General features: G+C 35.3%; 4 protein-coding genes across 10 annotated transcripts in view; 3 read left to right on the top strand and 1 right to left on the bottom strand.

The window, feature by feature from the left end:
- Positions 1 to 20,269: 20,269 nt before the first annotated feature.
- On the top strand, positions 20,270 to 192,944 carry LOC112044142 (fasciclin-2). Of its 4 annotated transcripts, none has more exons than XM_052886195.1 (16): positions 20,270 to 20,721; positions 179,453 to 179,615; positions 182,663 to 182,823; positions 183,022 to 183,146; positions 183,237 to 183,377; positions 183,471 to 183,605; positions 183,743 to 184,050; positions 184,128 to 184,249; positions 184,387 to 184,537; positions 184,731 to 184,923; positions 185,099 to 185,373; positions 185,532 to 185,679; positions 185,873 to 186,065; positions 189,232 to 189,427; positions 189,657 to 189,761; positions 190,710 to 192,944. In XM_052886195.1, the coding sequence occupies exons 1-16, from the start codon at positions 20,655 to 20,657 to the stop codon at positions 190,837 to 190,839; spliced, it is 2,613 nt and encodes an 870-aa protein (XP_052742155.1). In that variant the 5' UTR covers positions 20,270 to 20,654; the 3' UTR covers positions 190,840 to 192,944. The 4 variants fall into 4 exon arrangements, with proteins under 4 accessions (XP_052742155.1, XP_052742156.1, XP_052742157.1 ...); XM_052886196.1 differs by having other exon boundaries at positions 189,693 to 189,761; XM_052886197.1 differs by lacking the exon at positions 189,657 to 189,761.
- Positions 180,720 to 182,275, top strand: LOC112052261 (uncharacterized). The gene is made up of 2 exons (XM_052886199.1): positions 180,720 to 182,018; positions 182,142 to 182,275. Exons 1-2 carry the CDS (start codon positions 180,760 to 180,762, stop codon positions 182,146 to 182,148), a joined length of 1,266 nt encoding a protein of 421 aa, XP_052742159.1. The 5' UTR covers positions 180,720 to 180,759; the 3' UTR covers positions 182,149 to 182,275.
- A 57,392-nt stretch (positions 192,945 to 250,336) lies between the features above and the next one.
- LOC128198849 (uncharacterized) lies at positions 250,337 to 251,941 on the bottom strand. Its single transcript, XM_052886200.1, has 2 exons — positions 251,740 to 251,941; positions 250,337 to 251,659 (listed from the first exon to the last, which is right to left on the bottom strand). Exon 2 carries the CDS (start codon positions 251,587 to 251,589, stop codon positions 250,498 to 250,500), a length of 1,092 nt encoding a protein of 363 aa, XP_052742160.1. The 5' UTR covers positions 251,590 to 251,659; positions 251,740 to 251,941; the 3' UTR covers positions 250,337 to 250,497.
- Positions 251,942 to 284,782: 32,841 nt separating this feature from the next.
- The window catches only part of LOC112043699 (fasciclin-2), a 33,344-nt gene continuing 29,768 nt past the window's right edge, over positions 284,783 to 288,358 (top strand). For all 4 annotated transcript variants that reach the window (XM_024079336.2, XM_024079257.2, XM_024079503.2 and 1 more), the window contains exon 1: positions 284,783 to 285,003. In XM_024079336.2, coding sequence (XP_023935104.2) covers positions 284,958 to 285,003 — 46 coding nt within the window. In that variant the 5' untranslated portion in view covers positions 284,783 to 284,957. The remainder of the gene's footprint in view (positions 285,004 to 288,358) is intronic.

A 288,358-nucleotide genomic window follows, 5' to 3' on the forward strand; every position in this document is an offset into this window, starting at 1 on the left:
TATGGAGCCCAGGCGCCAGTCATTGTACCCTGGCGGAAATAAAAGAAAATATATTTTTTTAAATTTTTTTGATTGTACAAATCTACGAATTTACTTTAATCCTTTCGAAATAATATTCATTCTCTCCCAAGAAATTCAACAAGGGTATTATTGGCAAATTGATGATGTTTTCAATGCAGTAGTCGATTTGACGTTTACTGTCAATTGTCATGTCATAGTTGCTATAAGGGCGCCATTTTGATATAACTCAAAAACTTGGGTTTTAATTTTATTTATTTCTTTTTATTTAGTTTGATTTATTCACTTATTTAGATTTTAATAAAATCCTTGTGTTTTTTAAATTTTAATGATACGGGGTACAAGAGAGTGGACCTGAAATGAACCATCTCCTTTGACGCTAAAAATATGTAATTTAAAGTACAGGTTTATTATATTTTATTCAAATAAAATGTATGCTATAGTTTGTTTGTAATAGTAACTATTTTATTATTATTATTCATATAAACAAAGGAGTAACTATATTAATTGTGAATTAAGTTGCTTCTATTCTCAGAAAGGATCTTGTCGAGGTTACTACACAATTTATACAAAGATCTATTTCCTAAGAAAAAAAGTGGTCGTAAAAGAAATAAAATTGAGATACCTCTACAGAAACTATCTCTTTTTAAAAAAAATGTGTACTGCATGGCCGTAAAAACGTATAATCACCTGTCAGAAAATACAAAAGAAATGCCAATACAGAGATTCAAAAATCATATTTTTAATGCCCTCAGCCAAAATAGTATTTACGAATTAAATGACTTTTTTAAACTAAAATCAATTTGACTAATTTATTATATTTTTACAATTTGACATACACATAAATTAAATATTTTATTATTTTCATTACTTAAGAATTTCAGTATTGGTATAGTTATGGTAAATTTTATTTTATCTTAAAACAAATTAACATGCAGCATGTAATAATAATTGGAACATTTAAATTAAATTACTTATTTTTAAAATATTTGCACGCCTAATTCGTGGCAAAACATGTTTGGACCATTGTATTTATTGTATCTGTTGTTACCCATGTTTTAGCAAATAAATTATTATTATTATTATTATTATTATCAGCCTTGGATCAGCTTCTATTTTCACACAGGTAAAACTAATAGAAATTTGAATGATCATAACAATTGTAAATGATTGAGTTGATTTCTTGCGGGCTCTTAAGCAGATTCTATCTTTAAAAATAGTCAAAGTTGACATTTCAAAAGTGCCTGTAAAGTAAACCAAGTAGGTAATAAATAAATTTTGAAAATAATAGTTTTTTTTTTCCAAATTCCAAATTTTAAAATTTTGACGTAGAAATCAAAGTAGTACCTATCTACATTAGTGATATTAAATTAGGCTTAGGTTTATTACTTTTAACCTAAAGCTCAACACTAAAAACAGTAGTTTTGACGTATGTACATTGTCATCACATCATAATTATTGTTTAAAGATTTATAAAGCCTCAACAAAATTATTAACGCGTTCGCAATTATGTGCGTTACAAAATTAGTCGCGCGTTCAATAAATTTTCAAACAATAAAAATGTCATAAATCCTAAACCTTCACCACACCAAAAGTGTCCATTGAACGGTACATCGTCTATTATCCCCCAATCGATTCGCAACAATAGCATTTTAAAGCGTACGCTAAACACGTGTCACATCGTGACATTACTTAACATATAAACGAGAGTTGTAATAAAATAACCGTTTGATACGAGATAGGAACCGAAGGGTGACACAATGGGCATATGAAGGTGCAGCGCGCGTGACGAATCCTAGTACCCTGCATGCCGTAGATAGAGAATAAAATAGACCGATAGAATGTATTCATCACATACCTACCTTCAAAGGCTCAAAAAAGTACAAATATAATTTTTTATTTCATAAAGACTCAACAATAAATAATAATAAATTCTTTAATTTCTAGCCCATATGTTATCAACTAAAACTCAAAATTGTACAAGGATATCATTTTTAAAACCAAACCATAAAAAAAAAATTGTACAAAATAAAAAGAGTTGTTCTCGCTGTGGTGCAGGCAATAGGATTAATCAGATAATTATTATTTTGTTGGTAAGTACTGTGTCTAAATCTTTCACAAAACCCATTTCCTGTCGGAAGGAAGACATATAGCTTATAATACTCAAAAATAACTGGTAAAAGGATTTTCAAAATTAGATCCAGAGATCTAATTTTGAAGATCTTACAAATTTTTACACCTTTAAAATACGATTAAGTATAGAATGGTGACTAAAAGGATAAGTGTAGTATTTTGCCAAAATCATACATGTATTGATTTACTTAGAAATCAGTTGTCTATTAGCTTTTGTGTCTACGTTGCATGCCATTTCAAAGGCGGAGTGTCCAATGACGTAAAAAATAGAATTAAGCGCATCCAGAGTTATTGTAGCGTGAATCATTCGAATATTGTCGAGCTCTTGTTAGTGTCACTCCCGTTGATCCGATTTCTCGTTTCAGCGGATCATTCTGATCGCACTCGTCACGGGCGTCTATTTCCATTATGATTTAATCGGAAAATGGTTTCCGTATTGTCCGTTTTTGTTATGCTGTTTTACTTCATTACATTTAGGGTCCCTATGTATCTTGTGCATTATAAGTTTGCTAGAAAACTTCTTCTGGTTTCTTTCTTTTTTACTGTCCTCTTGATTTAGGTAAACTAAGTAAAGAGTATTTATTAACTATTATATCATAAACATTTTTTACTGGATTTGTGAATATATTCAGAATGATGCGATTTGACGGTTACGAATAAAATCCAATTGGTTTATGAGATACCACATACGTTTGTGCCATATACCATCTAGTCCACAAAGTCCACCTGCTTTTCTTTTAAGCCTGTTTTAGCACATCCTTCTACGAGTATACTCGTAGGAATAATCGCATTTCGTAACCGCATCTATAATATATTTGGCTCAAGAACTTAAGCCAACGGTTCAGTATGAGTACCATGACTATTTCAGGCAGCAGTGAATATAGTGAAATTAACCTTAAAGACTGCTAATCTCCGATAGGAGATTGCACTAGCAAAAGAAGATGTATATTGTAAGCAGAGTATTGCATGCCTACCACGAACCGAATACGTAATAGTGCTTGAAAGACGAATGAGCCAAGGTATAGACCCGAATATCTTTACTATCGAAGCACTAAATCTACGATAAAAAGCCTCTAAAAGCGTAGTTCGATATTCAGAACACATCTTTACACGTGCCCTCATTATATTGCCGATCTACTTTTACGTCAAAGTACGCTTTTGCGTTGGCAACTTTATACGATTTCCGTGTAAACGAGTCATTGAAAGTTTGATGCAAACCCATCGGCTATTACGTAACCCGTTTTACAAGCACGATCGTGTCCCCGTCGACGCATTTAATATAAGTTCCCGTGCAAGTGGAATGAGACCTCATCGGCCAGACATACCTTATTTTATAAAAGCTGAATGTTTCTAAGCTCATGCTTCTTAAGTAAGTACTTAAGTACGGTGACCATTAAGCTAGTTGACACTGTTTTTTTCTGGGTCTTAAATTGTTCATTAGGGTTCAACATCTACAAGATTGAAAAAAGCCTGGTCTACATTTTAACTGTTTCATGACGTCACGAAAACAATAAACCTTGACCAAACGGAGTGTTTGACAAAATTATAAGTTAATAACTTAGTTTGACGCTTATTTCTTTAGTAACATCAAGTAACGTCATGACGTCACAAGGCGCACTGACGACCTTAAGCGAGTCGCAGGGATTCGCTGGATGCAGGCGGCTCAGAATCGTGATGTTTAGAAGTCCCTAAAAAAGGTATATGTCCTGCAGTGGACGCCCATCGGCTGATATTATGATGATGATGATGAGCATGGGTGTTTTCTAGTGTCTGGGTGTATTTATATGTAGGTATATATGATAAAATCTGCTATCTTATTACCCATAACACAGGCTATACGCTAACTGTGCTTATAACTAGTGATGTGTGTATTGTTTAAGTATTTTTATTTATTCATACAGGCTAACAATCTAATGAAGTATATCTGGCTATCGCATGCGCTTTGTCCAAAGACCACTACAGCTTGAGCTGCATATTCATGAGCCGTGGAACGAGTTGGGAGTCACGACAGTCTCATTGCTTGACTAATTACTTTATAACAGTCTGCGATTTGGAATATTATGAAATTGTTGTAAGCGTTATTTACTTAGCAATATTGTTCAAAGGATGTTGAATGGAATACAATAAGGAATTGTTAAAGATGATTTTCGAGTTGTTCAATAGTTGAAAAAGATATTATAATCAAATATTACAAGTAGGGGTATTGAGGGAGACTAGTACAAGTCAGTCTCCCCAACTGCCAACCTCATCTGCTCGGGTTGCATCCGGCAGATGGTCTGACGAGGCTAGATTATTGGTTGATTAGATGACGATAATGATGATGATGATGATGATGATGATGATGATGATGATGATGATGATGATGATGATAACGAAGTTTTAACGAAGAATTAACGGCCGCCAACTTTCCAACTCCTGAGTAAGGGGTCTTAAGACTAAGGCCTAAGGTACATAATTTAACCTACTTGACTATACTGAGTTATCAATCTATCAACAGCCTGTATTAGTCCTGTGATGGACATTGGCCTTTCCAAGAGCGCGCTACCACACACGATCCTCCGCCTTCCTCATCCAGCCACTTCCCACTACCTTCTTGATGTCATCGGACCATCTAGCTGGAGGGCCTACACTGCGCTTGCTGGTACGTGGTCTCCACTCCAGGACACGTTTGCCCCAGCGGTCATCTGTTCCACGACAAATATGGCCCACCCACTGCTATTTCAGAGAGCCTAGTGTCAGTTTGTTACTGTTACCATCGCGTTAACGTAAACGCGAATTTCTCAGGAATTGAAACAGCGCCATCTGGTGGCACTACTGCACAACTGTTTCAATTATCAATATAAATTCGCGTTTACGTTAACGCGATAGTAATAGTATAATATTAAAAACTCCCACTAGGCACTCTGTTTGCTAATCATTAAAGTTAAATAAAAATGTTATGATTAAAAATAGTCTAGATATTATGAATACTTTTTGCAATACTATTAGGTCTTTAGCTGTTTAAAAGAAAAAGAACTGACAGTCTGTCCTGTACAAAGCCGTTCAAGATATTATTCCGTTAAGTATTTAGAAAGGAAACTAATTAACTAAGTGTACAATAGCTTTGCTTTGTAGTCAAACACCGTTCCCTTTGAGGTAGCTATAGAGAGAATACTCGAGCACTTTTGCAAGGTAGAAGGATATTCCAATATTATAATTAATTATTATTATTAATAGTACTACCGTTTTATTGATTAAGCTATAATTATTCTAATAGCTATCTCACCATCATCATCATCATTATCAGCCGATGGAGTCCACTGCTGGAAATAGGCTTCTTGCATGGACTTCCAAACAAAACGGTCTCGAGCCGCCAGCATCCAGCGGCTCCCTGCAACCCGCTTGATGTCTTCGGTCCACCAACAGTGGGGGGTCGACCAACACTGCGCTTTCCGGTGAGGGTTGCCATTCCATTCCAATAGCAATCTAATCTATATATACAGGCTGTTCCGGAGTATATTTCATAACTTCAAAGTGTTTACAAGTCCACTTATAGCAGCTAAACTACATAGCTAATTTGTTTTTACTAAAAGAAATTTTTTTATGTTTTCATACGAAGTAATTCAAATAATTCCGACTATCCATGTAACACACGCCTTTATCTATCCTTGCATTTTAAAATACGTAAGCATAGTGGTAAGACTGTCGATATCGACAAGATATTGCAGCTGGCACTCCGCACTTCACTAGTAAGCTACTTCATGATATTTATCAATGAGTAAGTTTGGGTAGGTCATAATATAAGGATGCGATATAAAAGACACATTTTAAAAATTATCTATTTACTGAAGAAATATTTTTTACTCCGAAAATATTCATTTTAGAACACATCCTTTATAAATGTTTAATTAATTTTCCTTAAAGAATATAATCATGGGAAATACCGACCATCCTGTAAATATATATTTACCTAAGCATGCAGAGGCTTATTGCAAAAAGTACCTAACAGGCACCGTATGACAGAATCTATGAAAAGATATTTTATGATAATGAAAATAAGTCTAAAGTTTTGATGAGCAGTTAAAATTGTAATAGCAACACAGAGTCGAGTTGCTTTTTCAGCATTGTCAGTTTGTTTACCTGAGGAACGCTTTTCCTTAACATTTTCCGTTACAGAAAACTCGTTAATTTAATTCCTTCGCTATATTTCAGTTGCTTTGAAGGCTCTACCTTGTATTTATTGTTTAACTGTTTATTTTACTGTTGCTTTTGTACAATTTAAAAATTTAATTTGCTTTAGTAGGTAATTCGGTTATTTATTTAACAACTAGCGGACGCCCGCGACTTTGATCGCGTAAAAGTCGGTCGTTCGAAAATCCCTTGGGAACTATGGATTTTTCCGTGATAAATATGTGTACCCCGCCGCAACTACTGAACCGATTTGGCTGATATTTAGAATACAGATAGATTACCTAAAAGAGTTATACCAGGATATATAAATAATTATACCGGTGGGATTTTTTTAAAACAGAATTTTATGAGAACGGAGTCGCGGGCATCCGCTAGTATAAATTAAGAAAAACAAATTTGAGTTTCTTCTTATAATTTTCATCACTACGCCACGGATTATATTTTTTTAGGTTACAGTCTATAACAAGTGTACCTTCAAAAGACAGATACCATTGTCATTGTCAATAATTCTGTCTTGTCTTTGACATTTTAATGGCGTTTAAATAGGTATTTATTAATATCTATAGATATGTCAACATACCATATGATTAAAAAAAGTGAGAAATATAAATTTAAAACAAATAAAACTTCAATAAGCTCATAAATCGCAAAGTGGATGCGGAAAGGCATACATTGTAATAAATGTATAAGCCCCTTACAACCGCTTTCCCCTTGCTAAGAAAATTTGCAATTCCAAACTTTCTCTCATATTAAGCTCACCCTGTATACGCCGTGTATTATGAACTTCGTTGTGCTTAATTTCGGCAGTCGTTTGTTTTAAAACATGCCACTCTTATAATGCAACGCTACAACGTTTTGTACAAGAAAAAAACATTATCTGAAATTCGAAGTTACTTTAGTACTTTGGGTTTGTTAGGTCATAGTCAGAAGCAGAGGCTTCTGGTTAATATGTAATGGTCAAAGTTTGGAATATAATTAAAAATGTTTTTGATGTCAAATATCTACTCAGTGAAGTCGAAGCGATAATGCTGCCTTTTGCGCCTTTTGTTTTAAAAAATCGTTTTTAATTTTACTATAAAAATCTGTATGAAAACTTAGTTCATAACCGTTACTCATCTGAATAAATTTATTAAATACGTTGTATAAACTAACTAAAATTCGTTTGGTTATGATAAGCTAAAATTGAAGGCAAATATCGAAAATTTTCTTTATATTTGTGGGAAAATATCAGCTGACATTTTTCCATCATGCCTAATATTTCGCTTCGTGCTTATTTTTCCGTTTTCATAATATTTTGTGTTTATGTACTACCTGAATTTCATAAGGCGTTGTCGTATTGTTTAATATCTAAAAACATAAAAAACAGAGAAAATATGTATAAGTCTTCAAAGCTAAATTACCTATTCAAGACAATAACTAAAGAAAAACGATAAAGACAATCTCTACAAGTTTTATCATCCAAAACTACACTTTAGCAATAACTTTTATGATAAACTAGCTGACGCCGCGCGGTTTTACACGCGTGGTTTCCATTCCCGTAGGAATACGGGAATAATATAGCTTATAGCCTTCCTCGGTAAATGGACTATCTAACACTAAAAGATATTTTCAAATTGGACCAGTAGTTTCTGAGATTAGCGCATTCAATCAAACCAAAAAACTCTTCAGCTTTATTATATTAGTATAGATTAGATGGAAATGCCATATATAGTGAAACTTCTAGATTCTTCTATAAATGTAGGCTGAAGCTTAATACAAGCACCTTGATCAACTTCAAAGTTCTTTGTAACGTCCATGACCTAATAGCCTATTATTTCCACCCTATGCTGAATGCGACATTTCAAACATCGCGTGACAAAAACTAATAATATACATTGTGTCTGCATACAAATAGGAATTTGGTTTTGATCCAAGGACACATTATAAAATAGCTCTTGGGAATAGAAAAGTACGTACTTACTATAGAAAATTTTACTATCATAAACTTAATGAAAACTTCAGTATTAAGTTCCGATGTACAATGATTAAGTGTATATTAATAAAAATTATACAAATTCGTAGCATTATGTGATACATTTATATTTTTATGTTTAATCACAAAATACAACACCAATCTAAAAACATATTTGTTAACGCCTGTTATTATATTATTAGCAAAGGTTGTTGAGTAGGTATTTAGAAAGATCATACAATTTATATCTACCTGTGCCCCTTTATATCTAGCCCCTGGGTGGTCGCCCAACCGTACCCTAAAGCCGCTCGTGGGTCAAGGCTCAGATGTCAGGTCTATTGCATCTGACAGGTTATTTTTATTTGCGTCCGTGTATCCAACGTCTTCGGAAGATGTTGACTCGATAATTGGTAAATCTTGTCTCCAAATTCCCAGTGTCGCTATGTTATGCTAAGAGCGAAGTTCAATCTGTAGATAATGTGATAATGCCATCAAAAGATTAGTTTCTTCTGGTGAAACTAAATAATAGATTCAGTAGGTAGGAGGTCTACTTATTCTAGTTTAGAAGTCATAAGTGAGTCGTTTTTCGCCGCCAAAAAATCGTAGTTTACAGCTTTTGAAATTACCTCAAATTACTTAGTTGTCAGTACCATGGGACAGCATAAGAAGTCGTATCCATATGAACTTGCCTGGAAAACTTTGACAGTGTGATTTAAGTTTGGGTTCCAACTTTCCAAGCGACGTGCAGATTTTTGCAGTTAGTTAAATGGAAGTTATTGAGTTCCTTTTTCGTGTAAAATTACGTTGAAGTAATTTAAGTATAAGTATACGATATAATATAATATAATAAATACGATATAATATATAAGGTAGTATAAGTATACGATATGTTTTACAATAATCATAATTTGGCTAAATTGATAGTAATTGGTACTTATTGGTACCAAGTAATACATACTTGGTACCAATAAGTACCAAGTTTGTATTACTACATATCTGTAATTAAGTATTTTGAGTAGAAATTAAAATAAAATGTAAGCCCACAATAATACCTGGTGTTTAGCGATAATGCATCTAATGGTACGACACATTTTAACTTCTTAACATCCTCTCTTACTTTATATTCAAGAAGAACATATTAATTAAAATAAATTAAAACTAAGTACTTAACAGTTACATTTAAATTTATAATAAATAAAATAATTATAAGAAATACACATCATTTGTTTAGATGATGCCTATTCACTCTTGACTTGAATATACCCATGTTGTAGTATGGTAGAGACAACGGAAGCTGGAAGGGCATTCCATGACTTCGCAATGCGAATCAGGAACGAATCCAAGAGACATAGGTACTACGACTACGTAGGATGTAGATTACTACAATGCCTAACAATTATATGATAAAAAGCTAATGAGGGCCTAGATCGAAAAGTTCCTGAGCTCTCTTTTCTAAACAATTTTTTAAGAAAAGGGCGCCCAGGAACGAGAGACAGGCAACCTTTCAACGACGCTCCAACGTTTCTAATAATAATTATTGTTGATTTTGTCTGTCAAAGATGTTATTTATAACTTCAGTTAATCAGAAATTTTCAAGTTTCCAGAAGTTTCTAGAACAGAGTAGAAGTTATTTATTTCACAAAACGAAACTACTCTAGGAACAAACCATACCGCTAAAACTTTGCCTGCTGCCTAACTATAAATATTAATCTTCTGCGCGAAACTTTGGCGAAAATACGGTGCAAGTGTTTTTATTTTTTTTATTCCCCAGAAGTTCTTTAGTTATGGACTCTTGGATATTAAAATAAAATATTAAACGGCTTGTTCTCACGTCGCATTTTGAAATGTACACTACTACTATCATTTTTAACCTATTTAAAAGAATGTATACCTAAATTATCTATTTTAAAACAGTTCAAAATATGCGTAATTGTTCCTGTAAGTAAAGCCAAGCAAAGCAATAGGTGTTCAAATATTAGGTATATACAATCCAGATTCACATTAAATAAGCAAAAATTAAGATTTGATAAAAAACCTTTACGCTCTTTCTTCGCAAGTCCTCTCGTCAGGGGTTGCCTGGTAGAGTTTGTTTAAAGCAATAAGCCGATTTTGAATGCTAATTATTAGTTTAAATTATTCATTTTAAATGTTTTATTTTATATATTTTTGTATTTTTGTGTGTAATAAAGCATTTATTCTTCTTCTTCTTTAATAAATTTAAAGACTAATAGGTTCAGAATATGCGTATTGGTATTAATTGCAAAAATGTTCCGGTGGGTAAAGCCAAGCAAAGCGATAGGTGTCTAAAAGTTAGACGCTAACAATCCAGATCCACAGCAAATAAGAAATAAATAAGAATTGATACAAAACCTTTGATAATAATTTAAAGACGAACTGTGTAGGATTTGCGTGGTGGTATTAATTGCAAAAATGTACCTGTGGCTAAAGCCAAGCAAAGCGATAGGTGTCAGCAAGTAATGTGAATGATTTACGCTGCTTCCCGTCGTGTTTCACCAGTGTTACGAGGACCGCTGTGATTAACGGACTGTGGACGCACTGAGAATTTTGAACACGGCACACAAACGTTAGTTATCTTTTTAGCGTGGAACTATCATATTTCAGCTGCGTACACAAGTTGGAAGCTGGAAGGACGATATCTAACGAGTCGCTGGTTACTGGCGGGTCAGAATCATGGTGTTTAAGAGTCTTGGGGATAAATCTCGGTTCTAGTAAATAGGCACGGTGTGCGTCTACTAATCTAGAGTCTAATAAACACGACGTATCCTAAAAGAACGTATCCTAAAGTAACAAGGTAAAAAACTACCTACGAATATTAAACTAAAAAACTAGTGATCCGTATATTTTGGACAATAAAACTGTACGACTGTACTATAACTGCACAAAAATAGGTTTCGGATTAGGTAGCTACTCTATACTACTACCAACTAATATTTTAGGATCTTTCGTATAACAGCCCTTTATACAATCGATCATCTGTTGGTAAGTTCCTCAAGAATTACAGACACATATGTTACAGATATAGATTAGAACTTAGAATTTAATATATTTTCGGGCAAAAATCAGTGGTAACATGCCAAAATAGTAAAGCGTATATCTGAAAGAGCAACTGATAGATCAGTGTATATGACCTCTGCCTTCGATTCGGAGGTCGTAGGTTGAAATCCAGTTCGGGGCATGCACCTCCAACTTTTCAGTTATGTGCATTTGAAGAAAACATAGTGAAGAAACCTGACAAATTTCTCAATTCTCTACGTGAGTGAAGTCTGCCAGGTGGACTATTGGCCTAACCCCTCTTATTCTGAGAAGAGATTCTTGCTCAGCAGTGAGCCGAATATGGGTTGCTAGTAATGATGACGATGAATGATATCTGAAAGGTACATGTTGCAATAAGCAACAATAAAAACAAAAAAGTCAGAGAGCAAGAACCAAAATTATATCACGGTCCCAGATTTACAAATTGCGATAATGGATTGTACAAAAAACGCTCACGCCTCGATAGATTCAGCGTAATTCGGAGATTTATCCGACAAAAAGTCTTGTCGTAATGTCACAGCGTTGATGATTCACAAGTTCGATGCCCCTCAAAAGAAAATAACAAAGCATATCTCAACGGGGGTGGTTTTGCAATAAATCAAGGCCACGTCATAAATACCGTCTCCCTTCCAGGGGTAAGAAGTGTCGCATTTTCCAAGTAATAGCGTACGTCTCTAATACACTCCCCGGTATTCCCCGAGAATTGGGGATGTTGCGGTGAGGCTGGATCATCCGGAGTCTTTGGTACTCAATTACGTTCAGCAGTCGTATATTCTAATAAAGCGTGTATTGAACTTATTGGTCAGAATATTTATGGATTATAGGGAATTTTATTATGAGTTTTAGAACTTAGACTTATAGTAATGTGTAGTTTGACTGAACGTTTTTGGATTATCTAATACCATATGAGTTTAATTAGATTAGTGACGGAGCGAGGATAATATGTCCAAAGGATTTGTGTTTTGTCGAAATATCTTGGGTGAAGTAATGCAGTAAGTATGTAGGTAAAATGAATTATTGTATAACTTTAAGTAAGTTAATAGCTCATTAGTATATTGTACAAAATCTAACTAATATTAATCAACTAGCGGATGCCCGCGATTTCGTCTGCGTGGAATTTAGTTTTTCACAAATCCCTCGAGAATCATGAATTTTTCCGGCCTATGTGTTAATCCAGGCTATAATATATCTCAATACCAAATTTCAGCTAATTCGGTTCAGTAGTTAAGGCGTGAAAGAGTAATGAATGATGAATGTTTTCATGTAATCAAAATCATCAGTTTTCGCAAATCTCGGGAAATTATGCATTTTTTCGGAATAAAAAGTAGCCTATGTGTTAATTCAGAGTAAAATCTATTACAATTCCAAATTTCAGCCAAATCGCTTCAGTAGTAGTGGCGTTAAATAGAAACAAACATCAAAACATCCATACAAACTTTCACGTTTATAATATTAGTAGAATAACAGCCTAAATGTATGAAGAAATGTTTTCTGTTTTGTCTACTTTCAAGCAGCGGTGCAATTAATGTGACTTTCTTTTAAAATGCTTAAATTACATTCCCAAATGGTAGGGTATATTACTTACTCCTGTTTAGTATTTTGTAATGCTTCGCCCACCTTAACGATATTGGTGATTTGAGAAGCCACTGGGCCGTGATTAATTTATAGGGACATCGGATGGGGTGCAAAAGTTCATCCCCTTGAAGCAAAGCTGCCATGGAGATCGAGGTCTCGGATCAGTGGAACGAAAGATAAAAGCCTAATTTTCATATCGAGTTGTTAATAAAGTTATATAATTGGCCAACGTTATCTACTTGTATATTAATCTAAAATGTTAGTTATTGGAGTGAAAGATAAAACATCTATACTATATAATATTATAAAGCAGAAGTGTTTGTTTCTTTGTTTGTTTGTTCGATTGTTTGTTTGATTGAACGCGCTAATCTCAGGAACTACTGGTCCGATTTGAAATTTTCTTTCAGTGTTAGATAGCCCATTTATTGAGGAAGGCTATAGGCTATATATTATCCCCGTATTCTTACGGGAACGTGAACCACGCGGGTGAAACCGCGCGGCGTCAGCTAGTATTTAATATACAAAAATAAAATAGTTAAATTATAAACAATATACTATGTGTATTGCAATAATATTTTATTTAATGCTACTTAAAATGAATCCTTGGGCCTAATTTTGAGATAGTTATCATTAGCTAAAATGTCTTAGTAACAAGGATAGGTACTATAAAAAATTAAGGTCAGAAAGTCGGATCAACCATAAAAACACTGTTGTAAAATTTCAGAATAGAGAATTAATAAATCTTAAAATAAATAAAAACTCAATTTATCATAAAACATTTATGTCTTTTATTATAAAAATTCTATACCAGATTTTAGCTTTTTCCTACAAAAACACCGTAAAAAACAATTCACTCGGTAACAACAAGTTAACAGAAGCGACATATTTTTCATTTAAAAATGTTGTTTCGTTGACTATAATATTAATTGAAGCAATCGAAGCTTACTAGAATCCCATTCATATTTTGGTTGAACGTGTAATAAACTTTACAACTACCGTTAACTAAAGGCACTTGCATATTTGCGCTTGCGGTACCACATTCTGAGATTTATACGAATTTAGCACACTTTGTAATTTGCGGATTTCCATGAATGGAATTTTTCATTAAAAAACTTGGATGCATTTTTCTCTTAGTTTCAATTCATCCGTTCAAGTTTCTAAAATGTTTCTCCAACGAACAATGTGTGGGTTTTTTATCATTTGCCAACTAGAGATTTCGGATCGGATTTGGGATGTCTACTGCCTACTCCTTATTCTTGCTTTTCATCATTAAGGTTTTCGAGGAAAGAAGACAATGGTTGGACGCTATCAAAGAGTGCACTTCGCTAGGTTATCCGCAAAGAAGTGTCTATAAATAGGAAGGCTTTTACATGTTAATCACCGATTCGATTCGAGGATGGATCACGGTGTTTATGACTCGCAGCATACAAGGTGCCATGCAAATTAAGACATCAATGGTGTTACCTTTTCCTACTCGTTGCCTGGACAACCAGCCGAATAACTGTACTTACGTAAATACTGCAACTCAACCTGACAGACACACAGACACCCGCTTCTATAGCTTGGAAAATTCGTTCGTAACGGTGTTCCGATGGTCCGCGCGGGCCGGGAGGGTTCGTAGCGATGGCCCGCCTTCATACCCGCGCAGTCCTTCCCTCTGAACCGCGCGCTCGACTTCACACCCGCGAAGCCCTTCTCCTCCCGTCGCCCGCATATCATGGGAATGTCGTCAACGAACTTAAAAAGCTATAGACCTTAGCTCTCTACGTTCAAATTTGGGCAGCGTCCAGAATGTACCTTTAATTTCGAGGGACGACGCATACTACTCCTTTCAATAATATTAATGTTATTTTGCTATTCCTACTCTTTTCTCGAACTTGACAAGAGGACAACCATAAAATATTTCTTTTTAAAAATAGCTTTTTTCAAGCAATTGGGAGAAAACGTTCAATGCAACCATAGCTTAGCAGAGCGCATTTTATATTCATTGAGCAATTATTGTAAAACGATACAGCACTATGGAATCGGATATAAGTCGGGCAATCGGGTATGGATGGACTCTCGAATTGCTAAATAGAGCGATTATAGGAATATGGGGTGTAGGTTTTTAATTCTATTTGTTCAGTCAAAACAAGGGCCGATCCCCTTTTTCAATTAATTTAGTCGAATATCCCTGGGGTTCACTTTTTACTCGATTTCGATTTCTGTTAAATGGAAATAGGAAATGTTTATTTGCAATATGACGTGCTTGGCAGATCGGTTGTCCGATCCCAAATGGAATATTAACTAACTCGTTTGAATACGCTCTGATTGTTTTTGACTTTGTTAAGTGAAATTTCATTAGATTTTCAGATGCATTAAAACGTAATATCCTATTATAAAATTTAACTGAACATTGTTTGACTTATTAAACACGAGTACATTACCAGTTAATATTGCTTTAAAAAGGTTTACTAATTTTGGCGCAAAAGCCTGGCAATGATCTGGTAGACCATGCTAAACATTCTTAGCGCAATACTCAACTAAGTAGTAGTTGAGGTTTGATTCCCGACTTATTACTGCCAATGTTTAATTTGCAATCCTCTGCTCAGCTTAGAGACTTGCAGACTCTAGTGTAAATAGAGAGCATAAGATTTATGTTTTATATATCAGTTATAACCAGCAAGCATCTATTCTATACTGACTCGGCGCGGTTTCAACCGCGTGGTTCCCGCTCCCGTAAGAATATGGGGATAATATATTATAACCTATAGTCTTTCTCGATAAATGGGCTATCTAACACTGAAAGAATTTAAAACAAAAATCAAAAAGACTCTTCAGCTTTATAATATTAGTATAGATTACTGTCCTGCATCTAGCAAGACGCTACGTGTAAGGTATCTATGGATAGGTCTTCAAAAATGATATTGAAGTTTCCAATATAATTTTTTTCTAAACTGAATAGTTAGCGCGAGAGATGCTTATAAAGTGGTAAAATGTGCCCCCCTGTAACTTCTGTTAAGAAAGATATACACTACCATGCAAACTTCCACCGAAAATTGGTTTGAACGAGTAAGTAGTTTTTTTTAATACTTCATAAATCGTAATCGTAATATGTGTAATATAATCTGTAGGTATATTTAATTAATGAGCAATGCTACTAGCTGCTACGGAACCCTTCATGGGCGAGTCCGACTCGCACTTGGCCGTTTTTTCCTTACTAAGCCAAATAACAGTTGCTCGGTAGTAAATTGTTTCAAACACATTGTCCATAGATGTTAATTTAGTGCCATCAATAAATAATTGTCATCCAGTGTACAATGAATAGTAATTAGTTTATTAGCTAGTGATTTATAAAACGCCGGCACTCGGCTTATTGTTAGATTTATTGCAAGTATTCATTACGTACAATTAAAGCGTGGGTATATCATTATAATTGTAATTAATCTAATCGATGATATTAAATTATAAATTGACTTGAAAAATCATCATCATTATCAACCCATAATCGGCTCACTGCTAAGCTCGAGTCTCCACTCAGAATGAGGGGTTAGGCCAATAGTCCACCACGCTGGTCCAATGCGGATTGGCAGACTTCACACACGCAGAGAATTAAGAAAATTCTCTGGTATGCTGGTTTTCTCATGATGTTTTCTTTCACCGTTTGAGACTCGTGATATTTAATTTCTTAAAATGTTTTTTTTTATTAATTAAATAAAATAATCTTCAACATCACTAAAGGCCGTTTGTTTTAATACACACAGAAGTGTAGAGGCTATTATTACAGAAGCTGTTACAAAGGTCCTGAAGCGAATAAGTAGCGCTTAGATATTCATGAAACTTCACTTCACTTCGCCGGCCAAGTAAGTAGACTCAAACGTGACGAAGCTTGCACCAGGCTTCATTTTAGATACTAATAGACTACTTGATCGATTCATAATATTAACATCCTAGTAGACTTAATTCGCTGGATGCAGGCGGTTCAGTATCGTGATGTTAGGAAGTCCCTACAAAAGTCCTATGTCCTGCAGTGGATGTCCACCGATATGATGATGATAATGAGGCTTATTGGTAACATGTCCGACTGCGAATTAAGAGACCGTGGCTTCCAAACCCAAGGCCCAAACTGAAAAATGTTGTAGACCGAAACCAAAATGCGTAAGGATCACTATACAAGTTATTTAAGTAATACCTACCTGATTTTTAAAAGAGTAATTCGTCAGAGTTCTAGATGCTACTAGAGTAGCATCAGAGTACTAGATTCTGCATCATCTAGTACAGAGTACTAGATGATGCAGAAGCTAGATACTTTAGCAGCGAGCAATTTTATAAAAGCTTTGAAATATCCCACCTTGTTTTGTTATATATCAAAGGGATTTAGGCAATTAGGCAGTGTTTTTGATAACATCCCAGGTGACTCAACTTATCTCCAACTTTGACCCTCCCAACAATTATAATAAAAAATTAAAAAAATTTACACATATCGTAAAAATATATAGATGTACCAGCTTGAAAACCTTGAGAATAACTCAATCTTGTAGTGAAAACAGCTTGAAAATCCCTTTTCAAGTTTATCGCGAAACGACAGACAGAGTGTAGGACTAGCTGGTGGGAGGCTTCGGCCATGGCTAGTTACCACCCTACCGACAAAGACGTACCGCCAAGTGATTTAGCGTTCCGGTACGATGTCGTGTAGAAACCGAAAGGATTGTGGATTTTCATCCTCCTCCTAACAATTTAGTCCGCTTCCATTTTAGATTACATCATTACTTACCATCAGGTGAGATTGTAGTCAAGGGCTAACTTGTAAAGAATAGAAAAGGACTAAATATAAAAGAACAGGATTAAATTTTTCCGTTCTATTGCCTAACTCAGACCACACTACGCATTCGACAATTTGTAACTTATATAATTTGTAGCTAAAACACTTTTCAGCACTAGGTATCTGCTTAGTGCCATAACTAGTAGAAGAAATCAGTTTCTTTGTTTTCCCAACATTGCGAGATACTTATTTTACTGCTGTATTTGGCTGGCAACACATACAATTAAGTCTGAAATAGGTGCATGGACTATATTTTATCATGTAATTTTCTCGTGAACTGAAACTACGCGAATGAAACTATAGGGCACAACTAGTTACAACATAAGCAGCTATCAACTAAAATAGGTATGATTTATTTAGTTAGATCGGTCCATTTCCGTATACGGAAACGGAATGGGAGACAAATTCCACTGCCAGCAGTAAATAGCGATCCACAATGTCGCATCTCACTGTGGACTTGGCCGGTGACGTCCAAACTCATGAATATCTTAACATGGCTGCTTCGCTTTTGGCCCTTGGCAAAGCTCTGTTGTTACAGCACGCATATTGCCATCAATGCTATTATTTAATGCTAGAATATGTATGGTGGCAGTTTTTAAATTAAGAGTATGCTTATACAGATTAATTAATAATAATATAGAGATGGAGCATACGGAACACGACGGTGTCATAGCCGCTCCAAATATGAAATTCAAAAAGTAATACATTCTCGAGTCACTGCAACACGAACCGTCGCATCAGTAATTTTCAATATTATTCAAGAAAAATGGCTTATGTTTTTAAACATTTTAAAACTGTTCACAAAAACTAAAGAAATTACTATTTTTTATTGGTAATGATCTATATTAATTTACGTAATTGTTGTTAGTGTTAAACTTTGAAATACAAATTATGAAAAAAGTTTGTATATGCGGTTGTCAAGGAGACGCGTGAGATTTGGTTTTTTTAATGCGTTTCACAGGCTTCAATACGTTGCTTGTAAAGACTTTGCTTTTGTAGAAGTAATAGGGTATCTGCGATCATTACTTTAAGAGCTACAGCGATTTAAAGGGTCATATTATTTGCGGCGCTGCCACGGATCGCTGAAAACGCTCCGTAATGTTATGCACGATAAGAATAAAGACATCGCTTCATGAGATCGTTGTATGCGCGTTCAAACAGAATTACAAATATGTTTTTATTTGTGCGTTTATGTTTATACATATACTATTTTTTTGTAATAATTTATCAAAATAAAAAAACACAATTTTCAAAACCAGTCCACGGTAAAATGTGTGTAGACATACATAAACAGCAACGAATTGAAGATTCTTGTCCCATTATTGAAGGTTTAATTAAATTTACAACCGCTAATTCAATGGCATTTTTTTCTCAAAGTTATAAAACAAGTTGTAGAAACTTATTTTTTAAAAAATAATAATGTTTTAATTAAGAGCATTACAAACAATGTAATATAATTAAACCAATTAACATAATTGCATCTGAAATTCATACATACATAATCTACACATAGATGACGTCATAATATAATTAATTGTAAAAATAGACGGTGTCCCGCCTTCAGTTATTTACGACAAGTTGTATGGGATGGCACAATTAGGAAATGAACCAGTGACTCAATGGCCCCTCTTTATGACGAGAATTAGTCATGATCATTTTACATGCATTTCTTTCTCTATATGGTACGAGTATGTAACTGTATATTCATTTTATTTTGTATTCCTCCGTGACTTCCTCCTCGTTGAATTTAGTATTCCATAAATTCCGCAGGAACCATGAATTTTCCGGGGTTACCCTAAGTGTTAATCCAGAGTAAAATCTATATCCATTCCAAATTTCAGCCACACACACACACAGACAAGTTTCACTCACGTATTTACATGAAATGTAGAAGCAAAGCTGTATTCAGCTAATGTAAACCTCTTTCTATTTTCTCGACAATAACAATTATTAACTCAAAATTATTTTGTATGTAATCATGCTAAGTTTGAAAGCTTCTATATTCAAATATCAAGTATTATTCTGTTGATGATATAAATGTTGAAATTATTTTTCATGCTATGAAAGTTAAATAAATCTCGAGATGTGTACAAAGACTTACAGAGGGTAAGAACTAATTTTGTATTTCTTACACAATCATTAACACACAATATTTTATTTAACGAAGTTTACAATGTTTAATTTGAAGTCTACCTGCATTGTAAAAAAATATGTGAAAACTAATAACCACTTTTATACCTAGATATATTTTTAAATAATAGAAGCATACCATACCATGAATCAGTACGTAAGTACCTAAATCAAATAAAAAAGCAAATCCTTTACGTTGCCTTGAAATTCCTTACGTTCTTCAATCTTTGGTCCATAAATAATAAACAACGAAGGGACTAGTTTTGATCCTCGCGTCACGCATAGTTATCAAGCCAACGAACGACCGATGTTCTCTACAAGTTGAACTGTAGTTCCATGAACGCTCGTCACGGCCTCACGGCTCTTATATCGCGTTTCGCAAACGGGCGAAGTTCGAAGTGCGAAGCGAAGCGAGTGTCGAGCGCCGATCGTCGAAGCCGAACAGTAATTCTTCCGTGCTTGTTGAGGGCGGACGTATGCCCGCGTTGCGTTACTCCCGAATTTACTTAACGAAACAAGTTTTACGCATCGGATTCCTTCTCATGTCGCATATCAGTTAAATATCATAATGAACTCAAGTGGAACACTTAAAGGATTACTTTTGAACGAGTTTCAAAAAGTTGAAAAACATTTTTGAGTGAAGTTTGTGTATTTCTTTATAATTAATTCCGCGGCGCGTAGGTGATACAAAAACTCGAGTGAAATTGTTTATTGTTTTAAAACAAAAGACAAAATACCGTTGAAGACGCAGAGTTTGAATTTGATGTTCTTTTGCTCTTGTTTATAAGAACACATTTGAGTCGCGTGTTGAAAAGAGACACAATGAGGTCCCACCGGGCAAGAGCGATAGGTGTGGCGGCTTTGGCGGTTTTGTTAGCCACTATAACAGGTAACTTAGTTTATAAAAGTATTGAATAACGTTGTCCTTTCACGAGTTTCTTATTAGATTGGAGGCTTTCCTTCCTGTTGTGTTAAATAAAACCGAAAATACATGTTTTATTCTTTATTTTCTTTATCAGTTCATATGAGGCCAATACACGTGAGATAACAATATGATTCATTTCATTGATTACTCAACCTGTTTAGAGGTTATGTTTATAATTCTAAAGTTACTTTAATAGCAACTAGCGTTAATATTTTTCCATTCTTTGTATTTTATTATTTTTTATTCATATTCATAGTAAAATAAATCAAATTATGTTATTTTAGAATTGATAGTTTTAAGAATAATTTAGGTTAAGGTTATCAGGACATTAACTTTGCATAGGCTGTCGTTATTCGAGGCAAGCAAGTCAACGCTCGTTAGTTTGGTAAATCATTTAGAAGTCTTATAATAGGTATCTGATGTACCTGTCTACATTAGTATTAATCTACGGTATGATATTATTGCAATAAAAAATAAAGTCAAGATAGAACCTATTCTGAATTCAAACTAAATATATTACAGATAAAACTTACACTAAAATCACTTATTGACTATTACAAAACAGACACTTCATGCGGAAATATGAAAATATTATAACATGAAAATGCTGCAATGCTATCTGCAAAATGTCAAGGTAAAATTTCGCTGGAAGTCATCATTCCTAGAACAACTGAGTATTCTGCCACATTAATTCTGGGTGCATCCATGCGTTGCTTTCTCACCGCATCGGCGGCGAATCGATCAGATGGAAATTTTGTGACAAAGCACTCTGCCTATCCGTTGGAGATTCGAGTTACTTCTTCAACTCTACCTATAAAATCGGATAAATAACTATCTGTCAAATTCATGTAGACCTTCCTCTCCTCCTCCGTCCTCTTCTCCTAATTTTAATTGACGATGCAGATATGCCCAACCATAGTTGCGTGATTTATTCAAGATTAACAGCTAAGATTGACAACTGCACCCGAAAGTCGAATAGCTTTCAGAAATATTAGTTAGTACGAGTGAGACATTGTCTAACAACGTTCTTAGAATAACTCTTTCTTGTCCATTACACTATATAAGTGGTAAGTATTTAAATCAATCACTGAATCGTAAATTGGTTCGAGCTGATAAATTTCCGATAACGATTACAACTGTATTTATATAGATAAATGCATGTAGCTAATTTGTGTTAGGAAAGGAAATTAATAATTTTATCCAGATATTGTAAGGGCTAAGATAAATAGAACTCAGGATTTGCACGTCTTACTTTGAAGTTCACAAAGTTTCTAACCAGCTCTTTTACTTCTACAAATTAGCCCTCAACTACAATCTCATCTGATGGTTAGTGATGCAGGAGATGGAAGTGGGCTAATTTTTTAGGAGTAGGATGAAAATCCACACGCTTTTCGGTTAGTTACCCCTTAGACTCCAGAGTGTACCAGTTCAAAAGACGTACAAGTATGTATAGTATGTCTACCGGATGTAGTAGAGTTGCTACCAAAAGACTGCTGATTACTCAGACTATGCTGATTTGACGAATCTTAATTGAATTTGGAAACAAATTATTAGTTGACTCATCGGCAGTTTGCGTGAGAAGTTGTCTTAAAATTTTACGTAGGGTTTTTTTAAATAACTTTCATTCTAAATGACGAAAAATATAAAATTAATTATTTATTTTAAAAATAGTAATATTTTGTTTCGTCGTGTGTATACTAAGCTTTGCTTTAACGTAGCGTAAATTACCGTAAAATGTTCGATCGTATTGCTCGTGATCTACAGAAGTATAATTGCTATTTCGCCGAAATTGAAGTGACTTGACATTATTTTTTATATTATAACTGTAAAAAAACACGTCTTCAATTTAGGTCAATAACTTTTTCGTGCAGTGAAAAATTTCGCTACTTACTTTGATTGAACGGAAATTGATCAAAATTGTCCTAACAGCTTTCCGATTGCTCTATTAATCTATTACTTTTAAATCGCTCCTCTGGCTTTTTAACACTTTTCAATTCCATAATTATAAAACAAAATAAAAGAAACTGTTTAGTTCACTGCTTACTTCATCCAAAGTACGCAACGGTTTTGATATAATTTTTATCAATGGAGACAGTGACAAGTTGTTCTTTATGCACTTCAAGATCTCTTGAAGTATAGTCACAATATTTTGGTACAATAGTCTGTTCTCACTGTATTCAACTGTATAGTCTGTTCTCACTGTAATCCGTGTAGCTAGATTCTAAAGTGGCACGGACTTTTCTGTAATCCTTCTTTAAGACTTTGAGTATTTGATGTATGATTGGAAAGATTGGCGAAAACATATGAATGTTTGGTAGTTCAGCTATTTTTCCAGCGATCTACTAAATTTCTTTTTTATTTGGATAAGCTCATCGGGGTTTTTAATAATATAGACAAACAAATAGTACAAAGTTGTAATCTTAAAATATTTTTAGGCTGTTCAATTCTTGCCTATACAGTACTCTATATGACATGCACGTACATGTATCTACAGACTGCCTCTATTAACTTCTCAATCTACATACGCATTCCAAACAATTTACACAAATCTACCACATCTGCCGTGTCATTATCCTCGTCGTTTAAGCGTGTTAAATGTGAAATTGTCATAATGGCATGTAGACGCCTCTTTAAGGTCATCGCCACTACAGATTATAGTCCAGAACTTTGTTATTACCAATATTATCTAGAACTTCCGTGGTTATGGTTTTGAACTTTACATGTTGATGATCATTATCTTAACTATATATCTGTGCTAGTTAACACGCTTCTATCTTAACTGCAGTTTTAATTATTATTACGGTAATAGCAATAAGCTTATGTTATGAGCAAGTATTTTAAAAGGATAATATTTGAATATTATTTTTTTTAATTCAAGAAACTTCTACATATGAGAGTCATATAAGAGTTTTGTAGCTAACAAAGGGTCGCAGGTTATCAACTAAGCTACTATTTTTTTCTTTTAAATAAATAAATCAACCGATTTAAATAATAAAACCCAAAAATGTACTTAATACTATGTGCCGTACATCAATCAGTACAGGCAGCCTGTGAAATCTGATGTTTACTCAAACAGTGCTAATGCGTTACAAATTTAAACTAATATCCGCTATTCTGTTTAGTTTATTCAAAGCAGCTATTTTCAATATTACTTGGAAGCCAATAAATCATTATTCGGAGCTCAAACAAACACGCAAGTATTGCTAAATAGTTTAAGATCATATGTTGCCTGATTGAAAATAACCAAAAAAATACTAAGTATATTTCATATCAAATTACACATAACGCCAAAACAATTTTGCATGCCAAAGAAAAGGTAATTAAAAAAAACAGATTTAGGTACCTGATTCAAAAAGTAAAAAGGTTTAATTAAAACATGGAATGAATACTGCGCAAGAATAAAAAGTTTCCTAAGGAACATACAACCACACAATAAATCATGCTTAGTACGCGGCGGTAATATAAAGTTTTATCAAAAATTTCAAACAGTTAAAACAATTAAAGAGACAATTTAAGCATAGCTAACGTTTTTTTTTTACGTGAGGCGGTAAGCGTAAAGGAAATGCCTTTCTTCACACGTCTGTAAGTGCAGGTCATAGCAATCGCGGCGTTTCATCTAAATACTACCCGTAAAGAAAGGCGTGATGTGGGTCACACCGATGAATCACACGTGAACTACGAGGTAACTCGTTAACACGTAGACATTATGAGACATACATACGTGAGATCATATTTAATAGTACCTCCCAAAAACTTTTGACTTTTGAAAATTTTATATCGGTCTGTGAAATCCAATAAGATATTTTTTCATTTACTGACATACTTAATTTTTTAAAGTTGTCAAAAATGCATAATTTGCTTAGTTCTTCACCTTTATAGTTCCGTATCTTGAATGGAACATCAAAGTGTTGACTTGAAAATAAGAAGGGCCTCAATGAGTTTATTCGTAAGGTATCATTTTGAATTCATTTTGAATTGTCAATTCACCCGCGTAGTTTCCGTTCTCGTAGAATCAAATATAGCCTACACTAGTCGGGGTTAATATAGCTTCCAAACAGTGAAAGAATTTTTCAAATCGGTTCAGTAGTTTCGGAACTTATTCATTACAAACAAACAATCAGATCTTTTTTCTTTATAATATAAACAACGAAATCTAGTTAGATAGTTTAATTTAAATAAAATTGTTGCATAAAAAAATTAAAAATCTAATAGCAAGCATTTTTATTTTTTATATCTACCGTCTATTGTTTGGCCTTGACATTTTAGTCAGTGAGGTAATAGATATTATCGATGAACTTTTAAACAATTAGCGGAACTACGGATATTTCTGAATGAATGTCAATAGCTCCACGGTCACGAGTCTAGACTAAAATCTGAGAGAACCCATGTCTGTCTTGTAAACATAACATTCCTTACACCGACTAAGCTAAAGTTCAAACACAATGCTAAGTAATATTGTTTTTTAATAAATAAAAAAAAATTAAGACCAGAACATTTTATAAATTCACTCAAATTACATTTTTTTGTAAATATAAGATAAAGTTTTCTTGATTCTGATGCAACCATATCTAATATGATTTCAAACCAATTTGATGAGAAATAATTGTGCTTAGAGCTGTTTAATTAGACTACGTTTTCTTCGAAACAATCTAAAATGTAACACTTTTAACCATTCAAAATTACGTCTTAAAAGTTACTAAGATTGAGCACGCATAAAAACTGGTGTTGCAGTGCGTTCGTAATATGAATTGTAGAGCATTGCTAAACCGTAGCGTAGCAATCTATATCGTCATAGATTAGATAAGTGCTATCATTTAGATCAGGTAGTCCCCAACCAAATAGCTTGTGAATAAATCAAAGATAAAATAATGTATTTATTTCGCGAAGAATTTGTTATACTTGTGTTGTATGATATAATAATTAGTATTCAAATGTTACATTACTTGATCAACTTATTGATAACATATTTATAATATTTAGTTGTAATGGATGCAAATGTAGATCACTAATTAAATAAAGAAAAAGCTCTCAAAGCTGACATGAATAAAAAAAATGATAACCCTCGAACAAAGACGGGATTTGTTAGACCTAATATTCTTATATAAACTGCTAAGAAATAAGTTAGACTGCCCTGAGTTATTAGGTAAAATAAATTTTAGAGTGCCATATAGATATCCGCGATCTGCTATTACTCCACTTTTTCCACCTCACACCAGGACAGTTTTCGGCGCCAACTCCATCTTCCCTCGGCTATGTAAATTGTATAATAAGCTTAGTGGTTCACTGGATGTCAATTCAAATTCGCCAAACACATTTCGCAGGTTAATCATTAGTAACCTGGTTAGCTAAGTATGACTGGCTTGTTTTATTAGTTTCCTTGCATTTTTTTTACTATTTATTGTTTAGTTTTTTTTATTAATTTTTGATTATATAGTTTTAGATACAGAAGTACATATTTATTTTTTTCTTTTTTGCTTTTAATTAGGATACTTTAGATTTATATTTAAGTTGTAAAATATAAGTATTTTGTTTTGTAAAATATTAGATGAAAGTGGTTTTGCAAGCAATGTTTGCTTTAATACGATTTTGCATACGCTAAGCATGTTAGTTCATAAGTTGATTTTTTTGTATGTGTAAAAATATGTAAAAGTCGCTAGCAAACTTAATAAATAAATAAATAAATAAATTAAAATCTAAAACATATTGTAATATAATTTTAAGTTAATTTGTTAATTTTTTTTTCAATAAGCTTTAGCGTACAATAAAAAATACCTGTCAACTTCTATATTATATTGGCATAATATATTGCCACCATAAGCTACATTCCTATGCAACATGACCAGCTCCATTAGGCTGTGCTAAGCATATATATAGTCATTTCTATTAAATATTTTGGTTGGTGGGAGGCTTCGGCCATTGCTAGTTACCACCCTACCGACAATCCGACAAAGACGTACCGCTAAGCGATTTAGCCTTCCGGTACGATGTCGTGTAGAAACCGAACGGCGTGTGGATTTTCATCCTCCTCCTAACAAGTTAGCCCGCTAAGATTGAATCTTAGACTGCATCAAGAGATCGCTCTTTAGCGATAAGACCGCCATTTGTACATTAGTTTCTAAGTGTTATTATAAGTTATTGATTATTTTTGTTTTTAATTTACAATAAAGTATATTTCTTCTTCTTCTTCTTCATCATCACTTACCATAAGATGAGATTGTAGTCAAGAGCTAAGTTGTAAAGAATAAAGAAGACAGATATTAGAGTTAAATAAAAGAACAAATTCGCATTAAAAGTGTCAGTTATTATCTGTTAACTGTTACAATCTATTTCATAAACCGATCACAATACATGTCGCTTTCTAACGGGTGGTCTGCCAAGCGACAAGTTAGTCGTTCCTATTATACAAGTGGTCTACTTTGAGCTTTTTCTTCTCATTAATATTTCTATCCTCAACATCGACATCCGATGGGATGTTAATGTTTTTTCTATACATTTCTATCCACGTTTCCGTTTCCTCATTATAAATGGAAGTTGCTTCTATATCTGCATTGCTTAGGTCTGGTCTACATAAAACAGCATTGCTTTTTAACATATATAAATAGGAGCTGGATTGCTTTTTAACATATATAAATAGGAATAGCTGAGGAGTTTGTTTGTTTGTTTGATTGAACGCGCTAATCTCAGGTACTACTGGTTCGATTTGAAAAATTCTTTCAGTGTTAGATAACCCATTTATCAAGGAACGCTATATATATATATATATATATATATATATATATATATATATATATATATTGGAAATTAAATAAAGTACTGTGTCAATTAAACTAAAGACTCTCACGACATGTTAAGATGAATCGAACTATATCGCTAGTCACGACTGTATAAAGATTTTTGAGAGTGGATCCATATAGACTGACGATGCCTCAGTATGCACTCGAATAATACCTGAGTTCACGTACTCAAAGCCTTAAAAACCGGTGGCGCCACTGTCTCTACTTCAAACCGGTCTGGATATGTGCGTCGCGAATTTCCTCCCTTTTCACTGTCAGCCATTCCTTTTGTAGAACCTTGAAGAACTACAATTATCTGGCATTACTGATTGAGAATTCATGCGATGGCAAAGAATGGCAGTCGAAATTTTTCGGGCAGTCCAGAAATTGTTGTTGGATGTTAATTCGTTTCCAGAAATGGAAGTGAAAAAGAAACACATAAATCTTGCCTTTTATCTTATAAAGGTAACAGATTTATAAGTATGTACCCTACTTATATGGTCCTAGCGGACCCGGTCTAGCTTCGCTTTGACTTATGTGCATTTCTTCCCTATTCCCACCTTACAAAACTGTAGTCCTACCCCTATCCTACCCTACCGTAACCTACCCCTTATCGAGTACAGTTGCTTGTTATAAGAAAATGCTAGGTTTTAATGAGTCTAAATACTAAGTCATCTGTTTAAGAAAAAGAAGCACAAGATACTTATTAAGGCAATGATGCTGTTTGGCATTGGACAATGGTCAGCTGTTTATGATTACGTCATGATAAAGTATTTACAGGATATTCAATTTCAAATACCTATATCAATAGTTCAAAAAGAATCAAGTGAGTTCAATTGGCAAGAATATTTATATATTTACAATACACTAGGATTGTCTGCAGTTAGCTAGGCACGTAGCCAATTAGGTTAGGAGAGTCAGTTCATTAACTGCTACATCTAATGTGAATCTAATTGAATACTAGGGCAGTGCTAATAATAATGGTTTCTTCTGCTGAAGCTCTTTTTTTACCAAGTAGTTATCATACTTCTACATACTAAAATTGTACACATGTGTGTCACATTGTTAAATACTAAATTGATACTTGATACTAAATAGATATGACTGTTAATGTTAATGAGCAAATAAGAAAACAACATAAAATTTAAAACTTTTAAAAACCCCCGTAGGCCATGAAATTATCTAGAATAAAGACTTGTATGCCAGAAGTTCTTTTTGACATCATATGTGAGCTGGATAATTTGAATAAAAAGAAAATTGTTTATTTTTATTCCAATATAAACAATCGGATTTCTATGTACCAATTTTACCACCACCAATAATTTTGTCTTTCAGTGCGCTTTCATTTGAGACCCCACTAGAGTATATTTGCAAACATTCGGTTATTCAAACCCCAGAACTTTTAAACGGCTTAATTTATTTCCATCAAACATGTCTAAGAATACTCGCACATAAGTCACCTTTAATATAAAAAAAAACAAATTGAAATCACTTCAATTTCACACACATACAGAAAGACAGACACATCAAACTTATAACACCCTTTTTTTGCGTCGGAGGTTAATAATAGTCAGTTATAGTTTATTTATTTATTTGTTGACAAGACAAGACAAGCATAACAAAATTTCCCTCATTTACTACCACATTTGTTACCTCATTACTCGAAGACGCCTAGACTGATTTGAAAAATTCTTTTTTTGTTTGAAAGGGTACACTCCTGAGGTACTCCTCCCATTGTTACCATTTCAGGATCTGATGATAGGATCCTGGAGAAATCGAGGGGAACTTTTTAAAATCGTAAGGGCAACTATAGCGTTTTATATTTTTTTTCAGCAAAGAGTATCTACTTAATACAAAGTTCTGTCCGATGGAATAGCATATTCTCGTGCTTTGTCGGATCGATTTGCAATCTGACCCAAATGCGAATGAGATTCAAGTTGCAATTAGACCCTAGTTTGAAATTTGAAGTGTCTAGCATCGTTTGTATGTAGAACTGAGCACTGTAATCTGCTACCATTTCAGCGACTTTAAAAAAGGAGAAAATTTTGCAATTTGGTATGTAACCTTTTAATGATTCGCGTCAAAATCATTTTTTTTTATTTTGATGTTAGAAAGTATAAGCACTTGGAACGGATATTGTCTGTAAACCTTTGTGGCATTTAAAAGGAGATTTTAATCAAATTTCATTTATTTTCGGGTAATCAAAACTACTGTTTGTTGTTCTTGCAAAATTCATCGAATCCAATGATGAAAGTAGAACACTATTGTGGAATATTTGAGCAAATCATCACAGAGACCTTGGTACAAAAACATTGGTCGTGAATTTCGTATTTTGTTATGCTTACTGTTTCAATCAAAAACCAATTGCAATAGCAAAATACTAAACGTACATTCTGATATCGATTATTTTAACGATACTACACAGACGTCTATTGAAATCTGATATCATAGATTTGATTTTGTTTCTTATAATAATTTGAGTACGAAGAAACGAAAGTAAAAGAGAAAATTTACATCATGAGGGAAAACTAGTAACTAGACTCTAACTAAGTATACGCCTTAATATCCGACGATAAATTGCAAAAACTATTGCTTCTACTACTGATTACTATTTATTGAGTTGTCAGACCATGCGCTTACCATGAGTAAGTCCGATAGTTAATTATGGTGTTTAGACCATGGTATCTTTAAGAAATTGCTAGTTCAAAATGTTTGGGAATGTCATGTGCTATAGACAATCACGTTCAACGACGAACAAACGACGGTCAGGTTATCAAGTTATCGATCGGATCTGTCATTCCCATATTTTTTTTTTAGTTTTCGAAACGTTAGCGGTTGTAGAAAGAGAATTGGCGTGCCACATGGCTACAGGTTCTGATTCTCAATCGTCCAAATAAAGCGTAAGTAATTATATAAATAAAAAGCGACAAGTCACTTATTATGAAATATTGAAAACCGTTTGACTCACAAAGACGAAATTTAGCAGGGAGGTAGTTAATCGTAAGTAAATCTCCGCCGAGAAAGGATTTTGCATAGAGCCGGAATAAAGAGGTCTAAGGGCGGACGAAATCGTGGGCGTTAACTTGGTTTTTTATATGTTATTCGGCATAATATGATAATCATAACACCAGTCGCCACACTTAGCTTCGACGCAACTCTACTAATAACACCGTTAAAAATTATACTTTTATGAATAAATATTAATATTTAGCTCTTATAATGTAACAAAATTTCATTAAATAAGAGCGTCTTACTACAATTACACAAAGGTCTAATTGCACGTGTAAGTAGTAATTGTACAAGTGATCATTTACCTCACACGTCCGAGTTTTACAAAACGGCAAGCAACGGTCTTCTTTTGAATCGCGGTAAATAATAGTGTTAAGATCATGGTGGCTTTAGGAAATAGCTAATTAAAAAAATCCAGAACCCCAATCGTCCAAGAATAAAGTGTAATTTCTTTATATTTTCTAAGGCATAATTCAAGATAACATATATCCAATCGCTAGACAACAAAAATCGAGGATTCTGAATACAGATTTTTACTCTAACTTTACGGTCTTCAGCACAATTGTAAAATGATTTTATTTAATAATTAATTTCATTCCATTTAATTTGACTTTACGCCAAATTTACCCTTATTTAATTTAATTTAATCTTACGTTACAAAAAAAAAATAAGGGCGCAATTGAAGAGCGTCTTACTAAAATTACACAAAGGTCTAATTACACGTGCAAGTAGTAAGTGTACAAGTGATCATTTACCTCACACGTCCGAGTTTCACAAAACGGCAAGCAACGGGCTTCGTATGCATCGCAGCAAACAGAGTGTGTCGACTGCGACCGGATTGTCGACCGCCGTACGTGGACCTTGACGTGCTGTTCTGTTTTAAATTACAATAATGTGTTTGTTGTATAAGTTTTGTAATAATAATTTGTTAAACAACGGTTTTTTAGCCTTGCTGAAACTCGAAAACTATCAATAGATTTAAATTTATAATAATTTAACCGAAAAACCGTGATAGCCTCTGTACGCTATCGCGTAGGTTCGAATCCAGTCCAGGGCATGCACCTCCAACTTTTCAGTTGTGTGCATTTTAAGAAATTAAATATCGGAAAACATCGTGAGGAAACCTGCACACCAGAGAATTTTCTTAATTCTCTGCGTGTGTGAAGTCTGCCAATCCGCATTGGGCCAACGTGGTGGACTATTGGCCTAATCCCTCGCATTCTAAGAGGAGACTCGAGCTCAGCAGTGAGCCGACTATGGGTTAATGATGATGATGATGATGAATAATCTAACCGACGCCTTGCGTTTTTACCCGCGTAGTTACCGTTCCGTGAGAATACGGAGATAATATAGTCTATCAAACTCAGAAATAACATGGTTTTCTAGTGGTAAAATAATTTTCGAAATCGGTTTATTAGATCCAGAGATTATCCCTAGCATTCCACAAACTTTACCTCTTTATTATTAGAAGGTATAGATTTTCGTTTTGATGATTAGTTTTTGGCTACTTTAGGATTATCTCTACTTTTTGGATTTAAATTAGTCAGGGTAACTGTTTAGTATAAAACAAAAAAGGTAGAGAATTTTTCAAAGCCGAATAATTCGATTAAGAAATTTTCTATGGGAACGTTTATTTTTTATTTAGCGATTAAAAGTAAGATAAAATAAGATTGTCCATGCTGGGATCCTGTTAATGATAATGATGATTGTAAAATTATGTCATCAAAATTGTCATGACCAATTAAAAAGATTAATTTCTATTAAAGAAAAATGGGATATAGAGCTTAGAGCCATCAATTTCAACGATAGAACTGTGGCATACGCTAAAGAAATCAGACATATGTTATACTTACTTGCCTAATATATACCTACCTAATTACCTATAAGAATGTGCGATAATTCATTATTATTAATTATGTCGTTGATTTTAGTATCCCTGATATGAAAATCTTATCTTAACAACAAAGAAACATTGTAAAATCCAATTGAATATGCCCTGCGTAAACATTTCCATCCTCTTTTTAGTACTGTAACCAAATGTGAATATCAATAAGCAAGTCTCTTTTATCATTATAATGCGTAAAGATAGCTCCTTTATGGTATACAACATCCTCGTGGCTCGTAAGGCCAATGTATGTAGTCTATTAATATCTCATTATATGGCAAAGGTCATCCTTTTGTGCGTACGGGTCTCTTGACGCTTTTCAACGCGTGAACGCACGTCTCGTGACGTTGTCTCAAATGTACATAATGTTTTGCTTCTTTGAATCTTTGATAACGTATCTTGTGCAAGTATTATGTGGACTAGTGAGAATCTGGTGTTTTTTTTTTATTCTTCACAAGTTAGCCCTTGACTACAATCTCACCTGATGGTAAGTGATGATGCAATCTAAGATGGAAGCGAGCTAACTTGGTATGAGGAGGATGAAAATCCACACCCCTTTCGGTTTCTACACGACATCGTACTGACACGCTTAATCGCTTGGCGGTACGTCTTTGTCGGTAAGGTGGTAACTAGCCACGGCCGAAAGCCTCCCACCAGCTAGACCGAGCTCAATCGACCTAGCCGGGGATCGAACCCAGGACCTCCGTCTTGTAAATCCACCGCGCATACCACTGCGCCACGGAGGCCGTCGTGTTATATTTGTGGAATGTTATCTTAATATTTTTTAAAAATATGATATTCATATAAAATACTATTTTGAATTATGTACCAGAAACAGTCTTTATCCCAAACGTGTTTATTATGTATAATTGTTATTAAATTAAAATAATATACAAGAGTTGTAAAAAGAAAGTGAAAGTATGAAAAATCGTATTGTACCTACACTAACTTAAGATTACATGAAAGGTGGACTGGGCCCTTCTCCTATATGGTAAGGCATAGAATTCCCTTCTATAGAAGAGAGGATATGGTGCTAAACCCACCACACTATTGCAATGCAGGTAGTTGAGCTTAGGATGATAATGTTTGATTTTGTAACTTTAGACTTCGCGAAGCTGAAGTGGCAATGAGCAGGGCATATAGTTCGAAGAGTCGATGGACGTTGGGGTCCTAAGGTCGTTGGTACCCACTAGGTGGACTAAAGACGCTGGCGGCTCGAGACCGTGGTGTATGGAACTCTATTCAAGAGGCCTATGTCCATCAGTGGACGTCCATCAACTGTTAATGATAATGATGACATTCATCATTACGATTTCCATTGTGTCAGCCTAACCATTCTCAATGAGAGGAGACTCGTGCTCAACAGTGGGTTAAAAATGGGTAACTTAATGATGAGACGAAGAGGTGATATAGTAACTTCTAATAATAATGACTCTTTTTACTATAGATTAAAAAGCAAAACCTACTTAAGTTAATTACAAGCTCCTAGAAATGGCGGAACCAAATATCTTTTGAATGCGACGACCGAATGAATTAAAACTGTAAACCAAGCGTGGTAAAGTTTAAATTAAGTTGCAAAGTTTATAATAGAAGTACTTGAAAGATATTACACTTATCGAAAGCACTGAAAGATTCAGAAATCTTGAAAGGTCATTAAACTCGCATTCGGGTTAAGCCTGGCTGGAGTGGTTATCACTTGGCGAATGGCCAATGCCGGTTTATACGATGACGTCATAGGAATCATACTAGGGAATTATTGCTTGGAGAGGTCGGAAGTAGGAAGTAGATACTTGAACGCTGCAATGATGATTCTGCTTTGAGTTGTTTTTACCACTAAAAAATTTAAGTTTGACGTGTCTGTCTGTCTGTCTCTGGCACCATAACTTCCGAATGGATGCAGCGATTTCAATTTAGTTTGTAGGTACAGAAGGTGACTTACGGGCGAGTGTTCTTAGATATGTTTGATGAAAATCGTTTGAGCCGTTGAAAAGTTCTGGGGGATGAAAGTGGGGAAGAATAACCAATGTGTGCAAATATACTGGAGTGGGGTCTCAAATGAAAGTGCACTGAAAGAGAATATTGATGACTTTATCGAGAGTGTAATTAATCATTTCATGGCATTCGGGGTTATTTCAAAATTATCAATTTTATGTAATAAATTAAAAAAAGTTGTTTTTATTTGCTAACTGTTTTATTTGCTAAATGTCGCCTTTCATAATGAATTACCTACTTTCTTACTTAAAATCTGATTGTGCTTGCTGTGTTTATTTATAAGTAATTAATTAATTAAATGATTAAACAACTCGCAAGCTAAGTCCTGGCACTTAAAATCTCAAATTTTGAACAGAGAAACCCTTTACAAGACCAACTGTTATTTTGTGGCGATTTTAAATAAGTACTTACGGGATACAGAATAAAGTGAATTTCTATTTTAGCTGAGTTTCTTTATTTTGTATAAAATAGATTTTCGTAAGAATTACACATTTCACTTTTAGTAAAATAATAGCGGTCCGGGTCAAGGTTCGCTTTGACTTATATAACCACAAAAATAAAATTCTTGATTTAATATTAACGAATGAAGATATAAAGGTAAGCAAATGTAAATATCCCATTAGAAAGGTGGATAAGTACCACCCCCCTTTAGAAATCACAATATCCCAAAATATTACGGAGTCTAAAAATGTGAATGAATCTAGGAGTACTCTGAACTTTTATAAAGCAGACTATTTAAAGATTATTAGCAAATTAAACACAATATCGTGGATAGATGAATTTGCTATGTGCAATGATATAAATGCAATGGTTGCAGAATTCTATCAAATTCTACGTAATATTGTATGTACACATGTTCCCATAAGCAAACACAAACGTAGTACTTATCCTGTCTGGTTTTCCTCTCACTTAATAAAACTTATTAAATTAAAACATAAATATCATGAAAAGGTAAAAAAATATAAGAACCCGTTAGAATTGTTAGAATTCCAATACCTACGTAAAGACTGTGATAGATTGATAACAATCTGTTATAATGAATATATAAATAAAATAGAAATGGCAATAGGAAAAAATCCGAGGTATTTCTGGACTCATCTGAAAAATATTCGGAATAAAAATAGCGCTTACCCTTCAGTTATGACCTTGAATGATAAAAAAGCAAGTAACGCTAAGTCTATATGTGAATTATTTGCGACTCACTTTTCCTCAGTATATGAATATGATAATACAGAAGATAAAAACGAATCAAGTTTGGTAAATCTCAATGACTGTGATGAAATAGATAATCTTAATATATCCCGCTCAACTATTTTTAAAAAATTAAAGAGACTTGACCAGTATAAAGGAGCTGGCCCTGACAACATACCCCCAATATTTTTAATTAAATGCGCGTGGCCACTATCTTTACCACTTTGTATGATATTTAGCAGGTCCCTGAGAGATGGTCAGTTTCCTGATGTTTGGAAAGAAACTAGAGTAGTTCCTATTCACAAGTCTGGTAAACAAAACGATGTTAAGAATTATCGCATCGCCCTATTTCCATTATATCGACCATGGCAAAAGCCTTTGAAGCATTAGTTTACCAGCACATGTATTATCACTTGAAAAAATACATCAGTGACAAGCAGCATGGTTTTATGTGCCAACGCTCCACAAACACTAATTTACTACTGCATGTAACAAATATTGCTGAATGCTTAGATAATGGTTACCAAATGGATGCTATTTATACTGATTTCTCAAAGGCTTTTGACAAGGTAAATCACAGTCTGTTACTGTCCAAGCTCCATGCTCATGGTATCTCAGGCACTTTGTTAATGTGGAGTAAATCATATCTAGCTAACAGAAAGTCGGTTGTGGTAATCAATGGATTTAAATCAGGAATGTTTATAGCTCTATCAGGGGTACCACAAGGATCCAATTTAGGGCCTCTCTTTTTCAATGTTTTTATTAATGATATATCCAAAATATTTAAAAACAGTAATGTAAGCCTATTTGCAGATGACCTAAAATTAACGAGAGTTGTTCGGAGTGAAACAGACATAAAATTGCTACAAGAGGATTTGGGTAGATTGAGTTGTTGGTGTAAGATGAATAAAATGTTTTTAAACGTCGAGAAATGTCATCACATAAAATTTACACGAAACAAAAATAAAATATTATCATTGTATGATATTAATGGCAAGCAATTAGCTGAAGTTGGTACAGTTCGTGATTTAGGTGTTATTTTCGATAGCAAGTTGAGTTTTGTACCCCATATAGATAAAACTTTAGAATTAGCTAATAAATCCTTGGGATTTGTACTGAGAAGTTCAAAAAACTTCAAGCACAAGTCAACTATAGTAAGATTGTTTGACTGCTATGTTCGGAGTAAACTCGAGTATTGTTGCACCGTCTGGTCACCGTATACTAAAACTCATATACAAAGAATTGAAAGAGTACAACAACGTTTTTTAAAACAGCTATCTTATAAATTTAAAGTCAATCTGCATAATTATACAGACAGACTGACTTACTTTAAGAAAGAGAGTCTTGTAGTTAGAAGAGGGTTAATGGCTATGACATTCTTATTTAAATTATTTAACCATCAAGTTGACTGTTCTGATTTGATTCAAAGATTTCCGATTAGAGCACCGCGCATTAATAGGCCTCGATACCCGTGTAATCTGTTATATCATAAGACCTACAGAACAAAATTAGGCAAATTTTCTCCCATTCCTCGGATGTCGGACCTATATAATGAGTGTGTGAAACATCAAAAGGATATAGATTTATTCCACAATAATCTCAATAATTTTAAGCACTTAGTAATTGATGTACTGAATGCTAATACTTAATAATAATAATATTGTGACATCCTATAATGACTTCTTAAAATTAATAATTTCTTCATATTGACATTTAATATTAATAATAATTTCAGTATGTAAATATAATTGTATTGTATTCTTAATGTATTGTAATTTTTAGATTTAATTTTCTTGTTTATTTTTTTTTAATTTTATGTGACTTATTTTTTATTTTAATGGCTTTTAATTTATCCGACATTTTTTTTAGATATTAATTTGCATTGTATATTTTTTGACATTTCATTGCTGACAACTGTAGTTTTGACATAAGCTATTATAATTAGTGAATGCTGTGATAACCTGTAATTAGCTGGGCAATAACTTAGTATATTAATGTAAATTATTGACATGTGACATTGTATCAGCTGTTGGTTGTCCTAATTAAATAAATAAATAAATAAATAAGTATAGATAATTTTCTTAATAGCACAGTGAATATTTTTTTTAGGTAACCATTGAAAATTCTGTTAGAGAATACTGTTCCTTCCGTTCACTTATGACAATATGGATACACCTGATTTATGAAGTCCTGGTGAAACACACGCAGGATGCTTTACCTTAGATGCATTAAAAGTTATTTATACACAAAGCACATTGCTCACTCGCTTTGGTTAATGTTTAAACTCAATTAAACGATCCTTCAGTAAAATTTGTGGTCGGTCCCGTTTATCGGACCACTTATGGACTAAAATAACTGCGGCTGAGATGCTAATGAATCATTACGTTTATTAATAATTATGTAAGTACTTAATGGAATTTATTCCCGATACTTGACACAATTTATTTATTGCTAGAAAGCAATCAAATTGCAGAATAATATTATGTTGGCCAAATACACCTTCGTGGCGCAGTGGTATGCGCGGTGGAATTACGAGACGGAGGTCCTTGGTTCGATCCCCAGCTGGGCTGATTGAGGTCCAGGTCTGGCTGTTGGGAGGCTTCGGCTAGTTACCGCCGTAGCAGCAAAGATGAACCGGAACGATGCCGTGTAGAAACCGAAAGAGGTGTGGATTTTCATCTTCCTCCTATCAAGTTAGCCCGCTTCCATCTTAGATTGCATCATCACTTACCATCAGGTGAGATTGTAGTCAAGGGCTAACTTGTAAAGCATAAAAAAAACAATGGGCGTACTACTAGTAGACCCAGTAGTTTCAGAGTCTAAACTAAAATCCAAACTTACCTCTTTATAATGTTAGCTTAGACTATAAACATACTAAAGTTATCATAGTATGTAACGCACATAGACTACCGGATACATGTTTCAAAACGTTGACCTTCAAGGAAGAGTGACAATAATGAAATGCACTCCTCATTCAGAAGTATAATTAGCCTAACTCTTGCAAATAGGGCCATGCTAACACAGGCTGTCAGAAAACATGGATGCCGGAAAGACATTCCTGTCCGTACCAGTAGGAATCAAAAGGAATGAACTTTGTATGAATAATAAAATAGAATACTGAAGCATCGATGTCATATAACCCTTTGAACGCTCGCCTTCCGCTTTTATAACGAAATTGAGAATAGAAACATCAATAACCAGATTCTCGTATACTTCAAAAGATTGATGTGTCTCTTTACTTTTTGTTTTAGTTTTACCTACCACTGAATCTTATTTTATCAGCTATACTAAAGTTGAATTTTAAATCCAAAGTATTATTTTTGAGATCAACTTTTATCATAAAAATTAATATATAGAAACTCTTCATGGTCAAAAATGATATTTTTATTCTTTACAAGTTAACCTATAACTACAATCTCACCTGCTGGTAAGTGATGATGCAATATAAGATGGAATCGGGTTAACTTGTTAGGAGTAGAATGAAAATCCACACCCCTTTCGGTTTTTACACGTAGTACCGGAACTCAAAATTGCTTGTCGTCGTCGTCTGTGCCGGTAGGGTGGTAACTGGCTACAGCGGAAGCCTCCCACCAGCCAGACTTCGACCAATTAAGAAACCTCAATCGGCCCAGTCGGGGATCGAACCCGGGACCTACGTCTTGTACATCCACCGCGCACACCACTACGCCGCGGAGGCCGTCACATCATTTACGCCTTAATATCTTTAAAGGTACCTAGCATTCCGATCTTGGCGACCGCGACCGGGTCGTGCGACCCACTGCTATGTATGAATTTACATGGAGCACTAAACAAATCCCGAGACCGTGTCGCGCGACCGCTTTTGTTTCAGAGCTCCATAGAAATTCATACTAAGCAGTGGATCGCACGACCCCATCGCAGTCGCTAGTCGCGGTCGTGGGTTACGGTCGCCAAGATTGGAATGCTACCTTAACAGATATTATCGCGTAAAACCAGCGATCAATTTATCCGTTGTCTGAATAGTTCTTTTTGATGAATATTTCTATTATTTTACCATTTCCTTCGTACCAATTTAAAAGTCCATTCCGACCATAGGGGTACCGTGATCGATCAATCACGGTCTATCTTTCCCATCGCAAACCACCAATAGATTGCCATGTAGATAACGATACGTGGTATTCTGTAGTACGCAACATGTAGCTGAAATACTGCACTACTTTATTGCCATAATAAATCCTGGACCATTTCCATTTTATATGCTCACCACGTGACTATCTACCGTTATGTTTCAACCTATTTTTGTGATTTTATGTTCTTTTTACTGTTTTGAAGCCAGTGCTTTTAATTTTATATGGTGATGCGGTCCGCCGAGGCTTCGCGGTTAGTATTGAAACATGAAGACGTCTTAATGCCCTGTCTTTGCTATGCTAGTCTGCGAGTATAACAAGAATTTGAACTGGGTACATTTTATATCATGAATATACCCAGGTTACACTACAGTTGCCCAATTTACAAGATCATTACAATAATTTTAAAACACATAAAATTACAGAATTAACTAAAAAATAAAAGCCAAACCACAAAATCTTAAACAGAAATATACAAATAAAAACATACAAAACAAAAGCAATAATATAACAAAAGTATCAAAAATAAAGCATTTTTGTCCTCCTATCCCAAAAAAATTTATATGGTAGAACAAGGTTTGCTAGGACAGCTAGTAATTATAATATAGATGATCTTATGCGATGACTATTAAAAATATTGCTACACATAAATATAATCTTTATAACTTCAAAGACGTTTTTCAATTATTAGAATTTTAACACAAAAAACTACTAAGCCCATTTTCATGAAAATTAAATGGGACCAATCTGGTTATATACTCTTTCAAAAAAAAAACAAAATTGGTTACTAAATGACGAAATTCCGAGGTAACAAACATTAAAAAAAACTATACGCATCAAATTGAGAACCTCTTTTTTATTTGAAGTCGGTTAAAAAATCTAGCAGAACATCGTTTTCCCAGGTCAGATAGTAATTATAATTTCGGTGACCTCAGGCGATGATTGTTAAAAATTTTTCTACACAGAAATAAAATTAACTGAATTAATCCTAAATCAATACCTTCGTATGTTACCAAGGGCAGCTTAAAGTGAGTAAATGTGTCACCGTCGGTGGATTACATCTGATAAATGATGGTTGAAAAATTGCCCGACCCGAGATGCGACTGCATGCTGAACGATATTGATGGCGAGATTACGAAACTTACTCATATATTATCAAATCTGAAATTTCACATATAAGCACTTGAAAAGTAATGTGCAACAAGTAAGGCACATATTGATTATAAACCATTCCAAAAAGTTTTAAATCAAATTCATACGACATTGACGTTAAACTTATACTATCTACATTTAATAATGCGGTGTATACTAAAAACAATTCCAAAAATATTTTTTTTACTTTAATTACCCTGATCAAATCAAATTCATAATTATTCGGTGCATACTAAAAACAAATACAAAAATTAAATCTTTTTTACCATGACCAAATCAAATCAATATTACAGACGTTGAGGATTTATTATAAAAGCAAAAAATATTTTTTTTTTTTTCAATGAAAAGTTTGCCCTCGACTACGTTCGCACCTGATGCATGATGATGATGATGTCTACGATAGACGTGGGTTTGCTTGGAAGAGGAACTACTAAAGGTAAGTTTCTACTCATACCTCTAACGGTTTTTAAGCATTATCATACCAGGACGCTAGTCAAGGCCGATGGTTACCACAAATCAGAACTGAGGCAATTAAAAAAATAAAAAATCCTAAATCGAACCGAGGACCTTATTATTAAAAACCACAGCATTATCATTTGCGCCAGAGAGGATTTAAAATTGTAACTGATAGTCGTTTATCATATCAGTACTTTATAACTATGAAACTGAAAAGTAATATTTATCTTGTGTTAAAGAAAGAACAATTCAAAATTAAAAAAAAAACAAAAAAATATGTTTTTTTTCTGATCAAATAAAATCAATATTCATATTCAATCAAAACGTCGACGATACACTCACTTTAATAATAAGAAGAAAGAACGATGAGTATAAAGAAAAAATAGGAGGCATTGTGTTTTTATGGCGTTTCATCTATACGTTGTGTGTAAGACATTACGTGCAAACGTGCTATTATAGTACTGTTTTAATTCATATCGTTTAATCGGGAAAGCAATAAAAGTAAATATCCAGACAATCCACAAAAAGTCAAAGAGAAAATGGGATTTGCATTATTTTTCCCACGGAGTCGTGAATTTCGTTCTCGTAGCACTTTCTCACCATTGTCCGCAGTAATTGTACTCGGTTAATGATTTCATGCTATACAATCTAGATTTTTGCTGTCCACATTTATTGCCAGTGTTAAACTTTACTATTTCTGAGTTATATTGTAGATTTAGAGAGCCGTGATAGCCCAGTGGATATGACATCTGCCTCCGATTCCGGAGGGTGTAGGTTGAATCCGGTCCGGGGCATGCACCTCCAACTTTTCAGTTATGTGCATTTTAAGAATTAAATATCACGTGCCTCAAACGGTGAAGGACAAACATGAAGAAACCTGCATACCTGCGAATTTTCTTAATTATCTGCGTATGTGAAGTCTGCCAATCCGCATTGGGCCAGCGTGGTGGACTATTGGTCTAACTCAGAGTTTCCCAAACAATTTTGTGACGTAGACCCCTTGCCATGTTTTTCCGTGTTGGGTAGACCCCCTACTTATTTGATATTGATTTTCTGTATCCTACAACTTACACAATTTTATATATTTTTTTTTACTTCATAGTTACTTTTAAAATAATGTATATGTTTTGATATTATAAGATAATATGATGTAAAAAATAGGTACTATCAGTGTATGTGTTATGATCCACTATCGTGGAAACCATTTTCATTTAATGGACCCCAAATTTTTTTTTCGCTGACATAGACCCCTTGCAGTTTGTCATAGACACCTAGAGGTCGATATAGACCACTTTGGGAATCACTGGTCTAATTCCTATAATTCTGAGATGATGATGATGATTGTAGATTTGATTCTCTGTTTCTCTACGTTTTGTGCTTGACCACGTTCTCTATTCATCAACATTACAGTCATCTCAGAATATCAATACCACAGATTTTTTTTTTTTTTTTTTATTCTTTGCAAGTTAGCCCTTGACTACAATCTCACCTGATGGTAAGTGATGATGCAGTCTAAGATGGAAGCGGGCTAACTTGTTAGGAGGAGTTTCTACACGGCATCGTACCGGAACGCTAGATCGCTTGGCGGTACGTCTTTGTCGGTAGGGTGGTAACTAGCCACAGCCGAAGCCTCCCACCAGCCAGACCTGGACAAATTAAGAAAATCTCAATCTACCCAGCCGGGGATCGATCCCAGGACCTCCGTCTTCTAAATCCACCGCGCATACCACTGCGCCACGGAGGCCGTCCGAGGAAAATTAAATAGCTTTAGCGTTTACAATGTTTTGTGATCAATATTGAAAATTCTTTAATACATATCTGTAAGGTTAATGACGTGTATTGTGTTCTAGAAAGGGTAGATACGTATGTAAATTGTTTGTAAAACTTCCATAAATATTAATGAAACCCACTTGCGTGTGACTGTTATTAAAATTAATGTGTTCAACTTTTGTACACACAGTTGGACCATTAGCCACCCCTTTAGCGAGTGTTAGAGATGGATATCTTAGTAACTTCAGACAAATTGAATGAATCAATTATTATTTTTCCAATTCTGCTTACGGTAACTGTAATCGGAAGTCAACAAATAGATTTATTTTAAGTAGTAAATTTTTTAAGGAGTTGGTTTAAGTGGCTTCAGCTTTCGAGGGCCTGTGTTTGACTCATATGTCGGACTAGCTGCCGCCGCGCGGTTTCACCCGCGTGGTTCCCGTTCCCGTAGGAATACAGGGATAATATATAACCTATAGCCTTCCTCGATAAATGGGCTATCTAACACTGAAAGAATTTTTCAAATCGGACCAGTAGTTCCAGAGATTAGCGCGTTCAATCAAACAAACAAACAAACAAACAAACAAACTCTTCAGCTTTATTATATTAGTATAGATTACAAGTAAAATACTGAGCTATTCATTGTTCTAAAAAAAAATTCAGTAAAAAAAACTCAACTCAATGCCCACATGGAATGGTGGCAAGAATACTGGCTTCATTTGCACACTTGACAGTCAGGCATTTGCACAAATATTTGACAGTCGAGCCTTAAATTTTACAAGAGGGGCGGATTAAGGAGATCTATGGGCGGACGAAATCACGAGCGTTTAATAGTATTACTATAAGGAGGTATGCCTGATTCTGCTGTAAGCTGTTAAAATATTAATGATGATCAACTGTTAAAAAAAACACCTTTTACTAAGTCGCAAACCTTGTACTAGCTAGGGTAACAAAAATATTATATTCGGTGGGGCACAGATTTACAAAAAATTACCATCTGATATAAAAGAAGCTAAATCTATGTTTATTTACAAAAATAAATTAAAATTTTATTTATTGAATAACATGTCATTGTGACACATGTCGCATCCATTAAGCTCTAATCTTTGTTTTATTAAAAATAGTCGTGTATTCTACGTAACAAACATGTAATTTTAAAACTACCTACCTGCATTTTTAGAAATTGATTTTTTGTATGTAACATACACATACTACTACTAATAATACACGTGAATAATATCACAATCACAAGAAAGTGTTAGTGTTACCTTAGTGTTACCTTAGTGAGTTAATTGTATTTCTCATATAAGCGAATTTAATGTAATTCTTTTGAAAAAAATAAAGATCTTAAACCAGAAAAATTACTATTGCACCACTGTGCCTAGTCACGAAATAATGTAACAAAGGCTGTGATTGCATCTGAAGGCAGAGGCTAAGGTTCTCTTTGAGTCACTAAGTAACTAGAACCAGAAATTGAGAATACTAGTTTCAGTACGGTACCTTCGCACTGGTGTTAATTGAATTGTAAATTGGAAGCTGTCTGTACCTACACAAGACAATGTTGACTAGAACTGTACAATAGGCTAGTTGACACTTTTTGACACTTTTTTTAAATGGACCTAAATCGTTCTAGATTTTTTTATTGAATAAAATATTTTTTATTGTTAATATTTTATTAAGACGTGATTACATGAAAATTTTAGTTTTTATATATGTTTTTGACAATACGAGCCAAAACGCCTGTCGGCCATGACAGTCTATATTTCAACTGTTTCATGACGTCACTATAATAAATCCCATACAAATGGAGCGTTTGACTAAAATATTGGTTAACAATTAGTTTGACGTTTAGAACATCAAGTGTGTTAGTGACGTCACAAAATGGACGACAGCGTTTTTGACGTTTGGAAAATTTGAAAAAATACGTGAAATATAAATTAAATTTTATAAGAAATCCTTAACTTTTATTAATTTATATTGATATATTTCGGACCCTTATTCCATGTACCTACTACACGAAATTAATATTGTTTATATTAAATTTTATATGAGTTAACCACTCTATCGTAAATTATAAATTGTAATTCAATGTATTTGAACTAAAGAAAATGCTGACTTTCTTAATGTCTCTTATCAGCGAAATTTAACTTTCAAACCGGTGGTTAAGGCAAAGTCAAAAGTTACAAGCACTTCCGTAATGACAGGTAATTATATAATGGTCATAAGACCACTGACGGACATGATGAGCGAGCTATGCTTTGAGTTTCTCTGCGTGATCGAATCAGAAATGAAGAGATCCGCAGACGAACCAAAGTCACTGACATAGCTCAGCGAGTCGCGAAGCATGAAGTGACAATGTGCAGGCCACTTATTTCGAAATTGACGTTGCTTTTTATAGGGCTTACAAATAGCACTCCTTGAAATACACAAATTAGAATCTGCATATGACGAATTAGGAACTTTTGTGTTAGGAAAAAACTTATAATTTTATTGTAAAAAGGTCCTTATTTCGTTGTATTCGCCCTGAAGCACCCAAATAAAACTCACTTAAGGGACGGAGTGATAAAATTTTATATGTTTTTAAGTAAAACAGTTAGGTGTTAATGTGTCATCAAGTAGCGTGTTTACGAGAATTGAACGAGATTCCGCTCGAAACGTACCCATGAAGCGGTTCCGGAGTGCAGCGAGTGATTTATGTTATTGTCGAATTTGTTAACACTCAGTTCGAGTATGTAGTACGTTAGCACTAGATTACATAATCGTACCAGTGGGCGTGCACAAGGTATTTAAGTAGGTATGCTTCCATGTCATCATCATCATTAATAGCCGATGGACGTTCACTGCTGGTCCTAGGCCTCATGCAACAGTATCCAGCGGCTCCCAATTACTAATTGTACAAAATGAAAAACTCCTTCTATAGTCTTCTAAAGGTAGGTAGTGCATGAAGTGCACTCAATAGTACAAGATTTCAGTAAATAACAAATGAACAGTCACAACCTAAGTTTGTATGTAAAAATCTCAACCTCTTTTAAGAACCTACGAGTACCTACGTACTAAGTGTTAAACTATATATTCTGCACACCATGGTGTTACAATATCAAAATTGGCTTAGTATAACACTCTCCAAGGTACGTAGGTTTAACATCATCACCTCTATACAGGTTGTTACCTAAAGTATAATGTTATTAATGCGTAAAAAAGCCTTTACTGTCAGGGGAAGGCTAATGACGAAATTTGGATAAATTTTATTTTTGGTAAAAATTGACGGCCCAAGTGTGTCCCACCTTAAAGTGGAACAGAGCGACACATCATTATCAATAACAACCCATATTCGGCTCACTATTGAGCACGAGTCTCCTCTCAGAATGAGAGGGGTTAGGCTAATATTTCGTCACGCTAGCCCAATATGCATCATTCTTTCGATGTACGCATTCTTCACGATGTTTTTCCTTCACCGTTTGAGACACGTTATATTTAATTTCGTATAATGCGTACATAGCTAAACAGTTGGAAGTGCATGCGCTGGATTCGAACCTACGCCCTCAGAATCGAAGGCAGAGGTCATATCCATTTTCCTATTACGCCTAGAACATTTCTACTAGTACGTTAATAAAAATTGTTACTATTCTCTGACTCTAAAAAGTTCATCAACTTCCTAAAGTAAACACGGCTACGTTCTCAAACTGTGACTCAGCTGTTAATAAGTGCTTTGGGCAACATTATTGACACTAACGAATATGACATCCGGGAAACATTGGTGTGTATGACGTATCGCGTTACTTTGGGACTAAATAAAGGGGACAACAATTAGGGGCTCCCGACTCCACAGCTAACTAAGGAAGTTAGTGATGAGTTCAAATTGTAATAGCAGTGCCGCTGTGTGAATTATTTGATCGTTGATCGACCTATATATTATTGACGTATATATTTATTAATTAATCGAAAAATATTATCAAAAATGTAAAATATTATGTCTGCAACTGTGTTGCGGTAATTTTTTTTAATATTTGTGAAAAAAATGAAGAGAGTCATATTTAGTTTTCGGAGTAAATACTAAAGGCTACTTCAAGATACCTTCATTTCAGCCAAATCGTTTCAGTAGGTGCGATGTGGAAGTGGAAAAAACATAATACCTCAAAAAGCTTTTCTTTTTTGGAGAATTACTTATAGATTGGAAATGTTTTTCAAATTCGTCGTTATCGTCGTTATCAACCCATATTCGGCTCACTGCTGAGCTCGAGTCTCCTCGCAGAATGAGAGGGGTTAGGCCAAAAGTCCACCACGCAGGCTCAATGCGGTATGCAGGTTTCCTCACGATGTTTTCCTTCAGCGTTTGAGACACGTGGTATTTAATTTCTTAAAATGCACTTTTTTTAAAATTATTATTAATTAACAACCTTTAATTACCTATCCTATTTAATCCTTTGATGGCTGAACTGAATTTTATGAACTCCAAAGCAAATATTTTTTACAACAAGTAGTTTAAAAGATTGAATTAAACCAAAAAAATAAATAAATATAATTTGCTATATTCTTAACAAGCTTTAGATTGCACAACGCAAAAGTTTCTAAAGAACTTATTTATTTAACGTAAAAGGACTTTTTTGCGAATGTTACTCGATGTTACTTCTGGTATAAAAATATTCCGTATCTTGCCGACATTTTCATTACATGTTTTTGACATCACTTTCCTCACATCGTTTTACTGGGATTTTACCTTACATAGATAGTTTAATATGGGTTCAGATGAAAAAATCTACATAATCCTTTAATTTTTTTAAAAAAGAGATTTTGGCGGGTGGGCTTCGGCCGTGGCTAGTTACCACCCTACCGGCAAAGACGTACCGCCAAGCGATTTGGCGTTCCGGTACAACCTCGTGTAGAAACCGAAAGGAGTGTGGATTTTCATTCTCCTCCTAACAAGTTAGCCCGCTTCTATCTTAGACTGGATCATCACTTTCCATCAGGTGAGATTGTAGTCAAGGGCTAACTTATAAAGAATAAAAAAAAAATCCAAAGTATGTGTTACAGATACCTAGACAAATACGAGTATCATTATTACCAGCATATTTAAGCTGCTTTATAGTAAATGCTCCTGCACACGGACCACCGGCCACAACCACAAAACGCCGCTACCGGCATATTTCCAATACTTTGCATACATTTTATATCGTTGACGCCGCTCGCCGCACACGGTTGACGCCGGTGGCCGCCACACGCTACAATCGTCGCTGCTCCCTTCTTGTGGCCCGCACCGGCCACAAAACGCCGCCACACGCCACTCGTGTGGTACGATACTGCATGTATGAGTTAAAAAAGTAGCAGCCAACGACCACAACTGTCGACCACAAGTGGCTGTCGCGCGCTTTAGCTACTTTTGTGGCCCCTTCTTGTTTCTTGTAGTGGCGTTTGTGGCTGTCGCGTGTGGCCCGTGTGCGCCGACACTTAAGAACCCGCTACAGGGCTAGGCTTCTTTCTTTATAGGAGAGGATATGGATGACATAGGATGATAAGGGATATGCTTACACCCACTACATTGCTCCAATGCTGGTTGGCTGGCGAAGAGTGAGTGAGTTAATGAGTGATTTCATCAAGCAGGATATGCTTGATGTCGTAATAATTGTCATCACAAGTTAATGATAATTCCCCCTAACAAAAGTTTAACGTGCTCTCCAAGGACCGGTTATACCTAAAACCGCCAACTTTCCTTATAATTCTACTATATTCTTAGAAAAAAAACCTCAACAGTTTAGAAATTTACTCCTTAAGAATCGATTTTTATATATAGCCCCCGGTATGAAAAAAATATGGGCAGTAAAATTCGATGATAGAAAGACCGCGTAACGTTTTTGTGCGCAACCTATTCTGAGCGCCTGCTGCTCCTCGGTTGCGCACCTTTCACTTTTCAGGCGTAGGAAACATACACCAATTCAGACAGTCGATCTGAAAGAGTAAACTCCATTCGTGCATCGGAGCTGACACATTTTTTTAGATCGATCTAGACTCGAACACATAATAAGCTAACTTTACTAACACTCATTATTAATTACGAGTAAAATCTCATTGTAAACATTCTCAGTCAGCAAAAGATAAGGTAAATAGGAAAGTTTGAAAGACGTTTCACGCTGTAAAGTTCCTTTTGAAAAATATAAACTTTCCGAATATTTTCCACGTGAAAATGCCAGCGAGAATTTTGGACGAGGATCATAAGCAGAGCCCGGTTAAACATCGGTATGTCACCACGAGCTACTGAGAGTTAACGAGGTAAATGGCTTAATGTGGAGACATACTTTGAACACGTCACGCTGATATACTACGCTGTTTATGTATACCTATACTAATATTATAAAGAGGAAAGATTTGTATTTTTGTATGTACCTACACAAAAACTACTTCACCGATTAAAAAATTCCTTCACTAATAAAAAGCTACATTATCGGGGAGTAACAGAGACATTCCCACGGGAATGGAAACTACGTGGGTAAAACCGCGAGGTTCTGCTAGTGCTGATAGTGGAAGAAAGTGAGTTCCATGTCACAGGGAATCCTAGTGTGGAAGTAAAACTGTATAAAATTACTCGTATTACTTAAATTTTCTGTATAGATACAATTTTCACTATTGCAGAAAGTTTTTATACGCTGACTACTTGCACCAACTTTTTTCCAAGTAATATTGCATGCCTACTGTTTTTGAAAATCAAAACACTGTAGTTTTAAAGTAAATGAATCATATACTTGTAAAACTAGAGATTATAGTTTAATTAGTTAGGTCCTAGCTAGGAAACTATTAGTACAGAATGCAATACTTTAAATCAATAATTACAAAATATGTAAATTAGACTTATATATTAAATTATTAAATTATACTTTAGTGTGAAATATTCATTAGCAAAACTCAAAAAGCCAAAGAGTTTACGAGAGATCTGACGTTTTATATATTTTTTGATGATTTTGTGTTTTCATTTCAATTTCAATAAGAATGAATACTGCTACTGCTACGTGTTGCGGCTCGTAAGATCAGAGTTAAAAGTATGTTTCCACCTTAACGTTATTAGGCCAATTTGCGGTGCTGCGGTGTCTCAGCGTACTTCGTATATATTATTTTATTTTTGCATATTTCGTATTTTATTTAAGGGCACCTTTTAGAGGAACTCTTGGGTTGAACAGAGTTGTGTTTGTTAAAATAACGTATAATAGCGAGTTAAATGAAATATCCTCTACAGAGTTTTAGTAGTAGTTGCGTTTTTGTGATAGAGCTAGTCTAGGGATGTACTACCACCATTTTGGTGCAATAGCATTGCTGAGCTGCATGGTTGCCGGTCTACGCCGGTGCATTTTAGGTACCTATTCTATTCCTAAACTATAGTTTAGCTTGCGTTACTTATTGTAAAGTGTTTATAGTTCAGAAATACTAGCCTATAGCTTTACCTATTCACTTATTTAAAAGCTGCTTATGTAATATTATATTTATAACTATTAGTAAATGCCTGGATAAGCGCCTTTGGTTTGTGGGCTAAGAAGTCATCGAGGTTTAGTAATTTGTAAGGTTTCCTCTTTAGAAAGCTTTGTAATCTGAGCTGGGTGGTTGATTTTTATAAAGTTCCATGCAACAAAACTATATTATGTAACATTACAGACATTGTTGTGTAAGTAACATAGTAATATGTAACTTCATCATCAGAAAACTTAAGTCTCTAAATAATTCAAAAATGGATGTTCACCGTTTGATAAAACTTAGTAAGTTGGTTGCACTATGTTTTATTAGTTCATGAATTCATGAACTAATAAAACATAGTGGGCTATCACGACTCTCCATTCTCTTTGTGCCATTATAAGCAGTCAAATTTTATACAGCCCTAAAGAGTATTTCAATCTCCTTATTGATTTGCATGAAGATGATCGTCAGTAGTAAGCCTATATTAGCGTATACATATAACACAAATTATAATTATTTCCATTACGAAATAACAATCAGTTCCAAGAACCTTGAAGACCTATAATAATTTTCTAATTTTGTTTCGTTTGCTTGCACTTTTTTCTTATTCTTCCTTCATAACTTAGTCAAAAAACCGTTACACAATAATGGGTGGATAAATAAAATTGTAAAGCATACATAAAACATTTGAAAAATACCATAAAATCTAGATAAGTAGGTAATATTGAAACTGTCAAGAGTCATCTAATATATAAAATTCTCGTGTCGCGGTGTTCGAACTTGAACTCCTCCGAAACGGCTCGACCGATTTTGATGAAATTTTTTGTGCATATTCAGTAGGTCTGAGAATCGGCCAACATCTATTTTTCAAACCCCTAAATCCTAGGATAGGGTAGTGGTAGGGTAGGGGTATGGTATAGGGATAGGATAGGGGTAGGGTAGCGGTAGGGTAGGGGTAGGGTAGGGGTAGGGTAGGGGTAGGGTACGGGTAGGGTAGGGGTAGGGTAGGGGTAGGGTAGGGGTAGGGTAGGGGTAGGGTAGGGGTAGGGTAGGGGTAGGGTAGGGGTAGGGTAGGGGTAGGGTAGGGGTAGGGTAGGGGTAGGGTAGGGGTAGGGGTAGGGTAGGGGTAGGGTAGGGGTAGGGTAGGGGTAGGGGAGGGTAGGGGTAGGGTAGGGGTAGCGTAGGGGTAGGGTAGGGGTAGGGTAGGGGTAGGGTAGGGGTAGGGTAGGGGTAGGGTAGGGGTAGGGTAGGGGTAGGGTAGGGATAGGGTAGGGGTAGGGTAGGGGTAGGGTAGGGGTAGGGTAGGGGTAGGGTAGGGGTAGGGTAGGGGTAGGGTAGGGTAGGGGTAGGGTAGGGGTAGGGTAGGGGTAGGGGTAGGGTAGGGTAGGGGTAGAGTAGAGGTAGGGTAGGGGTAGGGTAGGGGTAGGGGTAGGAGTATGGTAGTAAGGTAGGGATAGGGAAGAAGTGCAAATAAATAAATTAATAAGTCAAAGCGAAGCTTGAGCGAGTCCGCTAGTAATAATATATTATCACTTTAAAAATAAAATTAGCGTAAATAGCGGAATTTTATGCAAATTAGGAATTTGCAACTGTTATGTTATGCTTATTTGTCATAGTGCATGAATGGATGCTGTTATTAATAGTCACAATTACCTCGCGCCGCTTGACTGCATTCTTTGGCTTTTGAATCTCGCTTTGCTGTTATACTAGCGGACGAACGCGTCGTCGTCTGCGAGGAAATCAATGTAAACTTTCAACCCCTATTTCACCCCTTTAGGAGTTAAATTAAAAAAAATCAAGAGTTTTAGAATTACAGTTTTATAACTTTAAAAGTTTATAAAACTGTAACTAAAAATTAGGGACGTGCCCGTAGGAATGCGTTGATATTATATAGCTTTTAGCCTTTCTCGATAAATGTGCTATCGAACACTGAAAGAATTTTTCAAATCAGACCAGTAGTTCCTGAGATTAGCGCGTTCAAACAAACAAACTCTTCAGCTTTATAATATTAGTATAGATTGTACTTTTGTTACACTTTTTCGAAACAAACGATAATAATTAACACGTTCGCTGCGTTACGAAGTCAATTAACCTTGTACGTCTAGCATTTTCAAGAGTTACGAGGTCGATGGACCTCGTACCGAACTACATAATATTTTAGTATGAGTCCAAAAAACCTCGTACCGCACCAGACGAAAGTATAGAAAAATCAGTGTCGCAGCGAAAGTGTTAAATGGAACTTTTACACATAATTCCATATAAAGTTATTGAGTTCTCATACTAACAGAAAGAACACGTCCTAATTTCTAAAACAAATTCAGCAGCAGTAATAATATACGCCTTATCAAAAAAGCTCTGCCAAAAATAATATAATCGCGAAAAATAAAAGGTACACATCAAAAGCGTGACGTGGGAGTCTTAAGACGGGCATTGTCTGATCCCCATGAGAGTTAGTTAGGGGAATTTTGATGGAGGCTCCTCAAACGCGTTTTATTTCTCGTCTTTCGACCATTGTTTTAACGGCCACCATGAATTATGCGCATTTTGGGGCCTTTGTTAAGAGCTCCAAGGACGTGAGCCCACTAAAAGATTTTCGGTTGCTACTCGAATTAAAGTGGTTAACCGAAAACAATAGATTAACTATACGACCGATATCATATTAGTAAACTAGAATATAAACCTGAGTTTATACTCGTATCTATATCGCTTCACTGAAAACTTTTTCAATTACTCGTTTCTGTACGTGCCTTGCATTAATTAGTGATCAAAAAATATTGAGAAATCTAAAATGATTCTCTCGCAATGGGTCAGTTGTAACGTCATTGGTTTTTAACCAATGACGTTACAACTGACCCATTGCGAGAAGAAATAAGAGGTAGAGTAGACGCGGACCGTAAGTGGCACGTAAAAACTACGCTAATTAGCAAACCTGAGCACAGTCGCCGCACTGTCATCGCGGCTGAAATACGTTATGTGTGCCAGTTATTTATAAACATCGAATGTGGTTTATGTAACTTATCTACCTCTTTTTTCTTGTAACATCATTGTTAAGAACAGAGAGGTTTTCGGTTAAATTCTCGAGTTGGAGCAATTTAGAAATTTATATTAATGCAAGCCTATGGTTTAGGCGTGATAGCCCAGTGGATATGACCTCTGCCTCCGATTCCGGAGGGTGTGGGTTCGAATCCGGTCTGGGCATGCACCTCCAACTTTTCAGTTGTGTGCATTTTAAGAAATTAAATATCACGTGTCTCAATTGGTGAAGGAAAAACCTGCATACCAGAGAATTACCGTAATTCTCTGCGTGTGTGAAGTCTGCCAATCCGCATTGGGCCAGCGTGGTGGACTATTGGCCTAACCCCTCTCATTCTGAGAGGAGACTCGAGCTCAGCAGTGAGCCGTTAGGTTAGGATTCAAGCGAGTTTATCGACAAATTATTTAGAAATGATACTGTAACTGTAACTATCATATTTTGACGACTGTTAGCTATCTAATTATGTTAGTTGATCATCATCATCATCATTAACAACCGATGGACGTCCACTGATAGATATACAATTCTATGCCTTCAAAACACCACGGTTTCTAAACACCAGCATCCAGCGCCTCCGTGCAACCCGCTTGATGTTTTCGGTCCACCTAGTGGGGATCGACCAACAATGCGCTTTCGGGGAGGGGTTACTTAATACTAAGTGAATTAATAAGTCACATGAACAAACCACGTACCACCACTACAATCAAAAATATTATTCGCTCCGAAACTGTAGTGGGTGCTTATCATTACGTCGATTTTGTTTTGACAGAACCATATTCAATATTCAATGGAACCGTCTCGGAGAACATGGGAATTCATAATTCATCGGGGACTCGTGTCTAGTGCATTCATTGTTTTAATGCGGACAAACAAAGCTTGTACTTACGTTCCGTTGTACCTATGCGGAATACAATATAGACTAATTACTTGACTATTCTTGCTTAAACCTATACTAATATTATAAAGCTGAAGAGTTTGTTTGTTTGTTTATTTGTTTGATTGAACGCGCTAATCTCACTACTGGTCCGATTTGAAAAATTCTTTCAGTGTTAGATAGCCCATTTATCGAGGAAGGCTATAGGCTATATTTTATTTCCATATTCTTACGGGAACGGGAACCGGCGTCAGCTAGTACGTCTATATAGAACGAAGCAGATGAACAATTTAAAGAAATAGATCATTCAATTGAACAACCGAACAGGATTATAGAAATTACTTGACTTGTTATTATAGAGCTAATATGATTGTCTAGTGGATATGACTGCTTTCGATTCAGAGGGCGTAGGTCCTCTGGAGCATGCACCACCAATTTTTCAGTTATGTGCATTTAAAAAAAAATGTATCACGTGTCTCAAACGGTGAAGGAAAAACATTTTGAGGAAACCTGCATACCAGAGAATTTTCTTAACTCTCTGCGTGTGTGAAGTCTACCAATTCGCATTGGGCCAGCGTGGTGGTGGGCCTAACCCCTTCCAATCTGAGAGGACAATCGAGCTCAGCAGTGAGCCGAATATTGGTTGATGATGATGTTAAGGTAGCTAGTTACTTCGTAATAAAAATATCCATAGTTAAGTGTATTTCTAGTACAGTAAGAATGGGGATGATGACTAGGTTTGAATATATTGATTTTTATTATACATTCGGTTAAATAAGGTCAATGTTAACTAATTTATACAAAAAAAGCAAAGATTCTATGGATATTTGCAAAATAAATAAGATTAAAAGATTTCAAAATCTGTTATTTTTTTTTTATCGTAATTAGATGAACATTCATACAGTTTTAGCTTCCTTACATTAAATGTGACATTTTTCAATAAATGAATTAAAATTGAAATTACTTACACTACAAGAAAAGAACTAAAAGTTAAGTAAAGGATAGATTACCGTACGATTGTGAAAATAACAAAAGAACATTACTAAGACACTACAAGAAAAGAGCACAATCAACAAACCATATCAAGAGTACTGGCAAGTAGATAAGTTATTTATAAGTATAAAGTACGTCCGCTCTGTTACATGTAATAAAACGGCAAGTTGTGTCGAGTATCGCGTTACATGAGGACTTGACCGCCCGTAACACTACACCTCGATGCAACGGCTCGGCTCGGCACAGCACTGTTAATGAAAGGCTTGATTGTTACACACTTGCTCGCAGTTACATGCCTAATTAACTTAATAACTGTTGGAAATTCGTACTCGGCACTGGACGTGGGAAAAACGAGTTACGCGCACTTATAAAGGTAAAATGAAATCTCATTTTGCATGGGACACAATAAAGCTGCCATGTAGTTATATATGCGGACGCTCCGCGGTCTTACTTACATATCTCTCGTTTCCGCAGGAACACGTGAATGAAGTATACTCTATATTACTTGCTGATAATGTAGCTTTCCATTGGTGAAAAAAAAATTGAAAATCGGTTCCTTGGTTTAGGCATGACAGCGTAAAGAATAAACTCACTAACGCATTTATGTACCTATCTCACGTTTCAGTAAGTACACCTGAATGAAATATATTCTATATTATTCGCTGATAATGTAGCTTTCCGTTGGTGAAAAAAATTTAATAAACGGTTCGTTGGTTTAGGCATTAAAACGTAAAGAATAAACTCACTTACGCGTTTATGAGTAAGAATAACTCTGTGACGCAAATTTTATTGCATTTTAACCGAAAAATTAGGGAATCGATTTCAAGTTACGGCAAAATAGGCGCATGTCTAGTAAGAGTGATAGGCTTAGGCAGTGTCTAAGTATGGGTAGGTACGGTAGCTTTGTAACCGTATCCAAGTTAGTTACGTAACACCAAGTGATATCACAGTAATTAGGCTGACTTCTCGTATACCAAGTATATAGCATACCAAGTATTAAGTAACCAAGTATATAATATATTATATAACATAATAATACCAAGAAAGAGAGATACAGAAGATATTTCACGGAGGAAAATAGTGGGTAATTAATTAGCTGCTTGCTCTTCGGAGTGGTTAGGATAATTTCTTCAAAGAAGTTACCCAATCAACTTTTTCAGTTGATACAAAATTCTAAATCCTAATCCGTAGTCACACAATTTAGTTACCTGATCAACGTAGTAATGAATAAATCACATGTGGTAGTCACAAGGTTTTAAAGTAGAGTATGAATTAAGCACGAAGATGTAATAATAGCAGTACGGACCAGTTCAACTTTTAAGAAAATATTTGTTAACCTGCATCTACTGGGTGGACTTTTAAGTAGGTACTTACAATAGAACCCGTTTAATACGATTTCACAGGGACCCAACTAAAAACGCGTCTTAGACGGGAAAGCGTATTATACGGGATATGGATGAGGGATAGTGAAAAATATAACGACTAATGTACAAAGACATAGTTATAAAACTTAGTGTATTTGGTGTAAAGACTACCTAATAATGCAACTTAAAGTAATCACTTATTCTGGTATGACAAAAAGATTTTGATGCATTAGCAAATACGAAATTTTCAATTAAATTTTAATTGTGCAGTGCGTCTTCAAAATTTTCAGTTTAGGTTTGCATCATGTCAAGGGTCGTTTGCTGTCAGGGTCTGTCAGTTCTTTAAGATATCATGTATTAATCTGGTCCTGCAACCTTGTTTAAGGACATATATGTCCTGATTGATCTGTTGTAATTTATTTGTCGCATTTGGAATTACACGCGTGTAACATGTAGGCGTATTAACCGGGATGACGAATCGTATTAAGCGTTAGGAAATGTATGAAAACATGTCTGAAGTTGTAGGGACTGGCGTAAAATGACGTATTATGCGATAAATCATTTTAAGAGTGATCGTCTTAAACGAGTTCTACTGTATTTACAATGATTGTTATTCATAGCTCAAAGTTTAAAAAATAATCTGACTTTTAACCTTTTTGAGGCTCAGTCAGGTCTTACATTCACACTTACTTGTAGATATGCCTAATTATCTTAATAACTGTTGGAAACTCGCACTACTTCGCTGGACGTGTGAAAAACGAGCAATGCAGTCTCACAAAGGTAGAACAATAAAAAGACATTGTTGAAGTGCGGTATGAAATATAGAGCTCTTTACTTCGCAGGCATTATTCTATTTTTATCGCGGTGAATCCGGTCGTGGTTATCTGTGGAGTTTGAAATTAAAAATCCTCTATGAATTCTCTCTTTTAAATCTCTCTCGCTGTTTAGTCTCTATCACTCTTTTGTGAAAAAAAAAGTAAATGTAAATTATATAGAACCAACCCTATGTTCATTTATGTACCTACCAAATTGTATTTAATATTATTGCCTGGTATACATCCCTGCTTAGCGATAAGTCCGCCTGGTGTGCATAGTAGTAGTAATTGCTTACTATTACGTTAAGCTAATTTTTGGTGTAGAATCCTATCCTACTAATACTTATTATAAATGCAAAAGTTTGAATGAATGTATGTTTGTTTAAATGTATGAATGTATGTTTGTTTAGATGTTTGTTACTCTTTAACGCTCTACTACTGAAGCGATTTGGCTGAAATTTGGAATAGAAATAGATTTTACTGTGGATTAACACATAGGCTACTTTTCATCCCGGAAAAATCCATGGATTTCGCGGGATTTGTGAAAAACTGAATTCCACGCGGACGAAGTAGCGGGCGTCCGCTAGGAAACAGTAATAAAATTTTCATTTAAATTTAATATTCGTTTGACAAATAATTAATGTAGACTGCATCTAGAAATCAACTTTTTTACGTCTATTGCTTAATTATAACTGTTTTTTTAAAACACGTTAGTCGTTAATAGAAGATGGATTACATATTTAAATATGACAAGATATTTTATTCCTAGATATAAAATTCCCGTAAGGCATTCGAGGTCGTAAGAAAGATTTATAATGCTTTGAAGATTTCGTAGAGCGTCGTTCATCGACCCCGTTAACCTGAAAAACTACCCACAAACCAATAATCCGGACGCATTGCGGAACGCGATGAGGAATGTAAAGGACATAGACGTAATAAAAATCCAGACACCGTCTCCTGAACTAAAAAGTGACGTACCCCAATTCTGCCAAGTCGCATGTATACCTAAGTACACGCCGAAACGCACACAGATACACATTGAAAGACATACCTTCATTAATCTATACTATATTAGTATAAAAGCTGCAGAGCTGAGAGAGAGAGAGCTGTAAAGCTGAAGTTTGTTTGTTTGTTTGATTGAACGCGATAATCTCAGGAACTACAAGTCTGATTTGAAAAATTCTTTCAGTGTTAGATAGCCCATTTATTGAGGAAGGCTATAGGCTATATATTATCCCCATATTCCAACGGGAACGGGAACCACGCGGGTGAAACCGCGCGACGTCAGCTAGTTTCCTATATCTGTCAATACACTTCACATTCACACATAGATACATGGCGCCATTATTGTGCTTCAGTTATTTGACAGCGAGGTTGTCTGCTTATTTGATAAGTCTATGGTAAAAGAATGCTTTATTGCACGGCTACATCCTACATCGTTCGGCCTGGGTACTTTGCAATGTACGGTGATCCAAGCAACACGACCACTATAAAACCTTTTTGGACATAGTTCGCTAAATTACCGAAGTTAGTGGTTGCGGCTTTTTAATAAAATATAGCTTTCCAAGCGTTTTATAGACTAGCGATTATTTTTATCGGGTGACAAGGTAGCCATTCTGGTTTTAGACACTATTGTTTGGATAGTGAATACCATCTTAACCGTAAATATTCCTCATGTCTAAAATATTAAGCTACATAAATAAATATTCCTTAACATTTTGATTTTAATAACTTATCCATTTCTTATATACCTATCTGTATTTTATTACCTTTTGTTTGTTGTATTTATCGCTTAGAATGTTTCTTAAATTAAAGGAAAATAATGTACATAATAAGTTTAATATAATTACTTACCTAAATAAATTCAATTTGCTTGAATAACTTATGAAAGTAATAGTAAACGAAGCATTGAGCTTTTCATTTAAAAGCGTTTTCCTTCATAATTAGCTTCCCTTCAAAGCTCATTGCCATAGGGCCAATACAGAATTTTAAAAAGGCGGAATGAATTCAAGTGTTCTGGTTTTAGTTAAAAATGTATCTTTTCAATGAGGTTGAATAAGTGGAAGCGGGTTGGCTTCACTCCAAAGTGCTTCGTTTTTTATGGCCCCAAGACGCCCCTGGCTACATGGATCCTTGCAACCGGTCAAGTGCTTTAGAATTTTTTGTTATGTCTGCAGTTCCCAGATACGAGGGCAATTCATCTTGTATTTTTTTTTTAATTTGCTATCTATTCTAGTTGCTTGGCTACGTTGCCGGTGCAGTTTAAGTTGCAATTTCAATATTTGCATCGGAGAGATGTGTCTTGCCTTTATTTCTCAGTCGTTTCAGATTACTGTCTCATCGGACTGTCGTGAGAGTGAGAGAAAGTTTACCTGTGTGCACACACATTTCATAACCTACCGTTTGTTGATTAAATGGTGAACCGTTAACAAATAAAATAAAATAATTTATCCTGTCGTCAATGAGATTTGCTGCCATCGTGTTGGAAATTTTAAATAAATGTTGCTCGCACTTAAATGATATCGTTGTCTACATATTCGGACTTCAATGACGTATTTCGTTATTTGATTCTTAAACAAAACTACTATGCCTATTTTCATGACAACGAAATGGGATCAATCTGGAAGTACTCTTTCAAGCAAAAACACAATTTTCAAAGTTATGAGGTAACCAACATAAAAAAAATCATACGCACCTCCAATTGAGAACCTCCTCCTTTTTTTAAGTCTGTTAAAAATATACATTTCCCATGGTCTTCAGATGTTGAATTTTTCAAGCAGTTCCTGTGAGAGCCGCACGATGCATTTACTCGTGGTGTTTGGATTTTTTTATTATTCTTTACATGTTAGCCCTTGACAATCTCACCTGATGGTAAGTGATGATGCAGTCTAAGATGGAAGCGGGCTAACTTGTTAGGAGGAGGATGAAAATCCACACCCCTTTCTTTCGTTTCTACACGGCATCGTACCGGAGCGCTAAATCGCTTGGCGGTACGTCTTTGCCGGTAGGGTGGTAACTAGCCACGGCCGAAGCCTCCCACCAGCCAGACCTGGACAAATTAAGAAAATCTCAAACTGCCCAGCCGGGGATCGAACCCAGGACCTCCGTTTTGTAAATCCACCGCGCATACCACTGCGCCACGGAGGCCGTCAAAAAAAATATTAGGTACAAGAGGCCTATGTCTGGCCTAGCTGTGGACGTCCATTAGTAGAAAATGAAGATGATTATCGAAGAAAATAGACTGTCACAGGCTATTAGATCAATCTGAATTAAATTCGCAATGATAAGAACGCATGTAGAGACTCGTTATTGAAGTATTTGTGCCCCACAATTGGGCCCAATGATTTCAATGCCAATTGATTCCTAGTAAAAAATTGATGGCAATTGTCTCTTGCTGTAATGATCTGCGGAACTTGCGTTCAAGGTTGTCTGCAAACAAACGTTTTTGTCAGATCATTTTATATCGAATTTGTGTGTTTTATAACATAAATCGTCATCAACTCATATTCGGCTCACTGCTGAGCTCGAGTCTCCTCTCAGAATGAGAGGGGTTAGGCCAATAGTCCACCACGCTGGCCCAATGCGGATGCAGACTTCACACACGCAGAGAATGAAGATAATTCTCTGGTATGCAGGTTTCCTCACGATGTTTTCCTTCACCGATTGAGACACGTGATATTTAATTTCTTAAAATGCACACAACTGAAAAGTTGGAGGGCATGCCTCGGACCGGATTCGAACACACACACCCTCCGGAATCGGAGGCAGAGGTCATATCCATTGGGCTATTACTGCTATAATAACATAAATACTCGTTTGTAATACTCGTACAAAATGTATGGCAATGACATGTCCGATCGACATCTAAATCACGTGACCTGTCGATGACAAATGTCATTCCCATATTTTTTTTAATTTTCGAAGCGTTAGCGTTTGTAGAAACAGAATCGTCGTGCTACATGGCTACAGACACTAGTTTGTAAGAATAGGGAAGGGGCAAGGCATTGCAGACCGATGAGTATGAGGACATTTTGACGGCCTCCGTGGCGCAGTAGTGTGCCCGGTGGATTTATAAGATGGAGGATAGAATAAAAAAAAAAAAAAAGGTCCTGGGTTCGACCCTGGCTGGGTCGATTGAGGTTTTTTAAATTGGTCCAAGTTTGGCTGGTGGGAGACTTCGGCCGTAGCTAGTTACTACCCTACTACTACCGACAAAGACGTACCGCCAAGCGATTTAGCGTTCCGGTACGATGTCGTGTAGAAACCGAAAGGAGGGTGGATTTCATCCTACTCCTAACAAGTTAGCCCGCTTCCATCTTAGATTGCATCATCACTTACCATCAGGTGAGGTTATAGTAAAGGGCTAACTTGTAAACAAAAAAAAAAGAAATCTAAGGAAAACGCAAAAATTTTGACTGAATTCATAGGCAAGTATTAAAATTCAAAACATCAGATTAATTGATATGATATAGGTACATACTTAGTAAATATACAAAACAAAAAAAGAATTTGCATAAGATCGATAACCGCATAACATAAATATTTACTGTAAATGACAAAAACCACTTTTAAAAATTGCTTGCGTGAATAATATATATTTAGTTTTGTATTTTTAATGAAACAGATGGAACATGGTTTATAGTTCCTAACTGTTCGATGCTCTAGAGAATATTGCAATCGTTTTTCAATAAAAATGCTCAACCAATTAGTGAAAGATAAAATTTTACGTCGCATCGTATTTTTTTATGTTTCATAGCAAAAATTATTGAATAACATATCTTTTTGTGAAAGTATTTATGTAGAGAATAAATACAGTCGAAAAACCCATATAGGTGCAACTAGCTGACGCCGCGCGGTTTTACCCGTGTGGTTCCCGTTCCTATAGGAATATGGGGATATTATATATACTTCCTCGATAAATGGGCTATCTAACACTGAAAGAATTTTTCAAATCGGACCAGTAGTTCTTGAGATTAGCGTGTTCAATCATGCAAACAAACAAACTCTTCAGCTTTATAATATTAGTATAGAAGATGATATCATGTAAGTTTATTATTTAAACATCGAGATTTTATTAAAAAAAAAAGCGGACGTCCGCGTGAAATTCAAATCTTTTTCACAAATCCCTCAACCATGGATTTTTCCGGGATGAAAAGTAGCCCGTAAGTGTAAAGTGAAAAAAGCCTATTTATAAATCCAGGGTATTATATATCATTGTTGCAAATTTCAGCCAAATCGGTTCAGTAGTTGCGGCGTTAAGGAGTAACAAACTTTCGCGTTTATAATATTAGTATGATGGAGATACAATGCTTTGACCTAATAAAGTTCTCACTAAATGTGAGAACTTTATTAGGTCGCTGATTGTCAAACATTTTTTAAGAGATCATTATTTTACAAATTTATAGTTTCATACAATATTACGTTTGTTAAACTATAGATGTGTTTCAAACCTACCAGTTAGTTACAAAGGATTTACCACAGTTTTGGACAATTACAACAGCGTAGTCGAGTAAATCTTAGTTTAGGTTGTAAAATATGGCTATAACTTTTAGCTCTGTGCTGTGTCTTAGTGCAAAATTTCACTTATTAATGGCGTTTCTACTACTACTACTTCTAACACTACTAAGTACTACTACTACTACAACTTCTACGTCGACTACTAATGCGTTTATATTTTTTAAATGTTGTAATGGCGAGCTAGCCCTTGATTGCGATCTCGCCAGTCACTGCATTCTGTAAAGTTACAGCGATGTGACATCGCTCATTTCCATGGCACCTACGTTGTTAGTGACATTTTATTTTTGGCATCCCATCAAAGTTCAAATTTTAATAAAACTTGTTATAGGCGAATATATGTTTATATTACATCAACGAGTATAAAATAGCGGAATTACACCTCTGATATTAAGTGACAGCGAGCTAACTTCGAAGAGGTACAAATTCTACCCATATGTCTGACAGTTTCTCTGCGTTTTCTTTGATCCGCGGCATAATGTAACTTGAGTTTTAAGTTTTTGATTAATTATCACCATTGTTTAATAACATTAACTGATGTTTCAAAAGTTCAATTCTTCAAAATAAGATAACACTTCCCCTTTTGGAAGTTTACGAGTATATGATCATGAAATGCATCTTTTAAATGGTCTATTTTAGAGCGCAGTAACTATCAATTGTCTAAACCACCCACTGTGCTCATAAATTAATCCTATTAATGTCAGTTTTTAAGATGAGGGACATGTCCTCAGTACACTCGTATTTATTGTAAGGCAGAGTTCGCACGTATTTAAAAATACACTGTTTCTAAAGATCGTTCTAAAATAAAGTTAAAGATTCAATTAAATTAATCAATTTCAAACAATAAAATATAGACAGTAATGTCATTGTAAACACTAATTAACACGTTTTAAAATTGGTATTATGACTCTACAGAAACATAACATATACGAAATAATAAGTGAATATTTTTGACGTCGTCGTCAACGTCTTGAAATTCGATGGACACTCGAAAAAGATGACGTCATGCGTCGTTCCCTCGCTCTAGGGTTGCCAACTTTTTTTACAAGAAATAATGTATATTCTGTTCCATGAAAATTATTATTAAACAGTATGTTAGAAAAACGAACATTTTCTTTGCAAATGCAACCATTTATCAATCCATCAGTATTTACTTATGACGTTGTCACGTTCAAATATCGTCAGTAAACCGACTTTACAGACAACCGATTTTTTAGTTAGTTATAGTATTGTAGGGGTTCGTTAATGTTGACGTACATTAATATTGTAACTATAGAGTAGTGGAAAGCGCGTATACATAAGAGTCAGACACTTCCCGCGGCTCGCGCTATTCAGTCGTTTGTAATACCTGTCAATAAATATCGTTCTGCACAAAAGTGTCACAATAATAGCAACCTCAGATAATCAGCGCATAGCACTAAACTTGCTAAAGCAGCTACAAAGTTGCTAAAGTATTATCTACTAGCGGACGCCCGCGACTTCATCCGCGTGAAATTTAGTTTTTTACAAATCCCTCGGGAACCATGGATTTTTTTGGGCTAAAAAGTAACCTATGTGTTAATCCAGAGTAAAATCCATTTCTATTCCAAATTTTAGCCAAATCGCTTCAGTAGTAGCGGCGTTAAAGAGTAACACACATCCAAACATCCAAACATACATCCAAACATACATACAAACATCCATACAAACTTTTCGCGCTTATAATATTAGTAGGATTCTAACACAAAAGTAGGTATCCTTTTCAGTATAACAAACGATTATCAAAGAAATTGATAAAATGCATAAAAACATACAGTCAAAATAAAAAACCTCCTTTTTCGGTTTTTTTAAATACATAAAAATGTATTGGAGTGTGAACTAAGCTTAAAAAGTCATATTAATTCGAGTGCTATTGTCAGACGGAGCATCCTATATTTTCTTAATTGACGTTCCTCTTTACGACTTCATAAAATTTACAACTTTGTACTCTACCTACTAAATTGTTACTAAGTTTGTAATTGCATTCCTACACATGATGTATATATACGTCGACCATCTGCTGATATGATGATGATCCTAAAGTCCACCAACTCGCATTTTAGTAGCGTAGTCTCTCTCCTATAAGGAGGAACGTCTGGTCCTATAGTGAGCCGTTTAAAATAAGACTATTTAATAAAAATTAAATCAACACTAATTTATTTTAAGCAGGCTAAGCTTACAAGCACTTTTGAAACGTCAAATTTGACTATTTGTAAATACTCTACCGTCGGTTTGGAAGGTAGGTTTTTTTTTTATTCTTTACAAGTTAGCCCTTGACTACAATCTCACCTGATGGTAAGTGATGATGCAGTCTAAGATGGAAGCGGACTAACTTGTTAGGAGGAGGATGAAAATCCACATCCCTTTCGGTTTCTACACGGCATCGTACCGGAATGCTAAATCGCTTGGCTGTACGTCTTTGTCGGTAGGGTTGTAACTAGCCACGGCCAAAGCCTCCCACTAGCCAAAACACTATTTGTAAATACATTAACGCCAGTTTGGAAGACAGGTTCTGTTGAGAAGTTTTATTTAAATATAAGTTTTTAAACTGAATTTTATTATTGTTTCAGGTATGCACTTGATTCTGCTTTGAAGACGTAGTGAGAGACTACTTATTACGTGATTCAATACGTGCTTATAGTATGAAATCACCTGCTTCGCCTGTAAATTTACCGTAAGTACAAAGGATATTCCAGTGCTGGGTAAATTGCACTTGAAAACGGATATCAGAAAATCTTAATTACCGTGCAACTTAATGATTCGTAACCAGGATTTGTGAAGTTAGTTGGATAGTTAAAGGTCGAAAGCACCCTACATAATTTGCGGGTATGTGGAACGTTGTGTTTTGAGAAATTTAGTGGGTCTTTATAACGATTTATGGCTAGAGTTTTACCACTTTACAAGATTTAGTATCTATGTTATAGGCAATATTTTTCTATAGTAAAGAATGTTGGCTAGTTGCCTCGATTGGTGACAAGGGATGGCTCATTTTTTGCGCAAAGCCTGCCTGCCCAACTTGGAAATGCAGTTAATATTCTTATTACCACTCCACGTGAGCATGGTTTGTATAGTTATTAGGATAAGGTAGGCTATAGTCTGGCAAGTTCGTTGATGACACTCCCATGATATGCGGGCGACGGGGGGAAAGACTGCGCGGGTGTGAAATCATGCGTGCGGGGAAGTGAGTTGTCGTGGGTTTTTCATTCATCGCTACACGCCTCCCGGCTGGCGTGGCCCATCAGGAGTGTTACGAACGAAGTTGCCAAGCTATAAGTTCTTTATTGTATTCTCTCTATAGTTATAGTTCATGCATTGGTACAAGCAGATGTCTTACATGATTTTACGTGCAAAACCATCGCCTATGAGCAATATTTTGCACAGCATGCAAGATTTGTCTAATAATATACTGCAGCACAGTATTCATACAAAATTTATATATTGTAGCTATGAGAAAAAATAAAAATAAATATCGGAACTGTAATTCTGAAAATTACCCCACACGTAACGTAATACATAATCGTTGTAACTCGAATAGGCCTTGAGGTAGGTATTTGATTTTTGTTTTATTTGGTTAAAAAAACTTAAAATACTTAAAATTACAGCTTACAAATCGTTTATTTTATTAGATGCTACAATATTAGGTATTGCGTATTCTGTATTCCCTAACCATAAAACCTGATGTTTCATAAATGCTTGTCAACTTAGCCCGCTATATATAAATATATACATTGTCTTTGACGTCTAAAGTAGTAAACTAATAACATTGTTATTATACGCGTAGTATTAGATCTGTCAAAGCACTGTCAAAATAATGTAATACCACGAGCTACGTGTCACATACGTACCTCCTACCTATGTTTATTTTATTTAAACGCGTTCCATCTTGTGTCACATATGCGAAGATGGCGGTAAATTGTAATGTACCCGCAATATTACATTACATCGTATATAGAAAAAGTATTTTAGCATTGGAGGCAACGATATTCCCAATAAAATGTTCGTGACACATTTTTAAGTACCTATCATAATATCGATATGATACGTAGCCTTGACATTTTGTATGAATGTTTCGCTTTTAGAAAAAATATGAATACTCGTATATTGAGTTGAGAGTTCCTTAATAGCTTGAGAAAAAAAAACATTGATATTTTCGTGTATTCCATAATAGATGTAGCCTGCGACTTTATTCGAAAATTAATCTATCAAAAATAAATGGAGCAAATAGGTAAACAATTGATGGCATGCACAGGCACTGTATATAGTGGCAAAAAGCAAGATTCATGTTTATAAAAAAACCTTAGTCTGTTCCCCGGAATTAAAGTTGATAGTGCAGGTTTCAACCCCGTACCTTAAAGAGCACGTATCTGCAAATATATTCTCACTAACATGTAATTATGACGTTACAAAATCAAATATCATCACCCGAAAGTCTAAACTTCAAAGCACAAAAGTCAGCCTTCTACAGTAAGTAGTATATCAGGGTGTGATTCCACTATTTTATACTAGTCGTTATAGGCGAATATATGTAATATTCGTCTATAACGACGAGTATAAAAATAGTACATATATTTGCCTGTAACAAGACTTATTAAATATTGTAATTATTATTAAATATTAGAATTTGAACTTTATTTCTATGGGATGCCAAAAATACAAATGTCACTAAAAACGTAGTTGCCATGGAAATGAGCGATGTGCCATCGGTGTAACTTTACAGAATGCAGGGGTTGATATTAATTTCATCATTGCTGTATGAGTCACATACAATAATATCAATGTATTTCTTAAAACGTTTTAACACAAATTAATAACTAAACCTCAGACCACCATTTTTTCTACCACTCAGTAAAAATTGTCCAATTGTAATTAAGAATAATATTCAAAAAACAATGAAATACTCTCAGCTATACGTAATTGTGTATTTTTATGAACAGCCTTAAAAACCAGTATTATTGGCATATTATTGAAAAAGCAGATTTTTATACCATCCATTTAATATCAGAGCACGTAGTATGTATTAAAGTTACAAAAAGCAGCTTTAAAGGTGGGTTATCTTCAAAGCACTCGTTCATGTGGGATTTGGAATTCATGAGGCGAAGACAATGGAAATTGTTGCCTCATTCACGATGATCTAAAGCGACCATTACTGCCACTCGGTCCATGGAATATTTCGAAACCATTCGCAACAGTTTCATAAAATAATATGCTCGATTTAACTATGAATTTTGTAAATGAGCCGGTTATGAAAGCGTTTATCGCTTCAGCGATGTTACGAATTTGATAATTTTATTATTTAAGTCGCTGTGAATTTTTCGTAATGAATCCGTTATAAGACAATTGATTTACGGTTTTTATTGTTTTGAGAAATCATTACGTGATCATTTCAAATGTTATCAAAAGTAGCATACAAAATCTTATCAATCCGATTATTTTTTTGAGAAAATCTCTGGAACCACTAAACTAATATTCACTGAGGCCCTAGAGTCACATAGAGACATTGTTTCGTTAATATCGGAAATTCTCGCGACAAAACGTGGGTCCACTGTCTACTGTTATAAATAATTTTATTAGTATATGGTATCATAATAGTACACAATTACGCAAGTACAACGCAATTAATACACTAGAAGCATACTCTGTTGTTGGACGAAACTTTATCGCACACTTAATAAATAGTACCCCATGTTTTCTGGGTCCATACGGCTTAACGGCCGATATGTGAGGAATTTTTATTACAAGCGCCGACTGATGGAAGGCGACCCATCATGAATTATGTACTTACATGAAACATTAAAAGGCATTATTGTCTTCTACCGGATTGAGGTCAACGACCCGTCGTTATCCATATCAGAGAGCCGTTTCATATCCTCGAAATTCAATTCGTACTTTCGTATAAAGACTTTTTTCTTCAGCGAGAATACGTTTAAACGTCGCCTTTGTCGAAACGGTCGTAAAGGTTGCTAATAAAGATTAAGTAGGATCGTGTTTCGTCTTATTTCGGTATTTAAAAATGAACGTGCCGAGATGAAATACGAGTTACTGTTTACAGCATTTCCAATCGAAGTAATTCGGAATGACCCGTGATGGAAAATGCTCGTAAAACAATCTCTTTGCTTCGCTTTGTAATATATATTTTGCACTTCATAGTTATTTATAGATTTATTGTATTGATAAATAACGATCAACGATACAATGCCCACGATACTGTCTTCTTAAAATAAAATAAAATAAATAAATAAATTCAACCGACTTCATAGACAACAAAACATAGAACATACTGACTAAACCAAAAAGCGAAAAATAATATCATTGTAAATTCTATATATCATATTATGTACTAACTGATGATCAGTTTGAAGGCGGCGGTGGCGATGGTGACAATAGGACCACTTCAGGAGTATAAACATTCCGAAAAAAAAATTTAAAATTGGTTAACAAATGACGAAGTTCTGAGGTACAAACATTAAAAAAAAAACAAAAACACGCGTCGAATTGAGAACCTCCTCCTTTTTTTTGAAGTCGGTTAATAACAATCAATGAGTAAACTCGCAAGTTATTTGAATTAAAAAAAAAATAAAGGATTTGTTACATGATGATCATAATAATAGCGAACGTGTTGTAATGGGGGTGTGACACCACCAACTTCCAATTTCAGAGTTGAATTGAGAATTGGAATCATTAAAGGAAAAGCACAATATTTCATTCCTGATGAGTGGAACCGACCCCGACTCGACCCAGGACACGAATCTAGGATCATAATCCTTATATAAACTAAATAAAAAAAATTCTGGCTGAGTTTGTTGTGGGCCCTTCTTGGACCAAGGCGCATTTGGAATCCTCGTAACTATAATTTTAAGTTTTCGACTTATTATTATCACCATTATCATATAATATTATTTTAACTGACGATTGGAAAAAGCTTGTAAACTAAGTTTAACTGAAATTAATTAATATTGTCTTGACTTGACTAAACATTAATCATCACTCAATTAACAAGGTCGTTGTAAATCTCTTAAATTATATATGTTCCAAATTAATCGTGTTGATTTACCAGATACCTAATATTATTCAGACACTTGTTTTATCTAATTTAATAATAATAATACAATAGAATAAGATTTCTACAATCTCTTGTAAATACTTCTAAAATTGAGATCCCGGTATCTGACAGTAATAGTTTATCGATAAAACAGAACTAGTAAACAAGTTGTTCCATGAAATTCCAATACAAGCAATCAGAGAAATTGTCAAACATTTTGTTATTTTCTTCGTCTTATTTTATTTTCCTGGATAGCCTTTGTGTTCTATACTGATTTAGTATTTAAAGTAATACCGAATAGAGCCAAGAACGAACCAACAACAGGGTTTTAAAGCGAAATGTGTTTTATTACAGAGACTAGCGTATCCAGGTTTATATTACTCGACGTATCATATTTGGGTAATATTTACGATTGTTGAGTTGTAGCTTTTGGGATAGTAAAAGTTTTATTGCCGTACATTTAAAATTGTTTACGATTCCATATTATTCAAACGAGCGTTTACATTGTGTGTGTGTTTATTTTTTAATAAATGTTTTTAATAAATGTAAGTGCATGTCTCAAAATATTTATTTTGATTTATTAATTTTATACACTTCAATTACTAACTTACTGAGTATTCATAACTTCAACTATTAACTTATTATCTATACTAATATTATAAAGAGGAAAACTTTGTTTGTATGTTTGTTTGTTTGTTTGTAATGAATAGGCTCAAAAACTACTGGACCGATTTTAAAAATTCTTTCACCATTCGAAAGCTACATTATCCACAAGTAACATAGGCTAAATTTTATTTTGGAAAAAATAGGGTTCCGTAAGATATTTAGGTTTTTCGGACACAAGGTGTAAAAAACCAACCAGAAAAGTTGGGTAGGGGAAGGTAGGAGTAGGGTAGGGGTAGGGGTAGGCTAGGGGTAGGGGTTGGATAGGGGTAGTTGAAAGTTTACATCGAGTTTCACGCGGACGAAGTCGCGGGCGTCGGCTTGTTCATAATAAAACATCAAAAATAATACTTTAGATTCAATTTCGTTTTAATTAATTAATATATTATAGTTAATAAGTTCTGTATTTAAATATAGAAAAGCTGGTAGTACGTTTATCTACATTCTAATATGCTCAATGGCGTGCACTTCACAAATGCAAAAATGCATTGCCTACCCCGAAAACCTAAATTGGAGAAGAAATTTTTCATTTTGTATAATCTGTGCGTATAGTATACTGTACCATTGTGTATTTTATATTTTTGTTAGGACGGAGCCTAACCAGTGGACTGTGAGTCAGTTTTAAAGGAACACAGTTTGTATTTTGATATTCTTTATTACTAATTATTTAAATTTAAATTTTATTTATTTTTTTAAAAATAATATTTGCCATATCTTTTTATTTTTAAATATGACCAATATTTTCATTCCCCTCCAGTAAGTCGGGAAAGACTGTGTTAGGAGTGGGTTCAACGGGGCGGGGATCGAACCACCACCTCTCGGTGATGAGTCCGACCGCTCTTACCGTTGAGCTACTGAGGCTATGTTAAAGTGAGTAATGCTATAAATTTTAGAATACTACATGACTACTACATTACTATATCATTCTACTATATTTATTACTAGCCCATGTTGTTTACCATCATCGATTTCTAACCTAAACGGCTGCAATGAAAAGTACAAACTTCACCACAAGTAAATTACCATACGCAAACGTAAAAGCACTTACGTCCCCTCGCAAATCTGCAGTCTTGATCCCAATTTGCGTTAGTGTTTTACTAAGCCGTACAACCCAACACGAGCCTTTTAGCATCTCGCCCATCCATTCAGCACACCCTAATCCAATTCGTGTATTGACCACATCATTAATTTCAAGCAATATCTCACCCTCAAAAACCATTCGATATTTCAGCGCGAACTATTTATATTTCTCCGGCGAACTAACAAAGGCGCGCCGTAAATAAAGGTCTTGCCACATGGGGATGCCTTGCTGCCTTTGATACGGCCCCCTTTCTTATTTTTATGTGGTCTAATGCTGCTTTTGTATCAGCTTTGCGCTTCATAAATATTACCTGTCACTACGCTGTTACACGGTTACAGAGAAACGCCTTTCTGTAATTTAATAGAACGTATCGTTTTACTTCATTTATATCAACTTTGTATGTATTATGCTTTTTGCTGCTTGTTCAATAATAGGGGAGATGACAGTTTTTAAATTGTTTATAAATTAGGAGTTAATAGTAACAGGGTATCTGCGATCATTACTTTCAGAGCTAGAGAGATTTGAAGGATCAGATGGGCGTTCAAATACAATTACAAATATCTTTGTTAATTGTAGGTTTATGTGTAGAGTTCAGGTATTGGGAAATGTCACGTTTAATGCCAGGAAGCTAAAAATATATGATTTTTTTATCTAATTACGATAAAATAATTTTAGTAGATTTTGAAATTTTATAATTTGGAATGGAAATAGATTTTACTCTGGATTAACACATAGGCTACTTTTTATCCCGAAAAATCCATGGTTTCCCAAAATTTGTGAAAGCTGATGATTTTGATGATACGAATGTTTGTTACTCTTTCACGCCTCGACCACTGAACCGAATCACCTGAAATTTGAAGTAGAGAAGTAGTTTATAGTCTGGATGAACACATAGGCTACTTTTTATCCCGGAACAATTCATAGTTCCCGAGGGATTTGTGAAAAACTAAATTCCACGCGGACGAAGTCGCGGGCGTCCGCTAGTAAAATAATAAAATGGTCCAAAACACATAAGTACGTCATTCATTCAACTGCTATACAACCGCATCCGTAACTTTTGAATCCACGCGACTGAGTAGCGGATGATGAAACTCACGGTGCATTTACTTACTCAAAACCCGTTATATTAGAATTCGCGCAGCGTCTACTGGCAAAGTTAAATTCTTGAGCATAACTAAGATTGAATGGTGGATGTATCCTCATGCCTCGCAACTCGACAACTAATTTAACAGCAATTTGCCGAGACTCGAGAGCTGCGCTGAATTATAAGATGAGTCATGCCTGTTATGAGTCTTGTTTGAATATTGGTCTAGATTTTACCATAATTTCTCAATTTCACATTGTTTTAGTAGGTACTTACTTTTTTTAAGCCACAAATATGATAATAAGTGATAAGTGTATAACAAAACTAATGAAAAATCCAGTTCGACTTAGTCCATAAAGTGAAACTCACACTGTCGAGTTCCAAAACATCATTACAGAACAACACTGTAGATCGATCGTTGTTCGACCATCATCAAAAAAAAATCGTCATAATACCTAAAAAGCAAGTAAACCAATTTTATACAAGTACTAACTCAAAAACAGTACACACGCCATATTGGATTTAAATCACGTGACTATTTTTTTCGCATTCCTGACAGCAAACCATATCATGGGGGTGGATTTCAAACAGCCAGTCCGCCGTTATGGCGAGGCCGCCATATTGGATTTGTAATGACGTTTCTTAGCTAGTCATGTATTGTCATCAGAACTCAGAGCGTGTGCAAAATTTCGTCCTAATCAAAGACTGGGAAGTGGGTCAATTTAAGATTCCAAAATTTTCTTACATACATAGTTATAACTGAAGCTAATAAAAGCGTATTAGAAATAGGGGTAGGAGAGTGTTATCAAACACACAAAAATAAAATTTAAATAATAACCGGTTAAAAGAGTGCGACACGAGATTTTCATGTAATAGATTTTATATATCTATCACTAAGAGCTTTGTGTACATAAATCCATACGTCTCCAGTCTATCTGATATAATCAAACGGGCCCCATTATCTAAAAGTACGTGCCTCTTAACATTATCTGGCAGACGCCTCCTAATCCCTTCCAGAGCACTTGTACAAGTAGTAGTTAGATAAACCAGATCCAAAATAAAACACGCTCCGTTGTCCTTAAGTGTTCCAGCAATAAAAGACCATAGATACTAAACTTGAAGCTCCTGTGAGATAAGGATCTGAAGATTCCGTTGCGATTATCCCGTCTGCCTTAGAGCCGTGCTTAACAAGCTAAAATTCCACTGCATATGGAGCTATGTAAGCTTTCTTGGATATTTATTGGATTGCCTTTAATATTGTAGAATCGCGTCATATTCAAAATTCAATTTCGTTTCAACTGGAAATGTAGTATGATGTAAAAGCTTTTAGTTTTAAAGACACTTGAAAAGACCCATATAAGTTTTTCCTCCCTATTCAATTAATCAATACATTATAATACAGCTAATCCTATTCAAACCGGGCTTTACTTGTATTTATATCTCTGAAAAGTTTTGAATAGCCCAGACCAGAACCCATTATAGTCTAGATCAGTATTAGATCTGAATTAGAAACAACCTTCACCCATCTCCTTAATGGATGCAAATTATTTTACATAAAAATTAGTAAGGTTGAAAAGTATGTTTCGAGTAGGTTGCCTCAAAAAATCTTAGCCAAACTATCATTAATTAATTAAACTATCATTTAATAATAGTTTGGCCAGGAGATTTACAGGCAAATCACTCGCAATATATTTTAAACGTATTAAATTTGATATAAACACTTTTTACCCATTAAACAGATGGGTGAAGGTCGTTTCTAATTCAGATCTTCTAATATTAGGCTTACTAAAATATATTAACAAGATATAAATAAAACGTAGTAAAGTAAGTAATCTATACTAATATTATAAAGCTGAAGAGTTTGTTTGTTTGATTGAACGCGCTAATCTCAGGAACTACTGGTCCGATTTGAAAAATTCTTTCAGTGTTAGATAGCCCATTTATCGAGGAAGGCTATAGACTATATATTATCCCCATATTCCTACGGGAACGTGAACCACGTGGGTGAAACCGCGCGACGTCAGCTAGTTATAAATAAAACTACAGCCATAACTAACTCAATAACTAAGAATAGTACACAATAGAAATAGTAACAGTGAGTTGACTTCCATTACTAACTAGCTCTAATTATATAGTTCTTTGTCCTTTCATGTTCCCACTTTCAGTGTGCCATGTTAACGAGTGAAGTAATTAGTGAAGGCTTCGATAAATTACCCCTTGCCAGCTTGTTGTTACTTCCTTTTGAAATTCATAGTTGCGTGTTTCCAATATAACATTGATTCTGAACTAAACTTATACGTTGTTGCAAACTTGTTAACTGTTCCCATTGTATGTAATACTCCCGTATTATAACGTTCCATACTCGTGTGGTGAACTACTCGACCTTTAGCTGTATTGCGATTGTAACGGAATACTAATATTCGTCATGGGAAATATTATATAAAGTTATAATTTTTTTTTGTACATTATGAGTTATTGTTGAATGAGCCTTTCTGTTAATGGTACGAACGATATTTCAACAGTTAAATCGTTTAAATTAAACGAGATCGACCATTTTTCATACATTGCTGGACCCAGATTTGATGAATGTTATAATCTAAAAGCGTTTAGCGTTGTCTGTTCTGGGGTTATAATGTCCAAATTTGTGTAATTTTTTTAACCATAACATAAGTTTTGGACTGGTTTAATGTCGGTTTGATTGACAGATTATAGGTGATTATCACCTATAATCTAAATATGGGCAAGTTTTCACATTATAAAATGCTCAGTTTTAATAAAAACACATCGATCTAATAGCAAAAACACACATTTAAAAAAAATATTAACGACAGTGAATTTTAATTATTTATGGTGATTTATTTGGTTTGGGATTTTGGTGATGTACAAATTTTCGTATTTTTTTATGTAACAAAACTGTCGATCTCCTTTTTAAAAATCAAAATCGGTTCAGAAATGCTACGCGACTCATAATTTGTTTGGTTGAACGCGCTAAATTAGACACGCTAGATTAAACATACAAATCGGATTGTAAAACTATATACGCGAGTGAAACCGCAGGGAACAACTAGTTAAGAGATAAAATAATATATTATGTAGTTATATCCTATGGAAACAATCTTGCTCAGTATGTTATATACTCGCGTTATTACGTTATGCTTCCAAAGCGACGTTCGGTTTAACTTTGTGCTGCGTTGTTCGGTGCGATTATTTATTAAAGTGGAATTTGGCTCATTAACCCGTTTTAATGAACCAGTTACGATGTATTGTTGTGAAAATAATTTGCTGTGTGTTCATGACGAAATTTGCTTGCATTTGAATGTTTTCGCAGTTATGTTGGGTTATAAAAAAGTGGTTTTCATTATACTACTACGAGTACACGGGAACTCCTTTTCCTGTTGTACTTTGATCTGATATTTTTTTAAACTACTTTAAGGGTAGTTTGGTCTTTTAAGGGAAGTTTGAAAAGCTTTGCTTCCGAAAGCACGGAAGCAGTCGGTCCCCGTAATGGTCATTATTATATTTTAACATGAGCACCCTAAGCCCATTTACCCGTATTGAAACAGCTTGGTTAGTCAATTCTTCATATTTCTTTTCATATAAGGAGGAAGGCCTACGCCTGTAGCCATGTGACACGTCGATTCACTTTCTACAAACGCTAACGCTTAGAAAATTAAAAAATGTATGGATATTACATTCGAAATCGACAGGCCACGTGATCAATTTGTCGATCGGATCTATCAATCTCTGTCTGTCGTCAGTGGTGTGAATAAGGTTTTTAACTAGGGTATGCAGTATAGTTAAAAAATGCAAAAATTGGATAATTTGGACAAAATAGATAATTCCTCCTCAAAACAGGTATGTGATGAATCCTCAGGGTATAGGTTGCGTTTATGCATCTATGAAGTGCACGCCACTATCTGTCGTGTAATGAGCCAATAAAATAGTAATAATGGTGGCCATGTGCGCTAAAAATTACTGGAAATTGGAGTTAAATCAAAATATTTTCGTATTTTCTTTTAATTAATAATTAAAAGAAGCTAATTTGTAAAACAACAATACCTACTTACTTTAGTATGTTTAAAAGTTAACATATTGTTAATTAAATTTCAGAAATCTCTAATGATGCAATAAAACCCATTTCTTGAAAACTACTTGAATGTTAAGAAATTTTACTGCAGTTCAAAGTTCCCGTAATTAAACTCAGACTCAAGTAAAAAATAGAAGGAAAAGATAAACGGGTATAAAAATGATGCTTACCCGGAGAAGCTTATTAACCTTATATACTCGTATGTCGAGGTTATGCTGAAGTTATAAAATAGTTTGGAACAATGTTTTCTTTTTGCATTTTAAAAATTTTCAGCGAGGAAAAATTGAAATAATTTTAGCGAGTTTTAAGACACGTATTTTAAACTCACAAATAAGGTCTTAGCTAAGATGATAAAATAATGCCACCTTTATAAAATTTAATGCGTTGGCGCATTGAGATTTATATACCTGTTTACTGTCAAAAAATAATTCCTTTTATCCTCCAAGTTAATTAATTCTAAAGCTCATTAAACGTCGAGTTATGATTTACAACGCTTTTTGGTTTGCTTTCTACCAAAAACATCAGTAAATACGTATTTTTGCAACTGCCCATGTTTCTATCTATCTTTTCCTTAATCTATGTATGTAATTAAAGTGCAGTACTTGTAGGTTCATTGTTCGAAACAGGTTTCTTCGTGGAAAATAATGATTAGGGCACGCTAGTACTTAAATTATAAGCTTGTATTTTTGTAATGAAGAACTAACTAGTGTTGTTAAAGTGCTGTCATAAATGAAACTTATGCACGGAAAACTATTTTATTCCTGTAGAACCAGTAAGATAGATAAAGAAATTACGTTTATAGGTAACTAGCGGACGCCTGCGACTTCGTCCGCGTGTAATCCCATACAAACTTTCAACCTCTATTTCAACCTCTTCATCCCTTTTTTTTCGCAATAAAAGGTATCCTATGTCCTTTCTCAGGATTTCAGATTGTTTGTGCCAAATCTCATCAAAATCGGTTGAGAGGTTTAAGCGGGAAAGCGTTATTTTATTTTACTAGTGATGTCACTCTGATGAAAATTGGAAAATCCTTCAAAATATCAAAACCAAAACACTGTCTCACGTATTTCCAGTTAACACTGTCTTGTTTCGAAATGAAATGCAATGACTGCTTCAATTCATGAAACCAAATGTAGTCGAGATTTGAAATTTGAAAAATGTTTGTGTAAACCGTTAGGAATAAACAAGCAATTTGAAAACAATGGCTTTGTTCACAATTTGTTACCAAACTTTTAATATTTTTGTTGAATAACGTACAAAAGGAATTTTTAGTGAACGTCAGTTAGGTATGCGTTTGTAGTCAGTAAAGAACAATTATCATACACATTGGAGGTTTATTTACTTAATAGTAAGCCTAACATACGTCCAACGACTTATCTCGTATTATCGAGAAATAGACAAATATCAACCAGTAGCAGCGCAACCGGAAATATCACTATGTCGTTCATTGCGTTGCGTTGGGACGAAAGTGATGAGACAGGGATAACTCCACTGCTATAGTCGACATTTACATCGTCTATTTCTCTGCAAGAGATGATGATATTGTTGTTTGAAAGCTAGGCCCATAGAAGGTACATCGCCATAATATATAAAGTCTACAATCTGTAAGTACTCTACTAAAAAGTTCAATAAGGGCAAACAAGTGCTTTTTTAACTTCTTTCATAAAAATCTTCTAAACAGGCAATTTTCTTTGAGTGCATTTGTTAACAAAGATGATAAAATCTTTCTACATGTTTTATTAATAATTATTATAATTTGTCTATTTAAACGACCTCAAAAAGGAGGAGGTTCTCAATTTGATTGGTATTAAAATACAAAACAATACATAAAGATATTACATATTATGTTATATTATCCAACAAAATTACTTAATTATAGATTAGGGCCTTTTATTAATGAACTCGAAACGTACAACTGTTATGAAAATTGGTAGCTTTCATTTATAGATTGGTTTGTTTACGGTGGGTATCGATTTGTTTCAGTAAAGTTTTCCGGGAAATTTAAGTTTAGAGCTCAGGTTCGATGCCCGTTCACTGACCATAAAAAGATAGATCGAGCGTGAAGATGTAATTTGCTTTTATAATTTACCTCATTAAGGATTTTTTTAGTCTAGGCCTTTGTTTTTTATTAGTAGCTAAATTTATAATTTTGCTATCGTCTTAAAAGCGTTTATGTAGTTTGTTAGTATTTGTTAACATAATGAAACAATTTTTACAAGCACTTAATAATTTAAACTTTATAATTTAAACTACATTAATCTTTTCAATTTACCATATACCTAGGTACATACAGAAACAGTACATTTCACTGAAGGAGCCAGAAGGTAGCAATTGGCATTTCTTGATAAACAAAAATACATAAAAAAATATATATGCATACAGCCGAACTTACAACCTCCTCCTTTTTGGAAGTCGGTTAATTAGCAATTATGATTCTGTTTTTGAGCTTAAATAACTTGATGCAGACTTCTTATTTGTCTTTTTCAATTTTAAAAAGATTTGTTTTTTATAAAAGGTGATATGGAGCCACCTTTTACAAAAAAAAAACCAACAATTACATTTTATTCAAAGTCATAACTAATTTCCCGGAACAATAAATACAACAGGTGCAAATAAATTCACCAAGAAATTATTATTTCCTTTATATTCATTAATAAACGGGTTCAGCAGTCACAATACATCACAGTTACGAAACTTGTTAAGCAAACACACAGCTTCGCAAATCCGCGCCGGCTTACGAATCTCGGTTATCTAATTAGTGCAAACGAATTGGTGAAATTTTGATCGCAATTATTTCTAAACCACGCTTCTGCCGGATTAAATGTGCTAATTGGTAAACAGTACGAGTGCGTTCGTATTTAACATCGCTGTTGTTTACGAGTATGCCGATTAGTGAGTATGTTTGTACGAATGTTTTCAACAATGCGGTTTAGCTGCATTGTTTAGAATTAGGAATTTGCGTAAACAAATACATCAGCTGTTAAAACCTTGGAAACATTGATGTGTTCGCGGTTGCGGTCAAGCTTACATTTTTTGACTACCAATCACTGGGCTGATTTTAGATGCAGAGCTGTGATTGGTGGGCTGGTTATAAATGCAGTGCTGTGATTGGTGGGTTTGTATTAAATGCAGTGCTGTGATTGATGGGACGCTTAGACTTAAGCATAAATCTATCAGTTTGTTACAAGACTTTGTGGAAATAAGATTTGATGGCAATAGGGATGATGACAGTTTTTTAAATTGTATATAAATTAAGAGTATACTAATAGGAAAGCAATTTTGTAAAAGGAACAGGGTATCTGCGATCATTACTTTCGGAGCTACAGGGATTTAAAGAGTCAGATTTGCGGCGCTGCCGCGGATCCCTGAAAAACGCCCCATACAAAATGGCACGAACTGATGACGTCGTAGGCAATGTAATGATCGTTAGATTTGTATGTGCGTTCAAACAAAATTACTAATATCTTTGTTATTTGTGCGTTTATGTTTATAGTTCACATATTAAAAAATGTCACATTTAATGTAAGGAAGCTAAAACTGTATGAATTTTCATCTAATTACGATAAAATATTTTAAATAGATTTTGAAATTTTATAATCTCATTTATTTTGCAAATATCCAGACAATCTTTGCTTTTTATGTATAAATTAGTTAACATTGACCCTATTTACCCGAATGTATCATAAAAATCAATATATTCAAACCTAGTCATCATCCCCATTGTAAAGCTCTCTTCGGTGACACGTCTCAAAAAAATATGAATAGGTGAATAGGTCTTTTATGACCTTACCGCAAGAAATCAACTTGATTTAATATAAAAGCGTTTTAAAGATAATGCCGTTATCAACAAAGAAAAAAGGTCATAGAGCAGAGGTTTTTCTGAATAAAACTTTTAGCGATAAAACATATTGTGGTCTAAGCTTCTTTGTTTATTCCAAGTTTTGTCTTTCTTAATCGTATACCGGTATCGTGCGTTGTCGAATACGCTCGTAATAATACCCCATACCCAAACATTTATCTGTCATTTTTAGATTATCTACTATTAGCCCTCATTCGTACGAGAACTTCTTTAACGGATGTAAAAAATGCGTTCAAATACAAGAAATACATTCCCAAGTATAGATACGTTTACACGAAAGCGTATTTAAAACACGAGGCTTTTTTCCAACTGCCTTGCATTTTCAATTTTGGGTATTGGAAATAGACCTTCATTTAACTTTATGCTATTTTTGAACGCTTTTTTAAAACTCTCGTGCGAATGAGGGCATTTTATTATTACTTACATAGTAGCCTAAACTGATGAAATTTATAGGTAAGCATGTATCCATATATCCAAGCGGCCGTGATAGCCCAGTGGATACGACCTCTGCCTCCGATTCCGGAGGGTGTGGGTTCGAACCCGTTTTCAGTTGTGTGCATTTTAAGAAATTAAATATCACGTGTCTCTAACGGTGAAAAAAATCATCGTGAGGAAACCTGCATACCAAAGAATTTTCGTAATTCTCTGCGTATGTGAAGTCTGCCAATCCGCATTGGGCCAGCGTGGTGGACTATTCGCCTAACTCCTCTAATTCTGAGAGGAGACTCGAGCTCAGCAGTGAGCCAATTATGGGTTGATCAAATCAATGTATCCATATACATATAACTAAGAAGGTTTATCAATCATCATCATCATCATCATATCAGCCGATGGACGTCCACTGCAGGACATAGGCCTTATGTAAGGACTTTTAAACATCACGATACTGAGCCACCTGCATCCAGCGAAGCCCTGCGACTCGCTTGATGTCGTCAGTCCACCTGGTTGGGGGTCGGCCAACACTGCGCTTACTAGTGCGGGGTCGCCATTCCAGCACTTTGGGACCCCAACGTCCATCGGCTCTTCGAACTATGTGCCCCGCCCATTGCCATTTCAGCTTCGCAACTCGTTGAGCTATGTCGGTGACTTTGGTTCTTCTGCGGATCTCCTCATTTCTGATTCGATCTCGCAAAGATACTCCTAACATAGCTCGTTCCATGGCCCGCTGTGTGCAAAGATGCACGATAAGTATTTATAATATTATTACAATCACGTTACAATACAATTGATAGGTAAGTTGATATTAAAATTGATAGACACGAGTAATGTCGACTCCAAGTCTTGGATATTTTAATATGAAACGGAAACACGACAGGCTTTGTGTTTTTTGATTGATTGGCGTATCCCGGGCGCGGCTGTAATTGTACTTAAAAAGATTGATTGGGAAATGAGAAACTTGTGTTTGTTTTCAATATCTATTTACTTGTCAGAAGTGAAGGGAGACTTTTTTTTTTATTCTTTACAAGTTAGCCCTTGACTACAATCTGACCTGATGGTAAGTGATGATGCAGTCTAAGATGGAAGCGGACTAACTTGTTAGGAGGAGGATGAAAATCCACACCCCTTTCGGTTTCTACGCGGCATCGTACCGGAACGCTAAATCGCTTGGCTGTACGTCTTTGTCGGTAGGGTGGTAACTAGCCACGGCCGAAGCCTCCCACCAGCCAGACCTGGACAAATTAAGAAAATCTCAATCTGCCCAGCCGGGGATCGAACCCAGGACCTCCGTCTTGTAAATCCACCGCGCATACCACTGCGCCACGGAGGCCGTCAAAAAAAAAACGGAGGTCATGGAGGACTAAATCAGTATATTTTTTTGAATAATGTATTGTATATACAGGGTGCTGGGGAGTATTTCCCTTAACTCTGGAATTATATTCTTTACCGAAAGTTAATAAAAAATGTTCAATATTATACAACAACATCTTAAAAATAACTTACTCGTATCTTAAAAACAACATTAACCATGTATTCAAACATAACGAAAATTACCCTTTCCCCACCAACTAATCTAAAAAAAAAATCTTTTTCACAATTCTACGGTCCAATCAACATTTTGATTGGACCGTAGACCTAAGTATGAGGTGTAAATTTTAACTTAATTCCTAAAATAAAGGGGTTTTTTTGACAGACAGATCTTCAAGTAAAAAGATCGCTTTTTTTTATTGTGCATTTCTTTTTGTTTTTTTTCATTATTTTTCTATATTGTATGTTTCATTAAGGAGTACAATAAAGAGTATTTTCATTTCATTTCATTTACCAGGCCAGTAGGTACCTCCAAAGGAAAAAACTGAACTCTAATAAAAACAAACTTCGTGCACCGCAAAGCAATTTCACTAAGTGAAACTTGAGTTCGCGCAAATAATAAATCACATCAGAAAATGTCAATTTCGTTGAAAAGTAGTTCCGTAAACTGGCCAAGTGGCGTACAGTATCGAAATAAGTAAACTTTGGGCGAGCGCCGGCCGTGTTGATAGTGGGTGCAATTTATTGCACTCGGCCAGGGTGACCATGCGTCAAGATTAGGCTTGACACGTCAGACATTAAAACGCGCGGCATTAAAATGTCTGGCATGTTATTCATACGATAAGAAAATGCGAATATTTAGTAAGCATTTTTTGTTGTGTATTTTTTGCTCAGTTTATTTTGCTAATCAGTAACAATAGCATCAGTAGATGACATATTATCTTAGTTTTGAGTATAACACTATTAGCTATTGAAAATGAGCGCAATTTATTGCAGTAGGACACGGTGACCATGCGTCAAGATTAGGCTTGACACGTCAGACATTAATACGTGTAACATTAAAATAATCTGTAAGTTATTCATTCAATAAGTTATACTTTATGTTTTTCTTTTTAGCAGTTTTAGTAGTAGTAGGCTTGAATTATTAAACACTTGAAACTAAGCCTTTAAGAAGTATGTTTAAAGTTACTCTTATACCAATTCAGAAGGTAGTACTTGCTTTACAATAGAAGAGGCGGTAAAAATCTCTTAAAATCTAAGTATTTAATTTGTTATATTACACAATTTAGAATTTTGATTTGTCAATAATTTTATATTTGTTGTGTAAGGTTTGACTAAGGTGTCTGAACTTAGTTTGTTTCTACGACATATAATGTTGTGAAAACTAACGTGACATAAATAATGGTAACCCTATTGAACCCCTTCACAGCTTTTGTTCAAGGAATGTTTTGGCTTCAATTTATAGTGACCTTTCTTTGTTAGAGTAGTGCTGGATTAAGCTTTAGCAGTTGTTCAATGGATTTCGAGATTTCCTTGAAACTCTATTTTCCTAGTTCAAGTACTATTTTCTTAGTTTTCAAAGCTTTTCTATATATTCTATTACATTTTTCATTTATAAAAGTAACTATGGTAGAAAAAAAAATATTTTTAATAGAAATTAAATTTTAGGATATGTTGATATAGAATATCGGGGGACCCTGTCAGAAGTTCTTATTCAAAACCAAATATAAAATAGCGAATTAAAAAGATAACAATAACAAAAATTCAACAATTCCTTATGAACTCAGCCTTACTTACTCTTTCATTGAAATTATAACATACTAATCATTAAAGTTCATTTTAAGAAAATATTTGAAACCTCGAACAGAAGGTGTTCTGTTATCCTGGTACTTTGAGACTGAGTGCTTAACGTTTTTTTCGTAAAATACTCTCTCGTACTCTCTGTATTACTAATTTGGTCTTTATTAACCTATTATAAAATAGACATGAAATCAACTGAGAAATATCATCTAGGTACCTACTGTATGATATCCACGGAGGACTGTCTGTAGGCATCGGATGACATTTGTTAGAATCTCAATTTCGTACATGTCAATTTACATACGTCAAAGTTAGTGAATGAGTCTGCGGGTACTTTCTTTGACGCTTTTGCGTTACGTCAGTTACGTGACGATTTATGCCAATTCACTTTACCTTTACTTTTTCGCAAAAAGAACTTCATCCCAAAAGGAAGAAAGTTACGTAACGCTTACAGTAGGTATATCCTGCAGAAAACCGATAATTACGCAACACCAGCGTTATTAATATAAAACACTGGTGCACAAACTCATTACGAGAATGTTTCGCTCTTAATAATTTATGGAGACAGTTTAATTCGAGCGACAAATATTTGTCCTGCTGTCTTTTAATTACAGTTCATTAAAATATGGTATATACATGTACACTAAAGGCGAGTGTATATCACTTGATAGGATGGACAGTTCCGTATTTATACCTTATCATCATATTTTAACGGCCCACATATTTATTTTAAGGCATAAATGTAGTCATGTGACACGTCTCTTTCTACAAACGCTAACGCTTAGAAAATTAAAAAAAAATGTATAACGACATTTACTATCGACAGGTGACGAGGCCAAGTTTTAGATCGTATCTGTCATTCCCATACATTTTGTTAGTTTTCGAAGCGTTTGTAGAAAGAGTATCGACGTGCCACATGAAAAAGGCCCCAGGCTTCCTTCCTTATAGAAGAGGGGATATGGAGCTTAGACCCACCACGTTATTTCCAATGTCGTACCCAATATATAACAATAATGTGTTGTAATATTTTATACGACGAAAAAAAGCAGTATGTCTTGTAGCTATTAACTACGTATCGACTCAATGACATGAGTATTCCCTAATGAAACGAACATTCCCATAAGAAATTACCAATATTGAATTTAAATTCCATGACAACTCGAGACGAGTTGAGACCTTTGAAAGTTGACGGCCTCCGTGGCGCAGTGGTATGTGCGGTGGATTTACAAAAAGGAGGTCCTGGGTTCAATCCCCGGCTGGGCAGATTGTGATTTTCTTAATTTGTCCAGGTCTGGCTGGTGGGAGGCTTCGGCCGTGGCTAGTTACCACCCTACCGGCAAATACGTACCGCCAAGCTATTTTCGTTAAGTCGTACCAGGTTTCTTCATCATTAGGTTTCTTGAAAGTTGATTTGGGTGTTTCCGAACTCTTAAATAAAAATAAAATCTTTTCTTTCCGACATATTCTTATTACCTGAAGGACTGCTCGAGGAATCCAAAATCGTTAACATTTTATCATAGTAAAAAAAATATAATATAAGAGCTCGTTTAATAATAAAGTAGGTAACAACAAAATTATGAAGACCGGCCCAAAAACAGGATAAGCTACATTTTTAATAAGGCACTTTAAAAAATTGGCTCCTTTGCCTGAAAAGACCACTTGAGTGGTACAATTACAGTGCTACATCAAGTGACATGAATAAAAAATGTCGTCATTTACGAACTCAGACCAATTATAGAAGGACCTGTATCGCACTCATAGTCACGAACAAAATTGTCTATCATTTTCTGAAGAAAACGAGCTTAGATTTGGTATATATCTTATACTAAACTAGAAGTTTTTGACCGTTTTTTACACAATTCAATTACACAAAAAGTTATTTTTACGGAGCTCTTTAACCGACGAACACGATTACAACTATTTAACATCGATACTATAGAGACAGTTTCTATAATCGCATTAGATCGTTGATCATATACTTTGACAGAAAAGTAACGTCTAGCGAGGCAGGTCCTATACAATAATTGGTCTGAGTTTACGAATCACCTACTTACAATACAACGTGTTCTTTGTGAAGAATTAATACTACTGTTATTACTTGCAGTACATTAACACCTAATTATAGGTTATGTTCTGTCAAGTGTTTCTTCGTACTAATGATTTGAGTTTGAAACTGTCATTATTTTACTTTCCACTTGTAAAGTACCTATGCAATTACGTTGAAAACTAACAATATTTTTTCGGGTGTAAAACAAGCTTTAACAACTTTTTTGGACATTGGCTTTTGAAATATTGAAATGATACCTTAATCTGTTTGTTATCAACCCATATTCGGCTCACTGCTGAGCTCGAGTTTCCTCTGAGAATGAGAGGGGTTTTTTTTTTATTCTTTACAAGTTCGCCCTTGACTGCAATCTCACCTGATAGTGACGATGCAATCTAAGATGGAAGCGAGCTAACTTGTTAAGAGGAGGATGAAAATCCACACCCCTTTCGGTTCCTATACGACATCATACCGGAACGCTAAATCGCTTGGCGGTACGTCTTTGTCGGTAGGGTGGTAACTAGCCACGGCCGAAGCCTCCCACCAGCCAGACCTACCGGGGATCGAACCCAGGACCTCCGTCTTGTTAATCTACCGCGCATACCACTGCGCCACGGAGGTCGTCGTCGGAGGGTTAGGCCAATAGTACTTGATGCTGGCCCAATGCGGATTGGATTCGGACCTTAAATTAATATCTTGTCATAATACAGTTACAGCAGGCCAATTCACTAACAAAGTAACTTTGACATATAGTAACCGATATAAACGAAAGTTACCAACAACGAGTATTCTTAGTAATTCTTAAGTCACCGGATTTCGTATTGACTATTTATTTAATGCTCGTAGTAGGTGAAAAATGTCATTCAGTGCCTAGCCCACTGACAGTCCTTCGTGGATATCTTAGAGTTGGTAGATGACATTTCACAGTGGGCATTGTGTTTTTTGTTAACAGACTTTACGGAATACGAGAAATGTGGTTGTCATTGATTTGATGCTAATTCTAATAGGTAGCTAACGTAAGTCAAAGTTAGTGAATTGACCGGCTGGACGATCTACGTCTAACGTTTAAGATATCCCTTCAACCTCGTGGTTTTTCTCATAAATAGGACAAAGCGTATGGATATGATATACGCAGATAGATATTGTAGAGCTAAAAAATACGAAGATAAGTTCTTGCTCAAAGAAAACATACGCGAGTTCTTTTCAAAGGAGGTATCCACACACTTATTTACACACAGACACTGTGCCACGCGGTTATTAGTAGAGGAGAAATTTTCTTTTTGCGAAAACGAAATGGGAACTTTTTTTTTAATTAAAATCATTTTACTTTTGTAAAACTTGGTTTTGTTTTTATTTAATGTAGATTTATCTTCTGTAGTTAAAGGAATGATACTCGTATATTAAATCCTCTATTAATATTAAAATAATTAAATAGGATAAAGTAAAACTAAACTGCCTAGAATTTTTAACAATTAATACTGATCAATAGGTGTGCAAACTTGAAAAACTTGTGCTGAATAATTGAGAATTACCTACATTTGCTTGCTTACTGACAAAGTAGTCCTTAAAAAACTATAAACCATTGATAAAGATTTTTCCTGAAGTTCGCCCATTAGGGAATAGTAGCATGTTTAATTTTTTTGCAGCCAAAATGTCGTCGAAATATAAAGTATCGATTGTCATGGCTGACGTAACATCACCGACTTCCCAATCACTGAGCTAACCAATCAGTTTTTTTTTATTCTTTACAAGTTAGCTCTTGACTACAATCTCACGTGATGGTGATCCTTAAGAAGAGGATGAAAATCCACACTCCCTTCGGTTTCTACACGACATCGTACCCGAACGCTAAATCGCTTGGCGGTACGTCTTTGCTGGTAGGGTGGTAACGAAGCCTCCCACCAGCCACTTTGCAATGCAAGTTTTGTTTAAAATATTGAGATACACTCACATAATATACTCACATAATAATCTATATCTATACTAATATATAAAGCTGAAGAGTTTGTTTGATTGAACGCGTTAATCTCGGGAAATACTGGTCCGATTTGAAAAATTCTTTCAGTGTTAGATAGCGCATTTATCGAGGAAGGCCATAGGCTATATATGTCCCCGTTTTCCTACGGTAACGGGAACCACGCCGGTAAAACCGCGCGGCGTCAGCTAGTATATTATAATCTGTTTAAAATGTCGTTACATTGTAATAAACGACCACCCACCGATTGTCGTCTGTCACCGTCTCCCGCCATTTTATGCCTCGTTACTTCCCTCTAGACATTTTACTCATTTTCAATTTCCGACCACGCTCACCGTGAAGACCAGGCTAATTTCTAGTTTTAGAATATTCACTAGAATGCTTCTGCACAAATAAAATGCTTAGAGTTTACCAATCTACGTAATTTCGTAAAACCGTTGGACTTATTCTGAGCTCGAAACCGTTTTAAATGTAGAGGAGAAAAAATTCGGTGCGTAGTTTTATTCATATTTTTATAATATCTTTTTACGTGTTCTAATAAAAATAGACTGTACTATAATGACTAGGCACTTTTTAGTTAATGCATTTTTTTATGTAATTATAATAAACAAACAATTAAACTGTTATTCTACTTTTGATCGATCGATATCAACCCATATTCGGCTCACTGCTGAGCTCGAGTTTCCTCTCAGAATGAGAGGGGTAAGGTCAATAGTCCACCACGCTGGCTCAATGCGGATTAGCAGACTACACATACCAGAGAATTAAGAAAATTATCTGGTGTGTGAAGTCTGCCAAGGTGATAAAAAGTTTTTTTTTTTCGAATATTGCGATATGGGATCAAATTCATGGGCTCATCAAGATGATTTCATAATTGTATATCATGGCCATATTAAAAACGTTATTTATTATTCGCTATACCACGCGAGACAGGTAACTAGGTGCGAGCAGGTTCTGTAGTGGGGTTTCATTTTTTAATTATTGCCTTGTTGTTATATTTATTTAACTCTACTGTTTTTTTGAAAGTTGGTGGTCTATATTATATTAAAAAAGACATCGATACAACATTTTTTTGTGTTTGTTTTAGTCCCCACACCCGCATATGGGACTTGTTTCAGGTAACGGTTTTTTGCGACATTTTACGGTATGGTCACGCCATATGGCACCAACATCGATGTCCAATTCCACTTGTTCCTTTTTTGCCAACACGTGTTTGCATTTTTTTGAATGCGGTATCAAAGTTAAACAAACATTTTTGGTTTGCGATTTTGCGAAATTTTGTTGTGTAAAAATAGCTTACAGTTTTAATTAATTGGGGTACTGTATTTAGGGTTCCATAAATTCGTTCAATAGGAAATAACGCAACCTTTATAAGATAACTTTGGTGTTCTTCTGTATGTTTGTTCTTTTGGTGGTGTGTGTGTTTTTATTTATATGTTATTTTAAGGGCTTTTATTTATTCCATTCTTTAGGTAATATAGGCAAATTTTAACAATAATTTAATTGTTCTATGATTCAGCCGAACGTAGAACCTTCCTTTTTAGAAGTCGGTTAAAAATAGCACAAAGTTATGATTGGTTTTATACACTTTGTGATAAAATAAATCTTCAGAAAATCATACGTAGTCGGAAGAAATTGAAAGACTTTTGTGCGCGGCAAATAGCTGAGAATAATCTATCTCTAATGTTCTTTTGATGTGCTTTTGCTTGATAAAAGTTCTTAGGAAGATCTCGGGAGATCGGTATCGGGAGTTTGAGCTTACGACTTTGACTTAGGGTTCACAGATTCTAGCTAAACGATGTCGGATATAATTTAATGCAAAGAGTAACTTAAAAGAGCTTTGCGACTTATGTTACTACTAGCGGATGTCCGCGAATTCGTTCGCATAAAAATCGGTGTAATTTAGCACAAAAATGTACAAAACTTGCGACAGTACCGCTAGTCGTTGCAATGCGGCGATAACAGTTTGCATAAAATGAAGGACTTTAATACAAACTTGCGAGAGCTTCTAGAGTCCGGCCCTATCTACCCTGCCAAATTTCATCTACGTATGTCTAGCGGTTTTTGAGATTTCGTGATGAATGACCTTTCGCATTTATAATATAAAGATGCTTAGCCATGTTAATTTACAATACACTGATTGTCTTATTGTAACGAAACCTGTTAAAGGGAAATATTATGTTCTTGGAAGAATAAAGAGATATTTTATAGTTAGTGAACCAAAAATAATTCACCCATTGCTAGACAAAGGCATCTTGCATGGAATTCCAAAGACCATGAGCCGACAGCATCCAGCTGTTGCACCGCCGCAATTATTCAGTTAATTATACCTACATTTACTATCAGAATTTACGTCCTCTCATCATTTTTTGATGTTTCGAACTCTGGACTTCATTCTGTAATTGAACCAGCTAACCACGGAATCAATGAGGCACTAAATGGTTATTACACATATGACATAGCATAGATAACAAAACAATAACCATAATACTCGTAACACATGGTGCGGTGCGACGCGGCGTTAATCAAACGCAATTTATGCCAGTTGATTTAGTTGTGCTGTACATTTGAGTGTGAACTCGCAATGATATATGAAACTCACTGGTTTTGGGAAATTATCCCCGGGAATTCGGAGCAGTATTCAAAGTTTCGGGTCGAGTGATTTGGGTTGCAAAGCTCGTGTTTCTTTGATGACAATTTGGGTAAATGCGCACCTAACACAGCAACGTTCTTCTGTGACTACAAATTAAAAAAATACATTCGCCTTGACGTAATTTTGTACGTTTTTAGGGTTCCTAACGTACGTAGTACAGAAACGGTCTTATAATCTCACTTGCGCACATTTTAATGCCAGTCTGTTTTCTCCGAATGTACTGGACCAATCCAGTTGAAATTTGGTACACATATAAATTTTAGTGACCCTAATTCAGGGATGTATCGTGAATAGGTAAAATTTTAAAATGGAGGGTAAGTTGGAAAGTTGAAAAAAAAAACTTTTACAAACTTCATTGTGTGATACATCAAATGCAAGGTTAAGAGTATTTTAAAAATATTTTTTTTTGGAATTTAAAAAGAAATACAATTAGACGACAATTGACTGCTTGCCCCTATTCTCCGAAACTACTGTATCTAAAATTTTGAGAAAAATACAGAAATGAGCTTTTTACTTGAACATTTCTGGAAAATTTGGAAAGTATGAAAGATGATATGCAAGGAACCTAATAATGAAGAAACCTGGTAGGTACAACTTTCAAAAGGCTCAAGAGACTGAGCACCACAAGATATCATGAAATAGACATTACATTATTATATTTGGGCAAATCACTGGATTTCGCACCAACCACGCCTTAATTCAAATACTTAAAATCCCGCTGCATGTGTCACGACAGATTGCAGGAATAATGAGAGACTAAAAAAAAATATTAGTGGTACAAAACAACACTCAACTGATTTGAGTTTGAGTATTAATTTCCACAGACACAAAGTTTCTGTTAGCGGGTCGTTTGTCAATTACGCGTAGTCTGCATTGTTTGTATTTTAGGTGAACTCAAACAATATTACAAGCGATGCGAACCGATTCAGAAGTGGAAACATTTCATAATAGTTCCCCAGCTGTGTTATGTAGTTTCATCAACTGTTTGCTCCTGATCTATTAAATTCCTTTCAATGCTTCATTTACATGTTCAAAGTTATATTATTTGTTATTAATATCACCATTATCATTATCATTATCATTATCATCATAATCATCATCATCATCATCATCATCATCATCATCATCATCATCATCATCATCATCATCATCATCATCATCATCATCATCATCATCATCAGTCAATGGATGTTGAATACTGTTGAATATAAGCCGCTTTTAAGGACTTTCACTGTTTTGATCCTCCTTTGTCCAGTGGTTCCCTGTAACCCGCTTGATATCGTTGGTCCACCTAGTGATAGGGTTATTTTTGTTATAATAGTTCCCCAGCTGTGTTATGTAGTTTCATTAACTGTTTGCTCCTGATCTATTAAGTTTCTTTTAATGCTTCATTTACATGTTCAAAGTTATATTATTTGTTATTAATATCACCACCATCAACATCATTATCATCATCATTATCATCATCATCATCATCATCATCATCATCATCATCATCATCATCATCATCACCATTATCAATGGATGTCTACTGCTGAATATAAGCCTCTTTTTAAGGACTTCCAAACACCACTGTTTTGTCCAGCGGCTCCCTGTAGCCCGTTGGTCCACCTAGTGATAGGGTTATTTTTGTTATACTTGTGGTAAATGTTTGGTATACAAATCATTAAAAATATAGTACCAATGATAAAGCAGGTACATAACAGGGTACTGCTGGATGTATGCGGTTCAAGACAAGCTTGGAACCAATAAGTGGTCATATATAAATATAAATAAATAAACTCATTTCTGATTGTGTAAGTGTCGTGGCCCCCCACGACACTTACACAATCAGAAATGTGGGGGGTGTTTTTTTTTAATTGATGAGCGTCCAAGAGAAGACAGAAAAAAACAGCTGTAATAAATATTGGATACTATTATGGATACTGGAATTTAGATGATACGAAAAGTTTTTACACAATAAATATTTATTTAATTTTGACCGAAACAACTCGTGTCAATAAACGATTTGCGCATGAAAAGTTCTGCTTCGCCAAATAGTTTATTTTCCAACGGGTTGAACCTAACACAAGCGAGCAAAGTTAAATACTACAAACTTGCAAATAGTAGAATTTAGGGGCGCTGTACACATATGCGGGTTGACATTGTGGTACATTTGAATCGGCATTTGTTAAACTACAAAGACTTGAAGCTATGTTCTGCTTTCATCCGGTGCAGCAAAACTTCTAGGGCGCCTTTTAATTGAGTAGGTAAACACTTGGTTAATTCAGCACATTCAGTTTTGGGTAATTATGATTTGCGGCGGATATGATTGGCTCAGAGTCACACAGCGGGCGATGGAACGAGTATCTCTGCGTGATTGAATCAGAAATTAGGAGATCCGCAGACGAACCAAATTCACCGACATAGCTCATAGAGTCACGAAGCGAATACCTATAATATTATTAAAATAACTGAATGTCTTTTTAAAACAAAATGCACCTATTTACGATATGATATGATATTATATCAAATCTGCACCTTCTAGCATCAGTTTATTAAGTTACAGTTTTTAATGTTTTTTAGGGTGCCAAAAGTACGTACCTACGTACGTACAAAAACGGAACTCTTATTAAATTATAATATACTTCTATATATAGTACTTTAATATACTTAATCGTACTTACATCTTTTATAAGGTACCAAAAGTAGGTACGTACTCGTACGTATAAAACGGAACTCTTATTAAATTTTAACTTATAAATAGAGTTCAATAATATACTTAATCGTAATTACATCATACGTAAATAGATTCCAATACCTAATATACTTGAGCTTACAGTTGATTACATTTCTAAGTGTCCTGTCGGGCTTAGCAAATGGTCCGCAAATCAAACATTTCCATTCCGCCTTGTTTGTTTGGTTTCCAGGGGACAAGGGTGATTGAGACGGGAATTGGGTTCACGGGTATCGCCTCGCTCCTAATTGATGCCTATCACGTGATTCTCGTGTCCTGTCCTGAGATTAATTGGCGTTAATAATACAATGTTTTGTATAAAAGCTCAGTTTTTGTCTAAAGCTTTGTATCTTGGAATGTGAATGGGAAGTGTTGTTTTTGGGCTTCCGTAGTTACGTTCGAAAGAAAAAAAACTATATGTAATTCTTTAGTATTGTATTATCTTTGTCGAGAGCCGTGGATATGACCTGTGCCTCCGTTTCCGGAGGGTGTAGGTTCGAATCTGGTCCGAGGCACCTCCAACTTTTCAGTTATGTGCATTTTAACAGATTAAATGTCACATGTCTCAAACGGTGAAGGAAAACATAGTGAAGAAATCTGCATACTTAAGAATTTTCTTAATCCTTTGCGTGTGTGACACCGCTAATACAATGCCAATCATTGAGCCAGCGTGGTGGACTATTTGACCTAAACCCTCTCATTCTAAGAGGAGACTCGAGCTCAGCAGTGAGCCGAATTTGGGTTGATAATGATGATGATGATATCTATATATAAAATTCCCGTGTTTGTGTTTGATTCCAAACTCCTCCAAAAACGGTTTTTATGAAATTTTGTGTGCATATCCGTAGGTCTGAGAATCGACCAACATCTAGTTTTTTACCTTTTCAAGTGATAATTGAAGAGTGGTCCAACCCTTTATTTCTTTTATGAGACAAAACAACGTTTGCCGAGTCACTGGTTAATATTATAAAGGCGAAAGTGAGCTTGTTCGTTTGTTATGCTTTCATAGAATTAGCCGATAAAAAATCACCAATGGATTTTTTTTTTTTCTACATCAGCGAGTAACATAAAAAATATCTTATTTCCGAAATCCCACTGGATAGTGATCTACACGAGTGAATATACTGCAAAAAAAATCTTTGATTTGAGAAAAAAAATTCTGGTGCGCCATACTTAAAATACGTAGCAAACCAGACACTGTTACGCATAAGCCGGCACTATGTTGTACACAAACTTCGTATGTAACATGGTGTTGCTTCTAAACGGTACAATAAGCTGCGTCATAACTAAGTATACGGCATCTATTGTACGTATCCCGTACCTGTAGTAAATAGCGATGTGCTAGCTACTTACGTAAGTAGCTCATTTAAGTAGATTATTTTTTTTAGGGTACCTATCTAATTCTGCGTAGGATTTTTCAGTAACTTGACAAAGTCACAAAAAAACTTTTAACAAGGCGTGCCAAAAATAAGTTACATTCGTAAATATTAAATCTACAAAAGTTTACCATCACGATGCTGGTATAATAATAAATTCAACATTTTTATTATGACTTCTGCTAAGAACGGCGTTATATTACCGCGTATACTCCCGCCGTACAATAGTCGGCGTCATATTTCATACTGGGCTTTAGCGTGGCACGGAAAGGGAAAAAGCTAAGAAATATCGTAAAACAAATGAGTCGTATAAATCAGCAGGTAGGTTGTAGGTTCCGTGAAATTTTGCACAATGCTCCCTTAATCCTGGCACTTGGTAATTTAGCACGTCGATCAAGAGACCCATGGAAGTCTCAATGTACTGCAGTGCGATTAGGCACGTTTTGGCCCGGTTCAGTATCGAGGCAAAATTCTTTTGTTTGTTATTGTACTCGTAACTAGGGTTGCCAGGTCGCCAAACCTAATAGCCGGACAAACTAGCCAGGTTGGCCGGTCATTTGGGTTAAAAGGCTGGAACGTATTAATACTGATACACAAAATCCTCAATAATGTAGGGATTATTGAGGATTTTGTGTATTAGTATTAATACGTTACAATTATTAGCATATTTTTTTTTAATTCTAATGAAATATCTCGTCTTTGCCGATTCGGCAACAGCGACTGGAGACTCTGTCAGATTACACGCGGGCTTCGATCATGCGCCCTCATGTGACTTATGTACCCTATTTTTGCGCGGAATGTCCTGGAGCAAACAGGACAAGTTAGGGTACCGTCCACACAATTATATGCGATATTGGAGGGTGGCTTGGCCTTAAGTTGTTCACGACGATTATACAGATCCCGCCTCCGCCTATCTTCAAACCCAAAGGTACTCCGCTGAACATAGGACCTCCACTCTGACCGATCTTTTGCTAACATCTCCCAACGAGTAGAATCTATGTTACAGTTAGCCAAATGCCTCTTCTGTCCTTATATCTCAAGAACTGTCCACCTTGTTTCCGCTTACCGTTCATGAGCTCCGAGTAGAATAAGCTAATGAAATACAGATAAAATCGAATGCTAAATCCATCTACGTATTATTCATCAGTTGAATAAAGTCATCAGTCAAAATTAAATTCTAGATTTAAAAATTAATAGCTTAATAAAAGCCGGATAAGCCGGACAATTTTATTTTGGTCGGACACGTAATCGCAAAGCTGAACTGTCCGACTTTATCCGGTCGCCTGGCAACCCTAATTGTAACAAACGCCCAAACAAAATTGTTTTGGCTGGAGTAGAATAAAGATGTTTGTCTTTTTCTTGGCACGGGTTAGTTCGGCCTGGAGTTTTTACAACGCAAGCACTTGCAAGTTTCAAGTCATTATTACGAAGGAGCGTTTTGCATTTACGAGAAAAGCTCTTATATTAAGCTGCGGTTTCGAGAGTTACTCGTACATTGTATGTTGTATTAATTCGAAAATACTTTTAAAGTCTTTCAATTCAGATTTTAGTCTGAACTAGCGGACTCCCGCGACTTCGTCCGCACTTAGACCTATTTAATCCCGCCCTTACAATATAGTATCGCTGTAAAAATTAAGTAACTTCTCCCGTTTTTCCAACATTTCCCACTCAACACTGCTCTGCTCCTATTGATTGTAGCGTGATAAAAAGCATACTATAATCTGCCCAGGAGTATGAAGAATAATTGTAGCAAGTATCGTTAAAATCCGTGTAGTAGTTTTTGTTTCTATAACGAATATACAGACAGACAGACAAAAATTTTACTGATTGCATTTTTGGCATCAGTATCGATCATTAATCACCCCCTGATAGTTATTATGGAAACATATTTCATGTACAGAATTGACCTCTCTACAGATTTATTATAGTATAGATAGCTTAGTGGTAAAGGGACCAGACTCATCGCCGAGAGGTGGTGGATTCCCGACTGCTTGTCTATTGTCGTACCCACCCCTAACACAGTCTTTTCCGATTGTTTGGAAAGGAACGGGAATGTTGGATTTAAAAGATATGGAGACTGTTCTTAACAAAATAAATTTTGATTTTTTGCAATTATTTCTCAAAATAATAAATAACTAAAGTGACAAATAACCTAAGACACTTACAAATAACGTGGCTTTCTAGTGGTGTAAATTACCCCCATACACTTTATCTCTTTTTATTATTTTTTTTTTTTTATTCTTTACAACAATCTCATTCCATACATACATACAATCTCACATGATGGTTGGTGATGATGTAATCTAAGATGGAAGCGGGCTAACATGTTAGGAGGAGAATGAAAATCCACACCCCTTTTGGTTTTTTACAAGGCGTCGTACCAAAACGCTAAATCGCTTGGCGGTACGTCTTTGTGGGTATTATTTGTATAGATAAACTATTTTTTTATATGGTTTACGTGAATTCTGAATTAACCAATACATAAGGAAATTACTGAAGAGACATAAGTAGATTAAAAGTTCACCCCAATAAGAGATTTACGTACGAGAAAACCATATTGACTGATCAAAATGCGCATAATTCTAAACTTTCTTTCGTTCTCCGTAAAAAGTTTGTGAAGAAAACTGTAAAATCAATTTCTGAAAGCTGTAAATTTTTTTGGTTATTTTTGGTTAACTTAGTCATTCAAACGTGAATTTGGAAATTTCGTTATGTACGTTTTTGTTTAAATCTCCACTTGGAAATACATCTAGGTATATTAATAAGTGGCCTAACCCCTCTCATTCTGAGAGGAGACTCGAGCTCAGCAGTGAGCCGAATATGGGTTGATGACGAACGAACGAAAGCTGAAGAGTTTGTTTGATTGAACGCGCTAATCTCAGGAACTACTGATCCGATTCGAAAAATTCTTTCTGTGTCAGTAGATAGCCCATTTACCGAGGAAGGCTATAGGTTATATATTATCCCTCTATTCTTACGGAAACGGGAACCATGCGGGTAAAACCGCGTGGCGTTAGCTAGTAAAAATATAGCTTTGAAAGACTTCCCAGAATGGAATAATTTCTTTTTTGTTTTAGTAGGTTTGTGTGTTGATACAGCAAGGATACATATAAAGTATAATATTTGGATGTAATAATTTTTCATATAAAATATTACGATATTTCGGTGTGTCGGTAGAAGTTACCGGTAAGATCGATCACTTTTATAGCCGGCGTAACACAAATTGGTTTCAACGCAATTTATTGCTTCTACCATAATTTATGCGTTTGGCAAAATGTTTAACTTATTAACATTGTTCGCTTTATTTCTAGTCATTGAGATCTTCATAATAAATAGGGCCAGCATGGTGGACTATTTGGCCCAATCCCTTTCATTCTGAGAGGAGACTCGACCTCAGCAGTGAGCTGAATATGGGTTGATAATGATGATGATTTATTTACTATAATTACGATTTCACTCACAAGTATCAATACATTTTATTGAAATTTTGATTGTAGACACAACTTTTTATTTCGGAAAAATGCGTGATTCCCGCAGGATTTGTGAAAAACTTAATTTCAGGCGCTCGCAGTCGCGGTTGTTCTCTAGTATTTTATTAATGTAAAAAGTATAATTAAGAAATGTATTAACTATACTCAACAAATGATTCTTACTTAATAAAATAAATCTGTTCACTAGAAAATTGTTAGATATTAGTGTGAGTAGTCTTAGATATATATTTACAGTAGAAGCCTACAAGGTGTAGATTTAATAAAAATAAGTCCAATTATAGTATGCACAGTGTTGAAATTGTGTCTGGGAAGCCTTATTTGTAAGCTCTTTGTGATATCAAGCTTTATATGGATTCCCTGGGGACTGATTTGCTAATGTAGAAAATAGTTTCTTTTTTCAACAGTATTATTACATACTTTGTGAAATGTTCTTTTATATAATAACAATATATGTATTTACTCTTCAAAAAGTGAATTTGATTTACGAGTAAAAGTTGGTAGCTTCTAACTTTCTATTATTTGTTTTAGTTTCGGTTTTACGTAATATTTTCAGAGTTATTAAAGTAATTATCGGGCTTAAGTAATCATATAGATACTCTCATATAGCTTACCTTCATTTCACTTTAAAAATCAACCTGAACATGACATACAATATATAAGAACTGCAGAATTTGGTCACAAACAGTACGTGGACTATTGGTTACTTAATATAGCCATTTGACTCATAATTAATCATCTCTTAGCAAAAGATGTACTTCAAGACGATAGGTAAGTGAGAGACATTTACGTAACTATAAAAAGGTTTTTAAAATTAAAGTTAAAGACATTAAGACTTTATCATAATTTATTATCAAGATTGTGATAACAGAACCTTTCTCTTCAGCACGAACACTCTTTCTCTTAAAAATATTACCACAATTTTGCTCGACAAAGTTTGAGGGATTATTTCATTAAAACATTTTAAGGCTATAGTCACTGTAAAGTCAAACTTAAAGAATCTATTTAAATTTAGTGCTTCTCCGTTAAGTGTTTCTTCGTTTTATTCTTCTTATTCAAATTAGATGTGTATTTTCACTCAAAGTAACGTTTGCAATGTAACAAAGTGTTTAAAATATTCATTGTCGAGTTATTTATTTCTTCCATCAAATTATTGTAGTCAATGAAGTTAGAAGATTGTAGTCTATATTCTCCGTTGTTAAGTACGATGTTTTGTGCTTAACATTGTACTTAATCTTATAAAGCTTTAACATTTTAATTAGCTTGCTGTTCATTTCAGTTGTAAGATTTAATTATAAGGCCATGTAACAGAATTAACATCTTGAAAGTTTTTATATAAAATTTTATCTTTTAAAATTTTTTGGAATCGCAAATTTTTGTCGTTTTTAGAAGGTTCATTTGATATTTTTATGTTCTTATTTGAATGTCAATGCCTGGCTGGATTTTAAAATAGGGAGGTAACCTTATTCAAAGGGTGTTTAATAAATAATTCTATATGCTGGAGTGTGAGCTTACCTTTAAATCCCTGCCCTGCTCCCGTATTTCGATACTTTTGAATGTTATCTCAAAAGTGGAGTGGCTGTAGATTAAGGTCTTTGTTCTATGTTGAAAAGCAGTCAACCTTTTGTTTTAAAGTAAGTATTAAAAACCTTAAAGTGATCGATTACAGCAACTAGATTAAGCTTTTTATACTAAAGCCTCTTAACTTTTAAAATTAACGAATAAGAGCAAAGCCATGTCTTTGCAGCTCTATGTATAATAACTAAACTTGTATATTTTCTTTCATATTGTTTTTTTATTTACGAAAATTCTTGATTTTGGTAGCTAACTGAGTTACCAGGAAATGGAAACTTCTGAGCGTCGGAACGAGACAATGTACCACGCAATTTGTAGGACATTGTGGCTGTTAAGTTGTGCCTATAACTATTAATTAATCAACAGTAAAAAAACACCTGATTCGTAACAACTTTGGTTACACTACCATTCTCCCAACTTGTATCAACAGCGAGATTAATAAAAGTTATTCTAGTAACTCAGTTAGCTACCAGAATCAAGAATTTTTGTAAATAAAAAGTTGATCGTCTCATCGAGACGAAGCTACTCACGAAAACTTAACTTGTTAGTAATCAGGTGTAAAAATGTTCTACGGATCCCTGGCTATGACGGTATCCTCGCAACATCGAACCGGAACGCATAGCTTGGCAGTTCGTCTTTGCCGTTAGGTGGTAACTAGCCACGGCGGAAACCTACCATCAGACCAGACCTGAGCCAATTTCTAAAATAAAAATTCTGAACTAACTCGTGCTGGAAATCGAACCTAGGACTGCTTTGTTGAGCACCGTACTGCCGATTGCGCTAAGGTTTTCTTTTAGTTTTCAATCAATTAATCAATCAATCAAAATTCATTTATTTCAAATAGGCTTAGTTTACAAGCTCTTTCGAAACGTCAGGTAATAATATTAAGCTTAATTTAGTTAAACTTTCTACTTTCAAAAAATACAAGACAAAGTTACTAAGTAGTCTGGGTTTATATGGATTTCTTTCATAATGAGCTATCATGTTGGATATGTTTAAGGCTTTGTTTATTTTTAAATATACCTTCAAAATGTTTTATAACCCGAACAGCGAAGCCCAATGAAATACTTTAATTACTTTAATGAGCGGTGCGAGAATGACCAATTTGTTTGGTATTCATTTGTATCCAATTTCGAAAGATAATTATATTATTATAGGTGTGTTTATTGAAAACACAATACGAAAATTCGGTTCATTATTTATTTTACGGAGGATTACCTACCTACGGAGGGTTATAAGATTTTGAACGGTATGTGTTTGGGTGTGTTTCTTCATCTGTCTCATATTCGAATCCGGTCCGGGGCATGCATATACCATAGAACACTAAAGCTAAGCTAAGCTTTAGCAACAGAAAGACTAAGGCAGCAGTGCCCGCGTATCCTCATACTTATAATAAAAGCGTACGCTAATATGTGCTTGTATTTTAAAAACTGTAATAACATAGAATAACTTTAGTTAGTACGAGTACTATCACTGTTGCCTTGTTCTAAACAAGTTAAGTACTAACTAAAGTTTACTATAAGAGGTCTATTAAAGTCTATTTTCTTTTAATGTAAATTCGATTTTCGACTATTAGCCTACTCCTCTCATTTTGAGAGGAGACCCGTGCTCAGTGAACCAAATATGGGTTGATAATGATGATGATTGAATAATTTGCACGTAACAATTATTTCAGATGAGATTTTTTTCTTGATTCATACTTTTTAGGGCGATGATTTTTAGTAGACTGATTTTCATTTTTTTTTGGCATGGAAGTAGTAATATATTATTAGGAATATTGTAAGTTTACTCGCTTACAAAACTTTTTGAAAAATTAAGGTTGTCAAGTCAAAATTGTTAGTAGTTACTCCAGTATCTGTTTGAAGGGCTCTGAACAAAATCTTCGAGTCTAACCTTCCTATCAATATTTAGAGAAGTTAGTATAACAATCTTAGGACTGTATATTTACTGAGGCTCGACTCAACCTGTGAAGGCGTCGAGATCGACCCCACAGAACCAATTTGGCAGCCAATCCCTCGCCCAATTAGCTTTTATTGTGAATTATTGACGAACAGACTGTTGTTACACTGATTAATCCCGTATATATATTAATGTACTCGCATCTATATTGCACTGTATTTTCTATCAGTTTCTCACGTTTCCACGATTCGTTTTCTTTATCCGAAGTGCGTGGGAAAGATTCTAAACAGCATTTCTCAAATATACCTATTACATGTTACTCGTTTATTGATTCTCTTTGTTCTTATTCGTATTTTAGAGAAAGCTTCTTCATTACTTAAAAAAAAATTAAGTGTCTGTCTGATGATGACGACTACTGCTGATCATCATCATCATCATCATCATCATCATCATCATCATCATCATTATCAGCCGATGGACGTCCACTGCTGGACATACTCGTAGGCCTCTTGTATAGACTTCTAAACATCTCAGTCTCGGGCCGCCAGTCTCCAGCGGCTCTATGCATCTTGCTTGATGTTCTCTGTCCATCTTGTGGGTGGTCGACCAACACTGCGCTTTCCAGTGTGAGGTTGCCTGCTTATGAAAGACTTTACACTGCAGAAATTTACAATGTTTTGAGCCACCTTTATCTAGCGGCTGCCTACGAATCGCGTGATATCTTCGGTCCACTTAGTGGGGGGGGCAACTGGCAACACTATACATATAGAATTAATGATGCTACGTGTAGGTAATTTTATTCTATAGATAGATAGATCTATATGCAAAAAAACATCTAATTTACATTATGTACGTGCACAAAGCTTCGGTATAGAATAACAAAAAGGCGGTTAATTATTCAGACGGGCCGATGAAGGCAAATCCGTACAATACGTTCAGCATTTGTTCACGTTGGCGGATTTGTTAGCAACTCAATTAAACGGTACCTACAAAATTCATTGTTCCATCGGACTTTGGCTGGAAAATCCTTTCAGTGTACGTTTATTCCGTCAAAATAACGCAGTTGATTCGTGTACACATCACAAAGACCGGCCTTTGTGCGAATTTTGAGGAAAATGCATCCCTCTAATCTGGTTTTAACTGGGAACCGGTTTACGCGACACTGCCTTCTGTTTCTTGTTCTAGCGTAAGCCAATTCTATTGTAACTGAACAATACTGCGAGTTCTGAAGATGTGATGAGTAAACCGGCGAAGTGGACGTAAATTTTGATATGACTTTTGCAAGGTGATAGATAGATTGATAGATGTAATATTTATTGCGAACACAAGATTTTATATGAAGCACTAAAATGCTCTAACAAATAACAAAAGTGAGATGCATAAAGGTGGCCTTAACGCAATGAGCGATCTTCTCTAGACAACCTACAGATAAATCTAATATATAAAATTCTCGTGTCGCGGTGTTCGAACTTGAACTCCTCCGAAACGGCTCGACCGATTTTGATGAAATTTTTTGTGCATATTCAGTAGGTCTGAGAATCGGCCAACATCTATTTTTCAAACCCCTAAATCCTAGGATAGGGTAGTGGTAGGGTAGGGGTATGGTATAGGGATAGGGTAGGGGTAGGGTAGCGGTAGGGTAGCGGTAGGGTAGGGGTAGGGTAGGGGTAGGGTAGGGGTAGGGTAGGGGTAGGGTAGGGTAGGTGTAGGGTAGGTTTATGGTATAGGGATAGGGTAGGGGTAGGGTAGTGGTAGGGTAGTTGTAGGGTAGGGTAGGGTAGGGTAGGGTAGGGGTAGAGTAGAGGTAGGGTAGGGGTAGGGTAGGGGTAGGGGTAGGAGTATGGTAGTGTAAGGTAGGGATAGGGAAGAAGTGCAAATAAATAAATTAATAAGTCAAAGCGAAGCTTGAGCGAGTCCGCTAGTAATTAAGTAAAAGATAATACGTGTAAAGTGATAATGCTCGGATAGGTAAAAAGGTTTATTAGTGATTTTTTTGACGAATTTCAGACATTTTTAAAGTAAATGATTTGTGTTTATCATCAGTTACTTTATTAATTATTACAACCTTAACGGACATATCAATAAAAACTTAATTATTAAATATTAGCGGTAAGTTACATATTAGTTTTATATATTTATAATTCAACGAACAGAATGTACAAAATGTACAGAATTCGTATTATAAGTATAGATTCTAGATGGCGCTAGTAGTACTTTATGCTACGGTAATAGATGTATAGAATTCGACCAGTCTTATTATAAGTATAGATATAGAAAACATTATATAAATGTTTTTTTTGGTAATATTTGTCAGACTTTTTCAATAGTATTTCATGTTCAAATAGAATACTCGAAAAATGAAATAAACGCGATCGTGCATAAAAATATTTGTCAAAACCTTTTGCCTATGTTCATTACATTTACGGCGAAATTTGGTGAGGATTTTCCTCGACGCGAAACATATTCATATTTTTTATTACAATACACCCCACATGTACTTCATGGGTGGCATGGCTCTGCCGATGAATGCGGAGCGGGTCTCCATAACAAGTCTTCCGGTCCCCTGTCGCTACCCCCTAGTGACACTGACGGAATTTTGATGACTTCCAACAAATGGATACTGTGCCAATAGGAAAATGAATGCGCAAAATTTTATTTTCAAAACGGAAACATCTGTGAATCTGATTTTATTGTAATCTCAAAAAACAGTTCATTGACCGCATAAAAAAATGATTTCATTTTTTTAAGCGGTCCATTTGATGCGTAAGTATGTTTTTTTAATGTTTGTTGCCTCAGAACTTCGTAATTTCTTAACCAATTTTGAAATTTCTTTTTTATTAGAAAGTGTATACTCCTGAGTTAGTACATGAGATGATATATAGAACTTAGTATGATAATATTTTTCGCTTTTTAGTTTAGTCAGTATGTTTTATGTTTTTGAAGTTGGTTGAATTTTTTTTATTTTTATTATAGAACAATTTTCAGAGTTTTCCCGATAGGCTAGTGACAGTACAGTAGGTTTATCTATACGCTTTTCACAACGTTGACAGAAGATTTATTATTTGAATTTGAGCGAAGTTGAATTTTTTCTGATAAATTCCGTTCGAATAGATTTATTCAAATCTCATATACTTCGTGCGTATGAAAGAGCGTCAGTCACCAATAGGAATTTTATTTTTATACCTACTAATATTGTTAAAAGATGGATTGGTGGATATTAGTTTCTCAATCACGCAAAAACAACTAGACATAATAGAATGAAATAATACAGACTGTAGTCTCAAATAGGACATAGGCATAGGACATAACTTTTACCCTGAATGACTATTTTCGGCACGATTACTAAAATCATACTACGTGCATAAAGTTGCACGTCTTGTGGGTTTACATCGGAAGCGGATTTAAAGATCAAAACACGATTATTGAATGGAACTTATCACGTCTAACAATTCCTACTACGAACGTTACCAATAAAACCTCGAGTGGCAGAGATTAACCTTCAGCGAATTCCCGGACTTGTGACCGAAGGATGTAGGGTTAAGTCGTCTTTTAAAACTAGTTAACACTCCCATTCATCACTCAAATCATTCTCCTCATCTACCCCAAAATACGTCACGATAAAAATGACTATCTAAAGATAGACTATGATACTAGTATCGCCAGCACTCGGTCTCCCACTACTTCCTACCTAACTCATGGAGCACTTCGTACTATCTCGGATCGTGACAATGACTCACTCGAGCGACTTTGTTTGATTATTTGTATTACGATTTTTCGCACCTAAATATGTGTGTAAAATAATAATTAACATAAATTAACACAGAAATGGTTCAACGTTGTTCGAATGCACAATGTTTTTAATGATAACGAAACATTCAACTGTCGCACTTGTTTTTCGTATTTCTGTTAATTAATTTTTGCAATGTGCTCCTCATCTCTTAATTATAAACATTACATACAAAAGTGTACTGCAAATTGCCTTGATAATTTACGAAATTTCATTTTCAATTTATTTTTGTCGTCATTCTACGTAATATTTATCAGTAACGTGTATCAACGTGTAGCTTTATTAACGCTATTAATTATTCCCTCTTCATGCAAATCGGGATGAAATTAATTTTGGTTAAAACAATTTTCGAAGGCTTTAATATCAGAACCAGAAGCATTTATTATCTCAAAGCTCTTTTTGAGACAAAACGTATTGTTTATTATATTGACGGAGTCCACTAGGATATTTTTATTAAAGGCATTGTAATATATACCTACTCGTAAAAAAAGGTTTATTAACGATAACACCATTTATTCAAGAACAGCTGACGAAACGCAATTAAAACAGATAGATTATATTTATAATAATACGTAGAAAGGAAAAAGATTTATTTTCAAAATATGCCACATTTAACACCTTAACACTGCCTGCCTTAATAGTGCCTGATACCTAGACCATTAAGGCAAGTCAAAAACCAAAAGTAGTCTAAGCATCATAACACCACTATGTCATATTTGGCACAACCTTAAAAAAGGATCCAACTCAGCATTGTGCTGCATGCACAAAGCAAATATTGGTCATAATATAGCGCTGATTTTCAGCAGATCACCTTGGCTATTTTTATCTTAATATTCTAACAGAAATGAGATCTACGCGGGTGAAATCGCGTGGTACAGCTACACACTAATATTATAAAGGCGAAAGTTTTTGTGTATGTGTGTGTAAGTATGTATGTTTGTTCCTCCATTGCGCTGCGACTACTAAAGTGATTTGGCTGAAATTTGGAATGGAAATATATTTTACTCTAGGTTAACACATAGGCTACTTTTTATCCCGGAAATATCCGTAGTTCCCGCAGTATTTGCGGACGAAGTCGCGAACGTCCGCTAGTATAACATATATACGACGTTAACAGGTCGTTATTTTAAGAATTGCAGTGAATTTTTGTGACGCGAGGGTTGGCATACGACGGGACAGGATGATCTATATGCAAATGTTATAACCCGCTTATTATATTTTCCCCGGAGCGAGGAAACAGTAAGCCAGGGAAATGTAGTGGAACTACATCAAAATTTATTTGACGGAGCCGTGTGAGTGCAGCTTTATGATGTGCATGCTTTATGCCTTATGGAGGCTTTATGAGAAATATTTGACACGCTGTGAGGGATACTAGACGTAAAATATGACAAGTAATATAAATCTGCTTGTACATACATCTGTAGGTAAAAAGGTAAAAAAGATAAGATATTATTTGTTACCCTATTTTTCTCAACCTTGTTAGAATTTTTGTCTGTATTGAAGACGAAAGTCTTCGAACTGTGCGTGTTGCCAGTGATGACCTACGGATCAAAGACTTGGTTGCTATGGGCTTTATTAGAAGGCTCAAAGTCACTCAGCGGGCGATGGAGCGAGCTATGCTTGGGGTTTCTCTGCGTAATCGAATCAGAAATGAGGAGATCCGCATACGAACCAAAGTCACTCACACAGCTCAGCGAGTCGCGAAGCTGAAGAAGCAATGGGCCACTGGGCATGCCACATAGTTCGAAAATCCGATGGAGGTTGGGCTCCCAAGGTGCTGGAATGACGACCTCGCACCGGAAAGTGCAGTGCTGGTCGACTCCCCATAACAAGCGGGTTGTAGGCGGCTCGATACCGTTGTGCTTGGAGGTCCATGCAAGAGGCCTATTTCCAGCAGTGGACATACATTATCCATTGGCAGATAATTATGATGATGCATTTGTCTGGAGTAAAGAAAACAAGTAAGAAATAAATAGAACAATAAAGTTTATAATAAAAAGGCATGCCTTTACCACAATAATATTAAAGTAAATTCTGCATTTTGTTTGAATCAAATAAAATACGACCGGAACAAAAGACTTCAATTATATTGTTTGTTAATTTTCCACCTAATTTGAACTCCATTATTTCTAATTAGAACGCGATAAACTAATTTGAGCACAATCGACTTTGGCAACGACAACAGGTGAAAGCAAAATTACTTAGCCATTGACTTTTTTTCTAACGAAATTGGCCGTGATAAATTAATCCGGACGATTGGATTTGACTACATAAGCTCTTTCTGATTAGAAATGTACAAAGAAAAACAAATGTAGATTGCTTATTTAATCAGTTTTCGTTTTTATTCTTGGTAAATTCTAAGCGTTCAGAGTATGCATTGTATTGTTTCGTGTCTTTTCCGAATACACCCCTCGTGGAATTCCGTATCCATTCGTCTGTGGTATTAATGGAATTATATTGGAGCTATTGTCCTGATGTGTTGAAAGAAAATTGGTATGGCGTCTGTATTATGTGAAGGGCAGTGAGGGCCTTAAGACGTTCGCAAGGGTAACTGGAAGTTAGCGAAGTAAACCAATTTTAGACTTTGTATGAAGAAGCTAATAAGTATTGTAATTAAAATTGAAAGAAGAGGGTGAGTAATTAGATTGACAGTAGAAGAAAATAGCACTGCTTTTGTGTCATTGTACAAAAATAAATACGCTCTATATAACAAGACAGTATAAGTACATTGAAAAGAAATGAAAACTAAAAATGATTGTTATAAAGCTGAAGAGTTTGTTCGTTTGTTTGTTTGATTGAACGCGCTAATCTCAGAAACTACTGGTCCGATTTTAAAAATTCTTTCAGTGTTAGATAGCCCATTTATCGATGAAAGCTATAGGCTATATATTATCTCCGTATTACTACGGGAACGGGAACTACGAGGGTGAAACCGCGCGGCGTCAGCTAGTTAATATTATAAAGCTGAAGAGTTTGTTTGTTTGTTTGATTGAAAGCGATAATCTCAGAAACTACTGGTCCGATTTGAAAAATTTTTTCTGTGTTAGATAGCCCATTTATTGACAAAAGCTATAGGCTATATTTTATCCCCGTATTCCTACGGGAACGAGAATCACGATAGTGAAACTGCGCGGCGTCAGCTAGTAAGGAATATTTGCTTTACATTGTCGATTGCTTATTGATTTAATGGTATTCTGGTGGACTCTAACTTGAAACTTTTTTATCAGTCTGTCTGTTCACGCCAATCTCTGTAACTATTATGAATTTGAATTAATATTATAAATTTGAATTAATTCAAATTCATAATATTATAACAAATTCGTCAGTAAGTACAGTGAGTACCTAGTGATAATTAGTTCGGAATGGAAATTCTGACGAGGGTTTTCGCTAGAATTTTTAGTGTGTAAACGTGTTTCTAAATTCATTTTATGTTGTCAATCTCCAACTCTCCTTTTCCTAGAGGGCGGGAATGTGAAAAACTCGTTTCACAATTTCCATCAAAGCCCGTTTTCCAAACATTGATTTTCAATACCCACTCTTGTCACCTCCTAAAATATTTATTTTTAATACTACAAAAGGGAGATTGGAAAATAAAATTTGAGCTTTTAATTAAACCTGCGGGAATATTGTACAGAATGAAGATTAAAATATGTAATATACTTTTAATTGAACCTTGACAGGGTTATTTACTCTGTGTTTATATGAAAATCTCATTATTTCAATTAGAATACGTTTAATTGTGGACTTATTAAATATATTCTAAAGGAAAACGAGTTATATTTGAACACCGCTAATGTATTATAAAGTTAATTATTATTTTTCATTTCGATAAATTAATTGTTTTACAAATGTACTTTTGCTTACCTACCTGACTTTTTGTTTAATTTGTTACCTAGACGAACTTAAAAAGTCAAAAGCGTTCTGATGTTTGTATTATTAGCCTCAATAGCTCAGTGGTTCAGCCGGCCGGATACCCCAGAGAGGTGGTGGTTCGATCCCGGCTTTTCCGACTAGTTAGAATTGGAATATTGGTCATATTTAAAAGATACTAACGGACGCCCGCGACTTCATCCGCCCTTAGACCTTCTTAATCCGGCCCTCTCGCAAAATCCGTTCTTAGTGGACCTCTTCTACCTATGAACTAACTTCCAGCCAAATTTCCACTTAGTACGTCAAGCGGTTTTTTTTATTCTTTACAAGTTAGCCCTTGATTACAATCTCACCTGATGGTAAGTGATGATGCAATCTAAGATGGAAGCAGGCTAACATGTTAGGAGGAGGATGAAAATCCATACCCCTATCGGTTTCTACACGACATCGTCGGAACGCTAAATCGCTTGTCGGTACGTCTTTGTCGGTAGGGTGGTAACTAGCCACGGCAGAAACCTCCCACCAGCCAGACCTGGACCAATTAAGAAAACCTCAATGGGCCCAGCCAGTGATAGAACCCAGGGCCTCCGTGTTGTAAATCCACCGCGCATACCACTGCGCCACGTAGGCCGTCAAAATCGGGTCGGCCGGGTTTTCGAGATATCTTGATGAATGACCTTTCGCATACAAATATTAAGATGGCAAATGTACACTAAAATAAACAGTCTATCAAATTACCGATACCGATAAGATAGACTTGATCGAAACCCAATTTTATTTATTGTTTCTGATACCCCCGATATTGATTTGGGAATCCCCATTTTGGGAATCCGTGTTATAGTTGGATTTTCACATAATTTGGCAGTTTTCTGCTTGTTACGTCATGTAAAAATATGAATTTTTATTCACAAAACAACGTTTCATTTATATTGTTTGTAACTGAATTGGTTTTTGTTGGTAGATCGTGAAGCAACGAATCGTGATTTTAATCGAACAAATTCGTTCGAATAGTTAGTTTTGACGTAACAGGTATGGCGTCGGAGCGGATTTCAATTTTCCGCTTGATTTACTTTGGAATGAGGATAAGGATGCAGGAAGGAGGAGCAGGGAGGGTGGCAGCGGCAATGTTGACCATGATAAATGAATTGCGCGATGTTTATCTTCCCCTCTGTTTCCACTGTATAAGAAGTTGAATTCGAGATGTGAAAATTCCGATAGCTTTCTTTTAGCCATTTGAATTTATTCTTTGGAATAAAGTTATAAGTCAAAGTCATAGTCAAAATTCATTTATTTCAAATAGGCTTAGTTTACAAGCTCTTTCGAAACGTCAGGTAATAATATTAAACTTAAAATAATGGTGATAATAATCATTCGAAAACTTAAAATTAAAGTTACGAGAGTTCCATACGCGCCTTGGTCCGAGAAGGAGATTTTTTTATTAATCACCATATCACAAACCTATTTAAAACTAAGCACACAGTCGTATAATACAGTTTTAACTCCAAGCTTTTCGCGACATCGTACCGGAACGCTAAATAGCTTGGCAGTACGTCTTTGCCGGTAGGGTGGTAACTAGCGACTATATAGTAAATACGTTCAAGCGTTCTGGATATTTTTTTTTATTCTTTAGGCAAAAATTTCACAATACAAAAGTTGTTTTACGAAACTCGCAAGTACATTTTTTCCTGACAACTGACATGGAAAAATTGGGCACGGAAATTCGGGTAACATGAGAAACATGACACTTTTGTATGTAAGGCTTCAGTAAAGTGGACAGTAGGTCGAAATAATAAGAGGACACGACGTTAGTGTTACGTCCGGTATATCTTTTTACCCTTTTCATATTATAACATCAGGTAGGTATTCTTTGTAATGATCAAAACGTGTGATATGCATAAATACATAGATCTGTTAAAAATAAATTAATATTAAATTGTCTCCGGGAAGGTTTTGAGGACCTTATTATTTATTATTAATTATTAATTCGTAACACTTCTTCTTGTTGTTTCCGCCCGCGTCACCACATGGCTTCACGGAAGACCAGCGCTGCGCTGGTGCATCCAACACTAGCGTAGCACATGCTGAGTGGTGACCATTATGGTACCATACACACCATTTTTTTTTGGATTTAATTTAATTATTAGTTAGTGTATTTGTTGTCTTATGTGTGTGTGTGTCCAAATAAAATAATTTTCTTTCTTTCTTTAGATGATGCGTGGAAATACTAGAGATGTCTCGCAGTTTTACCTTCGTAGTTCCCGTTATCATAGGAATATGGGAATAACATTAGCTTAAGCAACTCGATAAATATTATGTGTTTATGTGTAAGAAACAGTTTCGTGACAGCCCAGTGGATGACCTCTGCCTCCGATTCCGGAGGGTGTGGGTTCGAATCTGGTTCGGGGCATGCACCTCCAACCTTTCATTTGTGTGCATTTTATGAAATTAAATATCACGTGTCTCAAACGGTTAAGGAAAAACATCGTGAGGAAACCTGCATACCGAGAATTGTTTAATTCTCTGCGTATGTGAAGTCTGCCAATCCGCATTGGATCAGCGTGGTGGACTATTGGCCTAACCCCTCTCATTCTGAGAGGAGACTCGAGCTCAGCAGTGAGCCGAATATGGGTTGATAATAATGTGTAAGAAACATTGAGAACAAGTTATTTTTAACTTTCTTAATAAAAATACATTAAATATTTGAAGATAATCGCTTAAGGAAAAACAAAACATTTTACAAATGGAATGTAAACAGAACATTTTTTCAGAAAGCGACGGATTTTTTTTATCTTTTTCATTTATGGTGTATCTACAGTACACTATACTATGAGACGTTTTTACTAAATTTTGTTTTGTGTCTCAAAGGCTCATAGCTTATTTACAATTTAAGCCGATTTGGAAAAATCTTTTACCACTAGAAAGCCACATTATTTCTGAGCGTCATAGGTTATATTTTATCTCCGTTTCTCACGGGAACTGAATCTACGCCGGCGTATACAATTAATAAGACATAAAGTAAGAAAAGTGTCAAAACTTATGTTTTAACTATCCGATACTTTTGAAAATGTGGTCAAACCAGTCGTAAAAGTAGTTAGTTTAGTTAAAGAAAGATCTTTTAACTCGTAGTTGCGAAGTTGGCAAAATACAGACGTCGTCGTTAGCTTTGTTTAAGAAAAGCAAGTTCCGTTAGCGGTTACATAATAAACTCCAGTGGCAACACTGCAGCGCTGAGAGAATACTCCGTGTAAAGCTCACTTATACAATTTGAAATATAAACTAGATTAAACTTGGGAAATTAAAATTGTAGAAAATTAACTTTGTTATAGAAATATACGGGCGAGATTACGTGCTGTATGAACTTAACGTCTGTACTTAATGACGTATCCGCCTTAGTTCTAGCTTTGTTAAGGCGGATTTACATTTGTCGTGTTGTGACGCATCAGAACAGAATCGGTATCATACATTTTGTATACGACACATAGAAGCCATCACGACATGACACAACACATCAGTGTAAACGCTGCCATGCTTTAAGCCGGATTTACATTTGTCTGACGTATCGTGTCGTGACGCATCTGAACAGAATCGGTCTCATACATTTTATATGGCAACGTTTACACTTATGATAGAAAGAAAGGAAATTATTTTATTTGGACACACACACACACACATAATAAACAAAAGACAAACAATACTTAAAAAAAAGAAATTTTAAAAATATAGTATACTAATAATTTAAAGATATTAAAGTAATAATTAAATAAATCCAAAAAATCGATGTGTGTGGTACCAAAATGGTCATAACTCAGCATGGTCATCACGCACATCATAATTAATATTAAGAACATAATTAATAATTATATATATATATAATTTACCTTTATAATGTGTTATGAAATGTCGTGATAGCTTCTGATGTGTGATACAAAATGTATGATACCGATCCTGTTCTTAAGCGTCACAACACGGCACGTCAGACAAATATCAATCCGGCTTTACGAGTATTCATGTGAAATGTAGATAAGTTCTATTTCTCATAAACACAGTATTGGAAACTGCAGAACCGTTTATGTCACGAGCTTAGAATACGAGTACATATAGTACCTACTCGTATTCTCATTTATAACACACTTCATTCGCGAACCAGTGAATACGGTAATAGAAACTTTCAATCTTACAAGGCGTCATTGTCATTCCGGACGCAATATCGATAGATGCAATCGACTCTCATATCGACCTTGTGTCGATATAAAATAGAATTGCATTGTTACGGAGGCCTTGTATTATAGATGCTATCTATCTACTGGTTTCGAGTTCTTTAGATGAAATTTAGATAAGGCAGCGTCCTCACGTCTCTCGCTCTAAGTAATTGGACGAAGCGAGCGGGGCGGTTTTATCGTTACTAGTCAATCGCAATAAAACTCTGCAAATCGCTATCGGGATGAGTTTTAAGGGAGCCTGCGATATGACGCTCGGGAATATATTTTTGATCGAGTAAAAGTTGTTTCGTCCCCTGTTTTTTTTATTATGCAATACACACGGAAGTGTAATTATTTTGTTGATCTAACTAATGAAACTAAATCTGTGTAAAATTATTTTTTCTTTTTTTTCATTATTGACAAGTTAGCCATTGACTACAATCTCATCTGATGGTATGTGATGATGCAGTCTAAGATGGAAGCGGGCTAACTTGTTAGGAGGAGAATGAAAATCCACACCCCTTTTCGGTTTCTACACGACATCGGCTAGTTACCACCTTACCGGCAAAGACGACCGCTAAGCGATTTAGCGTTCCGGTACGATGTCGTGTAAACCGAAAGGGTAGTTGATTTTTATCCTACTCCTAACAAGTTAGACCGCTTTCGTCATAGATTGCATCATCATTTACCATCAGATGAGATTGTAAAAAAAAGAATTATTCGTTATTATAAGTATGAAATTTCCTCATAATATTTCACGACGTATCTAATACTAATCTATCTTTCATTGTTACAGGTATATTCCTCAAAGACACAGAATCGCAGCAGGCAGGTCATCTTCTCCCTGATGAAAATCTGGGTGGGGGTACGGTTAGCTTCCTCCCGGGTAAAGCGTGGGGATCTTGCTCCCCCGGTCATGTTTTTGCAGCTCTTTCTGGCTGAGGCCTTGTCTATGGTCGCATGGTATGGTCGCATCAAGTCAGCGTGCAACGAGAATGACTATAAATCATGCACCATTCGGTTAAGCTATCTCCAACGTATAGAAACTCTTGTGCTGTTTTGAACTTAACATTTTGGAAGTCGGTTAAAGCAATATACAAAGGCAATAAACGAAATGAATGCAGTGAATCGATTATTAGTAATTGGAACCAGTGAACGTAAAATGTCAGCTGTCAATATTATACAGCCGCAAAAACGTTAAACAAAGAACTATTTCCGCCTGTCAATATTACCCCAAAATTACTGCCCATAGACCGTCGTAAAACGAATCAATACATTCATTGTAGTCTATGGGTTGTTCAAATTAAAAAGTGGCCTATTATTTTTGGTAAAGGAACAAAGACGTTCCATTTTCGTTTGGTCCATTTGGTTACGTCATTGCACTTACAAAGGGTTTTGTTCTCTATTCCTAGTTTAGAAATGTTTGCTACACATATGCAACGAATTATGTTAATGAGAGAAATGTTGTAGAGATTTTTCAGCTGCTCTTTTTTTTAGATGTATGTTAGATAGAGTACTTTTGACAGTCTTCTGAGCATTTTCGCTCTAACGTTTTAGGAAAGAATCACCCGATCCGGGTCTAATTTCTGACATGTAGTTGTTTAAAATAATTTAATAATAGGGTTTATGCAATGTGGATTTCTATACTTAAGTCGATAAAGTGTACTAGGGGAGGTTAAATGTACAAATAGCTACTTTTTGTCACCAAGCACCGTTTAGATATAAGTATTAACTATACTTAATCGGTTCGGTTCGGTTAATTAACAAGTTAAGAGTGTGCAATATGTAATTTGGTGGTTACAAATGGTTCTGGATCTCAGATTCTGGAAAAGTTAGGAGCCTGATATTTGGGTAAATGATATTTTTTTTTTTTTATTATTCTTTACAAGTTAGCCCTTGACTACAATCTCACCTGATGGTAAGTGATGATGCAGTCTAAGATGGAAGCGGGCTAACTTGTTAGGAGGAGGATGAAAATCCATACCCCTTTCGGTTTCTACACGGCATCGTACCGGAACGCTAAATCGCTTGGCGATACGTCTTTGCCGGTAGGGTGGTACGAGGTCGTCAAAATGAAAAGTCGCCGTGAAAAATGATTTCTATACTTAAGTCGATAAAGTGTACTAGGGGAGGTTAAATGTACAATGTTTACGGTTAGATAAGTATAATTGTGTCTAAGAAGTTAAAGACGTTGTTTGCTTACCTTAACTTGTACTTACTCGTAGTTCTGGATAACTTTGTAAAATGGTGGCAAACAAAAAATAAATAAACCTTGGCTGAGTTTGTTGTGAGCTCTTCTTGGACCAAGATGCATTTGGAACCAGTAACTTTAATTTTAAGTTTTCGACTTTACTTGCTACCAAATGATGATATAACTGACGTTTCAAAAGTTTGTAAACTAAGCCTAGGTACTTGAAATAAATGAATTTTGCATTTTCGTAGGTACTAGTAGCTGGTACGTAGCCACGGCTTTATACTCTTACCAAATCACACCTGAGACCTAGTCTCGCTAAATTTACTAAATTTAAAATCGTTAATTGACCCGTGCTAGGAAATGACCTGGGTGTGTAGACACAGCTGTATATTACTCGTAACAGACCAGGCTAGTTAAATTTAATAAAATTAAAAATTGTATAGAACCGATCGCGTTATTAAAATTCTCTGTTTTTCATCAAATATATCATTCTCATCATTAGGTACATATAAAATTAAGTCGTTGTAAGTCTTTCAAAGTATTTAACGGATTTTAATGCAGGTTATTGCAAGTGATTCAAGAGAATGGTTTATATCTAAAAATTACATACATTATTTTAGTACAGAAAATACAATATCAGAGTGTAGCTTACGGGCTAGACGTCTCGCCCCGGTTGGCAGCGGTGTAGTATTAGACAAATTTTAATATTGGTAACTACATAGCACCCGCTACTAACCAATACTGATACGGATGAGGTTATCCATCTACTTGTCCCGTCAATTAGATTTAATTAAAGTGTAACACACAGTTAGATGTTCTTGTTGGTAATATGTATTAATTAACTATAACCGTAAAGTGATCGCACGGCACTACATTGTATACAATACAGTAGGTATCCGTTAACTGTAAGGCTGCAGAGCTTTTGTAGTGGCGGTTAATTAACATAATCGGATCGCGCGGGGACTGGCGTCGCGTGATTAATAACAGTTTATGTATAAATTCGTTGGAATAATATTTTGTAACTGGATAAATAACTTTAGAATAAGATGTTCCACGTAAGTTACTCTGACGTTGTCTCTTGTGCTCTCCTTTTTTACGGTTCCGTATCTCAAAAGGAAAAAAGGGAAGCCACAGATGATCACTTTGTTATTCGTCTGATTGTCTGATGAGACCCTTTATTATAAACGTATATAGTTGAAAAATAAACTGTATACTCAGGTCTTTTTTTTAATTCTTTACAAGTTAGCCCTTGATTACATTGTCACCATGGTAAGTGATGGTGCAGTCTAAGATGGAAGCGGGCTAACTTGTTAGGAGGAGGAGAAAATCCACACCCCTTTCGGTTTCTACACGACATCGTACCGGAACGCTAAATTGCTTGGCGGTACGTCTTTGTCGGTAGGGTGATAACTAGCCACTGCCGAAGCCTCCCACCAGCTAGACCTGGACCAATTAAGAAAATCTCAATATGCCAGATTATGGGTTTATAACATCATCATAATAAAACAAATATTCAAGTTCCTATGATATTAATATCCATCCATCATTTTCATATTTTTATTACCATGTAATAAAGTCAACATAAAATTATTATCTGAGTATTGTTTAGACGATAAAAATTTTAATTCCTCTTATGGAGCTATTTTTGTTTGTGTTGAAATATAAACTTTGCTTGAGTCTTTTTTCCCAGCACATGGTGACCCAATTCAAAACTATAATACATGTGGCGACTTGCACAATTCAAAACAAAAGCCTGGACTTAGCGGCTAGACCTTAGTGTCTTGCTTTTAATTTATTTTTGTCCGACTACGGCGAAACATAATATGTAGGAATATGGTTCAAAGTAATAAAAAAATTAGTGTACAACTTTCGTATTTGTAGGAATAAGTCAAAGACAAAATTCATTTCTTCCAAATAGACCTAATTTACAAGCATAAATATATTCAAACGACAACAGAAAAGGTTTAATCGTAAAATGGACGTTATTATAAAACGTCCATGAAATTACTCTTTGATCGATTTCCTTAAATAAATTAAGTGGGTTATTTATCATACGAGGATATTAACAAAGAGTTGACGTCATAATTCACACAATGTACTTTCACATTGGCTTTTGACAGAATGATGGCCTTTGTTGAATGTGGACCACATGAGAATAATTCGAGCTGTCGACGCTTCGAGTGTATTCCATTCCGCTTGATAAGATTTATATGGGACACCGCCGGCTTGTCTATTGTTGTGTTAAGAAAATAAAAGAATTGCTAATGTACTTTAAAATATTCTGAAATAATATCCGTTTGACACTGTTTAACATATCTTTTTCATCATAATCATAATGTTTGTTTTCATTATAAAATAAATTTACATTGAGGAAAACTTTGCTGTTGCGGCTGGTGTATCCTAATCACATCACACTAATATTAAAAAGGCGAAAGCTTGTGCGTAAGTGTGTGTGTAAGTGTGTGTTAGTGTGTGTGTAAGTGTGTATGTTTGTTTCGCCTTTGCGCTGCGGCTACTAAAACAATCTGGCTAAAATTTAGAATGGAAATAGATTTTACTCTGAATTAACACAATAGGCTTTTCATCTCGGAAAAATAAATGGTTCCCGCAGGTTGTGTGAAAAATTGAAAACTTGAAAAATATTGTTACACGCGGACGAAGTCGCGGGCGTTAGTACTAGCTAACGCCCGCGACTTCGTCCGCGTATATAATTTAATTATTTTGGTATAAATACCATCGCCATTCTATAATAGACCTTATTACTTAAATGATAGTACATTTTCATGACAAATATAACAGCATAATAATTATCACAAAAACAGTCTTCTTTTTTATTACGACCTAAGATCATTCAAGCTCGTCATAGTGATTAAAAAAAAACATTGTATATATCTGGGTATTATTTTTCTTATAACCATCGCTCAATATTAATAAAACTAAGTAAACGCCTTCATAATAACGGCAGTGTAAACGGACGCCGGAAGGGCATTTCACACATGAAAATGTAAACAAAAAAAAAATATTACATGCAAGAAAATAGAAATAAATAACAATTTATGTCTCAACACAAACTTTGGCAGGGGGCCCGAACGCCGCGGGGCGTAATGCCACATTTATTAGGGCCCGGGCACTCTTAGTGTTAATGCACTTTGCGAGTCGCATATACGCCTACGGGGATAATGACCTACACGTACTTGTTAAATGTACAATGTACAATGTTTGTTAGGGTCGTTAAGTTTTATAAGGTACTAGATATTGTTGAGGGTCTTAGGGTCATTTGCTGCGATGAAATGTCATCATCATCATCATCATCATATCAGCCGATGGACGTCCACTGCAGGACATAGGCCTTTTGTAGGGACTTCCAAACATCACGATACTGAGCCACCTGTATCCAGCGAATCCCTGCGACTCGCTTGATGTCGTCAGTCCACCTGGTGGGGACGAAATGTAAAATGAATTATTCGCAAATCACTGCCAATTTATCAGTGTTTTATAGGATATATTTTAGAGAGTGTGCTCAGGAGCTATTCGACGTCATACCAGCTTCGCCTTTTTACCATCGCACCGCAAGACATCGGGTTTTCATCCCTATGTTGTAGATGTCCCTAGGACCCGCACAAAACGCTTTGCGTCTTCTTTTCTCATACGCACGGCTAGGGTTTGGAATACTGAAGCAGTATCAAAAGTGTCAGCACTTTTCATTGAACAGAACTTTTGTCAAAAACTTTAAAGCTTCACTAAAATTAACCCTTACGGCAGATGTTTCGCGATTACTCGATATAAAAACATAACTTAATTTTAATAAATCAATAGCGAAAAAATTTATTTACCTAAGGTTCTGTTTCAGATCTTTCACTACCATCTCATTAGGTTCAACGTAAACAGACTAAATTAAAGTGGATTTCTTTTTATTGTAATTAGCCCTTTACTTTTGTGAGGGTCTGTTTTGCCTTGTAACACAAAAGAAAAATTGTAACAAAATCATACCTTTGTTTTAACCATTTAATTAATTAATTTTATAAGACGTGAATTTATATATCAAACCCTCAATAACTTAACGGTGAAGGAGTCGGCCATATCTAATAGGTATTAGGGTCATTCCCGTCCGGTAGACTCTTGTCGTATCCATTTCCAAAGGCTCTTCACTTAGTTGTAGGCAAAAGGGTAATATTTACTCCGTAAATAATTTATTTATAGACAGACAAACAACATTTATGCACACAAAATAATTATAATATGACATAATTATAATTATAAATAACAATTCCCCCGCTTCCATCTTAGACTGGATCATCACTTACCATCAGGTGAGATTGTAGTCAAGGGCTAACTTGTAAAGAATAAAAAAAAAAAACATAAGATAGATAAACTAGAATTACAGATTTAAAATATAAATATCAATAATTGGCTTGTACAGTACACGCAGAAATACTTAGAATAAAAACAGGACATAACATACTATAAAACAATCTTCTTCTTCCCAGCGTGATCCCACTATGTGGGGTCTGCTTTCCGACGTAATCCGCCCACTTTGCCCGATCTTGGGCATCCGACTTCTTCGTCCGTTGGCTAACACTATAAAACAATATCAACTATAAATACAAAAAAAAACAATGAAAGCAAAAATTAACAAAGAACAAAGATATGCCAGTATTTTGATTACAACAATTAATTAGTTTTATAAAAAAAATCTTTTCCTAATCTCTGTAACTCAATATTTATGTAACGTGAAATAGAAAAAAAACAACCGTGTATTTTACCGAACATGAGACTGTGCCAATATTAAAACTAGGATTAAACATTTTCCAAAGCGAAAAATTTCAATATACGAGTATACGTTTTCGGGAAACCTTTCGGGAAATTTCCAGGGGATGTAGGAAAAATCTCTTTAAAGCCTTTCTCTTCGGCGTTTTAATATGCTGTACCCAAAAATACGCTGTGTGCTAAAAGTGATTGACCTTTCCCTATCTGTAAGGCTTTATCTACGGGATGAGAACTAGTAAGCCAAACTGGAATCGGGATGAATAAGTCATTTGTTCGTGCTGAATTGTACCTTTCTAGGCGGTACTTTTTAATACCTGGCTTTTACATTAGGTTTTTATCTTCGCCGCGGTAATTCTAGCAGTTGTGACAGGACCAATTTAGCTGCATTGTTGCATCTTGCAATCTATTTTTGATTAATTTAAATTAAATTTAAACTAAGCTAAATAGTTTAATTAATACTGAAGTAGTTTAATTAATACTCGTATGAATGAACCATGGCGTGGTGTTACGTTTTGCCTGTGCCTACTTTCTAGCCTCAAAATCTAGTGCTAGACAAGTTAGCGTGTTAGATCTAAACTTACATCAAAGAAGGACAGAAGGAGAACTATTTGGTGGTCTAATGAAGAACATAAACTTCTTGTTTTGGTTCAGTAATTTTCCATGCCAGAAATACACCCAGACATTCGCTTATATGGATTAGTTCTCCATACAGCAGAAATCGCAAGCTACATACCAAGCGTATCAATTCGGGAATCAGTTCCTTTTTCAGAACGCACTTATTTCCATACGTTGGCATCATATTGAAGTGGTTCTTTGAATTGCAAATGGGTAGGCCTTGGGCGGGTACTATTGAAATGTCAATTTGTTTTCTATTGGGATCTTTTTGTTTACCTCTTGCTTACAACACCGCTATGCTTTTAAGAGGACGGAGCATTCTGTGGAGCAATTGATTGTGGTGTGTTGTTTTTAGTCCCTTGGTAAAGCTTGACAGTAATATACTTTGTAGCGTATATAAATGAGCTTTCCCTTTACTGTTAACTGTAATAATGGAACTTTTATATTGTACTGTAGGAAATAGTAGTCGGGGATGGATATGACGTCACTCGATCTCGTGTTGGTTTGTGCCGACGGTAGGTGGCATGACTTATTTCGTAAAGAGTAGGGGTTTTGAGAGGGGTAGCGATCAGTTGGCGGGAACGACTCGCGATATAAGGTTGGCTTCAGTGTGCTCGTAGCATTCGAGCCGTCCACATTTGGGCCGATTGAGGTTTTCTTAATTGGTTCAGGTCTGGCTGGTGGGAGGCTTCGGTCGTGGCTATCGACAAAGACGTACCGCCAAGCGCTTTAGCGTTCCGGTACGATGTCGTGTAGAAACCGAAAGTGGTGTGGATTTTCATCCTCCCCCTCACAAGCTAGCCCGCTTCCATCTTAGATTGCATCATCACTTATCATCAGGTGAGATTGTAGTCAAGGGCTTACTTGTAAAGTATTAAAAATCTTTATAGATATAAAATAAAATATTAAAAAAAACTGAAAAAAAAGTAATTTGGTTATTATGCAAGTCACATTGTAGTCAAGGACTAACTTATAATGTGGAGTTTGCTACTATACTATAAGCCAGCGGTTCACTGGATCTCAGTCCAATATTGCTGGCATTATGTAGCTCGATTGTCAAAATGTCAAATAAAACCTCTATTGTGTTCAAAGCGAGTGTGTTAGGTTACCTCGCATCATCGTATATCGATATTTTACAACCGATATTTTGTCAAGAGCTGTGCTTGCGGCGATCTCATCCGGTACACGGCGTTCGTATCCGGTTTTTATTAGACCCGGGTATTGAGTGGTTTCCGAGGGGCTATTGTGATTTCGGATTTCGTCTCCTTTTGTGTGCGAGCTGCCGTCCGCTTCTGAACATTTTTGGAGAGTCTATTTAAAAATGGGATTTGAACTTTTTGTTCGCACAATTTTTTTACAATAGACGCAATGTTCATAGTGGGATTAACGTATTAGGTTTCTACACAAATAAAAAAAATACGATAAGTCTTAGAATATTAGACACACTTTGGTTTTATTCACTTTATTTCTTAATACTTCTTTTGACGTTCTCGGGATGCAGTTGATACGCCGTGTATTTTTTAAGAGAGTGGCCGGGGTTAGATTCCCGGTTGGGTCATTTGAGGTTTTCTCAATTGGTCCAGGTCTGGCTGGTTGGAGGTTTCGCCCGTGGCTAGTTACCACTCTACCGGCAAAGACGTCGTTTTAACAGATGGAGGTCATGTGTTAGATCTCCGACTGGGCTGATTGAGGTTTTCTGAACTGGTCCAGGTCTGGCTGGCCGTCATCACTTACCATCAGGTGAGATCAAGGGCTAACTTGTAAAGAATAAAAATGAAAAAGGATTATCATTTAGGCGCTCTCTATGATTTGGCGCCTGGAACGACTACTCCGTTCGCCATATGGACGGGCCGCCCCTGGCTACAGGCTATATATTATCCCCGTATTCTTACGGGAACGGGAACCACGCGGGTTAAACCGCGCGGCGTCAGCTAGTATAGGAATAAAATGAATATAAAAAAAGTTATTCGGTTATTAATCAAGTGTTATTAGTAGTAAAACAATAAACTCTCGATAATATTTATGTTCATGTCTTAGGAAAACGGCTCTTAAGCACATTTTGTACTTGAGTAATAGTAGCAGGAATTTCAGAAGTAGTAAACCTTTCATTCGTTACAATAAGTAGTTCTTTACAAAGAAACAAAATAAACAGACAAAGTAGATAATGCCATTGTCTTGGCGTACTGGTTTTAACTCCTTGCTGCGTCCGCGAGAAATGTGTTGTTACGGATACGTTGGGATCAAACTTACTTTATTAGGTTTTAAGAACTGCTGAAGTTGTTTTAATGATTAGATACGAGTATAAGCTATTTCAGGAGGTGCAAACAAAGAGAAACAAAGTAAATATTTTAGGCTAAGAGGGAATGAGTTTATTACTTAAATATGAAGTATAATCGGATGCAGATCGGAGCCGTGATAGCCCAGAGGATGACCTCTGCCTTCGATTTGGATTGTGTAAGTTTGAATCCGGTGTGGGGCATGCACCTTAAATTTTTCAGATAAGTGCATTTTAAGAAATTGAATAACACGTGTTTCAAACTTTGAAGGAAAAACATCGTGAGAAAACCTGCTTAGGTACCTCAGAATTTTCTCAGTTCACTACGTGTGTGAAGTCTGTCAGTCTGTATTGGGTCAGCGTGGTGCACTATGGGCCTAACCCCCTCATTCTGTAAGGAGACTCGTGCTCAACAATGAGCAGAATAGAAACAAAGAACAGAATAGGTTGTTAAAGATAAACAAACATTGCATGTTAAATAAAATTTGTAAAAGCTTTAAAGTTTGTAAAACCTGCTAAAATTATGTAAACACATTCTGGTTCAGCAAAGCAGTATTTAAACAAGGTCACGAATTCACCCTGTAGCATAGTATTTTATGGCGAAATCCAAACTACGGGTACATTCTAGAGTAGAAAGTACGGGAAAATTTAAAAAATATATACTCTAGAGTATTGCTTAAAATAACCAGCCAAGTGCGAGTCGGATTTTTGCACGAAGGGTTCCGTAGCAATATCTAGAAAAACGGCAAAATTATCACTTTTGTAGTATAGGGTATAAATACTTCTTTCTTTCTGTTTTTTAGTATTTGCTGCTATAGCGACAACATAAATGCATCGTCTGTGAAATTTTCTAACTGTCACGGTTCATGAGATAGAGCCTGATGACACACGACGAACAACAGTCTTAGTAATACGGTCCCGTTTTATCCTCTGGATACAGAACCCTAAAAGCGTGCTCATTAAAACGTTGCGAATAAACGTCTGTTTAGAGAAACCAGCGCTGTTTACGTTCGCACAGTGTAAGCTCTGTTTGTTTTACAAAACTCTCCTATTTCCCCTTTTTACACAAATACAGAGTACATTTGGGTAAACCGAGGTAAAAGCGCGCTGAGTTTGTAGTATTTTATGTTTGACAAACCGTTTAAATAATTAAATATGTTGTCTTGGTTCGCTGTTTGGGGTTTAACTAGTTATGATATGTATCTTTGTTTTTGTGGCGAAAGGTTAACCAGGACAGTTTACCTACTCCTGTAAATATTCTTGTGTGTATCCCAGGATCAGACGTATTGTACATCTAATTAGTATTCTACTAGCTAGCCGTATAAAAGACAATCAGGGGCTATAGTTTACCATACTTAGATAGTGGCGTAGCTAAGTAATCAAGGGGTCTGGTGCAAATGATAAAATGGGGCCCCATTACTATCTAAACTGGTTAAGTTTTATAAAATAAAAATATTAGATTATATACAAATACATAAAAATTGTTCAGTAGTTGCGGCTTTAAAGCGTAACAAACATCCATACAAACTTTCGCGTTTATTATATTAGTAGGATTCGTTTACCTAAAAAAAATAGGGCTGTTACTAATCTGAGGTCAAATAACAATATCTTTGACGTAATGCGTTGATCTGGAAGAGCTATGGTTTTTGGACTCACTATTTGAATGTATTAATAATACAATACCTAAAATCACTCTACCGAGTATATCACACTGACTCTAACTGGCAAATAACCTATGTCTATTACAAGTTTTAGAGTATGTATTCAAAATTCATTTATTCCAAGTAGGCTCAGTTTACAAGCACTTTTGACACGTTAGTTGGCTATTTGTAAAGATTCTACCACCGGTTCGGAAGGCAGGTTCTGCTGAGAAGATACCGGCAAGAAACTCACTCAACAGGACAAAAAAGATAACAAAAACAAACAAACATTACAAGACAACAAAGTTTCCCAAACCCTAAAAATTATATACAGCTTTTTTAATGTTTCCATTCTCGATCATTGACCGAAACTTGCAGCGTCATTTAGGCATCATCATCAAATCAATAGAAAGCTTAAAACTACGTTTACGTTTGCATCAAAAACAGAAAATAATCCATCAAATTCGCTACAATCATGAAGAGTTGACCGCAATGACCGACGCATGACCAGTGCATGACGGATTCGATATTCTCACCGCATCATGGAACAAAGCGCAAATATCTTGCGTTAACATCGACGTTTGGTGCGGATGACTTTTACCATACGATACGAGAACAATACGATACGATAAAATACAAACAGATTCGAAAGAAAAGTTTCCTTCTGCTTTAAAAAGGTCGTGTAGTGAGCTGTTAAAATAGACTGATAATGATTAAAAATTATTTGGTTTCTACATTCATATTTGAATTTCAATGAATAACAAAGCATAGTAATATCCTTACATTTCAATTTCTTGTGGTAAATCAGACTAATCTGTGAGTCAGCGACAAGTTCCGAGAAAATACTGTAAACATTTCTTTCACTTTGATTTGATTTCAATTTAATACTATGGAGTCAACATCGTCTTTGTAAGCCTTATGTTAAGCTTTGAAAAGAAATTTCAACGCCTTATTTTTCTTATCTCAAAATTACTGAGTTAGACCACCATTTTTTGCAGTAATTTCATGTTACATATCTCAAATATCCTGAAAGCAATAAATTCTTATGAAAATTTTTAAACGCAACTAGCTGGAAATCGCTAACTCGTCGGTGTGTATCGTATCGTACAGTTTATCGTTACAATCGTGTCGTGACAATTAAAGCGGCTTGGACATAGACACATTAATCGGCAGCATTATTCACGGCGTCAGGTGACCGCAGCATCAGTCTTGTCAGTCACCTGTCGTGTGTCGATTAATCTAACTAATACCAGATTTGCGGCTAATGGACCGGCGGATTTCATCTGACGGATGTTTAGAGTGAGGCTTTCACAGATTTTTATTGACAGGAAGTTGAACATTACAATTACAGTACAAAACAGTAGGTAGGAGCTATTATTGATTAAAACGGTACTAAACGGTAAAGCCGCATTTTGGATCCCACGGTATTTTATATTTCATTTCATTCTCGGTGGGTAGGTTGTATTGTTTTGTCCTAATACTAGCTGACGCCACGCGGTTTTATCCGCGTGGTTCCCGTTCCCGTAGGAATATAGGGATAGCCTATAGCCTTCCTCGATAAATGGGCTATCTAACACAAAAAGATTTTTTCAAATCGGACCAGTAGTTTCTGAGATTAGCGCGTTCAATCAAACAAACAAACTTTTCAGCCTTATAATATTAGTATAGATGTACTACCTAACCTGCCTACTACTTATAGGTTGCTACAAGTTTGTATAAATAATAGTAGGAGAGCCGAAGAGGGGATTTTTGCAATTACTCAAGCGCGGCAGATAAACATAAGGGACTATACCCTGCACGTTTTTGAGTACCTCCAGCAAGTATGAGCCCTTAATATTGGTGGGTACGTTTTAAAAACTAACTTCAGAAATACTCAATCAGCACATCAGTTTAAGATAGGATAGGTGAGTTGATAGCTAAAAACTGCACATTTCGAAAATCTGACGATTTAAGCGTAACGTAATGGAATGGGAGGGTTTTAAAGTTACAAAATAAAACCCTTATATTTTAGTTCTCGAGTTACGAGTGCGATTAATTTTTTGCTTATTTTGACGGAAATAACCTCCTAATTAATCGCTAAAATTTTATGACAATATCAGTAAGCCAAAGTAATAAAAATTGCTTTTGAAGTCTGTAGTTTATTTTTCCACCGCTAAAAGCGAAAAAAGTAAATAACCATTTAATTCTTCCTATAATTTAATCTACCAAATGCAATCGGTCCGCATGACGCTCGAGTAACTGCAAATTTAGCATCCCGGGCTCTCCTACTATAAACCATTCAATATACTTACGAGTGTAATGTATAATCCAACGCGCATACTGTGAACTGCACACGAAACTCAACATGAATCCTGTATTTCAATTAATTAGAGCCTTTGTGTTCTGAAAATCGAGAGACGAAGGAACAGTGAAAACGCCTGCACGAGTGTTATGTGGAATACTCGTATTCCTTTCCTGTTCCCTTACATAATACATAACGTGACACGTTAATAGTAGTAGAGTACGATACATAGCTTGACTGGGAATTAGTACATTCCGTGATTCCGTGATTCTTAGAAGATCTAAATGGTAAAGTTGACAGTGGAAGTAGGCAAGGCAACCTATACATTACCATATTAACGCCTATACCACAGAATAGAATACATCGGTATGTACAAGTCAAGTCAGCAGGCAAAGATGCATTGTAAGACGTGTTCCGTACATGTATGGTGAACTCCTGTATGTATTTATTACTATTATAAACGCGAAAGGTTGTATGGATGTTTTTATGTATGTTTGTTACTCTTTAACGCCGCTACTACTGAAGCGATTTGGCTGAAATTTAGAATGAAAACAGATTTTACTCTGGATTAACACATAGGCCACCGACTTTTTATCCCGAGAAAATCCATGGTTTCCCGAGATTTGCGAAAACTGATGACTGATGATATGAATGTTTGTTACTCTTTCACGCCTCGACTACTGAATTGAATTAGCTGAAATTTGGTATTAAGATATATTATAGCCTGGATTAACACATAGGCTTGTGAAAAACTAAATTCCACGCGGATGAAGTCGCGAGCGTCCGCTAGTATTGCTTTAAGATGAGTAATTTTACTCATCTTTTCAATAGTCAAGTCATCAGATGGGTAAACCGCTTGTTTAACTATTACCATATGAAATACGCTGGAAAAACATTACCCCTCTTTATTAAGTGTAAGTGTTTTTTGGTATTATTGGTAACCTACTTACAAAATTACTATTTTAGTAAAAGTAAGGTACCTATCCACAAAACCTTGGCGAAATGCCAAAATTAATCATAATACTTGAAACACATTTTCTCTAATTATGCTCACGGAAAGTATAGCTAACTAACACAGATGGTAATAATATCCCATTTGGCTTGCCGGTCTATAGAATTTATGTTAATTTATTATGGCACTACATATGTAACTGTACCTACCTACTGCAAAATCTTAATGTAATATATTTTTTACACTTTAACATCTCTATGAAACGTGATAGTCCAGTGGATATGATCTCTGCCTTCGATTCAGAGGGCGTAGATTCGAATTTAGTCCGGGGCATGCACCTTTAACAAACCTGCATGCCTGAGAATTTTCTTGTTTATCTACGTCTGTGAAGTCTGCCAATCGGCATTGGACCAGCGTGGTGGACTATTAGCCTAACCCCTCTCATTCTGTGAGAAGACTGGTTTAACAGTGAGACGAATATGGGATGTTAATGTTAAATGATGATGAATAGCTCTAATAATATAATATAACTATACCCCCACTAAGCCCCTTCAACCTTCGAGCTATTGAAGATTCAAGACAAAACACTTCGTAGAAAAACATGTGAAAAGCAATACGTAAAGTTTCAACTAAACCAATATTCTTCCGTACCGTACCCTTGTAAAAGTAAATTGGATCTAACAAAACCCAGAGATGAGGGAAATTGAATTAAAATAAAACAGAGCCTTCCCCTTCTAATGCATTGTTGTTCTTACGTAGAATTACATTAAAACCGGGCTAATGTTAAACCAAGTGTGCACTTCCGAGTTACGTAGATACTTGCTGACTCATAAATGCAGTATGTTAACGGTTTTATGTACTTAGTAGCAACATCTTTTACGTACTTAAATGTAATCTCTTGTTTTATACTTGTCTCCTTCTTAAGATCTTAATACAATGTTGTTGGCTTTATTAAATTAGTATAAACAATTTGATTTATATACTTCTTTACCCCGATGACTCTTCGAACTACGTGCCCCGCCCATTGCCATTTTAGCTTCGCAACTTGTTGAGCTATGTCGGTGACTTTGGTTCTTCTGCGGATCTCCTCATTTCTAATTCGATCACGCAGAGATACACATAGTTCGTTCCTTTGCCCGCTGTGTGACTCTGAGTGGGGTCTCAAAGTGCTGAACTAGCGACCCAGCACTAGAAAGCGCAGTGTTGGTCGACCCCCCACCAGGTAGACTGACATCGAGCGAGTCGCAGGGATTCGCTGGATGTAGGCGGCTCAATATCGTGATGTTTGGAAGTCCCTACAAAAGGCCTATGTCCTGCAGTGGACGTCCATCGGCTGATATGATGATGACTTCTATGCATAGATTACAGCCTCGCAACAGCTCGACGATAAAGGGGCCGGCCTCATCACCATCATCACCGTCACCTCATCAGGGATCGTGATTCGATTCCCGCACGGCTGGTCTAATGTCGTACCCACCTTAGGTTATATAATTATAGAGTTTTAGGAAGGATCCCTAATTTTTTTGAAAATATAATATAGCCTATAGCACTCAGGGATAGTGTAGCTTTCCAACAGAGAAAGAACTTTTCACATTGGTTCAGTAGTTTTGGAGCCTTGATTTGATTGTTTGTTTGTATATTCATTATATACAAACAAACAATCAAATCTTTCCTCTTTATAATATTAAAGTATAGATAAGTTGCTAATTTACCTACCGTATACCGAATCTTTTTTCTTTGAATCTTGGAGTTCAATACCAAGACAATTAAATTCCATGCGTGTTATTCGGATATTGAATCTTTTTATGCTTTGATATAACGATACCTTTTAATATTGAGACCAATATTTAGTCATTTCCGAGCCAATATTTTGTTTGTAAGTTTCTTATATTTTTCTCATTCAATCTATTAGAAATATAATATACCTGGTACTTTCAATATCCGTAACTTCAAACGATGGAATATACAAAAAATGTTCCAATAATATTTTGATAAGCAGGCTATCCTAGACATACATATAGATTTTTAACTTCACTTCTAAAAGTCTCAACTCATAAATGTACTCAACTGACAAATATCAACATTATATTAAGGTTTACTTTTAAGTTTTAGTTTATTACATTTCGGTTTTAGTTCGGATCAGACTTTTACCCAGCTGAGATTACTCATACCTTTTACTAAGCGACATTACATTTTACACAGTCGGTTTTTTTATTTAGGAACATTGACCTCTTATAATAAAAGGACGAACAATCACGTAGAAAATGTCACTTAAAAATGGAGACTATACCGTTTCAAACAAAAAAATAATTTTTGAAATCAGTCCACGCGTCTTTGAGTAATCGGTGTACATACATAAAAAAAAAATACCGACCGAATTGAGAACCTCCTCCTTTTTGAAGTCGGTTAAAACTGGCCAATTTTATTTTGGCAGTTTTAGAATTGTTGGTAAAGAAAATTATACCTAAACCCCATGGTGACGCCGCTGAGATCCCATTAAGTCCTACGGCAGTTACACAATCAGGAAAAAAAATATTGAATAATGTACCAATATATATTTAACGTTACTGTTAACGTTATTATTTTCATATCCAGATATAGTAACCTAAAATCTATAGTCGGACTTTCTTTTCTTGTCACTAAACAGTAGATCTTGGTTCTAATTAAGTTTCCCCAACTTTATACTAGTCATTAGTACTCGTAGTAGTAAGTTTACTGTGACAGAGCACGTTCGTAGAACTTAGGTTCGCCATGCTTTAGTTTAACTTTCGAAGGACAGCGCATAGTAGGTTGTGCTCTTTAGAGTAAGTCTTACTCTAAGGATGTGCTCCTAGCTTTTCCTTGCAATGTGATGTTATTTATTATCGATAGCTCCATGTTGTTAAAGTGTCCAGGAGGGCTACTATCAACTTCAACCTAGCGATCCAAATCCGACGCTATTCAACTTCGGTGCCTATATTGAATCACTTTTAATTCGTACCATCTCTTAGACATCTCCTAAACTGAATAGCATTTGAATCGTATATTGTGAATGAATAATCGTCATTGGTCTGTGAACTGAGGCTGAATAGCAATAAGTTTAAGAGAGACAACGCTACAAAAAGTCAAAAGAAAAGCGCGAACTTTGAATTTATTTTTTACACTCTCCGAATCTAGGACAGAGGTCCACTAACACAATCACGGCTCTGTGGATGGGAAATTGGTCACATTTTTTTTTTGTGTTCAGTTACATATGTTTCTAGTTAAAGGTCACTTCATTAAGCGACTCTTCGTGTTGTGGTCCTTTTTTCGGGTATTACTGTCCACCACATAATTCATCCAAAGTGGATCGCTTTAGCCTTTTGGTCTTACCAGGCGTGATAAGCAATTTGGCAAGACTATTTGTGTGTTCTTGTAGTGCTTTTGTGTTTTATAGCGAGGGTACTACAACATTGATGAGTTCCTTAATGATAAAGATGCTTGGAGGCCGTTGGATCAGCTTCCACCTTCACACAGGAACTAAAACTATAAGAAATGTAAACAGTAATTGTTATCAATTGTAAATTATAATACTGTATGACTTTTTCAAAAGAGCAACTGTTGAGTTTCTTGCCGGTATCTTCTCAGCAGAACCTGCCTTTCGAACCGGTGGTAGAATCTTTACAAATAGTCAACTGACGTGTCAAAAGTGCTTGTAAACTGAGCCTACTTGAAATAAATGATTTTTTGATTTTTTGGCGTTCTTTTTTATTGGTCACATTTAATAATGTGAAGTTTACGAAGCCAAGCAGTTCGTATGAAATGCATCTAGTAATTTCAGCAGTAAGCAATAACCCCACGATAAGGCACTTGTGAACCACAATAAACCTCTTGAGCTGCTTGAGCCACGTGCGGGCACTACACGTCACATGTAAAACATGATGCATACAGGAAGTTTCAATTGCTTTATAATCCCTTTTATGTTCATATTAATTTAAACTCTGTCTGCGCTTTTGTTTGTTGACGTGCGTTGACTTCTGAATGGAATATTTGATGTGTCAATATTCGTTCAATTATAAAACGTCAAAATGTTTGCGTTTGCATTGTTAACTCTTGATTATATTGTCGTGCCATTGTGCATTTGTTGTGATGGAATTTTTAAAATATACTAACGAATATCATGGAAATATTTCAATTAGTTTCATTAAAACGTTTCAATTTTGTTGGGTTAAAAAAATGGTATTTGTAAACAAGTTTGATTTGATTTAAAAAGTTGTTCCATTTTTAACCGACTTCTATTGTGAAGTGAAGTGAGCTATCAGAATAAGGGGTAATACTCTAAAAATATATTTAACTAGCGGACGCCCGCGACTTCGTCTGCGTGGAATTCAGTTTTTCACAAATCACAATCACAGATAAGGATGATGATAACCATTTAGTAGTTAAATAGTGTAATGGGATTGAATGCAGGACTTTCCATTTTTGACTCTGATACCAAGTAATTTTGGAGTAAGTAATACGTAGAGCTATTAAAGGCATATTATGTAAAATATACCTTAACGACATTTGTGAAACGAAAATTTTCCTAATATAACTAATGGACGTATAAAAACAAACCCAATATTTGACGTTCCACAGCTCTAATAAGATACGGGAAATAAAGTCTCGCGAGAGATATCGTAACATTTATTATCACGTGATCTATCTGAGAAAATGGAGAATATTTTTGAACGCTTCCATTCCATTACACTTGCTCGAAGGGTAGATGTAATTTGGATTATGGCTTCTTTTTATTCTTTTTTCAAAAGTTTAATTACATTTTTCCGTAATATCTGAAGCTGCCTTGGTACAATGGTTAGTCTATGTGGTTTCAGTTCAGTTCTGGGTTGGGCTATATTATCAGATACGATTCATTTCTGGGTTGAAATTAGTTGGTGGTGTTATACCCCTGCGCTTTGGAGAGACCGTTAAGCTTCACTATCCTTAACATGTGATAGTGATGCTAATGAATTTAATATTACCACCCTAAGGCCGCCAACCTGTATTTGGACAGCATGGTGGGTCGAAGCTCTATATTCCCTCTGCTATAAGGATGGAGGCCTGGCTCTGTAGTAGGCCATTAAATTTGGCTGATAATGATAATGAAACTTCCGCAATGTTTCAAAATTATTGAAATTTCACTCAACACGTCCTTAATCTTAGTAATAAAATGAAATTTGTTATGTTCGTATTTTCTTGACAAGGTACCTCTTAAAGCTTTGTCATTTAAATTTTGTAGATGTAAATTAATAAAGAAACCTAAGATGCCTCCATATTTTATGCTAAAACCTCCGTTAGCAAGATTGTACGTGTTATGCTAATTTTATAACTTCAGGTTTCAGAATATATTGCTCCTGCGAATTTCGGTACAAGATACATTTTGTAGAACACGTTAATTTTACTCGTAATTTTATTTGAGAAGATTTTCTTTCTTGCTAAAAGAGTTTGTCACGATACAATATTAAGCTGAAACCAAAAAAATGCTTAAATTGAGCAATGAATGTATCTACTAAATAGTTTACTTATTTCTTTTAGTATTTCCTTTAGTTTTATTCTTTCCTGTATTCCCTACAGTGATTTCCTTGATATCTTATAAAGAGGGTGAAAAATGTAGGTACGATAGAATAAACCATATTGCTTCGCTCTTTTGTCCTTTGCAGCCTTATAAAATTATCCCTTTTCCCTTACGAAAATAACATTATTTCTGTTATTAAATTATTCTCTTTACGCAAAAAAATGTCACTCATCAAATTACATAGCATGAGGAATATGTTCTTCAGAGCGTAAAGTAGGTTAACAATTTAAAATCCATACTTCCTTACTCATATTAAAATGCAAAAGGGGAAAAAATGAGTTTGTTGGCTAGGTAAGCCTGAACGCCTAAATCACTGAACTGATTTTAACAGTTATTTAGTCAATAGTAAGCTATATTATTAGTGAGTAACATAGACTATATTTTATAATCGCCCTACTACGGGAATGGGAATAATGTGGACGCAACCACGAGACGTCCGGTAGTTAATAATATTTTTTTTTTAATAAATGAAACAATTTCCATACTTTCACTGATAGTTTATGTTTAATTTAGAGCTATATAGTTCAGTTAATTTTTTTTGTATATATTCTTACAAGTTAGTCCTTATCTACAATCGCATTTGATGGTAATTGATGATGCAATCTAAGATGGAAACGGGCTATCTTGTTAGGATTAGAATGAAAATCCACACTTTCGGTTTCCACATGACATCGTACCGGAACGCTAAATCACTTGACGGTACGTCTTTGCCGGCAGGGTAGTAAATAGCCACGGTCGAAGCCTCCACCAGCCGATAGTAATGATAGTCTTTTTTCGTTAACGGTAGGTGCTAACTGTCATGAATCCATTACAATGGTAATCAATTAGTCTATTTTATAAATTGTACAAATGTTTATAAATTATTTCATTTATTTCATACAATTAAGGACTTAAATTGACCCTCTAATCCTCTAAGCGATTTTACAATCCCTATCGGTACGATAATTGCCGTGGATCCACGATTGTCATTAAAAGATTGAAAGATTACTTGTTCGCCATGCTCTGCTTGGGGTAGGAGGTCCGTGGAAGAAGATTTATCTCATTAGTTTAATGGTGCGTCCAAGGAGGGTTACAGGCAATTGTGAAACTCTGGAGAACGAGTGGGGACGGGAAAAATCTTAATTTGAAAAAAATCTTTTATTACTTTAAGAGATTCGAAACAGCAGATAATATTTAAGTGACACAAACTTGTATTGTAAAAACTTGGTGATGGTTTATTAAACACCCATGACTTTTATGTAAAAAAAAAACTCTCGAAAAATTTCGTCAAAGATATCTAGACAAAAGATTTATTTATAAAGCCTAAATTAAGTATGTAAAAATACTACTAAGGCTATTGAAATACATTTATGATGATGATGATGATGATGATGATGATGATAATGATGATGATGATGATGATGAGAATGTGTGATTAGCGAACGATATACGTAGTAAATTTACAAGATGTGTGTATGAGTATAAACCAACCTGAACAGGATTGAATTTCAGGAGGTAGAAGGTAAATAGGAGTAGAGTTTGTTAGAACAGTTAAACACTTCTCCTGTTCCGAATCCGTGAAAATACGGATATATCTACAAATTCGGAAATGTCACATGTCGAGCGCTGAAATGTCCGATTTGAGTCCGTGGCACATCCGAGGATATTCTCACGGATGACAGAGAAAAATCAGATGACTTTTTTTTTTTTTTTTTCTTTAAGTTAGCCCTTGACTACAATCTGATGATAAGTGATGATGCAGTCTAAGATGGAGGCGGGCTAACTTGTTAGGAGGAGGATGGAAATCCACACCCCTTTCGGTTTCTACACGGCATCGTACCGGAACGCTAAATCGCTTGGCGGTATGTCTTTGGCGGTAGCGTGGTAACTAGCTGGTGGACTAATGCAGATCTAGTGCGTAAGTTACCACATAAATAGTTCTATGACTACGTCGTAACCCATTTTCAAGGATTCGGATTGAATAGTGTGTAACAACCCTTACATAGATAAATACACATATAGATATCTCAAACCCGGATCAATAAACAAAACTGCGCTTATGACATCCAGCTTTCGTTTTACGGTTTGCCAACATTCGCGGAATGTGAGGGGCGGTTCGGGCTTATTGGAAAAGTTTTAACTAGATTACGTTTGATTAGATGGGACGCATAATGAAACTCAGGCGGACTGATGTGTTGTAAATAACTTGTGTTATTTGTTATTTCGAATTAGATTCTGTTTAGAATTGCGGCGACTATCGAACTTCGCTTTTAGACATTGTCTATCCGAATTGTAACAACTTTAAATGAATAAGTTTTGTTGTTTGTTTTCCATTAGCAACAGTGATACAATTAAATATTAAACAAAACAAAAAGGTAAAACGTGACAGTATAAAGTTCAGATGACCTAAATGTACGAGTGCCAGAAAAAGCTGTTTGACGAGTAGTTCTTAACAATTAATAAAATTAAGTAAAATACAGTTTGTAGGTTAAGCTTAATAATTAATTATTATTATACATGCTTCAATGTTAGTACTAATTAACGAATCACTAATATGTATTTAGATTTCCAAATGTTTTACGTTATCATATTTAATTTTGCTGCACCTATATTTTATACCTTATCGAGCATTTTCCTTGGACTAGATTTTCTGCGAATTTCAATGTACTTATGATACAGGTTATGATTTCATCATTTGGAAGATTGCGCTTACAGACTCTTCTTTCAGATTAGCCAAAAGCATTACAGTGTAAACATTTACCTTCGAAGTGTACCTTCGTTTTGATCTAAAATTCTATCTTGAACTCTTAAAATTAAGATAAAGCTTTGTATTTTACCACTCTTTCTTTTTAATTATACCACTAAATATAAAATCCTTTTTAATTAACCAGCGCACACTTTTGGTTGTTACTTGTTACAATATTTACCTATCCTCTGTTGATTATCTTGAACGTAAGAGAAAAGGTAAACGGTCCGAATGAAAAAGGGTGTTTCAAAAAGTTGCACGGTTCTTTATTCAGATTGTTAAGTCTTATATCTAAAGGAATGTTTAATATAAGTCTTACCAGTACCACTGTTAAGGGGGCCGATTCTAGGTTTACATTTTATTGTCGTGCCCACTCCTAGCACAGCATTTAGCATTTATCTATCACTAATATCGTCGTCGTCGTTATCAACCCATATACGGCTCACTGCTGAGCTCGAGTCTCCTCTCAGAATGAGAGGGGTTAGGCCAATAGTCCACCACGCTGGCCCAATGCGGATTGGTAGACTTCACACACGCAGAGAATTAAGAAATTCTCTGGTATGCAGGTTTCCTCACGATGTTTTCCTTCACCGTTTGAGACACATGATAATTAATTTCTTAAAATGCACACAACTGAAAAGTTGGAGGTGCATGCCCCGGACCGGATTCGAACCTACACCCTCCGGAATCGGAGGCAGAGGTCATATCCACTGGGCTATCACGGCTCACTAATATAATAAAGAAGAAATAGTTGATTGTTTGTTTATTTACATTGAAAAGGCTCTGAAACTTCTGGACCGATAGGACCGAAGTAGTAAAGGCTATATACTTTTATCCTCTTATTAACTAGAATGGGAACTACGCGGATGAAATTGCGCGGTTCTGGTAGTCATCTAAATGAAAAAAAATGCATGCACCGTTGAAGGAGTTTATTTTTATTATAATAGTTGACCGATCAAGAAGATGGTCCACATAATGGTAAGTCATCGCCTATAAGCAGAGCTACACTTCGCAGGACCTACAAGTGTCACCTTATCCATCAACCAAATGCTGTAATTACAACCATGCTCTCCAAACCTAAACACAGCAATTTATTTATTTATTTACACGTTAGTTGTACACCACAACATAAAAAAAAAACAATAAGACAGCAATGCATGTAATTGCATGGTAGAAAAGCAAAGCAGTACCTTACCTATTAAACATCATACTTATTAAAAATCAGGAAGTAGTAAATTAGAAGTAAAATTTTGTATTTGTGTTGTGACTTTTAAACATACAGAAAATAACACGAGTCAGGAGACTCCGTTACACTGAGGCACCTCTCACACTAAACGGCCACGACCAGCTGGTTTATTCTCTTACTTTGAGTAACTGTAGTGGATAAACACGAAAATTACCATCTAACTATTAATAATGATTCTTAAGCCACGTGATTTTGTATTCAATATTAATCTATTGCTAACCAACGTGTTTGACATTGTTGTTTTCGTTAACAATGGACTTTATGCGTTTATTATTGATTTGATGTCAATTACATTAAGTTACTAACAGACCAAGTCAATTGAAGAAACTGTAGGAAAATCGCGCACTTGTCCGCAATTAGCCAAAGAGCCAAAAAAAAAAAAAGAGCCGACACGACTGGTCGATGCGATCAGGCAACGTATAGTTCGCTATGAGCGCTAGAACTAGCTCTGTGACGGCAAATGGCCCTCGGCCAGCCCGTATTCCGCGGCCTCAAACCTTGCCGCATCCAAATTTTCAGCGACCACGGCCATCGATTTACGTGGTCGCCTAGTGTGCAAAGTCCCTATAAAAACATATTATTTCTCAGTTATACGTTAATGCAACGCAGGCAGAGGTTTTCATTGTTTTTATTGTACACGCTAGACTGCTCCCGGTAACTTCCCCACTTGTGTGAACAACTGTTTGTTTTACTGCGCGCTTCAGTTTTTACACTAAATTAAAAATGTGATTTTTAACCAGCTTTCTCTTAGTTTGTAACCACTGAGCTAGTTACTGCTGCTAACTTTTAGTAGTAGTAGAGCTTTATGTCGAAGTCTACCCGGGAAAGTACTACTGCCGCCAAGAAGTATGTTTGCGCATCTGCGATATGGTCGTTAGTGTAATTTACAGGCAAATGAGGACACCTATCAATACATGGAACAAAAATTGAAATTTCCGTCTGCGATTTCAAAATAACCGTGATTTCTTCTTTCTTTTCTTTCTTTCTTTCTTTCGCTTTATTATTTACTTACACGATCATCATCATCATCATCATCATCACCATTATCAGCGAATGGACGTCCAATGCTGGAAAAAGGCCTCTTGTGTACACTTCCAAACATCACGGTCCCGAGCCGCCAAATTCCAGTGCGACCCCCTGCAACCCGCTTGATGTCATCGGTTTATCCAGTGGGGGGTCGACCAACACAGCGCTTTCCGGTCGCCTTTCCAGCACCTAGGGTCCATTGGCTTTTCGAACTATGTACCCTGCCCATTGCCACTTCAACTTCGCGACTCTCTGATCTATATCGGTGACTTTGGTTCTTCTGCGGATATCCTCATTTCTGAATCTATCACACGATTCTACAACACAATCAAGCTTTTTAAAATTGTTGTCTGTCTGTTTTAATCTATGAAACGGCTGGAGCGATCATAATAGGACTTTGCCTGGAAGATAAAAAGTTATAGAGCAACAGCTATTGTTTAAATATACTATTTATGCAGGAAAAAATCGGAAATAAAGTAGAATAGGTATAGTGTAATGAAAAGCACAAAGATATTGTAAGGAGGACTTGTGTAAGGACTACAGAGTATCATCTGCACAAACAGGCGGTATTGGATATTGCAAACCGCAGGGACGTCTCGGTTTACTGGTGGATATAAATAGTGAGTGACCTTACTTGATAGAGTCAGTTGAAGATGATTTTACAAACCATTACTTTGTTTTCATGGTTTTCTTAAGATGTTTTCTTACATCCAATTTTATTCGACGTCCTCCGTGGCGCAGTGGTATGCGCGGTGGATTTACAAGACGGAGGTCCTGGCCGATTCTTAATTGGTCCAGGTCTGGCTGGTGGGCTACGGCCGTGGCTAGTTACCACCCTACCGACAAAGACGTACCGTCAAGCGATTTAGCGTTCCGGTACGATGTCGTGTAGAATCCGAAAGGAGTGTGGATTTCATCCTACTCCTAACAAGTTAGCCCGCTTCCATCTTAGATTGCATCATCACTTATCATCAAGTAAGATTGTAGTCAAGGGCTAACTTATAAAAAAAAAATGAATAAAAAATTATAAAACAAAGCCTAGGTCTATTTCAAACTTAGCCACAAAAACCGCATAAAAACGATTTATTTATTGTTGCTATTTAAGCTTCATGGTACGTAGTACTTTATAGTATAGTACGCCCGCGACTTCGTCCGCGTGGAAATCTTTATAAACTTTCAACCCCTATTTCACCACTTTCGAAGTGAAATTAAGTGAAGAAATTAAAAAATTCTTAAATCACATTATTACATTATTTTGTATTTTTTTTTATGATTCATGAACAAATTTTTAAAACTGTAACTCCAAAAATGAGGGACTTTTCATACAAACCTTCAACCCCTATTTCACCCCTTTCTATTTATATTTTAGGCTCAAAAAGTACCGAATGTTCTGCTCCAAGGTGAAAAAGTAACAGACAGACTTACTTTCGTATTTATAATATTAGCATAAATACGTAATTCAAATACCTTGTGTACGAAAATAAATTATCTTACACCGAGATTCACGGTCGTAAAAATATTCTACGTTCACAAATATCTAATATTAAGCCACCCTTAGTAATTTCGCCACCTTGTTTCATCTTTACGGCTCATATTTTGCACGGAGTATTACACGCAGGTGCAAAGGTTATCATTAATGGAGGATTAACTTACCCCCTGTTGGCGTCTCTTTCACTCGTGTGGGGTAAGAAATTAGTGTGCCTCTTTCTTTGTAACGGATGTGTCTAAACTGTTGTGAATTTTTTTTTTTTAATTTTAAAGTTTAGATTTTTACAATTATATCCCGCATATTTTAATTAACAATCGCCTCATTATAATACAAGAGCTTCAATAGCTCAACGGTAAAGCGGTCGGACTCCTCACCTAGGGGTGGTGGTTCGATCCCCGTCCCGTTCGGTTATCTATTGCAGTACCCTTCCTGACAAGTTGGACGGGAATGGAAATATATATGCAAAATCTTATTAATATAGCAAATACCTATTTGAAAAACCTTCATCATAATGCGTATTCAACACTCAAGGGACTCGAAACTCATATGGTACTTTCCTTAGACATAGAACTATGAAATATGGCGAGTAACATCGTTTTAGACCACAAGCATCAGAAATCATATCAAAACTATATATTTATAATCAAAATTTAAAAAACAGGGTCGTAAAATGCTCGGCAAAAACTGCGTTATTCGATTTCTGAATTATTTATTATGATTTCACGCACGGAACCCTCGGTAGACGAGTTCGACTGGCTCTTGTCCGATTTTTTAAATAAATAAAATGGTATGATTGAGTAGAATATATATTAAAACAGAAGCACATTCCACTGGGTGGCGAATTAAATATATTTTTACATAATAAATTAATAATTACGCTAAAGAGTAAATAAAACGAGTCGCGTACAAAAGAATCTTCTACCCTTTTGTCAATCCAAACACAGGGACCGACTTTATTTAGAGAGGTAAAAATTTTAAAGGAGATAAAGTCACCCGTACGGTTTAATTAACTTTATTAGAATTTATTTCGTTAAACGTGCCGACTCGGTTAAAATAGCTCTTTTTTATCCTTTTGCTGATAGGGGCAAGTCCGGTTTTAGCGGCATTAGCGTGAATAATGTCATCTCTAGTGGGATTTATATTCACTGACGACATTTTTGTACATTTTTCGCGCTAACATGACAGTCTTTTGTACGAAAAATGGAGTCAAAAGGACTTTCATTTGTAAACATACGCGGAATTCTGTGTTGTGTGCGGTGTGAATAATAAATGGTTTTTGTAAATGGATTTACATTCGACATTGAGAGGTGCCCCATTAATTCTGCAAAGATATTTGTACACGGTTGTTGAATGGAAAACTCAACGTATTTGTGGAGATATGGTGATATTAATGCGATACAATAAGGGGGAAATTAGAGTGAACATTTCGCTATATGATCGCATAAGATAGCTCAATGTCACTTAGCTTTGAATGCAGCGACCTACTATATATACTATAGCCTTTCTTGATGAGTACTGTTTACCAACAAAGAAATTTGAAATGAAGGTATAAAACGCATGTCTTTCTATAACTTATTTTTTTTTAAATAATGTATGATTTGTTTATATAAAATATATTATGAAATGTGATATAAAATATATTATTCATATCCAATTATACTAATTCTTTGTTGGTAAACAGTACTGATTAAAAAAGGCTGTAGTATGATATATCAAATCAGTTATGAGGAGGTCCGCAGAACAACTACTGACATAGCTCAACGAGTCGCAAAGCTATGAATTGGCACTAGCTGGAGTACATAGCTCGAAGGATCGATGGATATTGGGGTCTCAACGTGTTGATGCTAATGAACCGATTTTGAAAATCGTTTTACCAATAGAATAACATTAATTGAGTGTTATTTTATTCCCGTTTACCCACTAGAACGGAATCTATGCGGGTGAAACCGAGGAGCATCTTCTAGTGCATCAATAAATTGCTGTTCCTAAATTTTAGATCTTTTAGACGGTCTTTCAACATTAAAATAATTTTATTATGAAACCATAGACAAAAGCTTTTGATGTATAAACATTAATATTTAATCAGGAAAGTTGATAAATAGCCCCGACGTTTATTTACAAAGTTAGGTATTAACCGTACTTGTAGTTCATTAACTGCCCAATTGGTTTGAATATCGCATAAATGTTATTTCACGCTAATAACAGTAAATAATTGTTTGTTTAATTGATTATCGATCTCATCACATGATAAACCGAGCAAAATACCGTGTTTGGCAAAGGCATTGAGTGATATGAGTGCGTATTAAGTACAGACAGTCAACAATAAAACGTTTAATATTTTATTAATATAGAGGTCGTTCGAGACTTTGTCCACGAGCAAATTGATTTAGAAGATTTTTTTTATTTTTTTTATTTACAAGTAAGCCCTTGACTACAATCTCACCTGATGGTAAGTGATGATGCAGTCTAAGATGGAAGCGGGCTAACTTGTTAGGAGGAGGATGAAAATCCACACCCCTTTCGGTTTCTACACGGCATCGTACCGGAACGCTAAATCGCTTGGGTACGTCTTTGCCGGTAGGGTGGTAACTAGCCACGGCCGAAACCTCCCACCAGCCAGACCTGGACAAATTAAGAAAATCTCAATGTGCCCAGCCGGGGATCGAACCCAGGACCTCCGTCTTGTAAATCCATCGCGCATACCACTGCGCCACGGAGGCCGTCAAAATTGGTACAGGCTAGTAGACTATCCTTAAATATATAAAATTGTAGGCTGTTTTTGTAGATCAAAGAGAAATATCCTACCATGTATTATATTGTTGTATCTCGCATGAAGCGGGCAGTGTCTTCCATAAAACTCTTCTACTTATTCTGTAGAATTCTACAATTATCGTTATATTTCAACCGATATATACAAAATCTTGACAAATTATGTACCTACATACTTACACCTTTCATGAACCACTGTAGCTACTGTTGTAAATCGCTTGTAAATCCATTCTTGAGTTATCACAAACAGTTGTACTGGAATCTGTATATTATCACTGACTGCTGAATTAATTTCGAGATATGTTGATTCCCATTAAATGTCAAATAGGATCATCGTATCGCTAGAACGTCTGCTCAAGTATCCTTTATACAATTAAATTCAGACGGACAAGTAGGTATGAAGTAAAAAGCTAACCTAAGCTATATCAAACAAATGCAAAAGACTCATTCCTTCTGAGATGCTGAAATACAATGGTTTTAAAGTAAAAATCAAATAGCTCCTCGTTCAGTTAACTAATAATTAATATTGTAAAGCAAAAAAATATTTACTTGATTGTTTAAATATACCAAGATTAAAAACACTTTGTACACAACGACTTATCTCATCGCTTGTACTTAATACAAATGAACAAAAGGGTTGTTGAAATGCTCATCATTGCGGGTATACGTAATAAATAGGGTATATTGCTTTCCTGATTGCTTAAGCGGCTCCCCTTCAGGTTATGTTTGCCCGGTGAGGTTAATAGAAAATTTGCTTTTACCTCAGTTATTTTATCGTTTAATAATGTCACATTTTCAGGCCAACGTCTGTATTTTGTTGTAATTTGAAACCAAGAAAGAAGTGAATTCTATAAAATGAAATTTGGTTTTTGTAATTGTAATCTTAAAAGAGTATGTTACAAAGTTTTTAAAAAAGGAACGGACTTGGTAGTAGGTAAGTACGAGTAACTTAGGAATCGCTTTTGTGGAATAGTATGCATTTACTAAAAATAATATTTGAAAAAAAATCAAACAATGTATTTTAATTTAAGAAAATAAACAAAATTTTTTAAACTTTAAGCTTTCAATACATAATTTAGTTAATTTTAGAACAGTAGTGCAATTGCACGTTGTAGAGTCAACATCTCCTGAGGATGCTTCGGTTTCGGGGTGAAACGTACGTAGAGAGTGTTTTGTCGGACCTGGGTGACGTTGTCGCATAGGTTCATCGGCTTTCGCGGATGATAGCATTATGAATAAATAAATTAATATTTATTCATAATGAACTTCCGCATAGGAACGCCTGCTTCTATCCAACATAGTAGTGCAGTAAATATTATAAGCGTAAACATTAACATTAGCCTCTCCAAATCACTCCCTACCAATTCCTGGCAATTAAATACAGTGTACACTGTACTGTGATAGTCTGCCGTATAATATATATGTTTATACGTACACAGTTGTTTGTACAAGTAAACAAACATCACAGTTTGCAGTCGTCGCAGGTAATTTGATATCGCCATGTTTGTTGTGTCGAGACACTTTGCATCCCTCAAGTCTCTTAGACTAGCCTCCATAGTTTGTCTTCGTTGCATGAAGTTGGGTCGTCATCTTGCAAGTTTAAACGTAAACACAACGATAATTCATGTAGCTCGGTACTGTACTCGTAACTTTGTTAGCAGGTATTAAGGAAGTTGTTGCAATTTTGATTTACCTACAGAGTTAGTGGGGTATGTAATTTTGTCGAGCTCTACATTCATTAATTAGGTTCGCATTTTTTATTTTATTTTGTGAGAAGTACATCTATCCATTATAATTATTATAATATGAGTATAATGCTAACTCTTATTTCATTTCAAACATGTAGATAACCGAAATTATACTTTTCGCACGACGAGCGCCATAAATCGCAAGTTGTTCCCGCCAACCGATCGGTACCCCTCCCCAACTCCCCACTCTTAACGGAAACAAGTCGCGCCACCTGACATCATATCCGTCTCAGACTGCTATTTCCTACAATACATTAATAAAAATGTAAAACAGTTGCAAAATAACAGTTTTTAAATCTGGAGTGTAAATATATACAAAACAAAATTAGGTTTATTATAATAGAATGGGCGATAAAAAAGAGAAAGTATACAAAAAATCTAAGAGAATATAATCGGAAAATATTCAAATGCTTCGCGAACAAAGTCTTAATCGAAGTTACCTACTTTAAAAATATTACAGAAAAGTTAATGGTAAAGGCTTGCTGCCTTGAATATTTGTAGTACATAATTGCAGAGCTACTTTAAGCAAAAAAGCTATGGGCACAATTTTAGTGTTTACACCCTTGATGTGAAAGTACTAAATTACAAAATTAGGGATAATATTAATTTTATTGTTTTCCTTTTCAGGTAAATCCAATACAACAACGTGGATGGAGGTGCATTAAACGGTTTAAGAAATCCCTTTTTAAAATCACACAAAAAATTGTCGAATTAGTTTCGTGTACTAGGAAAATGGCATAGGTACATCATGAATCAAACAATATTATCGCTAATAAGTTGTACTTATTTTTATGCAAAAGGATTCTTATCTTTGCTTTTATTCAATATTTTTTTTATACTTTACAAGTTACCCCTTGACAATCTCACATGATGGTAAGTGATTATGCAATCTAAGATGGAAGTGGGTTAACTTGTTAGGAGGAGGATGAAAATCCACACCCATTTCGGTTTCTATACGACATCGTACCGGACGCTAAATCAATTGGCAGTACGTGTTTGTCAGTAGTGTGGTAACTAGCCACGGCCGAAGTCTCCCACCAGCCAGACCTGGACCGATTAAGAAAACTTCAATCGGCCCAGCCGGGGATTGAAACCAGGACCTCCGCCCTGTAATCCACCTCGCATAGCACTGCGCCACGAAGGCCGTCAAATTCTTCAATCTGAATTTGATAACAAGACAAGCAAGATATACATATTAATTGATAATGAAACACGGCTAAAACTCACGTGATATTAGGTCGCAGTATGCCCGTCTAGTTTTGAACCCATACGGGGCCCTTAGTCATGAGCTGGTTCTTGCATCGCGGCACGATCCAAACTAATATCACGTGAGTTTTAGCCGTGTTTCATAATCAATTAATATGAATAACATTCACGATAGTTTATATTCTAAAGATATACATGTCTAGGAATAAACCCAAAGTTATTCTGAAACGTAATAAAGTCAAGGATGCCTTGAAGATGCTATTAGATATCGGGATTTCTCGACTATTTAAATTCGGATCAAATGAAAACCTAAGTAAACCTTATGGCACTTTGCGTTGAGAGGGTGGGCGTGTTAAATTGAACTAGACGACAATTTTCGTTTAGGGTGAATTTACCCTCCTGTTATTCTGGTTTTAAATTACCGTCAATTTCGAATGACTTTAATAAAGTCCAAGCAAACATTAGAATTAATATTTACATATATTATTTAACTAGCTGACGTCGAGCGATTTCACCCGCGTGGTTCCCGTTCCCCTAGGAATACGGGGACAAATTATAGCTTATAGCCTTCCTCGGTAAATGGGCTATCCAACACTGTAAGAATTTTTCAAATCGGACCAGGAGTTCCTGAGATTAGCGCGTTCAATCAAACAAACAAACAAACTCTTCGAAGCTTTAGCTTTTTATATAAGCTTTATAATATTAGTATAGATTAGGTAGGTACTATAGAGTTAATATAGGTATTAGATACGTTTATAAGATAACTGACTTATTAACTGATTGAGATATCAGACTTTGCCTACTGCTGCTTGTTACACAGTAAGCTAGCTGTAACCAAAGAAAATATATACACGTAACGAAGAACGTACAAGCGAAACAAATGTAACTATTAATAGGAATATATTTAATTTTCACTGAAAAATGTGTTTGATGGGAAATCTTGAAAGTTACTAAATGTATAGGTACTGTGTTTACTTGAGCCCTCGTAAATTTTTTTATGTTTTCGACTTTAATTACCACCATTAAATCATGACATAACTTGACATTTCAAAAGTGTAAACTAAGCCGTTAAGTGTAACTAAGTTGAAATAAATAAAATTCAAATTTGAATATATATGGAATACTAGTATATTATGCAACTGAAAAGTCCTTTTCAATAAGATATATTTGAATGAAAAAAAAGGGAAATATAATGGGTAATTGAAAATTCAATTTCCCGATCCGTCTACTAAATTGTTCATTCCAATTTATCAAGCTTCCACATTGCTGGGCTTCAACAAACAGTACTCTACATTTCCGAGTTAACTGTCCTTTCAGAGAAACTTAGTAGAGAAGGTAATACCAATTTTATTTGGGTAGCACTTTGTGAAGAGCTAAAAACAGAATACTTCATTTTCTGATATTTAAACTATAATATTCAATTTCTTAAAATGCACATAACTGAAAAGGTGCATGGCCCAGATCGGATTCGGTCCTACACCCTCCGGAATCGGAGGCACAGGTCACATCCACTGGGCTATCACGGCTCATTACGCATGCTGTAAGTGTAGGTAAACATTATTCTAATGGCAGGCGTCCATTGATCCGCATCGTACATATCGGACGCATCGCATTAATCGAATTTTATTTAGTATTCTTTGTATAGAAAGCCATACAAGTGCGTCCACTGATCGGCATCGTACGGATCGCATCGAACGTAATTTATCTACAGTAAAATTAAAAATCCGTTTGATATGATGTGTTCAAAATGTACGATGCGGTTCTGTGGATGCCTACCATGATAGTGGAAGTAAACATAAACTAAACAAAGTACTTAGTGAAAATGAACAGAATTTTTTATTATGCAAAGTCATTGTAAAGCGCTCTACTTTGTTTACTTCGGATATGTCTCATTTATTTTGCTTAAACAATAAATACTCTTTAAAACTACACTAAAGGGACTGTACGTTTTAGAGTTTTAGAGAGAGGTCCATATATGGAAAGAAGGAAAATGTTAATTAATTATCATTCAAATTGTTAATTACAGATCTTGGTACATTAAATCCGTTATAGATCATGGTCAACAATATTTTTTTATGATTTCGACCGACAGTCGAGTTTATTACGGGATATCAAAGTATTAAATAATTTTGGCAACTTAAAAAGTACTTTTTATTATTTACTTGTCGTTATAGAGAGTGGATATAACGATTTAAAGACTGTCTCATTGTATGGAAAGCAAGCTAAACCAACCAAAGCCATGTGATGTCAACGTTATAACGAGTTTGAGTACATGGAGTTTATACCGTAATTCATCTACGGAAACTTTTATCTGCATAAATATACATACTTAAGAATAAAATTAAATAATTTATAATGGATAAAACCAGAAACAAATAATTTTAAAACTAATCACATATACTCTATCAACATAATTATTTCCCAAATTGAGAACGACATTCTTCTAATTTATCGAGCTACCGCGTTTCCGGGCTGCAACACTGTTTACATACTGTTGGTTTAATTTACCGCTACGCTAAAACGTGTGCAGGGAAAAGGTAAAAAGGGACTTACTCCTTTGAGCAAGCATTTTGTACGAACAAAAGTTTCAAATTAAAACCTACCCGCGAGCAACTGGTTTGATTTATTTACAAGAAACTAGAATGTTTCACTTTATCAACAGGGGATAGTAAAATGTTCTTGTATTGAGATAAAGTCGGTTTTTAGTATTGTCTGGATTGTGAGCACTACTTTTTATCACTTTTCTTCGACTCTTATCACTGTGCTGTGTTGGGTTCTTAACTGCAAACTCCAACCAGATTTAGAAATGTTTTCGTTTTTTAACTTACCGACTCTTCTCGGTTTTAGTGCAAAAAATGTGTTTTGTTTATAATACAATTTATTTATTTGTCAAATATAATAGCTGTCACAGCAAACCTTGGTACCCGTCGCAACTTACCTCGGTGTTAGTACTTGTACCGACTCGTAAATCTATGGTGTTAGGAGAGTTGTGACAATAGGAGTAGTTTCAGTTTTTGTGGAATTTCTCCGTCACCTTATAATTTTAATTGACTTTGATGACTATTTTCAAAAGAGTAATAATTGGGCTACATTATGGCATAACGTTTATAATTGTGGTATTTTTCGTTATTGAGATATGTTGCTCTAAGTAAAAATTGTCACAACCCTCCTCGGTCGCCCCTAATTGAGAGCCTGTAATTGCCAGATTGGTGGATTTACAAAAGCTGTAAGTTTGACAGACCATGATTCTACAAAATGTAAGTGTGTTATGCTACTGTGGAGTTTTGACCATGGTGGGTTTGGTGGGATTTCAAGAGTCTTCAGCCGTCCAAAAATAAGCTTATATTTTAAATTTTCTCTAGCATAAAATAGGTACGAGAAATCATTTTCCCAGTCGCCAATCACATAGCTACGTGAAAAACGAACATGGTTATTAAAGTCAAAGTTTCTCTAACCATAGTTTCCAGTGTGGGAAAATATTGTTATCTGCGAGTATACAAATATTATAAAGCGGTAAAGTTTGTAGTATTGTATTAGAGTAATCTCTAGATCTACTGAACCAATTATTTCACCACTACAAAGCCATGTTGTTTGTGAGTGTCATAGGCTATGTTCTCCCCGTATTCACACGCGCGAGTGAAACCGCGAGGCGTCGGCTAGTACAATATTGAATCAACACCTAAGATACTTGAAAACTATAAATAAATTGTGAAAGCTAAAACGTAACAGTTTATAAATTAGAAAACAAACCCTTTACAGTGAAAGCATTATCTTAAAATTACCGTGACTATTTTGATTACATCAAACCAATAATAATTTGAGAAGCTTTTGTTATACAAAGATGAGAAACGATTATAAATTGAGAGATCGTAAGCTTTACAATCGATCCGGATGCTCAATCACCTCTGATCTATTTATAATAAAAAATATAACAGAAATTAATGAAGTCTATCAATCTCGAAACGTGATAAGGTCCATCGTGAAACTGCCTTTTACTTACTCTTACTTTATCAGAGTAATCTAAAATATTGGCGAATTAGAAAGTAACAGGGAAGTTACTTAACATGGAGCTTTTACGGTCCATTTTAAAGGAAAAGGGTTATTTATGATTGTGGACTAGATTTGAAACAAAGATAAATGATACCTCAGCCTCACTTGCAGATATAGCCGTTATGCGTACATAACTATTACGAACTCACGACGAAATATACAAGTTCCTTGCAAAGTTAAGATGCAGATTAAGATGCTATTAGTTTCGCCGTAGCGAGAATTTCAGTAATTAGTTGCTAATACTCGTAAATTACAAATTGTCTTTGCAGTAGGCTCTTTCAAAGAACTTAATCTACAAAACTGACAGTCCTTGATGACAAGGTGTGAGCAGGTTAGGCAGTCTGGTTTTTTTATTTTTTTAATTATCGACTTGTCTACACTAATATTTTATAGAGCCAAGTTTATGAGATTGTAGTCTGTGGACGTACTGGACCGATTTAGATTTTTTTTACCATACCATATTATTTGTGAGTTCCATATTCTATTTTATTCCCATATTTTGTCAGGAACGCGAACTACGTTGGTTAAACTGCGAGGCATAATTAGCTTTTAATAAAAATTTCAATTTCATGGGATTGTGTGGGCGCAACGATAAAACGCAAAAGATAATCAGACAACCATCAGAATCATTCTAAAAAATCTGAACTCATTGAATCTGCATTGTGTCTGTCATTTTTCTCAAAGATTATGCATTAAAACTGTCAACATTCGTCGACATTTTGAATTAGAAATGACGTGCTATCCGATTGAGTGCACACGGCGTCGAACGGAAGCTGTTGGGACAAAAAATGATGAGAACCAGACATCGCCCGTGAGACCTGCCCACCTAGGATTTCCGATAGCGCAAAAAATATACGCAACAAGAACTTCTACTACAAGTTTAGTTATTTTTACTTCACCTATATAACTTGTTTCTCTTAGACGATAAGCTTGTTTGGGAATTGTATTAGGATGTACTGACTGTTAGTGTCATGATGTACTCAGTATTTAACATCATTGATCGTTTTATCATTCATCTTTATTATCAACCCTCTCAGAATGAGAAGGGTTAGGCCAATAGTCCACCACGCTGGCCCAATTCGAATGGCAGACTTCACATACGCAGAGAATTAAAAAAAATCTCTGGTATGCAGGTTTCCTCACGACGTTTTCCTTCACCGTTTGAGACACGTGATATTAAAAATTTTAAAATCCACACAACTGAAAAGTTGAAGGTGATACCGGACCAGATTCGAACCCACACAATCCGGAATATTCAGAGGCAGAGGTCATCCACTGGGCTATCACTGCTCGTTTTATATTAACAGGTATTTTTTGAGCTTCTATATTGTCAAGTTTAATTGAATTAATTGTAATAACTATTATTGTAGAAACTTTATAATCTGTTAGAAAATAATTTCTGACTAATAATTTTAAAAAAATTTCATCAAAATACGAATATGTTATTTATTGTGACTATTTGATATTTCAGTATCAAGTAGTTAAAGTAAAAGTTAATTGTTAAAAGAGCTTACAGACGAAAATTTTTCATCTCAAATTCTGACGATACCTATAATTTATTTTCCTTTTTTTTTCTCTTAATAATAAGAATTCCTTTTCCTTTGTCAATCCTCGCGCGGTTTTTAACCGGCTGCGTTCGGTAGATTTTTTTTTCTGCGTATGTAACCTGATGAATGATATTTCTTGTGTTTCGCGCTATATTCACTTGAATTTGCCTTACCTTCTTCAATCTTCCCTGGTTTTAATGTCTTTACGTAGCTTCATTAAGATTGACAATATGTCTAGAGATCTAACAACCCTCATCTATTCACATCATGTGTTTAATATGTTAGTATACAAACTAACTTAAACTAAGGGGTTGGCTTCATGTGACAAATTAGGGTGCGACCACCTGAGCCGAGGCTCTCTCGAACATGCTTCTTCACTGACAGTTTCTACTGCACCCAAGGATTAGGTTGTCCCGGAACGAAATTTGCTTTTACATCAGAGTATGCTGCTGGCATTAACACATTTGGTGCCTTAAATAAAATTATGTCAAGTTAAAATGTTTTCTTCTTATATTCAGGGATCCGTAGAACATTGTTTACAACTGATTACTATCACATCTCGATGAGACGATCAACTTTTTTATTTACGAAAATTCTCGATTCTCTTTCTATCTTTTCCGATGATCAGAAATTTTCATTTCCTGGTAACTGAGTTAGCTACCAGAAACAAGAATTTTCGTAAATTTAAAAGTTGATCGTCTCATTGAGATGAAACTACTCACGAAAAATTTACTTGATAATAATCAGTTGTAAGAAATGTTGTACATCGTTTAAAACACTCTAAAAACATTATTCATGAATTAAATGCGATAAGTATGTTGCGTTTGATTTAAGTAAAATAACATAAAGTAATAAAAACAATGAAAAGGAGATTAACAAAATATTTATAAGGCGAGGGTGAAAAGAAATGTTGGAAGGAGAGGACCAAGCTGAAAGTTCCTGGACCAAGTTCTTAATAAACTGGTCAAGTCCACAAAGCTGACGAGCTTATATAAAAAGATTGATGAACATGAAAGAGGCAAGTGAGATATGCAGGGATTGCATCAAATGAGCCGTGCTAATTAAAAACATGTCCAAATTCCGCCCCATAGCACCAGTCACAGTATAAACCTTAAAATTGAACAAAATACAAGTAAATTATTGTTTATTACATGTTTGTAGTAGGCCAGTGTCCGACCATTTCAAGTGACTTATTAGGGGCTCAACTCAGGTGGAATTAAGCGCTCGTACAACTGTTTCGGTGTCTCATGTCTGTCACTGTGCCGGGACACGGCAATAATTAAGGTTTTAAGTGTCACGGAATCTTTGTACTAAAATTTCCTAATTTAATTACAAATTACGATGAAAACCGTGTCGAATCTATACTTATAATAAATTAGTAGAAACCAAACGGTTCGTGATAAACAAATAAAATTCTGGCTGTGGGCTCTTCTCGGACCAATATGTGTGTATGTGTATACGTTTATGTGTAAGCACATGTGTGTGGGTGTGTATTGCGTCATCATCGTCATCATTATTTTGACATCTCACTACAGGGTCCGCTTCCTTGTAGGAGAGGGGATCATTATCATTTCCTGTACCTTATTCCACTTAGGTGGATTCGGCAAAATATGTCAAGTACTCGTCAACTCATCATACACTACCTTTACATATCCTCTTTCACACACTCCAACCATCTCTTCTTTGGTCTTCCTCTCCTCATGTGTCCTTCCACTTGCAATTTCAACATTCTTCTGGTAATATGACTTTCATCCCTCCGCATTACATGTCCATACCAACCGTTTACTCCTCAATTATTCTGTCACTGGCGCCACCTTCAGACTTTCTCTTATATACTCATTCCTTTTTTTCCATTCTTGTCACACCACACATCCACCTCAACAAACATTTCGTTCGCATGCATCTCCTACTGTTCGTCTCTTTTACCGCTCAACATTCCGATCCATATACTCGTAGCGTGACAGGTCTTACGACCGTTTTGTATTATAAGAGAAGGGATATGGAGTATATACTCTTTAACGACACCTTTAGATAATAATGTCCAGCCCCCCTAGCCAGGTGGCACGTCGATTCTCTTTCTACAATCACTAACGCTTTGAAAACTAGAAAAATGTATGAGAATGACAGATCTTGGTCACATGACCTGTCGATAGCAAATGTCATTCCCATACATATTTCTAATTTTCGAAGCGTTAGCGATCGAAGACAGAGAATCAACGTTCCACTTGGCTAGGGGTTCAAGACCGTTAGTCTTAGGTGCTCTCCGAGGCACGGGAGCATAACGCAAAAAGGTTCCCAACTCCAGGCTGAAATTTTTTACTGAAAGTATCTTGGAAGAAAGAAAGTTCATTGCTACAAAATCCGACCCAGGACTCGAACCTAAGACCTCGTGGTTCGATACTACACAGGCTAACCACTGCACCAAAAAGGCGTTACGTATGTAAATTTTTGAAATATGACGCGGACAATACAAGCTTTCTGAGTATAACTCAATTTGAAGGGATGTCCTACGGTTTAAAGTGATAAATTATATAATAGTCAGCCCACCTGAGCCAGACCACGACACGAATGACGTTACTAAAGTCCCGTAATCTGTACTGCCTGCCCTCCTAGCCAAGTACCACGTCGATTCTCTTTCTACGATCGCTAACGCTTCAAAAAAAAGAAAAATTTATGAGAATGACTTTGGAGTAGATATATTTGGTTTCTTTGGATTAGATATATTTCTGTTTATGGTATTTAAGTAATTTATTCCAAAAAGTATTAGTATACAAAAACTTGGAGTTATTTCAGACAGTACCATTTTTCAAATACAACAATGATTTTCGTTTTATTAACAAACAAGGTTGATAAAAGCAATTTATAAAAGATAGTAAATATTTTCTGAACTGTTTAAATAATATTATGAAGAAAAGTTCTTAGAAAATTATACCTACTTGTGAACATACTGCCTCTGGCAATGAGATGTAGTTATTTTTAGACTGATGTCAAGGACAGTTGATATATATTTTTTTAATCTTCAGCATCTTATATTGATAAATCTTTAGAAAAGGTAGACAAAGTCAAAAGTCAAAGTCAAAGTCAAAATTCATACAAATGAATTAGGCTTACTTTACAAGCTCTTTTGAAACGTCAAGCTATAGAGATAATAATTAAAGTCGGAAGCTTAAAATTAAAGTCACGATGGTTGCAAATACGCCTTAATCAGTAAAAGCCATTTTACAGTGTTCTCTTACTCATATAGTAAATTTTATTTTCAAGCTTGTTATTGTTTCAATTAATAACATATTACTTTTCTATAATTAACTTTTACATTTCTATGTTCAATAAAATATACCTACTTAATACTGTAAGCATTATACTGATGGTCCACTCTAAAAGAAATAACATCTCAATGTCCTTCGTAGAATAGAATCATATCTGAAACACTTCAATGCGGCTCGGACACGGCTACCTGTAGCATCGTTTCCTGATATATTCATACCAGAATGAAATAGGGTTTCTTTGTGAATCAAGTAGAATTTCATATCTCTGTATTCAATTTTGCATATCGCACAATAGCTTGAGAGGTATTCTTTTGAAGAACAAACGGATACATAAAAGCAAGCTTAGAAATTCTTTTCTATGAAAGTAGTCACTATTTATGTAAACCTTTTCAGTTATTTAGGTTTAGGATAAGTTATGTTACCATCAAATATATTTGATTATAATTTGGATGATTGAATTAGATAAAACCACAGATCAATAATAGGCAGATGGAGCGGACTGCATTCTCGAGTCAGTACGACACGAAGTGTCGCGTCAGTAATATTCAATATTACTGAAATTTGAAATATTTATTCAAAAAAATGGCGTCTTATGTTTTTAAATGTTTTAAAAACTGTTCTCAAAAACAATTACTATAATATACTAGAGTATTTTTTATTGGTTATTATTGATTATTATATTAATTTACGTAATTGTTGTTAGAATTAAATTTTTAAATACAATGAAAAAAGTTTGTATATGCGGATGTCAAGGAGACTCGTGACTTTCGTTTTTTTTATTTTATTTAAGAAACATTCGTCGAAGTTAGTGAATTGACCGGCTGATCTTGCAGTTGACCATTAAATAGGTTGTTAATGATGATACGTGATACTGCATAGTGTACAATGACGTAATTGTGGCAAATTGTACAAAATTCGATTCCTGTCCCCAATTCGTGGGCATTAGACACAATTGTCGGAGGCTCGTCACGTGCAGGCTGCGTCAGTTCATTAGCGCGCACGTGACACCCCCTCTCCCCCCTTTTCACTGCAGACAACACAATTGATATTATTGTATAGGTGAATCTCGGACTGCATGGACAATGTGTATGTAGAAGAACGCTTTCACTCTATAATATGAGATGGTAAGAACTATATTTTTTTATCTATTCCTACTAATATTATAAAGCTGAAGAGTTTTGTTTGTTTGTTTGATTGAACACGCTAATCTCAGGAACTACTGGTCCGATTTGAAAAATTCTTTCAGTGTTAGATAGCCCATTTATCGAGGAAGGCTATAGGCTATATATTATCTCCGTATTCCCACGGAAACGGGAAGCACGCGGGTGAAACCGCGCGGCGTCTACTAGTGTATGTATAAACTTGATTCACATTTTGAGATAAAATCAAGCCACATATATTTTTTAAAACATGACCTTAATAATAATATGAATGAATGAATATTACTTAATAATAATACATGTTTTCTTCGCATGAAGTGAAAAGCTCGACAAATTTATAATACTTAGTAAGTTGAAAACTAGTTTTTTTGTTACCGAAGCATGGTTAAGCTTTTCGTGTGAACATATATAAGTAGGATTTGTATGTGTGTTTGGCACGATCTTCAGCCTAAGCCACGTGACAGTTTTCAGCATTCTGTGGTGGCACTATATTGGTCTAAGGTGCTAGATTGATATGCAATGCAGGTTATGAACAGGCGTTTCGTGATATCTTAATTAATAGGTAGGTATATTATTTTCTTGTTATCCAATATAGTCTATGAACTACATATTTCTTCTTCTCTCTTCTCTTACGTTACATCATATATCAGCCGATGGACGTCCACTGCAGGACATAGGCCTTTTGTAGGGACTTCCAAACATCGGCATCTGAACCTGCATCCAGCGAATCCCTGCGACTCGCTTGATGTCGTCCTTCGAACTATGTGCTCCGCCCATTGCCACTTCAGTTTCAACTTACGTTTATATTTATTTTATTTGTTGTTAAATTATGAATTTTAATAAATAAGTATTTTGATAAACTACTTATTACCTATTGTTCACACGTACGGGAAGGATTCCAAATTAGAAATATTACATTTCAAAGTAGGTGGTGAATGGAAGTATTCAAATTAGAACCGGTAAATTTTATATTTTAGTTAGCAACCCGAGTAAAACCATCAAGTGAACGAGACATTCAATAGAATTTAGTCCATCTAATTCCCGACTATTCCTAAGTGTGATAAATTAAAGTAGAAGTAATTAGTGTTGCTCGACAGCAAAAGAAAGGTTTCAAATGAGAATTCGAATAATTAAATTAAAAAAACAAAAACCGGTGACCCACTTTAAAAAGCAATATAGCCTATCATCGAGTATCTTAAGGGGCCCTCGGGGATAAATTAAAAAGGGGGTTAGGTACCTCCATTCCCGATTAACTTTATTAGAATTCATTTGCAGGAACGTTCGGAGTTTACTAATGAGGTCCTCTATTGTCGGGCATCGGAATGAATTTGCGGAATCTCTGTTGCCTACTCTATGTCAAGAAGATATAAAACCTATTTATGTACTTACCTACAAAATTAGGTCATTGACCTGTTATAAAAAGAGATTAATGACCTACAGTTTTTAGAAATGTAGGTATGAATTACTTAGATTAAAATACGTTGAGAAATATGGCTCTTAAAAATAAAAATATATACAAAATATATAAAAATTCCCTCAGACATAAATTGTGTTGTTGGTTTACAGGATATAATCAATGTTTTGATTTGTGATCCCAATGTTGTTCTATTCGCAGAAGCATTTTCTACACTAAAATGATAAAGAGGGTTTTATAGGGGATAATCTCTGGATCTACTGAACCGAATTTGAAAATTATTTTAACACTAGAAAGCCACGTTATTTATGAATGTCAAAGGCTATATTTTATCACCATTGTCATTGTCATTGTCTGAACGGGAACTACAAGTGAAACTACGTGACGTCTGATAGTATTTCATAAACCATTTTTTATCACCATAGTCTAGGGAACGGGAACTACAAGTGAAACCACGTGACGTCTGATAGTATTTCATAAACCATTAAAACGGGAAGTGTATTGCTAACCTAATAATATGGTCCGAAAAAGTAAATTTTCTTTTGGCAATAAATGACAGTTATTATGTCTCATTACCGACCTATTGTGTTTGGTATCGATATTGCTTGGCGCTTTCCCGTTAGTAAAATGTGATGGCACGTTTTAGATAATTATAGCAATTTTGGAGCTTTATTTGAATAATTCCATTAAGTTAAATGTACTATTTATTATTATGGATATTGGTTAAACTTCATGATGAAGTTAAAATTAATTGTAAATAGATATAGGTAGGTACTTAGATTAAAAAAAAAATTAGTGCGTACCTACATTACAATAGAGTATATTGTAATGTAGCTATGCACTAAAAGCCAGAATTAAATCATAAGAAAAACACATAAAAATTACTATCACAAAGCTAAAATGTTAAATAATGAAAACCTGAATGTGATTCTGATTATTAATGTCGCAATATTAATATAGTAATGAAAATGATAAAATAAAAGAAAAAGGTTTAAAAAGTTTTGAGATATTAAAAATTAATATACCTATCTTATTATATATATAGGGCTTGTGAAAATTATAATTTAAAATATGATTCAATTGACCATTTATTTCTCAAGTGTGATAATTTTGCGTCTGCACTAAGAAAATGTACGTAGGTATGATTTAAATTTTTGTACAGTGGTACTTTGTGGATGGTGGCCGGTATAGAACTACTATTTTGGCTTCTATCTATAGATTGCCACCGTTTTACTTTATTTTTTGTTCTATTATGTTATTTGTTTTCTACTCTTGTTTACTATTAATAAGTCTTGTTGCCAACTCCCTAATTGTGTATGTACGATCTTTCTATGGAAACTTAATTGGCTTAAGTGTTTCTTAAATGTGTAAATTATTGTTTTTATGTTAACCCATTAGAGGTCAAATGAAAAGTACAAATGATATTTTTAAATAATCTTTACTTGCTTATTAAAAAACAAAGAAATAAGCATGAAATTAAAGAAAATACTGAAAAATTTTAGTTTTCATGAAATTACAGGGGTGTGCACAACTGAGTACAATGACCGCTTATGTATAAAAATTTTCAAAACACGCTTTTTCAACACAAAGTGTTTTGATACACTTTTTACATTACCAGCGCACTCTTGCATGACAAAGGACACACTGCAGCGGTGTTTCAGTTTTGACGGGAAAGTGACCTATTCATAGTATAGTATCATTAGTCGTTACTAGTATCATAACTCATTACATATAAACGCCAAGAATTAGCAACAGACTAATCCAAGATGTAAGTAAATAACACCCACCACCACTTTTTACCATGAACAGCAATTCTGTATAACGAGATAGACTGGTCAAATTCATCAACACCACCCATATTTTTGTTGTAAGTTTGAAATTAGGACTCCGTCGCTTGACAGTCCCTAATGGTTCTGTGGGGTCATAGTTAGTTGCCATTGTACATACACTATTATCTTTGCATTATCTTTCAGCATTAGATGTTGCAGCTAAGTTGTTGTCAATTAGATGAAGGTTTCTTTTTATATCCCGGAACTTATGTCTTGATATAGATTTGGCGACGAATTCCTAGCCTATATCTTCATCTAGAGACATTGCCTCTCGAGGTAACTTGTGATATCCAAATAGTATAAAAACTCCAAAAAAACTTTCTAAAATCAGAAGACTCCAGTTGAAACGCGTGTCGATTGTTTTGATTTGCGTAAAGTTTGCTATATGATATAATCATATCAACAATCTTTTCAAATATTTGTATAGGTTTAGGCCCCCTAGCTCGCATTTTTCCTATCACTGACTTCGGAAGTACGTTGTGATATTGAAGTGTATGAAGGGGCACATTTCCACCAGATTGGGATCGGATCGGATTGGCGGGTAACATCTTGTCGTCTTCTTTTTGGTTCATCATCACTATCGCCGTTACTGCCATCTTCGGATTTCGTAAATACCTCTATAGTATCAGGTACATCATGCGGCATGAAACACCCTGCTATATTCTCCTCGGCACCTTCCTCTTCATCAGTCAATGTGCTTGGATCGGGTCGTATGATAGCAAAATCACTTTCATCGTCATCACTATCTCGTAAAACACCATCAACAGCTTCCTCAAGCCCTATGTAGCATTCTCGAGGTGTAAATTGTTGTTTATTCATTGCAAGGAATATGTAAACTAAACCAGTTATTTTACTTACGTATGTTGTCATTGTACGCAAACGCGTACAGTACAATTTGTATGACCCTAGTTTCCTTGATATTGTAAATAACTTATTGTATTCTAATTCAAATCTTACTTTGACATCTATTTTCTACTTATGTTATGAAAAAACAAACTTTTAATCGATGGTTATGAAAAAAAATATAATATCATTCACTTATGTGCACAATGTTTCCGTGATGCAACTTCAACTGACACTATTTATCAAAAAATGTCAGACTATCCGCATAATGTTTAACAAAATATCTAAAGAGTTTTATAATAAAGTAAAATTATATGATTAGCCTACTTAACTTTCCGAGTTCTACAATCTACACCTATGGATATGTCTGTACTCAGTTGCGTACAGTGACCTCAAATGGGTTAATGCTGTTTGTTCCCTAAAAAAATGAAAAAAAAAAAATAAGATATTATAATACGTAGGTATTTCTATTTACGTAATAGATAATTTCTGTCAATTAATTAATTAAATAGCTCAGAGCAGAGAATATGATAACATTTTTGAGATTTGTAATTTTTCCATAGTCGGTTTTGAAATAAATCTTTACAAGTAAGAGTTACTTAGAATACTAAGTATTTATTTAAAAACACAAATTATGAGTTCACTGGTTGGAAAAAATTAATAAGTCATTTATCACCTCAATGGTTTTTCGGTACTCTTATACAACCTTTAAAAACCTACCTGACTTGCATCCCTTGGGGGTCAGGTATTTAAAGCAATATCACCTTTACACCCTAAGAGATAAGGTCCTAGTTTTTGATGTCGTTAAGTAATAAGTTCAGGGCTGCATTTGACGAGTGCCGCGGGCGACACCTTGGAAAATTGGTAGGGAAATATAATTGGAAAATTATTCAGGTTCGCCACTTTCCTCTTACGAAATGCATTAGAGCATTAGCTGAAGTACCGCCAGCGGCTCTATTTCAAGAACTTTTAAATTGAAATATGACATTCAAATACGTAACTGATCTGTTTTGTTGTCCTAGTGGCTCAGTTTGACTGAAGCTCGATGGGCTGAAGAGCTTCGAGTCTGAGCGTAATTCGAGTTATATATATTTTTATTAATTATTTTTCAAGATTCTCATTGACAGCCGGTAATTAATAAGTTAGTAGGTAGGTATACCACCTTGGAAAACACGTAGCGCTTTTTTTTAAATAAATACTCGTATATTTAAAATAAATTCCATATAAATGATACTGGCAACTCGCACCGGCTTTGCTCGGACGTACAGCATAAACGAACATTTTATTGCAGAAAATAATCGTTTTAATAACAACATACAACAGAAACAAACAAACAAAATGTCTGTGGAAAAAATAACGGAACACAAAAGAAAAACTACGGTATTTGAAAGAAAGAAATTATCTATTATATGGTATGGATATATTATTTTACATCGTCGATCTTATCTTAATATATAAATACATCACGAAATCTCGAAAACTGCTCGACGTAGAAAGCTGAAATTTGGTGTGGAGGTAGTCTATATTAAGAAGGTATCCGCTACGAACGCATTTGCGATAGAGCCGGATTAAAGAGGTCTTAGAGTGGACGAAGTCGCGGGCGTCCGCTATTATAAAAGGTCTTACATAGAAAATATACAAATAAGCAATACAATTGGAGTTTGTTACACTCAGAGTATTTTTACTTGTCACATACCAACACGCGGCACGCCGCGGGGTGTCTCGTAATGATGTTGTTCGAAATAAATGTTTCAACACTTCTAGGGTGACATTGTAAGAAATAACATCGAGTAATAGTCTAGGCGACAAGTGAAAATTAAACCGAAACTTGGAAGCTTACGACGCGTATGTTTGACGAACTCTCTGGCGCAGTTATTGTGGTCCTCAACAGAGAGGTCCTAGGTTCAATTGAGATGTGAGAGTGTGATGAGAGTGCGGGTCATATTGAGATTTTATAATTTCTAAATTGAATCAGGTCTGGTCTGGTGGTGGGCAAAGCTATTTAGTAGAACAAAAGCGGCTAGTTGTCTTAATTTCATTGAGTTGTTTATTAGACAACGAAAGTTATTATTCTTATAAATATTACCTGAATATTGTATACAATGTCGAGTTGTATGTTCAGGTGTAAAAACTGTATAGTCATACATAAATATATGATGGAATTAAACACAATTGTACACGTGTGTTCAGTGGAATAGCTAAATTCGGGCACGTAACATGTCTATTGTATAAAATGTCGTGGAGTTCTACAAATATATTGTAAATTGAAACACAAATCCAAGTACTCTTTGTAGAGTTAGGCTTAATATTTTAACTGCGTCACGTGTCACGTTCGCAGTCGGAGGATCCCCGTAGTCGAATGTTTGGGCAAACAACGCGTGATCCAAGTCGAAGCGAGCGGCTTTCCACGCATCTTCGTTTGTTCACATGACAAACTTTGTTTGTATTTTGTCTATGTGTTGCCATTCTGTGTAATATAACAACATGTAACATGGCATACAGTTGCTAATGCTGTGGTCTCGATAAGATAAGTTCTGGAATCATTTCTTATGATGATGATGATGATGATGATGATGATGATGATGATGATGTAGGCATTATTTAAAAAACAAATAACTGAAAGCGATGACTGTCTTTTAGTTTACAAAACATATGTAGTCTTCAAAACATATCGTGCGTAAATTAATACATTACCTATAATACCTAAGGTTTTCTATATTAGGTACCTATAACTAAACTAGCTGATGCCACGCGGTTTTACCCGCGTGGTTCCCGTTCCCGTAAGAATACGGGGATAATATATAGCCTATAGCTTTCCTCGATAAATGGGCTATCTAACACTGAAAGAATTTTTCAAATCGGACCAGTAGTCCCTGAGATTAGCGAGTTCAATCAAACAAATAACTTTCAGCTTTATAATATTAGTATAGATTAAAAAATGCAAGTATTACAATATACACTACAAGAATAAAGTTCACAATTTGCTAACTCGTGTCGATAAAGACGTCATAATTAAGTTGAAGATAATTTGTAACTTTTACCGAAACAAATCTAATATCTCATGAATTCTAGTCATAACTTGTGTTTTACAACGAAGCTTCCGCAAACAAAGTCCACCGCAAACTAAGATTTACACTGAAAAGTCAGAGGGCCTAATTTGCAAACATGAGGGGCGCCATAGATAATTAATCTGGCCAGACGGATCGGTCGAGGTGCGGAATACAAATCATGGTTGACGCCGGCGTGATTATTGCGCATTCCTGTCTATACCATACCTAACACTGCCCCCCTTGTATTGGTTGTACGTACTGGATTAAATCGAAATGAGATTTCGGGATCTTCTTTCCCAGAAATTTACAATATGAGTTTATATTTCTTGTCTATCATACATCATCAGAGATGTGATAGCCCAGTGGATATGACCTCTGCCTCCGTTTACGGAAGGTGTGGATTCGAATCTGGTCCGAAGCACCTCCTACTTTTGTCTCAAACGGTGACGGAAAAATATCGTGAGGAAACCATACCAGAGAATTATCTTAACTCTCTGCGTGTGTGAAGTCTGCTTTTCCGCATCGGGCAAGTGTGGTGGACTATTAGCCCAACCCCTCTCATTCTGAGAGGAAGCTCGAGCTCAGGAGTGAGCCGAATATGGGTATAATGATGATACATCATGCTTCATTTTCGTAAGGGTAGACCGGCAAGAGACTACTTCCTTTCAATTGCTATGACCTTACATGCTTCTATTCTCAGCAATCTTTTTATATCAGTTCGTCTGTTTAGAGAGTTCTTGACCATGCTTTTATTGAGAATGTCCTGGTTTGGTACAGGAATATTCGCTTTTGTCTTACTTACAAAATTTCCTTTCATCCACCCTTTAGTTTTCTAATGTTATTCATCCTCTACGTGCCCAAACCATCTAAGCATATTTTTCTCGATTTTAATCTTTTATACTAGGTACAACGTTTTTCGTTAAGCTAATCCATTAATTAAATTACTAATTAATTAAACAGTTTGTTAAATTAGTAATTTCCTTACTCTCTTTTACCGTTTACTACGGTCATAAATATACATTCTGAGCTAACTTCTGCACAAAACTATGGTAATAAATTCGCAATTTAAATGTTGATACAAGGAATTAACATAGGATAAACTTAAATTGTATTAAGATTTTCGTGTCAGTTCTCGTTTAAGATGAAAATTTCCATACAATTTCCCCGTCAGTTAAGCAGCGTATCCTCGGACGTCCACAACAGGGCGCTATCAAAATTTGAATAAAGGATCATCTTCCTTAAATTGCTGGCACGGTGCGCTCAGACGGGTTAAATATTACACGGAATTGAAAATTTTACGCTTTAACCTAACACCAGCAGTTTCAGATAGTGTTAATAGCTTTCATGCGGTTTGTAATGAACTAGCCAATGCCCAGCGGTTTCACCTTTAAATATCATTCCTGTGAGAATAAAATATAGCCTATTACTCTCACAAATAGCGTCGTTTTCTAGTGTAAAAGAATGTTCAAAATCGGTACCGTAGATCCAGAGATTACACCTACAACACCACAAACCTCCTTTTGACGGCCTCCGTGACGCAGTGGATTTACAAAACGGAGGGCCTGGGTTCGATCCCCGGCTGGGCCGATTGAGATTTTCTTAATTGGTTCAGGTCTGGCTGGTAGGAGGCTTCGGCCGTGGCTAGTTATCACCCTACCTGCAAAGACGTACCGCCAACTTTAGTAGGTACCTATAGATATCTCGGTGACCAGTGTTTGTTGTTTTTTTTATAATTTTTCCGTTATATGCAATTATTTGAAAATACTGTTATAAATGTGTACGTCGAACTTTTACCGCATAGCTCTACTTCATTATCAAACTATATTCGGCTCATTGCTAAGCGCGAGTCTCCTCTCAGAACGAGAGGAGTTAGGCCAAACAGTCCACCACGCTGGCCCAATGCGGAATGACAGTCTTCACACACGCAGAGAATTAAGAAAATTCTCTGCTATGCAGGTTTTCTTACGATGTTTTTCCTTTAGCGTTTGAGACACGCGATATGTAATTTCTTTAAATGCACACAACTAAAATGTTGCACACATACCCCGGACCGGATTCGAAACTACGACCTTTTCTAACTTTTTAGTTGGAAAAGAAAGATCTATGTAATAAAATATCTGTTTTCTAAACAGAGCACAATTATATACGATAATATATAATAATATGGGAGTAGTATGGTATTAGACACTCGAATTTGTAGAGCCAAAGCTATGCATATATTTAAATTGAGTGTAATAAGTGCGTAGGTGACGATTCATAAGATTATTGGTCAATGACAATGTCGAGACGAGTTATCTCGAGCACTTCTATCCGGTGCGTTAGTTATGTTGTTATGAGTTGAGACTTGAGTTACGCAAGTCTTTTTCATCGATGAATGAATGTATGTATGAACGAATAATAGCAAGATTACGCTGAATTCACATTGCTTATTTAAATTGTTTAGTTAATAAATGGCGAGAAAGTGTGGTTTTATAATATTAGTGTTATGTTGTTCATACTTAATGAAATAACATTTAATTTAATAGGTTATTTATCATTAAAAAAGCCAGGTAATTTTATATTATTCATAATAATTAAATAGATTTGGACGTACTGAAGTACTTATCATCAGTAAATTTAGATACAATAGTGTTTAACTGTGATTTCAAGACAATTATTGTGTTTTTTCTCAAGTTCAATAGTATATACAGGGTCACTGGAAACGTATAGCGATCCTTTTAAGAAGTGATAGTAGGGATCATTAGCAATCAAATTTTATTAGATTATATTGCAAAAATCTACGAATTTCGAAAAAAAATGAAGCTTTTCTTTTTAATAAGAAGCTTAATTAGAAAAAAATACATTTACTTATTGTATTTTTTTTTTTTTATTTATTATTATTTAACAAACAACACATTGAAATTAAGCCTAACCATAGTGCAACACAAACCACAGTTAGTTTTACTGTGCACTGGTTATTATTGCATACAATAAATACAATATTTAGGAACAAACAGAACATTATTAACAAACAGAAAAGGATAAATAAACAGATTAACAAACAGAAGAGGATAAATACCAAGAATAAACATTATAGGGTAGTTAAAAAAAAAGTGTGAGTGAACCGGTGCTGCGACGCTACACAGGCTGTCCCAAAAAATAATTCTTTAGTTTCCGCTTATGTACGTTCGTGAGTATATTGGTATCTTTTAGAAGATTCTTTACCGCATCCGGAAAATCGTTAAAGATTGTTGGAACAATATATTCCAGCCTTCTCTTACCATACCCATTTATGAAGTTCGGTACATACAATTTACATTTTTTTGAACTTCTTAGTTGTTTATTGTATGTAATTTCCTTCAGTTTAGGTTTTATTTGAAGGTACTGCTCTGTTATTATGGAATATTTTGTTTTTACGTCTATTGGCATTAATTTACAGTAATTAAATAAGACATGATAATCATTTCTATATTGTTGTTTTATTTTTCTAGGTACAATGGTTTTTAAAAGGCGTAGTTGAAGTTGATATATTTGATTAATATTACTTTTATACGTAAGACCATAACTACTCAATCCATATGATATTATTGATTCACCTAGTGCTTTGTACATCATTAGTAAGGTGGAAAATGGAACTTTGTTATTGATCAATGATAGTTTAGCCAGGAGAGCACGAAGCTTATCGCACACATAATTAATGTGTTCTTTCCATTGAAGACGATCATCGATAATTAATCCTAGGTATCGTTGACTGGAGACCGTCTCAACGGAAGCACAACTACAAATATTAGATGTCCGTTTTGTAAAATGTTGCTCGTTTTTATGCATACATTGATGGCTATGTGCTATAAGCTTTGTAATACCATTGTATCTGTTATGACTCGAACTAATGTACATCATTTTAGTTTTATCAACATTAATAACTAGGCCAACGTTATGCGACCATTTTAATAGTGAATCAAAATCTGATTGAAGCTGGAACATAGCTTCGTGGATGTCGTGATGAGCGGACACTAAGCAAGTATCATCAGCAAATTGAAACATTTCGCACGTTTTAATTTTATTTGCAAGATCATTTACATACGTTAAAAAATGCAAAGGGCCAATAACCGAACCTTGTGCTGTTCCCTGTGTTACAGTCACATCTTTACTTAACGTTTCTTCAATTTTCACTCTATACAACCTGTCAGTCATGTAATTTTGACACCATTGCAGAAGTGGGCCCCTTATTCCATTATCTTGTAGTTTTTCAAGTAGGACGTTGTGTCGAAGCATATCAAATGCTTTACTGTAGTCTATATATACAACCAAGACATGTTTTTTGTTATTTAAATGCTTATTGACAGAATCTGTAAATGCTGATAGTAGTTGCGATGTGCTCTTTTTCTGCTGAAAACCATATTGCTTATCAGATAATACGTTGTGATCTTTATAAAATGCGTGTAATTGCTGACAAATGTACTTCTCAACAATTTTATCAATTGTGGGTAATATTGTAATAGGTCGGTAATTATTATAATCGCTTGTGTTACCTTTTTTATGAATCGGTCGAACTATACCCGTTTTAAGATCTTTGGGATATTTAGAAGTAGCGACCGATGTGTTTACAAGCTTTGCTATTATAGATGTAATCTTGTCGGATAGCATTTTTATATCTATTGGACGTATATTATCAGATCCCGCTGATTTATTGTTCCCTAACTTAGCAACTATTTTTGAGATTTCAGTCGCAGAAGCGATTTTGAATCTACATGAAACGTTTAGGGAGTTTTTATAATCGCTTTTATTTAGTAGTGGTTTTGTACAAGAAAGCATGCTATTTTTTACACTGTTATTAAAGGATTCAGCGAAGTTATTAGCAATACTTCTCGTCGAGTTAGTATTTTTATCAAAAGCCTTTAAAATAGTTTCATCTAGTGACTTTTTAATTCTACCTGTTAATTCATTCAGTATATCCCAGAGCTTCCTAATATCATTTTTGTGCTTAAGTATTTCATTCCTGGAGTACTCATTTTTAGCTTTTGTTATCACTTTATTTGCGAAATTTCGAGCACGGTTAAGCTGTAATTTTAACATCATATTATTTAAGTCGTTTTTCCATTTTTTAAACAGTTCATCTCTAAACTCACATGCTTTAAGGACTCTCTTATTAATCCAATAATTAAGGCGACGGTTGGGATTTTTATTCATCTTTATTTTTGTTTTTGATTTATCATAGCAAAGGTTCATATTGTTTTTTATGTACATGTAAATGTCGTCTGGGCATGACATATGATCCACTGGTGACCAATCGATGTCATTTAAATAACATTGTAATCTTTTATTATTAATTTTAAATTTAGATTTTGAACCAGCCTGTATAGTCGACGCGCCGACGCACGCTAAGGCGGTCATCCGATGGTCGGCCAGTACAATGTCGAGCGCCGCGGTGTATAGGTTTAGTGAGCGGGACTTCGCGTATATGTGATCTATACATGATTTACTTATGCGATTATTGCGCACTTCAATTCGCGTATAGTTCGTAATCCCGCTTACTAGCCCTAGGCCGTACAACATGCTGTTATACTTATGCTTTACAGGGTTAATTGATCTTAGGTCAATATTCACGTCACCTAATAAATATAAATCTCGTGTGTGTGCGGTGTTTCGTATGAGTTGTTCGAGTTCGTGTATAAATAAGTGTTTGCTATAGCTAGGTGGGCGGTAAATTGTGCACAGATTTGCAGTATACAGTTCAGGGGTAATTATTTCACCCCAGATGCATTCAAAGTTTTGCGTCATCGTTTTAGTTACCGTAAATTTGTGTTTTTTGTTAATGTATATTATAATTCCCCCACCTTTTCGCCCTTTACGCAGATCTGTGTACATTTGAAACCCATTTAAATTAAACATGCAGCTTATAGAATCGGAAATATTAGCCTCTGTTATCACAATTACATCCACAGGTTTGGGACATTGTATAATACTTTGTTCCAAAGCAGAGAAGTTTTTTATCATAGACCTTATATTTATATGTATACACAACAGTTTAATATTATTATTATTAGGTATCAAATTTACAAAATTATGAATATTACTACAACTCAGAAATTCCGTTACGTCGTCTTTGATTGTTTCCATAATAAGTTAGTAGGAAATTAACCGTATTACGAATTGTTAAAGTAGGTATTTGTAGTAAACTATTGGTTTAAGCTAGTTTATTGATTTCGTCTAAGGAACGAATTATAATAGGTTCACAATTTATATCTTTACGTGCGCGAATAATCCCTTTTTTACACCATATGAATTTGTATGTGTCTTTCAATTGATTTTTAGCGTTCCACAGTAGGTTTTTGTTGTAAGGCGTCAGCGCTTCACGTAAGAACACCGTTTCTTGAGCAGATTTTTCGTTCGCGTTCGAGATAACATCTTTCACGGTAACCTTGATTGTTTTTGATGTGGCAATCCATTTTTGCTGTATATTTTCGCTTTTCATTTTAAGTAGTATTGATCCAGGCATCTTTCCACGGTCCTTACGTGCCCGAGGGAGCTTGAAGTTAACATTAATGATATCTTCGTACGGTAAACAAAGTTTTTTTGCAATGCTATCTACAACCCCTTTTGTGTCTTTTTCTTCACAGTCATGTAGGTTCAGAATTTCAATTTGGTCACCTAGTTTTTGTTGTTCGGTTTCTTGAAGACGCTGTTCTAATGCTATAACCCTAGTTTCAAGATTTGTATTTTTATTCGTTAATTCGCAGTTTTTTCGCTTGAGGTCTTGAATCGACTGCTTACAAAACTCCATACTTTCAATCATCTCGTCCATTTTCTCACTATGATATTGCAAGCTGCGCATGCATTCTTTCATCTCTTTCTGGATTGCCTTTTCCATTTCTTTCGACATATCGTTCAGAAGCTGCTTCACATTGATACATACGTCCTGGGATCCGTCGATGCGATGGCGATGTGAAGGTGATGCCTCCTCATCGTCCTCTTCCGGAATAATAAAGGAGCTGCGTCTTATCGATGTGTTATGGCATTCAGTACACGTCCATTCCAGATTGTCAGCCGCACGGACGGCGGCAAGTTGCTTGTTCGTTAGGCCGGAGCAGACGGTATTACCATGCACTATTTTTTCACATTTTGCACATTCCAGACCCGGATTTCGTTTTGTAATATTTTTACCACATTTCTCACACTTATTCATAATTAAATAATTTAAATTTTTATCTGGCCGTTAAAATACGTGTTCCTCTAATGATTGACAGCTGTCAACGACTAGCGACTAGTATCTAGCTCATAAGTAAATGTATTTTTTTCCCTAATAAGAAAACATATTTTGAAATGTCGTTTAGATCGCTCATATCCATAAACAACTTCGGAAAACTCCCGACAATGTTAGTTAAGGAAAAGTAATAAATAAACGCGGCTGTAATCATGTCGGTTTTGTTTGCGGACTATAAACGGAGGACTAAGCTTACGGGGGCATAGCCCGGGTGCTATCAAGTAATTAATGGCCTGCCGGGGTAGACAGGGGTGAAATTAGATCAATTCGCTACCTATTCTGGATTTTAAAGGGTCGTCGATTGGCAAACAAAAACTAATTAGTGCCAAACGTAGATTATGTCTACAGCGCCCAGAATACAAAGGCTACGACGTTATCCGTATTCCCTGAATTTAGTCGAAACAAGCCTCGATTTCTTCAAGTGGAATTTACCCCTACCCTATTTCAGCAAGTAACATTTACATGTGGTTTTAATAAGAGAACACAGAGAATTGTTTTCCGGGAAATTCAACAAAAATTTATGGCACCCACGGGTCGGTATAAATTTCAAATGCAATAAAGCGGTCTAAAATGGTCGTCGTAAAAATTCTCCGAATTCAGCATATATTGAGTGATCTCCAGTTTAAGTAGGATGCGATGAAAAGGCCTGACCCCTTGTATTGCTATTGTTTTAAGATTCCACTTCGTTACACCCCCGTACTCAGCGAGTTTTCAGATAGGGCTTTTAATGTTTTTTTTTCACGTAGGACCCTCTTTAACTGATAATGAAGGCGCAGGGGAGGTTCGGTTGCTCGTTCGGCTAAAGTGTAAAGAAGAAAATTTATTGTTACGACTGAAACGGTTTTCATTACCCCTAATAGCGACTGTAATGGTGATACGAAATACTTAAACACCTGTTTTTATGGACAAGAAACGTATGCCCTTTCGTATCTTACTAAAGATTGAAGTTTGTATAGTTACTATTGGCTAAAACTAGTATGTTTATTAATATACTCAAAAAAGAATACTTTTGCGTTATATTGTTATATTTATATGACTCGCACCCTACCTGTAAAAAGGTTCTAATTAAGAAACCTTCCCCTTAGTGTAAACAACAACTCAAGAAAGTTGTATCTCAACAGGATGGGAAAGTTTTCTCGCAAAGATTAATTGCAATAAAGATGAGTGGAAAAACTTTGAAAAAAGATATAATTAATAATTTAAATAATCCATGGATGTCATATCACCATAAGTTACGTAACACAGTTCTTGAAAAGGGTATAATAGGGATGGATGTGCCATGTTCACATTACAGTAGTGTTTGACAAGCAAATAAATCTTAAGACAAAGGAAGATTAGACTTAACACGAGCGTATTCATTCTCGAAGGATTACGTGCTTTCCACCTTTGTGCCCTAATCCAAGTTAAGCGTTAATACAACAGATTTTCTTGTTTTCATCTCCAAAGGCACAGACCCGTGTTGTCGGCGCTCCCTCGGGCGACGGCAAGTTAGGGGAAGGTGGGCTTAATTGGGAAATAATGCTGGAGTAATTAATCACAATGCCTATCTACCCTACGTAAATATACTACCGCTAAGTGTATTTTGATAAAATTAAAAAAGCACGTTCACTTTGCTAAAATGAATTTCCTACGACGGAAATCTGATTAGGGATATCTGTTAACGCAACTGTCTGAACAAATTTTTTCAATGTTTGTGTTTTTGTAAAAATGTATGTGGGTAATTTAAAAACATTACCAGAACAAATGAAAGCACTACAAGAGTTTGGCATTGGTGTTTTATAATGATATTAAATAAAAACTCAAACAAAGCATATTTTTATCGCTTTAAACTTTATGTAACTTTATACAAAATTACAAAATGAATTAAGAATTTTACTGTTTAGAATATATTTAGTTTATTATAGGTACAATTTTTGGATATGTGTCTTGGAATTGCGACAAAAAGTAAAATAGGTATTTAAAAAAACCAACTATTTATATATTTGACGTACGATATGGCATTTCATTCTCAAGAAAAGCGTTTTTTTTTAATTAAATATCGATTTTCTCGATTCACCCAGATATTGCATTCTAAAACGAGGTAAAACACATTCCGATAAACAATCATCAATCGCATTGACCCTTGCGCCACAGGTCGTATGACTAATTTCCACTGGGACGTGAGGTCTCAGGTAGACCGTTCCGTACCGTTACGGTTCATTTGATCATTACCGTTGACTCATTCTTGTTGAGTTGAAGGCGAATTGAAAAGGGCTCTGTCAAAAATACGAGTTTCACTCTCACAGAAACCTTTTACTATTTATGTTCAATTTGGAGAAACTGCTCAACGGTCTATTGGAATTTACGTAGGTTTGCTTTGAAATAACTTTTGCTCTCACTCCAATGGGGTATTTTGTTACGGGTTTGTTAATAAAGGATGGAATACTTTCGTTTCAATGTATTTGATGAATTTACAAAGGAGAAATTATATATCTATTGATCAAAGGAAATTGAACTGAAATTCCCCTTAGAGAGTATGATTTATATAATTTAATTAAGAAATAAAAGAAAGATGTACAAAATTTTAAAGAGATTTTAAAGAAATTAATTAACATCTTTTAAGTTTTAATTTTTTTATTGAATTTAATTTTGTGACATATAGCTTTTAAAGTACATAATCATTTTATCCAAAACGAGAGTTATCCACCAAGTATGACCACTTGTTTTTTAGTGATGTTATTAGGTATATAAATTGCGTTTTTATATGTACGAGTGTATATATTATTTATAAACTGTTTCAGTTAATTTCACTGTTAAATTCTAAAATATAAAGAGAAATTCCTGTCAGAAATTTAAAACTAAGTAAACAGATAGTTGAACTGTTCAAAAGGCTACGCTGAAATTAGGGGATGGAACTCAAAATGTCCTTTCACTATTTATGTTCAATTTCGAGGAATATTCAGCAGACTATTCAAAATTTACGAGTACGTAGGTGAAATAACTTTTGCTTTTACACAAAACGAGAATTGATGTTTGTTACTGATTGTTTTGAAGTTCGAAATACTTTTTATTGGAAGGTATTGCTTTTCCAACAAATAGATCTGAACTTTGTTTTAGCTTGTAGGTTTATTTTATTCAATTTTTTATTTTTGTATTACTCGTGACCGATTGTGTAAAGGTTTTCATATATTTTATTTTCCACTTACTTTATTATTTACAATTAACATTTGTTTTTGTATGTAAGGTTTTATCTACCTTTCCTAATCCTTCTCGTATAAGCCTTTGCATTTTAGTTTAATTATTATGTAAGATGAGGTTCGATAAAAAATAATAATAAACAACGCGATCTTTTACATCAAATGACAATACCATAATATAGAATAACATATACTCTATGTTTGAAGGTAATTAAAATAAGAAAAGTTTAAATTAAGCCAATTTTATTAAAAGTTAAAATTATATGCGCGATATTTGATTTCGAAGCTGTATAATGTAATTACAATATTTATAATATAACATTACAAACAATCTAAGAAACTTGATACAGACTCCGGTTAATCCTTCATTAATTAATTACAACCGCAAACAAAACCGCTTATTTGCTAGACTGTCACTGTTATTAATGGACTCAAAAGCCTTGTTAGGAGCCAGAATGAACGTAATTGGTAATTCAAAACCGCGTGGGGATCAGACGGGTGACGGTTCTGTTATGAAGCGTACAAATTCTCCGCAAACCCTTTAATCCACCGCTCGCTTATTTCAATTCTACACTAGGAAACGACACTTATATCTATAAATCTTATTGATATTCAAATAAGGTTGAAAATACTGTACAATTTTCCGTCTCAGCGTGTGGCTTACCTACCCTCATTGGTGAAATTGTCCCCCGTCTCCCCTCGTTGATGTAATTTCGGCGCGCTTGAATAGACTTCGTTGCCATTGATGAAGTTGGACCGAATTTTTTATTGTAATGAGTTCTTTAGAAAAAGAAAACTGTAATCACAGGGTCGTGCCTGTTACTTAACATATTACTGGTACGTAGGTAAGAAATTAAACAATTTTAAATATGCTTTAAAAAGTCGAGTTTAGTTCGAAGAGCCGATGGACGTTGGGGTCTCAAGGTGCTGGAATGGCGACCCCGTACTACAAAGTGCAGTGTTGGTACACCCCCCACCAGGTGGACTGACGACATCAAGCGAGTCGCAGAGATTCGCTGGCTGCAGGCGGCTCAGTATCGTGATGTTTGAAAGTCCTTACAAAAGGCCTATGTCCTGCAGTGGATATCCATCGGCTGATATGATGATAATGATGATGAAATATGCTTTTGAGAATTTTCTTAATTCTCTTTGTGTGCGTGGTGTACTATGGCGAACACCTCATTTTGAAAGGAGAGAAGGATTTGACACTGCTCAGCAGTGAGCCGAATAATAGGTTTTTAGTGATGATGATAATGAAATTTATGTCTTTAGGTAATTAAGTTTATTGATTTCTTTATTCTTTTATCTTATTTTTTTAATGGGGAATATTTTATTATAATTCTTTGAAAAGCTCAAAATGAATACAATTTTACTGACAGCTTGTTGTAGGTTTTCACGGTGAGGTATCAACATAAAAAAACACATTCATGATATTTTTTTTAATATAAATATAGAATAACTACCTATAAGACTTTTCTTATAGTTTGTTCTCTTATACTATGACATGACTGGTAAATAACAGTTTGTTATTACTGTCATTAACTGAAGCTTGACTATTTATTGACATTTCTTTCAATATCTTCAAAGAACAATACAGTATTTGTACAGTTATAAACGAAATTGGGTAAATACTCGTATGTATTTACCCATTTCGTTATTAAATATAAAAATAAATTCTGAATTGGATATCAACCATTTTCAAATGTACGTCATCCGATTCTTATGAGACAACGTACCAACAAAATAGGAATCAAATTTGCATTTTAAGAGGAAACTCTAGAGGTTATGAGCTGAAATAAGCCCGGTCCCATATTACGGAGTACACGGCATTTGTTATTCTCTTACTGAAATGCTTTACTTTTGTGGAAATCACGAATTGTGTATACTCCTCCATCAAGCAGACGTTTCGTATAAAATGCAACGAGCGCAGTTTGTTGGGAAAAACTCCGGGATAAGGAGGGTCCCCATACGCAGGCTGCATACCTAAAAAGTTGTAAAAAATTCCATGTGCCCGTTGCGTTCATAGAATGAAACGGTACAGTATACAACATTGAATTACATACAACTTTTATCTTCATGTAAATAAAGACTATTTTGCCGTATTTTCAGTTTTTGCGGCAGCGTACAAGATTATGTTTGAGTTGTATGACATGCGTGTATTGTATCAGGAAAATTCACCCCCCATACATGTCCCATACTAATATATCACATTGTCTTGTGGATGAAAGCGGACATGACTGTCATTGTAAAATTTTGTTATTATATATTTTTGATGCAGCACAACAATCGTATATACACAGTATTACGTTCTCATTTCCGCTAGGACATTCGGGTCGTGTTCTATGGAATTCAATGACGTGACTTTGATTTTAAGTTCAAGGGTTCAAGTTCTAGAGATAATCTATTGGGTGACTATGAATGTCATCATCATCATCATTATCATCAACAACCCATATTCGACTCACTGCTGAGCTCAAGTCTCCTCTCAGAATGAGAGGGGTTAGGCCAATAGTCCACCACTCTGGCCAAATGCGGATTGGCAGTCTTCACACACGCAGTGCACGCACGCACGTTTAGGACACGTGCTATTTAATTTCTTAAAATGCACATAACCGAAAAGTTGGAGGTGCATATCCCTGGGCTATCACGGCTCTCTAGTAGAGAGCCGTGATAGCCCAGTAATTTCATAGTGATAGTAGAGAGTCTCTACTATCACTATGAAATTACTCGTATATAAAAGTAACTCGCATATAGACAAAGCGAGCGAAGCGCAGAAAGCGAGTCGCAGGGATTCGCTGGATGCAGGCGGCTAAGGATCGTGATGTTTGGAAGTCCCTACAAAAGGCCTATGTCCTGCAGTGGACAGCCACGATGAAAGACAAACATATATAAAGAAATTATATATTATTATTATCGATGTAGAAATATACCATCTTGGGTCGACGTACCGTTCCCACAGGGATAAAATATAGCCTATGACACTGACATATATTAATGATGTGACTCTCTTTGTAAAGTAATTTCCTAAATCGGTTTAGTTCAGCAGACATTACCTCTTTAACATTATGTGAGTATTGATAATACCTATACAATTTGTTATATAGGACTTTAATATTATGACTTGCATCGGAGCAAATTGCGGATAGCGGTTACTGCATTAAAAATGTTAATAAATAACAGTGGTTGCGGTATTCATATCTGTTGCTGGATACTAAATTTTGAACTAAATCGAAAGTTCAGAATCCAATGTTGTTTACATTCGTCAAACATCATTCAGTTCCATTTCCATATAAACTATCTTTGTTTCAATTTACACCATCCATTCAGCTGTTTTGTTTTAAGCTAACTCGACTTTGTTTTTGTATAAATTGTTCCGCTAGATATAAACCGATGGATCAGTAGAAGTTTTTCCAAGATAAAAAGTAGCCTTTGTTTTAATCCATGGTATAATATATCTCAATACCAAATTTCAGCTAATTCGGTTCAGTAGTCGAGGCGTGAAAGAGTAATAAACATTCATATCATCAAATTCATTAGTTTTCGCAAATCTCGGGAAACCATGGATTTTTTCGGGGTAAAAGTATGTATTAAATCCAGCGTAAAATCTATTTCCATTTTAAATTTCTGCCAAATCGCTTCAGTAGTAGCGGCGTTAAAGTAGTAACAAACGTCCAACGAACATTCAAACATCCATACAAACTTTCGCATTTATAATATTAGTAGGATTTATAATATGTAGCGATACCTGTATCGAGATATCCATCATAGAGGAGATATAGATAGATATAGGGATAGATATATGTTTGATGCTAGTGCCTATAATCTATTATATTCACTAGCATCAAACAGTAGGTAATACAAAGTTTTACATTAACAAAACTCAAATATATCTTCCGAACAAAATAAGTAACTTCGTCACGTGCCTGTGAATAAATTGCGGTTAACTTAATTAAAGAGTTCTGCCCTCCGGAGTCTCACTTTGTGCTAAAGGAATCAAATATTTTACTAGAATTTCGCTAAGGTAATGGCCAATTTATTTTATTCACCCTACTTAAGTAACCAAGCTCTTGGTAACTACTTGTTTTTATATAAACAATTAAAATATTTTGAGGAAATTCAAGTTATATAGGTATGACGAATTGTTTTTTTAATTACATATTTTGACGGAATTTCCTATATAATTTTGACAATGTTTAAAATATATGTTATATTATTACTATAGGTAAAGCTGGTGATAAAAAACACCCATGTATATTAAATTACAAGTAGATTAAAATAAATACTTATAATTTATTTATCTGGGCTATCTAGCTTCTAGCACAAGTTTTTCTCTCAATAAAATATTTTTGACGGCCTCTGTGGCGCAGTGGTGGATTTACATGACGGAGGTCTTGGGCTCGACCCCGGCTGGGCTGATTGAGGTTTTATAAATTGATCCAGGCATGACTGCTGGGAGGCTTCGGCCGTGGCTAGTTACCACCCTACCGACAAAGGCGTACCGCCAAGCAATTTAGCGTTCCGGTACGATGTCGTGAAGAACCGAAAGGGGTGTGAATTTCATCTTCCTCCTAACAAGTTACCCTGTTTCCATCTTTGACTGCATCATCACAGGTGAGATTGTAGTCAAGCACTAACTTGTAAAGAATAAATAAATAAATTAATTAAACAAATAAAAAACCTGACTGCATAAATTATACTAAAACTGAAAAGAAAAAAAACAAGCTCAGTCCAGAAGTGTAGAAAGCAATTAGAAAACAGTCGGAACCTATTAAAAATGTAGACACGAAAATCATTCTATTCAATAGAATACGCGCGAAAAACATAACCGTTCTTGCAGTCGGTTAAAAAAGGGGTGCCATGTTCCAATAACATTCGTTATCTACCTTATATAACCAATAACATTCGAGAGGAGACTCGAGCTCAGCAGTGAGCCGAATATGGGCTCACTGCTGAGCTCGAGTCTCCTCTAAGAATGAGAGGGGTTAGGCCTTAGTCCACCACGATGGCCCAATGCGGATTGGTAGACTTTACACACGCAGAGAATTGAGAAAATTCTCTGGTACCTACGCAGGTTTCCTCACGATTTTTTCCTTCACCGTTTGAGACACGTGATATTTAATTTCTTAAAATGCACACAACTGAAAAGTTGGAGGTGCATGCCTCGGACCGGATTTGAACCTACACCCTCCGGATTCGGAGGCAGAGGTCATATCCACTGGGCTATCACTATGTCCAATAACATAATGGACTGTAACGTTTTTTAAATACTAACCCATATTTTTGTCTTCCAGGATGCTCATCTCAAACGCTGCGAATATTCCCAATGCCGAAGCAACAGACTGTGGCGGTGGGCAAGTCTGTGGTGCTGACTTGCCAGGCCGAGGCGCCCGACACCGCTCTAGTCTCGCAACCGCAGTGGCGAGACCCCAAAGGACTCATTATAAACGAAGCTGCGTTAGTACTCGTTCAACTTTTTTGTTTATTGCTAACTTGGGGTGTATTAAATTTATCCTTTGCAAGCGGCAACTTTCTATTATACTAATAGCATTAACAACTGAGTCTTAGGGCCATAAATCATTTCTCTATATCTATCTCGCTTGCACTTATGGGTCTTATGGAGCCGTCTAGTGAAGGGTGTAACAATGAAAGACATATTATCGATAAGTAAAGTTTATTATCGTATCTTGTTCACAAAATTAAAAAAATTAACAATATTTGATTTAATATAATACATATTTCATATTATATAATTATTAACTAAATAAAATTAATCTTCATCTGAGTCTTCATCATCAGAATCTTCGTCTTCTGCCAAATTTATTATATATTAGTATCCATAGTGCGCAACGAGTAACACATGAATGTATTTATTTAATTGCAGTAAACACATTTATAGCAAAAAAAATACGCAATGCAATTACATTAGAAACCGACCAATCAGAATCGTCCAAATCATTATTGACTCATCATTAGCACGTGCGCAGGTAGCCGTTTATCGATAATTAGGGTGCGCAGGTAGGCGCGCTGCACATTCCTATCTTTTTTGACTTTTATGACCGGACGACTCAGATGATAATGCGCATACTATACAAACCCTCGTAGATAAGCTGAATTTTGTTTTTCGTATTTCATAATTACTGTGTAGTAGGGATTTTAATTACCACCCGCTTGAAATTTGTAATTTGATCTATGCAAGCATTTTAATGTTAAATATAATTAATATAAACAAAGTCGCTTCCGCTGTTTGTCCTACGCTGCAGTTTTTATCGCGGTTTTTATTGTTATATAAAATGAAAGTTTATAAGTGAAGAGTAACAGAATACAAAAAAAAAATACACTGTTTACAATTTTTTTCTGTATTAATTGATTATGAAACACGGCTAAAACTCACGTGATATTACGTCGGAGTATGCCCGACTAGTTTCGAACCCATACGGGGCCCTTAGTCATGAGCTGGTTCTTGCATCGCGGCACGATCCAAACTGCGAAGCGGCTGCGCGACGCGCTGCTGCACGCATTGCGCGCGCGGAGAGGGGTTGAGTGGTGGGGACACTTCGTTCATATAATTAAAAATGAAATTATTAGTGACTCAGAGATTATGGTGAGTTTTGATGTGGAGTCCTTGTTTACGAATGTTCCTGTGGAAGAAGTAATTTCATTAATTAAGGGTTTCATAACGGATTCAAAACTACCATCGGCTTACTTGGATTTGAGTGAGTTTTGTCTTAAAAGTGGTTATTTTATGTGGCGAGGTGACTATTATAGCCAAATAGACGGTGTTGCCATGGGTTCGCCGATTGCACCTGTAGTGGCCAATATATTTATGGAGTGGGTGGAACGCGAGTTGGTCGATAAAATGACGTATAGACCGCGTTTTTGGCTGCGTTATGTGGATGATGTGTTTGCCATTGTAAACAGGGATGATTTGGCCATAATATTCCAGTGTCTCAACAGTCTACATGAGAAGGTTCATTTTACGAAAGAGGAAGAAAAAGAGGGCGGTCTGCCATTTTTAGACGTGATGGTGATCCGGGGGTCTGGTGGTGAATTACATACAACGGTGTACCGAAAACCGACTCACACCAACAGATATCTCCATGCGAGTTCGCACCACCATCCGTCGCAGATATCGTCGGTACCAAGAAGCCTCATAAATCGAGCCCTAAGTCTTTGTGACCCACCCTATATTGAGTGCGAACTAAGAGTGGTGAGACAGGCGCTGGAGAACAATGGCTATAGTTGGCGTCAGAGTTCCAGATGGGCACAAACAACAACTAGGCGGAAACCGTACTGTGTGAACCGGTCACCAGTGTACTTAACATATGTGAAGGGCGTGACGGACAAAATCAGCCACTACCTCCAACGGAGATTTGACATAGTGACGCGGTTTCGTCCACCTGCACTGGTGAAGAGTATACTGCGATCGCCTAAGGATAGGGATCCGCTGAACGTGCCCGGGGTGTACAAGATTCCGTGTGACTGTGGTAGATCATACATCGGTGAGACTCGCCGTAACATCTCCACAAGGGTAAAAGAACACATACGGAGCATGAAGAATGTGGACACGGACGGTTCAGCAATAGCCGAGCATGTTCTAGCTTCGGGGACGACTCATTATATCCGTTTTGATAAGGCTTCTGTATTGTCAAGGGAAAAGTTTCTAGTACCTCGTAAGATACGTGAAGCGATAGAAATTAGTCGTCACCCGAATTTTAATCGGGATCATGGATGGTTGCTGCCCACAGCGTGGAAACCGCTATTTCTTTCATTGTCACATACAACAAACTTGGAACAAGATAGCATTAGTTCGGTTTGCTTACAAGAAGACGAGTCTAATGAAGATGACATTAATGAACCGTCGGAGAGTGTAACGGAACCTTCACTCCCCACCACTCAACCCCTCTCCGCGCGCGCAATGCGTGCAGCAGCGCGTCGCGCAGCCGCTTCGCAGTTTGGATCGTGCCGCGATGCAAGAACCAGCTCATGACTAAGGGCCCCGTATGGGTTCGAAACTAGTCGGGCATACTCCGACGTAATATCACGTGAGTTTTAGCCGTGTTTCATAATCAATTAATATGAATAACACTCACGATAGTTTAAATTCTAAAAAAAAATTTTTTCTGTTTGTTTATTTTAAATTTGAGGTATTTCTTCATCAGCTAAGCCTAGAACAACAATAGGATTTGTTACACAAGACGTAATGAGATGTCCGACAAAAATGTCCAGTCAGAAACGAAGGCTACCAAATTTATAGTCGGAGGGTTAATGAATTACCTAGGATAATTCCAGTCAGAAAAATGACAAGAGCAACTGTCACTGAAATGCTATTTTACTAGTAAAATGACTTTTCACAGGCAGTTTCACTTATAATTTTACTTACTAGAATTAATAATCGTACTATAGATGTTCTTTAAAATTTTTGTTACCTGTTGTTGTGTTGTTGTTGATACTTATGGTGGCGAAATTTTTACAAAATTGTGATATTTATTTCTAATTACCAGAGCCGGCACCAGACCTGAGATCTACACGGAACCAATGCCTGCTAAACAACTCCAGTACCTCTACATATCGTCGATCACCACTGCAATGGCAGGCAATTACACGTGCGAAGCGACCTACACAAACATGCCCCTCAGTGCCAGTGTGGTTTTGGAAACTTTCGGTATTGGTTTTACATATATTGTCGATGTACCTAAAGCATCGACTATGTAGTTAACGGAGCCTGAATGTAAGCGATACTACGCTGTCAGATATGTGATATACTACTAGCAGGCTGTAAACTATGTATTCAATGCTTTAGTATTAAATCAAATTTGACGTTACCATAGCACAGTTTGTTTAACAGTTAATATGATTTTAGTTGCCATTACGTGGACAAACGCGAATGAAAACCAGTATGCGACAAAAGGGAAAAATTACAAAATAATGTGTGAAGTAAAAGCCGAACCTGCACCATCTGTGGATTGGTTTAAAGAAGGAACTAGTGTGAGTTTAATTGTAAAATTATAGTTTAATGACAAACTAAATTAATATTTAGATGATATTTAAACTATTTAATTTTTATTTTTCGTACAGATTGTGTCTGGTGGTAGATATGTTATTCACGCTAATGGATTATTGATAATAAATGTTCAAGAAAGTGATGATGCTACTTACACATGTCGTGCTGTAGTTATACAAACTGGAGAGTTAGCGGAACGAAATATTAAACTTGAGGTAATTTCACAAAATAAGTAAATACGATCCACCAAAATTATACCCAATTAAATTATTTGGTAGAATAATAACCTATTATTATGATATTTTTAGGTTTACACGGCTCCAGAAATGGAAGAACGTGAAACGAAAGTAGAAATAAAAGAAGGCGAATCTGCATCCATCACATGCAAAGCTAGAGGGAAACCTCCACCGACGTATTCATGGATTAAAGCTTCTACACGGGAGGTACGAGCAAAACATGTATAGTTGATTATAACAGAAAAGAAAATAAATAATTTTTAGCAAAATACACTGAAGACTTAAACCTGATTTAATTGATACTTAAAACAACTGAATTATATCATTTTCTTCTTATCTTTCAGAACTTAGGTACTACGGCACGCTTTGGAGTTGATGAAATCAAAGGGCTTCTAACTTTCGATAGAGTTGAAGCTGGAGATTACGGCAAATATATCTGCAGCGCTGTGAACCAAGCTGGTCACAACGAAACTGAAATAGAAGTCGAAGTTTTGGTTCGGCCGAGAATATTCGAGCTATTCAATACCACTGCAGCTGAAAATACGGAGGGAAGATTGGAGTGCAAAGCAACTGGACGCCCAGTACCTAGAATCAGTTTCAGAAAATTAAGCAATGCCGATCGATTCTTGAATGGCCCCAACGATGATGGACGGTAAATTTAACTTTTATTTTTGTTCAATTTCATTTAAATTTGTTATTTTACATTTCAAAAACAATATTAATTTACAGAATTAACATAGAGACGACTAGTCGTCAAACAGGTGATCAAATGGAATCAAGTGCAGTCATAACAGTTTCACGATTGAATAGAACAGATGACGGATTATATGAATGTGTTGCTGAAAATGAAGGTAGTTTTAAAATTTTAAACAGTAGCTTCAAAATTATAATTGAAATAATTTTTCCATTTTGTAATGAGTGCATAAAAACTATTAATTATTTTATTTAGAATCTCTCTGTACAAAAAGTAATAACTTTAAACCTTCAGGTGGAGAAGCAAGAAAAAATGGTCATCTCACTGTACAATTCAGACCATCTTTCGAACATATGAACAACGTTCCAGTATGGAGTTGGAATGCACAGCCTGTCAATATCAGTTGTATTGCTGAAAGTATTCCTAATGCTACCATTAAATGGAAGTGAGTGAATTTGTACTGGTTAAAATCAAAGCTCGCCAAACAAAAAATTATTTGATGTAATTGGGCAATATATTTAAGCTTTACAATATAATTATTCTCGCATTAATTTAATATTTAAGGAAAACCAGAGTGTTGATTCTTTCTCTTTTAAATTTTATATTACTATTTTGTTAATTTATTTGTATTGCGTCAGGTTCCATGATTACGATTTGGTTGAAACTCCACACGTCAGAATATACGGCTCAGGTCCCATAAGTTATGTGACAATAACACCTATTGATGCAAGTCTGTATGGTACATACAAATGTATCGCTACGAACGCCCTCGGTGAAGCGGAGCACATTATCCAAATGAGACAAGCCTTCCCTCCAGGAGCTGTGGTTCAAGTAAGATATTTGACATAACTATCAAAATGTAATTAATTTAATCTACTCAGCCATTCTGGCTCATGATTTTGCACAGGTGTGTTTACACAGCTACTAGACTAATTTGGAACAGGTTCATTATTATTACTCTCAATGAAGATTGTTGAACTTACTATTTGTGCTCTGTTTATTTCAGGCGAGACAAGATACTATTACGGCAACGTCTGTTTCATTCAATATAGTGGGCCCGCCTGAAGATATGGGTCCTCCAATAGAGGCGTATACAGTTCAATTTAAGGAAAACGGAAATTTTGATTGGAATCTCGCTATGAATCGAACGTGGTCTGCCAATTCCCTTTATATTGTTGAGAATTTGAGGCCGATGTTCACATATGACTTTAGATTCGCAGCTATTAATAGAGTCGGGGTTGGCAGTTGGGGCGCTCCGGTTACAGTTATTATGCCTAGAAGGTAAAAAACTTCGTTCCATAAACAACTTTTAACTACCAATTGCATATTATTAACCGACTTCAAAAAAAGTAGGTTTCTCAATTCGACCGTATGTATATATTTTTTTTTATTATTTTTTTTTCTCTACCAACACTTTATCGCATTTTTTTCTTTTAAAGGTCACCGCCTGAACAACCAAAATGGAGAGAATCCCTTAGTTCAGAATCTCTTATACATGGGAAATATGCTGACAGATACGAATTGCAATGGAAAATACCTGCAGATAATGGCGAACCAATTGATATGTACGACGTTAGCTATTGTCCCGTAAGTAAAAAAATTAGTAATATTTGGAATAATAAGTAACTTTTCACAAAATATAAAAGTTAAAATATATAGTTAAAGTAGATTTTATACTTCTTCGTTATTATACGAGAAATTATAATATATGAGTATATATAACGAAATGACTATTTCGCTTTTATATATTTTTTGTTAAATGTAAAAACGTTTTTAACAGGTTTTGAAAGTAAATGGAAAATGGCAAGTCTCTGCTCCATCTGATTGCGTGACGGAGGAACTGAAATCTTTCGAAGCGATCAGTTACGAAATTCGAGGACTACGACCAGATACTCGATACCGAATGCACGTCCGTGCTCACAACGCTCTTGGTTTCTCCCAACCCGCACAACTCTATGTCCAAACTGCTCTTGGTGAGTACAATCAAGAACATAACCAAATACCAATACGAGCTGGTTTCTACGACGTTTATACTGCACCCGATCCCCATGTTTCCGCTGCATACTTCACCATGTCTTCTGTTACTGTTTTGTTTTCATCCTATCTGGTTAATATGATTTTGTGAATCATAAACACTCGTGGTCAGTGCTCACTTTTACATTAGTGCTTATTATAGACGTTTCTTTAGCCATTTCTTACATTTTATTATTATTTTTAAAAAGAAGTACAATATTATTATTATTTTAAAGATAAGATATAATTACTAACCAGTTATTGTGATTGTATTATCAGTTTTAAATTTATTTTGTATTGATTTAATGATTACGATTGAGCTTTAAGCTTTGCATTGAAATGTCACAGTTGTGCAATTATACTTTGGCCTAATGAATAATGAGAGTCACTAGAAAATGTGACGAAAAGAGAATGTTGAGGTTGTAACATCAACTATAGGTTCCTTTGATTTCTTATGTTTTACATTTATTTTTAAGTTAATTACTTAGTAATAGATGAAATGTTGATGTTGCAGTTTCTATTAAAGACTGGCAAACGTAAAATAATTAGTAAAAAAGTGTGTCTAAAATCTTCTTAGTGCATGTATTTTATGTAATGCGTTTCAGTTTAACTTCGATTACCGATCGGTATTCATAATAGATTTTAAATGATTTCATAATTATTTTAGTTCGACTTGTTTTACTTTTAATGGTAAGTTTTATTGCTTTTGTACATTTAATTACTTTTAATTTGTCATTGTAGATACCTAACAAATATCGTTCATCAAATTTGTATTTACTATATTTATATTATTATTTATGCTATCAAATATATTTTTAGGTAATCCAAGTGGAAGTCCAAGCATTTTCCGATGGACTCACACTAGTACGGACATCTTAGTTGCAATGCTTATTATATATATTCTTAAATAAAATATCGTGTTAGAATTATTATTATACAATTTATTAAACTAAATAAGTCCAAAGATGACTGTTATTTAGGAGTGATAAAATTTGTTGCTGTATAAATAAATAAACGTAAATCATCTCAGCAGATTAAGTCTTCATAAATGTTATCAAGCATTATTAAAAAAAATATATTGTTTTGGAAATTAAATTGCGAAATATTATTCTTGTTAGTGTAGTACTCATTAAAGACTTTATGATGTTAAAATTTTAATACATAGTAGTTAGTTAATTGGCAAACACATTAACACTGCCATGATGTCAAAGGAAACCATGTTTCCGAATATAATAAATAAACTTCTCAATGTAGATTAAGAAATTTGTGTACGAATTTTTGATGACTATTTTATTCTAGTAAGATCTTTCTAAATAAAAATAATGTAACGAGAGAAAATCGTCCACATGAAAGTAATGATAAAAGGATGATTGATATTGTAATATTGCTGAGCTATTAAGTGAATAGATATAAGTGTAGTTAGGTAGAAAAGATCTAAGTGTCAAGTTGGAATTGTGATGAAATCGGAACGAAACTGACCAATGTGAAAAAATAAATATAAATAAAAATCGAAAGCGTTTCTGATTCATAGTTTTTTTTGTCAATTTGAATGAAGTTTTACCATATTTTATTTTTGCATTATTCACTAAATACTAAATTCATGATTGATATTTTACCGTTTTTATAATATGAATTGTATTTAAGATTTATAGTCATGCCAAGTGCTGAATTAACTTAATGTACAACTTCATTCATATAATCCCTAACCTACCTAGTTAAAACAATGATTAGTCCCAAAGTTACGATAGAACTTGTTAATTGAATCCCATTGTGTAGCACTATCCCATTAAAGAAAGCTGTCAAGATGCATACCAAGAAATGCATTAACCCCGTATGAATGTTTTTTGACAAGTGTGTTTGTGTCGCCCTGATCAAAATTATGGGTAAATATATTTTGTATTAATAATGTTATATATCTAGTTTAACGCTGCTATACCTCCCTTGGAATGAAATATTTAATGTACTGCATGTCCTTCTCAAAGCTAGATTTGTGTACACCCTTCCAATATTAATGAAACTAAAACCATTCGCATGGTCTGTATTATTATAATATTCTATAAAGAATGTACTCGTATCTCTCTTAGTTTAGATATTATATTAGATAATAAATAATGAAACCTAAATAAGTAGTTACAAATGTTATTCATATTAGACCATACTGATTATAAAATTTATTTCTTGGCATGTTATAACTACTCTTATTTTTAAAATTGGCGATTAATATGATATTGATAAATTGTAGTGATATAAAAGGGATTTTAATTTTATCAGTTAAAATTTAAATAGGTGTCTGAATTATTATAACAATTAAGTAGCGTTCATAGTATTTTATTTGTAGTTTGAAACAAGGTACTTTCTAATAATGCTATTTTAATGAAGTTTCATTTATTCAGGTCATCAAACTACAAGTAAACGTTTTCACAATAAACTACACAGTAAGCGTCCCCAAATTAAGTTTACGGTGATGGTTATTACAATTCCATCGTGTTTTACTTTATAATATTTATTCCTGTATTTTTATATGTACCTAGTTCCATATCGCTTGTTTTAGAATTTTGTTATGGGGTTTGAAAATTTATGTTGCGTTAATTAAAAAGTTATTTGGAATGTTTGCATCTTGACAACTTTTCTTACTTTGTTCACTATATCTTTATTGTTAACTATACGACTTAATTGTGTTTATGCATCATTTTTCTCGCTATCGACGTTTTCTATGCGATTTATTTTACATTCAAACCCCATTTCATTAAGATGGAGGGCTTTCACATTATAAAAGAAATTGTATTTTATTTCAATATTTTGGAAATCATTTAGCGGTGATTGGGTGCACGATATCTTATTCTGAAAGCACTCCTTATTCACCAACACTGATTGTAATAAATGTTTGTTCACATATTTTGTTCTTTTATTATAAGCATTAGAAAAAAATGCATTTGTTACAATCTCTAACGTTTCACCTAACAAGTTCAGCTTCTTCAATATGATGCATAAAACTAACTTTTTAAGAGCAGTAAACTAAAATTCTTCAAATTTTCGAAAAAGATCGAAAAATTCAACATCTAAGTTCATTGCTCTTATGCCGATTTTCTTCTAATATTGTGTTTTAACATTTTTTTAATTCGACAGGTGTGGAACGTTCTGGGTTTGCCACCCCGCAACTTTTATCAAGTGGAGCTATAATTGGATTGGCACTGGCTGGCGTATTTATCTGTCTCATCATTGTCGATCTTCTTCTACTGTGCTTCAGGCGGCAAGGTGTTATTGCCACACTTTGCGGAAGACGGGTTAAGAAACATTCAGACGATGAAGCCAAATTGGGAAGGTAAATATCTTAGGCTATTTATTTATAAAGTTAAATCGTCTATATATTTTATTACATCTAAACATTCTGTGCTAACACAATCAAAATTTAAACAATCATTACGCACATCATCGACATCAGATTATTTATGACTATTTCCTTGTTATCCATTTCGCCGTGTCCATTTGGTTCTCCTTGATCCTGTCCGTACCAAGTGTTAGTGTCGATGAGAGATGTTTCTGCCCGCTAGTCTGTACGGTTGGCGCTTCCCGCTCCCTTATTGCAGCACGAAGCCGCGCGCGCCGCCCTCCCCCGCGCCCCTGCCGCCGCCTGTCAAGCTCGTGTCAACTCCGACGTAAGGCATCACGTGAAACCACGATTTCCTGCATGCTTCTGTGTGTGCGGATGCTATGGTTTGGCCCTCGTGAGAAGAATATAATAAAAAAAACATAATATTCCAAGATTAAATAAAGTGATCCAAAGTTTATGCTTTTCACTGGGGCCAACCGATTTGTAAATATCGATTATGAAAATGAGTATGCTTTGCATTAAGCCCTTGTAAATATTATGTCGTTATTAGTTAAACGTTTAGATAGAGTATTAACCTGAATATTAGGCTTGTAAAATGTAATGCATAGACAGCTAAAACTTTATCACCTACGGTTCTTTGGAATCAAAATTAAATCTCTAACAATCAAACAGGCGCCAAAATGTTAAATGTAATACTTATTGTTTTCGATTGCCTGGAACATCTCTTACGACTATTATTAAAATTAATTTTGGTCATTTACATTTTCTTTAGTCATGTCGTCCTGTTTCTTTTTATTTCTACCCTGTCTAATCTCTTTTTATGTTCATTCTATTACATATATTGTATATTAATAATAATTAATTCAGTAATATTATCTTCTCCACGCTGCTGCATTCCGGTCACTTGTAGTTATATTCCAACTACTCCAGTGTAAGAAATATTAATCTTCTACAAAGCGTTTATGCACCTTGACAATGCTTAATCGAATTTTAAATACCGAAAACTTTAACCGCTTGTTTAATAAATGCCTTTTTAATTATAGTTTACGCTAGTATTGTAAAAAGTTTTATTTGCAATTCGTACCTGGTTTTAATTTACGAGCTACTTGCATTGCGAGCACAACATTTTTGTTATACATATAGATACACGTAAAATTTTCAGATTGGTGATTGCGTTTGTGTTTTTTTTTTGTAAATATTGTGTAAATAATTTAGATAGTTACTAAAAAATAATTGATCATGTTAAAAGTAAAACTTCATTTATTATTCACAGAGATGAAAAGGAGCCTCTCAAGGATACTGGTGACGACGGCATGAAGAGAAATTCTTCAGTAGAATTCGACGGTCGCCGAGTTTACGCAACTAGCGGAGGTCCAATTATTGGAAAAAACTCGGCTGTTTGAATCACGAGACTTATAAAACACAATAATCTATTCACAGATGTTGATGTGAAACGGACGAGTAATTCGAAACGTGACTATTAACGGATATAATGGGATTAATGTTACGAGTATTAAAGCTTGTGTATTTGTGATGAGCGCGATCAGTATTCTAAACTGCCAAAAGACGAATTATAACGTTTAATAATAAGTGCGTTATCAGCTTTATCGCGTGAAATTAGATTTAATATTTGATGACTCAATTCACAAAATAATGAGATTTAAACAGTAATCAGAATGTTAATTTATTATGAAGACGTTTCCTTGATAAGACAATTTCGCTCGTAGGATCGATAACTATGGTACGTCTACTTTATAATGTTTATCTCTATACAACCTATTTTTATTTAAGGCTACTGCTTCAGGAGGTACAAAATGTGCCTTTTATACTTTAGGTACTTTATGAGGGTATTTGTAGCTCAGGCAAGACTGTATATACAAGTATATCTCTATTACTAGATTAGTTTCAAAGTCACAAGATTATTTAAACTTCCATTCTTATTTTACTTTATTTTAAATTGTTTATCTAGATGACGATACGATAATTTTTATTGAAATTCTCGATTTTTACAGTTTGTTTTAAAATGGGAGTCGATTTTTTAGATAGTATCAAAGACATGCAGAATATTAGACGCACTATCTTTACTAATTATTATCATAAGTTCTGTAAATACGTTATTTATAATTTTGTAAATATTATTATGTTTATTTAGTTAGTGAATAAGTAAATTTGTTAGAAATACATTATGCTGGTCACCTATTGCATTGGTATGCTATGACGAGATCTCTAATAACTATTTCTCTTTTTTTGTAAAGTTATTTAAATGGTAAGAGTTACGCGATTTACCTATATTAAATCATTGTTGTAATTAATATTATGTTATACTTCAATACCGTAAATATTCTTACCTTGAATGTATTTAACGGGTCCCAAATAGGTTTTAAATCTTATATTTATATTAACTATTTAAGACAGTAGAATTACACAGTTGTTCTCAGAATTAACTACACCCATCATTAATGCACGTTGGAAAATTTTGATAAAGTTTTTAATTAAATTTATTTTCTTAACACAACTAGTATTAAAATATTATAGTTATAAGTATAGTTTTAATAACTTTTCCTTAAAATTTAATTAAATAGCTTCAAAATTTAGATATTTAATTTATATAAATGAAAAACAGATTCTTTCTGGTGCCTGATTTATTATGTTGATCATAATAATTATTTTTTAGTAATTTAGTGTCTGTGCCTGTCGACTAAAAATCACAAAATCCTGCTTTAAAAATATGAATTTATAAACTTTTTTTTTTAAACCAACTTACTTTTTTCACAAATATTCAATTCATGTTAAAGTTGATTTGGCTATTAAGCTGTGCTTTGTACGTCAAACCGTCGGCCATTCGTAATGTATGTATGTAATTATTATAACGTCAGTTCCAGTTTATACAGTGGGTTTAAACTTCAAACCCCAATCTTAGGTCTGTGCCAGATGCGGTTCAGTATTATAAAGGATTATCATTTCATTCTTTGTTTCTTTCGTTTCAATTATATTCAAGTAGTTCATCGATTGAACCTGACTTGTGTAAAAATATCAATCCAACTTTAATATTATGTACACGGGGTATAATCTCTAAGTCTGCATTTATTATCACACACTCATAATTTCTTGATCACCATTTTACAAAGTAATTAATATTTAATCATTATTTGTAGTGTATACTGATTACTGACACACGTTTTCCTTATACAAGTTTTGATGTATTTTTATACCTATAAACAAAAATCTTGTCATGAGATTTAGTATTCAAGAAGTTTTTGCCTTTATACACTGACTTTATCAGCGATGGGGCTGAGATCAGTAAACAGAGCTTTTAACGCATATTCTACCTATTTACGAGTATGTCAAAATATCAAATATAATCTTTATATCAAAGCTTATATTATTGTAGTATTTGCATAGGAATAAGCCTCGTGAATCTATGTCAGCTTTGTATGAGATGTTGAAGAAGGGCGTAAAGACAGCGAGAATGCGCATTTTTTTATAAAATAAATGTCTTTAATATAAATGTTTGTTTTTATTTTCTTATCCTTCATCCCTATTACTGGCATCCGATATTTTGCATCGTTAACACTTAGATGCAACAATGAAACTAATTAGTAATATACAGGGTGATTCGGTCTTTAGTGCGGATATTTTTTTTCGTGGTTCTGTATCATTGATAGAACATAAATCTACAAACAATTCGGTACATTTTATGTTATAATTTTTTAAATTTATGACTCAAAAATAACAAAATAATCGACACATTATTATGATTTGTTTGACCTATTATCTAGTACGGCGATAGGGTGACTCTCAAATTATGTTTAAAAGTAAATAACTTTAGCCATATCTTTGTTATATTTGAGTTAAAAAAAAAGAAAAAATACATGATTATTAAATTTTGTTTATGTACAAAATATCCGTACTAACAAAAGTACTTCCTGTATATGGGCTAATAATAAGACTGGGATACAGTAGGATTAGAGAATACGCCACGAGATATCTCCTATTGAGAAAAATCTGGTAGGTATCCGGTAAAAAAGTGTCATTAAATCATGAATATAGGTAACAAGCGAGCGCCCGCGACTTCGTCCGCGTGGAATTCTGTTTTTAACAAATCCCGCGGGAACCATGGATTTATGTAATAATTGTTGATAGTCTATGTGGTAATGCAGAGTAAAATGTATTTCCTTTCCAAATTTCAGCCAAATCGCTTTAGTAGCTGCAGCGTAAAAGAAAAACAAACATACTTACACACACACACACAAACTTTCAAAATCAAAAATTCATTTATTTCAAGTAGGCTCGGTATACAAGCACTTTTGATACGTCAGTTGACTATTTGTAAAGATTCTACCACCGGTTCGGAAGGCAGATTCTGCTGAGAAGAAACCGGCAAGAAACTCAACAGTTGCTCTTTTTAAAAAAAATCATACAATAATATTATAATTACAATTTATGACAACATTACAATTTCTTATAGTTTTACTTCTTGTGTGAAGGCGGATCCAACGGCTGATCCAACGGCTTCCAAGTAACTTTATCATTAAGGAACTCATCGATGGTGTAGTAACCTCGACCTCGAAGCAAATGTTTTTTAACACATTGCATTGGCAGGTCCATCACAGTCTTTCAGCTTTATATTATTCTTCGGCCGTCGCGATCCCGGTCCACTCTCTGATGTTTCTCAGCCAAGACTTCTTCCTGCGACCAACGCCTCTTCTACCAGCAACCTTTCCCATCAAGATGAGCTGTAGAAGCTCGTATCTCTCGTGTCGTAGCACGTGCCCAAGATACGCGACTTTTCGTCTTGACGGTCTGCCAAAGTTCACGCTTCTGATTGACGCGTCGCAGAACTTCGGCATTCGTCACTTTGTCAGTCCAACTGATAGCCAGTATGCGTCTAAACGCCCACTTTTCGAAAGCTTCTATGCGTTTTCTGATGTCCTTTTTTACTTAGCTTTTTATATTATTAGTGTGGTTTTAATTCTTTCTTTGTTTGCTATCTTACTAGTTCAGATGGGACCTTTGATTTTGAAAATAATATTAGTATACCGCGTGAATAAAGATGTAAGTAATTCCTCATTAATTCTAATATAATCTGTCACGCGTTATAGAGCTATTTAAAGAGGATACATTAAAAAAAATAAAACAGTCGATTAATCCTTGTTAGCGCAACAATAGATATCACAGTATGAATGGCCCCACTTTTTAATCGCAGCTCCTATTACATTGTAATCTGCTGGGGGTTGCGCAGGGACAGCGGGGCCCGTATTGTTAACAAAAGACGAAATGTTTGGGCAACAACACTTATTCACTTATTAACAATAGTGATGTTCTCTGCTTTATCGATAAACTAGCTGACGTAGCACGGTATCACGCGCGTGGTTCCCGTTCCCGTAAGAATACGGAGATAACATACAGCCTATAGAATTCCTCGATAAATGGGCTATCTAACACTGAAAGAATTTTTCAAATCGGACCAGCAGTTCCTGAGATTAGCGCGTTCAATCGAAGATACAAACTCTTCAGCTTTATAATATTAGTATAGATAGCTGTAAGTCATTCATTCATGTGCATTTCGTTCATGTAGGAATATCGAAAGCAAGCGAGATTTACAAGATCTTTGTTTGTTTTTGCAAAAGTAGCTTTTGCATTCAAATTGTCGTTGTCGTACTAACTAGATTCTCAACTGAATAAGATAAAATTCAGGTTTAATGTACTTAGAAGCTTACCATTATTGCTTAATTCATAATTATTGATTGCTTATTACTATAAAATAAAAATAATAATAACTATTATACGTTTTTTATGTTACTGACTATAATGTTGGTTGCAGATTAGAATTTATTTCATAAAATCGATGTATCTGCAACTTGATAAAATACTTAAATATATTGTTAAACAAGTACGTAGAGACATTATGTTATAGAGAGCTTAAGTCGACTTACGGAACCCTTTGCCTACTTATCATCATACAGCGATGGTACAATTCTCAGTAGGTACGACAGTCGGGAACTTAAATCTCCAGCTTATCTATTTCGTAATGTAATCTCAACAGGAATATAACACGTCAAGATTGAAAGCAAAGATTGAGATTATCCCATCAGGATGATCGTACTTAATTGTATTCAATTACTTTGTGTTAGAATAGTTAGTGAGGGTATTTAAAAATAATCTTTAATAAATACTAAGTAAGAAAAACAATATTTTATCAACAATAGTTATTGACCTGAATACCACATGAATATGAAATGATAGATCAGTACCTAATAGAAAATTAAAAAATAAATATGTAATATCTTTGGACTAAGAAGTTGCCTACCTATACTAAAGCCATACTCAAGGAGTACTGTTTACCAACAAACATATTAAAAATGAGGGTATAAATCGCTAGTCACACCTAATACTATAATAAATTATAATTAACTTGTTCTTAACTTAATGAAAATAAATTTTATTAATAAGCTTTAAGTATAGCATAGTTAATATATTTTTAATAGTATTTTATAAAACAACAATACATGATTTAAAATAAAAAAGTTATGAAATGACTTGCGTTGTCTACCCTCATTTCTTATTTCTTTGTTTGTAAACAGTACTCCTCGAGTATGGCTTTAGTATAGGTACCTAGTCTTTTTAATTTGACAAGACTAACGAACATCAACATTTAGACGATTATTAAAAAAAAGAAATTATGTAGATATTCGAGTTCTCATATTTTCGATAAAAGTAAGACATCACTATTTTGAAAGAGCCATGTCACGCTTCTCAATCATGGCGCAGTCAATCGTTGCGGTTTAATTCGTTTTGAGCAAGGAACAGCGCACCCTGCGTACAATGTACATGTAATTTATGTATTCGCTCAGGGTAGGGAACTATGCGTGCTTTATCTAGTTTTGCACGCTAGTTGGTATGGGAAGATGGCGGAATTGATCTATCGCATCAAACAAAGCCACCAATAAATTGAGAAAATAACCGCATACCCACATAAATCACAATTATTACTGACGTTCTTAAAGGCGTTTTCAGTAACCTCTTTGTAATTATCGATGATTTGCTTGGTTTAATGTTGTTTAAAGATTTGCACATTAAAGTTGCAATGTTATTGTATTACTTTTTTTATTTTTTGCACGTTAGCCCTTGACTGCAAACTCACCTCATGGTAAGTGATGATGCAATCTTAGATAGAAGCAGGCTAAGTTGTTAGAAGGAGGATGAAAATCCACACCCATTTAAGTTTCTACACGACATCGAACCGGAACGCTAAATCGCTTGGCGGTACATCTTTGTCGGCAGGGTGGTACCTAACTATGGCCGAAGCATCCCACCAACCATTATTTCGGTTTCGGTATATTAGTATTTCGGCTATCTAATTAAATAACTTCAAATATTCTACGTTAACTAGTGCATACCCAGCATAAACACAACGGCACCGGGTAGTTTTGCCGAGCGCTAAAGGAAGATAAAGCTAGGTGAGGGTTGAACTGAGGGTCAGAAAAGTGTAGGAGAAAGGACCGTCTCTATTTAGGTATCTCCTGCGAGACTCGGACATCGCCATAGTGGAATAATAGGACCCATGGAAGATATGGGCTGAACCATAAAATACGTACCTAATATATACGTAAAATACGCATCTGCCCGTTGTTAAGCATTTCAAAAGGATAATTATTAGTCCGTGATTGTGCTTAGGAGCAGTGATAGCCCAGTGGATATGACCTGTGCCTCCGATTCCGGAGGGTGTGGGTTCGAATCCGGTCGGGGGCATGCACCTCCAACTCCAACTTTTTCAGTTGTGTGCATTTTAAAAAAATAAATATCACGTGTCTTAAAACGGTGAAGGATAAACATCGTGAGGAAACCTGCATACCAGAAAATTTTCTTAATTCTCTGCGTGTGTGAAGTCAGCCAATCCGCATTGAGCCAGCGTGTGGACTATTGGCCTAACCCCTCTCATTCTGAGAGGAGACTCGAGCTCAGCAGTGAGCCGAATATGGGTTGATAATGATGATGATGATGATGATGATGATTGTGCATCCCAAAGTTGTTTTATTCATTTGAAAACCAATACGACAAAAGTAATATTTCGATGTTGATGTCCCAACTAATTTCGCACTACCCCCAGTAACCCTTATTGGTTATCGGACGCAACAATTAGGGGTCGACACGTGCCGGGGCTTATGTTTGCTCCCTTTTAAATAATTACGGTAGCAGATGACAGGGATTAAGCTAGCTCGAAACCTTTGTGCATACAGGCGTATACGTTACTCCGCACTGAGGTGGAGTGGACTCATACAATTGCATGTTTTTTTTACTTACAAATACATTATACCATCGAATACAAAATCGATGCATCATACCATGAGATTTACATACCACCAGAAATAATCAGTTCATAGAAATGGAATGGATGATAGATGGATGGAATTCGGTGTTATTTTTTTCTACAACTTTGATCTTAATAAAATAAACCTGGAATCCAAATTAGGATTAGTTTAATCTAGCTGTGAAACCGCAGGATCATTCGATTAGTAAATCAAGAGTTAACATATAAGTAGGTACAGATGGATGGACAGACTATTGTTTTTTTGTATTCTGTGAACCTTATTATACCGAGGCGAACAATTGATCTATTATCTATATCTATCAGTTATGTAAACTTGGTAAAACGATTTTCATTTCATATTATAAACCTACGCACAAACTTTTTGATTAGCTAGAGGAAAAACAGAGAACAATTATAGTCGTGTTTAAAAAAATAATATGGCTTAAACTTATAAACCAAAAGATCCGCTGAAAGTTCAAGCAAATCTTAAAATTGACAACTTGTTAACTGTCATGTTTTGGCATTTTTTAAAAAACTTTTTACAAAAAAAAAATGTCTCGACTATAATCTAAAAGTAGTGGGTCGTTTGTCTTCAATGTACACGATGCCTTATGAAATCAAATCTGACTTGTTATTGATCGCCATAAGACCAAAAAAATGGCGCAATTGCAAGCAGATGATCCCAGCCGACCCCATTTCTTTAAATATAAATTGCAATTGTAATTAGGAATAAGTAAATAAAGGTTTATGATAAAGTAGGGATTAATTACAAATGTAGTAATTTGTTTTATTAAAACTATGTGCAGTGTCGAGTGCATCGATATATACACTTCTATCCTACATCAATATCAATTACCTAATAGTTCTCGAGATCAATATTATCATAAAATAAGACTTCCGACAAAATATCACGTGTCTCAAACGGTGAAGGAAAAACATCGTGAGGTAACCGGCATACCAGGGAATTTTCTTAACTCTCTGCGTGTGTGAAATCTGCAAATCCGCATTGGGCCAGCTTGGTGGACTATTAGCCTAACCCCAATCATTCTGAGAGGAGACACGAGCTCAGCAATGAGCCTAATGATGAGCCAGTGAAATGTTAGTATGTCAGATCCGTTTAAGATAAGATAGATTTAGGTATTTCTAATTTTTTGTTAAAAACCGCAATGTAGAATTATTTACCCAAATTTTCTTCGTTCATTGGTGAAAAGCTCAAGAAAAACAAACTATTTTTAATAAACCTCAAACAAATATCCAATAAACTACTGAACGCGACAGGGGTTTTTGAGGTTATCGCATTAACACAGGCAGACCTCAGGGGGACTCGATTACATAATATCTAGTGATACATAATACATACGATAATTACTTTACGCCATGGCTTTTCGACGTGCTCTATCAATTTAGTTCAGCTATTGACGTGCCCACACCAATACGCTATCCATCACAACCCCTGCAGGGGTGATAAAATAGCCATGCGCTTTCCAGAAAACTATGCATACGTCATTGATTTTAAACCAAAGATGCACAGTTGCTAAATTTTGCTAAAAAATAGGTAAGTACTTTTTTCAATGACGAATAAGGGAGAAGTCACGCGGCGCGACGCTACTAACTACCTAAAGAAGTCACAAAATATTCATGTTCAATCATTAAACTTTTTTGCCATGATAAATTTGTTACCAGGAATTAAAGGAATTTCTTATAATATCTATTTTTGCTACTACTTTCTATTGGGATTTCTTTTATTAAGTAATGATCATTTGAAATTTTATTCTATGCTGCATTGTAGTCTTGTGGTTAGCTTAGGGGCTTCGGATCACAAGATCCTGGGTTCGAGACCTGCGCGGTTATTCTCTAACGATGTTTTGTATGACTCACAAGTGCGAGTTTTAAATTCACCGCTATCTTTCTCATTCTATAGTATAGTGTTAAACAGAGAGAGATAGAAACTCGCACTTGCGAGGTATAAAAATATCGTTACAGAACAGTCTAACAGGACTAGAGACTACTACTAGAGCTGTGAAATGAGCTTTCTTTTCCTAAGAAATTTTCAGTAAGAGATTCTCAACCCGGAATAGGAAGTTGTACAGTTTTACCATCGACTTGGTTTAACTGAAAGAACTATTATATAAAGAGTGTTTAGCACTTTAGTATTTTAATGGTTTTAAGAATGCTCGAAGTTTTTATGTATCTATTATATATCAGTGGCATGTGTACTGAGTACACAAGTCGATATACTGAATAATGCGACGCTATTGAAAAGCAATTTTTCAAAGCATGGTAAGTTGAAGTACATTTTTTACATAATCCTTAAACGTTTAACGAATATTTGTTAACGAACTATGCAGAATACCTACTCAACATCTATGTTGGGTAGAATAACTAACGTGTGCCTAGGTATAACAAAATAACACAGGGCACGATTAGAAAATGTCTAGGCACTCTACAAAGCACAGCAGCAGTAAGTGTCAAATCTCATGTATAGATTCCGGCAAGTAAGTTGAACCAAAATGGCAGTCATCTGCGCAGGCACAAGTTATAAACTAAAGTGTTAAACGCTTGCTCCGTGGTTGGCCAGACATTAAAGATGTCAAATAACTAAAATATCGTACGGGATTGTAATGTCGTTCAGGCTATGGTTACTCGTCCGTACGTCGCGTCGCTTACATGCGAAAATATGTTTCTACGCATAGGTCAAGTTATAGGCCGCTACCTATACCTATCTGTATTTTCAATGCTAATCCTTACCTTTCAAGTTACAAGACAGCAAGGCTTATTTCTAACGCTAAAACAGATACTAACCCTGTAGTGTACTTCCATGAGCTCTTTCTCGAAAGTCCTAATGGAAACAAAATGACAATTTCAACAACAATAATTAAGTTTTTAAAATCAAAATTAGTATAAGAAAATTATGAACAATTGAGTTAAATAATAAAACTGAGATTAATTGAAGATGGGTAGCAAGTTATTTTATTATAATTATGAAAAATTAGACATGAATTTTTATAGAAGCCTAGTTGAATGTAATGAATGTTGAGAGTTTGTAATGAATGAAATTAAGGTTATTTTTTTTATTATTACATCATCCATCAACTTTTTAACTGACTTCAGTAAGAAGGAGGTTCTCAATTCGTCAGAATCTTTATTATACTAGGCTACTTATTATACACGTTAACGAATTATGCAGAATACAAACTCAGAATCTAATAGCTTGGATAGCATTTGGATAGGATAATAGTCGGATTAACCAACGTGTGCCTATAAGATACTTGAGTTTTTTTAATCAAAATTATTATATGCAATAGGTACAGCAATAAGTAATTTGTTTTTTAAGGAAACCAAGATCAATATGGATGACGCCCTTTCCACTCAAACTTAGCAAAAATTAAAACAATAGTTCTGCGATCATTGAACCTAGAGCTTTTGTACTTAAGTACCTATGAGGCGTCAAATAATGCTAATTATTTCAGGCTTCAGTTAACAAATATTGTAGTAGAATTACTTATTTCACCGCCCGCCCTTAGGCAGTGATCCAATTAGACAAAGTTTCGGAACATGTCTTCCAAAAATATTTTCTTAACAAAATTACCTACGAGTATTTTCAGCGTGAAAATGAATTTTCGTAAAGGTCAACCTTGTCTATTTATGTGAAACATGTTATATTTATTAGAGACAAGTTTAAAAGCTTTTATGATCCTATTATTATAAATTTAAAAGCCAGTTTCTTTGTTTACTGTGAGGAACTTGGCGAAATTTGGCAAAGTAAATAGTTTTCTAGATACTTTTTATCCCGGACATTATTTGTGTGCATTTTAAAAAATAAAGTATCACGTGTCTCAAACGGTAAAGGAAAACATCGTGAGGAAACCTGCATACTTGAGAATTTACCTAATTCTCTGCGTGTGTGAAGTCTGTGCCAATCCGCATTAGGCCAGCGTAATGGACTATTGGCATAACCCATTTCATACTGAGAGGAGACGAGCTCCGCAGTGAACCAAATAAGGGTTGATAATGATGATGATGATGCCAGGTTCACCGATTAACGAGACCAACGAGCCATTTGCCCCAATGTATAAATTCGTCAACAGTTTTAGTGAAATTTCGATCAGCAACGGACCGATATCAAAAATTTATTGGACAAGCAATGACAAATTGATGGAGGGTAATAAAACACAGCCCTACGGGAAATCTTAGCAATGTAATGAAACCCGCAATGGGTTTAATAGTTACAGGGAAAACATATTAGTGACGCAAAAGTTTCAATGGCAACGTGACTGCGGATAATATCCGTGACGTTGGAGTAGGCTGTGCGACCGTAATTAAGGTAAACATGCTCGTTTAGCAGGTCTTACCTGGTATAAATGTTGGAACAGAATTTAAAGGTAGAGGAACAGAGAGAGCTTATATGAAAGAGTAAATTTGTCTAACAGTAAGCATATATAAAAACAGTTGTTCGAAGAGCCGATAGTTGTTCGAAGGGTTACAAAGTACCGCACTAGAAAAGGCAGTGTTGGTTGACCCTCTACCAGGTGGACTGACGACATCAAGCGAATCGCAGGGATTCGCTGAATGCAGGCGGCTCAGGATTGTGGTATTTGGAAGTCCCTACAAAAGGCCAATTCTGCAGTGGACATCCATCGGCTGATATGATGATGATTAAAGCAGGGACAGGCTTCGTTTCTTATAGGAGAGGGGACAAGGAGATTAGAATCACCACAACGGGGGCTTAAGGTGATAGTTTTTTATTATGTGACACTATTAAACGCAAATCGATCGATGGCTTAACGTACTCTGTGAGACACTGGAGCTGAAAACTTTAAGATACTCAGTATTTCATAGCCTGATCCAGGATTTGAATCCAGGACCTAACTAAGTAGCTAATTTGAGATAGTCAAGGCTTGAAACAAATAATTAAAAATTAAAACTATTGTTCCTAATTAGCATTATAATGTTTGGAGTGGGAAAATATATTTCACGATATAGTTTAAAGTTTTATAAAAACCGTTTTAGTTCGAACTTGTACCTTTTTAATTCAAACTCATACCTTAGTTAGTGTACCTAACTCAAATACCGCTTCGGAATGCAGATTCTATCAAAGAAACTCAAAAATATTGTAGTCTTGGTATAATCAATATAATGATTATATGATTAAGAAACATAATAATATAACGTCGAGTACGTTATAATATTGTATTTCTTAATCATACCCACTCTGCATTTATTGTTAAAACTGTGCTATGCTATTATTAAAAAAAAATTGAAATATCGTACAGAAAATTTTGCACAGAAATGCAAAATTCGAAATTTGAAGTAGAAAAGAGAAATACATACATCATCTGTATTTTATCAATCATGGCTGCCGGCTAATGCAAGATGGCGCGAAATCCCTCTCATTCAATAACGCAGCGCTGCAGAGCTTAGCTCAGTACAAAAAAGTTTAATCTTTGTTGAGTGATGAGTGCAACACTCGTGCTTGACGGGTCAATGTGTCCACATTGGTACAACTTCCTCTTGAGGATTACTACACTTCTTTTAATAAAAAAATTAATACGTTTAAGGAATTTGTCCTACAGATACATGTGATGACTATCATATGTTCTAGTGATACCTAAGTTTGTTCGACTACGCATATATGATCCCGGGATTTGTGTTGTGTCGGACCATAAAATATTGGGGTTCGAGCTCCAACTCCTACCATCACTTACTCCTGTAAGAGATGGGAGGATTTCTTCTGAAAAGTAGCCAGTAACTTCAATGGATCATTAAAAATCTATACTAATATTATAAAGCTGAAGAGTTTGTTTGTTTGTTTCGCGCTAATCTCAGGAACTATAGGTCCGATTTGAAAAATTCTATTAATGTTAGATAGCCCATTTATCGAGGAAGGCTATAGGCTATATTTTATCCCCGTATTCCTGCGAAAACAGGAACCACTCTTGTGAAACCGCGGAGGCGTCTAATAGTATTCTAATAATGATGAGGATGACGATGACTACAGCAGCATTTTAGAATCAAATCCCCCTTTTTTAGCAAAAAACAGAAGATCTTAGAAGCCATTAAAAATATAAAATCTATAATTAAAAAGCCGTGATAGCCCAGTGGATGTGACCTATGCCTCCGATTCCGCAGGGTGTGGGTTCGAATCCGGTCCGGGGCATGCACTTCCAACTTTTCAGTTGTGTGCATTTCAAGAAATTAAATATCATGTGTCTCTAACGGTGAAGGATAAACATCGTGAGAAAACCTGCATACCAGAGAATCTTAATTCTCTGCGTGTGTGAAGTTTGCCAATCCGCATTGGGCCAGCGTGGTTAATATTGGCCTAAACACTCTAATTGTGAGAGGAGTTTCGAGCTCAGCAGTTAGCTGAATATGGGTTGCTCATGACGATGATGAAAGAATGTTGAAGGATAAACAAAAAATTTGTGAAATTGAATACCGCCGTTGTGCTATTCCGAATTAGGTATAATTTATCTGTGTCATATTTCATCTAGATTCATTTTAGCTATTTTGACGAATATCGGACTTCCTTAAATATTTCATCGCAACTAAAATATTAATTCGAAGTATTAGAGTTAAACTTATTTGTAAACTGTAGCCGTATAGAAGCCAATTAAGGACACCGCAGATTAAAGCACAGCAGAATACCGTATTGGGACATTCTTGAAAGTCGGGAACTAATTTAATTTTTGGATTCTATCCAAGAATATCCTATTTAAGTGCTCATGAACAATTTAGCTTATACTGATATTACTTAAAAAGTACAACTAATTTTATAAGAATATGGTTTATTTATTTTATATTGTTTTTGAATCATTTGGATCTATTATATTTTCACAAGTAATAATAATAAGAGCCTGTTTATTCCCAATCCAAATAAAATAACTTACATAATTCATATGTATTTCATACATATGAGTTACTATATGTAGTACAAGCAATTATCAAACTTAAACACTAACATAATAATAGGGGTTAAAGTATGAAATTGCCGTTTTATTGCAATAGGTTTTTTGAATTGACATAGAATCTTCATGGTTTGAGGTTTTCGAATGAATCTTTTTTCAAATGGTTTCTATGATGTTTTTTTTTTTTAAATGTGAAACATTTGAATATCGGCTTTCAATTGTTTTGTTTATTCAATTTAGACAAGAACGATGGATACTGCGAAAATTCGAGTGATTTTTGAATACGAGTTCCGTCGCGGAACTAACGCGGCAGAAACAGCCCGCAATATCAATGCTGCGTTTGGAGAGGGGTCTACTAATGAACGCACCGTGCGATTTTGGTTTAAACGCTTTCATGATGGAAATTTCGACTTAAAGAATGAGCCACGAGGAAGGCCGCCCACACAGGTGAACGATGAATTAAGAGAGATAGTGGAAGCCGATCCTGGTCAAACTACCCAGGAATTAGCGGCATGGTTTAACTTTATATTAGGTACTGAAGTCTACAATAGATTTTACTTGAAAGAGCTATACCTAGCTAATTCTGTTTGTTATACTCGTAGCATGGAAATTAAAATCCGCCGGAAGAAAGCAGGAAGGAAAAAAAATATAGCGCTCAGACTCCAGAAGGTTTTTTCCATTATTATATGAGTATTTTAATTATTTATATAAAAATAAACATTGCAAGTTGGGCCTGTAATATGCAGCTCAGTTTTTTTATCGTCTGTGCATTTGGCTACGTAAACACGGGTCGGGATTAAAACGTATAACTGTTGGGGGTATTTTGCAAAAACCGTCCACCCTTAAATCGTGCTGATGCATTTTGATTAAAAGCCCCGACTAATCCATCGTTCATGACGCGATAACATTGAATACATATTTTGTTCATTGCGACTGTTGTTTGAGGGCAATTAAACATTGAATTGATGAATGATGATCAACATAACAAAATTAGCAGTGATAATTCACGACCGTTCTGACGCAAGTAAATACCATTGCCCATATAGATCAACTTGCAACACCAAACGCAAATTGTTAATTTTTGATTTTTTAATGATTACTGTCAGATGTGACCGGATCCGATAGGGTGCTCTCTGAGACACCATCAAATTATTATCAATTCTGGCCTGTTAAATTGACATAGCTAAAGCAAGTCGTAAAGCTAAGATGGCAATGGGCAGGGCACAGATAGTAGAAGAGTCGCTGGAAGCTTGGTTCCTAAGAAGACTAAGAAAAGCGCAGTGTTAGCAACCCCCCACCAGGTATACTGACCTCAAGAAAAGCGCTGGGAGTCGTTCAATGCAGGCGGCGAGAACTTGGTGTTTGGAAATCCCTACAAAAGGCTCTATGTCCTGCAGTGGAGGTCCATCGGCTCGTGTGTTAAAGACTGAGAATTTATTGAAAGAAACTTAGACTATAATATAAAATATTTTAAAAATACTTAATAGAGGATATGAATCCTTAAAACCTACCAAATCCACTACGATTGGAATTTCATAGTATTTCGTAACTACTTGGCCTATGGCATGAGCTGACAAATTTTAAACTTTTGTGAAATGGCGAAGGGGCCAGACTTTCGACATTTTAAAAAAGTTTCTCCCATCACAGGTTCTAAATCACATGTATATAGTCTAAGGCTATATAAAGCAGCCATAGCTTTACTTCCATCACCATCAAATGAACAATACTTGAAGACCGGGATATAAAAATATAAAGCCTTAAAACTAAACTCATTTTTAATAGGGTAGCCACTTCGCTAACTGAAAGAAGATATGAAACATTATTAAATTCTACCCGAGGCGGCTAATCTTTTATATTAAATGTTTTCACAAAAGGCCCGCCTCTTCCAGGTTAGAAGCAGAAAATAAAATCCATGATTTTATCATTTTTGCCGCAAAATTATAACAAAGTCCTCCATAAGTTTTTTAAATAAATCTTTTGTGAAATGGATTACGTGGGTTACTATTATACTGTAACAGACTTTTTTATTTTTAGACCAGGCGCTGTTAGGTATCGAGTGTGCATAATTCGAGGAGAGCATTCGGTTTACAATTTTTAACTCAGAAAAGCATGCAGATTAGGTACTATGCATGTTGCCAGGAGGTCCATTGGTTCAATCTTTTGTATATATTTTGTATACCTATCCTACCCCCTTTGGTGTCGAGGATATGGAATGAACAACTGCTTTGTGTTTAATTGCTTGTATTATTAAGAAAATCCATTTTTTTAATCATGAAATTTTTACACTAGTAGCTAATCTATTGAAAAAACACAAGAAAGTTAAAATAGTAGATTGTTATACAAGGGGCTAAAAAGATCCATAATTTTATGAGCTATTTTTAGGGCACGAGCCGTAAGGCGAGGCGCTAAAACCGAGGCGAGGCGCTAATACGGAGTTTATAATGGGGTTAGCCCCGCGTGTAACACTATACTTTTCATTACGATCGCGAGAAAATAAATTAATTCTTATAATAATGTCCCAATTACCCGAAGTAATTAGGACATTGGCGACGTTACACCCCCGTGCCTCGGGGAGTAGGTTAAGTCATCGATTTCAGTCATTATCATTAACATATTTTTATACCAACCCGCTTTGTAGCAGACTCCATATGCCCTCTCCTACAAAGAGATCTAGCACTGTACTGGGCCATTGATATAGGCTTAAAATTATGATACCTACCTTAATGCTATGTGAAACCCTGATTCTATAGAGAGATTGAGAGAGCATCAACCCAGATAAACCAAACCAAATATATTGTTATGCTAGCCACCCACCATCCGATAAGCCCCCATCCCTGTACCGCTAAACAACCTTCACGAACGTCTCTCTAAGCCGAGGTCCGAGTCTCAAAGGAGACGCCCTTAGAGGAACGTTTCGCCCATCTACTCTACTTCTGTCTTTGGGCCCCATCAGGCGATGCTTCTGCGCTCACCCAAAACCTCCCGTGACGACGCTGAGGTCCGATTAAGGAGTCTACAGCACTTACAAAATAAAAAGAAAACGTGTGTTGTTCGTGATGTGCATGACATCATGCAGTCATATGAGCTTATTGTATGGTGGGTAGCTACCATTAGTAAAAATAAAACTACCGTGCCGTGAACAGGCGTTTATCGTTGTGTTAACCGTTCCGACGCAGATGGTCAACCAATTGACCGGCCGAATGGGCTAAACCTCACCTAATGCCCGAATATTTGCGTGAAAGCGTGGAACAGATGTTGTTTGCGTGACTATTGAAATAAATTCACGTACCGTTTGGATACGGTGTTAAGTTGTGATTGTCGCCTTGTAATATTTATAACTGCCAGTATAACTACTAGCGGATTCCCTTGTTTTTCCCATATTCGAATACAATTTGTTTTATTTTTTTGTATTGTTAAATTGTTATGAAAAGTAAGATAATTTCGATACCAGCCCTTTTATAAGTTAGCTTAGTACAGACTAAGTTAAGTAACTAACTAAAAATTTACTTTACAGTTATGGTTTCTAAAGATTTGTAGAGGTAAACGTACTTAACTACTTACTTAACTTTTTTACTGAAGTAACTTTTGTATTAATAAAAATGTGTTTAAAATTTGGTACACTTATTTTTTTTTAATTTGCCCTTTTTAAAATAATATTTTCGTAGTTAAAATCAAGTTATTTCATAAAGTATCTCTATTTAGCGTAGTATAAGATTAGTAACTTCGTTATTTTTGCATGTCTCATCATGATTTTTTATTACATATAAAAAAACTCATTTTAAATCATTTAACATAAAAAACGATTTTACCGAAATTCGAGTTAACATATAAATTGTAGGTGTCGATTTTTAACCTTAAAACTAATGCTGACTGTACCAATCTCACTATTCCAAGAAGGAACCTATAAAAAATCCAGTCAGGGAAAAGCTATAGTCAAAGCTTATTCAAAAGACGTTTGCCAAAATTTCTACATGCCGCCGTAACGTCCATAATTTTATTTTGTTGAAAAAATATTCAAATTGTTCAAAAATGTAGCTCGTAATCGTGTGCTGAATAGATACATAGAGTGCCAACATAATAAAGCCGACTGTACTAACAATGTTGCGGCAACGAAAGCTTGTGATCCTAAACTTAACGTAACGATAACGACACGATATATATTAATAAATATTTTAATGTTCTGTCTATTTGTATTATTTTCTATTTGTATTATTGTATTATTTTTATTCTGTCTATTTGTATTATTTAAGTCAGATTTTCTCATCTCTAATTTAATCAGGCAGAGAAACTTCGTATTATTTCGTTTCGTTTTCGTAAGTTCGTTGATAACACTACCGTGATATAGCGGGCGACAAGGGAAAAGACAGCGCGCGTGTGAAATCGTGCGTGCGGGGAAGTGCATCAGTCGTGGGCTTTTCATTCATCGCTATACACCCCCCGGCCCGAGCGGAACATCGGGAGTGTTACGAACAAAGTTGCCAAGCTATATCACTCAATTATACCTAACTTTTTTTTTATTCTTTACAAGTTAGCCCTTGACTATAGTCTCACCTGATGGTAAGTGATGATGCAATCTAAGATGGAAGCGGGCTAACTTGTTAGGAGGAGGATGAAAATCCACACCCCTTTCGGTTTCTACACGACATCGTACCGGAACGCTAAATCGCTTGGCGGTACGTCTTTGTCGGTAGGGTGGTAACAAGCCACGGCCGAAGCCTCCCACCAGCCAGACCTGGACCAATTAAGAAAACCTCAACTGACCCAGCTGGGGATCGAACCTAGGACCTCTGTCTTGTAAATCCACCGCGCATACCACTGCACCACGGAGGTCGTCAAAAAAAAAACTACTTGAAAATTAAATTCATTTAGTAAATGACTAATGGAAATTAATAGATATAACTTTTGTAAGCTATAATATCTCTCTAAAAAGCAATGTGTAATCGACGTAAAGTCGTGTAATAATAATCGTAAGGTGTAAAAGCAATTACATTTCTTGTTTGGTGTAAGATACAGTGTACAAGTGCAGTACTGTATTGAATTTTAAAAAGCTCGAATGTTATACGAGAATACCTTTGCTGAATCTAACACAAAAATATTGCAATTACTTTGTTGGTTTTGCTTAACGCAGCTATTATAGAAGAGATAACCGATATCTAACGTCACCCGGACGTGGGTTTTCTAACTCACGATCTTGGGGGCGTCCGGACTGATTCACTCAGGTCACGGTTACCTCCTCCAGAATGGCCCCCTAAGCCGAGGTCCGAGTCTCATAGGAGACGCCCTTAGAGAGCCGTTCCGTCCTCTATCTTTCTTTCAGCCTTCGGGTCACATCAGGCGATGCTTCTGCGCTCGCCCAACCCCCCCGGTGACGCCGTAGTGGTTCCGCAGGGAGCTATCGGCACCTACTCAGACAGAAAAAAAAAAGAAGAGATAATCGAAGAGTACCTACGTTTCAATAAGAAGATCGTGAATAATCAGTGTTAATGAATGAAAAGACTGAGAATGTCATTTTGTGTTCATTAATAAAACGCAAGCACAGTGTGCAATTGTGTTGAGATGTGATCGGTGTCATCCAACTTGATGTACCTAAATGATGATTAGGTCTCGTACCGACTCTTAAATCTATGATATGTCTGTATCACGTAGTATGTGTAATGTGTGTGTTATGTGTTATATTTTAATATGTTTGTAATATAAGTATATTACAAACATATTAAAATTATTCACACATAAAAATTTACTTTACTTAATTACATACATAATCTATCTACGTAAATTTTGTAAAAAAGGTTTTATTTCTGCTTTACGATGGCTTTACGTTAAAACAATTTTAAAAAGTTTAAAAGACTAAAAACGCCGCCATATTGGGTTTGTAATGACGTTTCTTAGCTAGTCATGTATTATCATCAGAACTCAGAGAGTGTGCAAAATTTCATCCTAATCGAAAACCGAGAAGTGGGTCAAATGAAGATTCCAAGATTTTCTTACATACATAGTTACAAGTGAAGCTAATATAAAGCGTGTAAAAATAGCTATACCTATGCACTTCCTCTCCATATAAAATTTAACTGTATCAAATTTCACGTTCATTCGTTTGCGCAATTTTCTTAATGTTTTCGTTTACATTCATATCAAAACATACTGTCGCTCGCGGTTTCACTCACGCAGTTCCCGATCCTGTGTCCTCGGGAATAAAGCGATAGAATGGCCTCTGACACTGGTTTTCTATTGGTAAAAAAAATCAAAAACTTCGCAAACTCGCGAGCTTTATCTATTTAATATTACATATAGAGTAGGTATATACAATATAACTAAATTTAGCTAGTTTATGCTTCGCCTTTGTTACTGACCCTATAATGTAGTTAATCTGTGTGTAACCGTAACGGTACACAGTGAATGGTCCCTGGCATGCTCCATAATCCATCAGTATCAGATTGTGTTCAAAGCAATTAATAGAACGATGCTACGACAATCGATGGTACGTATGTGATCACTGACCAGCTATTATAGGCTTTAAGTGCAGACAATGGCACGCAGCACGATATACCAACATTGTATTGAAGATAATTGTATAATTCTAGCTAATATTAGCTTGTATTTCTTGAGCTTTAGCTACTACTGAGCTTTACATTATATAGAAAATATAAAATTGTTTGAAGCCCAGAATCAGTCATTGTACCCTGGCGGAAATAAAAGAAAATAAAATTTTTAACAATTTTTGATTAAACAAATCTACGAAATTACTTTAATTCTATCGAAATAATATTCATTCTCTTCCGAGAAATGCAACACTATTAAGGGTAATAATCTAAAAGCGTTAGCTTTTAGCGATCTCTGTTCTGTGGTAATAATGCCGGATTGATGACGTTTTCAATGCAATATTCGTTTTGACGTTTGCTGTCAAATCTCATGTCATATTTGCTATATGGGCGCCATCTTGATATAACTCAAAAACTTGGGTTTTAATTTTATTTATTTCTTTTTATTTAGTTAGATTTATTCACTTATTTAGATTTTAATAAATATTCAATATTTTTTAAATTTTAATGATACGGGGTACAAGACTGGACCTGAAAAGGACCCATCTCCTTTGGTAGAGTCTTTACAAATAGTCAAACTTGACGTTTTAAAAGTGCTAAGCCTACTTGAAATAAACGAATATTGAATTTGAATTTAAAACTTCCGGCACAGTAAATATGTCTTTACTCTACTTCCGGTTTTAGGCACCGGAGGACTTATTTACCTATAATTTCAATTTTGATTTGCATTAAATAAATAGTGAATATAAAATCACATGACTAAAGAATTACTATTGGGTAATAAGTAGTTGGTAGGTTTTGTGTCATATCTGTTACGCTCAAAGATCGAAATAGCTCAGGAAGCGAAAAGATAGCTCACGCGTTGTGGTCACAGTAAAACATCCACATGGCGAAATTCGTATTATGGCTCTAATGAAAACGTGCACGACACGTTGTGACAATCACAGAAAGACCAAATGGCGAAATTCGTGTCGTGGCTGACATGCTCTCAACGTGTTGTGGCAATGAAGAAAATCCATGATGCGCATGATTTGATTACGACGCACACTTTTCGATCTTTGAGCGTAACAAATCCACTAAATATACTCAAAGTTAGTGTATAGGCCAGCTGGCTCTGCAGGCTGTTGAAACTAGCTGTTAATGATGATAATGATCAAACTTTCAAAAAAAGTTCAGTTCAGTGACCTTCAATTCAGCTAGGTCACTAAGGATCACCAATTTTAAAACTCGAAAGCATTAATCACCAAGTAACGCTACAAACCCACACCAATTAATTCGGCACGGAGCCTTTACAATCTCACCGTCACAAAACAAATGTAAAAGTTTACAACCCCTTTATTTGGCACGTAATAAAGTTTTATGGCACGGCATTTACTTAAAGCGCAAGTTGACCCTTCGGATGGGCCCGAACACAAAAGTTTATAATTTAATTATAACACCCTTAGGAGACGTTATCTCCGTGCTTGGAAACTGCGTCTGTACTGATGTAGTACCGTGTTTTATGGTTATGTTTGCGTTTCGTAAAGGTGCTTTTATAGGTCTCCCTATAATTTTCGCTATCGGAATCCTTAAATATTGCCAAATGCTTATGGGTTCTATTGAAATACTTGAGCTTATTTACAGACTAATGTTCGTATAGAGTTATGATAGACTAGTGGATATGCCTCCTCTGCCTCCGATTCCGGAAGGTGTGGGTTCGAATCCGGTCCAGGGCATGCACCTCCAACTTTTCAGTTAGGTGCATTTTAAGAAATTAAATATCACATGTCTCAAACGGTGAAGGAAAACATCGTGAAGAAACCTGCATAACAGAGAATTTTCTTCATTCTCATTGGCATTGGGCCAGCGTGGTGGACTATTGGCCTAACTCCTCGCATTCTGAGAGGAGACTCGAGCTCAGCAGTGAGCCGAATATAGGTTGATAACGACGAAGGTTCGTATTACCAATATGGGTTAAAGTTCTTAGTAGAGTTGGGATGTTACACCCTGTGCCTCGGAGAACACCGTGAGTCGTTTTTATCAACATCTAATATTGTTAGTTAATGAATTTTACATTATCACCCAACACCAGCCAACCTTTATTGGAACAGTAGGTATATGTTAACAGTGTATGTATGTTGGTAGGTATAAGGAGAGAATTGGAGTATAAAAAATTCTGACACGGAACCCTAATAACTAAATACAATAACGATTTGCGGGGCTTCACTATACGTAATTTGTACCAAATCAATCACGCATCTCAATAGTGATCTTAATAAACAGTGAACGTACTCGTAGCAGTCTCAAGGACAGATACATTACAGTAAATTGGCGAGCAAATAGGTTACATTTCCATTATATCTAAAGCTCGTATAATGGAGTCAATATGACGACAGCGTAGAAACTAATGACAGAACTTCCCCGCTCATACAGGCTTGTTCAACCGCAGGCTGCGAACTTGCTCTCTAAGCAGTTGCAACTCGCTTTTCGTTCTGTAAATTTACTACTGTCATAAAAAAAAATAACGATACTTAAAACTGTATCATTGATAGTTTGAAAGCTAATGTAGTTTAATTAGATACTAAATTAATGAACCAATTCTGCTGGGCTTACTTTTATACTTACACAATAAGCTTATTTTTATTTTTTTTACTCGAAGCTCTCTCAAGGACAGATACATTACAGTAAATTGGCGAGCAAATAGGTTACATTTCAATTATATCTAAAGCTCGTATAATGGAGTCAATATGACGACAGCGTAGAAACTAATGACAGAACTTCCTCGCTCATACAGGCTTGTTCAACCGCAGGCTGCGAACTTGCTCTCTATGCAGTTGCAACTCGCTTTTCGTACTGTAAATTTACTACTGTCATAAAAAAAAATAACGATACTTAAAACTGTATCATTGATAGTTTGAAAGCTAATGTAGTTTAATTAGATACTAAATTAATGAACCAATTCTGCTGGGCTTACTTTTATACTTACACAATAAGCTTATTTTTATTTTTTTTACTCGAAGCTCTCTCAAGGACAGATACATTACAGTAAATTGGCGAGCAAATAGGTTACATTTCAATTATATCTAAAGCTCGTATAATGGAGTCAATATGACGACAGCGTAGAAACTAATGACAGAACTTCCTCGCTCATACAGGCTTGTTCAACCGCAGGCTGCGAACTTGCTCTCTATGCAGTTGCAACTCGCTTTTCGTACTGTAAATTTACTACTGTCATAAAAAAAATAACGTAAATAATTAAAACTGTATCATTGATAATTTGAAAGCTAATGTAGTTCATTTAGATACTAAATTAATGAACTAATTCTGCGGGGCTTACCTACTTACACAATAAGCTTATTTTTCACTTTGTTCAATCATGCATCCGAATAGTGAAAATATTGATCATTTCCTCAAGGACAGATAAGTTACATTTCCATTATATCTAAAGTATGATCTACTTTAGATATAAAGTTTACCCTTACTCGTATGTCATAAACACTGACGGGTAATTAAAAACTGTTTCATGTTCTTCGTTTCGTTCTTCTCAAACTGTCAATTACACTTGAAGTACGTATATCATTGATAGTTTGAAAGGTCAATTAGTTCAACGGTTGATAGGTTAAAAGCCGGTTATTGTACTGAAAAAATCTAGTAATGCTAGCCGATGAATGACAGTGAATGATGTACTAGTAGCACTGTCAAGGATACATTACAGTAAATTGGCGAGCAAATAGGTTACATTTCCATTATATCTAAAGCTAGTATAAGGAAATTAATAAGACGACAGCGTAGAAACTAATGACGGAACTTCCCTCATACAAACGGGTGCAACCGCGGGTTGTTGAACTACTGACTGCGAACTTGCTCTCTAAGCAGTTGCAACTCGCTTTCCGTACTGTTTACTTTCATAAAATATTAAACGGTTGTCGAAACTGTTTTATGTTTACTTTGTAGATTAACGGTTATCGGACTAAAACCTGAGAGAGGCGAATTTTCATCATCATCATTATCAACCTATATTCGGCTCATTGCTGAGCACGAGTCTCCTCTCACAATGAAAGGGATAGGCCAATGGTCCACCATGCTGGCTCAGTGCAGATTAGCAGTCTTCACACATGTATTAGTATTAGAATTAGGAAATTCTCAGGTATGCAGGTTTCCTTACTATGTTTTTCCTTCACAGTTTGAGAGACGTGAGATTTGATCTCATAAAATGCACATAACTGAATAGTGATAGACCGAAGACTTCAAACGGTTTTCAGGGAATCGCTGGATGCTGGCGACTCGAGACCGTGGTTTTTGGAAGTCTATGCAAGAGGCCTAGTCCAGCAGTGGACGTCTTTCGACTGTTAAAGATGATGATGATGAAATACTATTAAATATTATTTTACCTTTTATTTAAAATATATAAGAGCATAATAAATCATGCTTGATTAAGCATAATTTATTATGCGCTTTGTAAAAGGATTTTAAAGTAATAAGTACCAATAATATGTCCCTATAGGATATTCGCTAAATTTATTCGGATTGTACTCTTAAAATTGTATTCTACTAAAAATGGCACAACGACCTCGTGGCTATCCACAGGGACTTTCTGTGCGAAGCGCCATTTTCCACGGAAAATCTTTTGTTAAATTTTCCTTTTACATTTAGTACAGGTAATCTAAAAGATATCTAAAACAAGTGAGTTAATTAAATAAAATTACTCTTTGTATAGGAAATCACTTCACCATGTCTTTGATCACTATTAGGTATGACTCACAAAATATTCTTTCATTATATAATTTAGGTATAATATACACTTATACATTAGGCGTTTTATACAATACAGAATTTTAAAGTCAAAAATAAGTATCTAATTATAATACTATAATTTGCTTAAGTAGGTAGTGAATAGTATAGAATATAGTCAATAGACAATAGTCAATATTCATTTATTTCAATTAGGCTTAGTTTACAAGCACTTTTGAAAGGTCAGATATTCATATTATAAGATAATTAGTCGAAAACTTAAAATTATATTTACGAGGGTCCCAATATAAAAATGACAATGACTATGATTTATTATCCTTTTAGATATTATGTTGAAGTATTAAGTATCCTTAATGGTCGCTTATAAATTAACGTACTCACAAAGCATAACAATATATTACTTCGCGAACTGCTTAATGTTTCAAAACCTACCCAGGTTCAGGGGTATTATAAAAGACCATTGGCGACTGTTTACAACACAGCGCAAATGGCAACATCTACTTTAAACTCGACCAAACAGCTGAGTCCAGAGGGGAGAGGGTACTTTATTATAAAGAGGGTATTGTGGTATCTCCACTGCATACGTTATAGCTAACTGAGTTTCTAAAGCAACGTCCCTTACGTTAAACAGGAAGCTACTGGAAGTTAGGACAATATGCATTAAAAGATGATATCATTAGTGTAGCAAAGTTTGCGTGGTAGTTTGTGTAAAGTGACCGCCTAATGGAATATCAAGACTTCTGTTTACTGTTGGGGATGTTGCTATTACAAAGTTTAAGGCGCTAGTCACGATTGTAGGGCATACGCTAGTAAGCACTGTCAACAACTAAGCGAATTTTCCGCTAGATAAAGCGCGGGGAAGGTTCTATTAAAGTTAGCGAAGCCTATTAGCTGAGCTCTCACTCATAAAGCGATAAAGATTTAAGTAAGAGTGGTATAAACTATTAATTAAATAATATAAAATCATAATAATTATCTAACAATTAAAATTTTGAAAATCCTCCGACACTTTTGTTGCCTAACATTTTTTAAGTCAACAATTCATTATAATAAAAAAATCGACATTTTTGGATTGGCGTATCGGATCTTCATCATAATATCTTTCAAACAACTAAACAGCATCAAAATTACTACCTTCTAAACGAATAGTTTCGAAGTTATGATGCCACTAAAGTGTTTTTCAGATAGCATGGGCACTGACAGTTACCTTAAGTCATTCATAATACGTACTATTATCGTGAACTTCGGCAAACTTTCAAAAGTGAAACGAACTGTCACCGTACCCATGCTATTTGAAAAACACTGACAAATACATACAGACATACAAGCCAAACTATAATACTTCTTTAAGGAAATTAAATGATCTTAGTAAAAAAAGTAAAAAACGTTGAATCGTTTAATTGCAAGAAACATTAAATTTAGTTATACAAAGATGTTCTTATGCATTAGGTAACAATGTTTCACCATTAATAGGTATACAAATGTTTAATTAATAAAATTAAAATTATATAAGTTAAAATTAAATGACATTTAGTTTAAAAGTACTAACATTTCTTTTAATTAACCGAGGAGGTTTCTCAATTCGACCGTATATATTTTTTTTTACAAATGTATAAAATGTAGTTAATCAAATTCCATTCTACGCATTGATAAATGCAAATATTTTTCTTTGTTTATAAATGGAATCAAATTATTCTTTTTCCGAGTGTAATATTTAATTTTATGGAGTGGAAAAAGCGAGGGGCCCCATGCTCAGGACAATGGTATGATTTGTTATGGAGACAGATGCCATCTCTGTGGAAAATTTTCCATCTATGGAAACAGTAAGGAGAGTATAATTCTTTTCTTTGTAATATTCCTCTTTTCATTTCGTGTAACGGCGTTTTTATTAACATTATTTATAGCATTCTCTTTGAGGAAGATTATCTACTTTGCATAATGCGTATAAAAATTTTCCCTTTCCCCATTACTGTTACTGAATTTTCAGGTGTTTAGTTGTTAAGTTTATTTGGCTCTCGTTATCTTTACACTATACTTTTCAGTTTTCTCTATTATACAATCAAGAAAATTTTTTTTTAACTTTAACTCGCTTGACGTAATACACTCAGGTGCTTAGTAAGCTTGTTTGAGTTATAAGTACAGACTAGCAGACGCCCGCGACTTCGTCCGCGTGGAATCAATGTAAAAAGCCCTATTTCACCACTTTAGGGGTTGAATTTTAAAAATTTTTGAATCACATTATATTTCGTATTTTTTTTGTGATTTATGAACTATAATTCTAAAAATGAAGTACTTTCCTTACAAAGTTTCAACCCCTATTTCACCCCCTTCTTATTTTATTTTCGCATTAAAAAGTATTCTTTTCCGTATTATGGTCTTAAACCGTGTCAAGTTTCATTTGAATTAATTCTGTAGTTTCAGCGTGATGCCCGAATAACAAAAAACACGGATAGACAGACAAAAAATCGAAAAAAAATATTTTTAGCTTCAGTATGGATTATAATGCCCCTCAACAAAAATTTTCAGAATATCTTCAATGTACAGAATGTACAAAATGTACAGAATTCGTATTAAAAGTATAGATTCTAGATGGCGCTAGTAGTACTCTATGCCACGGTAACGTTTGTTGTTACAAATCGTATATGAAAAATCTCAAATTGCGAATAAATGCGAATATTTTTTATTATAAGTATAGACATAAATTGATAGATAGAAGATATACATAGATTGCATAAACCTAAAATTCCATTTCTAACTTCCAATATCTCCCTTTCAGCACAACAATCGGCAAAGTGACCCCGATGTTATTAATAACAAAATGACCCCGCAGTTAGCGTCCATCCCTCCGAGGTGTGCCCACTGCCCTGTATTGTGTGTCAATTAATTAATTATCCTGCTCAGATAGGATTTCTACCAAAAGTCATTACCAAAATTAATAGTTGAGTATGATTGATTTTGGGTTGTTTTTATTAGCTAGTAGAAATCAAAACAAAAATACATGAGGCCACAACTGGAAAATTTCGTTATATTGGATACATTGTGCATGTTAAATAAAAATTATGCATGTAATACTGTAAGTTAATCTTAAATTATATAAATGTTCGTGTTTTAAACTAACAACGTCTTATAATTCGATGGAACCGACTAAACACTCGAAAAAAGATGACGTCATGCGTTGTTCCCTCGCTCTAGGGTTGCCAACTTTTTTTATAAGAAATAAAGTATATTCTATGAATATTATTAAACAGTATTTTAGAAAAACGAACATTTTATTTTGAAAAATGCAATCATCCCATCAGTATTTTCTTATGACGTTGTCACGTTCAACTATCGTCAGTAAACCGACTTTACAGACAACCGATTTTTTTAGTACAAAAGAATGCAATAAGCTATTATGAAACTTTTCCTTTTAGATATACTTATAAAGCATAATAATATGTAAGTAGGTACGGAATGGTGGCAAGAATATTAGCTGCATTTTCGCGATGGATAGTCTGATCCTTTGCGAAAAAAGTTTGAATATTAAAAAAATTGACATCCATGGTCTCCTCAGCAAATAAAATATTTATGTAACTCTCGGTCAGAGAGGTATACTAAATTAACAATGGCTCTATGTACAACAATATCAAAATCAAACTACTTGGTAAAAAGTTACACGTGTTCATACATAAAAACATATAATAAGGGTTAAAGTATGAAATTGCCGTTTTATTGCAATAGGTTTTTTGAATTGACATAGAATCGTCATGGTTTGAGGTTTTTGAATGAAACTTTTTTCAAATGGTTTCTATGATGTTCTTTTTTTAAAAAATGTGAAACATTTGAATATCGGCTTTCAATTGTTTTTGTTATTCAATTTATACAAGAAAGATGGATACTGCGAAAATTCGAGTGATTTTTGAATACGAGTTCCGACGCGAAGTTTGTGCAGTCTAGATCGTCGGAGTTCTATCGCAAAGGCATTAATGACCTTCCCATTAGATGCCAGCAATGTATTGATAATAATGGCAACTATTTTGATTAAATAAATTTGTTAAAAATTAAAAAATAAACAATTTAGATTTTCAGTACAAATCGGCAATTTCATACTTTAACCCCTAATATTATACACGTCTAATTGTTAATCTTCTCTCCGTTTTTAGTTGGTTGAAAAAAGATATCAGCATAGCGTGTCAATTTTCAGCGGTTAGCACCTAGCCAGTCGCAGCCGCACCTAATCGCGACAGTTTAAAACTTTGCCTGGATTTCTATTCGTCAACATTTCCGGAACTCAGATTATGCTGATCGGGAAAGTTCGGCGCCAGATGTTAGCAATGTTACATTATATAAGTTTCACTTTAATTATGATTAAAGCTGACATTTTGATATAGCGCAAATGGGCAACGCAAATGACATTAATATAAAACTAGCGCGCGGTTTTATTCGCATAGTTCCCGTTCTCGTGGAAATACGGAGATATAATATGGCCTACGTTATTGGCTAATAGTGTAGCTTTCTATTGGTGAAAGAATTTTAAAAATCGGTCCAGCGATTATGTAGGAAGCCTATCTTTTTATGAAAGGGATTAAGGCACATCACGTATAGCTCAGTCAGGTCAGGTCAGAATTTAGTGAAACGCAAACTTCCAGTATAAAAATAACAGACAGTTTTGTGTTTTTCATTAATCGTAGTTATTTGGAGGTTTATCGATAAAGCCGATATCTCAATTGGTTATTGATGTGAATTTACTTGAAAGAAAGTCCAGTGGCCTAATTCACTATTTTGGTCCTTATTATCAACTTATTGAAGTGGGCAACAAAGTGTCATCTACATACTATATGATATACACCGTAAGTACCGGATGACATTTGTAATTTGTATCACAGTATGTGGATGACATTTTGTCAATTGATTTGTTTTTAATTTTGATGGGTTGATAATAAAAACCATAATAGGAAATAGGCCAGCTGATCCAGAAATCGAGTCGACATTATAATCGCTCTATTGGGCAATATCCATCAAATTTGACATTACTTTTACCGTAATTTTTTTTACGACCAACGAAAAAATTGAGTGTTATAAATTAGACGTTGATGTCTGTCTGTAAGTGTGTCGTCTATTTGTGACATCGTAGCATTCAAAGGGATGGACTGATTTCGATGCAGTTCTTTTAATTTGAAATACAGTAAATAAACATTGTTTTTAAATCCAGCACACATTATTGGAACACCTTTTAAATTTTTCTGATAGGATGGAAATAATAATATTCCAGTTAATTTCATTTTTAACTTGTTTGAATTTTAGGCCTAAAATAAGCACAAGCATGTTTACTATTAATATATATAGCGTTTTAAATAAAATGATCACACACAGGACCCGGAGAGTTGGGTCACTTCAAAAATAATCCCGTGGTTCAAAAAACATTCCGCTTCGAATTTTGCAAAGGTCAAAGCGGGGTAGGTATCTGTTGGTAATAGAGTATTTATTTAGGGACGCCAGATAGGGATGCAGCGTCCTGAGGGACAACCTTAGCCCACCTTTGTTTTTGTACCTTACTTATTTTTACGTACCTACTTATGTGAATGTCCTGGAGAATTCACAATGAGGGCTGTTTTGGTTCGAATATTCACAGAATATTATTAAACATGTAGACGTATGTATGCAATGATGTTAGAAGAAAAAAAGAGGTAGATAGGTTATATAAACCACATTCATTGTTTAAAACTGGCAGTGTTAACGGCGCGATGACAGTGCGGCGACTGAGCTCAGGTTTGCTAATTAGCATAGTTTTAATGTGCCACTTGCGGTCCGGGTATAACCTATCTACCTCTTTTTTCTTGTAATATCATTGTATGTATGTTTATTTATATATGATGTTATTTTTTAATATTTCTTGTTCATAGAGGGCATATATTCATAAATAAGAACACTATAATCAAGAAACCGCAATATTAAATAGGTATAGATTTAAATGTATATTGTTTCATATTTTCAACATTGTGTTTAAAAATTAAACCTACATTGTCTGGCTTCGGTCCAGACACAGACAAGATTTAGGATTTTGTGGTTCTGGCTCCAATTTTTAAGATACTTCGGTTACCAGTCTTCAAGCAATGCGATTTAGCGTTCCGATAGAATGTTAATAAATGTTGTCTTGAAAACCTTAAGCAGTATTGGTGAAGTAAAAATGTACATTTTCCAAGTTAACCCACTTATTTTACACCCTCTCGCAGCCAAGACCTTTAGAAGTATGATAGAACAATGGGCAAATTCAATCAAGTTCATCACACATAACTACTTTCTTTCTCTTTCCATTGGACAGAACCTCTATGAACACCTGATAAATAATAACATAATCAAACTGCAACTTGATGCAAGTAGGTAGGGACAAAAACTTCTAGTTTAGTATAAAAAATATACTAAATCTAAGCTCGTTTTCCTCAGAAAATAACAGACATTTTTGTTTGTGACTATGAGTGCGATACAGGTCCTTCTATAATTGGTCTGAGATACGTATACATCTTTTGGATAAGTTCTACTTTCTTTCTCGTTCCGTGGCTTGGCCAGTCCGTCTGCCAAAGCCTGATAAATAACCAAAGTGCAAATTGATCCAAGTAAATACGTAGACACCGCTTGTCCCGCTCAATAAAGCCGGCTCCAAACTACACTAGCTGTAACAAGGTAAACGACCCCACATCCCAGCGGGACGTGTGATGTCACTGACAACACGCTGTTACTTTTATTTCCCTGTATCGTAACAGGGGGGACTTGTGGCAGGTGAGCGTGGACCTTTATAGCGACTATTGTTAACATTTACTATACATTGTAAAATAAAACCAACGCTATAATGATCCCTAAAGAAATAGAATTCTCAGTAGTGTTTACTTGTGCCTTCTAATTCTTTTTATCTCACTACGTGAAGCAGGACATGCCTAGATCAATGTGTGTTATTAATATATTTGTAAGTAAGTAAGTAAAAATTAGTAAAATTTAATCCACAATCTCACTTAATTCCTTGCTTATGCGAGCGCCCAAAAGTTGTGAACATCCTTCATAGGTTAAGTCGTTGTCATATTTATTTTATACGAGCACTTTTGATTCTTTTGTAAGAAATCTTTGCCCTTCATTAGTTGGGCCCCCCAACTAATTATGATACAGGGCCCCTTCAAGGCACGCTACGCCACTGGTTAGTCTCTATTATTTTATGTACGTTCCAATGTGACGCTCTAGAGTCCATTTTGGATCTACGATTTTTACAATCTTATAGCTCCACATTTTCCATTAGAGTAGGTATCTGTACGTAATCACTAATATAGTGATTTCAGTTCCGTTATTACTTAAATAAAAAATTTAAAATTTACAATATTTCACGCTTTGTATTTTTTTTAATAATTATTATTTTAATTACCTATTTATGCAGTAGGTAGTAGAGAGCCTTTTGTGTTAAGGTAACGGAATTAATAAAGCGTCAGATCTAGCGTTTTCTATGTTTTATGGTTAAAGTCTATCGCCATCTTCGTTTCTGTCGCCAAGCAGCATTGTGTTGTTGTGATCTGAGGGGTAAAGGGTTAGTTGTAATTACTGGCACACGAGGCCTAATATTTACACGTCGGATTGACGAACACAAGACAGTGGTTTTAGCATTGTTTTCCAGCAAGTCCTTCAAAGTACTTCTTTTTTTGACTACGATCTCACCTGATGGTAAGTGTAGATGTGACCTAAGGTTATACGCGCTTGCCTAGAAGATGCCCATTCACTCTCATCTTAAAGATGGAGAGTTCCATAACCTGCTGTTTTTTTTAATTCTCTACAAGTTAGCTCTTGACTACAATCTCACCTGATAGTAAGTGATTAAAGTGGTAACTAGCCACGGCTGAAGCCTCCCACCCGCCAGACCCAGACCAATTAAGAAAACCTCAATCGGCCCAGCTGGGGATCAAACCCAAGACATCCGTCTTGTAAATCCACCGCGCACTCCACGGTGCCACGGAGGTCATCTAAATTAATCGGTCGGTATGTGCTATATAACTTTCCGGCTAACTTATAGGGGCACAGGGCAGGAAAGCTTACGGCGGATTTCTAACAAGCTCTACAAAGCATTGCTTTAGTAATAGGCTATGGGCAGTGGCGTGAACAAGGTTTATAACTAGGGTAGGCACCATACGCACAAACTGTACAAAATGGAAAATTTCTCCTCCAATACAGGTTCGTAATGATTCCTAAGGGTATGCAATGAATATTATTTAAACGGGTACATACCACGATAAAAAGACAAGATTTTTAATAATTTTAAACTTATTTCGTGGTTGTTCATTATGAATGATATTTAAACGGGTACATACCACGATAAAACGACGAGATTTTTATTGTCGATATTTCGACCCAGTTGCATGGATCGTACCGAAGAACGAAGAGGCCCATAGCAACCCGTGTAACAGAACATATACGAGCGATAAAAAACAACGACCCGCAAAAGTCTGCGATAGCTGATCACATTCTACAACCGGGAACTAAACATTGGATTGTTATCCATAATCCACGCATTATTTCCACGAACCGCCACTATATACCCCGAGTAGTTCGAGAAGCCATTGAAATTCGAAAATACAAAAATTTCAATCGGGAAGATGGTTTCAAACTAGCCAGCGAGTGGAACCCGGTGGTAGAATTGTGCAAACCAAGAGGGCGCCGCGATACGCATAATAACAAAAGCGATGTCGTGAGTGTGGTTTGCCTAAACAGCCAAAAACGCGAGGTCGTTGAAAAAAGAAAAAGAACAAGAAAGAGGGTAGATCGATTTTGCCCCTAACAGCTGACTTCACTTCTCATCTCGCAACTTCAGTCCCGTCGTGACCACGATCCATGCAACTGGGTCGAAATATCGACAATAAAAATCTCGTCGTTTTATCGTGGTATGTACCCGTTTAAATATCATTCATAAGATTTTTAATGTCGATATTTTTTCGCATCTTCGCATCTTGCATCTTCAGTCCCGTCGTGACCACGATCCATGCAACTGGGTCGAAATATCGACATTAAATTTTTTTTTTATCGTGGTATGTACCCGTTTAAATAATATTCATAATGAACAACCACGAAATAAGTTTAAAATCATTGGTATGCAATGAGTTTATGCATCTATAAAGTGCACGCCACTGGCTATGAGATGCTTGTTTCATTAACAATACTATAAATAATACACATTTTATGATAAGATCTAATTAATTTATAAACGGACCTTTGATGATTATAAAAGGGTTTGTAAATCCTATTTGAATAATATATTTGGAATTGAATCGCAATATCCGTATTTTCCGCAATTGCCGCCGATCCCTCAGTCTTAATTAATTTGTGCAAAACCTTCCGTTGGCAAAGCTCCTCGTCCAATTAGACATAACTTTTCACGTTGCTATGCTACATCTGTTACGTTTAAGATATTTAACTTCCATTATATTTAGAAATATTTAATTAATTTACCAAAATGTAAATTACTTCTTACTTACTTACTTCCTTCGGCGCTACAACCCTTTGTGGGTCTTGGCCTCCTCTACCACTTTTCTCCATCCATTTCTATGCCTTGCCTTTCTTTCCCACGTAGATAATTTTTCAATTTTTTGCAGGTCCTCTTTAACACAATCTAGCCATCTTTTTTTAGGTCTTCCTTTTAATCTTTTTACCTGTGGCCTCCATTTTGTCATCACTTTAGGCCCTCTAGTATTAGGCATCCTCTCTACGTGTCCACTGAAGACGTTAGGCTTTACAATGTTTCGGATTTCACTAGGTTTGCCAATTCGTGGTTAATATGGTTGCGAATTCCAAAAAGGAAATTATGCACTAATAATACAGACAGCTATTTTCGCAGTTCCCAATCCGCATTGGGCCAGCGTGATGGACTATTGGCCTAACCCCTCTCATTCTGAGAGGAGACTCGATTTCAGCAGTGAGCCGAATATGGATGATATTCGCAGTTGAAAATTAGCGCTGCATCTTTGTTTATGGGGAGCATCTAGCAATATGCTGAGCTGGGACCATTTTCTAGGTTATGCCATATATCGCAGGGTATTCTTAAATAATTGTCATGTGTGGCATAATGTAGAAATAAATATATTTTCTTTCTTTCTTTCAGTTTTTGTCCGCGTAAATTTGGTGTACCATAAAAAAAAATTGTTACCTTTTATATATCTAGGCGGTATCCATTAGTGAAGGGTTTTCCCATTTAAATCCTGATATTGGAAGAATTCTTGGATAAAAGTAGCCCAGACCAATCTTTAATCTCAGCATACATAAGGGTATAGAAAAGAACATGGGATAATAACCCACGAAAATAATCTCTTCCCGAGACCTCATCATTATCAACCTATATTCGGCTCACTGCTGTGCTCGAGTCTCCTCTTATATTGAGAGGGATTAGGTCAAATAGTCCACCACGCTGGCCCAATGTGGATTGGCAGACTTCACACACACACAGGTTTCCTATGCAGATTTTTCATGCACCGTTTGAGACACGTGATTTAATTTCTAAAAATGCACACAACTGAAAAGTTGGAGGTGCATGCCCCGGACCGGATTCGAACCCACACCCTCCGGAATCGGAGGCAGAGGTCATATCCACTAAGCTATCACGGCTTTTTTATATTATATTGTATTTATTTTTATATTATAGTTAATTTTAGATAAATAATAGAATGAAAATATTTCGTTTATTGTATGTGAATCGAAACGAAAAGCGGATTCAAACCTACACCCACTGGAATCGGAGGCCAGAGGTCATATCCACCGGGCTATTACGGTTTCCGATAACGAAGAGGTCGCAGGTCGTACATGGACGAGGCATGCTGCAGACAGAGCGCATTGGGTCATGATGGAAGAGACCTTTACCCGAAAATGGGTACCCATATAAAACAACTACAATAATGAATAATAACAACCTACAATAAACATTAGAATTCGTTATGCTTTTTAATTGTTTGTATTATATTATTTTGTATGTGTGATTTGGGAATAAATGGCTTATTATTATTATTATTACGGTTCCCGAGATCTAAGTACATAAATAACAGCAATAAAAAAATAAATAAGGCTTGTTGTGTAGGCGGGAAGATGAATCAATGTGTCAGTTTACTCGTTTATTTTCGGGCGTTTCGTCGGTATCAATCAAATAACCAGCCATACATGATACATTACCCTTACATACTCCTATCAATAAATCTATATTTCAATATTTTTTATTATTATTTCGTTGCGAATCCATTAAAAAAGGTTGAATGGTTCTGTATACAAAATATAAGCATCACCTATTTTTAAAGGCCTATTGCTGATGACCGATGGTTCCGAGACTTGGTCGCTAACTATGGGCCTCATAAGAAGGCACACAGCGGGCGATGGAACGAGCTATGTTAAGAGAATCTCAGCGTGATCGAATTAGAAATAAAGAGATCCGCAGAAGAACCAAAGTCACCGACATAGCTCAACGAGTTGCGAAGCTGAAGTGGCAATGGTCGGGGCACATAGTTCGAAGAGTCGATGGACGTTGGGGTCCCAAAATGCTAGAAAGGTGACCTCGCACTAGAAATCGCAGTGTTCGACCTCCACTAGGTTGACTGACGACATCAAGCTTATGATGAATGACTGCAGAGTCAGGCATCTGTTTTTAAAGTTCGAGATCCGGAATCTTCTATATATATAAAAATGAATTGCTGTTCGTTAGTCTCGCTAAAACTCGAGAACGGCTGAACGGATTTATCTTATCTTGGTCTTCAAATGTTCGTGGAGGTATAGGGAAGGTTTAAAAGGTGAGAAAAATTAGAATAATTGCCGGGAAAACCATAAAAACAACCCTTTTCTATTTCCCATACAAACGTTTAAGAGTCAAGGGGTAGGGTATGGTAGGGGTAGAGTAGTGTAGAGTAGGGATAGGGAAGTAGAGTAGTGTAGAGTAGGGATAAGTCAAAGCGAAGCTTGACTGGGTCCGCTAGTAAGAAATATAAACTCTCATCTGTTATTTAATTGGGATAAGAAATAAATGATTGAAAATATTCACGTTGACACATTGTTCAATTGCGCTGCGCCCATTGCGCCCACTGCGCCCATTGCGCCCACTGCGCCCACTGCGCCCATTGCGCCACTGCGCCCATTGCGTTCACTGCGCCCATTGCCCCACGCGGCCGTTAAAGATCTACCTGAAAATATTCTACCAAGTCGATGTTTATCAAACTAAGTTCTCAACAAATAGCAACTTCTAACTATACGTTGCAGACACTTTGCCGTCGCAAAACTTATTTACAATGCACACGATTTTTGTTGACACCCAAGTTGTACCCCACCCGGCGCAGTGGGGGCCATTCCCAAATTTGCACCATATCAATATTCCGCGGCTGTGCCGACGGGGGCACGCGTTGCCGGCATTTCATTACTATCTACTTGTACTATAGAACAGAAACTTGCGATGGCCAGACATACTTCGTTTCCAATAATTGCACATGATTGTGTCTTAATTTTAATTTTTTAATTTTACTTTTAATGTTAATTTTACCTGAAACAGTAATTCTCATGCCAAACTTGTGATATAAATTGTTCCTATAAATTAAATTACTTATTGTTATATACTTTATATTTATTAATTAGATCACGTTGTAGCTAAGAAACTAATGACATTACTTATACTCTGTAAAAAATTGTGAATATTGTGAAAATCTTTTAGGTCTTATCTGGTGGCAGGCTCTTTTGTTCGGAGGTTTTTGAGTTCCTAATTGAATTTTAATCATTGTGCAATCATAAGCGAAAAAATATTATAGTCAATTTATATAAATAATCGTCGTCATCAACCCATATTCGGCTCACTGCTGAGCTCAAGTCTCCTCTCAGAATGAGAGGGGTAAGGCAAATAGTCCACCACGCTGGCCCAATGCGGATTGGCAGACTTCACACACGCAGATAATTAAGATAATTATCTGGTATGCAGGTTTCCTCACGATGTTTTCCTTCACCGATTGAGACACGTGATATTTAATTTCTTAAAATGCACACAACTGAAAAATTGGAGGTGCATGCCCCGGACCGGAATCGAACCCACACCCTCCGGAATCGGAGGCAGAGGTCATATCCACTGGGCTATCACGGCTTTTTATATATTAATTTCCGATTCCAATATATAAATAATAGAATAATAAAAAGAAAATATTTCGTTTATTGTATGTGAATCGAAACGAAAAGTGTCGCCTAAAAGAACCTTTTTGAATTTTTCTGTTGTTGTGTAAAAAACCTAAACATTTTGACCATAAGTGACTGATGGTGATTAAGAACTTGAATTCTAATATTATGTTGAGGAAAATTTTAAACAAAAAAACGCTTTCTTTATTTCGTACCTTTGTAACTTGACACCTTCCAAAGCCACCACAGTCCAAATTAGATAATTGGCTAACGTACTTTTCTGTGAAGCATAGGCTGAAGAATTTTCAGCCTCCATAAAATTAAGTAAGTCAGGCTATCGCATCCTCGCAGTCCACTACGATAAACATTTATAAGGTTTTAAAATCACCTACTTGTAGCTCTTACTGCTTTAGATATAGGGATCAAAATGCAAAGTCTATTTTGTGAAAATAACACTTCTGTCGAGCTAGACGTTGAAATTTGTCAACATGAACAAAGCATATTTCAGCGTGAAAGATATAATCATTCATGAGCTATCCTTATTTTTAATAGCAGTTGCAGTCGTTTGCAGTAATCTCTCTATAATTTGGGTAAAGCAGCGTTGATATTAACTCAAGATAAAAAACATTGAAAAATCCGAAATAGTACAATCATTTGGTGCCTAAAAAATGAGGTTAAAAAGTTTTCCGGGAGTTTTGAAAATTGGTAATTTTATAGATTTTAATGTGCTCTCTACGAATTGCAACTTTGCCACCTCTCTGCCGCTCGCATATTGGAAAAATGGCGTCTAAAAACAGTTTTTTGACAATATCTCCTTTCTGACTCATGTTACGATCAAAATAGCTATATTTAACAAATTAAACTGACCACAATCTCTCTCTGTATCCTTTCGTAATAACTATATCTCTATATATTACGAGTAAATGAAGTTAATGAAGAAGTGTCAAACTGATAAACAACATTGATACAGAACCTCAGAGTCATTTAGCGTTCGATGGGAAGTGCTGTTTGGAATATCTCTACTTGAGTAAATCAGAAAGTTTCACCGTACAACTAAAGTTCAACGAGTTGCGAACACGAGACATGCTCGTAGCTTGAAAATCGATGGAAAACTATAAAAGTAGCGCAGGCCATGTAGTAAGGTAGGCTATAAAGTAGCGTCAACAATGGTTTCGAATTTAATCTCAGGAGTTAGGCAAATGGCACTACAAAAGATGAATTAATTTGAATTTTCATCGTTTATGGTTTCAGAACTGTCCTATAGGACAATAGTTTTTGGTTGGTTTTTAGTTTGGTTCGCAGTAAATACTAATTTTCTTATAGGTTACTTTTCATAGTTTCTTTCCGTGTGTTTGAAGGAATAGGTATAAATTCTGTTCTAATCTATCTATAAAGAGCACAAGATTTATTTGTAGAAGTGCCTACTGTTTATACTGTATCCATAAAAATAATATTTACTATATAACTAGAGAATTTATAGCGTAACAAATAAACAAATTTATATGTTACGCTATAAATTATGCTCTGGTGATCACCGTGATGCATACCAGAAAATAAGCTTTTTAGATAGGTTCTGATAGATATTCAAAATACATTTATTTCAAGTACAAGTGTACAAGCACTATTAAAACGTCAAGTTTGGCTATTTATAAGGACTCTACCACCGGTTCGGAAGGCAGGTACTGCTGAGAAGAGCCGGCAAGAAACTGAACAGTTGCTCTTTTGAGAAAAAAATCATACTATCCTACTATTATTATTAAGGTGAAAGTTTGGTATGGATGTATTCGGCTATTTTCGGTATTATTCAAACCGAATTAGCTGAAATTTGGTATTGAGATATATTATAGCATAGATTAACACAAAGGTTACTTTTTATCCACGCGGACAAATTCGCGGGCGTCCACTAGTATTATAATAATTTACAAATAGAAGCTGATCCAATGGCCTCCAAACATCTTTATCAGGAACTCATCAATTGCGTTGTAACAATTAAGTAAATGTTTCTTTTAGACATTGCTTAATTGTCATTGGCAGGTCCATAACTGTCTTGGGTATCTTGTTATAGAAGAGTACACCCAACCGTAGGAAAGATTTTTTTTACTCTTTGAAGACGATAATGCAAAGAAATGTTGCGTGGAAGCAGGCGTAGCCACAGTCAATAGCTAGTTTTAACATAAACAACAACAAACAAAGCTTGCATCTCAATTCTCATGAAATAATGGATTACGTGTATTCGACTTAAATCGTAATTCCTTCCACGTTTCGAGTTTTATTTGAATTAAGCCATCCGAACCCTTTGTCTCGTCGTTTTGCCGGCATTACCGGATTACCGTCTTCCGAAGGGTTTGAAAACCGCTAAAACTTTGCGGTATACAATTACACTTTACAACACACAAAATTATCACGCTCTTTTGTTTGCGATGCTTCAAAATATTTGTGAACTTTTTTAATAACTCACCTTTTCTTTTTGACGGTCTCCGTGGCGCAGTCGTATGCGCGATGGATTTACTAAACGGAGGTACTGGGTTTGATCCCCGGCTGGGTCAATTGAGGTTTTCTTAAAATTGGTCCAGGTGGGAGGCCTCGGCCGTGGCTAGTAGACCCTACCGACAAAGACGTACCGCTAAGCGATTTAGCGTTCCGGTGCGTGTAGAAACCGAAAGGGGTGTGGATTTTCATCCTCCATCCATTCCTCCTCCTAATAAGTTAATCCGCTTCCATCTTAGATTGCTTCATCACTCACCATCAGATGAGATTTCAAGGGCTAACCTATAAAGAATAAAAAAAAACGAAAGACATTTATTAATTACTATGACTTGCGAAAGACATTTGTATGTTAGCGTTACTCAATGTTGTTAAAAATTATCAAAACTCTACTAAGAATTCTAAAATAAATCATTAATAGAAAGTGAAACCCCCGTTCTTCTATTAGTAGTACTAGGGGTTACCCTCGAACCTTCTAAAGGCAGTGAGTAAAAACAGCACATCTATAAAATTCGCCGAACTCGTAAACTATTGGGGATTTTATGATTCATCTCCTATGTTTGTACATACCCTCCAAGTTGGAATAGGTACAGTCAGACAAAAAGTTCAACTAATTTGTTTCTATTAAAAGTTATTTCGTTAGGCTGTTTTTAACGTTAAATCAAAAATATATAGACAAATAAGGTAATACTTACTAAAAGTAACATGTTGATAAAAGTCACATGAAAATACAGGCTGATTCGGTCTTTAGTGCGGATATTTTTTTTCGTGGTTCTGTATCATTAATAGAATATAAATCTACAAACAGTTCGATACATTTAATGTAATTTTTTTTTTAATTTATGTCTCTAAAATAACAAAATAATGTACATATTATTACTAAACAAGATATATTCAGCTTAAAAGTGATCTGGTGACGTCCTTTAGGTATCAAACAAAAATAAAATAAACGCACAATAGGGTGACCCTAAAATTCTGTTCAAAAGTAAATAACTTTAGCTAACGATAATTTTGTTATTTTTGAGTTAAAAAAAAAAAGAAAAAATACGTGATCATTAAATTTTGTTTATGTACAAAATATAAAAATATCCGCACTAAAAAAATTTTCTTCCTGTATATATAAAAAAGAATTTTTGAAATCGGTCCAGGCGTCGATTAGTAATCGGTGTACATACATAAAAAAAATACCGACCGAATTGAGAACCTCCTCCTTTTTGAAGTCGGTTAAAAATTAAGCCTAACCATGATGCAATACAAACCATAGTTGGTTTTACTGTGCACTGGGAGAAAAGGAAAAAAAAGAACAATCATTAGCGGGTACTTAAATAAACAACATAATTGTTGTGTGAGTGTACCGCTGCTGCGACGCTGTACAGGCTGTCCCAATAAGTATTCCTTTAATTTCCGCCTCTTAGAAGATTTTTGCTATATGACGCGAGTATATTAAAGTGGGCGGATAATTGTGCTTTTGAGTATATATCAGACGTGTAAACAAATTTTTAAGACTTTTATAAAACGATATTACTCGAGCAATCCCCCAGCATGGTGTGCTAAGATATTCGACTTATTATTTTTTTTGAGTCTATTAGTGGGATGGACACAATGAGATTGCCCATACCACTAATAGACTTAACAAAGCTTAGGGTACAGACAAAAGAAAAGATAAAAGTTCTTTCTCCATCGATTCTTCTGTAGTACCTCTTTATAAAAAATATTTTTTTTCTTTATCTATATCTATATCTATACTCTATCCTAATATATAAAGCTGAAGAGTTTGTTTGTTTGATTGAACGCACTAATCTCAGGAACTACTGGTCCGATTTGAAAAATTCTTTCTGTGTTAGATAGCCCATTTATTAGGCTATAGGCTATATATTATTACGACAACCACGCGGGTAAAACCATGCGTTGTCAGCTGGTGAATAATAATTATTGTATAACTTTTCTGTCTAAGTGTACAAGAGTGACCAAAATCGCGATGCGAGTAGAGTACCTATAAGTAAATTTGGTCATCTTCGTTTACGAGGGGTCGTCCTGTTGTCATGGCTGGGCGTTATCGTGAATCAGTGCGATTGTCTTATTTAATTTGCCCCTTGCGTTCTGTTTATGGCTTTTGCACACGAATGTCTTAAGGGATATAAATATTAATTTATTTATGACAAATTCACACTTAGTATTATTTTTGGCGACCTCGGTAGAGTAGTGCGGTTCTCAAAAGATAGGTCCTGAGTCGATTGCCAGCTCGGATCAATTTAAGATTTTATATTTCCAAAATTGGCTTAGGTCTATTCTGTGGCATAACACATGGACAGTTACCACACTACCGTTCACCGTAGTTACATACATACCTACTATTAGGCAAGTTCTGGTACGATGCTGGTTCTGGTATGTATGAACCACAAGTAGAATCGAGATCAGGTGAGCCCGCAGTCAAAGCCCTAATTTTCTTAAAAAAAGTTATAATTTCTTTATCTCTCTTAATCATGTTTTTATTCTTAGACCTCACGTTAAAAATCCATTTCGAATTTAGTTGAATTTACTTAAGTATCACCAAGTGTGAACTATTAATTAAGTGTGAACATTGTGAAAAAAATCACTTACCATCAGGTGAGATTATTATAGAGGTGAGTCGAAGGCTACACGTAAAGAATGAAAAAAAAATGTTTGTAGATCTAATATATTCTATAGTTTTGAAGGATGCTTTATACGATTAATTTTTATCAAGATTCTGCGATATGCCGAGAACGTTCCACTTTAATCTTATTCCATCTCCGGAAATGGCTTTGACTTCAATTCTTGCAAAATGTAAACGCTGGATTAGCAATTTTGATTCAGTTGCGGTATTAAATTGAATCGCATTTTGGTACAGAAAGGTTTTTAGCTCAGAAAAACTTTGAGGATCTCTTGTTAGAAATAATTTTTAATGCAATATTTAAATCTTTGTGAGAAATACTCCGAAGACTGAGCGTAATTCTAACTTTGTATACAGAGAGCCTAGTGGCAGTTTGATACTTTTACTATCGCGTTAACGTAAACACGAATTTCTAAGGTATTGAAACAGCGCCATCTAGTGGATCTACTGCACAACTGTTTCAATTCCATATGAATTCGCGTTTACGTCAACGCGATAGTAACAGTTTGAAAATATTAAAAACTCCCACTAGGCACACAGTATGAGTAAGTTACAAGTCTTATTGGACTAAGAACTTACCGTAGCCACATATAACTACTGGTAGGGAGATTCCCTACTAGAGCCGTGATAGCCCAGTGGACATGACCCTGTCTCCAATTCCGTAGGGTGTGGGTTCATGCACCTCAAACTTTTCAGTTTTGTGCATTGTAACAAATTAAATATCACGTGTCTCAAACGGTGAAGGAAAAACTGCGAGGAAACCTGCATACCAGAGAATTTTCTTAATCCTCTGCGTGTGTGTAAAAGTCTGCCAATCCGCATTAGGCCAGTGTGGTGGACTATTGGCTTAACCCCTCTCATTCTAAGAGGAGACTCGAGCTCAGCAGTGAGCCAACTATGGGTTGATAATGATGATGAGTATGAGGGAGATTCCCAACAGGAAATTAAGTAGTGGACTGTAGGTATATAGCTGATGAAAATAATTCGATTATTTCCTTTACTGTCTTGGGTAGGTTTTCATCACCGAAATGAAGGCAATCAAGAACAAACCACAAGCCTTTCGTAGGTACAATCCACACAGCTACTGGAGATCAGCCTCCTTGCCAAACAAGTCGATAAACGGCTGTCAATGACACTCACTCGGCTGCGGCCTTGTCTACACAACATATTGTCTTTTGCTTAAAAGTCAATTTGATTCCATATAAAAGTGCCGGATTTCACTTTTAACCACATAGATTTAGTAGTCGAAGGCACACGAAAAGCGACTGTTTCGAATAGACGGAGATTCAAAGCGCAGTGAGATGGTTTTTTAAAATATACCCTCAAAATTGATGATAAAAGTACCTTTCCTCAAGGAAAATTCGAATGACGAATTAAATTAGAAATATTCACGAACATCTACCTTTGCTTATGAAGACTTAAAGTAAGTGTATGCTATTTCAATGGCAACCATACATCCACCATCCATCACCATTTAGACTGGAAAACAGCACATTTAAACTAATACACAGCTGCTGCTTAAGCAATAATAAGCAAGCACATCTTAAAACAAAAGCTATACTCCAAGCTGTTAAAACCACACGATAATCCTTAGCTAGGTAGCTTGGCTCTTTAACAAACACTCGCTTTCTACCCGTTTGGATGTTAACGCGACAAACGCTTGCTTTCTAGTATTATATCATTTAACCTAAAGTACAGCCGCTCTTTTCACAGCATATATCCATTATTAGCTGACGCCGCGCGGTTTCACCCGCGTAGTTCTCGTTCCCGTAGGAATATGGGAAAATATATAGTCTATAGCCTCCCTCGATAAATGGGCTATCTAACACTGAAAGAATTTTTCAAATCGGACTAGTAGTTCCTGAGATTAGCGCGTTCAATCAAACAAACAAACAACAACTCTTCAGCTTTATAATATTAGTATAGATTCTTTCTACAAACGCTAATGGGTCGGAAATCAATAAATATATGACAGTAAAATTCGTCAAAGATAGGTCACGTGATCAAGCTATTCATTGGATATGTGTGCTTTCCACTAGCATCGGTGTTTTTCAGTGTCTGTGTGTATTTATACATTATATAAGTATTTATATGTAGTATATAATTGTATATTAATATTAAAATATTAACTATCTTAGTACCCATAACACAAGCTACTCTGTATGCTTACTTTGGGGCTAGATAGTGATGTGTATTTTTTAAGTATATATATTTATTTATTTATTTATGTCATTTGTAAATTGCTGAAAAAGCCCTGAAGAAGAAGATTGTCATTGACATACATTTTTACCTTTGTGAGTGTTAGCGATTATAGAATAAGTAGATAGACAATCGTTATCAAGACTAGAGCGTATATTATGTTGAACTTTTTAATCTAACTATGTACTCGTATCAACATGGAAAGTATCTGAATCAACGTTGAAAGCGATTGTGAGTTTAAATAATAGCACCTCTGGAAACTCGAATACAGCAGACTATATTTGAGTATCAAATTTTTCATGGATATGTGGGCTGTGAGTGACAGATATGTGCTATGGTTGCAAATGTAAAAAGCCGTCGTTTGCAGTTTAAAATAAAATGGTACTTATTAATTGACTAGCTGACGCCGCGCGATTTCACTCGCGTGGTTCTTGTTCCTGAAGGAATACGGGGATAATATAGCCTATCAAGAACAAACCACCTTTCGATGACGTCAATCCGCACAGCTACTGGAGATCAGCCTCCTTGCCACCACATCATAAACGGCGTTCAGTGACACTCACTCGGCCGTAGCCTTGTCTACACAGCATATTGTCTCTTGCGCATAAAAGTCAATTTTGTTCCTAAAAAAACTGCCGAATTTTACTTTTAACCACGTAGATTTGGTAGTCGAAAGCATACGAAAAACGATTGCTTCGAATAGACTGAAATTCAAAGCGCCTCCTCGATGAATGATCTATCTGACACTGAAAGAATTTTTCAAATCGGACCAATAGTTCCTGAGTTTAGTGCGTTCAATCAAACAAACAAACAAACTCCTCAGCTTTATAATATTAGTATAGCTATGTCCGCTAACCAGCAGTGTGGTGGACCATTTAAAATACTTAAAACGACTTTTGGTTTTACGTGTAAACTCATTAAAAAAACATATAACATAACTAGCGGGAACCATGGATTTTTCCGGGATAAAAAGCCTATGTGTTAATCCAGACTATAATGTATCTCTACTTCAAATTTCAGGTAATTCGGTTCAGTAGCCGAGGCGTGAAAGACTAACAAACATTTATACCATCAAAATCATCAGGTTTTCGCAAATCTCGGGAATCTATTGATTTTTCGGGATAATTTTTTTTTACTATCTTTATTTTATCAGTTTTACTATTACAATCCTAAATCTCTGAAATGCTATACCTTATCTTCGTATTTCAATGAGAACATAAACTACGCGAGTGAAACTGCGTGGCGTCTGCTAGTATAATACAAAATTAAATGTAAAATAAGGAGCAATGAATTAAGGTTATAATTTGTAATTTCCTGTTAATAGTAGCAAAAAACAAATCCTCTGCAAAAAAATAATGATATCTCATCTAGTAATTTAACAATAACCAACGGATTATCTTTAACAACACTTTGTCAAGTTAAAACTCATCAAAATAAACCCCTTCGACGTTGTTTTAAGCAACGCATTACTGCGAAAGGTTCGTGACCGACTTTATCAGCTCCAGTTAACAATATAAAAGCAGTATCAACACAAATAGGGAGAAAGAGCTCAGTACAGAAACAAAACATTTTGGATGTACAACATAACAGCTAAAAGAAACAGTCTGAATTCATTGTGAAATGACTAACAAGACCACTACTATTGGTTTTCTTATTTTTCAATCAAATACACGCCTATAGGTCATTGACCTCTTATAATAAAAGGCACAATCATGTAGAAAATTTTACTTAAAAAAAACATACATACAGCCGAACGTAGAACCTCCTTCTTTTTGGAAGTCGGTTAAAAACTGGAAAATTTTGCTTTGACAGTTTTAGAATTATTAGTAAAGAAAATTATACCTAAAGGCCTTATATATAGTCGAATATGCATTAAATCCCAAATTCAGAGCAAATACAACCTTAAGGATTGAGTTTAAGGTCAAATTTGCAAATTCGACTGCTTGAATTGAGTGCCAAGAAGTTGTGTTTGACACTCATTGAGTGGTGACGTTTTTGGGTCGCTGATTGTGCATCCACTTTAGGAGATCAATGGTATAGGTATTATACTAAAGAAATAAATTAAATAACAGCTTATAATAATATTTTCGTACAAAATAAATTGTAATTACAGTTTACTTTATGATTAAAATCATTACACAAATAAAACATGCTAGCTCTAATTAACTCTTGGATATTTTTTCCAATTTGTGAATAGAAAAGGTTTTTTTAATGAACTTAAGAAGACTGTTGGACTTATAATTCTACAAAAAATATTAGTTTATTGAATTACTTTTAATGACTTCTTGCTATTACTATCTTGTCAAAGATTTAACATTTGTATTCTTATTTTATTTATTATATCTGTAATTGTAATTTTTGTTATTGGGCTCTGTTATTTCTTCCCAAAATTAAAGCTTCTCTTCTTTGATCAATCTTGACTTGAATTTGGCTACCAGTTTCAAGATTTAAAAATCTGAAAGTCGAACGAAATAGCTCATAAGTAAAATCACTTCTAGAACAAAGAGTAACCGCTTAGCTTTCATGGGACTCAAAGCGAAATGGGAACAGCAAACAACACACCAAAATGAGGCATTAGCATTTATGCTAATGTACGAAATTGCTTAATATTTTACGTATTACGAACGGTTTTCCGTCTCGCATTACATACTCACTGTCATAAATATTAATTCAGCTCTACACCGGCTTAACTGAAGCTTTCTGTTTCGTTGCTTTGTATGTAAAATACGGGCGAATGTGCTAGTAGGATTTTAACACACTTCGTGCAAAGTGATGGTACAGAATACAGATTAAATGTCAAACTCTATTGAAGATAATAATGATTTACAATAATGCGATCTTATGCTTAAATTATTTTCCATACAACTTATAATAATAAAAGCCTTTATTTACTGAATTTTTTATACATAATATTATTGTAATATATCATTGACACTAATTGTCTTTTCTTCAGCTTGCCCTCGGGCATAGGCCTCCTCCAGACACTTCCATAGTTCTCTATATCTTGCTTTCCTTCTCCATGTGTCTTCTGCTGTCTGTCTGGCGACCTCTTTTCCTTTTTCCTATCCTAGGATACCAATCTGTCACATCCCTGGTCCACTTATCTCTTTTATTCCACACAACTTAATGTAGATTAATTAATTGTTTATTTGATTAAAAGTATAATTGAACCATTAATAAATGTATTATTAGTTGATACCGATAACCATTGTATTTTGTTATAGATACTCACATATTGGAAAAAAAATCCTTAGATACGTAACTTATTTTCGTACGGAAATTTGAAAAAAAATTTTTGGAACGGTACTGTGTCCATCAATGAAAATAATACTGCTGAAAAGTCGCCTACGTTAGGAATTTTCGCCAAAAGTTACCAATAATACACAATAAGTAAGTTATTATATACTTATATTACTTATGCTTAATAAATCAAATCATTATTAATTTTACGTATGAGAACTAATCTAAATGATCTACTGATCATCTATTTCCCTGAAAAGTGCACGTGTCAATGGAGTTCCAATGTAATTTAGTCTAATTTCGGAACGGCACTAAATTTGAAACCGACGATGTGGGAAATTATTCTAGTAGGTTGCTAATAACGTCATAACGGTCTGGTTGTAGCAGCTATAATAACTAATATATTATTATTATAATTATTTTGAACTGCATTTATGTGCATAATAATAGAATGTTGTTTGAACCTAATTAAAATTATGAATATAAAGATGAGTACAGTGTTATATAACTTCATAAATATACAAGCAGATCTCTCACGGTTTAAGCCGCGTAGTTGTCATACCCGTTGATACCCGGGGATCAAATATAGCTTATGCCGCTTGCTGACAATGTAGCTTTCAATTGGTAAAAAAAAAATTAAGATAGGTCCAGTAACATATTTTTAGTTTTACTTTTCAGCAATAATCGTAGTTTGTAACCAGAAGTTTTGTGGAAAATAGCAATCTATCAAACTTAAGTTGCTCATTAGATATCATGAGTTTTCGTAAAGTTATTCCTGCTTTTATTGATTCCATTGTGCAGTTCAACTCAGTATTCAAAGATGATTGAAAAGATTGGTCGATGAATGTTGGATTCGTGAATTGTAGTGGTAAACCTTACCGTCATTACAATATTAATTAATTTAAAGATAATATTTTAAGCGCATCAAAACACAGGGTCAAAATTGTAATCCTGGTGTCCTGAAATATGAATCTTCGGATTCATAGGCTTTTGGATAATATGTAAGTAGAAACAATTCAGAGCCGTGGCAGACCAGTGGATATATATGACCTCTGCCTTCGATTCCGGAGGATGTGGGTTCGAATACGGTCCGGGGCATGCACCTCCAACTTTTCAGTTATGTGCATTTTAAGAAATTAAATATCACGTGTCTCAATCGGTGAAGGAAAACACCGTGAGGAAACCTGCATACCAGAGAATTATCTTAATTTTCTGCGTTTGTGAAGTCTGCCAATCCGCATTGGGCCAGCGTGGTGGACTACTGGCCTAACCCCTCTCATTCTGAGAGGAGACTCGAGCTCAGCAGTGAGCCGAATATGACGACGACGACGAGAAACAATTCCTTATTAAACGGTTGACATTTTTAACAATTATTATTGTAGTGTAGAGTGTTTACTGTTCATAGTGAAGAGTTAATATTTTTAGCAGCTTAAAAACACAGGGGCGTAAATGAAATAACCAAACAGAGTTAAAAGTGTTTACAAAATCGACCCCCGACCAAACTAAAACATAGCTACGTGCAATAGACAACGTACGTGCGTAAATTGCAGTTTCCCGAACCATAACCACCGCTGATGAGGCAATAAAAGTGGAGGGCTGAAAAATAAAAGCATTTCGTGATTGTAGTACCTACCGGGGGATCGCGGCCCCTTGTGGGCTAACATTTGACCAACGTACACTCTCGATAGACAAGTAAGATAGATTGCATCATGGATGTTTTACCAAAGGTTATTTACAAACTATAAAAAATCTTTGAGTACATTTTAATTGATCCTAACATCTCGCTCTGTTGTAGTTTCTATCTATGAAGGATTTGTATTACAGAGTTTCCTAACCGCGGCCTCTTCGGTGTGGGCTAACATTTGACCAATGTGTACACTCTCGACAGGCAAGTAAGATAGATTGTGTCATGGATGTTTTACCATAGGTTATTATCAAACTATAAAAAATCTTTGAGCATATTTTAATTAATCATCTCGCTTTATTGCAGTTTATGAAAGCTTTATATTATAGAGTTTGCATGTGGGACAAAATTTGACTAATGTGCACAGTCAACAAGCAAGTAAGATAGATTGCCTAATGGAGGTTTTACCATACTCCTTGGTCATTTTCAAACGATGACAATTCTTGGAACACATTTTTTTCTTGTGACAAGTTAACCCTCGACTGGTCTATGATCTGCTGGTCTATTCACGATTTTGGTCTTTATTATCAACCTATTAAAATAAACATGAAATCAATTGTCATCTACATACTGTATGTATGTATGTATAATATTACCATATTACATAATATATTATTTTAAAAACTTAAAAAATAATAAAAACAACTATAAAATAACTAACTATGAAAGTTCTTGTGCATCGCACATTAGAAACACAGACATTTAAATGCCATTTTTAATAAAGATAGACATTTCATTGATCTTTTATTGCATCCAGGGGGAGTGAAATAAAATCAAGCCGACAAAGAAATGAACTGTAAAGAAGAAAGGGTTGTAACGCGAGCAGAATTCACAATGTAGGATGAAACGTTGATTTGTAGCTACACCCCGCGCATACTGATTTAGTGGCTATTTAATTCAATACGAACTCTTTTTGCTAATTGCAGTCCTTAAGATATTTTTTTTCTTAATCGCAAAGAACATTTAGAAGAAGATGTTTGAATAATTTATCTCTACACATTGATTGAGAGGAATATAAAAATTCAGTAGATATTTTTATGTAATGAGTATCTTTGTATTCTTTTATGAATGATTGTATCTTTGGCGTTACGGGCTATTCATAACTGTAATTCCTTTATCCAAAGGTTGTCTGGTAGATATTGCTATAAGCAATAAGACCGCCTTTGCACATACTTGTTTTCTATGTTTTCCTTTGTTTTCTTTGTTATTGTTTTTGTTTTGTGCAATAAAGTATAAATAAATAAAATAAATGAATAAATTTTATACTCATTTTAATAATATTTTACAATTAGTATTTTTCCCTGTTATTTCCCTAATACAAGTAACTCTTAATAATATCTTTGCTGTTCCAAGGATTGTTTGTACCCAAGTTATCTATACTTATAATAAATCTGCTGTAGAGAGGTCAATTCTGTACATGAAATATATTTCCAAAATAACTATCAGGGGGTGATTAGTGATCGATACTGATGCCAAAAATGCAATCAGTAAAATTTTTGTCTGTCTGTCTGTCTGTCTGTCTGTCTGTCTGTCTGTCTGTCTGTCTGTCTGTATGTTCTTTATAGAAATAAAAACTACTGGACGGATTTTAACGAAACTTGGCACAATTATTCAGCATACTCCTGGGCAGGTTATAGTATACTTTTCATTACGCTACCATCAATAGGAGCAGAGCAGTGAAGAGAAATGTTGAGAAAACGGGAGAAGTTACTCAATTTTTTAAGATTCCGTCGCGTGTACAGCCTTAATGGTTAAAGCTACATAGAAATCATGTATGACGGAAATGTTCTCCTTAAAATTATCTATAAAAACACATCAGCATACATATGTCTATCTTTTATGGTTGACTCACAATAACACGTGTAACTCCAGATAGCTGAGCAGTTCGGAGCTTTCTAATTATATTTGTCTACTCTTATGTTTATAACACTCATCACTCATCCCTAATAAGAAAGTTAACATTAAGACCTATTCAATAAAAAAATAATCATAAAAATCGGTAACGAAACACCAAAGTTATACATGAAATACGCTAAGCCATCGCGCGTGAATACTAATTCATGCTTTAAGGATTATTTTTGTGTAACGGTTGCCGCGCTCGACGCGACTCGCGGTGGGAGGAAGAAATAAAGAAGTGCAGCCTTAATGATTAGGGTAGGGGTAGGGTAGGGGTAGGGCAGGGGTAGGGTAGAGTAGGGGTAGGGTAGTGGTAGGGTAGGGGTAGGGTTGGGATAGGGTAGGGTAGGGGTAGGGTAGAGGTAGGTTAGGGTAGGGGTAGTTGAAAGTTTACAACAACTTTCACGCGGACGAAGTCGCGGGCGTCCGCTAGTTTCATAATATAATGATCTATTGTCGTTGTGTTATTATGGTAATTGGTACATAATAAATATGCTTGTAATAATATTTTAGCGGTTCAATTTTGTATCTAAGATCTTTTATGGATTGAGATTGCTAGTAAATCAGGTATTACAATATTATACTTATGTAATATAATTATAAAATGTTACTTATAAAATTATTGTAAAGATGTAAATTTTAAATGGTGAAATTGTCATTCGAATCAATACTTAATAAATAATTTGCATCCCAAATTGGCAACATACATTTACCATCTACATCTACAGATCACCTGTATATATAATGCATGTATCTGCAAATAAATAAATTGATTGATTGATTGATTGATTGATTGTATATATGGTTGTATGTTTCCTCTGTTCTATAAATGCTATTCCGATATGAATGAGATTTGTGAGGCAGCTTTATAATAAGCTTCGTCAATCGTCGGATGCAAAAGGCAATCCTTGAAATGGCACATATTGTGAGAAGACCTGGCCGTTGGACCCTAAAGTCCAAGAGTACTTTTTTTTAATTTTATGTTTTCTTTTATGACATGGTTAAAAAATAAAAAAAATATATAAGTATAACAACAACATAGCAGTTATTTCATTTACACATTACAATTAATTACAAGTAGAAACAATCCTTTAAGTAACGAATCTGTTATCACACAAGGTATAATGAAAAGCCGCAATTTGGTGGGTATCCCGTTATGACCACTTTCGTGTTAATTATGAAGACGCAGCCGGGTCGATCCCGACCCCAGCTCGGCAAACGTCAGCTGCACTCGCTTGTGTCTGTTGAAATGAACAGAATTTAGGCGTGTTTGTGCTTATATTCAAATATACAGGGTGCTCGTATTTTCCATAACTCTAAGGTTATATTTTTTACTGAATATTAATTAAAAATGTTCAAGGAATTCTAATTCTAAAATTAATATTTTCGGGGTAAATAATATTTCTTTTGTAAATATATCTTAAAATGTCTCTCATAATTAAGTCGTAGCCAAGTTTGACGTCTTCTAAAATGCAAGGATAGATAAAGGCGTGTGTTACATGAGTAGTCGGAATTATTTGAATTATTTTGTTTGAAAACATATTTTTTTTTTATTTTTTTAGTTAAAAAATATTTGTTATGCAGTTTGGCTCCGTTTGTGGACACGTTAACACCTTTAAGTTATGGGAACTACTCCCGAGCAACCTGTATAGGTACCTACATTCTATATTTATTTAACTTCCGTGTTGGCCTTGTGGTTAGTGTTTATGGCTTTAGATCACAAGGATCTAAGTTAGAAATTAAAGTTAGTTTAAGAAATAATGAAATTTTTTTCTTCCAAGATATTCCCTGTAGCAGCCTGGAGTTTGGAATTGAGTGGTGTGCTCTATTAAGCCCCGGTCGGTAATTCTACCCACTATAAATATCTTAAATAATACAATAATATATGGCAAAATATAAAAAAAATATTCATGTATTACCTATGTTATGTTATTCTCTCAAAAAATGCGAAAAGTTTGATTTCTACATAATTATGAATATTAAAGTGGACAGTAATAGTAATCCGTGATAGCCCAGTACACATCTGCTTTCGATTTGAAGAGCGTAGGCTCGAATCCGGTCTGGAGCATATGCACCTCCAACTTTTCAGTTATGTATGTATTTTAAGAAACAAAATATCATTTGTCTCAAACAATGAAGGAAAAACATCGTGGGGAAACCTGCATACCAAAGCATTTTTTTAAATCTCTGCGTGTGTAAAGTCTGTCAATCCCGAGCATTCTCATTCCGTGAGGAGACTCGTGCTCAACAGTGAGTTGTTAGGGTATAATATTGGTTGTTAATGATAATGATAATGAATAATAAACATTCTTCTGATAGTCAGTCCTCTGTCATCAATTGAACCATGCTTCATTTATTGTTTATGTTCGACTAAACATATTATTTACCCAATTCCGTGTCACATCATAATATTACCTTTGGACATAGCATATTCCCAGTAAATAATATATCATTAACGCCACAAATCACCGTATTCATCTAATCATATTGAAATGGCGCCATAATCATAATATTCGGGCTATACGATGGCATTGACCACAGTTATCAAGCGGTTACCACAACGAGCAAAGTTCGTAAAGCCGACCTATTGTCAGCAATTCATGTTATTTAGACTATTTTGGATATTAATTTTGGCTAGTAATCAATAATAATCTATATAGTCCAATGGATATGACCTCTGCCTCCGATTCTGGAGGGCGTAGGTTGGAATCCGGCCCGGGAAATGCACCTCCAACTTTTCGTGCATTTTATGGAATTAAATATCACGTGTCTCAATCGGTGAAGGAAAAACCTCGTAAGAAAACCTGCATACCTGAGAATTTTCTTAATTCTCTACGTGTGTGAAGTCTGCCAATCCGCATTGAGCCAGCGTGGTGAACTTTTGGCCTAACCCCTTTCATTCTGAGAGGAGACACGTACTCAGCAGTGAGTCGAATATGGGTTGATAATTATGCTGATAATAATAATTAAATAATCTATAGGAAGTCAGAAATAGGTACCTTACTATTCTTAGCTGACTTTAGATTAGGTTCTTAGTGTGATTAGTTTGAATTGTAGTTTACAAGATGAACTTTTATATTTTGCAAATCTTCCTCCTACTCTAGGTAAAGTCATGAGGATTCCCCATCGGTATATAATTTAGAGTAGGTTATTTAAGACTTACGGGCAACGATATTTCATACTATTAGATAGGTTATGTGCCTACAAAACCACCGCAAAAAGTGATAGCTTCCCCACAACGCGCACTCATGCATTATTTTGTGTTTACTTACTTAATATATAGTTTTTACACATCCTGAACACACAACTCGACATTATAGACAATATTTAGGTAATATTTGTTTAAATAACTTTCGTTGTTTACTAGGCAAGTAAATGAAATGAAGACAATTAGCCACTTTTGTTCGCTTTAGTTTCGATGCGCTAGTAACATCTAAATAGTAAATTATCTCTGCTTATAGGTAATAATAGTTCTCTATAGTTGCTGCAGCTACTAAAATATAATAGACACGTTCATCTCATGCAATTTCCCTGTATTGGAGATGCTTGTGAGAGCTAGTACGTGCCTGTCGGGCTTTATCTGTCAGCCTCTTGCTGTGATGTTCGCTGCATCAGCCAATTATTTCCACAAATTATATACTGATAAAGGTAAGGAGGCTTTGTAAATACACCCTTTGTTTACTTTGTATTATAATAATAAGTACAGGCGTACTCCTAGGCCTGCACCTTGTTATAATTATCTTTGACGGTTGCATGGCATCACACTAATATTATAAAGGCGAAAGTTTGTGTGTGTGAAAGTGTGTAAGTGTGTTTATTCCTCCTTTACGCTACGGCTACTGAAGCGATTTGGCTGAAATTTGGAATGGAAATGGATTTTACTCTGGTTTAACACATAGGCTACTTTTCATCCCGGAAAAATCCATGGTTCCCGCGGGATTTGTGAAAAACTGAATTCTACGTGGACGTCCGCTAGTATGTATATAAATACTTTTGAATATAAGAAATAAACAATATAGTTACGAACTTTTACATATATATATTTTTTTATTCTTTACAAGTTAGCCCTTGACTACAATCTCACCTGATGGTAAGTGATTATGCAACCTAAGATGTAAGCGGGCTAACTAGTTATGAGGAGGATGAAAATCCACACCCCTTTCGGTTTCTACTCGACATCATACCGGAACGCTAAATCGCTTGGCGGTACGTCTTTGTCGTTAGGGTGGTAAGTAGCCACCCACCTCCCACCAGCCAGACCTGAACCAATTATGAAAAACTCAATCGGCCCAGCCGGCGATCGAACACAGGACCTCCGTCTTGTAAATCCACCGCGCATACCACTGCGCCATGGAGGCCGTCATAAATAATAAAAGTTATATAAAACCCCTGGCCTTTAAATAATAATTAATCTATCCAAAAACCTTGAACATTACACGAACACTAAATTCGTCCCCGTAGAGCGAAGTCATTAACTCAAAAATCACATCAATTAAAACAAAACAAATCAAAAAATAAATATATATATTTTTGCTATAAATAATTAATTTTTTTAAGTAAGTAGTAATAAGTTTTCCAAAGCAAATTACATTACCTCCGACCCAAAGTATCTTCGCAAATCAGAAATACCTAAATATTTCAGGAGCGTTGAAACGAAATTGAATAAAACAATATTGAACCAAGTAATGGCGTACCTTGCGGTAATTGGTTTAAGGGTTAAGAATAAAATTCAGGATAAAATAAAGTAAACTTGAATTAAAATTCTCGAAGATATTTTAAGTAACATGTACTAATAGACCTTTTCGTACCAGAATTCTTATTTTCAAAATGAAAATCAAATTCATTTGTTTTAAGTAGGTTTGATTTACAAGCACTTTTGAAACGTCAAGGTTGACAATTTGTAAACACTCTACCACCGGTAGACTTCAACTTCTTTAAAAAAAAACATACATTATTATAAAATTAAAATTACTATAATTTCTCTTATTTCTAATTCCTGTACGAAAGAATAGTACGCTGTATCCAAATTCGCTGTTTAGGATTCCGTAGTCCACAAGGAACCCTCAAAATTTCGCCATGTCCCTCTGTCTGTCCGTCTGTCGGTCCGCGGTTTAGCACCGAGACTATTACTACTAGAAAGCTGTACTTTAGCATAAAAAATGTGGACAAAGTTGTAAAATAAAACCTTGAATAATATTTTTTTTGGACCTTCCTTTCATGTAAAGTGGATATAATTTTTTTTACTCGTTTATCTCATAGTGATGGGTATCGCTATCGGTATTTTTGTGTATTATAAGTGCTAATTGAATCTACGGAACCCTACACAATGCGTGGCCCGAAACGCTATGGTTTTTTATTTAGCAATGAGGTACTCGTAATTATAACTAAGCTGATGATGTTAAATGCAAAATGATGTTTGTATGGATGTTTGTATGGATGTTTGTTACACTATAACGCCACTATTACTGAAGCGATTTGGATAAAATTTGGAATGAAAATAGACTTTACTCTGGATTACATAGGCACACATAGCTACACATAGGCTACTTTTTATCCCGAAAAAATCGATGGTTTCCGAGATTTGCGAAAACTGATGAATTTGATAATATGAATGTTTGTTACTCTTTCACGAACTTTGAACCGAATAATTAGCTGAAATTTGGTATTAAGATATATTATAGCATGGATTGACACTACTTTTTATCCTGGAGAAATCCATGGTTCCCGAGGAATTTGTGAAAAACTAAATTCCACGCGAACGAAGTCGCGGGCGTCCGCTAGTAAAATACTATGTCTGTCTATAATTTTTTTTATTCCGTGTTGTCATGAGAATGGATAATAAAAACGTATGGGGGGAAAATTAAATAAGATAGACACTGATTCCCTTGCAATTTTCCTCTATAGTTTACAGGGCGAGTCCCCTCGTAAACGAAGATTGAGTGAGATGGGCCTTTACATAAGAGTAGGTACCTTGAAACATGTGGTTTTGGTCACTTTGTATACTTAGGTACATCCAATTTGGTTCAAAAATACACATTTTTTGTTATAAATTAGTAATAATTGTTTTTGAGATAAGCCACAGTTCTATAGCTCTATATCTTTGTGTTTTTTTATTTTATTTTTGTACTTTATTTTGAAGTGATAACTTCTTATGGGTATACCGCTTCGTAACGTAACGCGTTACAATGCCATTATGTCTGGCTTCTCTATCTTACGCATACGGTAGCAGGCTATCATTTCTGTTGAGTGTCCCAAGACGCACACATTTTTGGAGTTTATCCCTTAAGAAGTTTAATTTACAAGCACTTTAAAAAGTCAGATTATATCATATGTGATAGTAATGGTGATAATTAAAGTCGAAAACTTAAAATTAAAGTTACGAGGGTTCCATACCTATAGTATAAGTGCATCTGGCAACCATGCCCTTCAGATGGCACAGCAATGCCGATTAGAAGTAAAAATAATGATGACGGTAGTGCTTACCCGGATGAATTCTGTTACAAAAAGCTCTACCACCACCAAAGGGCTAATATTTTTTTTATTCTTTTACAAATTAGCCCTTGACCACAATCTCACCTGAGTGATGATGCAGTCTAAGATGGAAGCGAGCTAACTCGTTAGGAGGAGGATGAAATAATTTTTTTTTTTTTATTTATTTTATTGATAAGATATAACAATTATTTTACATATCGATACTCTCGCCAAACTGTACAGGCAGTTTGTTGGCGAGTTGACGCTCATTATTCTAGTTATTTTTTAAAAGTAATTGCTAAATCTAATTTTAATAAGATAATTAAAACTAAGGTAACCTAGGAATTTAATATTATAAAATGAAATAATACAAAAGGTTCAAAACAATTTCTATTAAGTAAATCCGTCAGTGATGAGGTCCCCAAGGAAAATTTTCTTTAATTTCTTCTTGAGGACTCCTTCACTGATCTCCCTTTCTTTTTTGAGCCACTCAATTTTATTATATATTTTAGGTACCATGTAGCCGGTAGTTCTTTCACCATAGTAATTATTGGCTTTTGGCATGATATATATTTTTTTTTCTGTTATTTCTTAGAGATTTTAAGAACTGTATAGGTTTTTTATACTTATTTATATTATATTTTAATCTTGATTGTTGTTGAACCTTTTGTCTTTTTAACACCATTAATTGTTATTAGGTTTGTATTATTGTATTTTCTTTTTTCCTTCGTTATTCTCAATAATTCAGAATTTATTAATGAAACATTAGAGCCGGAATCATATATGCCCAATATGTCTAGTTTATCCTCTAATGTTAGTTTCACTTTAATTAATGGTGTTAATAATCGTTTTTTGGCTCATTATCATTTAATTCAACATCTAATATGTTGTTATTTACATTCTTACTATAGTGTCTCCTGTTCTCGTGGTTATCAGTTTGTTGTTTAAACCAGCATTTTTCTTCTAAGTGGAAACGGGTACCTTTATTAAGCTTTTCACATAATTTACAAGGCTTAATTTTATCACTGTTTACTTTATTTTCTAAAATATTTCTCTTGAATTTATTGTAATTGTTTTTATTGACTGTTTGTTCATGTTTACCAATTTCATTGAAAAGATTTGCAGTTGATGTTATAGATTCCCTGTTCATTTTGAACATTATATAATCCGGTAGACCCATAACAATAAGATTAATCAATGTCTGTGTGTCAATTTCTTTATTTATTTCTAGTAATAATCTTTCCTTTTTTGTGGCATAATCCAGTAACGAACCTCCTTGAAACTTAAATGTAAATGCATATTTAATTTGTGACCAACCCGGGTTACCATATGTTTCACAGAAATTAGTTTTCCATGTATCCCATCCTGCGTTTATTGAAAATTTTATTAACATACTAGTATACCAATCCAGACACCTACATTCAAGTAAATGCTTTAAAGTCTCGATTTTTTCTGCATCCTTTATTATATCAAAACGTAAACATTCACTCTCAAATTCACGGATCCATTGGTTAACATTTGATGTTTTTCCTGAAAACTTCTCGAGTAAAAATCTTTCTGCTAATTTTCCTAAATTTTTATTTTCATTACCTATCTCTGTATTATTATCTGAAAGCTTCGATTCTTGTGTAATTTCGTTTAAATACTGATCCCCAAATTGTACATTATCACCATCATCCAGGTAAATTGTTCTCAAGTCTTGGGATAAGGGGATCCATATTTTCCTTGACTGATGTCTCTTTTTTAGAGAATTCTTGATTTTGGTGAAAATATCTGTTGTAGTTATAGCAGTGTGCTTGCTCGCAGGTTTCAAATCGTCGGGAATGTCAAATACATGTCCATCAGGTGTTTCGATTGAAGTTATGCAAATTATATTAGATTTGCTATCCGATGCTGCTAATACTGCAAACGTGAATCGTAACTTTTCCATTTTTCGTCTTCAATAATGTCGTTTTATAAGACGATAGTATTATATTAGACAAATGAAACTATGTGTTGCTCTGAAAACAGAATTATTTATTCCTTAGTATTATTACAATGATTAGACTAATACGCAATATTTATGAACACATTAACTCACCTGAAAACAGAAAAACGACATTAAATGTTCCTTATTTGTCTTGGTGTAATTAAATAGTTTCGAAATAAAAAGAAATAACTTCTAACGACCGAAAAACTTTACGCTTTTTTCCCTCTTAAAGTGACAGATGACATTTGACAAATATAATATAGTGTCATCTGTCAATGTCACTGATTACAGACAGTCGATAGACGCGCCAAATTTAAATAGGGTATACCTACATACATGGTATACCCTTACATATGTGTAGTAATTTTCTTTAGAAACTAGATATTCAATTTTAACGTCTATCGGTAAAATCTTAAATTCTTTAAACAAATATTCATAATTTCCATCTATTTTTTGGCTACATTTTTTCTTTACTTTTTTTAATAATCTAATTTGTATTTTTTTAATTTCTTTTATATAAGTAATGAAAGTTCTACCGTATACACTAAGCCCATAACTCATCACTGAGTCTGCTAGTGCATAATAAACCACAAGCATAGTGCGCTTACTCAATACTCTTTTAAGATGATAAAACATCCCCAACACAGATCGGAGTTTATTGCACACAACTCCTATGTGGGTCTTCCAATTAAAGTGTAAAGCCACACCCCTTACAGTTTCTACACGACAGTGGTAGACCTGGACCAATTAAGAAAATCTTAATCGGCCCAGCCGGGAATCGAACCCAGGACTTCCGTCTTGTAAATCCACCGCACATACCACTGCGCCACGGAGGCCGTCAAAAATGATTTATGTTGTCTATTTAAAACAAACATCGTTCTGGACCGCTTTTCTTGTTGATGGCTTTTTGGTAAAGGTATGAGCAAACACGGAAAATGGATCATAAAATCCCTGTATTTTACGAGGGTGATGAAGTTTACGACCACATATTTTTGTCCATTGGTTTTTGACCATTGTTTTACACGGACCGCACGAATATAAATTGGACTAGAATAAGGGTTAACTTCTAGTTACGAATAAATCTGGCCTTATGGCTTATTCAGTAAATTCAGCTTAGATCTCGTTAAGCGACCGTCACAAAATCACACTACCCCGCCAACCCCAATTAAAGCGGCTTGGTGTTTATTTAATAGAGTCTATTAAATAAAAAAACAAATTTATTACACCAACGAAATAAAAAGTTGATTATTATAACAAAGACGCTTGGAGGCCACTAGATCAGCTTTCATCCTCGCACAACAAGTAGGTGTAATTATTTTATATTTCCTTTTCCTTTTTTTTATTTAATTATATTGCTGTTTGTTTGTTCAGATTAGAGTTTCCCAAACTTTTTTGTGTCGTAGTCCCTTGCCATGTTTTTCCGTGTTGGGTAGACAGACCCCCTACTTATTTGATATTGATTTTCTGTATCTTACAACTTACACAATTTTTTAAACATATATAATGATTTTTTTACTTCATAGTTACTTTCAAAATAATGTATATGTTTTGATAATATTAGATAGTATGATGTAAAAAATAGAAACCATTTTCATTTAATGGACCCCCAAATTTTTTTTTTTCACTGACGTAAGCCCCTTGGGGCCGATATAGACTACTTTAGGAATCACTGGGTTTACATAGTTAATTTACTTAAATATTTAGTTAGATTACTTTAGTTTTAGATAATTTTATTCTTCACAAGTTAGCCATTGACTACAATCTCACCTAATGGTAAGTGAAATTGCAATCTAAGATGGAAGCTAACTTGTTAAGACGAGGATGAAAATACCCCTTTTGATTTCTACACGATATCGTACCGGAACTCTAAAACGCTTGGCGGTACGTCTTTGTCGGTAGGATGGTAACTAGCTACGGCCGAAGCCTCCCACCAGCCAGACCTGGACCAATTAAGAAAACCTCAATCGGCCCAGCCGGGGATCGAACCCAGGACCTCCATCTTGTAAATCCACCGCGCATAACACGCATGGAGGCCGTCAATTAAACGTTGTAATGTTACTTAAGTTAGCTGGTACTAACCATCTTGTTTTCTGGATTTATCTAAATTTCTGAAATTCCCTACATTTCTCTACGGTATAATAGGTAATGGTCGTTTATAAATTGTAATTGTTCATCAAACGTTATGGTAATCCCGGTCATGTCGACGGCGTCCGGCGGCTGGAGACAAAGGGCGGCTTTATTCAAATAAGACTTGAACGTACTAGGAATTTCTAATCAGTTTGAATATGCGTCATTTATTCTTTCATGACTCTATTCTCTATCATACTGAAGGAAGATTATCTTGTTTACGGTAGCTGGCAAGTTATTTAAATAGCTATCCTTGTTTGTACGCGAAAAGCAGCTTTTTTAGGTTTTAAATGTTACTTATATAACTTATTATATAAATTACTAGCTGACGCCGCGATGTTTCTCCGCGTGGTTCTCGTTCCCGTAGGAGTACGGGTACAATATATAAATTCTTCATCCTTCCTTCATCGATAAATGGGCTATCTAACACTGAAAGAATTTTTTAAATCGGACCAAGTAGTTCCTGAGATTAGCACGTCCAATCAAGCAAACTCTCCAGCTTTATATATTAGTATAGATTAGTTATGACTAGATATTTAATTTTTTTGCAACTTAGCCCCTCAAGTTAGACTACAATCTCACCTAATGGTAAGTGATGATACAATCTAAGATGGAAGCGGGTTAACTTGTTGAGTTGGATGAAAATCCACACCCCTATCGGATTCTAAACGCCATCGTACGTCTATCCTATCGTGCTCCTACAGATAAATAAATAAGAATAATCTCGAAAGTAGTTTGATTATTTATTAATTATTATTAATCAATATATGTATTTATTATAGAATATATACTAAACTTTTTCATACGTTAAATAGTTAACGTACCTTAAAGTTTAGTAGCTTTGAGTTTACCGCAGACATATACAAATTCTTGGTGGATTTGGTTCTATAATACAAGTTTGCAGCTTACGAGATTATTTGTGGATAATTTCTAAAAGCTGGTGGGAAGCTTCGGCTGTGGCTAGTTACCACCCTACCGGCAAAGACGTACCGCCAAGTGATTTAGCGTTCCGGTACGATCTCGCATAGAAACCAAAAGCGGTGTGGATTATTATCCTACTTCTTACAAGTTAAGCCACTTCCATCTTAGATTGCATCATCACTTGCCATCATGAAAAAAAAAAATGAGTGATAAAAAAAATCTACCCTTGTGTAAGTCATAAAATTGTTACGACCATTATTTAATACAGTGTTATGAACCCACTGTATCCATAAAACATCGATAGTAGCAATACCATATCGTTATCAAGATGTTACAATGTTATCGCTATGAATAAATTGACGAGGAAATTGTCTTTAAGATTTGTGACTCCACAATACAATAAGGAATATTTATTGTTTTATTGCAATACGAGTTTTATATTGTGCGATGCTGTGGCAACCTCAGACCAAATATTGTATAGGACCTGCCTCGCTAAACGTTACTTTTCTGTCAAAGTATATGATCAACGATCTAATGCGATTATAAAAACTGTCTCTATAGAATCGATGTTAAATAGTTGTAATCGTGTTCGTCGATTAAAGAGCTCCGTAAAAATCTTTTTGCATGGTGTAAAAAAAACGGGCAAAAACTTCTTGTTTAGTTTACAATATATACCAAATCTAAGCTCCTTTTCCTCAGAAAATGACAGACAATTTTGCTCGTGACTATGAGTGTGATACAGGTCCTTCTACAATTGGTCTGAGGGAGCAACGATTTAGGGAGCTCGCAGGATGTCCGCCATTTCCGATTTTACGCATCGCTGCGCCATCCACCGCGCGATTTATACTTTAACTTTGGAGAAATAAATTCACTGTGTTTTATAGTTTTCTCTTTTGTTTTATTACATTTAAAAAATAGCAAATCTGAATAAGCTTGGAATGTTGTGGTTTTTATTAGAAAAGTCTTAATTTCGATTCCCAACTCGGGTCTGTAAGATTTTACATTTTGTAAATTGTTTCAGGTCTAGTAGAATACATCGGCCGTGGCTAGTTACCACTCTACTGGTAAAAACGTACCGTCAATTTATTTAGCGTTCCAGCCCCTCTAGCCAAGTTGCACGTCGATTCTCTTTCTACGATCGCTGACGCTTCGAAAACTAAAAATATGTATTTGAATAACATTTGTTATCGACCGGTCTCGTGATCAAGATCTGTCATTCCCATACATTTTTCTAGTTCGCGATGCGTTAGCGATCGTAGAAAGCTGCGTTGATTGTAGTTGATTGTAGTAAAATATATTAAATGTAAATGTCTAAACGTTTTGCCTATCTTATTATACAGAGTGTATAAACGCTATAAACGAGTATACCATTGATGTTGATACGCTTCGTTAATAAGTTAAACATGAAAGTTGTGTTACAAGAAAAGAACAAATAAGAGAGAATTTGTTAAAAAATTCTCTCCACTGAATTGTTTATGAGGCAAAGTAGGGTTTGTAGACATGTTTCGCGGTGTAAGCTTTAGCTTTATTATTCCCTTAGCAGCCGTTTTAAGGAGCCCCGGATAAACGTAAAATAAAATTGAAATATAAAAACAAAATAAGTTGGCAAATAACATTCTGTTTGAGCTATTGTCGTGGCGTTTTATCTGCTTTTTTATTTCGTTGTTTATTTTGTTTTTCTGAATATCTTTTTCTTACTTGGGCTATGGTTTGTGCTTATTAAAGATTTGTTTACCTATAATTTAATACGACAATGATATTTGACGACCTCCGTGGCACAGTGGTGTACGAGATGGATTTACAAGACGGAGTTCCTGGGTTCGTTCCCTGGCTGGGCCGTTTGAGGTTTTCTTACTTGGTCCAGGTCTGGCTCGTGGGAGGCTTCGGACGTGGCTAATTACCACCCTATCGACAAAGACGTTCCGCCAAGCGATTTAGCGTTCCGGTACGATGTCGTGTAGAAACCGAAAGGGGTGTGGATTTTCATCCTCCTCCAAACAAGTTAGCCCGCTTCCATCTAAGACTGCATCATCACTTATTATCAGGTGAGATTGTAGTCAAGGGCTTGTAAAGAATAAAAAGAAATAAGAATTTATTAGTTTGCTTATTCTAATGCTTTAATCACATCACATCACCCTAATGATATAAAGGCGAAAGTTTGTGTGTAAGTATGTTTGTTCCTCTTTTACGCTGCGGCTACTGAAGCGATTTGGAATGGAAATAGATTTTACTATGGATTAACACATAGGCTAAATATAGATGCTATAGATCATTGACTAAAACGAATATCAGGACACCAATATTTAAGCAAATACGCCTGAAAATAATAATATGGCGGTAATCTGGTGAGCAAGGTTACCTATGTCTCCATTAGGATCAATAGATTAAATGGAATTTGAATGACACATTTATCTGTTTTAATTGGAATCATACATATTCTATGTGAAAGATAAAATGAAAGAAATCATGCGTGATGGGCAGTTAGCACTTCCGATCGGGATCGGAATGCCAATTTTTAGTTCCATACGCAGAAGCTTCCTGTCGGGAGGCTATTTCCTGTTTGGCGGCCACATAAAGCGGGAGATAACTTTTTTTGGCGTATATTATTCTATCGATCCACTAAAAAACGGGTAGCTTTGGTGTTTTAAAATGTTAGTACATCATATCACATACATTTGACAGATAACGTCTAGTGATGCACGTCCTTCGACCATTAATATCAGGACCTGCCTCGCTAACCGTTACCCCTCTGGCAAAGATCAAAAATCAATCGCGTTTATAAAAACTGTTGCTATAGAATCGATGTTTTATTGTTATAATCGTTTTCGTTGTGTAAAGAGCTCCCTAAAAATGCCGGTTTGTGTAGTTGAATGACATAAAAAACGGCCAAAAACTTGTAGATTAGTAAAAGATGGAGTAATGTTTCATTTGTAAGTATTTCTACCTTAATGTTATCAAATTTGTAATAAAAACAATTTCTAAAAAGAATCGATTCTATTCACGGAACAGCAAAAAATCGATCAAGTAATCGAATATTCTACGTATATATTCTGTGGATAGTCTAAACGATGTGTTAGTTAGTCTGTGTAAAAATTACGCGTGTGTGTTTAGCGAGTCAAATTTATAGTTGTGTGTAGTGTATGGACACATAATTTATTTAATGGTGTTAAATATTATCGATGTGTGAGTTTACATCGTCCCCCTCAAAAAACGACAGACTTTTTTGTTGGTGAATTTGAGTGCGAAACAGGTCCATAGTCTAAATAGTCAAAGTGCACGTCCTATGGTACCTAAGTGGTCTGAGGTTGCTTCCGATACGTACGATGCGGATCTCTGTACGCCTTACATAATAAACACCAGTGTACAGACAGCCTTATTGCCCCAGAGCGTCAGTCACGAAATTGGGCTCTGTCATAGTTCAAATCCCGCAAATTACATGCCAAATGCAAGCGCGCCCTAATATAAACTATTTGCATATTGGAATATAATTTCAGTGTGCTAATGATTAGGTTTATTTATTAGTACGTGATTAGCATGTTTCATAATGCGGTTGAGTTATTAGTGATACTGATATTGTGGTTACACCTAAATGATGTTCATTTTGTTGTTAATTCAAGTGGGATGGATTCCATTTACCTTCATTAACTGCCTTCATTCATTATTGCTTTATTTTTTGTGTTAGGTAAAATATACCTAACACAAAAAATAAAGCAATAATATCCTATTGTAATTTAAACAATAACAAAAGGTTGACGCTGCCTGCTAGATTTGTGAAAAACAGAATTTTACGAATGGTGAATAATTTTCCCGTAAGTTTCTTTTTTTAACCGACTTTCAAAAAGGAGGAGGCGTTCGGCTGTATGTATGTTTTTGCGATAATACAATAAAGTAGTCCTATCCTGAAATATTGAGCCGTGATAGCCCAGTGGATATGACCTCTGCCTCCGATTCCGGAGGGTGTGGGTTCAAATCCGGTCCGGGGCATGCACGTCCAACTTTTCAGTTGTGTACATTTTATGAAATTATATATCACGTGTCTCAAACGGTGAAGGAAAACATCGTGAGGAAGCCTGCACATCAGAGAATTTTCTTAATTCTCTGCGTATGTGAAGTCTGCCAATCCGCATTGGGCCAGCGTGGTGGATTATTGGCCTAACCCCTCTTATTCTGAGAGGAGACTCGAGCTCAGCAGTGAGCCGAATATGGGTTGATAACGATCCTGAAATAAAATGTTCTATACCATTATAACAGGTCTTTTTACAATTTTTCTTAAAATTTAGTTAAGTTGTTTAATTATAAAAACAAAAATTTTGAAATGTCTCAACCAATTTTGATATTTGGTTTTATTTTATTTATCATAAATGTTATTTGTCATAATTTTAAATTTTTTATAAAATCCCAAAAATTTTAAAATCAATAATTGTGTACGAGAATTGCCATTTCAGTAATTTTTAACCGACTTCAAAAAAAGGAGGAGGTTCTCAATTCGAGTGTATGTTGGACCTACTGATCAGTTTGAAAGCGGTGCTAAGCCGGTGTCGTATAATTAATTTAAGCCGTTTCAAGAGCTACATGAAAGAACGCAATCTGAAAAACCTTTAACTTTATGATATTATGTCATGGCTTGAATTAATAAATCACCGAATAAGCACCGCCATCAAACTGATCAGTAGGTAGATCAAGCACTATACGATATTATTTTTCGCTTTTTAGTTTAGTCGGTACGTTTTATGTTTTTGAAGTCGGTTGATTTTTTTTATTAAATTTTTTTGGTAACTAGTCAATCTGGTCATCAGCAGATAAGTGCATTACAAATTTCGCGCACATTTTAACAGGATTGGACATATCCGAGCTACCTACCAAATTACTTCAAAACAACATTATAACATCGCTACAGTAATTATAACGGCACTAAATAGGCGCGCTGATGTAATGGAAAATCCATGGTTCCTGCGGGATTTGTGAAAAACAGAATTTCACTCAAATACAGAATACTGTCCCGTGATAGCCCAGTGGATATGACCTCCGAGGGTGTAGGTTCAAATCCGGTGTTATGTGCATTTTAAAAAATAAATATCACGTGTCTCAAACGATGAAGGAAAACACTAGGGATAGAGTGGTAACTGGCCACGACTGAAATCCTTTCACCAGTCAGATTTGGACCAAATAAGAAAACCTCAATCGGCCCAGCCGGGAATTGAACCCGGACCTCCGTCTTGTAAATCCACCGCGCTTACCATTACGCCACGGAGGCTGTTATAAGCTTACGAACACTATCAGATTTTTTGAATGAGAGTAGATAAAATAATATTGCTATTAAGTATAAAAAACTTTGCCCTAAGTGAAATACTAAAATCAATTTGCCGAGACGCTGCAAAGCAAATTATCTCTCTCGCTATGTAAATGGGTGTTCAGGTAACTTCGCTGAGCGTTCTATGGTGTACAAGTTAGTGAAGGTTACTTGCACAACGCGGTTCAAGATGCTTCAGGTAATGAGATTTGACAAAATTTATCAGATCTTTTGTATCTCTAATCTATATATTATACAGGGTGCTCGGGAGCAACGCAACATAATAATAATGTTAGCCGAAAATTGACGGTTTTTAAGATATATTGATTTTTGTCGAAAATATAAAAATTGCACCTTCAGTGCAATTTAGTCATACATTTGCTGATAAATTATTTACCCGTTAATTTTTTTACTTGGTAATTATTTTTGAATAGTTGTTAAAAGTAATGAAAGTTTAATTTTTCCTACTGCAAAGTAAATTTTTTCCAAAAAACGGGACTAATTATTTAAATGATTTTTGTATGTACGTACATATAACGGTCATATTGAAAAAAAATGTACTAGGCAAAGTTGTACCTACACCTAACCTAAAAACATGCTCATTTAATAATAAGTAACGAAGTGTTTCAAAATAATGTACTTATGTTGTACATCTTTGGAATTCTAATTAAATGAACATGTTTAAGCTAGGTGTACAATTTTGCCTAGTAAATTGTTTTTTATGTGATCGTTAAATAAACAAACAAACAAACAAACAAACTCTTCAGCTTTATATATTAGTATAGATTTACTAGTAAACGGAAATGTTGCCCATGTACGTCTTATGGATGGGTAAAATGTTAAACGAAGATGCTTACTTTTCCAGAAATAATTGTTTGAAAAATTTTACCTATTAAAACAAGAAAATTAATTACACTCCCTACAAATTACAGCGGAGTTTGTAACTGTCCATTAAAAATGAAATTGTAGAGGCGTCGGCAAACGATCTTATCCGTCCAAAGTGCTTACGAAGCATAAATGTCGGGAGTAAGAAAAAAGTCGCTTTCACTATGATCAAAAATTATGATATCCTTTTTAACGTTAAGATTTGCAAAGCAACTTTGCAATTATTACGGTAAACTTAATCAACAGGAATTATAGTCATTGTTAGTTCATAACTTCATCAATATCAGCCTTTTCTTAACGTCCAGGACTCCCTCGTTATAGGAGAGGGGGTATTTTTTTTATTCTTTACAAGTTAGAGCTTGACAACAATCTCACCTGATGGTAAGTGATCAAAGTTGAACTCGTATTTGACGGCCTCCGTGGCGCAGTGGTATGCGCGGTGGATTTACAAGACGGAGGTCCTGGGTTCGATCCCCGGCTGGGCCGATTGAGGTTTTCTTAATTGGTCCAGGTCTGGCTGGTGGGAGGCTTCGGCCGTGGCTAGTTACCACCCTACCGACAAATACGTACCGCCAAGCGATTTAGCGTTCCGGTACGATGTCGTGTAGAAACCGAAAGGGGTGTGAATTTTCATCCTCCTCCTAACAAGTTAGCCCGCTTCCATCTTAGACTGCATCAGCACTTGACTACAATCACACCTGACTACAATCAGGTGTGATTGTAGTCAAGGGCTGACTTGTAAAGAATAAAAAAAAAAAAAAAAAATTGTTTAGGTTTTCACTAAATTGGTTGAAATATGAAGATATTTAAAATGTCTAAAAAAGCCGGAATTTGCATTGAAGTCGATATTTTGAAGTTAGAAAGGTTACAGGTGGGCGAAGGACTAGACGTTTGCTAGTTCATACATAAATATTACATTTCTATAGATTGTACCTACTCGTATATGATATGATTTAATATGATAATGAAAAGCCGTTGTCAGGCGGTACGCTCGTATATAGAATGCTTCATTTAATGTGCTCATTTGGAATGTCTAGTCCGTTTGAGGTAAATACGGCTTTGATATTAGAATAAAGGATTTCCTTTGTCTGATTATACTGACCTTTATGCTTCAATTTCTGTGAACCATATGTGATACTATTATTATAACTGCTTTAATATGCTACAGTCTAGTACGTGTGAGGTTTACTTCTTATACTATTACTAGCAGACGCCCGCGACTTTGTCCGTCCTTAGACCCTTTAAAGGTTCCTTTATGTCTACAGACATTTAGCGTGCCAGACTCGTGCCGTGGCAGACAAAATAATATTTTTCTATACAGTGTTTATTAACGTATTTATATCTATCGTAACGCGGCCGCAATAGTATGACCTCTGCCTCCAATTCCGGAGAGCGTGGGTTCGAATCCGGCCCGGGCATGCACCTCCAACTTTTCAGTCGTGTGCATTTTAAGAAATTAAATATCACGTGTCTCAATCGGTGAAGGAATAACATCCTGAGGAAACTTGCATACCAGAGAATTTTCTTAATTCTCTGCGTGTGTGAAGTCTGCCAATCTGCATTGGGCCAGCGTGGTGGACTATTGGGCTAACCCCTCTCATTCGGCGAGGAGACTCGAGCTCCGTGAGCCGAATATGGGTTGATAATTATGATGAACACAGCCGCGTACACGGTAACAGTCACAGGTCGCGCCCGGCCAGTATTCGCGGAAAGAATATTTTGTCTGTGTGGTTCATGTCTGTAGAGTCCTTTTCATGAAACCTGAACTAAAATTGACAGCGTCTTACACAAATGACACTAAAGACCGCCATTGCCAAATGACAATAAGCGCCATTAAGACACTAGCGCCACGTCTGGGGGATTTCTTTCATGAAAAGGACTTGAAGTGTCTCTAGCTACCTGCTGGGCAGTGTGAATAGACTGTGTCTGTGGGTGTCTGCCACGCTACTTGTCTGTGACGCTCTGTGTCTGTAGATATAAACGGACCATAACCCGGACCTGTCGCAAAATCCATTCTCAGCGAACGTCTACTAACTATAAAGCACCTTACTGCCAATTGAGAATGCCAGATCCTGACCTAGCCCTAACTCAAAATTTTGCGGAAAATGTAATTATGTACTAAAATATCCAATTTTTAAATAATTATTTTTTAATAAACCATTTTTACTGTTATACTCCGGAATAAAAATCTGCCAAAAAAAAGTATTTAAATCCGTTACGTTATTTCATCGTAGCATACATTGTTTACTTATTTTTTAAAAACCTTTTTCGATCTGGGGTTTGGGTTTGGCAAGTAAGTTTAACGCACAAAAAAAATTAACCCACTAAAAATAAAAAAAATTGCAACAATGTATCATATATCATTTTATTTGATTCTTTTGTACTATTAAACAAATATTACTTTTAAACCCTCCATAAGTTGGGGTATAAAAATAAATTTAAGTTGAAGTTTGATTTTAAGGTTATGTACAATTTATTATGAAATGATTTTTAAGCGTCGTGATTGATTTTTTTTAAAGTAAAAAGTTTTATTGTCATGATCATTGGTTAACAAGACAAATCTAACGATATCTTAATTGCGTAAATCCGATCAGTGGCTTGGAAGATAAGAAGTAATAAAGTATACTCATTCATACAATATGAGTGAAATTATAACCCTTCTTGCAGTTGGGTAAAAAGGTTAAAAAAACCTTTTTAATTAAGCCAAATGGCCGTATACATTACGAAAAGCACTAACAGGGGAACAAAAGGTAGTTTTTCAATTGTATTTCAGAAAAATACGGAGGCATGATGTTTAATGGGTACAATGTAGCTGAAAGGTGTTGAATGCGTCACAGGCAGCGCCACGGTGGCGCGCCGTCGCGACGTCTCTCCCGTCGCCTAGCAACCGCCCTGCGTGAACCTCCCCGGGATACATGACCTCCTGGTACTCATGGATTACTCATCACCATAACGAGTGTTTTATCGTATTACCCAAGGGTTGGCAATGGTGAATTGATGGCAGCTAATTACTAATTGTACTTATCTGTATGCGTTACTTGATTCACATAATAAAATCTATACCTAGTTAATGCAAAAGTAAGTCTGTCTGTCTGTTACCTTTGCACGACTAAACGGCTGAACAGATCAAGATTATTTTAGTATAATGGTACCTTGGGACCTTGGAGCAAAGCATAGGAAACTTATTGACCCTAAAATAAAAATAGATGGGGGTGAAATAGGGGTTGAAAGTTTGTATGAAAAGTCCTACATTTTTAGAGTTACAATTAAAAATAAATAATCTTAAAACTATAAATGAAATATGAAATATAATGTGATTCAAGATTTTTAAAATTCAATCCCTAAAGTGGTGAAAAAAGGGTTGAAAGTTTACATTGATTTCCACGCAAACCACGTATACGACAAAAAATAAATACTCTAAAAACTACAAGTATATGTACTGATATAATTTTTAGAAATAAAAATACTTCGTAGTACAAAATAAATTAAAGTTTCATTAATTTTTTTAAATAGTGAAGAGAGTATAAAATCAACTCGTATAACATACATGATACGATTATATTACATTCAAGGTAGGGATTTTTGTATTGTGCAAATCCATACTTGAAAACCGCAAAATTTTGGCTATACATATATTTTGCTATTTTACTAGGCCTTGATGTCAGCTAGGTATCAACTTGTACAGTAACCGTATTGTGCTGTTTACTGGACATCCTGTATATATTATATCTTGGTTTAGCACATACGATTCACTACCAATATTTAAGCAAGCAAATGAAAGGGCAAAGTTACTACACGAATAAAGTACCATAATAAAATATGTATTCACAAAATTATCCTATTTTCTTTCTCATCCATCTGTTCCGTATTTATTTATTCCCAGCACCGAGTATGAAGATATTCCTTTGATTGATATATCTTATACCTTTTTATGTCTCTCTGAAATATTGCCTGTCGTAAATAACTAAAACAATCATTCGAATAGCTTCGAAATATTATAGCGATATATTAATAAGAAACGTTTTATTACTACACTCGAAGTTTTGACTACAATCTCACCTGATAGTAAGTGATGATGCAATCTAAGATGGAATCGGGCTAACTTGTTAGGAGGAGGATGAAATCCCTTTCGGTTTCAACTCGACGTCGTACCGGAGCGCTAAATCGCTTGGCGGTACGTCTTTGTCGGTAGGGTGGTAACTAGCCACGCTGAAGCCTCCCACCAGCCAGACCTGGACCAATTAAGAAAACCAAACCAAAGAAAGATCTCAGACAAGCAGAGCTCCTAACGACTCGTAAATTATTTCTGTTAATACATGTTTAGATATTTCTTAGTGTAACTTAACGGTAAGATACAAACTCGATTGAATCGGCATTCGTCGTCAGCATTCGGAGTTCGCAATCAATAAACAACATTGAACAGTATACGCAACATATACATATAAAACATAATATTAATATTTACTATTACATTACATTACATTATAAATTTTATATTATTAACTAATGTAAATACTAAACGAAAATTAGAATACCCAAGAATACCTACGTATGTAAGTAAAGTAAATAATTGAAATAAAGGTGTGCGCAAAGTATAAAGCACTAAAAGGTTGCCCTGACATTTTACAGAGGGCCTAGTGGCAGTTTGATACTGTTACTGTCACGTAACGTAAACGCGAATTTCTAAGGGATTGAAACAGAGCCATCTAGTGGCACTACTGCACAACTGTTTCAATTCCATATAAATTTGCGTAAACGTCAACGTGATAGTAACAGTATGAAAATATTAAAAACTCCCACTAGGCACACAGATTAATTATAATGATTCTGGAGAAAATAATTTTTGAGGTCGTTCTTTATGTTCCTTGGTCTAATTTTCTACTGCAGTTGGCAGGACAAGACGTTTAATAATGACGGTACAATGTACAAATAATTACAACCTACCTACTAATAGATAGTAATAGAAGAATAGTAGGTAGTAGAAGAATAGTAGGTAGAAGGAATATAGTACCTACGTTATATAGCCTTCTATCTATATAATATTTTTTTCGAATCACGGAAAAGGCTTAACCCATAATCATAACAGCGGGTTACTAATTAGTCTGTTAATGATAAACGTCTATCCTCATTGTAATAATTATAAAGTTTTGTTGTAATTTGCGCTAATTTATTTGGTGTGTAACAAAAGTTAAATTGAGTTGCGAATTTTGCTGAAATGAAGATGGTATGTTGTTAGTTAATTCTATTATGAAAATGCGAGTTTTGGGCGTTTGCTAATTAGTTAAATTATTGTTTATAATATTTTATACGCAAGAATTATAATATATAATGTCGTTATAATTCCTAACCATTTTACTACGGTCAGCGCGGAGATAAGCTGAAAATCACTGAAAAATCAGATTTCTACGTTTATTCATATCGAAATTACTATGGACAAAAATCGCATGAATGGCTTCGAGAAAATATTGTACGGTCTTGCTTTGGTGATTAATTCTACGTAGATTTATAATTCTGAATCAGTAAGCGTAAATATATCTGAAAAAAATATAAAAATAGTACAACTGTAACACTTCAAAAAACTATGAAAAAGAACATTGTTTAAAAATTAAATTATCACTTATTATGTTTTGTACTTAGTATTTAAATCACTTTTGAATTTACAATCCGAGCAAAGTTACCGAGCAATCGAGTATATTTACTTAAATTTATTTAAAATAATTCTAAGCCTAAATTGTTGCTTCATACCAAATCAATCGAAGCAAAAATAAATAATTTTATATTCAAAACTTTTTTATAAATTTTGAGAAATTTCGTGATGTAAACATTTTATTTTTAAACTAACACTAAATATCAGTATTGTTTAGAAAAGACAAAATACTTCACGTTAGATCTGAAATAAAAAGAAAGTCGCTCTTCAATATTCTGTTACCATTTTCTTTCTAGTTCCATTTTATTCGTATGTAACAAAATATTTATTTTTGATGCATTACCGTAAGTAAAACACACTATATCATCTGTCAGTCGATACCTACGTAAACTATTTTAGTAACATATTTGCGAACCTGCTGGCCTATTCACTTTATTAACTGGACTTTAGTACCTAACAACCTATATTAAAATAAACATCAAATCAACTCAGAAATGTCATCTACCTACTGTATGATATTCATAAAGGGTTGTCATTAGGCACCGGATGACATTTTGTTACATAGAATCTCAATTTCGTTTAAATGTCAACTAGCATACGTCAAAGTTAGTGAATTAGCTAGCTTATGTTAGAGTGGCAATGCAGTCTAGAAAATTGGCGTGCTTTTCTGGAAAGACTAAACTGCTAAAACATATTAATTAGGGAAGGGTGGTAAATGGGCTCGCCCGAACCACCAAGTAGACCGATGCGAATTTAGAAAACTATGAATTTCTAATTTGAAATTCAAAATTCCAAGGCCCTTATTTCTGATACCAAGCAACATTGCAGTGTTTCGGTAAGGGCATGGTGGTCGGTCCTAAACCTGAAATAACTAACTGACCCGTGCTGGAAATCGAACTTAGGACTTCTCTTCTTTGATATCCACAGCACAACCAACTACGTCAGAGAGGTAGTCAAAATTATAGGCGATTGTTTTCCAGGTTTTCCACTTACCATCAGGTTCACTGTCTGCTTAGTCAAAATTAAAACATGAAAAATGAAAATATCACTTTTTAATTTTTTGCATGAAATTTATTATTTTTTTAACTTAGCTTATTTGTAGTTTAGCTTATTTTCAAGTTTACCTGACCGAATAAAAATATTTTTCTTTCTTTCTATTTAGGTACCCATCACTAAAAAAAACTAAAGACGGGAAATAACTCTTGTTAAGAATCACACCAAGGTCTTAAGCAACACTTTCATTACCAAGATTTTCAAAAAAGATACATAAATACTACTGACAGCATTCCTTAATCTCTTAGTTTATTGATTACTATGACACGGAAATCCGCGTCTAAATTGATGTTTGTAAGATAAATAGCGATGTAAAGCTTGATTTATTGCCATTCCCGAAATGACTCGACACGATATCGAAACTTATCCAGAGTATGGATGCCATTATCATTAAAGTTGCAAGCTTGGCTAATATTTGTGGAAAGCGATTGAATGCTAAATATACATTTCATTTCCCATATAGACCAAAAAGTCATCCCTTTTCCCTTGGTTGTGTCTAACTTCAGATCTACATTGCAGCAGGCTTATATGGAATGAACAATTGAGAAAATTGCACAGAATCTACTACTAACTAATATTAAAAATGCGATAATTACTCTGTCTGTCTGTTACTTTTTCACTGCTAAACCACTGAACTGATTTGATAAAGAGATAAGTAGGACCTATCCTAGCTTGGAGCAGAACGTTACTTTTAATCCCGGAAAAACCCAAGACTGTCCCGCAATTTGTAAATAAAACAGTATTTCAAGCGGACAGATTCGCGTGCCTTTCTGTGAGTTCGTCTGTAAAAATAAAATGGGATTTTTTGGAAGGGTGTGATCATAAAAATAACTCATTAGCGCCGCCCGCGACTTCGTCCACCCTTCATCATTGTCCACCACGCTGGCCCAACGCGGATTGGCAGACTTCACACACGCAGAGAATTAAGAAAATTCTCTGGTATGCAGGTTTCCTCACGATGTTTTTCCTTCACCGTTTGTGGCACGTGATATTTAAATTCTTAAAACCACCCTTAGAGATCTTTAATCCGGCTCTATCGCGAAATCCGTTCTTAGGATACCTAATAACTATAAACTACCTCCCTGCCGAATTTCAGCTTTGTACCTACATCAAGCGGTTTTACGAGATTTCGTGATGATCGTGATGATTTCGTGACCTTTCGCATTTATATATTAAGATATTTGTAAGTTCAACTCCGAAACTTAGAACAGCAGACAGTTCTACAAAAGGCGTATAATGGTAGGCGTCCACAGATCTGCAACGTACGTATCGGACGCATCGCATCCATCAAATCGATTGCAGTATTCTTTGTTAGAAAGTCATACAAGTGCGTACACTGATCGTACGGGTCGCACGAATTTATCACACTATCACTAATATTATAAAGGCGAAAGTTTGTGTGTGTGTATGCTTGTTACTCCTTTACGCTGCGGCTACTGAAGCGATTTAGTTGACATTTGGAATGAAAACAGATTTTACTCTGGATAAAGACATAGGTTATTTTTCATCCCGAAAAAATCCACGGTTCCCGCGGGATTTGTGAAAAACTGAAGTCCACGCCGACGAAATCGCGGGCGCCCTATCTATAAAATCCGTTTAATGCGATGCGTCCGATACGTACGATGTGGATGTGTGGACGCTTACCTATGAAGTCTATAAAATGTTCAAAACCCAATACGTTCGAGTAGTAAGCGGTAACACCTATTCCCCAATAGATCGAACTCGCCAAGATTACCGCAGCACACTTCAGAAACAAGATACTTCTTTCCTTTATTACAGAGCGTCGAAACTGTTGGAAACTTTCCAACAGTTTGCGTTGGCGATAGTTTTAATCGATAGCTTCACCAAAGGCAACAAACTTTATAGTGATTAACTATCAACAAGGTTTATATAAAAACAAGACTTATAACACTAAAGGAAGTTACTGCAGCTTAATTATTATCTTTTGTTTTATCAAATGAGACAATTAAAATTAAGCCTTATACATTTTATTATTTTACTACTTATTTATAGGTAAAGTTTGGGGTATCGTAGGGGTAATCTCTGTATTTACTAAACCAATTATAACTAGCAGGCGATCCATGGTTTCACGAGTGAAGGCGTGTTTGGATCCCTAGTAACTTTAATTTTAAGTTTTCGACTATTATTACCACCATTAGATTAAATTAAATTATGACTTTCCACAATCCTGAGAAACCTGACCTTTCAAAAGTGCTTGTAAACTAAGCTTAATTGAAATAAATGAATTTTGAATTTTTTGAATTGAAGATACAATAACAATACAAAATACATAAAAAAAAATACCGACCGAATTGAGAGCCTCCTCCTTTTTGAAGTCGGTTAAAAATACAGCCTATGACACTCACAAATATCGTGGCTTTCTATTAGTAAACGAATTTTCAAAACCAGTTTAGTGATCCAGACATACCCAACAACCTTACAAACTTAACCTCTTTATAATATTAGTATCCATAGATTAAATTATTACCTACATAATAATAGTGTTTTGTATTTTATAAACATTGTTAAAGTTAAAAAAATGTATTAAATTATCTATAGGTAGGTTATATTACAGAGGTAATCTTTATGGTATTGTAGGGGGTAATCTCTGGATCTACTGTACCGAATTTGAAAATTCTATTACCACTATAAAGGTACGTTATGTGTGTTGTGGGTATCATATTCTATATATTATCCCCATACTCTTACGCGAATGGGAACTACGCGACTAAAGGCCAGTCTCTTCATCGTAACAGTCAAAGTAACGTCATAAAGCAAAAGTGACGGTCTTACCTTATCAGCCGATAGACGTCCACTGCTGGACATAGGCCTCTTGCATGGACCTCCAAGCACAACGATCTCGAGCCGCCAGCATCCAGCGGCTCCCTGCAACCCGCTTGATATCCTTGGTCCACCTAGTGGGGGGTCGCCCAACACTGCGCTTTCCGGTGCGGGGTCGCCATTCCAGCACCTTGGGGCCCCAAAGTCCATCGGCACTTCGAACTATGTGGCCCGCCCATTGCCACTTGACGGCCTTAATCACGGTGACGGTCTTAATCACTGAAAAATAAAGTCTTCTTTACTACTTACTACTTTTACTGTTACTTTAGCTTTACATAAAGAAACTGGCTGTAAAACAGCAGGGGGTCAGCTGTTAAGAGATTAAATGATTAAGTTATAAGTTTTCTTAAACACGGCCAGTCTGAAGTATCGTAAACATAGGTAGGCATATATATATATATATTCATACTATAAAGTTATTACATACTATTAAGTTAGAGGAAAAGTATCAAGCGCGAACTTTGTAGAACAGCTGCTACGGACGGCGTTGTATCCATTTAGACGGTTCCCTTTCCCCTACTTGTGCTAAACGTGAGGTATTAGTTTCATACAAACGTTTGAGTTTGGTGACTGCCTTAATGGTCACCGACGCGTACAAAGTACGAACACAGACGACCTCTCTGGCGCAGTTGGTAATACTCTGGGTTTCTGCGACGAGGTCCTAGGTTCGATTTCCAGTTCAAATTGGCTCAAGTTTGGCTTGTGGTAGACATTGCCCGTGGTTACTACACTACCGTAAAAGATGCACTGTGAAATGATTCAGCGTTCCGGTACGATATCGTGTAGAAAATCAAAGGTACGGGTAATATTAACTTATACTACTACCGAGTAAGTTCGCTTGTATCTTGCTTGTATCTTATGGTAGGCGTCCACAGATCCGCATCGTATGTATCGGGCGCTTCGCATCAAACGGACCGTAGTATTCTTTGGATAGAAAATCATACATGTGTGTCCACAAATCCGCATCGTGCAGATTATAACTACCGTAAAATTAAAAACCCATTTGATGCGATGCGTCCGATACGTACGATACGGATCAGTGGGCGCCTGTCATTAGACTACATCGTCACTTAACATCAGTTGAAAGCGCAGTCAAGGGCTAACTTGTCATTGAATAAAATAAGTCATGCTGTATACGGTTAGCATAGGTCTCGTGGCGTGCACAAGGCATCATAACTAGGGTAGGCAGTAGGCACTATACGTACTCGTACAAATTATAGGTAAGCACATAGGTAGGTACCTAATGGAAATTGACTTCTCCAATACAGAAGTATCCTCAGGGTAGGCAGGGATTTTTTGTATATATGTATGATGTGCACGCCACTGGTCTGTTGAGTGATTATCTAGCGTTGCGGCTTATGATCATGAGGACGTAGGTTTGAGTGCTGAGTCGGGCTGTGAAATATTTTTGCTAGGTTTCTTTCTCTCATTCGTTAGAACATCCGTTAAAAGTTGGAGGTGCATACCCCGGATTCGAACCTACGCTTTCTGAATCGAAGGCGGAAGCCATATCCACTCAGTACATAATGGCCTACAAAAGTTGAAAAATGGTTTTTCTTCACTGATTGAGACACGTGATATTTAATTTCTTAAAATGCACATAACTGAAAAGTTGCAGATGCATACCCCTGACTCGAACCTACGCCTTCTGAATCGAAGGCAGAGGTCATATCCACTGGGCTATCACTTCTCTCTTCCTTTAAGTCTACAAGTAAAATATCTATTCCTACAATCGCTACAAATAAATCTAGCTAACTATCATTAGCGGATTTCCAACTAAATGAAAAAGAACTAGCCAGATTTTCTTGTAGTTCTCTTTCAATACCAGCTTTAGCTACGAAGATTAACACAATGCACTTAAGAAACAAGATATTTCTTTTCTTTGTTACGGAAGAAACGATTGGCTATTTTCCAATACTTTGCCACGACGATAGCTTCTAATCGGCAGCTTTCCAATCTCAGTAAGTGATTAACTACATTTAGGTAAAGTTAAACTTTGGTCGCTGACTATGGGCCTCATAAGAAGGCTCAAAATCACTCAGCGGGCGATGGAACGAGCTATGTTCGGAGTATATCTGCGTGATCAAATCAGAAATGAGGCGATCCGCAGAAGAACCAAAATCACCGACATAGCTCAACGAGTCGCGAAGCTGAAGTAGCAATGGGCAGGCCACATAGTTCGAAGAGCCGATGGACGTTGTAGTACCAAGGTGCTGGAATGGTGACCCCGCACTACAAAGCACAGTGTTGGTAGACCCCTCACCAGGTGGACTGACGACATCAAGCGAGTCGCAAAGATTCGCTGGATGTAGGCAGCTCAGTATCGTGATGTTTGTGAGGAAACCTGCATACTGCATATAATTTTATTAATTCTCTACGTGTGCGAAGTCTGCCAAGTCGCATTGGGCCAGCGTGGTGGACTATTGGCCTAACTCATCTCATTCTGAAAGGACACTCGTGCTCAGTAGTGAGCCAAATATGGGTTAATAATGATGATAGTTAAACCAAAGCATCCGTGGGTTCCCACAACTGGAAAATATTTGTGTGATGAGCATGGGTGTTTTCCAGTGTCTGTGTGTATTTATACATTATATAAGTATTTATAAGTAGTATATAAATGTATATGAATATTATAATATCAACTATCTTAGTACCCATAACACAAGCTACTCTGCTTACTTTGGGGCTAGATAGTGATGTGTATTGTTTAAGTATATTTATTTATTTAAAGCAACTGAATGAAAGAGAACACAAAAATTCACACTACTCACGCTAATATTTGTCGATAGTTTGTGTACGTGTGTGGAATGGATATAGATTTCCAGGACCAGATTAGCACATAGGCCCAGAAAAATCCATGTTTTCCGCGTGATTTGGACAAAATAATAATTTTACGCGAACTATGTGGGCATGCGCTAGTATGTATATATATTCAGGTGGTGAAAAAAATTAAAAAGTGGGTGACGTGTTTTTTTTTTCAACAACATGTATAAATCGGATTCCATTGCTTTCAAAAAGATATACCTACGTCAAGCAGATCTTTATTTTAATGTAAATATACACAAAGGTCCCTTTTGGTTATGAACATCCTGTGCCTAAGTTAGTTTCAACATTACTAAACCCACGGTTAAACAACCGCCGCTATTAACTAAGGAGTTTATTAACCCCACAGTGGACATAAGTCAAAGTTATCCGGTAGTCCGTAGATTACATTTGAACGAACTCAAAATAGTTTTCTCTACAAAACCCTAGTCGGGACGTGGGAATTGCTGCACCATCTGTGACTTTCCCCCCGTTGGAAGTTGCATCTGTAAAGGTTCAACCATTCGGAGATAAAACGATTAAGCAAATCTACAGCGAGTCCGTTTATTCGATTTAGGGTAAGAGTTTATTAACCAACATCAAAAAAAAATAGGAGGTTCTCAATGCAACGCGTATGTTTTTTTTTTCTTTAATGTTTGTTATCATAATTAACTTTGAAGGCGGCGCCATCACAGTGATATATTAACTAAAATGATTAAGTTTTAGGATTTATAGACATTTCTTTCCCGTTAATCTTTCAGAAACGGATTTCATTAATACGTCACTGGCTTGGAACCGCCTTCAAAATGATCAGTAGATAGCATTAAGTACAATGTTATTTTTCGCTTTTTAGTTTATTTTTGTGATTTTGAAGTCGGTTCAACTGTTAAAAAGATTTTATTGTGCGATTGTGAATGACTCCTAAAGTGTGAACTGCTGTAGAGCTATTTGACGCAAGGCTCGTCATGGAAAGTACTACTACTAGTTTTTACAAGCTTAATTAATAAATTTGTGGAAATGCGATTTAATAATATTATAGTTCTTAATGAATTTCTCAAGTACCATCATCAATATTAACCCATATTCGGCTCACTGCTGAGCTCGATATCTTTGAACATAAAATAGAATTAGAATGCATGTATTGTAAATTGTGATTATTTTAAATTACTAAACCGATTTTAGAAATTTCCTTATCACAAGAAAGCCACGTTATTTGTAAGTGTATAGGCCATATAATAGGTATTTTATCCCGGTATTCTCACGGGGACGGGTACTACACGGATGAAACTCTGGGGCATCGGCTAGTACTTATTATACTTAATTGGATAAGTATAATAGGCTGCTTATGAAAACAACTTGATATTGAAAATAATCGATATAACCGTGACCTGGATTAGGTTCTAATAATTTAATAGGCTTTGCGCCCTAGCTGACAAAACCTATCCTCAAACAAGCCTTAACTATACCTACTTAAGTCTTAGTAGATGTCTTTGTTAGTAGGCATTTTTATGTTAAAACAATTTACAAAGAACGCGTTTTAATATATAAAATACTAGCGAACCCGGTCAAGCTTCGCTTTGACATATGTGCACTTCCTCCCTATCCCTACCCTACCCTACCGCTACCCTATCCTTATCCTACCTGTACCCTACCCTGGCCTTATAGGGATAGGGCGGAATATCAAAAAAAAAAATGATTCACGGTTTTTTTTATAGTTACAAATAGTCTGCATACCAATTTTTAGCTTTCTACCTTGAAAATTGTGAAATGCTCCATACTAATTTCCACCCCCCATTTTAGGGAAGTAGGGAGTTAGAAAGGCACAAAAAGTAGCCTATGTCACTCTCCAATCTTTCAACTGTCTCCACTTAAAAAATCACGTTAATTCGTCGCTCCGTTTTGCTGTGAAATACAGAACAACAGACACACAAACTTTCACATTTATAATATTAGTATGGACTAACCTACGACCGACGGTTTCATCCGTGTAGTTCCCGTTTTCGTGGGACGTATTTCCATTCCCAGGTAAGAAATATAATATAGCGTATGACCCTTACATAACATGGCTCTCTATTTGTAGCCTCAGTTTATAGTGGTAAAAAAATCGGTATAAAAATTCTGAGATTACCCGTAAAATACCACAAACTTTACCTCTTTACAATATTGGTATAGATCTATTGAAATATTTTAAGAATGTACAAAGTCCCAAAGCGATTTGTTTTGTTTACAGAAAGCTTTAACTTCAAATAATAAATAACCTTTTTATCAGATATATTTGAACAAACATAACCACTCGTAATACAATCGATATACGTTCCTCCCTAGGGTACAAAATGAGTATCAACACAAAATGAGTTAATTTTTTTTCTTCTTTATTTAACGAGGGTTTGTTCAATATTGAATAATAATAACTTATTTACCTACAATTAATCGCTATCTTACTTAAACAACATTCTAGCCTCCTTAGATAAGGGTTGGGCTAGGACCCTGTTACATTCACCCACTTCTTGTAAATTAATATTAATACAATATCTCTCTCTTTCGTTCTGTGGCACTTTTAGATTTGTATAAAATCATCAAATAAACCTTTTTAGCAAACATAACCACATAATTGTAATGCAATCGATATTCGTTACTCCCTAGGGTACAAAATGAGTATTAACACAAAATGAGTCCATGACGGGGCGTCTCGGGAGAGCATCGGGCGTCACTCATCCGATACAATGTTCATTCGTTGCTTTTAATCTAAAAGCAATTTTGTGTTACCGCATACCTACCGGCCATAGGGAAATGTTCTCATTTATATTCCATCAATCATTTGCTGTAGGTTACTTGATTTCATTAAGTGAAACGGTCGCTAAATTGATTTTGGTATTCGTGATACCTACATTTAAGTTGCCCTTATCATTATTTTTACTTACCTTACCATTATTATTATTTTTATTTTTATTAGTTTATTTATTTATTTATTTTATACACATAGTTACTAGCAGACGTCCGCGACTTCGTCCGCGTGGAGATCAATGTAAACTTTCAACTCCTATTTCACACTTTTAGGTGTTTAATTTTAAATTTTTATAAATCACATTATATTTCGAATTTTTCAAAATTTAAAACTGTAACTCTAAAAACGAAGGATTTTCCATACAATTTTCAACCCTTATTTCACCCCCTTCTTATTTTATTTTCGCAATAAAAAGTATCCTACAACCTTTTCCGTATTATGGCCTTAAATCATGCTAAGTTTCATTTGAATTCATTCAGTAGTTTCAGCGTGATGCCCGGCCAAGAAAATCACGGACAGACAGACAAACAGACGAAAAATAATATTTTTGGCTTCAGTATCAATTATAAACTTAATGCCCTTCAACAAAAATTTTCAAAATATCTTCAATGTACAGAATTTGACCTGTTACAGTTTTATTATAAGTGTAGATGGATTATAAAAATAGGTTTAAATATTATGTATATCTAATAGGAATGGTAAAATAACTTACAGGACAGACACAAGATTAATGATATTTTCACCAAAATTAAATATATATTCATCTTCTTATACGAGCTCTCATTCCGAGGTGAAATCCCTATTTGACTATTTACTTTATATTGTTTTCTACTAGCCTTTTCAATTGAAAAATATTATAGGAGCGTCATCGGGAAATTTAGACGGGTGTAGAAGCTTTGTCAGAATATCATTTAAATGCGGTAGATGTTCCAGTAAGGGTGCGTACCCATTATGTCAGAGCTGTAAAATTTACCATTGCACGACTGTCGTCTCTATCAGTTCGTGACGATATTTTATTGGTCAGTTTACCATCTTAGTTTATTGTAACGATCTTTCACACCTCCAGACATACGACGATATAGATAGATACAAGACACTTCAAATTCAAAATTCATTTATTTCAATTAGGCTTAGTTTACAAGCACTTCTGAAATGACGTCAGAATTATGTCATAATTTAATTTATTCTAATGGTGGTAGTAATAGTCAAAAACTTAAAAGTAAAGTAACGGAGGTTCCAAATGCGCCTTGGTCCGAGAAGAGCCCACAACAAACTTTAAATGTCGCCCCGGCATAATGAGAACGCCGCCCTTTCGAACGAATTGTAGTATTCTTTGTATGATATGACCTCTGCCTCCGATTTCGGAGGGTGTGGGTTCTAATCCGGTCCGGAGCATGCACCTCCAACTTTTCAGTTGTGTGCCTTTTAAGAAATTAAATATCACGTGTCTCAAACGGTGAAGGAAAACATCGTGAGGAAACCTGCATACCAGAGAACTTTCTAAATTCTCTGCGTGTGTGAAGTCTGCCAATCCGCATTGGGCCAGCGTGGTGGACTATTGGCCTAACCCCTCTCATTCTGAGAGGAGACTCGAGCTCAGCATTGAGCAGAATATAGGTTGATAACGATGACGTACGATGGGGATATGTGGACGCCTGCCGTAAAGCACCATACCCTTTTCAGTAGGTATAATCTCAGATACCAGTAAGATCAATATCTAACTTTTTATGAATAAAAAAACTGGCAAGCAAAAGCCATATCAAAATATTCATAGGAAATTATTCACTTCTATCCAACTGCAGCCTGAGGATTGAATATCGAAGTTATTTCAACGCTTGACGTCAATTTTGAATCGAGATGGAAAATATTGAAAAATTGTATCCGAGATACTTTTCCAGAAAATGTGTTTTGTAAATATTTAATTTCCGCTTATCTGTTTGGTAATAGATTTTCACTTTGGTACAGATTTAAAATTAGATTCATCCGATTGGAAGAGGAAATCCGGTTAGATATTTACTTGTTACGCTTTATATTTTAAGACTAGTGGATGTCCGTGACCTTGTCGGCGTGAAATTCACTTTTTCACAAATTTCACGGTAACTACATATTATTTTTCCGGGATAATAAGTAACCTATGCCAAGGCACGTTTAGAACTTTAATAACTTTAATCAAAAAGCCGTGATAGTCCAGTGTATATGACCTCTGCCTCCGATTCCAGAGGGTGTGGGTTTGAATCCGGTCCGGGGCATGCTGCACCTACAACTTTTCAGTTGTGTGTATTTTAAGAAATTAAATATTATGTGTCTCAAACGGCGAAGGAAAAACATCGTGAGGAAACCTGCATACCAGAGAATTTTCTTAATTCTGTGTGTGTGAAGTTTGCCAATACGCATTGGGCCAGCTTGTTCGACTACTGGCCTAACCCCTCTCATTCTGAGAGGAGACTCGAGCTCAGCAGTGAGCCGAATATGAGTTGATGATGATGATGATTAAGTAATTAATACTAAGTGAGAAGATGAGAGAGGTTAAGCCAATAGGCCACCACACTGGCCCAATGCGGATTGGCAGACTTCACACACGCAGAAAACTAAGAAAATTCTCTGTCATGCAGGCTTCCTCACAATGTTTTCCTTCACCGTTTGAGACACGTGATATTTAATTTCTTAAAATACACACAACTGCAAAGTTGGAGGTGCATGCCCCGGACCGGATTCGAACCCATACCCTCCGGAATCCGAGGCAGAGGTCATATCCACTGGGCTATCACGGCTCGGTACTTAGTACTTAGTGGGAAGTTAAAAATTGCAATCAAAGCCAATTGTGATAGAATAAAAAATGACCACCTCGACTTGAAAAGTCATTATTTAAATCTGGAATAATTACAGTATCTTTGTGTACAAGTGGAGAGTTAAAGTTTTGATAAATCTCCCACAGTGAGCGGGTACTTGTTCACATAAGTTTTATCGTTAATTTTGCTACGTAGCGAGTTTCCGCTGAAGTTTTTACATAAGTAATGCAATCACGGGGAAGTTTGCGACGCGCCGAGTGGTTTTCCTATTTCTCTTAATATAAAACGATGGACTACTTTTTCCTTTAGTGATTGATTTTTCGAGTTGTACGAAGGTTTTATATTGTTTCTTTCTAAGCAAGTTATGTGGAGTAATTGCTTCATAGGCTTTTTTGGTAAGCATGGCAGGAGGTTCTAGGTACAAGTCCTGAGACGAGACTTCTCCAAATAACTTATTGAAATAATTCATTGCAACTTCTTCTTGGAACTCATTGTGATTGTCTGAAAACCATAAAGTGAGCCCCCATTCGCACGAGAGTTTTTTTAACGGACAACGTTCAATTACAACTTTCGCATTCCCAAATATATGTTCACACGACAGCGTTTTTAAAATACGACGCTTTTTTTCCAGCAGTGTTGCATTTTCAATTTTGGGCGTTGGTAATAGACCTTCATTTAACTTCATACTATACGTACATACATTATATATAGTCATATATTTGAACGCTTTTTAACGTCCGTTAAAAGAACTCGTGCGAATGGGGGCTAACTTCTGTAGCAGCTCGTAAGTAAGCCTAGATGAAGTTTAAGCGGCCGATCTAACTTCACCTGTAACATCTCTAAAGTTTCGTCCCACGGACGGCATTGGTTATTTATTAATCGGAGCCTAGTTTGATAGGATTACCTACCTAGTTTGATAGTCTGTTTAAGCTGTATTTGTCTAAGCTCCAAAATTTTCTGCTGTATGAGAAATACTACTGGACGCCCGCGACTTCGTCCGCGTGAAAACTTTCGCATTTATAATATTAGTAGGAAATATTCGACGTTCCAAATCACTAAGCATATTCAAAAAAAGCTTTGAAATCGCATTATTTGACTCATTAAACCAACTGTTTTTGTTTATAATCACTGCGAGTTGACATAAAACATTATGTATTAGTTTGTTTTACCCGGCTTCAAAAAAAAACGAAGAGCTTTTCAATTCAACCCGCTTTTTTTTGTTAAAATTATTTGTATTTTTTGTGTGAGTCTTGTGAAATATATATATATACGAGTAATCGTATTTAATTAAAATTGGACTTTATATCACCTCTCACGTTAATATATTTGGTTCATCATTCCCAAAACGATAGGTAGGTAAACACAAAATATACTTGTGGTTATTTGTAGATATGTTAGGTCGTCGCTTACGGCGTTTACCCACAATTAGAGGGCAAAACGTGGTTTGAGCAGCCCTTGTGTGGAAAATTGTTTTCCTGCCTAAAGGCTTGGCCATATTATCTACTTTTCCGACCCATTTGCGTTGTCGGCGCAATTGGACTTAAGCTGATTAAACCGAGTGGGCACTTTTTGTCGAGTGTTGTTTTGATGTTATTAATAATGAAATGACGAGTAAACGATTATAATAATGTGACTTAGAGCGCGAAGCACACTTAATTCGCTATTTACGAAAAAAATTTTAATAGTAAAAATAAGCTCCGATATTGTATTGAAATCACGATGTTCATGTATCTATAATTTTCTGACAATTATGCTAATTTCACAATTATAAGTTTGGTTGTGTTTAATCAAGACAAATACATACAAACAATTACCCTAAGATTTCATAATTCAAACAAATGATTAAGCAACGTTGCAGTTTTTCCAGCACCCTTTCCTAAAACGTTCCTACCCTGTTATTAATGCTTTTCTTTTCAGTAAACAGGAGCGAACAGATTTATTTAAGTGGAGGGGGCACCATAGCTTGTTCATTGCCCTCCATAACAAGATACTAAAAAGATTCCCCAAAGGGTGTATACTTTCTAAAAAATATCATCACATTAACTGAACAAAGCATTTCATTGTATAAAAGAAAAAAACAATCATTGTATGGTTATAAAATCCTTACCTACCCTCATATCATGAAGTTTCAATCGTGTACTTAAACTTATATGACACAAATTATTATTTACGGGTTTACTAAAAACTTCAACAAAAGCACCTTATTGTTGACACAGTATTTTTTTAAATATAATTACATTATTGTAGTCAAACGTGGGTTCGTTTACAAACCAAAATGATTTCAAAGTGGTTCAAGTGATTAATAATTTGTTTTTTAAAAGTTTAAAAATCTATTACGAGTACTATAATAAGTAGTTGACATTTATTTGTTAAGAGCCGTGATAGTACAGTGGATATGACCTCTGCCTCCGATTCCGGAGGGTGTGGGTTCGAATCCGGTCCGGGGCATGCACCTCTAACTTTTCAGTTGTGTGCATTTTAAGAAATTAAATATCACGTGTCTTAATCGGTGAAGGAAAACATCGTGAGGAAACCTGCATACCAGAGAATTATCTTAATTCTCTGCGTGTGTGAAGTCTGCCAATCCGCATTTGAATTATAATTAAGATAGTGTAATTTTATATTATGAATATAAACTTATAAGGTAATCAACACTGGCTCCATTAGATGGCGGTAGCTCATTCGAGCGTATTGAAGCATAAAATACGTAGACTTATCTATAGATACTCTTATAAAATAATATAAGTCTGTACTATACACGTGGCAAACGTGATTAAAAGTACGCTTGTTTAAAAACTCTATAGTAAAAAACAGATAAAGTTTGTGATGTTGTAGGGGTTTGATTGAACCGATTTTAAGAATTCCTTTACCACTAGAGAGCAACGTTATTAGCGAGTGTCATAGGCTATATTTTATGCTCGAGTTGTAACAGGAATGGGAACTACGCAGGTAGAACCGGGACTTCGGCTAGTTAAATAAAATGTTTAAAAATACACAATAGAGTTAAAAAAAATTAAACAACAAAATCATCATTAGTCTATTTTATAGGGCCCAATATGGCCAGGTCCTCAAAAACGGAGAGGGAAAATACCACCACACTGCCCCAATGAGAGTTGAAGGGCTGAGTGAGATAATTTTTGACTCTTTGACAATCATTACGAAGCTTTGCAAGATACATACAGCTGTCGAATTTCGCTGAAATTTTCTTGGCCTCCGTGGCGCAGTGGTATACGCGGTGGATTTACAAAACGGAGGTCCTGGGTTCGATCCCCGGCTGGGCCAATTGAGATTTTCTTAATTGGTCCAGGTCTGGCTGGTGGTAGACTTCGGTCGTGGCTAGTTACTGACAAAAACGTACCGCCAAGCGATTAGGCGTTCCGGTACGATGTCAAGTAGAAACCAAAAGGGGTGTAGATTTTCATCCTCCTCCTAACAAGTTAGCCCGCTTCCATCTTAGACTGCATCATCACTTACCATAAGGTAAGATTGTAGTCAAGGACTAACTTGTAAATAATAAAAAAAACAAAAAAAAACTGAGAAGTAATAAAATCTCTAAATTTCCGAACTCTGGACCTCGTGATCCGAAGCCACACAGGCTAATCACTGGACCAATGAGTCACATGGAATAATGTCCTGTGAGATAGTCAAGCTGGTTCTTTTTTATTTTTTACGAGTTAGCCCTTGACTACACCTTATGGTAAGTGATTAATTCGGTTTCTAAAAGACATCGTACCTGAACGCTAAACCATTTAATGGCTACCTGCAATCCGCTTGATGTCTTCAGTCCACCTTGTGGGGGTTGACCGAAACTTTCTAGTGTGGGGTCGCCATTCCAGCACCTTGGGATCCCTACGTCCATCGGCTCTACGAAGTATATGCCCTGCCTATTGCCACTTCAGCTTCGCGATCGTAAACTGAACAGTAACAGTAACTGAACATATAAGAGTATTATATACTCCTAGTATGCATATACAGTTATGATGACGCTTCACCCTTCTTGCTTATCGGTCAGTCAATTAGAATGATAGAAGCGCTTATTAATTCAATCAATTCACTTCAAAACGACAAATCAATAACATGTGTTAACTGCCTCGGTTGTTGAGTGATTAGACGATGTAGTAATGGAACGAAGTTTATTCTTATCTGGGGCCTGACTTTGGATACTGGGCTCTTTTTTGACGAGAAATTGTAAATCTCAGACTAATTACATAAAGACTAGTATCGCTTCCAAATTGACAAACAAAATTGTCTCTAATTTTGTGAGGAAAACGAGCTTAGATTAGGTCTAAACTAAACTAGAAGTTGTTGACAGTTTTTTACACCGTTCATTTACATAAAAAAGTATTTTTACGGAGCTATTTAACCGACTAACACGAGAACTACGAAATACTACAGCAAACATCGATCCTACAGAGTCAGTATTTATAATCACATTAGATCGTTAATCATATACTTTGACAGAAAAGTAACCTCCAGCGAGGCAGGTCCTTATGTAATTAGTAGTAGAGTTGTAAATAACAGTGGCGAAGGATTGAATTTAAATGAAGGTAAGCCGTCCCATAGGAAAGGAAATTCTTACAGCGTGATACTAACTCCGGTTTCTCATTATCACGATCGTTATCACCAGAAATTACCACTTTAAGCCAAGTGACCACTGAAGTAGTGATTAAGTCAAAGCTATGAAGGAAAAAATGGGCAAGGTGATAATGATGACGATTAATGAAACTTAGGGTTCCAGGGGTCAAAAAGAAATAATCGAACCCTTACACTTTGTTATTCGCCTGTCTTCCAAGACCCTTTTTTTAATTATTTTAGGTATAGTAATGGAGTTTGTCTAATCATTATTAATTTTATTTATTGACTTATTCTTCTACTAGCGGGCGCCCGCGACCTCGTCCGCGTGGAAAGCGGTGTAATCTTTGAACCCCTATTTTATCATTGGGAGTAGAATTGATCAAAATCCTTTCTTAGCGGTTGTCTACGTCATAACATCTACCTGCATGCCGAATTTCAACCCGATCCATCCAGTGGTTTTGGCTGTGCGTTGATAGATCACTATGTCACTGAGTCACCTTTAAGTTTTTACTCTGAGATATTTAGATACTAAGTATACAAGAATAAATCAATAAATAATATTAGGTATGTACGAGTAAGTATTACTCTTCAAAGGAAAAGTCCTTTTCCGGAGTTAACTTAGCAAAAGAATATCGTAGCGTTCCTTTTGTATGTGTAATACGACGCACTTCCATTGTTACAAATCTATTTTCAGATGGAATTTTAACTCATAGAGCCCCATAAAGTAAGTGTTTCGGAACCTTTTGCCATTAAAAATGACATTCCATTCTGCGGCACAAGACCACTGAAGCGGCTCTAAAAATAAGCGTGATGTTTACTATAATACGTACCCTGGCTTAGACCAAGAGCTGGTCGATAATTATTAGGAACCATCAGATAAAAATTCAAAGCATAACGGTTGTTGAGACTTTTAAGGTTGAACGATATATGTAATAGATTTCTTCAACTGAATAGTAGAAAATCAGTTATGGAAATGAAGGTATAGAATAAATTCCAGTGTCGGCCGACCCCCTGCTAGATGGATTGACGACATTGTGTGTCGCTGAGACAAACGATGTCGTGATAAAAGTGTCGGAAGCGGCTCGGGATCGTCTGGTTTAGAAGTTCTTTCAAATAGGCCTGTGTCCAGCAGAATACAGCAGATGATGGCGATCTATTTGTTGATGATGAAGTTAAAACAAGAACTTCGTTGATCAAAGTAACGATTTTTTTAAAAATTGGTAGTAACAAACACAGTCATTTATTAAATTACTTAGTTATTAGATGTGTACCTACATATATTTAGAAAGTGTAACCACCAAATTAATTACAAACTTATTCACCAACCAAGCTCACGTCACAGTACCTCATTAAAATAAACCACCAGCTCCGCCACTATAATGTGTCCCGTTTCTGAACGCAACGTTGAAGCAATAGTCAAACGTCAGTCGGTTAATGCCTAGTAGCCCGCATACATGGAGACAACCGCACTAATCAATTAGAGCGCGTTTCGGAACGCATATTCTAAATTTAAAATTTTCAAACGCGGGAAACTTTATGTCGTGTTTTGTTTTCGCTGCTATTATTTTTAACACTCGTCCTCAATATTTAATAGGTCAATAATTTATTTTTGTTATGGAGAAATTAGTTTTTGTTGCGTTAATTTGTGTTATTTTATCAGGTGAGTTTTCATATTTCCGTTTCTTTTTAATTACATTTTCAACTCTATTCTTTCCTGTGGGGGAAAATGCAAAGGTATTGCAACGTGCAGCCATTCTTTTTAATCATCCACGTTATTCTGTATTTAAAAATTTTGAAAAGAGTATCGAATCTGCGTTTGACGTTCCGTTTTTTAAAACACTTGTTTTGTTTACAATATGTTTTCGTCGGTGCTAATTGGTTTTCAGTTTTCGCGTAGTGGAATTCCGTTTTAATTTAAAAGTGTTCTTTGTCCGCAGGCATATTAATTTATTTTTATTAATTGAATTTTTTATTTATATTCTGTTTTAAAGTGTAATAATAATTACATGATCCACGTAATAACTTAGTTACTTAGTACTTACGTAGGTACTTATATGTGGATTTTATTTTGCCTATGGAATTTGTTAAACTATACAATATAAAAATCAATAAGTAGTTGTTAGTAGGTAGGTATTAAGTACCTACGTGAGGCTGAACTCAAGAACAGCATTTGCATAATTTATTATAAACGTATTTTAAAAGCCCACAAGAGGCCCTTCGTAATAGCTCAGTGAATATGTCCTCTGCCTTCGATTCGGAGGGCGTAAGTTCGAATCCAGTCCGAGACACGCACCTTTAACTTTTCAGTTATGTGCATCTTAAAAAATTAAATATCGCGTGTTTCAAACGGTGAAGGAAAAACATCGTTTAGAAAACCTGTAAACCTAAGAATTTCCTTAATTCTCTACGGGTGTGAAATCTGCCAATCGGCATTTGGCCAGCGTCATGGACTAAGGCTTAACTCCTCTCATTTTGAAACGAGGCTCGTGCCCAACAGTGAGCCGAATATGGGTTGTTACTGATGATAATGTATTCAAAAAGAGCAACTATTGAGTTCTTCATCTGCTTTACTCAGCAGATTCTGCTGTCCGAGTGGTAGTCACTAGACAAACAAACAGACAAACCTGGGCCTGTAGCTATGTGGCACGTCGATTCTCTTTCTACAAACACTTTCGCTTAGAAAACTAACAAAATGTATGGGAAAATCAGATCCAATCGACAACTTCACCACGTGACCTGTCAATAATGAATGTTATTCCCGAGTATTCCTTTTAATTTTTGAAGCGTTAACGTTTGTAGAAAGAGAATCGACGTGCCATATCAGACAGACCCTATCGTGTTTGTAAATATGCGAGATTCGCGATTTTCGCGATTTTTCATTTCGCGATTTGCGATATGAATGAAAAAAGATTGTAAGTACGATTAACATGGACTGTTTTTCGGAGATATTCATGGTTCCTGTGGGGTTTGTTCAAATTTTATGAATTTTTAATACTTTTACACACACAAACTATATGGAAGGATTTAGATTGTATGCTGGATACATAGGCTTCTTTTTATTGTGGAAAAGTCTATGGTCCCTACAGGATTTATGTATGATGGCATTTTTGATTTTTGTTTTGTTGTTTTGAGATTTTTGTTGCTCTATCAAGCAAAAACTACTAAATGTGTTTGGCTGAAATTTAAAATATAGATAGATTATACCCTGGATAACAAACAGATTACTTTTTATCTTGATTAAAAAAAACATGGTTATCATATTACTACTTTTAATTCCGGAAAATTCATGGTATCCGTGGGATTATTGAAAAACTGTAATTCTCGCGAACGAAGTCGCGGGCATCAGCTAGTGTGAAATATTTTGCCAGAGATGGTAGATAGTTATGTAAATAACTTCTCCAACGATTTATCGAATACGCTATAACGTTATCAACCCATATTCGGCTCACTGCTGAGTTCGAGTCTCCTCTCAGAATGAGAGGGATTAGGCCAATAGTCCACCACGCTGGCCGAATACGAATTGGCAGACTTCACACACGCAGAGAATTAAGAAAATTCTCTGGTATGCAGGTTTCCTCACGATGTTTTTCCTTCATCGCTACCGACTACATATGTCGTAAATACGCTATATTTACCGACAATCTAGACAGCAATGTCAATAGGCAACCGAAGATCAACTCTCAAGGCCATTATACCTCCGCCATACAATACTTCTATTTCCTGAATACACACATACATACTCATAATACAGTGTGGTGTTATTAAAAAGAGTAACGCAATACACATCAATTTAATGCGTTCGGCCACAAGCTAGTTGAGCTTGTTAAAGCAAATGGTACCAATTCCTGAAATTATGTGCGCGGTATTGGTGTCATGATGGTGGTGGCACTAATGAATGTACCTACTTGGGATGAATATTTGGGTTGGTAAAGTTTACAGGACAATACTCATTTCTACCAATACTATATAGAGTATTTGAAGTTATAGAAGGTAATCTATCGATATACAAATATTACTCTCTGTTATTTTTTAACGTTGGGTAATATGACGGGATGTTATGATAAAGGACATAGATTAGGTAATTTCTAATTAAAATTTAATAACGAAAATAATACATAGAGGAAATATTACATTTCTACCGATACTACATAGAGTTTTTGAAGTTATAGAAGGTAATGGATATACTGAAAATTACTCTCTGTTATTTTTTAACGTTGGGTATTAAGACGGGATGTTATGATAAAGGACATAGGTTAGGTAATTTCTAATTAAAATTTAATAACAAAAATAATACTTAGAGGAAGTAAATAGTGGCAATAAATAAGGAGGAAGTAAATATGGCAGTATATAGTACCCATTGAATTACTATGTTAGCCTGTGATAATCAGACTTTCGTGATTTTATAATCATGATCTGATAAAGTTTCAACTTTTTTTAATGGGTCTTGCCATGACTACTATTAGTGTAGTTAATAATAGTTTGATTTTTTTTTTTTATTCTTTACAAGTTAGCCCTTGACTACAATCTCACCTGATGGTAAGTGATGATGCAGTCTAAGATGGAATGGATGATCAGATTTTTTTTCAGGCAACCTATTCGCAATATATTTTTTAACTTAAGTACTAAATTATTAACTACTAGCGGACGCTTGTGACTTCGCTCGTGTAAAATTTTGTTTGTACAAATGTGTCAGGAACCATAGAACTACTCCAAGGCACAGAAAACATGTTAAGTACTAGTAGAAAACATATTAAGTAATTCAGATCTAAGCAATATTTAATAAACTAGCGAACGCACGTGACTTCATCCGCGTGGAATTCAGTTTTTCCCTAATCCCGCGGGAACCGTGGATTTTTCAGAGATGAAAAGTAGGATATGTGTTAATCTAGAGTAAAATCTATTTCCATTCCAAATTTCAGCCAAATCACTTCAGTAGCCGCAGCGTAAAGGAGAAACAAACATACAAACTTACACACACGCACTTACACGCAAACTTTCGCCTTTATAATATTAGT

Source organism: Bicyclus anynana, chromosome 16 (genome assembly GCF_947172395.1).
Source record: "Bicyclus anynana chromosome 16, ilBicAnyn1.1, whole genome shotgun sequence".
Classification (NCBI taxonomy): Eukaryota; Metazoa; Arthropoda; class Insecta; order Lepidoptera; family Nymphalidae; genus Bicyclus; species Bicyclus anynana.

Excerpts from the sequence above, each read along its gene's own strand:
- LOC112044142 (XM_052886195.1), top strand. The coding sequence starts at position 20,655 with ATGAGGTCCCACCGGGCAAGAGCGATAGGTGTGGCGGCTTTGGCGGTT. Across the intron at positions 20,722-179,452 it reads TTTGTTAGCCACTATAACAG|GATGCTCATCTCAAACGCTG; the intron begins GTAACTTAGTTT and ends TTTGTCTTCCAG. Across the intron at positions 185,374-185,531 it reads ACAGTTATTATGCCTAGAAG|GTCACCGCCTGAACAACCAA; the intron begins GTAAAAAACTTC and ends TTTCTTTTAAAG.
- LOC112052261 (XM_052886199.1), top strand. The coding sequence starts at position 180,760 with ATGGTGAGTTTTGATGTGGAGTCCTTGTTTACGAATGTTCCTGTGGAA.
- LOC128198849 (XM_052886200.1), bottom strand. The coding sequence starts at position 251,589 with ATGGAAAAGTTACGATTCACGTTTGCAGTATTAGCAGCATCGGATAGC.